Below are 220,605 nucleotides of genomic sequence, written 5' to 3'. Positions count from 1 at the left end.
TGTGTGTGCAAACCTGGTAAAGACCTATAGTAGACGTTTGACCTCTGTTATTGCCAACAAAGATTATGTTACAAAGTATTGAGTTGTATTTTTGTTATTGACCAAATACTTATTTTCCACCCTGATTTACGAATAAATTCTTTACAAATCCTACAATGTGAATTCATGGATTTTTTTTTCACATTCTGTCTCTCACAGTTGAAGTGTACCTCTGGTGCAAATTACTGACCTCTGTCATCATTTTAGGTGGGGGAACTTGCACAATCGGTGGCTGACTAAATACTTTTTTGCCCCACTGTGTGTGTGTGTGTGTGTGTGTGTGTGTGTGTGTGTGTGTGTGTATATATATATATATATATATATATATATATATATATATATATATATATATATATATATACAGAGAGAGAGAGGCCAATAATGCCACATTCATTACAAAATCTCCATATTCTTTTTTTTTTTTCCATTGTGCTCGAGCTACAACCAGCTGTTTTCCGTTCCTATGCTGGGAGAATAAAAATAGCATTGTACAGCTTTTGAGGTGTAAATGTTGCACACTTGGATTAAAATGAATTGAAACCAGTGTGGCTTTGTGAATTCGCCTTTACTGCATCTGCAAATATATACATTGACATAGCACAACGTTACACACTTTTGCAGTCTCACACAACTCTTATAGGCGCACTGCCTTATGGGTAGTCTTTAAACTCAAATCACTAATATTTCTTACAGTGCAACAATGAAATAAACATAAACAAAAGATAGTGTGATCCACCAGTCTATATCTGCTTGGTTATAGCTCGGTACAGGTATAAATCCACAAAAGCGCCACGAGGTTTCTGCACAAACTAATGAATTAGATCTAGCTGCTAATCGTTAGCATCACGGCTAATTCACATCGCTACCAATAACTTATATACTAATGACACATAGTGGGGATCAACAGCCAACTTTCCCACATTCTCTGCAACCCCGTGGACTCATCTGTAGATACATTTTAAGTTATTTACCATCTTGTATCTGCTTACCTGCAAATATATACATTGACATAGCACAACGTTACACACTTTTGCAGTCTCACACAACTCTTATAGGCGCACTGCCTTATGGGTAGTGGCTGGGCTTATTTACTCCCGCTAGACCTGCTCATTTTAGGGGATACTCCCTCTTGTGGTGTAACGGAGGAATAACTACCCTTCTTGCACTATGTCATTTTTGGAGACTGGGGCACACATTATTTTACCACAATCAAAGAAAATACATATTTGAACAATCAGACCATTTAACTAACTATAATATTGTAACTAAAGATTATGGGGGGTGCCCTGTTTTGTCCACAATGTCTTTCTTGTCCTTACACTCTTACACCCCTCAAAAAGTTAATGGCGTCCCGACATTCTATCAATATCAGTCCTTATGTGGCAACTATACATTGCTTGTAGGAGGCTACATCCCTTTAGGAGTCAGAGTTCAGCATTACTGCTGGCCACAGTGAAACACATGACATGTATCTCCCCTTCATGTCATATGCCGCCGCAGGTGTTATTGTGCACGATAACAGTCCACTGCTTTTCCGTCCATATCACGGGTATCTGCATCTTTACTGAGTAAGGTGCTCTCACCTTTACCTGGACATAACCTCGCTACATAACATAGGGTGCCATTCTCATAACGGGTCATTACACTAAAAGACCGAGAACCAGGAGCTTCCTTTCAATGTGTTGAGCATATCCTGTATGCGGGGTATGGGATGGCGGTCAGGGATTGACTTCATATTTAGCTCCCTGTAGTCACAGCACAAGCGGAGGCTGCCATCTTTTTTCCGCACACATACGATGGGGCTGGAGTAGGAGGATTTTGATTTTTTATCCACCCTCTATTCAGCAAGTCTTCCAGATATTCTTTTACTTCTTTATGAAGTGGCTTAGGCACTGATGTATATGTTCGGCGAACAGGTGTGGGGTCGCTGAGGCCAGTGGCGGGATGAGACACCATTCTTCCCAAACACTGACACTTCTTCATTTGAAGTTGTTAATGATAGCTATGCAGAAAAGCTGTCTCACAGATTGCTTCTAAATATCCCACAGGTGTTAAATAACTGTGACAACCCTAGTAAATTATATAAATATTGCAGCGAAGGTGTGGTCCCTGCTCAGCTGCAGGGGAGGAGTGGCGCATTGAGCTCAAGGAGGCGTGCCATGAGGCAGGTGAGGCCACAGGTGGTGGCGATTGGACTGATGACAGTCTCTGTTTCTTTTCATAGTGAAGGGAGAGACGAGCGGAGGAGAAGGAAGCTGAGACCTGGGCTGAGAGGAGACTGTCTTTGTGTGTGCAACTGACAAAAAAGTGGAAACCATTGAGCACAACCATTGTGTGTTGGGTCTTTGTACAAATATAATATGTGAATAACATGAATATGTGAATGATATTAATCACCATGGATGGGACTATTGTCTTTGTAGAAGACACAACTTCATTCATAATAGAAATGTTTATATCATTGGATACAGGTGATACCTCAGGCCCTCCAAGGTTTGGAGGCCTATCTCCACCCACCACCACTTCCCCTGCCGGTGGCGGACTCCCTCAGGTGTCGGTGTGTTGGTGGTTCTTTGTGTCTGGGGGTGGGCGTCCGGGTACACACCGGCTCACTCCTTGGCGGCCGCTTGTCGGGGCCTGGGGCCTGGGGCTCGCTCGGGCCCCTTAGGAGGTGGGGTGCCCCCGGCCTCTCGGCCTGGGGCTCGGTCACTCAGGCACAGCTGGGGGCCGGCGGAGCTCACGGGCGCGTCACTGCAACTCCCCCTGACTTCTGCTCCGCGGCTGCTGGGCGAGCCCTCATCTGGGACTCTCCTCAGCTCTTACTGGAACAGTGGCGCGGCTGCCCCTCTGTTGGTCTTCCATGGTCTCTTGTGTTCTGGGGGCCTCTGGATGTCTGGAGTTTTGATCTCCTCCATACCCGCTTCACACCCTGGAGGACGGGGCTGTGGCCCCCCCACACTCCCTAGCAGATCATTACATGGAGAAACCTTTGGAATGCAAGCATGCTGATCCACACAGGTATGCACACATGGGTATTCACAGACGCGGACTAAAGCTTTCTTGGCTGCTGCCTCAAAGCACACTGTGCGCTGTCTATCTTGCGTGCTGCACAATATCGTTTATTATTTAGTAAATATTGATATCTATGACTAGCTAGTTTATTGTGATGGTGCTTTGTTTTCTCTATTATTATGCTGCTCTTTGTTGTTTGCTGTCTCCTCTGTTTGTTTTTTTTGTTTGTTTGTTTTTTTTCTCCATACAGGTGACCCAGGAGTTCTTTTTTTTTTTTCTCTCTCTCTTCCCCCCCCTTCTCACCGTCTCTTCTCCCCTTTGGTTTTCTTTCTTTCTCTCCCCCTCTTTCTCTCATTCATTCCCCCTGTCCTATTTATTAAAAAAAAAAAAAAAAAAAAAAAAAAATGACAAAGCTCTGCCATCACGTAATGTCGCATACTGCTGTTTCTGATGTCATTTAGGAAAAGAAAAAAAAAAAGGATAGAGGTGATACCAGCACCAAATATCTTTGTATTGGCTTTTAGTTTTCTGTAAGAGGACAATGGACCCAATTCAAATGAGATAAAAAAAAGTGCCAAGAATCTGTGCAGCTGAAAAGTTGTTGTTTTTTTCAACAATTCCAACCATTACCACTTCTGTACCTACGCTATGCAGAACCTTTACTCCAACAACAAAGCTGGGAAAGATCTGTGCACTAAAATAGAAAAGATGCTTCCAGGCCAATAATAAAACATGTCATTTTCAACAGTTTTTATGTTTTACAGACATAAAGCTTATGTTGAAATACATTGTTTACCAACACAGAAAACAGGCTAACGCCAGACACCTGATGCATCATCCTTTTCTTTCATCTTTTCTGAGAAGACCTAGGGACCTCAAGTTTCTTCTCACTGATAGACTACAGTCCTTACTTAGTTTTAGGAGAAATTGGAGCTGATATGAGTTTCCAGATGCTGTATGTACAATATGATAGAAAGCCAATGGGCAAGCTAAGAAGTGTTACTTGTAGGTGTGCGGACTTCTGTTGTGTGACAGGCCTGCTTTTTCCTCTTGCAAGAATCAAAGTCCAGCAGAACGGCAGTCATGTTACCATCTATATGGCACCACCAAGTGAGACCACAATACTTACAGCGAGTGTTTCACAGACAAAGGAAGTGCTACACAATGCACAATAGAACACACACACACACACACACACACATATGTAAATACTGTACTCACCAAACCTTACATATTATTATATTAACTTCCAATACACCCAATAATGTTATATCACCGAACAACAAATCGTTTTAGCTTACAGCTAACAAGCATGAAACATAACAGTTAGCATTAGCAGCATGAACTAGCCACATAGAGAACATGTCAATACGCATTGCACTTCTACATCCACTAAATGCTTGAATGGCATAAAAGACTCCACTAAGCTAATTTCAGCCAACAGTAAATGTTTGGACACACTATTGTGTCTTACGATCAGCATCAGTTCACTACAATGATGATAAGAAAGTAAAATTCATGTATCTGCTATCTTTTTCATTTAATCTATCCTTGGATTTGTTTTTCTGTAACATGACTGAATCTTTAAATGGCTTCTTTTTAGACTCCATCAACGTCCCTCATAACTTAGGGATATGCCTCACTGTTTTCATGTTATCTCTTTACTGGTACAAGGGACAAACTCATTAAACTCATTACATAAAAAAATAAGCTTCAAAGACTGTATACAATTTAGCCCTGTGTGGGGGGAAGTTCCAAGAAATGCCTTTGACAGATTAAAAGAGAAATGTTTGAAGAAAACAACAACTGGAGAACTTAATAGGTAAAAAATCCCCAAACTTGCCTCACACTGCGAATGCATTCACAGTTAGGTAGCTTGAAACCAAATTTCCAGATTTCTTTTGATAACCTCTTTTTTGTTTGTCTTTATGACCAAAGGGGGTCACTTGTCAGAAAAACTTACACTGCTATATCTATTTTTTATACTGTATAATGTTCTACTATAATGTAAGCAAATTCCCGACACAGTCTTCAAACCCTAAAGATCCACTAGCATTTTCAGAGTACTGCATTTTGTCTGACCAGCAGCAGCAGATTAAAATAATCTGACAGTAAGTTAGATCAGTGCTACAGGTCACATAGTACTTTCCCACATTTAATGAACTTAAATTTCTGATTTTATATTAAAAATTATGGCAGTAAATCTTTTATTCAATAAATAACTGATTAATTGCTGAGCTTTTCTGTAGTACTGGAAAACACTACTAGAAGCACAACAATTCTCCTTTACCCACTTAAACACACTGACAGTGAGAAAACTGTAGATTAAGTTTGACTATCAAGACATCAAGAGCAGCTTATTATTATTATTATAATTAATATTAATAATATTATTATGTTGCTCAAGGACATTCACATGTAGAGTAGAGGAAGAAAAATCGGTTCTAATTTCCTATCAAAACCCATGAAAGGCTAAAGAATGAGTATTATAAATGATCAATAATGCTAAAAGGTTCTATATTTTATCTTATTTTTATCACATAATTTTGCTTCAAGATTTTTTTTTTCTTTTTCAGAACTTAGTAATGTTTTGCTCCTTCTTTGTTCATCTGAGCTGAAGATGCATTAAGGAGTCGTTCATCCAAGCAATGTATATCGATGATTCATCTTAACCTATTTTGCTGTACATTGCAACCACAAGCATGAAAAAGCAAATTCTTCAGTAGAACAGAAGTGATGGGAGGATGCCAAAGTGATTCAGTCAAATAAGTCACACCATAAATAATTCCCTCTACATAGCCCTATTTCCATTCAGTCATTTTCCTAGATGTTTTATCTTATATAATCATTTGTCGCTTGAAAGCGACAAATGCTTTCCATCTTTTGTGCTAATCTATCAATGCACTCAAGAATAAATTAATCTTCAGCAATCTCAACTCTAAGATCAGGTGCACCTTTGAATTGTCTTTTGCTGCTTTTTTCCAGAGGCATAATGAATGAGGCACTGTAATTGCACTTAACATGCTCTCACTCTGAGGGACAATGTGGGGCCCAAAGCTGCCCATGTTTGACCCTATCCCAAGATCCACAACACAAAAACCAAACCTGGAGCCCAGAACCCATAAAGTATGTCAAGTCTTTAAACAAATAAATGTTTCTTTTATTTATTTATTTGACCTGTGGATTCTCAGGAAACTGTTAGCAGTTAAACTCATCTCTGTGCTTTCGTCCTCTGTGGAATCTCTGTGGTTTGGAGGTCCTGTTCATTACTATTATTTTACTCATTGCTGGTAACTTTAGTTATATTGTTTCAATTGCTAAATATCCATCCATCCATCTTCATCCGCTTTATCCGGGGCCGGGTCGCGGGGGCAGCAGCCTAAGCAAAGAGGCCCAGACCTCCCTCTCCCCAGCCACCTCCTCCAGCTTATCCGGGGGAATACCAAGGCGTTCCCAGGCCAGCCGAGAGATATAATCTCTCCAGCGTGTCCTGGGTCTGCCCCGGGGCCTCCTCCCGGTGGGACATGCCTGGAACACCTCACCCAGGAGGCGCCCAGGGGGCATCCTTGTCAGATGCCCGAACCACCTCAGCTGGCTCCTTTCGATGTGGAGCAGCAGCTGCTCTACTCTGAGCCCCTCCCGGATGGCCGAACTTCTCACCCTATCTCTAAGGGAGAGGCCAGCCACCCTTCGGAGGAAGCTCATTTCTGCCGCTTGTATCCGCGATCTCGTTCTTTCGGTCACTACCCACAGCTCGTGGCCATAGGTGAGGGTAGGGACGTAGATCGACCGGTAAATTGAGAGCTTCGCTTTTACACTCAGCTCCCTCTTCACCACGACGGACCGGTGCAGCGTCCGCATTACTGCAGCTGCAGCCCCAATCCGTCTGTCGATCTCCGGCTCCCTTCTCCCATCACTCGAGAACAAGACCCCGAGATACTTGAACTCCTCCACTTGGGGCAGGAACTCATCCCCGACCCGGAGTGGGCACTCCACCCTTTTCCGGCTGAGAACCATGGCCTCAGATTTGGAGGTGCTGATCTTCATTCCCGCTGCTTCACACTCGGCTGCGAACCGTTCCAGTGCGAGCTGGAGGCCCCCACCCGATGAAGCCAACAGAACCACATCATCCGCGAAAATCAGAGATGAGATTCTGAGGCCACCAAAGCAAAAGCCTAGAAATCCTGTCCATAAAAATTATGAACAGATCCGGAGACAAAGAGCAGCCCTGGCGGAGCCCATCACCCACCGGGAACGAGTCCGACTTATTGCCGGCAATGCGAACCAAGCTCTTGCAACGGTTATATAGGGATCGAATGGCCCGTAGCAATGGGCCAGACACCCCATATTCCCGCAACACCTCCCACAGGACACCCCGAGGGACACGGTCGAATGCCTTCTCCAAGTCCACAAAACACATGTAGACTGGTTGGGCAAACTCCCATGCACCCTCAAGTATCCTGGAGAGGATAAAGAGCTGGTCCAGTGTTCCGCGACCAGGACGAAAACCGCATTGTTCCTCCTGTATCAGAGGTTCGACTAGCGGACGAACTCTCCTTTCCAGCACCCTGGCATAGACTTTCCCAGGGAGGCTGAGGAGTGTGATCCCCCTGTAGTTGGAACACACCCTCCGGTCCCCCTTCTTAAAGATGGGGACCACCACCCCGGTCTGCCAGTCCACAGGTACTGCCCCTGATCTCCACGCAACATTGCTGAGGCGTGTCAACCAGGACAGCCCTACAACGTCCAGAGCCTTCAGGAACTCGGGGCGGACCTCATCAACACCAGGGGCTCTGCCACCAAGGAGTTGTTTAACTGCCTCAGTGACCTTGCCAGGTCATTCCCCTCATCCCCAGACTCTGCTTCCTCCTCGGAAGACGTGTCAGTGGGATTAAGGAGGTCCTCGAAGTATTCCTTCCACCGCCTGACAATTTTCTCAGTCGACATCAGCAGCGCTCCGCCAGCACTATACACAGTGCAGGTAGAGCACCGCTTTCCCCTCCTGAGACGTCTGACGGTTTGCCAGAATCTCTTCGAGGCAGTCCGAAAGTCTTTTTCCATGGCCTCTCCGAACTCCTCCCACACCCGAGTTTTTGCTTCAGCCACTGCCCGAGCCGCATTCCGCTTGGCCTGTCGATACCTGTCGGCTGCCTCCGGAGTCCCACAGGCTAACCAAGCCCGATAGGACTCCTTCTTCAGCCTGGTGGCTCCGTTCACCTCTGGTGTCCACCATTTGGTTCGGGGATTACCGAGGCAGGCACCAACCACCTTGCGGCCGCAGCTCAATGCAGCAGCTTCGGCAATGGAGACGCTGAACATGGTCCATTCGGACTCAATGTCCCCAGTCTCCCTCGGAATGCTGTTGAAGCTCTGCCGGAGGTGTGCGTTGAAGATCTCGCGGACTGGGGCCTCTGCTAGACGTTCCCAGCACACCCTCACTACGCGTTTAGGTGCACCAGGTCTGTCCAGCGTCCTCCCCCTCCACCTGATCCAACTCACCACCAGGTGGTGATCAGTTGACAGCTCAGCCCCTCTCTTTACCCGAGTGTCCAGAACATATGGTCGCAGGTCTGCTGATACGATTACAAAATCGATCATCGACCTACGGCCTAGAGTGTCCTGGTGCCACGTGCACTTATGGACACTCTTATGTTCGAACAGGCTGTTCGTTATGGCCAAACTGTGATTAGCACAGAAGTCCAATAACAAAGCACCGCTCGGGTTCAGATCAGGGAGGCCGTTCCTCCCAATCACGCCCCTCCAGGTCTCGCTGTCGTTACCCACGTGAGCATTGAAGTCTCCCAGCAGGACAACAGAGTCTCCAGGTGGAGCACCCTCCAGCACCCAAACCTTCCGACTGATTCACCTGCATTTTTGCCTGTTGATCTGTAAATATCCCCAAGTCTAACCCGAGGCTATCAGGACAGAGTGGTTTCTGAAAATTTCAGGAGAATAAAAAAAGTCCTAATTTGCATGCATATACTGTTTTTTTCTTAAAAATATTTTTTAATTGAACATTTATGGTTACATTTAATCAGTGTTAAAATACATTTCATCATAGATTTCTGTCTGCACTTTCTTGTATATCTTGTTAATTCAAATAATTCTCCAAAATTCCAAAAATATATATACTATTAATATAAATATTATAATATTTTATTATATTATTGATACAAATCCTATTGGAGTTTCATCAGGAAGGGCATCCTCCATAAAAATCTGCCAGATCAAACATGCAATGCTACCCGCTGTGGCAAACCCTTGTGAATAAGGGAGCAGCCAAAAGTAGCTTCTTCTATACAGTGATTCTTTTTATCAAGTAAAATAAAGCTAGTGATGTCTGCGTTCAAATGGGAACCTGACAGAACAAAGCTTCTAAGTGTGTAAAATGTCTGACTCTAACTGGTGGCTTCACACCAGGCGAGGCTTTCACACATTTAATGAGCTAACAGGATGAGGTTTGTATAGGAGAATTGGCTTTTTCTCCTCAGATTAATGGAAAAATCACTCTATCAATAGACCTCGTTTTCATCTCGATAAGATGAGCCCTGAGGCTCCGTCTGAATCATACATTTCAAGAAAGAAACTTTAAAAGAATACAGATTCTGAGGGGGTAATGAGTAAGTTTGTTCTAGCACAATCAGCCTGTGGCCCATGACAGAAAATGGTGAGATCGGTTTAATCATGTGTCTTTGTCGTAAGGGGGAAAAAAGGAATTTTCTGGAATTTACGAGGACAGAAGGGTCATCATTACGGCCGGGGTTTAAGCACAAAATATGTTCACTGAAATGCATCACAAAGTCTGTGTGTTTTCATCAAGTCCAAGGGTAAAAGCACTGTGGTACAGCACATTTATGATAAATAAGTGTCAGCATGACATAACCACAAATGCAGCTAGTTTGTCCTCAGACAGCCAGTCAAATCCACGGCATTGGCTGTGTAGCTCGTGGGCGATTTTGTTGCACAATCAGGAGCCATGAGGCACTCAAGTCTCAGATATGCACTCACAGGAACTCCCCTGTCAATCGTACAGCAAGGCCACAGAGCCCATGAAAAGACAAAGGCAAATAAATATCATGAATTACGCATGGATATTGATGCTGTGGCAGTATGGTAACATATGACCTCCAACACAGTATACAGGGGCTTGCATTACCTTTTCTATATGTACACCTTATCATTACCAGATCACCTGACAATCTATGTAGTTTTCCCATGATTCATTGAGCTAACTATAAAAGATATAAGCTGTTAGGTTTTGTAAAAGCTGAAAGTTGCTGATTAAAGGGACTTTAATATTAAACTGCAATTAAAATGTTTTAAAAACTTGTGCTCGTTCTCTGAATCTCATGTCTTCTTTGTTTTATCTTCCCTGCGGCATCTTAAAATGTTTTATTAAATAAGCTGTTCCTTTTCCTTATGAGCTCAGTGTAATTAGATCAATTTTCAGTCACGTCAGGTCAACTAATAGCTGAAGTCATGAGCTTTAATGCCTAAAGTATTAACGTGGAAAAACACACAGCTAATTGTTTTCCTGGTTTTAATTTTTCCATTAATAAATGTAATTAGGATTAGGATCATTAAGATAGAAATTGTCCAGAAAACCTAATTCAACTTCACATGAGAGCTTTATCATGTGTCTCAGATGAGTCACATGGATTTGTATCATAACAGTGATGCAAGTGTATCACCTTCAAAATCTTTACACATTCTCTGGACATGCTGTTCGGCCCACGGCAGCAAGCAGTGTAGAACCAGAAGTGATTAAATGGTAAATATTTACAACCCAATTTAAGCATTTCTATCCATATCACAAAATATTGTTTATGTGAATTATTTGGGTTATGTAAGGATGTGAAAATCTGATATATATCACATATCATCAAGTCTGTGAAGGTTCTCAGTCATCCAGGTCATCGCAGTCTAAGGAGCTTGGAAAGAAAAGGGTCTGGACTTCTTTAGGTTGCTTGAAGACGTTCTTCAGTTCTAGGGTCAAATGGTGGAGAGTCCCAGATTTACACCTTGGCTCATGTGATTAGGTAGAGGATCATCAGGGGCTCCTTTTGTCCCTCTTTGGGAGGATACTCCCACAGGGTGTAAATCTGGGACTCCAAAGGGCGTATTTAGACCAGCGTTAACAGTACATCTGTGGGTATACAGATGCCTGACAGGGTAAAGGATAAAACATCATTAGGTTTGTATGTGAGGTTTTCAGGCTACATGGTAAAGTCCAAAGTTCTCCAAGTCCAAAATAATAAAATGTGGTCAACTGAGATTTTCCTGTCACTGTTTAAATCATATTTCTAATTTCAAGGGAAAATCTCTGAAGTGTCCTTGAGCAAAGCAGGCCAAGGTTCCTGCTATATGTAACTACAGTATGACCTTTGACCTAACTCCATCATGAAGCTGTATTGTATTTTACGGAAAATGCTTCTGATTTGTTTTCAGAAGAAACGCGGTCGATCTAAAAGGTAATATGGAAAGTTCATCAGTGTTGAAGTACAAGCTGCCGTGCTGATCAATACCACCTCTATCTTGTATACAGCTACCATGCCATTACTGCCACTCTTTGTTTCTCCAAGAGTCGAGTATGAAGTGGATTCATCTTTTCTTTCATATCTTGGTTCCACAGACTGAGTGCCCCATCATAACGCCAGTGCTCTCACATCTTCCATCACCACTGATGAAAAAGGTACTCAGTACCACCTGCCCCCCCCCCATTGTCTTTAAGTGGTTTTAGAGCCACTTACACTGTGCTTCAAAGAAATATCACTGGCAGAGGAGGAAGGTCAGCAGCCCCGCTATAGCTGCCCTCAAATTCAGCTGATGTATTCAGCTGATGTACTGTATGCCACTTCAAAGTAGCACAGCAAACAGGTCACAGATATAGTTGCTATGGTCTCGTTGGAGAAACAGAATAAAGTCAGCCCTGTAACTATCCTGAGCTCTGTAGTTTAAAGACAAATTGGCAGCTACGTCTTCCTGGAACCCTGGCCTGGCAAAGCCAGCTCTATTAGCACTTGCTTTCACATTAAAGTGCTGATGTTGACCAGCCTGCAAGGAGCCCTGACCTTCAGTCCATCAAACCACCTTGGAATGAAGCAAGTTTGTACAGCCATTCTCCAAAATAGAAATTGAAAACCTTGACTGAAGAGTAGAGACTGTTACTGGGCTGAAGTGGGTGTTATTGGGTTTTTACTTGCTATTAGAATTATATCTATATATAAACTCAAAAAGTTAAGGGAATATTGTTTAATCATTGTACAGCAATAAATCAGTTAAACTTGTGGTCTATTTGTCTGGTCAGTTTAATAGCAAAGGGGGTTGTTAAACAGTTTCAGCTGCTTTATTGCTATTGAAATCAACAACAGGTGCACTAGAGGAGCAACAATGAGACAACTCCCAAAACGGGAATGGTTTTACAGGTGGAGGACACTGACACTCTTCCCTCCTTGTCTTTTACTTCACTTTACTTTTCACTAGTTTGGCAATCCCCTAGGGTCAGCGTCACTGCTGGTAGCACGAGGTGATATCTGGACCCTAAAGAGGTTGCACAGGTATTCCGATATACACAGCATATATAGTTAGCAGCCAGGTTACAAGATTTTACAACTTGGCTACAATTATTGTCAGATGATGAGGTTTTCGTGCTTCATCTCAGGTGATGGAAGACTTTCATGTCATGGCTCTTTGCATCCCACAATATAATCTTTTATTTGTCTGTATGGTTTGTTTTCTTTATTTCTGAAATAAATAAGGTTTAGCTTTGTGTGCCTAAAAAAAGCTTACAGCCTGACTGGATATTCATCCCTAAAGTGATCATATGCTTCCATCTAGTGGACTAGAGCAGAAATCCCTTATTTTTACATCTCTACTCCTGTTGCCCATAAGCAGGCTCGACCTCAGCTACAGTTTGCTTTTAGCACAGTGGATGACTAAGTTTTTAATTCTAGTGACAAAATAAAAATTGAAATTGTAAACTATAGTTAATACTCACGATTTTACAGAGTTCTAAAACGTAGTTTTTTTCAATAAATACTTCTCTCTTTCTCTCTTTTACACTTTACTTTCAGATGGTCTGTCTAAATGAACAGTCATTTTAGTGGATTTAGAAGCAGTCACATCTTCCTGCAGATGCTGTGTGTGACCCTGTTTGACCTGCGATGAATGTGATGTCTTAAGTCTCTGTTTCAAAGTTTTAATTTGAGATGCTTCTGCACTTCATTCTGTATTCGCCGGATATGTCTGCGTTGTGTCTCTCAGTGTGTTGCTCTGTAGCCTTTGCTACCTGGATTTGCCAGGACACCTACAAAACTCTACAGTCTAATAATAATAAACGTAGAATTGCTGTTAATCCTTTGATAGACTCTACAGAATCTGTCCTTTGTCATATTGCAGGCCTTTCATCACATTTTTAGTACAAGCTTATATGTGATCATTATCTTATATATCCTCATTATCTGAGCAAACCTGAGATAACTTTCTTATGTATGACTCATAAATTAGATTCTAGCTTCATTCAAGTATTTCTTCCCTCCCTCAGCTTGTGTGCCTGAGCTCTCATGTATATTTATGACACATATGAACTACCTCGAAGTGTAAACCAAACACACTTATGTCAGATATATGAGCCACTTTAACACTCCTGAGATGCAAGGCTGCAGTTTGGTTTGGCCACTACACAGCAGGAGTCGTCTTCCCCCCGTCAGCTTTCATGTGGTGAGGGCATCCATCTCTGTGGAGGCAGCCTCATGAATACTATCTCGATGGCCCAATTTCCATGGCTGCAAAAACTGAGGTTTTCATATCGTGAATAGCTTGTGATTACATTGTTCTTCTACGTATTTCTAACTAAGTGGATGTGACACCCTTGAAAGACTGCACACAGTAAAGCTCTTGTCACTGAGTTATGAGCTAGTGGATTAGAAATTTTAAAGGTTTCTGTAAATGTGCAAAAAAAATCTATGATGTTAATGGGAAGGATGAAGAGTAAGTCATCAGCAGTAGGCAAACTCAATATACCAACATACCTCCTCCTCCTTGCTGGGAGTCTGAGTATGACAGCGCCACTAAAGCCCATGCTTAGGGGTCAAAAACTGCAGTTGTGCTAATGGTTGGTTGTGTCTAATGTTTTGGCTCCAATAACACTAGATTTTCCAAACTTTGGACACAAAGTATATCTACCTATTATCCCAATGGCTCAAAAAGCCAATCAATTTCCATGGATTCATTTTAAAATGCCCAGCTTAACAGTATTGGACACATGTTTCAGCCTGGTACAAAAAATGTTTTTGACCTCTTGGATGGTTTCTCCCTTTGTAGCATTTGACGCTGGGTGACTGGTAACTGTAGGCGTTTACTGTTTGCGAGGCATCACCTCCACTATCTCCAGTCTCTTAACTGGACCTCTCAGCTGTTTTTGTCGTGTTGGGCCCTTTTAGAGTACTTCTAATGGGATTTTCTGGCAAATAATGTGGCCTGCTGTGTAATACAGACAATCCAGTAGGTTTGTTTGTGTTATTTTAGTCTGTCAGCACTCACTAGCAGAAATGTTTATGTATTGCACTCATATAGTTTAAGAATGCAGTTTGCTAACCAGACCTACTAGCCTTGGCCAGTTGCAGAAATCCAGAACCAGAATGCTTCTCTTCATTGGCTCTCTGTTGAATCCAGAATCAAATGTAAAATCCTCCTCCTCACATACATGATCTTGAACAAACAGGCCTCATCTTTACTGACTTGTACTTCCTAGAATCTGTAAAAGAGAATGGGAGGCCCCTCTTCTGTGGAACAGCTGCCAGTTTGGATTCAGGAGACAAAAACCCTCTATGCTTTTAAGAATAGGCTTAAAACTTTCCTTTTTGATAAAGACTAGATCAGGTGACCCTGGAGCCCCCCTTAGTTCTGCTGCAATAGGTCTGGTTGCTGGTGGTTTCTCCTGATGCACTGAGTGCGACTTCTTCTTCTTTCACATTTTTTCTCTGTGAGTTTCTGCACCTCTCTGCATTTAATCATCAGTTATTATTAAGCTCTTGCTCTCTTCCACAGCATGTCTCTGTTCTGTCAGCCCCCTCTCACCCCGACCAGTCACAGCAGATGGCCGGCCCTTCCTGATCCTGGTTCTGCCAGAGATTTCTTCCTGTTAAAAGGGAGTTTTATATTCCAATAGTCACCAAGTGCTTGCTCATAGGGGATTATTTGATTGTTGGAGTTTTCTCTATATTATTGTAGGGTCTTTACCTTACAATGTAAAGCACCTTGGGGTGACTGTTGTTTTGATTTGGCACTAAGCGCCAAATTGCCGAATTGAAATTAACTGCATTAAAATCTACCAAGAGGTGATGTCATGATGCTTACAGCCATCTTTAATTTGGATGAAGGGCCCAAGCACGCCAACAGTTTATAACATCTGAATATTGTGAGTCTTTTAGTCCTTTGAATACTATAAATGAAGGAAAGGGACTTAGCTCCTGGATGGCAGTTTGGTACCCGTTTCCTTAAAGCAGATTTGCCTCATTTGTCCAGCAGACATTCTGGCATTAGATATCATACACTGACATGAAAAAACAGAACAATGAAAAATCAGCAGTTAATAATAGATCGCAAAAATGTCTCCCAGGCAGTGCTGAGTTACCACAGGGCTTACATTCTACTTATTAAAGAAAGCTGCTGCTTTGCCTAGAGGGGCCCAGAGGACCTTTTGTTAGTTTTGTCTCTATCTTTATTTGACAGATTAGTCTTCAAGACACCCAAGGAACGATATTAACAACGCTTGAGATCCAGCAGATTTTGAATAATTTTTCCTATGTGAATCTTCATCCACATTGTGCAACTCTGGGGCTTAAATGAATGAAAACAAGTGTGATAGAGATTATCCTGTACATGGGGGAAGAGGGTTTATTTGGCGATAGCAAGACAATGATTCAAAGTGAAGAATCTGCACTACAGTTCAGGCTACCTGCACACATAGACTCATTAAGATAACTTTTAAATGTGAGGGTGCAAACCTAAGTTCTTACCTTAAGGATGATAATTTTTCTCTACTTACTTTTAGGTTAAAAGTCATATTTCTATGTATCAGTCTACCAGCTGTTTCTGTCCATGACACAAAAGAAAGTGAGTTTTCAAACTTTGTTAATCAAAAAAGGTTCATCAGTTCTGCCTTTAACTGTAAAACTATTCATACCAAGGTAATTCTAACACTAAAACTTTCAGTTTCCGTTTTTGAGGAGAAAGAAGAAGACAGAGAGTTATTAGGAAAGAAAGTGTCGCACTGAGATAAACTGCTCTGTCAATTAGGATTGATGACAAAATCCCACTTCAGGAGTGCAGACTCAGCTGAGTACACACTGACTATAAATCTACTTCCACTGCAATGGTAGGACCGGGCTGCATCTCTAGGAAGCTAAATGAGGACAGCAGAAGAGCTAAACCTTAAGAGGGATTTCTTTGTCCACTAGTGAAAGGAGAGGAGCAGTCAGGGAAACGATTCAGCCAATTTTTGTGACATTCTTTGTGCCATGTGTGTCAGCAAACACTGGCCAGGTCAACTATCCACAAGTACACAGAATAAAGGCGGTTAAAGCTTATTGCTGCTGACTCTCTGGCGCAGTGGTACACTTTGGACAAGTCACCAGCCCTTTAAAAGGCTTGATACAAGGACACACACTTGACACCCACTCCTACAGCAAATTTAAAATCACCAGTCACCTAAGATGCATGTCAGTAGGTGGTGCAAGAAAGCTGCAGCATTTGGAGAGTACCCAAACAGGCACAGGGGGAACATGCAAATACAATGCTTCAAGGTCCCATCTGATGAGGAGCGTTGAACACCAGTGCAAAGTTACAATTTATGTAAAAATTGTATATATTTTTTAAAAATATAACTGATGTAATGTATGTAGGCCTTCTAGCCACAGCTAATTGACAGACTTCGTCCCTGTTTTGACTTTTAAGACACAATATGTCAATATAAAGAGGAGATCAAATGATAATAATAATATAATAATTTATTTAGAGAAACATTTAAGTAAAATTATTAAGAACACTAGAAGACCTATTTCAGTGATCACAGATTTATTTTAGCCATAATTTTGCTTTTTCATTAAAAAATTTCAGGGCCAATCACACCTTTAAAATTAATGTTAAAAGGGCAAATTGTATAAGAGCATTTATTTAAAAAATATTATTAGCTTCATTTTGCAATAATTCTATTGTATTGCCTTTTTCAAGCTTTTTTGTATGTTGACATTGCAGGTTTTATATCTGATTTGGTTGCCTGGCATAAAAAATCACATTATGAAAGATGTGACAAAATCACAGCATGTAAATATAACTGGAAGCTTTAACAGGTAGACAAGATTGTATTAGAACGGTTAAAAAACAGTTCAAATTAATCTTGATGGGTTTTGGAAATTTTCTTAATCTGTATTTCACATTTTACTTCATCACCCAATATTACTCCCAAATATTTAACTTTATTGATTTGCTGAGTTTCTTTCTGATAAGTAATTATTGAAGAACTATCACATCATTTCCTCCCCTTTGAAAAACTGTGCCACGCTAGAGGCTCAGGATTCAAACAAATCTGTTGGAAATGTGAATTAAGGAACGAAAATAACACAGACTTGAGAGTTGAGTGAATTATAAAATGACAACACCTATTCTTCTGGGCTGCATTTGACCTCCCAGCTTTGTATATCTCGGGTGAGCTGAGTTTCCTCAGGGAGCAGTGGGGTTATGTCTTTTAGCATTCCCAATATTTAATCATTATCATTATCGAGCCTGGAACCATGAAAAGACTCATTACTTCTTATTACTACCGTTACTAAAATGATGTTACACTGATGACAGCTTAATAATACTCCAGCAAAACTTAGGCTAACGTGAGGAAGAAATAATGAGTGACAGAATCCACTCATGTGAGTCAAACCTCGTGTGCTGCAGGGAGATTACATCAGAGATTAGGTAACTGGCATTTGGATTTTTCATTGGTTATGGTGGACTCCATTTACCAAGGGACCCGGCCTGCAGCTTTCCCACAGCACCACCACTGGCACATGTCCTTTATTTATAAGGGTACAGCTAAAACGTGAATATTTACACTTCATATAAATACATTCAAATGGCTTCCATAGGAACAAACACAAACTCTCTCTCACACACAAATACATACACGTTCCACTTTGACATCTTTGGTAACTGGACACCTGCTTTCTCCTGCTCTGACTGACAGCCAGCAGTAGAAAGTCCAGATCCAGTCCCAACTCTTCCTAAATGGATTTGTGAGGCATCCTGCCGCAGGCCTCCTAATAGCCTCTTGTAAGCCACCTCAGGCCTGCTGTGGACCACTTCCTCCCTGCGCTGAGAATAAGGGACCTCCTGAAAGGCATTTTTGGCCATGCACCCGGATTCCTCTGGGTCATTAAGCTCTTGCAGAGTTGGAGGGGCTTTGACAACAACAGGACATGTGTCAAAAAAAGAGATAAAGTAAGAGCATTTGTAACACAGCAACACCGCTAAATGATGATGTTTTTGAATTTTTGGAATTGTATTGAATTGATCATATTTTCTCAGCTCCATGAACTGAAGAATGAAGCATTCTGAGCTCAGCTTAGGCAAAAGAAGTATGCCTGCTTTTAAACTCACAAGAGGTTTTATAAAGGAAGGTGTTGCAAAGGAACACAAAAAAGAAAAAGGCCCACCTTGTTCCCTATTATTGACACAAAAAAACACGTAAAAAGAGCCTCAGGTGTTAAAACAGCTTGCCCCGAATAAACATAATATGAAAATGAGTATTACCTGACTGTTAAGCCTAGACACCAACATGGCTTTTGAAACACAATCACCCTCACTTTCATATGGGTGAACATCACCCAGTGTACGTACTGGGGTTAAATGGATTTTAGTGATTTACACAAAAAGATTTTACCAAGGTAAATTCAAGTCATTTTAGTTGCATTGTTTGAGTAATACACTCTGCTTGCATTAAACATGACCACTAGATGGCTTTAAAAGCGAGCAGTACTTCACGAAGTGTACATAGTTTGTTTGCATGTGCCGGAAGTCTTAATGGCATTGGATATTTGACTGGTTTTGATAGATATTTTGCAGAAATACAAAACTTTGAATTAATACTGCAAATTACACACAACATATGTTCATAAGTAACTAAAAGCAGGAAACCGCATTTGAATGCTACAGGCTGCAGTGGAACAAATCGTAATGTTCTCCAAATGCTCTCTTTCTTTTGTTGCACTTACTGCTGTGCTAAGTAGCCAAATCATGAGTCACATGGCTAAATATTAAAATTCAAACTGCACTGAATGTGCAAGGAAGGCCTGGTGCTGTTTCAGTGTATCATTTGTTTTAAACTGTTATATGTTTTATTGTGCAAATCAAAGAAAGCTAAATGTCTACCAGCTAACATAAGTTCATAATTTATGAAATGTGTCTTTGTCAGTCTGACATGAAAATCTTTTATTAAATGACCTCTAAAGAAATGTAGTCTTATATTACATGTAGCGAGGAAGACGGCAAAGGTGAACTGGTCCATCCTTCCAGAGCAGAGGAAGAAGTAAAACATCACTGCTGAGTGATTAGAAAAACAACAGTGGGCAAGACACATGTTCCACAGCAGAGGAACATGTGTGACCGCCAGTGCCATTTTTCAGCCGCCTGCCACCACAGCGTTTGATCTGCCTCTTTTTCTTCGTACCAATGGCCATGTGCGTATGTATGCACACACACATGCGCACACACTGGGGCTTGTACTCCCCCACGTAAGGTTGTGCGGGAAGAAGGGAGGCAGAGGAGGGAAGCTTTTATATTAATGGCTGCGGTTAACCTGGAAGGGTCAAACCCATTGGAGCTGTTGATGGATCTAGACTGCAGGAGCTCTCTTTCTCTCTCTCTCTCTCTCGCCTACGCACAAAAACACAAACACAGTGTGGACCTGACTGCATGATCAGTCTCCAGGCACATTGTGATGACCATGGAGAGAGATAAAAGATGGCGTGGAGGCCAGGACAGCATGGACATAGTGATGGTTGGAGGGGGAAAAAGAAGATGAATATATATAAAAGAGCAGATCAGAGTGCTGGTTACAGGCATTTTTATCAGAGGCAGACTAGAAAGAAATTATGAGTTTTTAAATTAGGGTTTAAAATAATAATAATTTTAAAAAACTGGAACGAGATAGATTTTCAATTTTTAATTACTCCTTGAGTACAGTATATCACCGAGGGTTATGGCAAGTGGAATCTCATTAAACCATTTGTACGGTGAGAATGTCACACTGCTCACTTTACTTTTCATAGACAGCAGTTTCTATTCTCTTTGCTACAAGATCTCACCACTTAACAACACCACTGGAACAAAGCTTTTGCCTTGGGCAATTTCTAATAGAATCAATGATTTGTAGTGAAGAAAGTTTAGTAAGAAACGTCACTAAACACTACTAGAAAAAGTAGATGTATCTGTAAATACATAGTTCATGGTTATAGTCTACAGATAAGCACCACAAAGCAAAGACAGATTGTCGGTGATGGGATCACACAAGTGGCAATGTAATCAACACGGGGATGTTTTGATTCACAAGTACGAGGTCGTTACTACATAATTACACCAGTCATCATGAGTCACAGACCTTGAATGGGTGCATGAGGCGTGTATCAGAAGCTGCTCTGAGTGCTCGGGTAGAGTAGAGAAGCGCTATATAAGAATCAGTCCATTTAACATTTTCCGAGCTTGACTATGGGGGCGGTGTTCTTTGGGTTATACTCAGTGTTTCACTTTTTCCAAATACAGCAGATCGAATTAATGCCATTAAGCTTGGTTTCAGTTTCATCAGACCACAGCACTTTCTCTCAAGCCTTCTTTAAATGTTCACTGGCAAACTTAAGATAGGCCTGTATCTGTGCCTTCTTAAGCAGGGAGACCTTGCAAGCGCTGCAGGATTTCAATCCAATATGGCATAGTGTGTTACCAATGGTGTTCTTGGTTACTGTGGTTCCACCAGCCTTTAGATCATTAGCAAGATTTTCTCAACTAGTTTTGGGGGATCCACCACCTATCTCATGCTCATCCTCACCTCATGAGTGTGATTTTTGGAGTTCTAGACCTTCCATTTCCATATAATCATATCAACAACTGTCACTTTCTCACCAAGCTTCTTGGTGATGGTCTTGTAGCCATATTGTGCAGGTCTACACTTGTTCCTGACATCTGTTGTCCTCGGAGGTAGAGAGGATGGGATCAAAGAAACAGACTGTGTGACAGATGTGCTTTATACGCATAACGAGTTGAGATCACAAGTATCTGTAATTGATTGACTGACTTATTACTGACTCCTTGTAATTTTAGTGACTTGCAAATCAATTTATAACGTTCATGTAATGTCCTTTTTCTTGATTTTTGATTCATATTCTCTGAGCAAACTAACAAATAAAGCAGAGGTTCAAATAATTTCCCCCACTGGATGGATGGATGGATGGATGGATGGATGGATGGATGGATGGATGGATGACTAACTTTTGAACATTTGACACAATATTATCATTAAGAATTACAACAATCAAACATTAAGTACTTAATAGAAGATATGATTTGGTGACAACAGCCATGATCCACTCAAAAATTGAAAGTGTATGTGCAACATTAAACTGCAGTTTTATTACAAATATCTTATCACAATACACGCAGTTGTGAAAAAGTGAAGACATACGTAAATTATTTGTTCACTATAAGAAGAGTCTCACTGCAACTTTTGGGAGTGTATGCAGCGCTCGTTCCATGAACACTTCAGCATCAAAGCTTGTGTGTTATAACGTGCGCCGATAAGGCACTTGGTGTTCTCAGAATGGCAGCAAGCAGGAAGTACCTCAAAAAAACAAACCTATTTCCAAACCGAGGCATCTGACACAAGTTACGGTCCTAATTGAATCAAGCCCGCTGTTCCTATAGACAGGGTTTCCCTGAAAACACAATTCACCGCTGGCTGGGATTTCAGAGCAAAACAAAGCGATGATGTCAGTAAAAAAAACAGCAGAGAAAGAACATGACATGCTCCTAATTACATGACAGCATGATAGACTACAAGACTTTATTTTTTTTACATACTGTGGTGTTGGTGAATAAATAGATTAACTGCATTTAATGAGCCGACTTGGACTCCACAGGAAAGGTCTGATTTTGGATAAGGTTCCAGATATATTTTCTTGTTGTAAACAAATCCCATGTAAGTACCACATTTTAAATCCAACAATTAATGTATGCTAGTACTCTTACATAAGAGTCATATATCTAATTCGTATATCCCTTATTCATATCTTGTTCCATTACTATAACCATAGAAACTGTAGTTTATCTTGAACCAAATCCCTTTGTCCTACTGCGTGAATACTAAAGCATTGTGTCACTCCACAGCTGAAAATAGGTCCCTTCTCAAGCGCTGTTAACTTCTCTTTGAGTGACTTTTCTAGTGTCCATCTGTTTGACAAATCGCTAACATTTGTGACCATTTTTTAAAAATTACATGTTCAGTAGAAACTGAGCCACAAACAGGCCAGAGAAGTAAGATAAAAAGTATTCAAAGACAGTGGATACAGTTTGTTACATACAGCTTGTTTGGTATTTTTCATTATCTTTATATCTCTCAGATAATATTTAAAACTTGCTTAAACTGCAGCGGCTAATGCCAAAATGATTCACTTTACAATCAATTTGTAAAGTGAAAGAATGCTGACAATTTGTTGTGCCATTTATCCAGCATTTTTTTTTTACTTTCTACCAACCACAGTAGGTTTTTTTTAAATCTTTGTTAAATGAAATGCTGAACTTATTAATATAATTCAATATTTCACAAAATTTCACAGACAAAATAACCAAGTCATCAAAAAATATTCAACGGAGAAAATAGGTATTTGTTGCAGCTCTTTGGCATAAACATGATTCCGTGTGAAACAAAGAAATTCCTTGTAAAAGAACATAGTCATATCCTACGGCCAAAAAATGAATGAAGACGTTGATTTTTATCCAAATAGAGGTATTTAGTTAAACAAATCATTTTAAAAATCATGTATTCCAAACAAATACTTGACTTTGATGAACTGAGGTATGCATGACTTTAATTGTCTAATCTATTTTTCCCATAATAAACCAGTTGTGCAACTATGGAACAGCATAATTAAAAACAACTTAATTTCCAAATGTAATTATTTAAAATGTCTAAATCATTTCTTAAGCAATCTCTCAAAGTGGAGTAAAGAGTGAATTTGCTAGAAATAGTCAGCTGCAGATTAATATAGATGTGGGTGTTCTGTGAGATACAGACTAAAGAAACATTTGCAGCACTAATATTAATAATGATGGAAACCATCACCCAGTAAAACTGTTTGACACTCTCATGTTTTTAATATTTCTTAACTTATATTAAAACTCTGCTGCACAAAAGAAGAAATAATAAAAGATCTTGGATGTAAAGGTTCTTCCATGGTTTGTCGACACCTGCCGTACATCTCAGTGTAATCTTTTTTTTAAAAATGCAGCCATACCAGAATCAAGTAAAATCCATTTATTATGATTCCATCAAATAAATTTATAGCACAAACATGATTAAAAAACAACAACACCTGCCTCTTTTGATACAGAACAAAGGCAGAAAACAGAGATTACAGCTTTGCTGCAAAGCACACAGACACGTTAATACGCCAAGTAGGTTTTTCCTCTGCTCTGCTCATCTTCAGTCCTGAGACAGGGAGAAATATGAAAGGTAAAAGAAAGCTATTCACAGTGCTTGGAAATACTGAAGTGGTTTTGGACCCCTCTCTCTGGATCCAAGTGTGCACAAAGTGGTACTAAATCCCACGGTAGCCTTTGGTTTTTGTTATTGTCTCTGTCGAGAGGAAATGGTGATAGGAAAAGAAAAACAACAACGACAAAGCTTATACACATCACAGCTTTCATCTCCACCGATCACAAAGGTTCATTAAATGTCTCTTCTCACCAGAGTGACAATATTTGCTGGGACCATTACCTTGATATGAATGTATTGGTTCCGTTTGATGACAACTTTCAATTAGTTCAAACAGGCTTCAGCCAGAAACACAGCTGATTGTCATACACTTTCATTCCTAGTTCAATTTTATGGTCCGAGCTTGAGTGTATTATTTTTTGAATAAGCACAGAACCATAAGTAGTAGGAGAGTGAACTCGAGTCCACCGAGCAAAGAAAGGCTTGTTAGAGCTTCACTGTGAGTGACATAGAGCTTTTTTTTCAGAACAGTTCACTTTTTTGTGTAAAAAGTGATAATTGAAAAAGATAATAAATTCCCACACAGTATCCGGGCTTTCTGGGAACCCTGATCACATGGCCCACGAGATGTTGGCTGTGTGCTCCTTGGCCTTCATGCGCAGCACGGCGATGCTGGATGACCGCCTCTCAAACTCAGGTTTGGTGTCAAAAGCTGGGTTACTTGCCGGCGTGAGAAGCGAGTCTGCGCTGAAGAAGTTATTGAGAGACACGTGGCCAAATTGGTTCTGCTGATTTGGGAAGCCCATGTAGCCATGGTCAGCAGCAGTGGCGGCCGAACGAGGGGAGTGGGAGTAAGAAGTGACACAAGGAGGGGAACCTCGGGGCAGCATGCAAGAGGAGACCACAGAGCTGCCAGGAGCTGGGCTCGGCCACAGATTGTTGGTGATCTGTTGGGTGAAGAGGCTGTTAGATACTACAGGGAATGGCTTCAATTCATCCCAGCATACAGTACAAATTAGTTTATATGGATTAATAACTGGGCTTGTAAAGACACTGTACGCTGACCTGTTATCTGTAACTTACCATTTGAAAAAATTTAAGAGAATTGTAAATACAGGGTTACAGACATGATCTTGTAAAGTAAACTATGATGTATCCTGGGTACAATTATTGCCTTTCGAACTGTCTATATGGAACATAAAATACAGAGAATACAGTGTATGTAGTTAACAAGCATCTAGTTTACAGAAGTATTTTTCACTAAAAAATGTTGTTGTTGTTGTTTTTAAAATGTCCTCTGTTATTTATATATATGTTATCTCATGCAACTGGAAAGTTGCAAGTGATTTTAAACTTTTACTGTAGCACTAAAGTTTTCTAACAATTACCTAAAAAAAGAGAGGAGAATAGCAATGAATATTACATAGTTTTGACACTGACAGCGCTATAATACAAAGTTTGAGTGATGCCCAACTGAGCCCAGGTAAGAATAAAAATTCACAGTGAGTGCTTGGGCATCCCACATGTTGTATGCTTGAAAGGTCAACTTAAAATATCCGGACCTGATTATCCAAAGCGTGTAAAAACTACTTACAGGAATCTTAAATGGTTGCATATTAATAATACAATAAATGTAAATGTGGACAAAAATATTTTTATACAAAGCGTGAAAACTTAAAATTATTGTTTAAAGGGTTGTGTTTGTAATGCATCTTTCCATGAAATTTTAAGTGAACATTTTTCAGTGAACTGCTGATATGATTACGTTTGATGGTGATGTGTATGATTATCAGTCGTAGTGACTCCGGAGTAGTTTAAAATGTCCTAAATTCACTCTAAAAGGTCATGTGGCCAAAATTTAGTCAGGGAGTAGTAGGATAACACAAGAGATACACTCATGTGATAAGCTACAGCAAACACTACATGACCGATTTTTAATAAACTTCACCTTACAGAAGGATGACTGTCTAACTTATAAGCTCAGAGTCTACTGACTGCTTGATCACATCCAAACAATTTGATCCTGACACAGTGCGAAATTTCCAATAAACTGAGAGGACAGGCCAATGTAACTAAGGAGCATGCAAATTTCCTCGGTCAAAAAACAGTGACTGAAATATGTCTGCCTCTTCAAAAGACTCTGCAAATTGCACATCAACAGTAACCAAACTGGTAGAGCTCATTTTGCTGAAGCATGGCTTTCTGAAAATCAAATGACAAAATGCCAAATACGTTTTGACTGACTAAGGTTGTTTTGGGAGTCAGATGAACATCCTTAAGTTAAACTAGCATAAGAATCGACTGGTGCCCTTTTGACCACATGCATCATTGTTAAGCATGACTTCAACTTTTGCACAGAAATCAACGACAACCGAAAACCTCGCTGACAGAAAAAAAAAAAAAGAAAGTTCTCTAAAAGCCACAGCAATGCAACTCATGTCCAGTGTGTTTCAGCAGACCGAAACAGCCAGTGCCAACAGGGTTACAAGTAGGTTTGTCATTTATTGATAGTAATGGGGATCAGCTGTATGAACAGGCATGGCTCATATCCAGGAGAATCTATCAGAAACATATGTGAGGAAAAAATGTGAGACAGTCCAACAGAATTCTAACCTGGTGTTCGGCCAGGGTATAGCAGAGCTGTGACTCTGCCTTTTACTACATTTTATTATTTTTGCCTCTTGGAATCAAACACGTCAGCTGTTTTGTTTTTGTTTTTCTCAAACTCAGAGTGTAAATGCCAATCTCTCTACAGAGCTGCTGTGTGCATATTTACATCTCTGAAAACCTAAAAGTCTCCACAACACTTGAAGGCCAGATGTCCGTTTTTAATGTAACACCTAACAAAAGGAGAAAAAGACACAAAAAACACTGACATTCTGCATCTCTTCTCTTCTCACCTCCTCTCATCTTGTAACTGACCTTTGTCCAAACAGCAAGACAAATGCTCAGCCAACATGCAATCTGATATAAGCTCATTCATTCAGACATGACGCCTCACAGCGACTCTAATCAGTGTTCAGGCTCCTATCTGAAGATGGGTTTCATAATTAGTGATTTATCGAGCAATCGTGGCCGAAGCACTAATTTAAGTTTGAAGTGACCTACATAACTGAGATGCTTAGAAAGGAGTGAGAGTAAAGAGTTCATATTCTTTATAAAGCACAGTACTGCCTCCAGCCCATGCAGCTGACAAAGAAACTCATTTTCTTTTGACGCTGAGAATAAAGTCCATGAATGCTTAAAATGAATAAAATAAAATAAAATTCTCAATACTTGCCTGTGTGTAGCTGTCTGTCCTCGGTAGCACGGATAAATCGTAGGCGGCTGCAAAGTGACTTTTGGCTTGCTGGATTTGCCCGTAGCGCTCTCTTTTCCTCCACTTTGCCCTTCTGTTTTGAAACCACACCTTTTAAGTAAAAGAAAAAAGACAGAAATATAAAATATGTTTACATTTATTAATATTATTTTTCCCAAAGGCTCAGAAAGACAGAAAAGTAGCCAATCTATTTTAAAAAAAAAACAAAAAAAAAACAAAAAACGGGACAACAGAAAATAACAAAGTTGCAACATTCAAACAAAAAATTAAAAGAAACATGAAAATGTATTTCAACTATCAAAACCTTTATGCTTATATATTCACGTATACATAGGCTGTATGGGTTTGGATATTAACGCCCGCTGCCGTACTAGGCTACGCCTTTCAGCGCTTAAAGGCTCCTGTTCTCATTATGTTTAAGCAAAAACGAGTCGGTCCGTAAACTCTACCTGCACTCTAGCCTCTGTTAATTCTGTCCTCATTGCCAGCTGTTCCCTCACATAAACATCTGGATAGTGTGTCTTCTGAAACACTTTCTCCAACTCCTCGAGCTGCGCGCTGGTGAAGGTCGTCCGGTGTCTCCTCTTCTTGCTGCTGGACACGTTACTGTCGCACTTGTCTCCCATGTCATCCAAATCGGTTTTCTCCGAGCCGGTGGTCACCGGAGACGCCCGCAGAGTGCAACAACCGTCCATGGGCCTCCCGAGGTCAGAGTGCAAGGTGTCTTCATCTGTTTTTGGCACACTGTAACTGGCTACAATACAAAGAAGTGATAAGTTAACAACAACAGTCTCAATTTGCTAGTCACTGCACCAAAATATGTAACCTACTAGCCTGTATTGGAGATTAAATTAAATTATTTTACATATCAGATAATGTTAAAAAAAATAGATTCGATTTAAAAAATTAAAATAAAAATCCAAAAGAAATTGTAATTAATAAGTAGGAGAATAAAACTAAACGTCATTGAAAAGATCGACTTCGGGGAATGTAAGCTTTCCCCCCCTCTCTCTCTCTCTCTCTCTCTCGCTTAACTCGTTTAACTCGCGCACACATTTGCGGGATAACTTTGACTTTGCAAAAATGAGCGTACTCACGGGTTTGATCCCCGCAGGGAGAGGAGCGGTGCTCGCCGCTCTGCAGCCCGAAGGCCTGCACACATTTTGGGGGAGACTTGGTGAAGTACTGCGCGCTGTCCAGGCTCTCCATGACTTGATCCATGTAGTAATCGCTGGCCTTCATCGCTTGACTTTTCAAGGCAAACTTATCCTCCATGTATTCCATCATCTTCACCGAAAACCGCTCGCTCTAATCAAATGTCACTAAAAAAAAAAGAAAAAAGAGAAACTAATCGCTTCGCGCACCGACGAGTAGAGACGACTTGTAAAGCAATAATTCGCCGATGAAGATAATTTGCTCTGTCTTGAAGGCACAACGTCTTTATAGCCCCAAAGAGAACGAGATCCTTAAAGAGCACCCCCTCTCTGAATATGAAAAAGCGCCCTCCTCCCACTCCTCCTACGCCCTGAATCCAAACCAAACAGCAGTTTAAAGTGATTGGAGACCCACAACGAATTCGAGGAAACAATCAAAAGTGACTTTAATTTACAGCATGTTTAGACGTCCAAAATGAGGCAATAATTTTTCTACAGCTAAACCTTTCAGCTGAAAATGGGATTTAATTCGTGTCTTTGGAAATGTTGTAAGAACTCTGCTCGTGATTTATTTATTTGGAGGGATATTTTAACCTGTAGGCAGCAGAAGGAAGTCAACAGTCAGATGTTCTCAAAATGAGGAGATTTCATTGGCGTGAACATATAAATAAGTTTGTTATATTTTGCAGTAAGTCATTTAAGTTCGGAGGATTGATTTATTACCATTTTAAAGAAAAGATCATTTCTGAAACTTCAAACTAGTAAAAACGATATAAAGCAGATTTGACATTTGCGAATCTGTCATGTGACGAAGTAAAATAATCAATCATATTTAATTATTAAAACAGGAAGGTGGAAAATGCATTCGTCCTTGTCGGGTAAATTGTTATTATTATTATTATTTATTTATTTTTAATCTGCTTATTTCAAATCCTTCTGAAAACCCAATGCAAGATTTCTCTTCTTTTTTTCATTTATTTGCACCCAAAAACAGATCTTTATTAACACCGTGGCACATTCCAGACTTTCTCTTTTACGTGATCAAAATATGGATTTTAAGAAGTGGTTTTATTATTATTATTATTATTCTAACACGATAATAATGTAAATGTCATATCTGGTGGCTTTAGAGTAAGTTTTATTTTTAGCTAAACTTTAAATTACATTTCGAGCTGCGCGGAGGATCTTGTGCACTTCATTGCTTTGTAATAAGAATCTAATATTACGGCTGCAAACCTGCATGAAGCTGCTGCTTGATGCTTGCAAAACTAACTGAAAACTTTTTAAAAGCATAAGACGAGAAATTCTTTTCAGTTGGACTAAAAGCCTAAAACTATGCTCTCTAATTAGAGTAGGATGCCACTGTTGTCTGCTGGGTGAAAAGAGGATTTTATGAACTTTAGCAATAAACTTAAAAAGTTCCATTACTGGAATATTGATCATTCCTGTTTTTCTTAATTGAAACATCCGGGAAAGTTTAGTTTCATTAAGCCCTCACACACACACACACACACACACACACACACACACACACACACACACACACACACACACACAGGACCCAGCTGCGAGTTTTTCACCAAAAAAAAAAAGAAAGTTGTTCTTCTGTATTTTCTTATTGTAAGAATTATATTACCGCTAACCAAAGCCCATCTTCCACCTCCACATCTCCACCCTGAGCTACACCACCTGCGATGCACACCATGCATAGCTTTGGTTCGCTCGAGGGTCAGTGGCAGTTACCTGGGGCTGCATGGTGCCACAGGAGAAAAAATAAAAATAAATAGGTGTGCTCCTAAGTAGCAGGGGGTGTCTTAGCCTTCCTACGATGACCTTGCACACTGGCTCATGCTGTGGAGAAAATGTTAAAAGTTCACTGTGGTTTGGTGGGCTTTCTGCTGGAAATTCCAGCCACAATAGCTCCTGCATGGTTCTGCAAAAGTGGAGAAGCTGGTCATGAGTTGATCAGTCAGGCTAATTCTATAAGTACTGCTGCCAATGTCATGTGAGCAACCTTGAAAGACCTACAACTTGACTTTAAAAAAAGACAATTCTAAAATATATGATTGAATTGAACTAATTCTCAACCTTTTGAGCCTTAATGTGACTGAACATGATCAAACACACAAAAAAGCTGAAACTGAACAGGCCAAAATCTGCCACTTCAGAAGGCATAAACATGACATCATGATGCCCAAAGCTACCCTTGGGTATAATTCAATTTAACGAAATGTCTTCAAACTTTGGCTGCATGAAACACACACAGAAAAAGACCAAAGTTTATTTTCCCCAAAAGCACAAACTGTGAGCTTATTGATGCCACTCGAGTCTGCAGAACATTTGGCTGAATTTCAGAAAGTGAAAGCAGTGCATCAGCGTCACGAAAGTTTGTTTTCATTTTGTTTGCCATTTGCTTTTCCATAGTCAGGCATTCCTGAGCACTAACAAGCTTCAAGTCTCAGTGATTTCACTAAGTCTTCTGAGTTCATGTTAACATGTTGCACAGGCCCCCTATACGACTGAAACCACTGCAAACCGTCCAGTTAAGTAATCGAATGCTATGGTACAGTACAAGGGTAAAGGAAATGTTAAATACATTGTTTATAATAGTGTATGCTTTTTTATATATCAGGGAAATTATAAATGGGAAATTCGTTCTTCTTCGTCTTGTCATTGTGAAGGGTTTTTTTTGTAGACTATAAATTTCGCATATGATTAATCAATTAATACATTAATAAATTAATATATTTTTCCTAATACTTGAAACATATCTAAAAGGTTTAGGCTTAACAAAAAAAATAATCAGTGAACAGCAAAACAGTCTCTATGACCTCTGTGTCATGGGAGATGCTAAAAGACATCAAGTACTTATAAAAGCACAAAACACCACATAAACCATTATTATTGTAGTAAACTGCTGAAACCAGCAGCAAAGGAAAAGGCAGTTTAGGCATTATCAAACCAAATTTAACAAACAAAATCATATCACATCAATTATTATTACAATACAAAAATTGTGTTTCTTATTTACTTCTTCATAAAACACATCTTATATTTCGAGTCATCATAAAAAAACAGACATAAAAAGTGTGTCTAAACGTTCATTTAATGATACATTTGATAATGAAAACATTTCCATTTTCCTTTTTAGAGGGCAGCTTGCACAATATGTTCTTACTCTGACAGAGTTACTAATAAAGTAGAAATAAATAGAATCCAACTCCTCTGTCATTTTTATCAATAAGGGTTTTACATTCTAAAGCATTTTTAAGTAGCGCAATATATCTCTGCAAAATTAAGGTCCCTTTTAAAGAATGTACATACAATTCAAACTCTTTAAGATTTAATATTGACTAAAAAAAATGTAATCACTTCAGAATATATATTATTTTCTTGCAACACACAAATTTGATGTCAAGGTCACGCCACACCCTTATCCTGCATTACCTCACCACAGCTTTCTTTATTTGCATTAGTTGGACCACCAAAAACCTCCTACACATTTAAAGGCCTGTGTGTTTCTCATGTTTTAACTATTTTAACATCACAGTGAATTATTCTGCAAGTACACCAGTGTTCTTGAGAAATCTTTCCAGATAGCCACTGCTTTCTTTAAATTGAAACCACTGGCCAAAGTTAACATTTCACGTGTCTGTTAATTCATTTTCAAATATTCAGAAATGCATAGGAACCTAAAAGCTGCCAGGAATTGGTTATAACTCCACAGCGTACTTCAAAAATGTTCAGCAAAAATGTGCAAAATTTGCAAATTGTAGTGAAAACATGGAAATGTGGTTTTATGGACTTCAATGCATTTAAAGAGAGCACTTGGAGAGATCTGGATGCAGAGTCCCATTGACATGGCAGACGAGGCTGAGAGGGACATTCTTGGTCTTATCTAAATGTGCAGTGGAGCTCTCATTTTACAAGGCAATGGGTTTTGGATCTCTTAGGTTACATATAATTTACCCATAATCCAAACGTAAACAAATGAAATGAAAAGTGGTAGATTACAGCTTAACAACATCCCTTCAGAATAGGAAGCTGCAGAAAACAGCTCTAATGGCAAATCTGAACTTGTGTCAAGTAATACTAGTGACAAGACATAGGCACACCTGTCTGTAAAGCAAAGCATCAGATTTGACTTATGCAGTACTGGTATGATCACAAAAAAGCAACTAGAAGAATCAGTCTCCCCGCTGCAGGAGAACAGTGCTCTCCAGTTTCACAACAGCCCCCAAGTGGGCAGGACCACCACATCTCTGGCATGCGCCACTCTCCAAGACAAAAATCCCCATCAGATCGTGTACAGTCAAAACACAGCCTCAAGCCATGCTTAAGTGAAAGACAGAAGGAAAATAAACAGGCCGACATGCATTTCCTTCCAGGGAGCCACTCTGCAACTCTGACTATTTGTTTTGACATTCATTAACTTATCATTTTCAGCAAGGAACCTTCAAGCCTGATGTTCACTGCCTTCAGTAGGGCTTGTGTTTGTGGACGGACGCCTTGGCTCTCCAAATTCAAATACACAGAAAAGGCCATTACGATCCACAGCAGAAGATAAAGAAAACAGTGTTGCAAATCTAACACCAACGTTTATGCTGAGAACATAAATGCAGTCATTTCACGTGCACTTTTGGTTAGCAAGTGTTAAACGCAAATACAGGGCAGTCAAACTAAAATTCTGCACTTTCATAAAGTCTGCTCTGAGAAAGCAACAGAAAATTGGAAAAGGGTAAGACTGATCTCATAGCTACAATCTGTATTTAAAATCTGCATGGAGGCAAAATGACAGCATCCTAAGAAACAGGCATTAAAAGTCCTGGTTCTTATTTCCTGCCATCATTTGCATATGAAGCATGTCATCCACTCAACATTTGTGACTTTGTTCCATGTGTTTTGGTGCTAGTTGGATGCAGTGAGGTTTGGGCAATGATACTTGAGAACACAGCATTTGATACTTGAATGAACATAATAGAACCGCCTGCAGATATTTGGGCTGGTCTGAGTCCTGTTGGCCTTAATTAATTTACAGAAAAGGGAGTCTTGAGTTTTCATCTGCTTTTCCATCTTAGTGCAGGCAATAAAACAGCATTAAAAATCAAGCTGACCGGCAAAGGAAAATCACATCGAATTTTAATAGCTAAAAATTTTCTAAAGTATCCACGTGAGCTCTTCCAACGCATATTTTAATAATCTTTTGACGCGAAATGCATCGAAGTACATATAAGAAAGCTGCAACTGCATCTATTAGAGGCTGCAGAGCAAGGGCAGGAAAAGTGGTGACCTCTGGAAGGAGGCTTTGTGTTTTTACTTGCGCACTCTGTCCCTTTTCTTGCCTCCTCCCCAGCCACCGCTCAGCTGAACCGGGTTGTCACGGAAGGAGATACGCTCCTTTTTTGACGGGGCAGACGTGACTCGCGCGGGAGATGGGACTTCTTTTCCTGGAGACAAAATGGAAGAAGACGGCATCAGTATTTAACATTCAAAACAAGCAGAGTGAATTTACTTTGCTGACTCATACTATATGTGTTTTTAAACAACAGTTGACACCGAGAACTCATTTTGTACTTCTGTGTCTGCTCACATATTTTATAGAATTTATTAACATGGGTTATTATTAATTTCATAACATAGTTTTCTAGAGGGAAGGCTATCTTTGCAACACACAACGTCATGTTAGTTTGCCAGGGTCACATTATAGAAATTGTTAAGTACTTAAAAATGCATGGCATAAAAGTAAATATAAAAGCTTTAACTAATGATGCAGTGTTAAGTAGGTTAAAATATGAGGATTTGTAATATGTACTTAATATACATGTTTTGAAAATTGAGCGTCAATTTTGTGTGACTCAAAATACTCGAGATGGTGCTGCATTAAATCTCACACTAAAGACTTAAGTGTGAGCAGGCGGGTTGTTCGGTGCCTCTCGGGAGCAGTGTGTGTGCTGTATCACAGGCCGTTCCACTTTCACCTGGGGATCAGTACAAAGCTTTTCAAACATACAGAACAAAGGCAGCGCTTCTACAGGGTATGATGCATTCCACGTGTAGAGCGCAAACCCACAGTCAGCACGGCTGCCTCACACAGGGAGTCCAACAGCATGAAGCGCTCTTTAGGTGGGAGGGCTGGGATGCATCGCACGTTCTATGCTAGCCCCAAATATCCGCACAGCTGGCAAACTGTATAGAATAACCATCCGCTCACAAGTCACACATAATCACACATCTCTAAGTTTTGATTTTGTTCAAGTCTGTTGGGCTAACACTGCGATTTTCCTTTCCTCGTGGTCTCTCTTAATACACAGTGTTTTGGTGTTTATTTCCAGGTCAGCTTTGGTGGCTCAGTATATTAAGGAACTTTGTGCAGTAATGCGTTTGAAATCAGAAGCATTACTGCACTAAAAGTTCAGTGTAATAAACACTGAACTTTTGCTGCATGTTTTCCTAATAGCACTGCTAGTTGTGCATTCTGTTATTAACAGTACAGAGTTTTATTTTTGTTTAAACTGCTCATTTTAACAAACCACTGTGACCAAACAAATTGTTTTCAGTCATCTTACTCCTATTAGGGTTGCAAGAGGAGCTTAACTTAAGTAGTTTCCTCTGCACACGTAATGAAAATATTGTGTGAGCCGAGAAATGCATTTTATGGTACTGTCCCGGCAAGAGGTGAGTATCGCATTGCAACAGGTTATAGACTATTTATGTAGTCTTTACTGCTATACCAAACTAAGTGAACCCTCTAACTTTAAACCCCCACCTTGATGATGTATGCCCCTTTACAGGCGAAGGCGATTGTTAGTCACACTTTTTTGCAGGATCACGTAGGCTCAGTATGAAGATTTACATCAAAGAAGCTGCGTTCCCTGATTTTACTCCCTAAGGAATTTCCAAGCCATGACTTTTTGATGACCACTGGGACCATTAGATAGTCTTTCCAAGTTTATAAAATATCTAATTGGCTTTTCAAGAAATATTCTTTCCTTACACATACATCCATATTTCAATTTGTCCTTCACAATTTTGATAATGGATGTTTTGATCAGTGCGGACAAAGAGGCTTTCTTTCTCCCGGCCACACTCCCCGTAGAGTCTGCCTGCCTAACAGGGAAATGCTCGTTCCTGCTGCTGCACCTCGTGGATATCATTTTGAAATCATCATCGGAATCCAATTTGGCTTCGTTAACATGGACAGGGCTCTCCTTCACTCAGATTCCTGGGCTTGTTTAATGTGGTCATCTGCTTGTCAGCCTGTCAGTAGCATCTTTGTCACTCAAACTCCTGAGCCCCACTACTCCTGACAGAAGGGCCAGTCATTCTTCACTGAAAGGACTGATTTTTTTTCTCTCCCTCGCTGCCTGTTTCCTGTCAGAGGAAAATTTCACGACACTCTGTCCCCAGCCCGACCTTGTGGCTCCCCTCCCCTCCCGCAGCAGACGACCAGCGGACTCGGTCTAGGCTGAATAAGCAGCGGTCTTTATCCCTGGCTCTGCGCACTCAGATCTGTGTGGCCCAGTAGTCATAGGTGCAACTATGCAAACCTAAAGAGATCACATGTAATAAACACACAGTTATGTGCACCCCTGCCAAAAGATTTTGAAGAGTTTGAATTTGAGCCTGTGCTTTTCTCTCTGTGACTGCTAACAGGAGAATATAGAGATATATGTGACAGTGAGCTCATATGTTTATTGGTCCTTTTCTTAATTGTTATTTTTAAGTCAGAACTTGGTTTCAAGTTAAGGGCAACTTTCTAGAATTGTAATAATTAACACATTTGCATAAAAATACATTTTGCATACATAATGAGTTTTAAATATATATACATCTCTAAATTTGCCATAAATTATATGTGTTAAAAATTATATGTGTTAAAAAAATAAAAAAAAACTAAGGGAAACACTTCTGTAAGGAGAGTTGGGTTTTTTACTTCACATACATACAGATATTTTTTACACTCTGCTGAAAGACCAGTTCATTATTCCCAGTATCACTGTGATGTTGTGGAGAAAAGCAGTTTACAAGTTTACAAGACTCACTTGCATGACTGGAGGAGGTTCTACGGGTATAACTGTTCACTTTGCAACCCTGGCCAACCAAATTGCTGTTCGTCCACAGTCCACTGGTGTGATTTAGACAATCTGCATATGCTGGGTTAGCCTGCATGCACCACACACAGAAACAGACACACACACACACACACACAAATGAGGCCCAAAATGAAACATCTCACGCAAGTAGTCGAACATTCTGAAAATCAACAACCCAGCAGCTCTGCAGTCAGAGGATATATCTAAGAAACTGGAGGAAAGGGGCGGCCCCTCTTGCCAGTAAACATAAGTCACACTGCTCCATAATGGCACGAGGAGACCTGTGGTTTGTGACTTCAAAGACTTCACAACCATCAGCATCGTTCTCAGGTCTAAACAAACTGCTCCAATGTGACACTGGGATTTCAACAAGTGAAATTAAGAAATCGCGCCCACTTGATCCAATTGAAAGTGTCACTACAGAGCTAAACCTCAGACTCCCCCCGCCCCTTCCTCCTTTAAATCAAAGTTGATGAGACAGACTCCAAGGAAGAGGACCTACGGTGTGGGATGTGACTCTGACTGGTAAATGTAAATACTACATAGCTTTACATGCATGCAACTGCGCCACAAAAAAGATTCAAATCAAGGGGGGGAAACAGCATGGCTGGGGGGACCGATACTCACTACGAGCTGCACTCTGCCTCCGTTCAGAATGGATGAGTTTATGTCCGGTAAGAAATGATCACTGAGGACAAAACACAAAATGCTTAGATGATTAGTGTTCTGCATGCTTCACACCAATTCAGTGATTAACTCTCTATTGCAGGCTCCATTTCCAAGCAAAAAACTCATATTAAATTTTAAAAAAAGAAACAAATTATATGGATTATGTCTGTTTTTTTTAAATAGGGCAGGGATAGCACAGGCCTACACACTGACTTGTTTCTGTCATCTCCCTGATTCAGCAGAATCAGAATACTTTATTGATCCCTGGGGGAAATTATTTAATAAGTTAATCAATTAAGTTAATATGTCATTCTCAGTGCACTGGAATATTTTATTTTAGAATGATACAGCGCAGGTCTTAAGGTGAATCGATACAGATAGATGCATAAACACCACCTTCATCACCTTATGATCTACATTAAATAGCTCACCTGTCTGAATGCCCATGAGTGGCCTGGGTATGGAGCCACTGCTGAGTTTGATCTTGTTTAACTTGCTCTGTCCTCTCTGCCTGCTGATGGCCCGTCTTAGCCCCACCAGCTGCACTCAACAGAAGAAATGAAATAAAGGGTCACAGGCTGTTCTTTTTTCAGTTTGTTGGTTAGGTAACATTTTTGACAACAGTGGCAATAAAGAAATAACTGCCTCATCACCGTGTGCTGTGGAGAAGATAGCATGAGTCTAAATGAAAGGACAAGGCTTGTGTTAACAGATGCTTACAAATGTTCAAGCTGAACAAATAAACAACTGCAGGGCCTGTTCTGTGGCAAAGTTTGACACGTTTTACTGCCATTACAGCGTGCCAGCTTTCCCTCAACGGGACAGATTAGTGGTCAAAGTCATGTTAGGGCAGAAGGTGGTGTAATAATTCATGTAGCACTGCTGAAAGTTGCAACAGGAAAGGCCTCATTTTGTTCCAACAATGGCAGTGACTTGTTTTTTTTTTTTGTAAAATTGAATCCAAGCAATGTTTCAAAAGTTTGTGAAAGTGAAAAATCCAAGAGGCCGGTGATTTACGGGTTATGCTGAAATCCCATAATAAGGTCGTAATTCAAAATAAACATTTAGGTTGTACTGACAGTAATGCTGCCTTAGATGGGTGTAAACTGATAATTTATTTTGACAGGCCAGTGCTGGAACTAATGACGCATTTATTTAAGCCATTCACTTGCTTTTGCTGAGCTGTAAAAAGAAGAAAAGAGCTTTACAGTTTTCATGGGTTAATTGAGAAGCCACACTAAAAACGTCAAGTGATAGATGCCTCCCCTGGGCCAGCAAAGGGCAGGATATGGCTACTTGCACTTCCCGAAGTTGAGAGAGAAAGAGGGAGAGATGGTGCATGAGAAGTCCAGATATCAGTTTTCAAACACCAGCCTGCTCGCGTAGAGTAAATACAGTGATTACAAAGGGTAGGTAAACACATGCACAGAAATCTGTACACACTGATGCAAGATAAGAACCACGAAAAAAAATCATTTAGTTTGATGTACTTGAGCAGCATGGAGAGATTTCTTCTCTCCATTTCCCCCTCAGAACCCCCTACTAGAGCTTCCTCCTGACCTCCTTCAACCTCCTCAATCCCCCTTGAGTACTCCTCCAGGACATCATGAGGGGGGCCTGTAAAAGTCATGCCTGTTAAGGGGGGCTTTTAACCACATTAGGGGATCTCGTCAATATCAGAGCGCCGGGGAGGAGGAGTAGCATTCAGGTTTTGGCCTGCAGCAAAGCAGAGATGAAGGAGAGATGATGTTGTCACTAAGTAGTCTCCTCTCCTCGAACCTCACTAAAGGAACAAAAAACACTGAGTCCTGCAAAGAGTCAGTACCAGTACCAATAACAAGTAGAAAAAAAAACAAAAAACTCCTAAACAAATGATAGTGACCTTAAAGGACAGTTGTGTCAAGAGTAAAACTGTGCACGTGCACAAATATAGCAAGTTTAACAACCAAGTCACTTTATAACAGACATATTTTAAAGTCAGAGGATTCTTGATTTGTCCTTCAGGCATAAACCATAGATAAAAGATGCCCATAGTTTGTGGATGACTTGGCAATCTTGGTTTTTTGAAGCCAACTAAAGACACTGTAGTGATTTATCAATCAAGCGGGAGGCCCACACTGAAGAATACGTTGCATTATATTCCTTTTATAAAAATGGACATCAAGTTGTACTCAGTCAGACTCAAACTAGCATTTGAGACCATATACTCATTAAGAAACCCTTCACTGAGGTCATGAATCAAGTAAGTAGTAGATTTTTTAGAAATCTTTTATCGATTTTTTATAAATTCTGGAGCAGCCAGAAGAGTCCCTCTCCTTTTGGCAATGAGAAAAAAAAATGCATGTTTAAAGCCGTTTTAGGTCGAAAACCTGAATCTTCATCTTTTCTACACATGCTGTGTCACAAAACAAATCTAAATGTAAAAGTGTGAGATGGAATAACAGTGCACATCTGTGGATTAGAACATCTATCCACCAGAGATGTAAAGCTTTTCTAACCCCTAAAACTTGGTTTCATGCATTAGGCGACTTGACTCTAAATGATTCTACAAACATGTCACTGAAGTTAATCTGAATCACAATAAGGTCTGTAAAATGAAGTTGTCTCTTGCAAACATATTGGCTGGTTTTGGTCTGCTAAAACATGAAAATAAAGACCACAGTAGGATGGAGCAATTCATACACGCTAATCATCTTTTGATCTAAAAGCATTCTAAGATCCATTTGTTAACTTTGTAAAAACACTGGAACACTGACAGGAAAATGTTTGTGACGATACTTGAAGAGAACCAATTCAAATTGCATATTATCCAAACACATTAGAAATTAAAAATGTAAATGTTTAGTTCCCACATTTTCAGGCACTGCTCCTGAAAGGACTTCTAACTTGACAGATTAATGTGTTTCTCGATTACTGGAGACTTGTAAGGGACCTTCTGTAAGTAACATGAATTTAAATTAATAAGACGGCTAAAGTGCATACGTTTTCTGTTTTGTGCAGATGGCTAATGTTGGAAAATGTAGGAAAAAAATGAAAAAGAAATATAGAAAAGTATTTTATAATCCTTTTTTTTTAGGCATTTGCTAAGTGAAATGTGTGACATTTTAGCAACTCGGTGGTTTTAGTTAGATGTCTGACTCTGTGAATGACTGATGGCCCAATGCACATTGGCTCAGCTCGTTTCTGAAGTGTGCCAATGCGCCTCAGTCATGTAGTATGAGGAGAGAGGCTCCACTGCACGAGATAAATAGAAGCTTAGAGATTACGGGGCTGAAATTGGATGCATATGAATGGTGGGGAACAGCCTAAGCTATTTTGACTGATCAATGATAAACAAAATGATTGTGTTTCAGTTTGACTTTGTTGATGACATCAAGTGTGAAATCAAGTTAAATGCTCAGGAGGTAGGGGAACCAGGCTGAAACAAAAATATATATCATTGTGTCCCTGAGACACGAGGACGGATGTTTGGTGGGGTTGGATCTCAGTTTGGATGGAAGAGGATGATTAGAACTCTGTGTGTATATGTATGGATATGTATGTGTGTGTGTGTGTGTGTGTGTGTGTGTGTGTGTGTGTGTGTGTGTGTGTGTGTGTGTGTGTGTGTGTGTGTGTGTGTGTGTGTGTGTGTGTGTATCTGTGCGTGCATCTGGAGGGGTTGAGTGGTAATTAAGAGTAGAAATTAGGAGAATTCCTTAGAGGCACACCACACTGTCAACATCTGCAGCACCCCAGACACATGCAAAAGATGCAAATAATAAGGAAAAGGTATATTTATATTCTCTTTTAAACTTTTAGAAGAAAATTTGTTGTGGCTCTGCACTATTCTCTCCCTCTCTGTCTCCGTGTCTGGGTATGTAAACTGATACCCATTTCAAGTGGGTTACTCATGTCCAGCACATCCACACAAAGAGCCCGGATAAAATAAACACGCAGCGTCAGATATCTTGGAAAGAATCTGTCATGGGTTTGAGGCTAATCACCTCCAGAAGGAGCTTGACTCGAGGCCTGAAACGTTAGCCCCTGTCGGGGAGCGCTGGCTGGGCCAGTCTGGGGCTGGGCTGGCCAGGCCCCGGGCACTGGTGATGAATCCGGAGGAGGGGGTGTCTTACACAGGTCAGGACCAGGGGGGCGAGGATGTAGTCAAACCTGGACCCTTTTACAGAGACCCAGCTTCACAGCACCACAAGTTAATAACTGACACAGCACCTCACTCGCCAGCCTTATAGCAATGCTGTAAAAAGACAGTAGGAATCGTTTCCCCTAGACTGAAGCTGGATAGAGTTACACATTTCTGTCAGATCAGAAAACTGACTGAGGATACAGAATATAAACCGGAAAGAAAGAGAATGCCCTAACCAGAGATCCTTCCATTACTTTATCAGTTGTATTAGCTCAAAAGCATCAGTCCCGTTTGATAAACTGTCAATAAGAGGGTGGGGAGGAGCGATGAAGCTATGGGAAAAAACAGAGCTGGAAATATTGTTGTAATTTAATATGTTATCGGGATACAGCTATTCCTCGATTGCCAGTTAGCTGACAGTTTATCCACAGCAGTATTATGCTCACACATAATTCCAGTGTCAGCAATCACAATGTTGGAAAGTTGACATAATACACCTGCAATTCAAATAAACAATAGATAACATAATGATGCTGTCACGCAGCTGAGATAGCTCCAGCTCCCCCCATGACCCTGAGCTGGATAAGAGGAAGAAAATGGATGGATGATGCTGTCATAGTCAAGCTCCATTTTTCATGCATTTTATAAATTGTCAATGGAAAATAATTATTGGAAAAGAATGTTGTGCCACCTACTCCAAAAGGGAACATTTGTTAGTCCGTCACTGTCCTGATGAAAATGCCTTGTAATGCTGGCAAAACAGTGTCTGCTGACAGAAGAACTTCAGAATTAATGAAAATAAGAGAACTCATTCACATATAAATCGCCACATTTTTACGCTAAAAAGATCATGGTTGTTCTATTTTTTAAGACTGCAACATAAAATGACAGGCAAATCTGCTCTTCGTCTTCACAGCTAATTCTTTAGTATGTTAGTCTTATAACTGATCGCTTCACTTTCTGCTGGCAAATGCTGCTGTTCCAGCATCCCTCTGACTGCTGGATGACCGTGAGACTATTACTCCATGGATGTGAGGCCTTGACCCTGGTACGTGGTGGTGGGGTCCAAAAGAAAGACGGAGACAGTCCCTCATGATAAAAACAGACTCCCCCCCCCCCCCCCCCCCCCCCCCCAACTCTCCCTTATGCTCTCCCTCCAGCGCTTCCCTTCCTTTTAAGTCTGTCTGTGTGTGTCACAATGCCAAATCCTCTCTGCACCTCAGGGCAGGGCACCAGGCCACAGCAGAATATGGATGAAGGTGGAGGGAGGCTTTTGACTTTTCTCAACCAATCACACTATCCCACATATAATCAATCCATAGCCTTTTTTTGACACTGTATTTCCATAACACTGAAAACTCTTTGGAAAAAAGTTGTGCCATACAGTCCTGTGAAAAGTACACCCTGACCGTCATGACAGTACAATTAGAAAAAGGTTGGAAAAATATGGCTTTGAGGGGTTGCCAAAAGAAAGCTTCTTCTCTTTTAAAAGAATGTGGACATTTGAGCCATCCAGAAGACATCTTTCACCTTTAGACTGATGAGACCAAAGCGGAGATGTTGGGTCATAAAGCGCAGTGGCCCAACAGGCAAAAACCAAACACAACATATCAGCACAAAAACCTCTCACCAACTGTTAAGCACGGCGGTGGACGGGTGGTGATTTGGGCTTGTTTTGTAGTTGCAGGACCTTTGAAAATTGCAATCACTGAGTTGATCATGAGTGTCTCTATATATCACAGTATTTTAGAGACAAATGTGAGGCCATCTACCCCTTCTGCTTTGCAATAGTCCAGTCTAAGACCAGACCAGACTTAAATTGTTTAAATTTAAATTTAAAATTCTTAAAAATAATCCAAGCATTTGAAATACTACTGGGTTAGAAAATATGCATAGATCTCTTTTCTTACCTTTTGCATAATTTCTGTTGTATCGTGCTGTTGTGTTTTGTGCCTCCGCTGGACCAAGCTGGTAATTACAATTTCTGAACAAGTCAAGTCGGACGGAGGGATCTAACACAGCAAGAAAGAGAAGGTCAAAGCAGGACACACCAGGCTTTAAACCAGAAGCAGAAAACCAGGATCAAACAGTCAGAAAATATTAGTGCATATGTAATACAGCGCTGTGGTTCAGCTGAGGCAGATGCCATTAGGAGTTAAAGCCGACAAAGACCTGTGTGTCGATGGAGCAAGATGACAAGAGCACCACTAATGCAATCATGTATTTGAAAGTCTGATCAAAGACCAACCTCCCATTACATGACCATGACATGATACCCATGGCAGAACTACTGTTTCTTGGAACAGAGCAGAGGTGAGGTCACCTTTCACTGCAGTTACACTAAACCACTACAATGAAATGGAATGAAAGTCGCCACAAGACGACTTGTCATGAGCTTTCTTGGCAATAGTTATTTCCTTTGCAGGCTCGTAAATAAGTCCAATGAGAGGTGACAGCCCTGGCTTCTGCTGTCTGTTATGGCTCATTAACATACATGCGGCGGAAAGGTTCACTGCTACTAAAGCACGGCTGAAGAATGAGAATGAAGAGAGATCTTTCTCCTTTTTAGACAACAGATTTATGTCTTAACAGGAGTTATCTCCATTTTGTGAACTATATAAAGACAGAAACATCAGCTGAGGTGTAGAAGGATTAATGAATGAAGGAAGCATTGCATATGAGGTGACTGAAGAAGGAAACCACAACAGTGTTTAATCTCCAATCACAGCATTCAAATTCTATGGGGAATTTTCTAAAAACATACAAAAATAGTTTTTTTAAACCTGAACTACTGCATAAAAAGCACACATGCAAACACAAAGGGTCCAAATCTCAAATTTCCACCTATCCCACTTTAAACACACTAACCCCTTTGCTTCTTTTGCAGTTGTCTCTTTGACTTCATCTTCCGAGCTCTCCTCAGCAGCAGAAGTGCTGTGTGGCTGTCAGTAAAGCCCCTGCAGATGGCAAGGAAAGAAAAGACAAATAGAAAGTGCCGTTCTGCCATTTACTAACAACACACAGTTGCAGCAAGCAGTGAGGAGGAGATGATGATTTACCATTCTTCTAGAATCTTTTCTGATCTTTCAGAGAGACCACTAAGCGCTGAGGTGGAAGTAGGAGATGTGTTTCTGGAATCATAAAGAAATTATTGTCCTTAAAAACATAACTTGAGATGCAGAAATTCACAACAGGACTACACATATTTAAATCTTTCGGGATTGAATTATGGCTGATCTTTAAGTCAAGGTTGTCCTGTATTTTTTCCTGCATGGCTGCTAATATTATTATGCTCAGTGGACGTGCAATAAAGATGTGCAAAATGGAAACCCATTTCATTTAAGGAAAAAGGGAGCTAAACTGGGCGAGTAGGGCTAGTGGTGATTGAAGATTGTGTTTGTGTGTCCAAACACAATCTTTATTGGGGCCAAAAACACATTTTCAGTGCACTCTGATGGTGGCATGCTCCACAGCTGTGGTCTTTAGTAGCAACTGTTCTCTCAGATGCCTTGGGATCTTACAGTAAAAACATGCATTAAACATTTGATTGTTTAAAAGTCTCAGTCCTCTAAAAGTTCATTTAAAAAAGGAAAAGCACACTCCTGCTCCAGCTCTTGAACTGAAGCTTGATCAAACTCTTAAACTGAAAACTGTTGTCTGGTCTGTAGCAAAAGATGCACCTGTCATCCACATAACTGTAACCAACATAACAAGCATGCTGGAAGTGGAGCAGTGCTGCCTTGTTTTCCTTTCCATTTCATTTTTTTCCTCAATGGAAGCCATTGAATTTTATGATTTGTATGCCACCAAGTAAAAAAGTAAACGAAAACAAATATTACCACTTTATAGATTACCAGTGACATCAGCTGAACATCATAGAGAGGAGAACTGAACAGTCATTCAGTGAACCTGCTTATTTGAGTGTTTTGCTAGCTGAATATGTGGATACATTTTGTGGATCACAACCATAACAAAAATATAAATGTGATTTAGTGTGTGTGTCATCCTCCTTTATATCCAGAAAGTGGAATTTCAACATCTGTATCATCATTTTTTCTATGCTATACTAAAATCTTATGACATTAAAATCTTGCATTATTAGGACCAGTTTGATTATTGTTCCTTGCATTTTTAATATCAGATTTATATTTTGCTATCCATGAAACACTTAAACACATACTTCAGGTTGTCTGTATTTTGTTCCAAGAGCAAACGCCATATCATGAGCTTCATATGTGAAAAAGTAAACCCAGTTAAAATCTCTAACTTCTAAGATACATCCGACTCTTTAATGTGCTTAGCAAAGATTGTATTTTTCTACTTGGAGTTGCATTAACGAAAAATATTAATGTCACAAATCAACACTGTTTGCTATATGTCCTATTATGAAAATTATTTATCTTCTTTTTCCCTATATAACTTTGTACAATAATTATGAAAATCTATATAAAGCTTAAAATAAACAGCTTTTTCAAATGCTGTGGCTGTGGGTTGTTGTACCTGTTAGAACCGTCCACATGTTCCCCAGCCATCCAGGCGTGCTTTGGTAGGGGGAGTATGTCCTGGGAGGGATCAAGACAGGGCCCAGGAGGCTGAAATACATATATCAATTAATGACAGGCCTAAGTTACTTTTCTTTTTTTTTTGTTACCTTGAAATGTTACCAAAACACACTTGTTGTAGTTTTCCTAATGAATTACCAGAATACACATAAAACATCTGGGATACCAGTGTGTGTTTTTATTTCTGTTATTCTGCATCACAGACATTAAATCGGAGCGGCTTTGCTTTTTCAGTTTCTAAATGTTTCATTATTATACTGTTCATCAAACTCAAAGCTGGTTGGAGATAAAACCACGCTGAACAAAGGCAGGATTTTAGCTTTAGACTGTGACACTTGGAGTTTATGCAAAATTGATTTGGTTGCAGTTTTTTAAAAAATTGAATGTGTTTTTCAGGCTGGAAAAACTAATGTAGCTTTCTCCTGTATTTATGAACTTGAGCACACTCAAAAATCCTAGGAAAAAAATAGACATAGATTACTAGTGGAAAACTTCAACTGACATCTGTGTACTTAAAGGACCTGTAACAAAGGTAAAATTGTGCATGCTTTCATTATAGTTACAAAAATCTGAGCAGTCTGTTGTGGCATACTAATTAATTTTTCATGGAATAACACTACAGTTATCTGTAACTCTTGGGGGAAGTGATTACATTCTACACTATTATATCCAGTGACACTTAACTCAGGGGCCTATTTTTGTTGTAGGTATGTGGCTGACCGAGTGAACGGTTCACAATCATGGAATTCTCATATTTAAGTCAAAGTAACAGCTTAATTACTCTCCAGATTCTATTTTCTCTTGGTTAAAGTGCTAAATTGTTCATCCCCTGCCTTTGAGCTGTGCCTCAGTGTCAACATATTGAGGCTGACCACGCTAGCAGCTGCACCACATCAGCTTGCTTAAACTGGCTACCATGATGTACAGCGCTGAGCACGCTCCAAAGAAAAGATCCAACAAGAGGTAAATGAAGAAAAAAAACAGGACGACAGTCCAGCCAGCATGAAAAATGACATCTGCTGGTGCTGTGCAACTTTCAGCCCTCCAGGAAATAATCCTGTTTTTCCAAGTGAATAAATTTAGAGATCAATAAGGGAGGGTGAGACAATTCCTGGAGGGGAGGTAGACAAGCAAGAAAATAACTCCAACACTGACATAACACAAGATGGTAAATCCCAAAATTCACAATTTGCATAGCAGGTTTCAAAGTATTAGAGAATATCATGTCAGGACTACCAGGTTTTAAGAATATCAAACTTTACCTTCGTAGATAATTGCTGCTCTGACACAAGTTGGTGTCTGGGAGACGAGTCCTGAGAAAGCATCAGTGTGCAGTGTTCCTCCAAAGCTGCCTTTATGAAAATGAAAAATACTTGAATTTCTGGACGGCAATGACAAACAAACCACAAATAAAGTGTCTTTGGAGTGAAGTATACAGTACTATATTTATGTGTTACATTTATGTGTTAGCCTCTGTGCAGGTTTTTTGGTCTGATGGGGTGCGAGATGGGGAACAACTGCCGAATCGTGAAAGTGAAGAACATACAGGCTTGTGCAGATACCTCATCAAAGACAAATTCATCTATGTCCACCTCCTCAAAGGTGTCATCCTCTCCAACACTGGGGCATGTCACAGCAGCAAGAGCAGATGTGAGCCTCCTCCTCAGAGAGTAGCCCCTCCAGAATGCCTGGAGGTACCCAGAAAAAGAAATGGTAGTTGCTCAATGAATCATGGAGCAAACGTAAATATTGCATGTTATCCCATTAGGAAGATAAAACATGTTAACCCCTCTTTTAATTGCTGAGTGTTCTGCTGTCTGAACTCTGTGTGACTCCAGGCTGCTCTGAGACAAATAGAGCTCCAGTGCGCCTCTAAATCCTGCAATTCCCAATGGGCAGAGGGGGGGGGGCACACTTCACTTCAAGTTGAGCCGCACAGGAATTTTAGAACTCTTACTACCGCACGTCTTTGGAATCTGATTAATCACTCTATACCCCCCTGACATGCACAAAACACACACTTACACTTACACAGTGCTGTAGTGCACGGTACACGGCAACTCCCAGCCTCTACCTAGCCCTCAAGGAGTCATCAAACACTTTGTGTGTTGAAAAGGGATTTGAGAGGGGTGATGAGTAGCATGTTTTTCAGAAGAGCAGCTTACACCTCTGTGCAGAGGATTAGCCGAATAAGCCTCAAGAACGTATGAGGCCTGAAGTTCAGTTTTTAAGGATGAAAATTGGCATTTTCAGATATCCACAAAGAGGAAGTGACTTCAGGCACACTTTCTACATGCAGAAGTAAGATCCTTAATTACACAATAAAAGGTTAATGTGAGCAGTTTCTTCTCAACGCATAATCTTAAGCTATGACAAACTCTGATGGGGTTTTTTCCTACTCTTTTTTATCAAATTTTTATAAACTCACTAATTAATGAACCCAAAATAGAACAAATCAACTATTTGCTATCTGTGATATTCAGCAGTTTCTGCTATCCTCTAGGAGCAACAGCCGATCTTTCAGGGATTTTAGTGTAGCCAGGCTACGTTCAAAGCAAATGCAAAGCATCAAGCAATGCATCTGGGCTACACACATAAATCTCAGGCCACAAGAAGGAACCTAAAAGCTTTTGCTACCAAAAATCCTCTGCCTTTGAATTCTGCAACTGCGAAATGAAAATAGACGTCATAGCCACAGTGGCCCAGTGGATAGATGGATATAAGTCTCAACAACAATACCCTCAAGGTGCTTAATACTGTAAGCTAAAAATCCTAAAATAATAAAGAGAAAATTGCGAACAATAAGACAACCGCCTATGAGCAAGCATTTGGCGACAGTGGGAAAAAAAACTTTAACAGGAAGAAACCTCCAGCAGAACCAAGCGCATGGAGGGGCAGCCATCTGCTGTCACAAGTTGTGGGTGTGGGGAGGAACACAGGACAAAGGACGCAGAGAGAGACAGAGTTTAACAATAACTAATGATTAAATGCAGAGAGGTGTGTAAACACATAGTGAGTGAAAAAAGGTGAATGAAAAAGAAAGTGCACCTTGGGAAGCCCCCAGCAGCCTAGGCCTATTGCAGCATAAAAATGGAGGATTTAGTACTACAACATTTCCAATTCAAAAAAGAAAGATTTAAGCCTAATTTTCAAAGTAGCGAGGGTGTCTATCTCCTACTTCCAAATGGTAGCTGGTTCCACAGAAGGCGGGCCTGGACGCTGAAGGCTCTGCCTCCTGTTTTACTTTAAAACATCCTAGGTAAGCAAGCCAGCAGTCTCAGAGCAAAGTGCTCTGTTGGGGTGATATGGTGCTATGAGGTCTATTACAAGTAAACAGTTTGACTGACTGAATTCATATGAACTCGCCTGGATAACCGTTCTAAGTTGTTACCCAGAAATCTTCAGAGGGAAATTGTTCTAGGACGCTACAAATGCTACAAGCTACAAATGTTTTACCTGGATGACAGTTGCCGCACAGTGTTTGCCAGCAGTGCTCCTATTAATATAGAAAAGTCTTGACTCTGGCTTTCCTCCATCTCCTCCTCTTTCTCCTCCTTTCTCTGTGATGGGGGGAGCATTAATGTTCCCACATATCTGCTTGTATTTCCTCCAACATTGCTGAATCACAACTGCTGCTGTGCTGCTCAAAAAAGAACACACACACACACAGGCATTTAAATACACACAAAGTGAGGGATATATTGCACATGATATCATAGCACCTTCATCTTTCAAAACATGAATTTATATGTGAGCAGACATCTGGAGAGCAGTACTCTGGAGAGTTTAAGCCTGTCTAAAGCCACCCTTCAAATCAAAGATGTATTGTCCTCCCGAAGATAGCACAGTGTTAATGATAAAGCTGCGTGTTAAAATGAATAAAATCTTCAACGTCTTCTGGTGTAAATCAAGTAGAGGAGGCTCCAATGATGACAAATGCTTTGCAGCAGAAACTAATAAAAGGCTGAGCTCTGTTAAAAGAATTACATAAAAACAGAGTGTTTGCTTTAAGTCGGCAGCATCCAGTTGTATACCACGAATGAATTTGGAGGTTTTCATCGCATGCATTTTTATCAGCTGATCTTTCATCGAATACAAAGGTTTTATTAGAGTGAATATACAAACATACACACGAGTGACTCAGATAAAAGCAGAGAGTGAATTACTTTTTGAGGTTTAAGTCTTGATGGCTGGAGACAGATGCTTTTTCATCACTGAAGAAGGTCGCTGGACCCTGTTTTGGGCCAAATGTGTCATAGTGACTCTCTGTAGCTGGAGTCTCATCAAAATTCCAATAGCTGCATCTCATGATGTCTCTATTTAGAAAGACTGGTGGTAATTTGTTAGTGGACTCTATATCTCGGCAATCCATAAGCTCTTCACCAATGACACTATCCAGTGTTTTCTCAGGCGCTGTTTGACTTGCAGCCCAGTGTTCATCAGACACAGTGGTCTCACCATATTCATGGGCAAATCTCTGGTCCTCAGCCAGCTTCAGAGTCATACTGAAGTGCCGGCAGAAGCTTTGCACATCATTAAAGGGAAATGCAAGTCTGCTGTAAACAAACACATACAAAAATATTTCACGTTACATTATTAACTGGCAATACAGACCAGTTTTGACAACAGGGCAATAGTCCTAATCAATGCAAATACCTGACCTGACCTGACCTACATAACTGATTTTATTTTTGCACATATATTTTTATCGCTGCCCATTTCATTTCTGCATTTCAAGTACACCTTACTCTGCATATATCTTATTTATCATGATTACTGTTCGCCTTTCTTTTAGTACCGATGAAGGAAGGAACCCCAGTTTCATTGTACAACACAAAGTATGACTGTGCAATGGCAATAAAGTGAATGACATTAAAGTTAATCTTAGTCCACATGGTTCCCAATCAAATTTATTTAATAGGTTTACTGTAAGCAGTAATTGTAGCATATTGTTCTGAGCTCAGGAGAAGCAGTTATCCACTTTTAGGGTTGTCTGTGAAGGTTCTCAGTCATCCAGGTCATCGTAGTCAAAGGAGCTTGCAAAGAAAAGCGTCTGGACTTCTTTAAGTTACTTGAAGACGTTTCACCTCTCATCCGAGAAGCTTCTTCAGAAGCAGAACTGAAGAAGCTTCTCGGATGAGAGGTGAAACGTCTTCAAGTAACTTAAATAAATCTTTCTTTGAGAGTTTTGGTTATAGACTAGTAGTATAATCCTCATTGTGATTAGAATGTATGTGAATCTATTCTGGAAACAGAACAATTTTTTTCTTATCACCAGTATAATTAAATCTGACCTGCATAAAAGTCAAAGTTATAGCTTATCTGCTTTTACAGTATCAGAGCAATCCTCTCCACAGAGTTCACCTCACAGGACATAGAGAAGACATATTTAAAGAATCTCATTCTTGCATTAAACAACCCTAAAAGTGGTCAAAGGAGCTTGCAAAGAAAAGCGTCTGGACTTCTTTAAAAACACACAGTGATCGGTGGTGTTAGAAAATTAAATCATTCAAAAAGGATCAAAGCCATTCCATTTTGAGTTAAATATCACATATATATCCATTTTTAGCTCTTATTCTTGGCCAGCCTGTGATAGGTGTGGTCAGTGTGTGTCCTTATATTTATGTGAGGGTAGGGGTGGTGAGGGGGCGAGAGAGAAAGAGCTGTCTGCCTGCTCTGTGGGTGCCCTAATACCATATAATGTCTCTTTCATTGAGGGGATAAACTGACAACAAAGCTACCTCAATGGAAACTTAATTAATCTATTAGCTATGCTCCGCTCCTTGTCTTAAACCCCGAGGGGCCAGAGACGCTTGGCCAGTCTGGAAGGCCAGTAGCCACAAGTAGTGCAACTCCTTCTCTACAAAGACCTCGCTCTTCACTCTCAGTGGGATAAGAAAGAGAAGAGTCAGAAGGTCTTAAAGGATTGTGACACCAGTGACCCTCCCTCCCTCTACCTGCTGGTTCACTCCAGGGTCACCATAACACGGGTAAAAGAAAGCTTCAGTATACAATGTTCATGACAGGAAAATGAAAAGTTATTCACTGATTAATGCTCGCCTGTGAACATATCCAACCATGTATGTAGATGCTAAAAGCTCTCAGTGGTTATTTGTCTTCTGACTTGCAATACAGGAAATTTAGAGATATTTGGTGTTGCTTTATCACATGGGTGTCCCCAGGAGGCCACTCAACAAAAAACTGAGGTCGAGAGCTGCAAGAAATTCCTGAGCCAGCAGCAAACCCTATACTAGTTATATTATAGAGGCGTTTACTGTCCTTTTGAAAATTCAATTTGTGTCTGTCGCAACTGTCAGACAACTATGAACAGAACATAGAAGACCTCACAGCTCCAGAAATGATATGTATACTTAACACAACAAAAGTCTTGTGTAACTGTTTCACTTCTATGTTCACTTTTTCTACATTGTGGGTGAAAAATGTGGTTTGGTGATAACAATAAAATTGATAAAAACAGAGAGAAAATCCCAACAATCAGACGACCCCTAAGAGCAAGCACTAGGCAACAGTGGGGATGAAAACCTCCGGCAGGGCCAACTATCTCACATGACTGGCTGGGGTGAGTGGTGGGAGAAAGGATAAAAGACATAATGCTAAAATGTTGATGAAAACAAACACAAAAAAACATATAGGTTGCTGTAGTTGCTTCTGCTGTTCACACTACCCTTTGCAAGATGCTCAGGGCACATTTAGCTAATGCTAAAATGAGGCTTCAGCAATCTGAAATGGACTAATACTGGTGTATTCTTCAAAGCTTTGGCTTTTTGCCTTAGCAGTTTTTCTTTACCATACTGTGTGATGGTACCACAAACAGAAGGCACAATGAGTGGAAAGTACTCATTTCATTTGTTTAACTCAGACTAATAACCCATCTTTTTCCACATGACATAGAAACATAATTTTTGATTCACTTCTTTTACATTACAACCACATAAGGAGCAATTCAAACCTAAAAAATACTGAGTGCCATAGAACACAGTGGAAAAAGTGGGGAGATTGCGGTAGTAGATGGGTTTATTGGTCTTTTTCCCACCACATCCAAAAAATGTTTTGATTTAATGGCATACAGGACTGGATTGTAAGGCATGCTCATTTATGGGTGAAACAGAGGCACTTTGGTAGAATCCCTACACCTTGTAAAAGAGAGTAATAGCCCTAATACGCCACAGTACCTCACCTTACAGTCACCAGTTGACTGGCGTGTGGCACTCTTCTCAACTCCCCTAAAAACTCAGTCTGACACAAGGTCAGGCCAGGGGTTAAATGGCTGTGTTGGCTCTTGCAAAGCCCCCAAAATGGCTCATTGTCCAGAGGCCAGAAGGGTAGAGGGCACTCAGTGAGGGGCGAAGCAAGGGGAGGCCCACGCTAACCTCCCCCAAGCCATAGGAGTCCTCGATGTGACCCATACAAGAAGCCGCCACCATGTTTCATCTTTTGTACTGTGTAATTTGAAAAGGTCAGGAAGATAAGCAGAAAGTTGACCACTGTTTTAAGTGCTGGTGGTCCTCCTTGTATAGGAGTGTCAATATGTGCAGAGGCCAGTGACATTGAAGGACTTGTGAAAATAGATGGACGTTGTCTTTAGGCTCACTACGCCCTATGTATCAGACATAACAAGAGGATAGCTAACATTCCTCGCTGCTTGATGGCGGTATCTCTGACAGGTTCAGCAGTACACGACAAAAAAAGTGTAATATAACCTCTGGTGCATTGGTTTTGGGTTATTTTTGTTGTTTTGCCCTGTTCTTTATTATTCCCTTTTACTATTTGATTCTTCTTTTCTTTTCAACCTGTTCTCGGTTTGACCTCATGCCTTCATCCTATCTCTTTATATCTTAAGTACTCTCAGTCAAACATAACTTGATTTTTATGCATACAGTAGAAGAGACGAGAATTCTGCAGTACAGTATTCGTTTTCTATTACCATAACCAATTTTTTTTTATTATTTGAAGCTGAACATTTCGCACCTCTTCCCCATGATCTGCTTTCAAGCTTCTTCAGAAATCTGCAGCTTACCTGCAATATTTTAGTTTACAAATACAGATCATATAAGATGAGTGTGAGTATGAAATCTGACAATATGGAAATTGTGTAAACTGAGTTCACAATAAGCACTTGTATCTGCAGATTGTTTTCTCTTCCACAATGTGGATAACTTAAGAAAGTGTTAGCAGTAACTTCTGGGGTCAAACACACATCCTACCACCGGCAAAACCTGCAGTTATCCACACTAAACACATAGCACACTGCAAGCACATTGACACAGGCAGCCTGTCTCTTACCTGTGCTCCCTGCTGTGATGCTGCTGTAAATTCTGAGTCTGCTGAAGCTGAGCCTGGCAGAAAGTTAGGAAGCAGTCTGAGGCCGAGCTGACCTGCTGAACAGCTGGAGGCAAGAAAAAGGAATCTGTCTCCTGGCTATCAATGACTCTAAGGCCAGGCACTGATTTCTGTAGTGTGGATCTGAAAAGGAAAGTAAAATCAGCAAAACCTGAGCTGTGCAGAAGTGATTTTACTAATATTTTTAAATGCATTATTTATACCATTTTACAGTTTTTCTCAGTTGCTTTGGTGCATTTCTCACAACAGAATTAAACTTTGCACAATAGTTAGTTCAACCTCCACAACATGTAGTTGTTTTGGCACAACCTTGTGGCGGTGTCCAAAGGCAAATGCCTTTGGACATGAAGCAGTTGAGTAAGTACAAATATCTAAAGAATGGTCACTTTTGACTTGCTATTCATCACTATCTCCTTGCTTTTATCATGAATGTCACAATTATTTATACTTGTACCGGCTTAATAGTCATTGTCCTTACAACTAATAGTCTTCATTTCATTGCTTGTGTCAGTGCACTCAAAATTGTTGAACATCTTGTCAAACAATTTGTACACCCATTTTGAAAACCCTATTTTTAAGGAGTTTCCATGAAAATCTCCATAAATTACTTTTCTCAGGTGAACCTTATCTCACACATTAGTGTGAGATAAGGTGGTGTGTGTTACTCTTACTTGCAACCAATGAAAAGCCTCTTCTACCCAGTCACAGGTGACGAGTGAAGGAGCTCCGTCACCAGTATGTACAGGTAAAACATGTTTGCATATGTACCTCTGTTTACTGTAAAAGTTTAGGCCATGTACTGCACTTACATTTATGCATGTTACTGTAATCCTATTAACAATTCAAACTGTACAATCTGTTGTGCCAAATGCACCATTACAGACTTTTTCATTCTCATCCTTTGTATAGCGTATCCTGGAATTGGAAGCCAGGGAACCCCTGCACACGTTTGTATATCTTGACGAAGCGGGATTCAATCTCGCAAAAGGCAGACGGCGTGGACGAAATCACATTGGAGAAAGAGCCACCATTGATGTCCCAGGCCAACGAGGAGGAAATATTACAATGTGTGCAGCAATCTCAGAAAATGGCGTCCACACCCATATTCCTCGTATTGGTGCATACAATACACAACACCTGTTGGCTTTTCTGGACGCTCTTTATAGGGACCTAATCCCACAAAATGAAAGGGATGATCCTGGTGACAATCGGACAATGTATGTAGCGGTTTGGGATAATGTTAGCTTCCATCACTCTGCTGTAGTCAGGCAGTGGTTTGCAGCACACGACAGGATGCTTATGGAGTTTCTTCCTCCTTACACTCCATTCCTAAATCCAATTGAGGAGTTTTTCTCTTCCTGGAGGTGGAAGGTATATGACAGGCATCCACATACCCAAATGACCCTGCTAGCAGCTATGGATGCAGCTTGTGATGACATCACAGCAGAGTCCTGCAGAGGGTGGATTCAACACTCCAGAAGATACTTTCCCCGATGCGTCGATAGAGCTGACATTCGCTGTGATGTTGATGCAAATATGTGGGCAGACAGACGGGAGCGTCTAGATATCAATGATTGATATGCAGCAGTGTCTGTTTTTCAGGGTTTTGTTTCATAACTACTGCAGTAAGGTTTACTGTCTAAGTGAGTTTATGTTTGCTGTAAAATGTTTGATTTGCTGTATTTCCCCAGTTGCACAATGCTGTGAACAGTTTCAATTAAATATTATCAAGAGTGCATATGAAGTGTCTTGATTTTCCTTTACAATTTATGGTTTTCAACATGCCATGGATGCTGTCCAGACTTGACATGTCATTGGGGAGCACCTACAAAGAAATCCGTCATAATGAGAACATGTTCAAACCATTTGATTTTGTGACCAAAGGTGCTGGTGTAATGACTTGTAATTGTGACAGCCCTGACACTTTGATATAAGTACTTGCTTTTGATGAATATATTATCTGCTTTGATTAAGGGACTTGCTTTTGAAGCATTGACTACTTATTTTGAACAACTGACTTTTCTTTTTGATGAAGTGACTCACTTTTGCAAGTTATCCACCATGTTTTGCAGTTTGCACTAATTGTTTTGAGAAGAGCCTTAGTAGTGGTGCAGAGATCAATTCTGTTGTGAGAAATGCACCAAAGCAACTGAGAAAAAATGTAACTGCTACTGGTATTATGTATATCTGTATTTTTGTATGAACTCATTACCTCTGCATTAAAGGCAAACAGCTTGGTGATTTTTTTAAAGTTTATAATAAACAACACTATTAACAGGTAACAAAGACAATGAGGGCAACTTGAACGGAACTCAGGTTGAGGTTGCACAGAGGTGTCAGGGCTATGAAACAGGACACTTATTTTACTCAACAGATTTTGTAGATCACAAAATAGTTTTGCCAAATAGACGTAGTTTAATTTGAGTTCTATATTTGTTTCCAGTTATTTACTTACTAATACGACTCATAACTGTCAAATTACAAGCACTGCCTGACTAAGAAAATAATATTCACAGCCAACAGAAAGCTTCTCTAAAGCTGGCAGAACCATTCTCTGTTTAGACCGTAGTGTTTTGAGGAAACCGTTTAACTTTCCTCTCACAGTATATGTTGTTTTGTACACAGTACATTTTGTTCTCTGAACTAATTAAAGGACCATATGTACAGTGATTTAGTCATCCCCTGGTATTAATGGTTGTCTGAGTCTACAATCTGAACCTGTTTGAACTCATTACTATCAATCTAGTGCCATTTTCTAAAAGTGTAGTTACACAGCCACTTTGGATAGAAATCCTTTCCAAAGTGCATATGTTAGGTAGTGTGAGCATTCAGCTGGAGGAGCGCCCTGAATGGCTGTGATACAGGGGGAGAGGTAACCACTGCCCGAGGCTAAGGATGTGCAAGCAGAGGAATCTCAAATATCTGCCAGAGAAACAGACTAAGAGCATCTACTAGTGGAGCACTGGCCAAATGTGGTCTCTGTGCAGTGGGAAAATGTGGAGCTGGAAACTCTACAGGGCACTAGGGAACAGCAACAATAAAATTTGCAAAAATAAAAGCCTTTGGGCTGCGAAGTCAGTTTTTAAAACATTAAGAACTGGGTTTTCTAAAACCGATTCCCAGAGTACTGTATGCTCTTAAATCTGTCCCACGACTTCACCAGAGAGAACAAAACATGTGTTGAGGTCATTTACTGCTTCAGATGCATTCATAAATGGTTTATATGAAAATGTCTTTCTTTATAATGTGAAGTACTTTACATGTACTTATATATTCACAATAGATAGATAGATAGATAGATAGATAGATAGATAGATAGATAGATAGATAGATAGATAGATAGATAGATAGATAGATAGATAGATAGATAGATAGATAGATAGATAGATAGATAGATAGATAGATAGATAGATAGATAGATAGATAGATAGATAGATAGATAGATTGATTGATTGATTGATTGATTGATTGATTGATTTGATGTGGATCACTGGGTCTCTCAAACACAGATTAGAATTGGATTCCAACCCTAAATAGGATGCCTGACTCGCTGTCTTTAAATGAAGCTCCAAACCCGAATTAGACAAAATTGGATAAATAGCAGCAACTTATTACCTTTTTAATATAAGGGTTTCATTATTCACAGCTATATCTACAGTACACTGAAGATACTCAAACTTCAACTTGAGTCTTACTAAACTGTTATAAATTTTATCCTCCTTTTCTTTTAAAACACTTTTTTGGATCCTTCATCCTGATTCTCCAGTTCCTATGAGCATAACTCCGTATTTCATTTAGTGAAGACTTCCTCCAAAACATAGGCTCTTTAAGCGGCTCTGATTAATCAGGGCCAGTATTTTCTTCATCTATTTCTCCTGGATCAGGGGGTGCCTACAGGGATTGTAATTCTTAGCGCTTGCCTTTTGGTGCTTTTATTTAGCCAGTGTTATCACTGGCTGAGGATGAAAGGACAAGGGCATGAGTGTGGAAATACTGAGGGTTAATTCTACTGTTGGCACTGGGGGTTAAGTAAAGTTCAGTGAAAAATTAAGGTAATGTTTCAGTTATGGCTTAAGGAAGAAAGTGTTCACAAGTAACTCATAGTTTTACACCTATTCCAGCAAAGAATCCTCTAAAAACTCAATCTAAAGATAAAAAAAATAGATTTTATGTTCATATTGTCAGCACAATAAAAATCATTAAAAAAATATGGTACAATGTACCATTTTAAAATGAATATAAATTTTTAAAGGCTTTTTTTCCTGTATTTTTTTAATCACACGTTAAATTTTGCCATTTACCATTTATGGAAACCAACATTGGCAGTGGTACTGGCAAAAATTTAACAGAACATTTGTTTTGTTTTGTTTTTTTATTGAAGTTTTTATTGAACCTGCTGGGCAGTAACTCCAACATATGAACAATGATAAAAATCTGACTATTAAATAAGCAAAACGTTTCCAAAACTAGTATAGTTTTTCATATTTTGGTTATTTTGCTGGGTGTAACTGACTCTGAGGAGCCAAATAACTTTGCAAACCTGTAACAGCTGACATCACCGCTCATGACATCCCAGTAGAACCTCAAAGAATATAAGTGCTCATTGCATATTTTTCATATAAACTCATTGCAACTGCCTTAACACTGGTAAAATATTTAAGCAATGTAAGTGAATGAGCAAATTGACAATGAAAAGATAATTGATTTTTCTGCTGTATCAATATTTTGGAAATTATGACCACTTAGTGTGGCATACACACATACAGATGTTGGTAATCTAATAGGCAATGCAGATCAGAGTGGTAATCCGGGAAGTGGACAGGGAGACCAGTGTTCAGCTGGAATGTTTAGACTACCTGAGCCCACAGACTAAATTTTGGATAGGCAAATACTGACTTTTCAGTGGTATTTTCCTTTGATCACCCATCATATCAAGTTATATTTAAGAGCAAAAGAGGCAGAAACTGGAACTTCTATCCAAATAATTTCCAAAAAGAACAGAAATTTCTAATTACTATATCTTGATTTGAAACTGTGGAGCAGGTGAGGAAAATGTGTCTCAACGAGAGGCAGCCAGAAAATTCAAGATTCCTGAAACTAGCGCAATGCACTATCACTGCATAATGGGTCGTGAAAGCAGATACATACAGATAACAACATATTTAGTTCTAAAAAGACAGTATATCATGTCATTTTCTTACTCTGTCCAGTGCTTACCCTACCTCCAGCCACTCTCCTGCTGAAGAGGATTCCCTGTGAGGTGGATTTCACGCAGGAACTGACATCCCTCAAGATTTTCACACACATTCTGCAGGTCTGAAAGAGAGCATGACACGTTTTTCAATATATTCTTCAGTTTCAATATAACTCCAACTTACAAACTATATCAACCTACATGAAATAAGCAGAGGTGTGTAGTGAACTTATATCCAAGTTACAAAGTTACAAAATTTTACACAAGGCACCGAAATAAGATCAACAAAATATAAAAGCAATAGTTCAAGTACGGTGAGCTGAAAGAAGAAGAAAAACCACAGGTTTTAAACTGGCTTAGGTGGTAAAACAGGTTGACCACTAATCACAGGATTAGCAGCTCTATACTCAGGCTGTCCTGAGCAAAACAATGAAGGCCAAGCTGCTCCTAACAGAGCAGGCGATGCTCTATTAGGAGTAGCGCTTGCATAACAGTGAACAAGAGACATTTGCTGAACCACTAAGGTAAAACAGCGCTAAACAAGCACAGCCCATTCACCATTTTATAAAGAAAACATGTTACCTGACAGGCAGTTGTATCTAAGATCCAGATTTTCAAGGGACACAAAATTAGACATGGAGGGCAGCTGAGTAATTCTAGGAAAATAAGAGACAAATTACATTAGAAGCTAGACCACATCTCAATGCATCGCTCATGTCACCGTTAAACACAGAAGCATTTTGAATTTATGCGACTGTGTGGCTTTGACTCGTCGTGGTTTTACAGAACCTACTGATTGCAATTTTTTATATCAAGTTACATTTTCAAAAGAAAGAAAAGCCAGAAAAAATTGTGGCACGTGTGTTATTTTCTACTTTGAATATATATCACATAACAAAACTTAGGCGAAGACAGATGGCAAGTAGTATTGGATGAATACTGGATACCCGTTTTGAGCTGCAGAGAGGTGCTGCATTAGAGGAAGCCAGCAGGCAGCGAGGCCGTGAAGGGAGGAGACGCTGTTGTCATCCAGATATAGCTCTCTGAGGAGGACCTGGTTGTTCAGACTCGGGGGCTGATGAAGCAACAGGACAAAGTCGTCAGTTAACACCCATCACACTGTGAGGTTAGACTAACTTCACACCGCTGCTCCTGCTGTAGCAACGAAACGACCTCATCCATCAATGTCAGTTGTTTTAGCCCTGCTATGCCTACTGCTATGAGTGCCTGCCACAAGCGAAGCTCGTCAGGTTCATTTTCACACTGCTTGTGAAGCACTGTGATAAAACTTTCAGGCTTGGCAAACACAAGCATAGTTAATCTGTGACTGAAAGATTACTGAGGATAGAGTGGGCCATTATCACATGTGTGCAATAATATACATTTTTAACAGCACATCTGCTGGACTGGAGAAAATTTGAAATTTGGCCAGGTAAAATTTATTTTCACAGCTGAGAAATGCGAATTAGCAAACAACAGCATGTGTTTGACTGAGGTACTTCTTGGATTAGATCTGATGGATCAGCTTCCTTTTTTTTTTAATTGAAATTAAGCACCTGATTTATATTTGTCATACTTGCCTGGTTTTAATTTTATTTTTTGAAGGTTTGACAATCATTTATCACTAAACGTAACTTCTGGAATAAGGGGAACTGTTTCTCAATTAAAAGGGCACGTAGTAGATAAAAGCAAAAGGATTTTAGGCTTAATTCAAGCCCATCACCTGTCTCAAACACCCACACCACTTTCTCTGCAGCTCTCGCAAAATTGCAACAGTGAACAGTGATATTAGATTTAGTGCTTCCAGTCATCTGCTGTGAGTTTTTACCTCAGTAAGGCCGTTTCCTCTTAGATCCAGTGTGTGAAGCAGAGCACTGTTCTCCAGACCCTCCACGTTGGCCAGGTGGTTGTGAGAGCAATCCAGGTGGAGCAGTGTATATACATCTCTCATCCCTTTGGTGTTGATCAGCTGGTTGTGGTTCACTGACAACCTCTGTAGCCTCCTTACAGACTCCAGACCAGCTAGGAAGCAGACAGAATATATGCAGAAAGCAGAGCATGAGTCTTAAAAGTTGACATGATACAGTCTAAAAAAAAAGTACAGTCTGTACATGGAGTCAAAATTGCAGTTTTCACTGCAGAGTGAATGGTGTGAAGTCCTCAGCAGGAAAGAAGAGAGATGCTGCCCTCTTGTGTTACATTACATTACATTGATTTTTTTGACCAGAAGAGGAAGTTTAGTTAAACCTGGAGGGAAACTTGGAATTCCTGATGTCCATCTATGATAGTCCTTTAGCATGTGAGGTAATAAGTAAAATGTTGCATGAAAGATTTTAGATACTGTTTGTTTGTTTTTTTCCATTTTCACGTTTATTTCTCAGGTTTGATAAGCTCTGAATGTAGTCCTTTAGAATTTCAAATGAAATATATGTAAGAAATGTATTGTAACTGCAGCATGTCTTTTACCAGGATTCTGATGTTAAGAGCCATAACTTTCATTCATTTTGTTAAACATAAAGAAGTCCAAATGCATTTGACATACTCCATAGACTCTTTTTATTTTGAAGTTTCACACTCATACTACTTTCTGTGTTTACATGGAACACGATGGCATCGTGCCTGTTCTCAGGTTAAGTGAATGCTGCTCTTTTTTGAGGATTTTAGACTTACCAGGTGTTCGGATCAGTCACGCGTTATCTCAAGCTGCTACACACACATTGTTAGCAAATAAGTATTTAAAACACAAACACTTTCAGACATTATACTGACGAAAAAATTAATCCGTTTTTCTTTTTTGGGGCTTTTTTCAATAGCTGTCAGTGTTTCATGAGTTCTCACCAATACGGGTGATGGAGTTATGCGAGAGATCAAGAATATCCAAATTCTCAGCACCATTTAAACCATGGATGGAAGTCAGCTTGTTGTGGGCAAGTTGAAGAACTCGTAAGCTGCTCATGTTTTCACAATCCACAAATGAGATGTCATTTTCCTAAAACAAAACAAAAGCAAAGCTGTTGTGACTGAAATGACTGAAACAACATGAAAAAAAATCACAGTAATGACTAGTTTTTTGTTATTTTTGTTATTTTTTAACTATATAATCACCTGTAGGTCAATGTACCAGAGCTCTTGTAAGTGGTTGATACCTTCCAATGATTTCAGTCCACAGCGTCTGAGGGTGAGCGACTGAAGTTGAGTACACTGGGCAAGGGTAAAAAGGCTACAGCCAGGTAAGTCCTCCAAGGTCACACTGGTAACCTGAAAGAGAGCCAAACATATTTCAGCGCTTCTGGATCTCAAATGAAAATAATGGGTTCTATGTGTGAATATTCTTTCCGAACACAACAAACATTTAAGTACAAAACATTTTCATCAGTGTTCCTGGATCACAGCTAAGCACACAGTATGTTACCTCCTGCAGGGATCTCCATCCTGTGGACTGAAGCAGAGTGTGTGGGCACAGAGGGGGCAGACTGCTACCCTCTGCCACCCTCCTTGGCCCTGTCCTACTCCGGACTGATCCTTTCTGCTTCCTCCTGTTCTGGCAGGACAGATTAGACCAACGGATGCATTCCTTCATCCACAACAGCCTCTTCTGCTCTGTGTGCTCTGGAAGGCCTGCAGGCAAAAAGCAAGAAGAAGTGCCAGGCTTTGCAGGATCTTGTCGGTTACTGGTTTTATACACAGGGATCTGACTGATGTTCTTGTTTAGGTTCTGTTGTTTTGCAGTTTCAGAGCTGACGGGGTCAGCTGTAGATTCACTCTGCAGTGAATTAGCGCTTGAGGTCCGCGTGGTGTTGCCTCCTGGGTGTGAGATCCTGCCAGTATTCTGAGATTGCATGCTGCTATTTTCTCTTTCCTTGTCTCGCAGCTCATTCTTACTTATGACTCGTTCTTTCAACTCTTCTTCTACTTTCCTTTCTTCTGCTTGTATGTTTTCCTTCACCTCATTTCCATAATCCTTTGCATCTTCCTTGTTTCCCGTCCCATCCTTCTTTTTTCCTATACTAAGCCCCTCTTGGTGTTTCTGCAACTCTTCTTGCTTCTTTTCTTTATCTTTTTTCCTCTCATGTTCCATTTTTGTGTTCTGGTCTTTATTCTCACAAATCTCTGGCTTGAGTTTTATTACTTCATCTGTGTTTCTGTGTTCTTGTTCTTCATTCTGTTTCATTTCTTCCATTCTCATTGTAATCAGCTCTTCTTTGTTTGTTTTAGTCTTTTCCTCCTTCCTCATCATATCTTGATTTTCCAAACTCTCCTCATCGTTCTTTTTCTTTTCCTCACTTTCCGTGAGTTGCATTTTGTCATCTATTCTTTTATTCTCATCTTTTCCCCTGATGTCTTCATTCAACAGCTTTTTCTTCATCTCGGGCTTTTCTCTTTGCTCTACCTCATTTCTTTCCATTTTATGTTCTGTAGTTTTTCTTACAATTTCCTTTCTTGTCGTCTCTTCCTCACCTCCGTTATCTATTCTCTTTTCTTCCTTAATACTTCTTATTTCTTTATTTTTTGTCTTTTGATCTTCAGTCATCTTCCTTCCAGAAACCTCTGTCACATTGTTTTTGACATCCATTATTCTTGTTTCCTCGTCCTCACTTTTCCTGTTTTTCTTTCTCTCCTTCTGCTTTTGCTTTATCTCCTCCACCTCTTGTATCTCTCTTCTCCTCTCCTCATCCTTGATTTCTTCAATTTTTCTCTCTTCCTCTTTCTTTCTAATCTCTTCTTCTTCCATTTTCTTCTTTACCTCCTCCCTTTCCCACAGCTCCTTTTGCTTCTTTTCTTCTTTATGTCTTAATTTTATCATGTTTTTCTTTTCCTCTTCATCCAATCTTTTCCTCTCTTCCAGTTTCTTCCTTTTCTGTTCTTCTTCACTCTTAATTTTCTCTTCTTCCTCCTTCATTTTCCTTCTGTCTTCCTCTTCCTGCTTCTTTTTCGCTTGCATGTCTTCATTTTTCCTTTTCTCTTCTTCATTTTTCCTTTTCTTCTCTTTGTTTTTCTTTCTCTGCTCTTCCTCAATCATCCTCCTCTCTTGCTCCACTTGTTTTTGTAAGTTACCAATCAGTTCCTAATTAGAGATGATATTTATAGAGTTACAAAAAAACTAGTTGCCTCATTTCTTTAATCTATTCTTTGAAATATATTAAGCAAACTACATGGAATTTACAAACATCACAAAAAGTATTCAATCAAAATGGAAAAAAGCATCTATAAGTACTAAATTTAAGGTGTGTTTTTGAGGACCACTGATTTATAAATCCAATATGTTCAGTAAATTGATTCTACCAAATGCTGCGCTGATAACAAATACCCAAAAGTATATCAAATGTCTAAAACTACAATGGTGAGCCTGTGCTCTACGTCACACTGCACACAAATTTGAAAAAAATAAAAAAATTAATTACCTGCTGAAGCAGCATCTCCTGCTCAAGTTTTTCCTGGGCTCTTTTCGCCATCAATTCCAGTTCCTTTTCATGCAGCTGGAACCAGAATAAATAAAACACAACAGGGTTAATTAATACAGCCATTTTTGCTGCATTCTGTATTTTCTCTGTGACAGTTTGCCCTCCGTACCCTTGTCTAGGGGTATGAAACATCTAATCCTGAGGCATCTGAATGAATACATTTATTTTCCCCACTCCTTAAGAACACAGTAAAACAACAGGTCCCTTGACTTTAGTGATGAATGCTGTACATACCAGCCTGTACCACACCATACCAGCCCATCATATTATCATAATACAAATGTTTGTCCTGAGAATCAGAACAGAACTGAGGGGGAAAAGGCTTTTAAATATGCTGGCCTGGTTTTCTGGAATAATCTACAGAAGGGACAGAAATTGTCAAAAATGGTTACGATGCAGGAGTTTAAGTTCATTTTAAAGGAGCGAGAGAATAACTCAAGCACCAATCTTGCTCCTGCCACAGTTACTGTAGAAGCACAGGACTGCAATCACAATACACTGCACTAATTACCAAAATGCTGCAGTACTCTACAGCTTACACAATAATAATCTGCAATCTATCCTAATTATTATTTTTTCTGTTCTCAAACTGTTCTCCCATTAGGAGCTCACTCTGCGTGGAGTTCGTTTTTCTCCTCCTCTCACCTCATGTTGTGTATTTTCGTTGTTCTTCTTATCAGTTTCTGACCTGTCTTCCCAATGTGATCTTTGTGTAAACTATGTTTGGTTGGAGGGTTCCTTTGTTACTACGCTCAAATCAGTGTTCCTCCATGTGCCAGTGAAAGCGTGACCACTGCTTTAATGCTGTAAATAGACTGTAGAGTCCAGGCTAGACAAGCTATCTCTTATGTGTTGTGCCATTTCTTAAGCTTGAGGTTGTTTAGTTTACCTACATAATTCATCTCAATGTTCTTGGTCCTTAACTGCGTACACAATATTACTCTGTTTAAGGCAGAGGACACAATCCTCGGGGTGGACAAACTTTTGAGAGTTTTGTTTGGAATTTGAAAGCCACAGAGACACAATGTTATGAAAACATGTGTCACTGTTGTTCCGACACTCCAGACACATAAGGAATCACCAGTGGTCTTCACTTTAGATGACACTTTAGCACTGCTTAGTTGTCTTCCCAGCGTAGTCAAATACCCAGCTGGATAACCACATTTACTCAGGCTCTTCTTGATATGATGATCTTCTGCTTCTCTGCCCACTGTGTCTTTGGGGATGGTGTTCTCAGTGTGTCAGTGTCCTAAAGACACACAATTTTTGCTCCAGTGGACAATTACAGTCAAACCTTTCATATCCTCTGTGGTGAGCTTGATCGGTCTGTGGACTAAGTCTGTGTACTTACTAAGTAAGGTATCAGCCATAAACATAAACAATGGCTCTGTGGTGCACCAGGCTATCAGAGGCCTCTTTTCCACTTCCTCCATATCCAAGTAAGGCTGGGTTATGTAATTACCCTTAAGACCAGCTTATTGTTTATTCGTAGCAATTATGGGATAGCTGCTCTACCACCTGGATCCAAAAGTACTATGTCGAGGAGAGAAAAAAAAGTCAGAAGTAACTTACTTTCTCTGCCTCCATTATCTTCCTCAGCTCCTCCTGGAAGTTAATTTCTCTTTTTTGCCTTTCCTCGTTTTTATGCATCTCCTCATCACAGTGTTTCTCTGGTGCTATGTCATGTTTGCTAAAGTCCCGGGCCAAATATTTCTCAGTCTCCCAACATCGATCTGTTCCAGCTCCATCTAAGACAAATACAAAAATGTAAGGCTTCAATAGTTCAGTAAGCAAGAAAGGAAAGCCATGCATATGTAGTTCAAATCAGGCTCAAAGTAAGACATGCCTTGCCTCTCCATTGATTGTTATGCACTAATAACAAATAACAACCAAATTTCCTGCATAAAGAATGATCCAAATCTAATCTTTTTTCTAAATTTACATCAGTGACGTGGCAGTGATTTTGAGTCCATCTACATTATATATGATTTAACTAAAATATACCTCCAGGAAGCTTGATCACCATTAGCTTTATGCTTTCAGTTGCAAATTTAAAAGTCTATTCACAAGACAGGATTATCTACCTTTTCATGTTACTGAAGTCGTGAGTGACAGCAAATTCTATGAAAGTAGTGACGTCTTGTGGCAAACTATGTTACCTTTTACCTTTATTTCGAGTGTATTATGGCTGTATTATGCAACATCAGAACTTCAGTAACCTCAAAGTTGTTCACTTTTCTGGCCATTTCTAAAGTTTTGGCTGTCTCTCTGATAGTTTTTTTTTCTTCACTTTTTTCACTCACTTCCACTAACATCTCTTTTGGCCTGATATTATAAATAATTGAAATTACAGTATAAAGCTATAAAAACAAAAATTAAACACATCGAATTGAATTGACTTGAATTGAATTGACTTGAGATATTATATCTCCTTCATTTAAAATTTAAAAAAAATGATCAGGCCTCACATGGCCACTGCTTGTCAATCAATTATCCCATTAAATTTGAACCTGGGGGAAATAGGGGACTGAAGCAAAAAAGAAAGTCTGTGTCAGGATCTGGAGGTTTGACTGGAAAGTTCCACCAGGCACCTGAGTCCCTTGGTCTCCACCCCTGGGCGGAGCCATCATCTCTCCTGCAGTCCTGCACACCTGAGGCTGATTCTGGGTAATCAGGCTGAGGATTTAAGCTCCACTCAGACGCTCCTTTGCTGCCAGTTTGTCAATGACCTCACGTTGGTATCGGTGCTAAGGTTTTGCCCCATGCTCTTGCCACTTGTTTTGCTGCCTACTTTGGTTTCCTGTGCTACAGTTTTCCTGGACCTTCTTTGCCATTGCCTTCAACCTCAGCTCTCCTTGGATTATCTTCGCATTCTGGAAAAATACAAAGAACCTCACCTGCCTGCCCTCCAGCCACCACTCACCACCTCGGCACTCAGGTCAGCCAGCCTTTTTCAGTACTCACCTGGATTCTCTTCGCCTCTCCCTCAAAGCCAAGCTCACCCTGACTATCAGTAAGCATTGTCAGTCATTACCACCTCCGCTAAATACCCTGCGTCTGGCGCCTTCTTAACCTTGTTCTCCTTTCTTCCCAGATGCACCCGCTCCATCCCCGTCGCAACCTGCCAATTCCCCCTTCACCCCCACTGACCCACGGCCGCATCATTAGTAACACTTTGCCACAAATTCACCTGTTGACTTCATAATAAAACACTGTAAAAACGTTTGAGTCCAGTTTAGCTATTGGCCTGTGTACTTCAAGCACATGCTGGTTGTTTGATCTACAATCAATTGTGGTGATGTACAGAAGCAAAACTACAACAATGGTGTCTTTGTCCCAAACAATACACATGTACATGTTATCTACCTTCATTATTAGGCCACATGGACATATTGTGAGTCAAAGGATTTTGTGTCACTATTCGTGTTTGAAGAAGGGACCCATCAGCCTTTTTTTCCTCATTTTCTGTTTCACCACCCACCTGTATCAGTAAAAAGAAATCATTTTTAAAAATTAGGCCACGTGACATATTTTAGATGTAATAAAACAACCAAGATTAGACCGTTAAGACCAATTTACCTGTTCATTCACTTTCACCATATCTTTGCTGACTTCATTTGATAGCCTCATCATATTATCAGTGGAATCTGATGGTGTGAAGTCTGACATGGAATTCAAAGACAGTGCAGACAAAATCCAGAATGGTGAGGAGATAATCTCAGCTTTATCACCGTACACATTAGTTAAATGCTGTAAGTTATTACTTACCTTCAAGTTCCTCAAGGATAAGTTTCTCACAAACTGCCGCTCTAGTTTTTGATGTTTCAAAGTAGCTTAGAAGAGCTGGTGGGAAATTATCTGAAGCCTGCGGTCAGAAAATAGGTTAATTATTATTTCTGCTTTCGCCACAAAAGGAAAATGTTAATATAAGCAAGCAATATTAACAATATTAGCAAGCATTGTGGGGACAAAAGTGAAGCAATAACTCTTACTGATACTAAATCCATTGTCTATTCTGCTTATGGGTCAATCGGTTTCCTTATTGATTTCTGATTAATTTTAAAGTAGGCCAGCAGACGTTCAGGGAGAATGCAAAAGTAGAAAAACAAAGTAAGGAAAAAAGGGTCTGCACTGTATGTGACCCACACATACAAAAGCTCAAAGGTTTTGGGGTCACTGTGTTGCAATTATCATTTTGTTTTCTAAGCAGCATTCATAAATGGCATTACTACACTTAAAGAGATATTAGTCCAATGAACTGGACAATTTGGTACCATTTATTTTTATTTGGAAGAATTTCTTAAATCCCATCCATACTCACTATATGAAAAAGCAATAGTTGGGATGTATAAGTCATAAGGCAGTAAGTGGATTTACGGAGGGTCAGCTTATGTTGTGCATAATTTATCTTCTATCCATTATCCGTTTAGCTTCGCTGTCCTGTTCAGTGTCACTCTAAGCTCATGTGTGGCTCTCAAACGAATCATCCTGATGCTTTTGTGGTAGAGATATAAATTAAGGTGTCTACCCTGACAAATAGCTGTTAATTTCCAGCTCTCCGGGTGATAGAATGTATGCAGAATTGGACAAAAAATAGTAAATGAAGAGAATATTTTGGAGAATAGCGGAAACATACATGCATGTGCTGTATTTTTAGAACGAGGCCCACACCCTTACCTCTTCTTCATGACATGAAACATTTTCCTGTTCTTCTTCAGTTTCGTCAGAGGTGAATGGCTCATCCAGCTCCAGCATGACGATTTACTTATCTGTCAGAGCAGTGAAAATGAAGGCATGATTAGACGGTCTGCTAAGTTTCAGTTGCTGAAACCATTTACTGTAACACGTTTATCCAAAGTACTCATATTTACCGTTAAGTTATACGTAATTATTTAAAATGTCCTACCTGGATACAGCACTAGTGCTATACTCGCTTAGAAGAACTTGGCTGAAAGATCCTCTTGCGTCTAGACGAAGTTCTGTCTCTATGGAAACAACGCTGTGAACTACGAAGTCTCGAAAGGGACTTACCGAACAAAACGCAAAAGAAAAACTAATTCATATTTTAAATGGAAAAAGGCGGCTTACATTTTGTTTTTAATTTTTTTAGACTGCATTTGTTGTATTGACGTCAGTATTTTTATCTTCATTTTTCATGTAAACACCATTAGAAAAGGAGTCCTTTTCTAATGGTGTTTACATGAAGAATGAAGAGGGCGCTAATTTAGGCATTTTTATGTGTGGCACATACATTGTGTCCTTAAAAAAGGAAGAAGAAAAAAGAAAATCACGTGTTGCTTGCTATAAAAATGAAATGATTTCAAAATGCCTCAAACGTTGGCTGCAATTTAATAATTCTATTCTTGAATTATTTTGATCCTTGGAAACTTCCTAACGCACGAGACAAAGAAAAAAGAGTAAATAAGCAGGCATTTATTTAATTTTTTACATCATCAGTTTAAATTTCCCGTTGATCAACAGGCGACCAGAACAGAGGAAAAAACTACCACAAGATGGCGATCACAGGCAATGGCTTAGTGCACATCACGAAGGTACACAGCTCTAGAAGAAGCCCCTTATAATGCGTGACAATAACTAGAGAGACAATATACCAAAAGTTTCATCTTTTAATATCAAATTCTATCAAATTACAGAAAAATGATCTGAATAAAAATGCTTTAATTTTCAATACACTTATAGCATAACAATTGTAGATCTGTCTGGTGAAGTCCAACTAGAAAACATTGAAACAATAATTCATATTGTTGCACAGTTATTGAAAAAAGTTGCACAGAAGTTACAGAAGCAAAATTATGAATCTGAGGTCAGCAAAGCTATTTGGCTACTTAGTGTGAAGAAAATGTAGTGTCACTGACTTGTGTGGGCATTCTAACAGCCAGCAGGGGGGGGGGGTCAGTGAGCCCGAGACCTTGTAGGTGAATCACACGACCAGAGGGACAAAATCTGTTGGGCTGCTAACAATGCGCACTTTTTCCATGGCATTTCTGATCACAAAGACCAGTTCCTCTCTCCCGTGGTGAGGGCTTTGCACTTGTCCTATAGTCTTCTCTTTGAGGAGATTCCAGTGGCCCACACAGGTTTCCCATACACATTCCTGATAGCTTTCTAAAAGGAACCCAGTCTCCTTCCTGATAACTTTCAAACGAAGAACAGCTTGTCCTTCATCCAAAACTGTTTGGTCAGGAGACACAGTGAGGCCTGTTCTCTATTCTAATACATGAAAACAAAACAGTGGAATGGCGCCAGGTCCTTTAAAAAGCAAAGCTGAATTACACAATAACAATGAAACACGGCCCATCTACAGCCCTACTGTGGCACAAGATCAACACCTTCACCGTTTTGTACTTTGATAAAAAGTCATTATGGGTCATAGCCCAACTTCAGTGCTTAGGCTGACGGGGAGCTACAGGACAGTTTGGTGCTACTGCCGTTGTTGGAGTCAAACTGCCTGTCCCTTATGTTGTATTAGGTCCCCTAAGATTCATTGACCAAGTTCAATTGCTTAAAAAGGCTCCATCAGCAAGCCTTGTCTACTCCAATTAGGGCTAGGCCCTTTGTCAGTGGGCAAGGTGTCCGGCGCTTTTGTCCAAGTGCACGGAACCCAGACAGCAGCCAGACAGGGCCAAGCTGTAGATTTATGCAGCAGATTACACCAGTCAATAGCGGCTCCGGCCCAAACGCAGCAGAGGTTTAGATAGCACCCATGTGTTTACACTGTCAAGGGTTTTCTGTTACTCGTCTGTAGCCATTATCTTGGCAGCCATTGAGCAAATCGAGCCTATCATTTCCATCTGAGGGATTTGACGAAAGAGGGATTGGAGGAAAAAAGTTGCCAGTATCCCAACTAACCTTTAACTTAACTTAGTGCACATCACAAAGGTACAATTTGCAATATCCGTGTGTATTTATTAGTGATTAATGCAATTGATCTGAAGAATTAGACGTCATGCCTGAAAACATACATTTTATCTATTTTGCAGACTTGAACATTCAGGTTACTGCTTCAGTGAGATGATAAAGGAACTCGACCTGATGGTAATATACTATGTGCATGTGATGGGGAAAATGTTAAGCAAGCTAATCCTGCACAAATACCTCTGCAAGCTTAACGCCTTGTGTTGCGTTCTTGCAAGTATCTACTGTCATATCACGTCTTGCTTGTGCAATCATTACCTGCGGTACATTTTCAAAGCTGTTTCTACACAAGAGTGGCTCAGATTTGAGAAGTTCAACCAGGTCATCCCAGCATCCTCCTAACCAAGCTTTTCTTCTTCTCAGTAGACTGACAACACAAGTGAACTAGTTAGACTTCAAGGCAGATTTGGATTCTCTTTCAAAGTTAACATTATGCTGCCATTGTGAGTTTTAGTACATCTAAATCAGCTTCAAATGACTGTGGGATTATTGTTGCAATCATAAGTCCACCTAAGAGGGTTTGGTGAGGGTTAATTTGGGATTAGCTTAGTCCATTACAAGTGACTTAAAGTAATAGTTGTGCTTTTTTCATTTAATACTTAAACAACTCATCTCTCTTGTTTGAACTGTAAATTCCAGGCTTTCCAAAAAACTCCAAACATGTTCCCCGCGTAAGTTTAACATTCACACTTCGAAGAACAGCCTGTATCAATGGTCATGCTGACAGCCATGGAGCAAAATGAAATATAGCTCTTTTGTTAATTCCACAAAAGAGTTGAAAATTCTGTATCTACTGAGAATGTCCCGAGCTAAACTATTCTGTAGTGTACAAAAATCCACTGTGTAGAGACAGAATGAACAGTGGCAAAGTGTAAAGGACACTAACTGCTATAGTTCTTCCAGAAAATAGTACTTTTCTGCATACAAGAAATTCAGAATAGAGGAAGAGGGCATGAGACAAAAAGCTGTGATTATTGGTCACTTACATCTTGTCCAAACAGAAAACTTGTTACAATTTTGAAATGTACAAAAATATAGAAGCAAAGGCATGAGTGCTTTCATTTTCAGTTATATACACTAAAAGTAACTTGCCTACCTTTTTATCGACTACTAGTCTTCATTTTAATCTTCAAGGTATTCATTTATTAAATAAGTTGTAAACATCTACTGTTTGGATAGTTTTTCAATCCACTTTGGAGAATTTGAGTTTTGTATGTCTTGAGATTAAAAGATCTCTACCTACTATTGGAATCATTTTTTATCCTTTGCACCTATTTGAATTACCAAATGGACTAAATTACAGCACGTCACTGACTTTGATATTACAAAATCGGCAACCACATGTGCCTTGGAGGGATTTTTAAAAAAGAAAAAAAAACATGATGAGAGCACTTGGCTCAGGTCTGATATGTTCTGTAAGTCCCATGACTTGTTCTTGGCCTTGAGCACAGGACAGTTCCAAGGAAAGAGAAAAGAGCTGTTAATCCTCACTTTGAAAGAGCATCAAATCCAGCCAACACGCCTCGTGTATCCGTGTGTGTGTGTCTGTGTTTAGTTGTTTCATGTGTAATTCTTAAATGAGCAGTTTCATCTGCTATAGGAAGTTAGAGCCAAACCTTAAATTCCTAAGACTTGAATGTGGGGTATAAGGCATGATTTATCTGGGCAGCGTATCACATGAAAAATTTGTCGTTTTTATTTAAGTGAATGCCAGTTTTCCATAATAAAAAAATGTAATTAATTCTGCATCCAGAAACCTACATGACCGACATGATTTTAACTATTTTGTTATTTCCCAGTATAAGCTTTATTGGAAAGTTGAATGGAAAAAATCATCAAATGTTTATGTTATTAAAAATGAAATGAAGAAAGGCTACAAACAAGCTAGCTGTACAAGCTAAATTATACTATGGCAGTATTGCTTTCTTAAAGAAAGCAATACTGGTAAACACACCACACTTTTTTATGCTCATTTGCAGTATCCAGATTGTTAGGTATTTTAGTACCATGGGAGCATTTACTGGATATTGTTTTATAGTGACATTATGCAGGAAAACTCTGTCATTCAATAAGGCCCCCCTTGTTTTAGTTATTTTTCTCTTTGACCCAAGAATTGATGTGTGAGAATCACAGGCTGGTACAAGGTTGAAATACCACAGAGATCACTCCCTCAGCTACATTAGTTTCTTAATCTTTTAGGAGACGCCTGTTGAGGCCAAATGGTTTGTTTCAGATTTCAAATCAAATCAAATCAAATCAAATCAAATCACTTTTTATTGTCACATCACATGTGCAGGCACACTGGCACAGCACATGCAAGTGAAATTCTTGTGTGCGAGCCCCACAAGCAACAGAGATATGCAAACACAACAACACAAACGAGCAAAATACAAGAATGGCCAACCTGAAACTAATAAATATATGTACAATATATAATAGTGTATGCATTTCTGGATGTGTATACTAAATATTTTCCTACGTGTGTGTGTGTGTAAGAACTAATCTAAGAACTCTTTGTTTTGTGCCTTGAAAATATGTCGCTGAGATAATCACAATTGTAGCTGAACTGATACACTACACAAAGGATGCTTCTTCACCCAAGGGCAGGAAGACGCTGCCTTATCTTGGTCTGTACTGGTTTAAACTGATAAATCTGCTGTCTCATGAATTTTACCCTCTATATAAACTGTTGTACTTGTGAATAAAGTTGAGTCAATTTGGGAAGACAACCTGAAGCAGTCTCTGTTTTCTTGTTCTCCCAAGCTGCTCCCGAGCTCGTACTAACACGCTGAATGGCATGCTTGAATATTACTTGAGAATATATTTGACTGTGTTACAGATTAAGGGACATTCTCTGCTGATAGACGTCCACGCCTCGAAGGAAGTCGATCCACGGATTAGGCCCTGGAAACAGTTTCCTTCACAGATGAAATACATAATCATGCTACACGATTCTCAACTAACCACAATTAAGTAACTCCTCGAGTTAAAAGTAACTTTTTGAAAAACTCTGTTATATTTAGAGCATCTTTTCAGTGGAATAAGTTGCCTTATGCAATTAGAGAATTGGCTTCTATTCATAATTTTAAAAATCACTTAAAAGCCTATTTGGGCAGTTTTTAATTTATTTGTAAATATTGTAAGAGGGTAATGTCACTTGTAATGGAAATTGTGTATTTTGTTTGAGTGTTTTTTATCATTTTTAATATTTACATGCTTATATTTTCAGAATTGTCAAACCTTATTGTGGATGTAAGAACCAAATTATGTGGATATTTTGCATCCAACTCATTGTGTAACATTTTATTCGGTGGTATTTTATGGTTTGGGCCCCAGGAAGACTAGCAACCACTGCTGTGGAAGCTAATGGGGTTCCTTATAAATAAACAAATAAACAAACATAAAGGCAAAAAAGAGTGGCATATGAACAAGTAGTAACACTAGTGGTACCATTTTTCTACAAGCAGGTTCTATTTTTTGTGTTAAATGTGTTAAACCCATAAACAAAGCAGCTAATCGCAATTGATATCCAGGTGAGGTGCAAAAAGAAAGAACAACAAACTGTTGCTCTGCTATATGTAGCCTGGTGTGAAAAACTTTCCCCACCTGCTCCTTAGTTTTTTTATTTTTTGTCACACTCAAATATTTCAGGTCATCAAACAAATTTGAATATGAGACAAAGGTACTGCAACTAAACCCAAAATGCATTTTCATCTGTTAAGGGAAAAGCTATCTAAACCTACATGGATGGCCCAGTGTGAAAAAGTTAAGTGCCCCCTAAACCTCAAAAAAAACGGTTGTGCCAAGAACTGCAATAACTGGCAATGAATATTTCACATCACTGTGGAGAGATTTTGGTCAACTCTTCTTTGCCCACTTGTTTTAATTCAGTTATACTGGAGGGTTTTTGTTTGTTTGTTTGTTTGTTTTGAATTAACAGCCTGTTTAAGGTTGTGCCAAAGCATTTCAGTTAGATTTAAGTCTGATCTTTGACTAGGACACTCATTTTGGCTGAACATAGGTGGATTATCTGGTGTCTTTCAGATCATCGTCCTGCTGCAAAATTTTCATTTGGGCAAAAAGACAACAACTGTCCCATATAGCTTTGAGCAACTGGTTGTGTGTTTTTTGCAACTTGACAATGTTCCCATGCCTGACACCAGTGAGCTGCCTCAGCAGACATACCTGGCCAGTAGCACCATGAACGTCTAGTCCTTTCCAGACCTTTATGGTCGTGGTCCTGATGAACTTGAGTCAGCACCTCCTAATTAGTACATGAGGCAGCAAAAGTTGGAGCACCACCTCAGCACCTTTGGGGCAATGAACTTAAACAATTAAACAAACAAACCTAAGCTAAAACACCAGGATTTCATTTTATCACAGAATCGGCCTGCTGGAGGGCATAGTGGTGTTGGTGATGTTCTTGTCAGTATAAAAATTACACTTGTAGCCCAACAAGAATTTTTCAGTCACGGTCCACTTATGTGCCAAAAACTCCAACTTCATTGAACTATAATTTAGCCTCAAACCTCGGCTAGCATAGCCTGTTAGTCTCACTTTACCTCCTCCCTACTGGGAAGGCCCAGGCCGAAATTACTTGCATCCACCTCTAAAATAAAAGGCACACAGAAATCTGTAAAAGGAAAGCACTGGTGCTATTGTGAGCTTAGTTTTTAATGGCTTAAAGCTTTGGTGACACTCTTCAGTCCAGTTCCCAATGACACCATGCTCTGCCCCAAGACTGTGCCACCAGTCTATGCAGAGAGACAGCAAACTTCGCAAAGCCAAGAGAGGACCATATTCCTGAAACTGTTTTAGGAGGCTGCCAGTTAGCTACTACCTTAACATTGCTGGGACCTGTGGAGACACCCTGATAAGAAATGGCATGGCCCAAGTAATGAAACTCTGGCTGGAAACAGGCACATTTGGAAAGCTTTGTCTTCAAGCCCTCCTGCTGAAGCCACAGGGGTTTTCACATTGGATGGATGGATGCCATTCTTACCCAGTCACTTTCTCATAATTGAATCATGATCCTTGAAACAAATGAGGCCTGTAGTCTTTAGATGTTGCCCTGGAATCTTATGTGATCTCCTGGATTAGTTGTCAGTGTGGTCTTGGAGTAATATTGGTAGGCTGATCATTCTTGGGAATGTTCACCACTGTTCCAAGCTTTCTCCATAATGGCAGCTAGCATTGTTCACTGGAGTCCCAAACAGTGTTGGTCAAGTTACTTGAAAAAAGTAATCAGTAACTAATTACTGATTACGTCCCCAAAAAGTAATCCCATTACTTTACTGATTACTTATTTTCAAAAGTAATTAATTACTTAGTTACTTTTTAAAAACACGATTTACAACCTGAATAGGTGATAAAGTGATAGATCTTTCAGCCCAATTCTACTTTTTCTGCATAATCCATCATACAAAATGTAATCAAATGGAAAAGTCTCTTTTTTAACTTGTTTTATCAGTTTTAATCTTTTAACTTTATGCATCAAGTAAAAATTTAATTATATGCAACATTCTCTGACTTGAAGAAATTAGTTTAACATTTTAACCTATTTTCTGCACATTCCAGCACATAAAATAAAATATTTTTTGTGTTTACATTCACTCTTTCAAATAGATGCAAGTAAAACACAGCAGAAAATAAATAAAGTCAAAGACTCAGCGGTCCTGTTGCTCTATTTTCACCTGTAAAGCAGGAGTAGGGTAGGCGGAGGTTTACCCTGGTGCAGGTGTGCCGCAGCGGTCAGTTGAAGAATCCGCGAGTTTCTCTGTGAGTTTCCCATTACGTCGTTGCGCACTCGGTGCTTGCTCGGAAGTTTAGGGGGTTTTTTCGCTGTAAAAAGAAGTTTTCTTCCCACGCACAGCGGACGCTAATGTTTTTGTCACTTTTTATGGAATCAAACTCAAAGTAAGGTCAGTACTTCCACGCTTTAAACGCTGCACGCTCACACTCTCTCCCACAATCGATATATTATCTATTGTTGATCTGCACACAGCTGTTGTCATGAACGTCGCACTCGCTTACGTCACTGTCATGAGACATTCTCGCAAAAAAAATCATGGTTTTAGTAACGCAGTAACGCAGCGTTCCTACAGGAAAGTAACAGTAATCTAATTACCGTTTTTGCGATAGTAATTCCTTACTTTACTTGTTACTTTAAAAGTAATCAGATTACAGTAACACATTACAAGTAATGCATTACTGCCCATCTCTGGTCCCAAAGCCTCAAGCGTTTGAAACCCAGACTGATGACAGATGTCAGTGACTTTGTTTCTCATCTGTTCTTGAGTTTCTTTAGATAATTTCATGATGTGTTGATCTTTTAGCTTGCTTCACTTTGTCAGACTGATCTATTTAAGTGATTTGAAACACTGCAGCAAGAGTCCTGACAGGGACTAGAAAGAGAGAGCATAATTCTCCTATATCGGCTTCTCTTCATTGGCTCCCTATTAAATCCAGAATGAAATTTAAAATCCTGCTCCTCACATGAATAATCAGGCCCCATCTTATCTTAATAACCTTATAGTACCATATCACCCCATTAGAGCACTTCACTCAGCCTGCAGGCTCACTTGTGGTTCCCAGAGTATTTACAAGCAGAATCGAAGGCAGACCCTTCAGCTTTCAGGCCCCTCTGCTGTGGACCAAGCTTCCAGTTTGGATTCAGGAGACAGACGCCCTCTCTACTTTTTAGGTTGAGGCTTAAAACTTTACTTTTGCTAAAGCATATACTGGACTTAGGACTAAATTGATTTCTTGATTAATCAGGACTGGATGTGACTAGTGACATGAAACTCAGCTTTCCTGGTTACTCAATGAAATCAGTGAAATCATAATTTAAAAACTGCATTTTGTATTTACTCAAGTTGTCTTTGTCTAAGATTAGAATTTGTTTGATCATCTAGAAACATGTGAGTGTGACAAATATCCAAAAAAGTAAGAAATCAGGAAGGGGTCAAAAACTTTTTATCCACAATGTATCCAAAACTCTTTAGTCCTTTTTTTTCCCCTGGAAAAACAAAAATGGGGCATTTTGAAAACAAATCCATGGAGGGTTTTTTTTTTTATTATTTTTTAATATCCTCGAGTAACCACCTGGAACACTTTGACTCAAGAAGACACAACATAGTGGAAGCAGATTGTATTTATCATCAGTACCTTATTTTTCGTTTCTATTCTCCAATCATCACAACTTCTCATGACCTTGTGACCTCAATGTTCAGGTGGTGGTAGTGGTGGTGGGGAGGGGGAGGGGGCTTACCAAGGCTGATACAGTGAAGTCTCATCACTGGCTGTTTTCTTTTGTTTTATCAAATTAGGATCGAGCTGCCAATCACGGAACACAGGCTTTTCAAAGCAGCTCGCAGAGAGCACATCAAGTACATGTTCTGTTCCTTCCCAAGGCAAAATCAGATCTTTTTGAGACAACAGCACACATTTAAGGTAGAAATAACTATTCTATGTAACAATAAAAATAAAAATATATATCATAGGACTGGATAATGGGTCTAGAATGCTCTTTATTTTATATTAAATTGAAAGCTAGTCCACTTATGAACTTACTTTATTTCACAGTTTTCATTTAAGAAATCATGCTTTACTTGTTCAGTCCTTTGATTGCTCGTTATTAATTAATTACTCATTTAAAGAAAAATCAGGGAATTAAATAACACTATTCAAAATAAAATACATTTAAACATTGTAAAAGTGACCTCACTGTCTGCAAGATTTGTTTCCTCAAACTAAGAAACCTGGAAATTCATGTCCACCATCAAGTCCCCAGTTCATTTATTTATGCCACCTCTGTGTGATTCCCATTGGCTGACAACCTACGTATCTGTGACACAGTGAAAACCAATCCGCCATAACTTTCCATCAGAGGTCCGGGAGGGGAAAACTCATGACAACCAAATGGCATAATGTTACCAAAGTCAGAGGCAGTTCATGAAGTATTCAGCAGGTAACCAGTGTAAGCTGCCATCTGTGACCAGTTCTGTGTTTACCATCACAAAAACAAAACAGCATCACGGGATGGGGAACACCTCGTACTTAACCACATGTTTTATACCTTGTTACAAACAAACAACCGATATCTGGGACACACATAAAAGAACTGCAAATAAATGCAGAGAATTAATTCAAGTCTTATTTAATTTGGCCAATACATAAAGACAAAAAAGACAAAATGGCTAAGTCCCAGTGCAGTACGAGTTTAATAATTAATTGCAACAAATCATAACTGAACATTTAGTATCTTATGAATGTGGGCTTTCCAACACTTTGGTAAAAGCTCATTTTGCTCTTATATTACTTTCTGACTTGGCTTGTCTTTTCTATTTTTGCCCAAATTTCAATCCTACATTTGAATCCCTGCAGCTCATAATGTCTGCATCCTGCAGCATCGTCTCTGTAATTCTGCTGTTCGAGTCTTCTACATAATAACACCTGCTTTCTCGAGACTGGTACTGACGTCACTGACATTTGTTTTGGGGTTCTTTTTCACAGCTTGAAGGATTTGTCTGTCATCAGCTGCAGCTGTTTTCCATGGGAGACCTGCCCTTTGTGTATTTTGTCCACAAGCGTTTTCTTTCCACTCTGCTGTACTTGTTATATCAGTTTCCTGTGTTGTGGTTCTTAATGATTTTGGTTTTTGCATCTTACAGATTAGCTGTTTTTCTGCCACCATTCACTGTTTATGGTCTTCTCTCGCCTCCATTTTCCTTCTACTGGCTCCAGTCAGCTGTCAGTCAGTGGTTAAATTACTGTAGCACAGGGTCTGATCAGCACAGCTAATTGATTGCAGTGAAACGATAAGAGATAAGTGTGAGGACCATTTTATGTAATTTCACCCTCAATTTCTGATTTCATATCCCAAAACACTTTATTAAAGGTTTACACTTTACTGATATCATTTTGCTAGTCGCTTTTTTTGCAAAGAGAGACAAAGTATTTCCCCCTAAAAATATATTATATCCCTCACTGCATAGTTGTTGTTTTTTTGTTAACCACCCTTACTGTTACTACAAAGAGATCTTTATTGCATTACCACATGAGGATCAGCTCAATTTGCAACATGTGGAGTCACACTCACAGCCACAGACGCAGTGTGACGTGTGACTCCACGCTGAGTTACACTCTTCATCAAGCAGGAGCATGCAGGGCCAGACTGGAATTGTTTAAACACTTTTTATGGGTCAACAAAACATTGAACGTTAGCATGCTTTTAACTCTTAAAAACCTTTACATAACCTTAACTACATTTTATTGTCACTATGGAGGTCCTTTAATTTTGACCAAAAAATATTAATAATAACGCAATGTTCATTAAGGTTTATTATTGGAACTAAAGTTTTTTGTTTGTTTGTTTGTTTTTGTTTGGGGGTTTTTATCTGTAGCATGTTGCTTCCACTTGCTTCCATAGATCATATTGTGGAGGAGGAACCAATGACCAGATTGGCCAGTGACAAAATAAGTGGTCTCACAGTGACTAGTTACTGGTTGTTGGCCTATGTTCATAACTTCTTAAAGACGCAATGATCTTGAATACAAGGAAATTAAAGGAGAAATGAAAAGGATCTGCAGAAGATACACAGCTATGTGATTATCATGAGTCGTAAAGTTGATGGCTGCTGATCATGGCCAGCCTATAGGTAACCAGACCACAAAACTTCCTCCAAACCATCAACGTGTCTTTTAGACCCCATTCTTACAAGTCTGCTCAAAGATGTCCTGCCATTAATAAATGCTTCAATCTTAATATGATAAACCTGTTTCTAACAATCACTTATTTACCATAGGCATTCAAGCTGGCTGTGGTTAAACCTTTACTTAAAAATTCATCACTAGACCCAGCGGTCTTAGTTAATTATAGGCCAATCTCTAACCTTCCTTTCATATCAAAAATCCTTGAAAGAGTAGTTGTCAAACAGCTAACAGATCATCTGCAGAGGAATGGTTTATTTGAAGAGTTTCAGTCAGGTTTCAGAGCTCATCACAGCACAGAAACAGCTTTAGTGAAGGTTACAAATGATCTTCTTATGGCCTCTGACAGTGGACTCATCTCTGTGCTTATCCTGCTAGACCTCAGTGCAGCGTTCGATACTGTTGAGTATAATATCCTTTTAGAGCAATTAGAGCATACTGTAGGTATTACAGATACTGCACTGCAGTGGGCTGTATCACATCTATCTAATAGACTCCAATTTGTGCATGTAAATGGAGAGTCTTCTTCACACACTAAGGTTAATTTTGGAGTTCCACAGGGTTCAGTGCTAGGACCAATTTTGTTTACATTATACATGCTTCCCATATCATTAGAAGACAAAGTATACATTTTTACTGCTATGCAGATGAGACCAGCTCTATCTGTCCATGAAGCCAGGTAACACACACCAATTAATTAAACTTCAGGAATGTCTTAAAGACATAAAGACCTGGATGGCCGCTAACCTTCTGCTTCTAAATTCAGATAAAACTGAGGTTATTTTACTCTGCTCTGAAAATCTTAGAAATATGGTATCTAACCAGATTCTTACTGTGGATGGCATTACCTTGGCTTCCAGTAACACTGTGAAGAACCTTGGAGTCATTTTTGACCATGATATGTCCTTAAATGCACATATTAAACACATATGTGGGACTGCTTTCTTCCATTTGCACAGTATCTCTAAAATTAGAAATATCCTGTCTCAGAGTGATGCTGAAAAACTAGTTCATGCATTTATTACTTCCAGGCTGGACTACTGTAATTCATTATTATCAGGATGTCCAAAAAACTCACTGAAAAGCCTTCAGCTAATCCAAAATGCTGCAGCAAGAGTGCTGACAGGGACTAGAAAGAGAGAGCAGATTTCTCCTGTTTTGGCTTCCCTTCATTGGCTTCCTGTTAAATCCAGAATTGAATTTAAAATCCTGCTCCTCACATACAAGGTCTTAAATAATCAGGCTCCATCTTATCTTAATGACCTTGTAGTACCATATCACCCTACTAGAGCACTTCGCTCTCGCTCTGCAGGCCTACTTGTTGTTCCTAGAGTATTTAAAAGTAGAATGGGAGGGAGAGCCTTCAGTTTTCAGGCCCCTCTTCTGTGGAACCAGCTTCCAGTTTGGATTCAGGAGACAGACACTATCTCTACTTTCAAGATTAGACTTAAAACTTTCCTTTTTGCTAAAGCATATAGTTAGGGCTGGACCAGGTGATCCTGAATCTCACTTCTCACTGTCGCCAAAGTGCTTGCTCATAGGGGATCATTTGATTGTTGGGTTTTTCTCTGTATGTATTATTGTGGGGTCGACCGTACAATATAAAGCGCCTCGAGGCGATTGTTGTTCTGATTTGGCGCTGTATAAATAAAATTGAATTGAATTGAACTGAATTCAATTTAGAGGTCTTCCTTTTACTCAGCACACAAATCATCATCATTATCTTTGGATCTGTAGACTGAGCAGCCAACTGTTTCCACCCCCTGAAGCTACTTTGCTATTCCATTGAATAATGTTTATACAGTAGTCATCAAGAACCAGTGTAATCCTCTCCTGTTGCTGTCATAAAGTCATAAAGTGAAAAGAAGTGCTTCTTTTCACTTTATGACTTACCTAACTAGAAAAAGCTGAATCAGTGACATTTACCATAACACATAACACCACAAATCCACTGCGCCCAATCCCCAGAAGGTTAACCCAGACTTATCAGCTCTGTTAATTAGCCTCAGGTGCTAGTTCTTTGTATTCTGTACTTATGTATTTTTTAATGTATTTTTTGTGAAATGTAGATCTACATAACCACTCTGAAAAAATCAACCAGTGGAAAAACTTTTTAAAAGATCAATTTCCTCTAGAAAAAAAATCAAAAACAAAATCTCCCAGTCCTTTAATCACCTTTCTATAATCCTCTGATTTGCAGTAGCCTACATCAGCAGATCAACTGGGGTGACAACTACTGAGTTCTGTGATGATGCACCTGAAATACTGTGGGTGGATTTCACACTAGCCACCAGGGCAACACAGGACATAAACGTGGGTGGTGTTTCCAAGTGCATGATTTTCTTCTCAGAGAATAGAACAACTTTATAGAGAAAAAAGAAAGGGAAAAAAACGAAGGCAACGGTAAACCTATCATCTCCGAGATAACGCCCGAATTTCAGGTTATGCAACCTTAAACCACATATTTCCTCTTAGTCGCTCAAACTTCTCCTACATTCTGACAAGTTAATACTTGGTCTGAAATATTCTGCAAACAGTCAAAGTGAAAATCTTTGAGACCACATTTCAGAAAATGACATTTTATGCCACCTCCGTGTAATAGGAAAATAAATGTGAGTATCCAGATGACTGCCTTTATACCTGTTTTTAGTCGTCATGCTTTTAGGTATGAAGCTCAATTCACTTCATGGACGACATACAGTTTAGTTTGATCTCAAGATTCCAATTTAAATATATAATGAATCTCTGATCCATATTACACCTTGGCATACATTTACTGTAGACCTAACTGGACCCATGACGGCAGGTGTTACTCCCTGTAATATAATATTCATTGTTTTCATTCATTTAGTTTGCTGACATAATGGTATTATCTAAATATATCTTAAATAAAAAGCATGACAAAACAATATTTCTGTCTGATTTCTCTCTCGTCGAGGATGTATGTAAATTTCATCGCACCGCTCTGGGAGGTCGAATGGTGGATGTCGCTCAAAACGACGACCTTGAACCAGAAACCTTGCTATCTGCACGCCATGCCCCCTAAATTCAGTCTGTATTTTTTTAAAATAGATTGCAAAAAATAAAAAATACATGTACGATCCAAATACATATCCAGTCAGAGAAAATCCGCGTTTATAAACAGAGGCACATTGCTTTTTTGTCCTTAAGCCAGCCCCTTTCTGCCGGATTAGTAGTAGTGGAGTGTACCAAGTGACAAACGGGGGGAGGAAGAGGGTACAAATATGCTTATTTCAACTAAATAGGAACGGTGTAAGCATGCGTGGCGTGTAGTGTGACATAGATATGTGATATAAGCTATATAAAGTTAAATATTAAGTAAATAAAGAGTTGCCTACTGACGGTCACGAGTGAGTTGGAGGCGGAGAACCCCCCCCACCCATTCCGCCCCCCTCCTTTCCTTTCTGAGCGGCGCTCTACTGTGTGAGCCAGACAAGTGAAGCGCAGGAGACCGAAGCGCCGCTCTACACACCGGCTGAGATACAAACTGGTGATAATGTCTTCCCCGTGCATGTGCTCTCACAATTTCATTCCTTGAGACGAGTCATTTCAGAAGATTGCTATTCCGCGAAGGTGAGTACCATCCTCGGCATCTCCAGCAGGGATAAACAGGCTGATGGTAAAGGCAAGGCGTGATACATTGAGAGTATAGGGTGGATTGAGGTACCCTGATGTGGATGACCGATGAATGATGAAACACTCCTCAGCGATGACATGACGGCTGTGAGCGGGAGGGAGGAAATGAATTAACGAGGACAACGCCACATGGCACAAGTGACACCGGTTGGGTTGATAATACATTTTCTTCTATTTTTTAATCTATTGCTTCATCCGCTTTGGTGTGTCATGTTAACCCAACAGGCCGAGCCATGTGCATACAAAAAAAGATACCACAGAATGAGTCATTCTCCTTCTAGACGCACTCATATGTTTAATATTTGTAATAAGTGCTCTGCTATTAAACGATTAATATGAACAGAGGCGAGGCTTGCGCAGCATCGTTGCTCGTTTTTGGACGCCGCGTTGGGCTCACTGCATTATGAAACGATGGCCTTTGCCTCATTCAAACCAGGCTAATCTGGAAGCACTGAAAGAAATCTATTAATCTCTTAATCCTCTGTGTGGTGAAAGGCGGGAGACACGCAGTGCTTCGTGGTCGCAACGCCCCTCGTCGTGCTGGGGATATTTTTTGCGCCTCTGACAGTTTAAATGAAAATGTTCGAAGATGGATTTGAGCTTGATGTGAAGCCTCCCTGAAAGGATGCTCACATTTAGGAGTCAAGGATGCTGCGCACCTTAATCAGCCTTTAGGTGGTCGGCACACCCTTGATTCTCTTCCAGTGCTGCCGGTACTAAGCGTCATTAAATGTTAATGCACCGTGATGAAGCTCTTTTATAGGAGAGAAAAGTGTAATTTGGGAAGCTCATATGCTTTTATATTTGAAGGCTTTCCCCATCAGGTAAAAGGAGGGAATGTTTGGGTTTGTATGCAAATCGCTTTGCCTGTTCAATTATTCAGGGGGCTTGAAACGGGATAGCCTCTGTATCCCAGTGTGTCACTGTCCTAGGCAGCGTGCTCAACCAGCTAAATGCTCCAGGCCCATTTTTTTGGTCCAGAACAAGCACTGAGAATAAAATCCCATTCACTGATTTCGGTGCCCTTTCCAGTCATGTGATATCCATGTGAGGAATAAATCAGCATCCCTCAGATGGAGAAGTAATTCTCTCTACAGTGTAAATTCGAGTAAGATGCTGAGGGATAAGGAGTAAGGTTAAAAAAGTAGTTTATTTCATGTGAAATATATAAATGGAGTCAAACTGAAATCAAATCACCCAAAGGTAAACCAAATAAAGGTTTACCTTTGGGTTTAGTTAGTTTAGTAAGTTCATTTCTGGTCATCTCTTGTCAAAGTTATTTTCGCATTTTAGGAAGGAAATAAGTACCTGAAACTATGTAAAAAATAAAGACAGGTTTTCACTTTCATTGGCTGTTTACCCTTTGCTGTGTTCCTATCTCTCCCCCGCAGATATATGGTGATAATGAGGAAATAAACCTCTACAAACTTTGTCAAAGCCCGCTGGCCGTTGAACCCAGAATACTTTCAAACTTGTGCCGTTGCGCAGAGTTCTTTTCACACGCCGGCTCTGTCCCACCAGCCCTCCAGCCAAGAAGACGTTCCACCCTTTCGCCCTTGTTTGCTTTATCAAATGCCCAAAAACAGCAAGGCCGTCAAGAGAGAGCTTGACGACGATGTCACGGAGTCTGTCAGAGATCTGCTTTCCAACGAGGACGCCTGTGATGATTCCTTCAAGAAGAGCTCGCTGATCGTCAACAACCATGAAGGCGAAGGGAAAGAGTGCGATGTGGAGGAAGGAGGGTCAGATGCCGAGGAGGAGGAACGACCGGCCTGGAACAGCAAGCTCCAGTACATCCTGGCCCAGGTTGGCTTCTCTGTAGGCCTGGGCAACGTCTGGAGATTCCCCTACCTGTGTCAGAAGAATGGGGGGGGTGAGTCTCAGCTAGCATCACACACACATAGTAAGAGCGTATAACTGATGGGTAGCACCATGTTAAGCATGATAACAAAAGGAACAAAGGCCAAGACACAAGGGGACAAAAGGAGTTCCGTGTTTTCCGTGGTAATTAAAAGTGTTCGTAGATCCGGGATGTGATATTCTTGGGTAGAAGCCAAGTCTAGCATCTACATGTGCATGTTTTTACAGAGGATAAAAAATAGTTAAAGAAGATGTGTTTGATTTGGTTGTTTTTTTGTTCATCCTTGCTGAGAAACCAGAAGTATCACCTTCCACTTTTGTTTCTTTGCAGACACTCCGAATGGGCTTTAAATGGCGTCATGACTTCATGAAATTACCATTTTACAGTGAACGTGTTGTACTCTGTGTTTACCATGTGGGTGCAGAGTCCCGTGATGTGTCCATCAAAACTAGACTCGGCTGTGAGCTTCACCGCAGACAGAATGTTAATGCGACTGCCTTGTTACGTCTGTGATTTCATAGAACATACAAGAGCAAATAACCAAACACAGAACCTCTGACACTGCTTTCAACATACAGGAAATAATTCTAAGAAGAGCGTGATGCTTCGGATTATAGTTTATGATAACCACGTTTCCTACAATGCGGTCTGCTCTACTTGATTGACTCCTCGCAGACAATTGTTGTGTCTCTAGTCTAACGTGTGTATGTGTGTGTGTCCTGATAAGGTGTTGCATGGAGATTATGTAAAGCTACTGAGTGTCTCTGGAAAGCTGATTAAATAAACAGGTTGGCCAGACAGGATAGAAACTCCGTCCAGGTTTATTACTACACTGAAGATCTGAATGATCTGTGTAGACTCGGGGCAAACAACATTTCCCCAAACTAGGAAAAGTAATCCTCATCATGATCATAAATGGCTATTAATATATAAGTTAATAAAAAATCATGTGTTAGGCAAATTACATTAGTTATTAATGTGCTATTATGTGAAAAACACCTCATAATTGCTTGCTTGTTAGGGACTATGATAACTTGTGAGTGCATGTAGAGTTAAAGAGTAATGACGTCCACTCTCTGAGTAGAAAGAAAGCGTTTTGCACAGGTCAAACCCAGGACTTTAACCTGGGAGACTGGGGTTTGTGCCCAACACTATACACAACTCCAGGTTTAAAAAAGAGGAAGAAATGTAAGTTTTCTGCAGTTTATTAAAAGGAAAATTTGAATATTAATTCCTCAAGTCGCTCCCACTTCTGAGTCACAGGTAGGTGGTTTAGGGGGAGGTCAGTAGATGCAGAATCTTTGAGAAATGTGTGGTTGATGAAGACGTGTCACTACAGTGGAGTCTGAAATACTCCACTGTAGTGACACGTCTTCAGAAAAAGAGGCCCGGCTCTTTATTGGTATAGAATACCACCTTGAATCATGTTCTTAGAAGTGTGTATATAATTGGCATGAGATAGTGTGCATGTGTGCTCAGGGACGTTCAGAAAAATTACCACCTCTCACAGACTGTCATGCTTTCAGGTCTGTTTTAAACGGCTCTGGTCACCCTGCTGTGTTCCACTGTAATTAGATTAAAATGGGGGCTGAAACCGGTGTGTGTGTGTGCGTGCGTGTGTGTGTGTGTTATATTGTTATGTCTGTGAGGACCAGTGAGTGAGTTTTGAACCCACTTGGGAGCAGAAGCTTTAGTAAAGGAAAGGGTCTTTTGCTCATCTTTCTCTTTTAGCTCTGAACATCAAATTTAGAGGACAACATTTTTTCTTTTATGTTCTGCACCAACCAAATGTGTATTATAAAATAGAACAGCTATCACCATCTTGTTTTTTGAGCCAGAACTAATCATAATTTGATTAGTAGGTGGAGTGCTAACTTAGCAGCTAACGCTAGCAAGTTTGGTTAGCAAGGTACATTCAGAGACTATATTTTTATGTATCTGCTAATTAGTGCTAATAAACAAATTACAGATGAAATTCTATCATTTTGTTTAGAAAGGTAAGGTGCCATTTGATTTCTGTGTCTACAGGCTGTTGGTAGAATTAGCTGAGCAGAAATCCAGAGTTGAATTAGCTTAGGTGACGCTAACTGACCATTAGCAAATGAGATGGTACATACCTGTCACTAAAAACAGACAGCTAACTCATAAAAGCATAAATATAAGCCTCTATTAAATGTAAACAGGTAAGTTCTAAAAACCCTTTGTATAGCAATTCTGTGTGTCTTTATGACTTTTGCAGTTTGTTTTCATTTCTCACCTTCCCTTTGGAGATCATGTACACAATGTTCCAGGAACACTTTCAAGCCCAGTGTTAGGCTTATATATACAAGCAGGGAAAATGCATGTAGTCAGCTTGTGTTTTGCCTTTTAGCTCTAGTAAATCATAAATCAAGTCAAACAGATTTAGTGGTGGATAGGTTGTTAGGTATTTCTAGTAGTGTGTAATAATGCAAGTAATCCATATCTCTTGGTACCGAACAGGAAGTGAATTGCTGCGTGCCTGATAACTGGCTAAACCAGATATTTCATTTCACTTACTGCTGGGACTGAGGAGGACTGTGAAACGTTTTTAAAGAAGGAAAAAACAAAAGCTGCACTCTTGTTGGGCTGTTTGCTTTCTCAAAGTGCCATCAAAGTGTCTGAATATCCCAGGGAGACTGTTGAAGTTCTTAAAAGACAATGGAGACCAGAGGGAGGGTTTTGATGTTGTCAAAGCCCAAAATAAACTGCGTATTCTGTAGCAGAATTAGATATTATATTAATAGAAATTACTAAGTATGTTGTACACACACACATGTGTAAAAAGCATAGAAACACACACATATTAATTTCTCGTGTGTGACCACTCCCATTAAGGGAGGACTCAGGAAAGGATGTGAATGAATGTCCTGCCAGATAAAACAATGAGCTCTGTTGCAAAAGAGATGAAACCAGTTTTTAAAATAATAAACCCATTGCGGTGCGGCGCTGTTGTCAATGACTCACAACAAGCCTCACACTACGCCGACTCACCAGTGTTTACGTTTGATGTGGCTCAGACTTATGATTGGTACCGTGTCACAGAGGGGGCTTTTCTCTTCTTCTTCGTTGCTTTAGTTGCACCCTGGAAATGATGCAATTGATTTTAATATATATCAGTGGTTGAGGGCAGACAGGAAGTTTCATTTCACGTGCGAAAAAGCGAAACAACCCCACAGGAGCACAGTTCCTTTCCGTTTCCTCTCAGGAAAATAAAACGGCTCATTATTTCCAAAATCTAGCTTTGGGTTCTCTTTTTGTCCTGAAGTTGTTGTGCGCTTGGCAGTCTCGGTGCTCACAGGAGATGCGGCATCCTGTATTTTACCGTACCACACTATTACACCAGTTAATGTTGGTTATTCACCCAGAAACCTTAATTCTAGAGAGAAATGCTATATTTGCCACTGTAATTTAGGTAATTTTAGACTTCAGTATCTTTTCTGGTTTCCATAATGATTTGATTGCACTATTGTACGCTCCATAGGGCCCTGTTAGGTAGAAGCCCATCAAGGCAGCACGTGTGTGTAGTCGTTTGGATCTGATTGTGTGTTTAATTTGCTGTTTAGGTGAATGTGTCACCATCAGGGAGATGTTATGTTGTTGTATAGTTAAAGTTTAGAAAACAGCTGTCTGTTGGTGTGATTTTCTAGCCAGAATGGGGCAAAGGGTAAGATTTTAAAAAGCTGATGTTTAAGTGTTGTCACCACATGTTTGTTAACTGCTTTCAGGAACTCAAATGTTAGTGCCTCACTGTTATGTGATTTGACAGTTTACTCTTCTTTTTGCATCCTTCATTTAACCTGCTCTTCATATTGTTTTGATTGGCAGGAGCATATCTGGTGCCCTATCTCATCCTGCTCATATTGATTGGGATTCCGCTGTTCTTCCTGGAGCTTGCGGTGGGACAGCGAATCCGTAGGGGCAGCATCGGTGTGTGGAACTACATCAGCCCTCGGCTGGGGGGGATTGGCTTTGCCAGCTGTGTGGTGAGTGAGACACAGGGGTCCTGTCTGAACATGGTTAAAACATTGTGTATAAACAGTATGGTGGTATATTAGCATACTGTTGGTTATATTGATTCTCACACTGAGCTGTTAAGTCACTGCAGGTAGGGAAAAATATGGAGTGACAATAATTTGAAGAAAAGGAAAATTGTGGGGTGGGGAGTCTTTACTAATTTAGCCTCTATTTTGTGGCTAAATGTTGTGTTTCACACTGTTTATGATTTCAGTTGTGTGTCTGAAGTTGACTTTGTTCTCTCGCCTGTAGGTGTGCTTCTTTGTGGCTCTCTACTACAATGTCATCATCAGCTGGAGTCTCTTCTACTTCTCCCAGTCCTTCCAGCAACCTCTGCCATGGCACGAGTGCCCCCTCGTGAAGAACAAGACCAGTACATGTAAGACGCAATTTAGTAACGGCAGTATTCGGCAGGCTTCTTAAGGTCTTTGTGCCGCTTGGAAATGATCTTCAGTAAATACGTCCATGATGAGCGCTATGTTTTTTGTCCATAGATGTGGTGCCAGAGTGTGAGAAAAGCTCAGCAACCACCTACTACTGGTACCGCGAGGCCCTGGACATCTCTGACAGCATCTCTGAGAGCGGAGGGCTGAATTGGAAGATGACCGTGTGTCTGCTGGTTGCCTGGTCCATGGTTTGCCTTGCCATGATCAAGGGAATCCAGTCTTCTGGGAAGGTACGCATAATTTAAAACAGTTAATTTAAGATAGGGAGAAAAGATACCAGTAGAAAATAAGAGAGAAGAAGAGACAGATGGAACAAAACAGGAAGAAATCAGCACCTGCTAGGACTCTTGCACTGTGGAAAATGGAGAATAGTAAGCGAAACAAAAGGATTGTGCTTGCAGAATGTTTTGGAAAGTCTTTTCACACACAATTAGCTCTCTTCAACAGGCACTGACCGCAGTAATGTGCCTTGACAAATTTTTCTAATGATACAGCCTGAAATATGATTTTCAGAGCCCATGTGATCTTTTGTAGGATTTCTGGCTTAGCTGACTTTAGCTTAGTGTAACAAAGCTGACAGCAGCGTGACCAGCATCCGGAAGGATTAGCCCCTGGATAAAGGTTGTCATTTGCTTGTTCCTCGCTTTCTTTTAACAGGTGATCGTTATCATTCCACACTTTCACTATCATATGACAAGTATTAGCTGGTGTACTCTTGGGGTCAGAGTCAAGCCTCTGCTAACTGTGCTGTACAAATAGTCCCAAAACGAGCTTTGATGTTGTGCGAGTTATAAACTGGGTGTAGGGTCAAAATTAATACGGTAGATGTGAACGATATTTTTTTTATGTAGTGGAGTAAGGCCTTTTAGTGAAGGCCTATTAAGTTGACTCAACCTCAGACTTTCTTATCACGCTCTGCAGTCTTATTGGGCTTTTGAGCCTCTTTTAGGTCATTGTTTTTGGTTTTACAGCACTTTTATTAAGTGCTGCAATCTCACCTTCATTCACCAACATCTGCAGGCAGCAAAAAGACTTTGGCAAACCCAGCGGCTCATTTAGAGTATTCTGATTACAGTCTTACTGTATCTTATTAGACTATAAGTGATGGGATCTAGCAAGCAATTTTTAATTAAAGATGAGTTCATTTAAAATATAATGAAATCAGATAAAGATAAGGACTACAAACAAACTCAGGTATGAAAATATTGGTAAATTGCTGGTTTGTGTGTGAAACATTCGTGCTTGCAGTTTGCGCTCACATTTGTGCTTACACACTGTTAGCAAATGAGAGCCATTGTTCTCAGGTCCCCCCAAGTCTTATCCCAGCGAGTAGCAGCAGTCTACTGCATGCTTGGCTTTGCATTCCCCCCAGCAGAGACGCACAAAACAAGATGGATGCCGTGTCCAGCAGAAGTCCTTTAATCTTGGACCGCTGTCGGCGGTGATTTGCAACGCTGGTCTCTTTTCTGCTGTCTGCCACACCCTGCTGCCTGGCAAGAATTCTCACCTATAAATACAATCAGTGTTTCACTAGTGCTGCGTCATCGGAGGGGATTTATGCATTAGCACAAAACAGTCAGACCCTTATACTGTTATCAATGAAATAAAATAAATTACAGAAAGAAACACATAAATACTCATTTTTGGAGGTAATCAGGGCCACCCAAGCTGTCAGTTAGTTGTACAGTTTGAGCCAGATGGCTGTCCTACAACCACCAGCTGGGTCTGAAAGGCCCTTTTTAGTTGTCCAGCACAGAGACTGTGCGCAAACTTTCCCTCCGAGGAGCCAGCTAAGTGTCTTAGAAGTTTAATCAGCGGCACATGATACAAAAGAATATTAATGCCCTCTCTGCTAATGTTCACACAAAAGACTTGTCCGAGGAATATCCCTGCCACAATCTGCGTCTCTGCCCCATTTGTGTGTGTGTGTGTGTGTGTGTGTGTGTGTGTGTGTGTGTGTGTGTGTGTGTGTGTGTGTGTGTGTGTGTGTGTGTGTGTGGGCATGAAAGGGATCTAAACCTTTGGTTACCATGGTTATACACACTCTTTTGGCTTGACTTGATTGTCAAGAGCGTGGTGAAAAAAAGAGATGATAAAAGATAGACTTGAACTGATAAAATAACAGAACTTTGAAAGCTTTTGTTTTCTTATACTTTTATGGCAACTTATGTGTCACGTTTTAAATGTTAAATGTTAAGATTACTGATAAATCTTGTTTAAAAAAATTACTTTATTACTTTACAGTCAGGCTTTCTTGTAATGACGTCAGAGAAATGTATCAGTTCATGTAGAGAACAGTGAAGTTCCCAGAACTTAACCGTTGCAAGAAGAACCTTCTATCTGTAACAATACATGAGCCTTCAGAGAAAAACACCCCTTTTCAAAGACCATAAGACTGAGGTTACAAAGGAGCAGCCTGCTTGGCTTTGTGACGACCAAGGCTGCATTTCAGTTCAGCAAAGTGCTAAAAAGAGTTACAGCTGAAAAAGAGGAGAAACCAACTGAAGAAATGAACTCAGCTTATCACATTGACTTTATGTAAGGGTTCTTCACTTGAGAAACATTTAACTCAATAAATGTATAAATATATTTGATTATATATGTTGCTTTAAATTCTATTTGGGTTCTCCTGAAATTTGAAACGTATCATATCACAAAAAAAAAAACTTTGTGTCCGTGCTTTAAAAATGAAGGAAGGTAAACATTTGTGGTCTTTACATATTCTACAGGGACGTCCTGTATATATAATAAATATACTACTCAAAAAATAAATAGAGAGTTAAATAAACAAGAAGTTCATATTTTGTGAAATACATTTTCAATCTTAGTTTTAAATCCATCTCTCAGTACATTATCTTAATCTCTTAGAAAACCCAAACATCTTCTGTGGGTAGTTTTCCATTTCTTTTCACTGGTTTTTTTCAGTGGCAGAACACATTCCACCCCCTACCCCACCCACTCCCACCCCCACCTCCAATATATGCATGACATTATCATCAGTGTCACCATGGTGCAATTGACTGAAGTTGACCGAGCAATCGTGGCACGCACTGTTGCTACAGTCCTGCGTGTCCATGAGAGCACCATCTCTGATCTGATCGTTCATGGTAAAAATGTGAGTCGACAGAGACACCGAGATGAGGTCCTCCAACCTGTACTTTTGCACTTCTCGTGGCAGTGTCTGTCCCTCTGGCAGTTTCAGCCTCCACACTGCCAGAGCACCACAGGCCTTTCTGAATCAAGAGCATATCCAGACTTCCTTGACCAGTGTTTTTGTCCCAATATGTCTCCAACTGAGCATGCGTGGGACGTGCTGGGTCGATGTGTTTATTAGTGAAATCCACAACCAATGACCGTTGCGTAGCGGCAGGCTGATCCAGGAATGGTCAGCAATTCTTCAACAACAGATGCGGTCCGTGTGCAGATGGGCAACAGCTTGCATCTGCAGAGGAGGCTATACCTCGTACTAAATGATTGGCTATAAAATCTATTTAAAACACAAAACTTGCTTCTTGTTTGTTTTTTGTTTTTTTACTATTTTAAAATTAAAGCTTGAGGAGAAATTCATTAAATGCCAGAGACCTTGATTAAAGAGGACCTACCATGCTGTTCCATATTTTTATCTTATATATACACACCGCTACAGTCATGAAACGTCATGGTAAAAATGGCCAATATTTTAAATAAGGAGATCGGTTTATCTGTAATTCCCGTGAAACCTTCCAGACTTCTCTGGTGCCCATTTCTGGGAAGTTTCTTCTGTCGTCGGCTGTTTATGATGTCAGGCAGAAGACAGCCAACCAGAAGAAAGTTAGCCGGAAGGCAGGCTGGCTATAAAGGGGAAGGACCTAGATAGTAATGTCTCTGAATCACTGACTGTGCTCATGACTCAATCCCAAACTATCTCCCGGTGTCTGCACCCACACCCTACAGGATCTGTAAACTATCTGGCTCAGGGTTTCATCCCGTTTATAGTCTTTAAGCGCCAACTTGTCTATCCGGTTAATGATATGTAGGTTTGAGGGGGAAGGGGCACTTAAGCCCACCCACAAATTAGTGTGATGTGATGCCACGATCACATAAAATAATAAATGTTCAGACTACATCCCTCAGCTGCAAACTGAAATTCTTCACGAGATGTTTGGTCCCTGCTTTGAATGCTTGAATAAATTCGATTTTAAAGAAAGTACAGCAATAGAAGAAAAACATGTTTTTACTTATTATCAGCTCTCAGCAGATCTTCACTCTCTTTTCTGAACAGTTTGATGTTCCTGTCAAACGACCACGATCAGCACCGCATAGAAAGTCAGGCAGTGAGATCACGCTGCATTTGTTTACTCATTTTAATTTGTTTGACAGTTTTTCCAAAGATACGTGCCCTGTGTGATGTGGAAAACACTTGCGTTTGCTTGCAGGTGATGTACTTCAGCTCCCTCTTCCCGTACGTTGTGCTGGTTTGCTTCCTGGTTCGGTCGCTCCTCCTGAAGGGCTCCATGGATGGGATCCGTCACATGTTCACACCCAAGGTAAAGATCCTCTCAAGTGTAGGATTACCTTTTTGTTATTATGATGTTTGGACTTGATGATGCTGTATAATTAAAGTATCATATATTTTAAAATACATCATTTTGAGCTAATTTTCCCTTTAATACTACACTTCAGAATGAAAGTATTTTACTTTATACTACAAAATCACCTTTTCACACATCACAAATGTTCTTATTGACAACATTAGCTTCTTCACTAACACAATGGTGTTTAAATATTAAATGCTCCTTATTTGTGTTCCTTGACTTCAGTAGTCGTTTGACTTCTGACAGCAAACAGAAAAAGAAGTAGAAAAGAAGTTTGAAACGCAGTGTTTGGAGCAGTATGTAGTACATTTTTTTCACATGAATATGACAGAAAATAAGGAAAAATATAATAGGTCTCCTTTAATGGATCGTATGATAGAACCATATAATACTGAACAGGACTGTAGAGGATTGTTCGCATCATGAGTACTTTCATACTTTAATCCATTTAGATGATAGTACTGGCTTTATACTTAGACATGAGTTGAATAGTGCTCAGGTCAGAATGCCCTTATTTCTGCTTCTGTTTATTCACTGTTGAAATCGCTGTTGAATTAAACTGTGTCTGAACTCAAAAAGAACTCCGCACTGTGATAGGCTGGCTCCTCAGCAGCAACTGGCCAATGGCATGTCAGGCTGCAGATGAATGTCACCATGGAAACAGGAGTTACTGAGTTTTTACGTAACCATCCAAGTGCAGACACTGGCAGCAGTGCATGTCTGTGTTGCATGTCTTCTCGCCTCGTCGCTGACACTTGCGTTCTGCCACCATCTTTCATGTACCTGATACGTGTGCTCATGAATAAATATGTAAAAGGAATATTATGCAATTAATAAAACACACTGTTGGCTGTCAGCGAGAAGCTGTTGCGTTTGAATCGGCTGGCTTTCTGTGCAGAGATTGTGTCGTTATGGTTACATAGGTTCTCTCCAGGTGCAAAGAGGTGCATGTTTGGTTAATTGGTTATTCCAAATTGGCTGCAGCTGTTGATGTGAATGGTTAGCCCTTCAATAGACCGACAACGGTCGTGTCCAAATTCATGGGCTACATTCTCCCGAGGACCCGGCCTTCGCGGTCTACGTGGGCCGGGTCCTCAGAAGATCGGGTAGGCCGGAAGTAAACGGCCGTGAAATTGGACGGTCTAGCCTTCTGATTAGCGTCACCGCTGTCTCGGTGGAGTTTAATAAACTCAGCCGTCTGCTCCTTGCTGTCTAAAATATAACAGGACACTGGAGTAAACTCTCGGCCATCTCACACTTCTGTTTAATCAGTTTTCTGTTTGACGTTTAGTCAGCTGTGTAAAAACCAAGGAGGAACCCACCCGGGGGATTAATAAAGTTTTATTTTATCTAATCTAATAACTTTAATCTCAGCCAAACCGATTTACTCACGAACAAACAAAACACTGAAAAAAAGCCCAACAATAACATTTTTAGGTTGTCTAAGTGACTTATATATTACGTTTGTCACGGCCGGGCGGGTTACACACAGTAATTCGGCGTGCCCGTGTGGCGTGTTGGCTAGACCCAAGCGCGGCGAAGGCTAGCGGTGGGTTTGGAGCAGGCACGCAGTTATTCTAGTAACGATCAGTGCACGAAGCGTGGCTTCGGAACGGTCGTTACCGACAGAGAGCGAGCGGAGCCGGGAAGAGAAAAAGGATTGAAGGGATAATCACTCACGGTTGCTGAATCAGGCGGAGACTGACGTCGGCAGAGTTTCGGAGCTCCTGACACGAAGAGAATGATGTCTGGCGTCTCTCTTTTAACCCCGGCCCCGTGATCAGCTGATCACAGCTGATCACCGGCTGACAACGTTTAACCCGAGCAGCGAAAGTCCGCGGTGATCTGAAAATGATGTGCCGGGAGTTGTGCCATTCTCGGCCGCATCAGTAACCCTCGAGCTCCCGGCTAGCTATCGAGCTGGTGGGTAGCAGACGTCTCCGAAAACGTCGAAGCACTTTAGCAAAGATGCGATATCTTGATAAACCGAGCAGATATTTGATGTTTACACAGCTACTTTCTCGCCTGAAAATATGTTAAAAGTTTATTTTGTGACCCAGAAAGATTAATAAGAGTAATTTTAAAACTTAGTAGCGGCCGCCATTAGCCGGAAACTGGAGCTTGGCTGGGCCGCGCTATGAATTCTGGGATATGGTGGGCCACGAAGGACACACCCGACCCATCCTTCAAATTCGGAAAAAGGAGCACGCATTTGTCGGCTGCATTCGGAGGGGTCTACGAATTTGGACAGCCTTCGGCGCGTCGCTGTGACGTAATCGGTCTACAAATGCGGCCTCAGGAGAATGCAGCCCATGAATTTGGACACGACAAACCTCTCCAAGGATTACCTGGTCTCAGCTGAGATGGTCTCCAGCCTATCAGCAGAGTTGAAAACTTTAAAACATAACTTATGGTAGATGACAGTGATGTGGTGTTTTATGACACTCATCAGTCTGTTCTCCTCCCAGAAAAATTGCCAAAATGACTGAACATTTCTTTCACCAATATATATTATTTCCACAAGAAAGCAGTACAATCAGGTTTTTACAGAAATCACAAATATATGACTAAGAACTACATTAATCTTTCATTTACTTTGACAACATGTCAGCTATCATTGCCAGTTATTGCAAATGCTTGATTGAAGCTTCATCATTTGGTATATTTTGTGACGTTACATTGGGGATGTCATTGCACATCCATTTATATTGTAATAGGTGTTTAGAGCTAAGACTTAATTCAAATCTGTTCGTTTTCAGCTGGAGATCATGCTGGAGGCCAAGGTCTGGCGTGAGGCAGCCACGCAGGTCTTTTTCGCGCTGGGTCTCGGGTTCGGTGGCGTCATTGCCTTCTCCAGCTACAACAAGCGCGACAACAACTGCCACTTTGATGCCGTCTTGGTGTCTTTTATCAATTTCTTCACTTCTGTGCTGGCCACCCTGGTGGTGTTTGCCGTGTTGGGCTTCAAAGCCAATATCATGAACAGCAAATGTGTTGCAATGTGAGTATAAGACTCTAACACCAACAGCAACGAGTCCATTGGTCCACTTGTTTCAGACAATACTTTTTCATACTTCAGTCTTTGAATGTGGTATTTCTGAAGATTGTTCAAGGATGATTGATGTTTAGCTTTTTGACCACCGTTTAAATCTCTTGAGAATTTAACAATCAGCAACTTTTTTCTTTTTTTTTTAGGAACACCAACAAGATTTTAACATTGTTGGGGAGCGGCATCCTTGAGCAAAACCTTATTCCCCACCCCATGAACCTTACTCAGGTTAATCAAGTCAGTGGTGAGGACTACCATAAGATGATAGATCACATCAAAGGGGTTAAGCAGGATAAGTTCGAGTCACTGGGACTGGAAGCCTGCAGCATCGAAGACGAGCTGAATAAGGTACATGGGGATAAAAGTTGTAAATGACTCCGTATTCAAGTCATTCCACGTGGCCGTATGTTATTTTAAAAGTCTATAACATTTTATTGAAGATGTTTATTTTCTTTCTTGTCAAGTGTTACCCACTTTGTGAGTGTTCAGAAAGATGGGTTTATTTGAAATTACATAAGTAAATAATTTAAGCTAACGGCTGCAAACAGAGCAAGTGGTATTCTTCCCAAGCCAACCTCAAACTTGCCTTTACCCACACCTTATCAGGTATAGACTATTAGCAGTTAAACCAAGACAACATCCAAAGACTCGAGAATTGACAAGGCAAGGAGGGTAAGGGTTGCAGAAGACAAAGAGTTAGACGTCTTTTACATATGTGGAATATGTGTAAAGACTGGAAAAAGGGATTGAAATAGGGAATGACCGAAGTACTTCTGGTAAGTATACTTGAACTCCAGAATTCATAAAAGTGGCAACACTTTGGGAAAGTTATCTTGCTGAAAACATTGGTATTATTTTTTTCACCATGGACCTTATACCTACAGTATTCCAAAACCTAATGGAAAAGCCCCCTTAGATTTTTGTTGGACCTCGTGGAAACCAGGATTGTGCTAACTTTTGGATCACCTACTGTAAAAGAAAAGCACATATTTCTGGCAACTCTGGTCAGGTTGGCAGTCTGTTTAGTCTTCATTAAAGACAACAAAAAGAACAAATTCAAAGCAACGAGGCCTCTAAAAGTAGCTAGTGCTACACTAGCTAGCTAGGACTTTGGTGCTGTGTTTTAACCTTTCCTTCTTTTCTCCCTGACAGGCAGTACAAGGCACAGGCTTGGCTTTCATTGCCTTTACAGAGGCCATGACCCACTTCCCAGCCTCACCCTTCTGGTCCGTCATGTTCTTCCTAATGCTGGTTAACCTCGGCCTCGGCAGCATGTTTGGCACCATTGAGGGTATCCTCACCCCGCTGATAGACACATTCAAAGTCCGAAAGGAGTTTCTTACAGGTTAGAAAGATCACATGACCTGTGTTTTATCCTAATGACCATATTTAAATCAGTCCAGCTCTGTAAAAGGAAATGTTTAGACATGCTGTGTATGAAGGATAAATGGAGGCAGTAATTCAGTCTTGCAAAAGTGGATGGAAGACGATTGCAGAAGACCCGTGCAGACTTGTTTTACTCAGACGTACATCTTGTAGGAAGCAGACTGTGGCTGACTATAGCTTTGAGTTACAACTGTCCCAAATAAACCATTGCCATTAAAAACACATTGATTTTATAATGCTTTATGTTTTCTTTCTACGAGAGAAGAGCTGCTATTTAAAGCTAAATGAGTTTGACTTTACCCAAAACCAAGCTACACCCTCAAAAATATAGTTTCAGAGAGATAAGTAATAATGTAAAAACACAAATTCGATTAATAACACATGGTGGCAAAGTGGCTGTCACACTCTCAGTGAAAAGATGTAGGTTGCTGAGCCGGTCTTTTTGAGTCAGATAGCTTAGAATGGATCCCGTTCCACTTATATATACTCCACTCCAAACTCTTCTTGTAAACTGGGGAATGATGACAGTATTGAGTTTAAGCTCCATCACACATGTAATATTTATGGAGTTTTCATTTGAGACCTTTAATGTATGTCAGTATGCACAGTGACGAACTACCTGCGATCTCTCCTGCAGTGGGATGTTGCGTGTTGGCCTTCTCCATCGGTCTCCTCTTTGTTCAGCGCTCAGGGAACTACTTTGTGACCATGTTTGATGACTACTCGGCTACTTTGCCTCTGCTCATAGTGGTCATACTGGAAAACGTGGCGATCGCCTGGTTCTATGGGATCGATAAGTAAGTTCACAATATACATCATCTCCATGTTTCCTTAATATTTACTCACTTACTGCTTATGCAGAAAAAAGCTTTTTAATGGCTCTTTAAGCCATTCATTTATAGTTTTTTCTTAATGTATTTTTTTCTGCCTAAGGCAAATGGCTGTAACAAAGACTACCTACCTACAGGGCTACAGACTGTACTTGTTCCTTACATAACTTCCACATTGTCTATTTTTGTGACACTTTTTTGTTTTAAACATAATTGTTTGAATGCAACTTTAATGGCAAAAATAAGAACCACATATATAAAGCCATCCGGTGTATAAAGCGAAAACAGGAAACTATTGTGAATTCTTCATCTGATCTCACCTCCCGCTGCTTTGCTCTGTTTTCAGATTCTTTGAAGACTTGAAGGACATGCTGGGCTTTACGCCGTACCGTTTCTACTATTACATGTGGAAGTACATCACACCCATCCTGCTAATGGTCCTCCTGTGCTCCAGCTTCATTCAGCTGATAATGACGCCGCCCAGCTATAGTGCCTGGATCCAGGAAGAGGTGAGTTAATGTCTCCGGCTGGGCTTCTGAAATCAGGGATCAATGTGGGTGGAAGTTTTCCTAAATAGTAAACCTGGAACGAGTAAAAAGCAAATTCAAGAGTTCAAAGAAATGGCAAGAAAGTAGAAAACGAGCCAGGCTTTTTGGCTGATAAACAGAGGTTTAGATATCCTTTAATCTGAGGAAAATCAACAGGATACATGTCTGCCACATAGACCTTCAAGCACCAGTGCTATTAGCTTGAAACCGCTATAAAGTGGAGCACAGGTCATACTAGACAAAGTGCATCCACAAGTATTATTGCTTTAGTTAGAAAAATAGCCTTCTATTAAAAATTATGTTAATAGAGTATTGATTGTCTAAAAAAGTATATATTCTATCAATCTAGTATCACATTACTTACATTACTTCTTCTGCTAACTTCTTTCACTATAACTCGTTGCTTTTCTTGTGTTTGCCCTCCAGGCCATAGAGAAAACCTTGCGCTTCCCTCCGTGGGGCATTGTGGTCTGCATCTCTCTGGTGGTGATGGCCATCCTGCCCGTGCCCGTGGTCTTTGGCCTACGCTACTTCAACATCATCAGTGAGAACACGAGTGGCCTTTCCACTGTTTCTTACAAGAAAGGCCGCATCATCAAGGAGACCGCCCGGCCAGAGGAAGACGACGACGCTAGCCTTATTCATGGAAAGTCTCCCAGCGAGGCTCCCTCGCCGATGCCTGGCAACAGCATCTACCGCAAGCAGAGCGGCAGCGGCGGCACTGATGTGGACACCGCACCTAATGGCCGTTATGGTATCGGTTACCTGATGGCTGACATGCCAGATATGCCTGAGTCAGACTTATAGACTGACAGTGATAGTATGCCCTTCCGCAGCCATAACGGGGGGCCACTTCTCCCCCCTCAACTCTCTGCGTGCGTTTAGTTAGCTGTATTGTCGCTGTACATTTCTCTTGTACCGTATTTTCTTTGTATATATTGTAACTGCTCTCTTATTTGTTGTCTCTGAACCTTATCTGCCAGTTTCAGAGTTTTGAACTAAGTCTAATTCTGTACTAAAAGAACCTAAAAAAATCTCCATGGGGAAAACGTTACTCTGAGGCCAGGCTCATCTCATGTCTGTGAAACTGCACTAGTACAACTGTATCCCTTAAAAGAAGGTCTAGGAATAAACACCATCCTTGTCGAATCCTTCACCGATTTGCTTGTGTGCTTCCCAAACTCATCTCCATTTCCCTCCAGTCTTTGCTCCCTTTCTTTTTGGAGAGCCAAAGAGGCCTGCTTGAATACGAATCTCCAAGAGTCAGCCAGTTCAGGTGAGAGATGTAAGAGGTGGTCAGAAAGTACCAAGCTTAGCTGCAGTGTCAATGATGAAGTAATGTCGCGAGATTAGTTTTTCTTGGCACGAGTTTGGGTCGAAAGGATGGCCTTTGAAAGCCACTCCCTTGATTGTCTGCAAGAAAAGTGTGCCTAAGTTATTTATATTTGTTTATAGAATACACGATGGCCGTTGTATATTTAAAGTATTCTGTAAATATAATATAAATATTTTAAATATATTTATCTTGTTAGTTTGGATATCAAAACAGTGTTTTTAAGGTTCAGAAGTACTCTAATTCTTTAACCCATCTTTGTTTTTTTACTCTGTAAATATTTTCTTTTCCATCAAAAAGCTTCAATTTTAATGTCTTTTCCCTCTGATTAAAGCTTAAACATAACCACACACTAGAAATCAGTTTGTTGCTTTTATTCTTGCAGTGCAATTTGAGATTATTCCCAGTATGTACAGTATCCCACTACTCAGAAAAACACATTGTTCAATGTACAACATGCGACTGGAAAATGAGAAAAAAGTGCAAATTAACACCAAATCATTCAAATTTTCTCTACATTTCCTTCTTATAAAAAAATACATTTTTCTCATCTTCTGTCTTTTTGTGAACATACTCCGTAAAGCGACACAACAAAGAGCCATCACAGTACATAAAACTGTAGTTACTTGTGTTTGGCACAATCACATTCACTTTAAACAACAGGAAATATAAATTTGAGAAAAGCAGGCAGCATTATGAGATGTTCATTTCCTGTTTACTGATGTGGCGTGATGGAGCTCAATGGTAAACATATAAAATAAATAGTCAAATGTACACTTTGAGGGCTTTTTTTCCTTCCTTTGGCTTTCTAGTTATCTATCAGGAGCAGGTTTAGTACATATGCTCTGAAAACACAAATGAAACCTTTTGTGTCCCTTCTGACAAAGTAATTAAAGGTTCTCTTCATCTGATAAAAAGTGGTGCAAATGTGCATCATCAAGAACATCGAGAAACATTTGTTGAATTAGATTCTTTTGACCAGTTCATTACAAAGTCGTCCCCTTATTAGTGCTCTTCCAGGGTCAGTGTGCTGGAAAGTTTGAATGGCTATTAGAAACTGAGGTAACGCGCCCCTTTCAGCGTGCACTGCCGAGATACTCCTGCAGTGGGAAGTTGATCCCTTTTCAACAAACATTCTGCAAAAAAAAAAAAAAAAAAGGATTAACACAATAATCAAAACAGTTCAAAGAAAGTCTTTGAATCCTTTAAAGTGTTTCGTATTTTTGGATGACCTAAAGCATCATTAGAGATTCCAGTTAAGCCATCTGTACATCTGGTTTTTTCTTGCTTATCCAACTCTGACTGAAGGCTGTCCCAGCTGTGACAGGGCGAGAGGCGGGGCTACACCCCGGACATCTCGACAATCTGTCACAGTCTAACAGATGGACAATCATTTACACCTAGAGCCAATTCAGAAGTTTAACCTAGCATGCATGTCGCTGGGCTGTGTGAGAACACACTCAAACACCACACAGGCAAGTGGATCTGGAGCCTACACCTTGTTGCTATGAGGCCATGGTGCTAACCACCATGCTGTCCCCCGATTCTCCTGTGTGTTTGTGGGTTCTCTCTGGCATCCTCCCATAGTCCTTTTTTAATTGAGATTTTCATAAAAGTAAAAATGAAGCAATGACAGTAGCATAAAAACAAATCCATATATGAGCTGAGAAGCAGGATGTAAAAAAGTGAAAACATACAAAGTCAGTGTGCTCATTGGTGGAGCTGCTCTCTCATTTTGGCTGCGATCTGCTCTCTCTTCTCGCAGTGCTTTCTCAGGTCTTTGACCTCCACCGGGAGCATGCTGTTCCACATCGTAAGCACAGACTCTTCATCTGACAGCCGAGACAAACAAACACTTTGAACAGATGAAGAAAAAAAACCCTGCACAGCAGGATCGCCGCTTTCAAGGTCGTGTGAGAAACAATGAACCGTCGGACTCACCATTTTGATTCTTGTGCTGAGTTTGTCTTCGGCCCAACACCAGCACCACATTCTCCCTGTTAAGTGTTTCTATTAAAAAAAACAGAAAAACAGAAAACTGCAACGTTTTCACACCGACTGACACAAACAAAGAATCAATGAACTTGGTCATCAATTTTTAATTTCTTCTTTAATTCAACTCTTATTTTTTGGGGGGGCAAAATAATGTTGATGTGATATTTTTACTTTAAGCAATCTTCAATATGAACATGAAACGGCAGTGTGTGCAGGAAACACAATTTCAATCACATGTAATGTTTTGAGAGGTACTTCAACTGCCTAGTGTCCTGTTATCTGTTATCTCACAGTAACCATCAGCAGTAAGAAGATATTGGACCGCAGACGCCCTGCACATGAGCACATATCTGTGCACTGATGAGGGAGCTGTTCCACAAAATATTTTTCCACTTTTAATATACAATTTTAGACAACAACATCGAGCGACATCAGCAAGTATATAAGGTGCATAAATGTATGACGCTTCTGTTCCATTAAATGAATGCTGTGGTTGGCTTTATTATTATTACTGTAACAATACATCCACACCAACCAGGAACCGTGCGGATCTGCTAATCTGCCAGGAGAGTGGCATGAAATTAAAGGTCAAACTAAAAACAAAAAGGACCCACGTATGAGTGCAGATGCCATACAGCGGAGAGAATCACAGTGGGGCTCCATGACCTGCAGAATTTGGTGTTTGGGGAGCTCCAGTAGCAGCAGGTGGCCCCTTCTAGTGCCGATCCAGAGCATGGCGGCGCTTGGCAAGAGCAGGGCCTTCACTGTGGCCAAGGAGGGCGACGCCTCAGAGGGCAGCTCAGCTTCTCTGCCGTGCCCGCCTCTGTCACGTCTGCGGGGAACGGATGGCATTAGCATGCAGCTGCTGTTGTGTGGAAAACTATCTGAATTTTGAAAAACAGACTGACAACAGTCACCTGCAGTTTTCCTGCTCAGTTAATGTTCTTGCTAAGTGCTCGGTAATGTTTGGTGTCTTTTCAAAATCGCACGTTAACTTCAAACCGTGGGCTGCTCTGCATCATCTTTTACCTTTTGTTTCTGATCCCTGTGTTCTCATTCTCACTGTTTATTCAGTCAGTGTCTGCAGCTAATAATGCAAGAGATCTGCCTCTGCTGTTCCCTCTGGTTGGAGGGGGCCTGCTGTATGTCTGTATGCACTACATTCATACTCCAAAGACATGGAGTAGAAAAATACAGTTTTATTTAGTGGAAGTTAACAGTCACTGCGACTTTGTAACTGCAGAAAAATTTCCGTATGTCAGTGTGTGTCACGTGCGAGCGTACCTAATAATCTGAGCACAGTCAATACAGTCCACCATCCTCTCGCTCCTCTTGTCCCAAACCTCAACAGTTGTTGTCCTGGCTTTGCTGAGGTACACGTATTTATCCACAACCATACGATACACACACGCCTCGCTCCCCAGTGACCGCTGCTGGCTGAAGGGCGTACGCGCACACACGAACACACAAAGACACAGAATTTTGCTGTTACGCAATCAGTTGTAAAGAAGTCCAGATGAGACATTCACATGACCATTTCCAAGTGTTTTGTGTCTTTTTAAAAGACAACTCCTGAAACATTTTGATCACACTTCATACTTTCTAATCTTCATAGCACCTTGAAAACGACACTCCATTCATATATTATGTAAATGGAGCTGGAATATATCATATATATGCATTTGTTTACAGAACGAGCTGCCTGACATTCCCACACAGACTTACTGAGAAAAGAGGTTCGGTCTTGTGTCGATGGACTTGCAGACATCATAGTCAGTGGTGAAGGAAAGGATCTTGGATCCGCAGCCGGCCCACACAGACCTGCTGTCCAGTGAATGCACCGACTGGCCCAAACACATGACCGGAGTGTTGACGTGGCCCACACTGAGCGTTTTAACCGGTTGGCCATTCTCCTGCTAAAAAACAAGAATTCCAGCTGATAAATGTGCACAATTAGCATGTATCAGAATATCAGCCGTTAAACAATCAAAAAAGGGCTTTTTCTTTATCCTTGAATACTTACCTTGAGCACAGAGTCCTCATAAATGCTAAGAATTCCATCTGCTGTCCCAACCAGCAAATAATTCTTTCTTTGACTAAAAACAAACAAATTTTAAAAAAGAGATCAACAGGGAACATATAGAAGTGGTTATAATACGACCTAAACCGGAACTGCAGCAGTTCACAGTGCACTTTTTCACATGCTTACGTGCGTCGAGGGTGTACGTGGAAGTACAGTGATGTGACGGCGTCGGTGACCCTTTGCAGGTGGTGCCAAGTCGACGTGTCTCGACTGTTGATGACCACTAAAGAGCCAGACTGGGTGCCTGCCACCAGCCAATCGCTGTCCTCGTTTGGGATTTGGACAGTCACGAGGCACAGGACGGGACTGGTGTCGACCTCGAATGAACCAGCCTGTGAATGCAAATTATAATTCCATGATAAGAGAATCATTTTTACAGGGATTATAATGTATGAGATCTCAAAGAAGATGTAAAGAAACAAGACGCTAAATGAATTAAATTGCATCAAACGTGTGAAATCAAAAACTTTCAATTCAGTTTCATTTATATAGCACCAAATCACAGTAACAGTTGCTTCAAGGTGTTTTATATTGTTTTTGTTTCTTTTTTTCGCCTGTCCCGTTTGGTTCTTTTGCCATCAGAATTATTGTCTAAAGGCAAAGAAAGATGCCCAACGGAAAGGTGTTTTATATTGTAAAGCAAACACCCTACACTAATACAGAGAAAACCCCAACAATCAGCTGACCCTCCTTCTGAGCAAGCACTTGATAACAGTGGGAAGGAAAAACTTCTTTTTAACAAGAAGAAACCTCCAGCAGAACAAGGTTCAGGGAGGGGCAGCCCTCTGCCACATTAACATTGTGTATCAGTACCTGTGTAGCGACCATGTTGGTGTTCAGGTCCACAGCTGTGATGGATCCCTTCTTCTGGGTCCTGCTGCCTCCACCAAGCCAGACCCGGTGGCTGGAAGAATTGCTGTCGGCGGTGCGAGAGCTCAGAATGAAGCACTCGGCACTCAAAACCCCGGGAACCACAAGCTCCCTCATAAGACACAGCATTTCACCTGAATTCAACCTGTCAAACACCTCCACCCATAACACACACACACACACACACACACACACACAAAAGCCTCTTAATTGTGTATCACTCAAGTAGGACTAAAAATCATAATCGAGTTAAATTGAAATCTGCTGCTTGCACTTCTGCATTTCTGTTACATAGTATCCACTTTAATGCCACTAGGGGGCGGTGGCACCACCACCATCACCTTTCTCAGATAGAAAAGGTGAACAAGCTGGTTACACAGTCTGCGGGTCCTAACCTGAGCAGAAGTGGGTCGATCCTGTGGGCTCTCCCTCAGACATTCCTTTATTAGAACCTGAAAGCTGGGCCAAGGTGAGCAACCGTAGTGTTTTACTGGATCTGTAGAAGAAGTAATGCACACTTCAGTGAATTCTCTTTAACTTGTGAAATATATAAAACAACACATATAATGCAAATCCAATTCAAATATACTAGTATAGAAACTGAGTACTACTTTGCCTTCTTTTAAATTAATGTGGCTTTAATGTCAAGCATTTAGTTACTTGTACGTGGTCATTATTAGTACCATGTCTGAGGTGGCTCTCTTTTTCTTAACATTCACTGTCAGTGATTATAGGTGAACTGTCGCATTCCCACCTGGCAGCTTTCCCTGAACTGCAATTTCATCAAACTCGCTGGGAAACTTCATGCCGTCTAAAATGCGCTCGCCACGGGTCATCAGGTCGTAGAGCAGCAGGCCGAACGAGAACACGTCAGCCTGCTGATTATAAATCACATTACCTCGGGCGACCTCTGGAGCTCGGAAACCTGTAATCAGTTGATAACAGTATAACATCATAAAGCAGTCCAATCAAAGTGGACAAAAAAACAACAACACAAAGACAAATATGTCTTCAAAATCTGATTTTAAAAATAATTTAATATTCTGATCGCATGATCAATGAAATAATAATTGAAAAAAAAACCCCCAAAAAACAGGCACTTTGGACTCTGACCTGCTGTCCCCTCAGAGCTTCTTACTCCCATGCTGCAGCAGTACTGAGCGATGCCGTAGTCTGTGATCTTGGCGATGATGTCAGAGTCGGTCTTCAGGTTGAACAGGAGGATGTTGTGAGGCTTCAGATCCCGATAGATGATCATGGCTGAGTGAAGGTACCTGATCACACAGGTTTGACAAAGAAACAGCAGGTAAGTCGATTTCTGTACTTTACACGAGCATTTAAATCTGATTTAGAGATATTTAAAGTTATTATGGTGGTTAAAATCTAAAACACAATCTTAAAATTAGTTGATGATTATGTGAAGAATTTCTTGATGCTGGGTTAAGATAACATGTCAACAGCTCTTCGTTCTACCTGAGCCCATCAGCCACCTGCAGGGCAATCCTGTGCTGGAGCTTTTGGTTGAAGCTAACGTTCTTGTTTTCGAAAAGGGAATCCAGAGAGCTGCGCAGAGCCAGCTCCATCACCAGGACCTGAGGAGTCGAGCCGGCTGCCAGCAGGGTCACCAGGCTGGGGTGACGGAGGCGGCCCAAAACGACTAATTCCTGAAAAACAGGGAGAAATGTGAATCGATGAAGGCAAAATGCATCAAAAGTTTAGCTCTGAAATGGCTGGTGACATTTGTCATTTCTTAAAGATACAAAAGACACAGAGGTCAGGTAGATGTGCAACTCTTCCTGCTGAAACAATGTATGATGTCTAATCACTGCTGAGCCACAAGGACAGTGAAAACACAGGTGTCTTTGACACAGAGATGTTAGGAAGAGGAATGTTGGGACTTTGGTAAGCAAAGTTTCAGTGGTACCTGTCTGAGGAGTCTGTAGATGTAAAGCTCAGAAGCATGCTTGTTGAATATCTTCACAGCTACGTCTTCGTTCTTATAGACGCCTCGATAGACAGTTCCAAAGCCACCGTCCCCTGTTAACAAAACCAATATGAAAGAATTAAGAAACAAAAATGAAACTAAAACAAGAAGGTTCAAAATTAAAAATGGTGCTTTTAACAATCTGCTTTTTCATAAAAAACAGAAATTATCGGGACATTACACAGCCGTACCCAGTCTGTTCTCTAAAGACAGATCTACATCCAGTTCTTCACTGTCAAGTGTTGTTCCTGCAGGCTGGTCACTCAATAACAGATCAGGGGCTGTTTGAAAGACGGGAAGAGTGCAGGGCCGATTTTCTGCGCTCGCTCGCAAGAAATCTACAATCAACAAAGTTATCATTTTAGACTTCTTGAATCCATGACAGTAATACAAAACTGACCTGACTAAGGAAACAATACAAGTGCTGATGTTTTAGTGCACACACCTGTAAAAATGTCTTCCAGGGGAATCTTCCTCCACTCCTGCCCATCCTCTGGGCTGTACAGAGCCCACTTCTTCAGCAGAGCTTCTCCACTGCCGTGCATGTCGGTGTTTAGCAGGCCGGGAAACCATTCCTCCAGCAGGGAGTCAATATGATCCACCACCTGACCCAGCAGCAGCCGGCCTGGGGGAATGCAAATGAGGGCTTACAAAGGAGTGAAAACTGTTAAGACAACAATCGCAGACACCTCCACAACTCATAGTAATAATTATCAGTACTGTAATGCATTTTCAGCCCTGGATGTCATAGTGTTGGTAATGCCGATAATGTGTGTTTTTTTAAGCCATTTTTATGAAGGTTCATTGTAACTAACCCACAAATGGAAGTTTCATTTAACTGTAACACCACCATAGAGTTACACCACCCTGAGCTCGTCCGATCTCGCCTCAGCTCTCTGTGGTCATTGTCTTTTTATTGCTTTCAAACACTGGATATTTCAGGATAATTATCATCCTTAAATACTACAGCACCTTTGCATGATGCGGGCACGGTTATTCTGACACAGCTGGAGGGATTTTCCTCCACCAGACAGTACGCCTCCTGGGACCAGTTCAGGTAAATTCCTCTCCTCCAGTAGATCCGGTTGGGTCGGACCATTTTTTCTGGATAGCACAGAGTGTGAAATGCATTCAGTTAACAATTGGCTTCTTTAAATATTGCACTGAAGAAGTCAACTGATGTACTGGTGTATGTTTAATTTACCCCTTCCACAAAGCAAGTAGGAGGATGTTTCTAGCAGGCGGCTGATCTGCCGAGACCAGTAATCCATGGGGAAGTACGGCATCTCATACAGTCGGACGATCACCTCAGAGTTCTCACAGTGAGGCAGTTCTATGACGGGTCTGTGTTTGGACAAGCTGTGGATTATGGGTTGAGTGGTTAGCGTGTGTGAAGCAGTTATTTGTTGCTTGTATTTCCACAAAGACACAGCCTACCTGCTGGGTACCAGCAGCTGGTCCTCGCCAAACGGAAGAGCAATCTGAAACTTCTCCAGCAGCTTCAAGAACTGTGTCAGGTGACTCTTCGGGAAACACTTCGTCTCAGACAGAAACTTTTCCACGACAGAGCGCTGGACCACTCCTTTAGGATGCTCCCAGTAGCCACAGCTCTTTAAGGTCAGTTTCTGCACAGAGGAACGATAACACAAGCATCTGTGCATTCAACAATTCTCACACGGCCATCCTCCAAGTTCCAAACCTCTCTCTAACTCCTCATCATCATCATCATTGTCGTCATATTATGATGCTAGAAGGACAAATACAGAAAGTCTTTACCACCTTAAGGTTCAAGATTGAATCCCTTTATTGGGTCATATTTAGATTGTAAAGTTCTAATTAAGCCCATTTTAGTGTAATTTTCAACTGTGGTTTGTCTCTGTTCTTGCTGCTTTAACACAGTAATTTCCAACTTTTGGGATGAATAAACTATTTTCTTTTTCTCAAAAAACTAAAAAAAAAAACACAAAACCAAATGCATGTGATTCATAACAAGAAGGGCTACCTGTGAGATGACACTGCATAGCCACTGTGGGTCAATAAAGTAAAGCTCCTGAAGCTCAAGTGCAGGATCATCGAAGTGCAATAGAACACCTGCAGTGACAAAGATGCAACAAAACTTGTCAGATGGAGACGCAAAGTGAAAACACACTCAAGCTGGATATCCAAGCTACTCTGCAGGATATCACTGTGTGAGTGTGAAAGTGCTGAGGCAAAGCTGCTATTTTATTTTCAAAACTAAAAATTCAGTTGAAAAGTGCTTGCTTTATTAGCCTAATTCAGACTGACCGACTTCGCTGAGGAAGTGGATGGCATGAGGGAGCTCAGCTTCCTCCAGCTGCAGCTGACTGTCTTGGATGAGCTGCAGGAGCTCATGGTGCCTGAGGACAGGGAACTCTGGAGGAACCCTGGCTCTTTCCTGAAGAATCCGGCGCTCCAGCTCCACGTAGCTGTCTGGCACCAGCTGACCCATCACAGGCTGGTCTTGTATCTATGAGGGGAACAGGATATGAATGCCTTCATTACCTCCCTTGGCACAGAATAAACTGGAGTATGTATATGAAATGAGATGAGATAATGTCATCCCACAGTTCGTAGTCAGACCATCCAGTCATTCGTGAAATCCCTTTAACATAATTGACAAAGTGGTGCAGATCATGTAAATGATAATTAGAAGTGTGTTTTTAATTTCATTGCATAACTTACTGTTGCACAGCTAAACTATGACCATTAATCTGCAGTAATAAGATCTGGTTTTTCTCAACTTGTTGCATTATTTAAAGAAATTATTAGAATATACGCTCTCTAAATGAGGATTATGAGCTTTACTGATTGAACGGAGAGTATTTAAGGTTCTGTACAATTAAGTCCATTCATTTTTTGCAGCCTTTAGGAATATTATTTAATTAGTTAGTTCAAGAGATGAATTGAGGGAATTTTACATTTCATATAGATTGTGGGGGAAATTAGTGTGAATTTGCAGGGCAATCTACTCCCTATGTGCCAGTTCACATACAAAGACCCAAGCAGTGTTTTCAATAATGACAAGTAAGAGCAGCGCAAACTTCCAGTTTAAACACTGGGTACAGCTGCTGACTGTGTGGCTTTCAAGAGACTTGAGAGACTCCAGAGGACTCTCCAGAGGAGAGTTACGCAATTACAAACTGCTCCACCATGGAAACGTGTAAAGAGCTGACCAATGGCTTATTCCAGGAAGCAGGTTTAGCTAACAACTCAGTCACCGTGAACTTCACCTGCTCCCCGGCAGGTTTTCTTCAACAAACTCTGAGTGTCTCTCTAACTGGTTCCCTCCTGCACCTGAACCAGCAGACAGACACCTCCGATTCACTTCCTCATGCTTAAAGTCACAGCTCAAAGACCTGACAAATTAATTCATTTGATGAAGCTTATGTATTGTTTTTGTCTTTTCACACACACAGAAATCCCAGTTAGGCATGAGTTTGCTATGCCTAACCTCTGCACCTTTCCCTGACCTAATGATGATTTCCATCGAGGTCAAAGAGAAGCAGTTAGGAAAGGATGATATGAGATCATCTTTTTGAATTATTCCAAAAAGATGATCTCCTTAGTCTCCTTATGTTTCCTTTTACCTTGAAGCTGGTGACCTCCCGGACAATGGCCTTGCGGAGTCTGGCGATGGCATCTGAGTCCTCACAGACTGAGACCATGTAATAATCCCTGATAATAGGGAAGCCTTGGTGGGTCAGGAGCTCCTGTCTGATTTTGCTCAGGCAGTTCTGCAGCTGTGAGTCCTCACTCACATCTGTATGGGTTCCCACTAGAATGACTGGAGACAGCGGTGCTACTGCCTGAAGAAAATAAACAAATGAATAGAAGATACATTAAAATATCCAGATGAACTGTTAACTTACAGTGGGGCAAAAAAGTATTTAGTCAGCCACCGATTGTGCAAGTTCCCCCACTTAAAATGATGACAGAGGTCAGTAATTTGCACCAGAGGTACACTTCAACTGTGAGAGACAGAATGTGAAAAAAAAAATCCATGAATTCACATGGTAGGATTTGTAAAGAATTTATTCGTAAATTAGGGTGGAAAATAAGTATTTGGTCACCTCAAACATGGAAAATCTCTGGCTCTCACAGACCTGTAACGTCTTCTGTAAGAAGCTTTTCTGTCCCCCACTCGTTACCTGTATGAATGGCACCTGTTTGAACTCATCATCTGTATAAAAGACACCTGTCCACAGCCTCAAACAGTCAGACTCCAAACTCCGCCATGGCCAAGACCAAAGAGCTTTCGAAGGACGCCAGGAAAAGTATTGTAGACCTGCACCAGACTGGGAAGAGTGAATCTACAATAGGCAAGCAGCTTGGTGTGAAAAAATCAACTGTGGGAGCAATCATCAGAAAATGGAAGACATACAAGACCACTGATAATCTCCCTCGATCTGGGGCTCCACGCAAGATCTCATCCCGTGGGGTCCCAACTATCATGAGAACGGTGAGCAAAGATCCCAGAACCACACGGGGGGACCTGGTGAATGACCTGCAGAGAGCTGGGACCAAAGTAACAAAGGTCACCATCAGTAACACACTACAACGGCAGGGAATCAAATCCCGCAGTGCCAGACGTGTTCCGCTGCTGAAGCCAGTGCATGTCCAGGCCCGTCTGAAGTTTGCCAGAGAGCACATGGATGATACAGCAGAGGATTGGGAGAATGTCATGTGGTCAGATGAAACCAAAGTAGAACTTTTTGGTATAAACTCAACTCGTCGTGTTTGGAGGAAGAAGAATACTGAGTTGCATCCCAAGAACACCATACCTACTGTGAAGCATGGGGGTGGAAACATCATGCTATGGGGCTGTTTTTCTGCCAAGGGGACAGGACGACTGATCCGTGTTAAGGACAGAATGAATGGGGCCATGTATCGTCAGATTTTGAGCCAAAACCTCCTTCCATCAGTGAGAACTTTGAAGATGAAACGAGGCTGGGTCTTCCAACATGACAATGATCCAAAACACACTGCCCGGGCAACAAAGGAGTGGCTCCGTAAGAAGCATTTGAAAGTCCTGGAGTGGCCTAGCCAGTCTCCAGACCTCAACCCCATAGAAAATCTGTGGCGGGAGTTGAAAGTCCGTGTTGCTCGGCGACAGCCCCAAAACATCACTGCTCTCGAGAAGATCTGCATGGAGGAATGGGCCAAAATACCAGCTACTGTGTGTGCAAACCTGGTAAAGACCTATAGTAAACGTTTGACCTCTGTTATTGCCAACAAAGGTTATGTTACAAAGTATTGAGTTGTATTTTTGTTATTGACCAAATACTTATTTTCCACCCTGATTTACGAATAAATTCTTTACAAATCCTACCATGTGGATTCATGGATTTTTTTTTCACATTCTGTCTCTCACAGTTGAAGTGTACCTCTGGTGCAAATTACTGACCTCTGTCATCATTTTAGGTGGGGGAACTTGCACAATCGGTGGCTGACTAAATACTTTTTTGCCCCACTGTAAATGCTGCCCTACTGCAGACTCAGCTCAGATCAGGCCAGGAGAATGATTACAAGTTCACAGACTTTTATTTCTTATGACTAGATTTACTTTGATGTTGAAGAGCCAAGGTTTGAGAGCATCCACTTGACTAGTTCCCTTGCTGATGTTGTAAACTACCAGGTAAAGAGCTCTGGACGTCAGGAAGTGAGGGTGAGAACCACTGAACTCCTCTCCACCTGTGGGGTAAACATACGGGTAGGGCCTCAAAATCACAGCTGGTGTAATAAGATATCCAAATGTCAATTTATCTTTTCAGATTTTACAAGAGGGCCAACCTGAAAAGTCCCAGACATTCAACACCATTTTCTTCTTGTCTCTTTCCCTGACGGTCCAGTCGCGGACGTCAATGCCAAAAGACGTCTGTTTTGAGTTCAGCTGAGAGCGTTTTAGCTTCATCAGCTGCTGGATCAGGCTGGTCTTTCCACTTCCTGCGTTCCCCACCACGATGAGCTTCATCCGATAGTATGGCACCGCCTTCTTCAGCCGCTGCTGAAGGAACCTGACAGGAGAGTATATATGGTTCTTTATACAAGATAACATAAAAAACAAACAAACAAACAAAAGCAGCAGAATGTCAACCCCGCCTGACCTGACTATGTCTTTTGTCTTGCTGCCAATGAGTTTGAGATCCAGCTGCAGCTGAAGGCCATCTAGTGGCAGGTCCCACAGTCTGCTCAGTTTTCCCATTTCATCTGGGAATGAGCGCAGGTTAGTGTTATGACTCACATCCAGGGAAGTCAGGCCTTCCAACAAGCCAATCTGGGGGGGGATCTGAATGCAAACAGCACAACCCTCAAAGACAACCCTTTACAACAATGTGTTGTTTACATTCTAGAAAGTGCTGTATACGCTCTCTTTTACCTCAGTGAGCCTATTGGCACTTAGGTGGAGTTTCTCCAGTCTGGTCCATTTGTGGATAGGTCCACTGAGATCCAGAGTCTGTATGCAGTTCTGACTGAACATCAGCTCTCTGATGATGCTGGACACCCAGGACGCCGGGCCAGGCAGGACAACGATGCTGTTGGTTCTCATATCGACTGACCGTAACCTAACAGGACGGATCGTGCAAGTAGAGAATCAGAATCTTTGAGGCTTTTTACAATTTTATTACTGATAGAACTTTTGAATTAAAATATAAGAACAGAAGGTGAGGATCTGGCTTACACTGGAAGTTCAAGTACAGCCTCGGGGATTGATGCAAAGCTATTGTTTGCAAGTTTTAGTGTCATAACCTTAGCTGGCAGACGGGACAGGGAACCTGGAGAACACAAAATAATGTTTCTACTTTAAAAAATATGATATAAATACAAATCAATCATTCTTGAATAACTCTAAATTAAAAACGTCTGATGAAACCTGTAGCATGAAGCTCTTTTTTCACTGTATGTTTAGATAGTAAAATACTACCCAGACTGAACTGATGGTGAAAGAATTAGTGTGGAATTTATCAGTCAGTTGGTAATACTCACGGAGTTTGTTCATAGAGACATTAAAGGTTTCCAGTTTGGGGCAGCTGCTCAGGAAATCTGCAGAAATATTCTCCACGCTGTTCTTGCTCACATCAAGCAACTTAATCTCAGGCAGACAAAGAGGTGTGCACAGCTCAGTGATACAGTTTCTGAAAAGAAAAGAAAAAATCGTCTTTACAATTCTGCAAATGACGTTTGTGGATCCACGATAAGATTGTTTGATGTAAAACTATCAATTTCCTTAAAAACCCTACCCTTCCATATAAAGCTCCTCCAGCGTATGCAGGTTGCGGCCCAGCTCGAAAGGGAATGTGGTGATTTTGTTGAATGAAAGGTTGAGCTGCTTCAGTGATGGACAGGTAACAGCAGGGTCAAAGGTCAGCTGGGGGCCAACGCAGTTACGAGAGGCGTTCAGCATGCTCAGCGAGGGCAGAGACAGCAGCTCCTGTGGCAGCGACTGGAGCTGATTCCCCTGCAGGTCTAGTCGAGTCAAATTCTTCAAACTCTGAGTCAAAAAACAGAAAGAAAAAAAAATGTAGCCCATATTTTTATCTTTTAGTTCTTTTTATTAGTGCAGATCGAATGCAGACCTTACCAAGCAGAGTTCAGAGGGAAACTTGAGCAGACAATTATAGCTCAGGTCCAGACGGTGGATATGCCACAGCTGCTGCTGGACAAAGCCATCGTTGAGACAGGACAGGGAGTCCAGCTCATTCCCAGATAAGTCCAGCAGGTGGATCCTCTCTTTCTCTTTCGGCAGAGCAGCAGAGTTCTCGGCAGACCCCAGCACTGACAAGGCGATAACAAGAGCAAAAGCAATAGTTTCATTACTTAGATACCTTTTATCCAATTAAAACCAATACACAAGAGCACCAGATCCACTTCAGGTATGATAGAGAGCTGGAAAAACACACTTGAAAAAAGTAGCTAGGTGTGGACCAGGAGTCATGCCTGTTGACCTGTCACAGCGCCACCATTGCACTCAGTAAGTCTTTTACAGTGTGGACAAACAAAAACACAACAGCGTGTGAAAGACAAACTGCTGCAACACAAAACATAGCAGCAGCACGCTGTGGTTTTATAGTTACAGAAATAATCTTTGGTCAGTGATGACGGGGGCAGTCCCTTCACGACATTTCGTGACTAAGACCATAAGCTCGTGGGACTGTTGCTCTTCAAGTGGTGGGTTAGAACTGATGCTATCGTTATTGCGTGTTACTGTGTTTCTCAGAACAGTGTCGAGTTTAGCAAACGTCCACAGTGTCTGAGGCTACTGTGGTAAAGCAGGCACCTAAGGACAGCGTGTATTAAGTTCAAATTAAACGGCATTCCAGGATATGGAGCCAGTTTTTACAATTCAAAGCTGCCACAGTCTTTAAGAATCTCATTTACAAAAACAAGCATTGTTAAATTTTGAATATTCCTTATTTTACGTGATGTCTTTAAGAAGGAGGTGTACATGCTTCCAGCATCCTTTCAAATGTGGATATCTTAGTGTCACAAACGGAAGTGTTATCCAAAAAAATAAGATGAATTCATGGAATAAGTTGCTGTTGTCCATGTATGATTTTATATCATTAAAAACAGGATCAGTTATCGAAGAAAAGAAGAGGCAAAGAAGAAAAACAAAGGAGAGACAAATATCAAAGATCACAGATCAGATTTTTCAGATACCTTTCTGACTCGAGCTATTCCGTCCATATCTTCTGCGAAGAGGCTCAGTGTGCTCAGTCTCAGTCTGACCACTCTGGACATACGAGCACAAGAAAGCTTCATATCAGAGTTATAGCAGAGACTGTTACAAAAGAAGGGACTGCTTAGGGAAGTAAATCTCAGAGTCCAAGAAAAGACATTTTTAGGATCATACTTTAAAAAGCGATTAAAAAAAACAAAAAAAAACGGCGATGACAAGTTAAATTTTAGGGCCAAAGCATAAAATACCAAATGTCTTTTAACAGCTCTTACCTCTGCGCTGGCATGTCTGCGGCGGCCCTGCTTCCTCCTTAAGGATTCCCCCCTCAGCTCCTCTGATGAATTGTTGTACGGCTTTGGAGAAAGAGCGCCAGACAGCGAATCGCTTCCTATAAAAAAAGATACACGCAGTAAAACATGAGTGCTTATTCAATACACTTGCAGTATATTTGAACCCTAATCGTTTTTACAGGGTACCAATCGTCATGCGATATGAAATTGTTGCCAACTAGAAGCCGTATTCTCTTGCTGCTGTCACCAAGGAGGTTATGTTTTTGGTCGGGTTTGTGTCTCGTTCTGTCTGCAGACACTGTAGCTCAAAAAAGGTTTCTAAGAAACTGTAATTCTTACAAGTGTGGTGTGCATTTTACTGTATTAGTATTGTATAAATATCCAAAATATAATGTCACATTTGACCTCTGACCTCTCCTTCAAGGTCGATAGATTGATCTGAAGGTTAAAGTAACAATAATGCTATACAGAGCTGTTTCTGTGTGCTGCCCCTGAATCACATGAAAGATTGAAATTGTTTGACTGAACCATATTAGCTTGTTGCATCTTAAACTGTCAGGGAACAAAGCAGCACACTCCATGCATTCATTAAACATGCCCATGTGCCCATAGTGTGAGACACTGGTGATCATTTACAGATGTGCTTTTAATGTGTAGTTCTTAATCGAGTCCATGTGAGACCTCCTTTTGAGGCAAAAGGTCACTGCAAACTGAACGAATGGGTCACTGAGACACCGCCACTTCACTACAAATAGGCCGAGTCTAATCGCAAGTAAAAACATACATGTACAATGAATTACTCTGGCAGTGGAAAATGAAGGATTTCCATGTACAGAATGTTCAGCTGTAGTTCTGAGAAAACAACAACGCTGCTGGAGAACAATGCCACTACAGTGCAACCGATTACTGCTACTTAGAGCAATGTTAGAATTATACAGTCTCTCTGAACAGCATGCAAATCTAATAATCAAGTGTCAGTTACGTGTCTTGTTTGTTGCCCGTGCTGGAAGTTATCTAAAAGAGAAGTACAAGTAGTGCTCCAAGTCCGTTTTAGATAATATTAGGATAATATTTTCTACTCTTGGCTCTGTATAATGTTACTGGAATAGATAACCCAGGCACAAAACTCTGGCTGTGAGCACAGCAGCCCACACACAATGTTGTTGACAACTCTGGTTTATGAGGAGCACTAATCAGACAAAACTAGGTTATGGGCAGTGGGAATGGGAGAAGCTACAGTGTTATATAGCTACAGAGTTCAAGAATATGAAGCTGAAATGCTGAAATGCTCTTTAAGAAAGGCAGGTGAAAATCAGCATCCCTTTACCATCACTCTCCATGTCATCGTTGAAAAACAGGCCGTCTTCCAAAGAGGTAAAGCTGAAGCTGGAGTCGTCGCTCTCATCAGAAATGTAGCCAGAGGTCAAACATGGGTCAGTCACTGACCGAGGGGGACAGCTCACACTTTTGGACCTCTGGAGAAACTGGATGTACTTTGCCAGACTCGTGCCCTTAGCTTGAAGACACAAAGATATTCAAATTAGAGCTGCTAATTGAATCGATTTCCTCTGCAGCTTTTTTCCCATCATCCAATAAAATCCTCATCAGAGTTTCCAAGAACAGAGAGCATCCTTAGTGTGTCAGATATGTTGTTATGGTTCTGTTATGGTTCTGTGCGAGTGCTGCTACTTTTCACTTTATACTTATTCCCTTAGGTAGTAATATTTAAAAAAAAACACTGCAAATATTTCTCTTGCTGTGGATTATGCACAGCTACATGGAATCACATGACATCTGGATAACCTGCGAGCATATCCAGGCTTTTATGTCGTCAAGATAAGTGATCTTATCATAGTGGAATGAAAAAGCATCAAAACCAGTGTCTCTAAGCAGACAGCGCGGGGGTGGTCTTTGTTGGGATTTGGCTCTATATAAATGATTACATTCAAACTCCTTGTTTTATCTAAAAAACAAACAAACATAAAATTGTGATATAAAATTTAAAAACTCAGCAGTTCTTCCTCACTGTTGTTGTAGCGTAGACTGGAAGTTCTGCTTCTTTCGGCCAGCAGGGGGCTCAGACAGGCAGCATCCAGACGGCCTAGCCTGAAGCCGCCCAGGCACAGGGCATTGTTGTTGAGGTCCAGACCCAGACGGCCAAGTAACTGGATGACTGTGGGCCCGTCACCCCTCTTCACGCTCACGGCCAGAGCCCTGCGGAGGTGCTGCTCGTGGCAGCCTCGGCTTAACAAGAGTTCCACCAGTTCCAGAGGTCCACCTCTCTCACAGACCTGAAAAAGACAGGCCATGATCGAGACTGAACTGATTGTCTTATTACAGATTATTCGAGCATGACTGGGAATTGAAAAACACATGAGTGCTAGTATTATTAGTAATGAAGCTTAAGTATCATCAAACACTGTACCAAAAAATTCTTTAGTAACTCCAGTCTTATCCATGTCTCAACCCCTTACTCTAAGAATGATATCACGAATGCAAGTCACCGAAAAAAGTTTCCTCCATAAGATCAGCTCAGCCTTTTAGAAAGGGCGACGAGCCTGGACATCCAGAAGGAGCTCACAGTGGACTTCCTGCTCCTTTGTGTTAAAATGAGCTAATTGAAAAGGTTCAGGCACACAGACAGGATTCCTCCTGGGCACCTCCCTTTGTAGGTTTTGTAGGAATATCCGACTGAAAGGAGAACCTGATGGTTGCCCCACAGATTGCTGGAGAGATCACAGAGATTACATCCTGTCATGCCTGGGAACACCTAGCGTTCCAACATGGGACAAGCACCGCTAAGGAGAAGGACAGAATATCCTGCTACTGTGACGTGTCTTTGGAGAAACAGAAGAGGATTAATGGATGGATGGATGGATGGATGGATGGATGGATGGATGGATGGATGGATGGATGGATGGATGGACGTACATAATATGTAGTGCTGAACAAAAAAGTAAAGCTGAGGCCTGTCAGAAAAATCAGGGTACTCCTTATGTACGACGTCGATCATGATTGGGACATACACATGTGGGGTTCATCCTCTGGGGAAAATGAATGTCTCCTCTAGGTTCAAAGTCACAGTTATTAATCTTTAAAGCAATGGAAGAGCCACTGTCTATTGAGACAAAATTAAATGGGGACCACTGAGGCTCAGGCAGAGCGGGTCACTACCAATGAGACGGTCTGTGCATCAATCCCTCGGCTCTTATGGTCCATGTGTCGAAGTATCCTTGGACAAAATGCATCCATAGGAGAGTAAGTGTGCATGTGTGAATGTCAGATAAAAGTGCTTAGTCATGGGTAAAAGCACTGTATGCCTGTGTGTGACTGAGTGAACGAGTCAAATCACTCTGAAACCATCGTGACCTCTGACCTGGTAAATGAGAGACTCATTTTTGGTCTTCTTGTTGATGTCAGCTCCCAGCTCAATCAGACACTCAGTCATTGTTGTATCTCCATCCATGCAGGCCTTTTCCAGCATGCTGTAGTGCAGCTCTGAGTCGCACCACATTTTAGACAGAGCCAGGCACACCGACTTCCGCAGCTGATCGCAGACAGACAGAGAGACTAGGAGTCAGAAAGGGCAGCAAGTCTGCTTTCTAGGAAAGCATGTCACAGGAAATATTAAACCAGCAGACAATGGCTTAAACGATTAACGTAATGCGTGGTCATTTGTGTTCACAGAGTAGCCTGTGTTTCAACACAACTGCTTCCTGATATTGGGATAGAGACTATTACCCTTGATCTTGCAACACAGGAAATAATAATCATGAGTAAGGAAGTAATTTTTTTCAAATTACTGGTCAAGTTTAAGTGTCTAAATAAAAAAGGTCAGATATTTGGAATCAATATCTGTATCTGATGATGCCTAGTAGAAAACATTTAAGATCAAACTGATCACAAGGATGTGAACATGTGTGTTGAATTTTAAAGAAATTCATTCAGTTGTTGTTGCTGCGGTGGTCTAACTTACTGGGCTGATGCTCTGGTCAGTCTCTTCTCTAAGGCACTGGAAGATGTGCCTGTCAAAGTCTTCTTTCTGCAGTTCAGCAGCTGCTCCTGAACAGGCGTCCAGCATCCTCAATGCCACCTGTAAACACTGCAAACCAGACAGGAGGAGAAAGTTTACGAGGGCAACACTGTCAGTACTGCCTTTAACAAGACACACAGGGTAGAAATTAGCCTCAAAGGGCACAGCATCCTGCCTTTGAAGGCTTGATTTAAGATCAGATCTACAATTCTGTGACTGTATCACTGTATCCAGACGGCTAGCAACCAATTACATCATAGCATGTGTAATGGCTATTAGCTGAGCTGTCATCCAAATGTGAAAAGTAGGGATTTAAATATACATAAAAATTGGTTATTAGCGTTTTTTTAAAAAATTGGTTATGTCTTTAATCGTGAAGGATAGGATGAGATAACATTATGAAAAGAAGAACTCCGTAATTTACATTCTGTTCAAATGGGAGCTCTAAGATTTTTTTCTTCAACCCAATAATGTAATTTTTTTATTTTTAATGAAACTACAGGGCGGGTTTATTACGTCATGGCGTTATATCAGAGTAGTAACACTTGGGTCACCTTTAGCAGCATCTCAGAGTCTTCTCTGTACTGAATGAGAGCGGTAACCACAACGGAGGCCAGTACAGGTACGATCATCCTCGAGAGCTTCTTCTTGGACACAACGTAGGTAAGCAGGGTCAGCCCCCAGTAGTGTATCTCTGGAGAGGGCAGGAAATTTAGTGCGAGTGTAGTTATTTGCCTTTAATAAAGTTCTGTTGAGAAAAAGCTTTGTGTTTTTTGTTTTTTTTTCTTCAGGCAGCTAAAGGCAGTAAACACAGATTTAATGAAGTGAACAAAGGGATTAGTTCAGCTATTCCTAAGTGAAAAACTACACCCCGGATCTCCCTGCAAATCATGTTAAGAGAAAGTTTGGCATTTTTTACAGTGACAAATGTGTACCTCGTTCCTGCGGGAACATTTGTAGTGTATGCAGCACTGTGTCTATCGCCCCCTGCTGGCACAGAAGATCCACCGCACCAGAGCAGTCAGCCAGAGCAGACAGCACCTTCAAACCACATGTTTGAATGGCTGAGCTGCTGATGAACTGTACGCACGTGCATGCATAGAAAGGGAAGAGAGACCAAAATGAATTACAGATAATGCTGCATTAAGTGTTTCTCAAGTGTTGCACACATCTGCATCAGCAGAACGTTAGTAACAAATATAAATGTGGTTATGTACTACTGGCATGGATGAAACATTAATTAGAATAAAAGTTAATGGATATATATCATTTTAGCACACCGTGTAATATATAATGACATAAAACAACTTTCATTAATCTGAGCTTTACTCTTATTCTCTTTTGTCCTTTAGAGTACACTGAAATGCTCAACAGCAGACAGGTTCATGATCTGGGACTCAGTCTACTAAGACTAAGAGAAGTTTCTTGGGTTGTAAAACAAATAAAAATCACATTATCCTTAACATATTTGTCTCAAACGTGAAAGAGCCCCAGTTTGTGAAGAGGAATAGACACAAATCCAGCCTAAGCCATAATCTAGTGTACTTTCTGCGCATCCTAAACACAGACAAATAGGAGGCTTGTGTCAGGAAGCACATCCAGCATAAAAACCGTCATAAATCCAATATACGGATAAAGCCACTGTGGTGACCCCTTGGAAATAAAACAACAGCCAAAAGTGCCCTGTTTGAATGCTCATTTTGAATGATTATGCCTTCTTTAGCACTCTGGGTTTCAAATGCACAAATTATTACGTTAAATAAACTGCTATTCAGACATTATTCTGCCACAGATGTCACGGCCTTTGGCAACAGAGTTTTTGCTGTTTGTGTTCTTTTAAAACATAATGAAGCACAAAAAACGTATTCAGTTATTAGTCATTGTGTGAAGTCGCGACTTCTTTATCATAAAACACTAAATATGAGACAAATGACTGTTTAGACTTGACAGACGTTCACTTCCTCGATGACATGTGGTGTCTTTTTTCTGGTTTTTACTCTTTTCCGAGGCTGATTCAGTCAGTGTTTATCATCCACACTCAAGCATAAAGACGGACATTTTCAACGTCCATACCAATATGAAAACTGAGAACAGTGTGTGAATGTGAGAGTGAGTGAATAGTGGCATTGTAAAGCGCTTTGGGTGCCTTGAAAAGTGCTATATAAATCCAATCTATTATTGTTATTAAATCTTTTCAGAAATGCAATCACAATCCTTCTGATCTTCTAGTTGCAGAACAGGCTACGATGCAGTTTATAAAACGAATAGGTGTCGTTTCATTCAGGCGCTCTGCAGCCTGAATAATTTTCTCTTTATTGAAAAAAAATCTCTTAAAAATAAAACCCGATTAGAATCTCCAATTGGGCATTTCAAAACAAAACCAAAATGCTCAAAATGTTGAAAAAGTGTGTGTTGCCCATACCCTGTTGAGAGCTTCCAGGTAGAGGATGTGAGCTCCTTCCACCACACACTGGTTTTTCAGGACCTTCAGAGACACGTCGGCCATGTCGGGATCTGCGACTGAGTTGCCGTGCTCCCTTAAACTCCTGTCTGAGAAGGAAACGAGTGAGGACAAGGACATGAGTAAACACGGACCCTCAGACACAACCGAAAGAGTTTGTTTTTTTAAAATATCACAGGGCATAAGGATTACAAAGAATCTGTCTATTGTTTTTTCTCGTATTCATACAAACTGAGCCAGGCTACTTGCCAAAAAGGACTTACAATAGATACACACTTGTTTGCCAAGCAATCAAATACAATGAACCATGCACGTTCGTCATATAAAGGTCTTACCGCCTTTGCATAACTGCAATGTGAAACCAAAATGAACTGGATCAGATATACACAAGAGAACAAAAACAGGAACCGTGGTTTAGACTCTCAGATGTGAAAAGTCCCTTAAATTAAAGAGCACATGTAGCAAAATTCCATAACAAAAATAGCTGATATGCTCTGAGGGCTGCAAAATTAGCAAATAGATGCGATTTCCTCATTATGAGCAGCTCATTTCACATTACACTGTGACTTAGTACTAGTCAAAATAATACTCATAAATTATATTCTCCATCTTCCTCTGGGACGAAGCTTAGTGCGGTAAATAAGCTGCCCTGTTGGAGAAGATGGGAAAAAAAACTTTACTTGTGCGACCATTAACTTTTGTTTGGCAGGTCACCTCTGCGCACAAACACCACACAAAGAACACGTAGCTGCTGGGAACGGAAGTGAGAAAAGAAAACAAGAGCGTACCCGGGCAAAGGAAGACCAAGCTGGCTTGCAGAGCCTCCAGCTGAACCTCGGGATTAAAGTTATGAAACTTCATGGTGCTGAGAATCTGGTTCATGGCCATGGTCAACTCATCCAGACTGGCGGCCCTACAAATACAGGGAGACTAGTTTCAAAGCTTGTGAGAAACACTAAATGCTCTCCTCAGTGTGTCTGAATTTTTTCATCGTAGAATGTGAACCGTCTTCGTTCGCACCTTCCCTGGAACAGCAGGTTTAACAGTTTGCAGGCACTGATGGAAACCTCGGCTGAGTCTGAATGTCTCTTCATCATCTCCACCAAATTCACATGAAGGCCACTTGACAGCAGCAAAGAGCGCATCTTACCTGCAAACAAAGCAAGCCGGTTACCGTGGCAACAGCCAAAACAGCAGTGTTTTTATATTATATAGAGATATATACATAGCATCTGTAGCATAAGCTTTTATTACAGGCTGCAGGCGGCAGTTTCAGCACAGACAAACAAACAGATGTTGATCGTAACTGCATCTCTGCACACCGTGTGGAAACGTGAGACTCACTGTTGTTTGCGATGAGTGTGGCGATGGCGCTGGTAGCAGCGTTAAACACATTGGGAGACGCAAAGTGAAGCAGCATGGCCGCCATCAGCTGTCTATAAACAGGAGTCCTGTGGAGCAAATACCCAAACGCCATCATTACATTCAGTTCTCGCACAGATTCAACGGCTATGAACGCACGTGTGGAGATGTCACTGTGTCACCTTTCATCCTGCTCTTCTTCTAGATGGTTCAGTGCAGCTCCGTGCAGAAACAGACTGTGAATGGCCCAGCACGCAGCTTCCTGAGACGGTACAAGTGATTTTTAAATAAGTTCAAGTCTTCAGGAGTACCATGTAAAACTCGAAAGCCAAACGTTAGACAGACCTGAACATCTGGCTCATCTGCGTGGAGCTCCAGTGCAGTAAAGCATTCCCTCATCCAGCTCAGCTCCATGTCCTCCACCTGCCCGTTACCCCTGTTCTCCTCCTCCTCTCCTTCCTCCAGACCCTGCTCGGCCACCGCCTTGTTCTGCACGATGGTTGCAGCTAACAAAAAGGACAAAGTCTGTGTCAATCACTGTGTCATTTTTGCAGAATGGAGAAAGGTCAAGAGACAGTTGCATTTTAGTATCATCTGGTTTTTACCACAAAGCTTGGCAACTGCTTTGGGTTATTCGTCTGCGTCTACATCTGCTTAAAAACAGATGCAGGGCTTGAAGACTTTAGTGAAATAACTAAGCAAACATCACGGTTATATGGAAAATGTGCTGCTTCTGAACTCCAATATTTCAAAAAATGTGCAACATCACTATATATTGATGTTGAGTTTAAGACCATCACACGTCCATTAAATATAGTTTGTGAATGTGGGTCCTCACTGAGGTTAGCCAGGCAGGACAGAGCAGCGGCTTGCAGCTTGGGGTTGTTAGGGAAAGTCTGACAGGCTCTGACTGCGACTCTGTGGACACCATTCCTCACCAGGATGTCGTTGTAACTCTCTGCAAGACACCATAAGCCGAGCACCCAGAATTAATACTCTGATTACTTTGATAACTCTCCTCAATCTTCATCTGTCATCTGAAAAAACACGTTAGTTTATCCGAACGAATGAAATCCAAACACTGCTGTGTTGACAGTGAGGATTCAACAAACAGTGTTATCATTACTAGTGTTATTCATGAGTTATTTATTAACTGTACATCTGAGAGCTGGACCCATTTAACACTGTTTTTTTAATTTTATTTAGTTTGTATAGTTAACAACAATGATACTTAATAATGTTCACTGTTGGCTCAGAAATTTAGATAGATAGATAGATAGATAGATAGATAGATAGATAGATAGATAGATAGATAGATAGATAGATAGATAGATAGATAGATAGATAGATAGATAGATAGATAGATAGATAGATAGATAGATAGATAGATAGATAGATAGATAGATAGATAGATAGATAGATAGATAGATAGATAGATAGATAGATAGATAGATAGATAGATAGATAGATAGATAGATAGATAGATAGATAGATAGATAGATAGATAGATAGATAGATAGATAGATAGATAGATAGATAGATAGATAGATAGATAGATAGATAGATAGATAGATAGATAGATAGATAGATAGATAGATAGATAGATAGATAGATAATGTTTCTACAGTCGGCAGGTGGGACAGTGGAAGTTCCAGATGCTTGAGTTACCACTCTGTTTAGTTCTGCTCTCACTCTTCATTTACTTTTACTTTCACTTTCGTCAGCTGTGCCATTTAATTGAGGCACAAAAACTGCTGATAAAACAACAGCAAACAAAACAGTGAGTGGGAGAATGAGCTCAGCGATCACTGAGAAATGTTACTGAAAGACTAATTTGCCTAATTAACCAGTATATAATATAGTATGTAAAATGTCTACGTGGATGTAATTCAAAAGTCTTATGAGTCTAATTCAATAGCTCTTATCAGCTATGATAATACACAAATTAATATTCTGCATTTGAAGTGAAACACAAAAGTGCACAAAACAAATCTGCATCCACAAAAACAATGTCAGTACTAAATTACATTAGAGGAAGAAGAAGGCCATAAAAATATGATTAAAATATGATTCTTCTCCTTTTCCACTCGCTCTGACCTGAAGTAAACCTTTTGAACAGGCAGCAGGCCTTCTCCTGCAGCTCCTCCACCTCAGGGAAAGCATCCATGGCAGCGATGATGGTGCTGTAGCACCGAGTGCCCCCTGACATCAACACCTCCACGTTACTGCCTGCAAAAGACAAGTACGCAACTCCACCTGAGTCTTTGAGTACTGCTGAATTACAAATAGCACAAAACTGTAATGAGTAGTATAAGACACTTACATACTAGCTATAAATAAGATTTACATACTCGACCAACAACAAAATTATTTAAATTTTTTTTACATATTCCATACAGAAATCATTCAGATCTGAATCAGCTCAAAATTAGATTATGCATAAAAGTAACGCACCATCTTCTGTACAGTCCTGCGTATTTCAGAGAACATCTCTGAAGTGCGATCGGTTCATTTCTCTCTCAAAAATATTAACTGCAGCTTCTCAATACAAGCCAAGAATAACTGAAACGGCTGAGATGGGAGCATAGCTGATCCATCTTCCACTTCACTCTAAGAGTAGTAGATGGAGTAGCTTAAAGTACATCTACTTATAAGTCATATTTATAAAAGGTACTGAATGAGTTACGGCCCTTCCAGGCTCATTTGTGATGTTGCCTAATCTCCCCTGCCTTACAGCAGGTACGACAATTTGCAGCTGACTCCACTTAATCAGGTTAAGGATTATTTAAGTTTAATCATTAATATATATTTTGTTCCTATTTTCAGCTCTCTGTCCTTTTTTTTGACTCACTCGGACTGTTACTGGTACTTTCCACCATTCTCCTGGACTTCCTGGCAGCATAACAAAAGTCTCTTTTAAACAGTGTTATAATAATAATAATGCAATCTTTGTAATCCTAAAAACAGGATTCGGACTTCCCACATCCTGATAATTAAAATAAATTTCATGGAACTGTAGGAAGTCTCCAATTCAATTATCTGCTGCATTCATAACATGTTTGACTGGGAAATATACTTCAGAGAGTCTTCACTGAATGAGCTGCTATGTTTTCTCACAATGACAATTTGATGTTTTTCTTTCCAAACATGCACGGCTATCCTGTCCCACAAGTTCTCAGAAGGACACTTATTTTACTCCTATTTAATGGCATTAGAGGGATAATGGAAATTAAATCAAGAGTCCCTAAAAAGCATTGCAGTGACATCACGGTCTGATGGTCCATCTACAAATGGACCATGCGAGGTTTTATGAGCTTGTTTCATAACCTGTGTTTGTTACCACTGTGACTTCAGCAAAGCAAAAAGAAGATGACATTAGCCGAGGGAAACCACACAGCCACACACAAAGGACAACTACACCAAATCTCTCTATTCAAACTAAGACTCAGCTACACAGATCAGGCATAACGTTTTATAAGAACCAACACACAGCACTTTTTTTGGATTGTGCAGTAAGAATAACACGGGTTTTTTTTTCTTTACTCTATGGCCATCATAAAGATCACTGTGATGTCATCAGGACTTACCAGGGTGAGTCAGAGGAAGCAGCACTTTTAAAGCCTGCAGCTGCATCTCCCAGTAGTCCGGAAACCTCTGGAGAGCTGCCAGAACCACAGCGTGATCCTGGTTCTCCACAAACTCCACAAGGTGCTCATCGCTGACTGCAAACACAGACGCAGTAAAGATATACGGCTGCTGTTCACCAACACACAGAAGAAAATGTTAATGTGAAGCTAACAAAAAGCTCAATTAGACATGCTGCATCGATGACTATATGCCAAAAGTTGTGTTCCAAATGTACACAAGCTAATCTTCAGTAACATTCGACATTAAAATAGAAGTACATAGATGTATCTGTATGTTCTTTTTCTTTTTTTGTTAACTTTATTCAAGGTTTTATTCTTCTGTGCACCATGTTTCTCTTTTGTCATGTCTCCATTAATATGTATAAACAAGCTAACATGTCAACATCCTCACATTAGCACATTAGTAATTGAATACGGTGACATTATGTGATTGAAACTGCAGGATGTGTGCTCTTCTGCATTGATTATTAGATTAATAAGTAGCTGAACAGGTGTACCTTAAGAAGTGTAGACTGACTAAAAGTAAACAAATTCTGGTAAGAATTCAGAAAAAGTCATTACAGACTGGAAACACTGCAAGAAATACACACAAATGCAAAATCACAGTGAGATTTATGAAAGGTGTGTCCCAAAAAGCAGTGACGATGATGATGTAAGAGAGAAGCCTGCATCACTAAGGCAAATAAGAACGAGAAAGTCCAACTGAAGAAACGTAAGCAGGAAGACAGGAAAGGCACAACTTTACAAAGTGTTTCCTCGAGAATTTAACGGGTTAAAATAGCAAATGTTAAATACCATTCCCCCCAGGACTCTCGCTGCGGCTCTTTATTTCACTTTTCTTTAGGCATTCACATTCCGACTTGGAACCACCCTCAGGTCACAAAGACAATGACTGCACGCTGTATTTAACAAGCATTACACTCGCATGACGTAGAGCATAGTTGTTAAATTAGTTTAATCTCTTTTCTAAAATAAAAGTCAGGCAGTGTCACTGATCAGTGTAAGACACATACCAAGCTAGAAACACAAAGACAGTGTAGACTACACATTTAAGTTCATAATAAATCCACACGCTACGAGGTTGGACTGTGTATCTACCCACCTTCCTCCAGAAGCAGCTGCAGAGCTGTGCAGCCTTGGAGTTGCACTTCTTCGCTTGTAGGAAACGCCTTCATGGCGTACACCACAAGGCCAAACACGTCCTCCTCCTCATCCAGTAGCAGCAGAGGAATCTTGGCTATGTATGAGAGATAAAATGTCAAGTACAATGAATATCTGTTTGCAGCCAGTCACCAAACTGAGATTATTTTCTGCTTCGATTATCTTATCCGAGCCTCTCGTTAAACTCCCCGTCTTGTTTTATACCCAACCAGCTCAAACAAAAAGCAAAAACCCTAAACCTGCAGATTAAAAACATTTCAGAATTTTTACTCTATTGACCGCTCCTCTTATTACAATGTATGGGTTAGCTATGTTATCAGAAAATGTTTTTTTTCATGAATGCATGTTGGATAAGTGGTGAAATTCTTCTGACAAGCACAGATATTATTATTAGATTATACAAACATTTTTAGAAGCAGGAAATATTTGTTCCATTGTTGCTGGGTATGCAAATGCTTGAATTAGCTGAAACTCTGCATTTCTAAGAAGCCTCAAATCACTCAGCTACACATCAGAGTAGAAAGGAGTGTGACCGTGCAGGCAAACAAATCACTGAAAGAAAAACAAGGTGGTTAACTTGCTCACATTAAAGAGTCTTAAATGACAAATAAGGCTTTTGCAGTGCCATCTGTAGCAGGAAGGATCTTCGGTGTATTCATACCTGATCTGAGCAGCAGGGCCAAGGCTCTGAGTGCAACCATGGTCACTCGACAATCTGCGCTGTACTGAGATAGCACCTTAAGGATCTGCCTGAAAAACATACAACAAGCAAAAACTTCACCAAAGCTGTCGCCAAATAGATTTGGTCATTTTTTTCATCTCCATTGAAAGACCAAACCTTTGCAAAAATTAACTGAATTAAAACTTATTTTATGATATATATTGTTTTAACTACTTCACCCTAAATACTAACTTGATCATTTGATTATTAAATGAAAAATGGCTGTCTGTTGTGTTATTCTAAAATTGTGTAAGCATTGCCGCTAACACAAATGCCTGACATGGAGAATTAATTAATTAATAGAAATTGGCACGTGTAAATAGGGTCATAGCAGCTAAAGCTGGTGTCAAATAATCTGAATCAAATTCTATAAACTTGATTCTATAAACCTAAAAGGAAATGTGCCTCAGATTCAAAGAAATTCAATTCAGTATGGTCCACATTCATTTTTCTAAAATCAGAATTGAGAATTTTACTAAAGTGGAGTAAAAATTGAAGGGGTTAGTCTCCTTTTTGCCTCGAGATTTACCATGACTCGAATCTCCTATTCGACCACATCCCAGAGGAGCCCTACCAGACTGAGAACTGGTGACTGTGGAGGTCATTTAAAGGTCAGCATAGGCATTGTCATGTTCAAGAAACCAGATTGGGATGATGATCTTATACATGGTGCACAGTTGTGTTAAAAATGATGGATACACTGGTCATAAAGGGATGAACATGATCAGCAACTACACTCTGTTACGCTGTGGCTTTTTAATGACGTTTAAGTGGTTCTGTTGGTACCATTTCGTCACTATCAGCCTGAACACTTGCTACAAGGCAGGATGGATCCATGCATTCATGCAGTTTATCCCAAACTCTGACCCTCACATTTGAACATCACAACAGAAATCAAGCCACATGAGAGCAGGTAACGTTTTTCCAGTTTTTCTGTCGTCCAATTTTGACGAGACTGTTTGAACCGTAGCATTAGTTTCCTGTTCTTGGTTGACAGGAGTGACACCCAGTGTGGTCTGCTGCCCCTGTAGCTGTTTCAATGATCAACATGTTGTGCATCTCTGCTGTGCATCTCAGAGGAACATTCAGAGATGTTCTACTGCAAAACTTGATAGTGACAAGTGGTTATTGGAGTTACTGTTGCCTTACTATAAAGTCTGACTATTGTCCTCTGACCTCTGGTATCAACAAGGGGTTTTTGCCCACAGAACTGCCGTTCACTGGACGTTTTCTCTTTGAACCACTCTCTGTAAACCCTAGAGATTGTTCTGAGGGGAAAAACCCAGCAGTTTATGAATTACTCAGACCAGCCCATCTGGAACCAACAGCAACAACATGCAACGTTCAAAGTCACTCCAATCACCTTTCCTCCCAAAATTAATGCTTGGTTTGAACTTGAGCAGGTTGTCTTGACCACGCCTATATATTTCATGTACCTTCGTGTGGCATGAGCCATCATGATAGTCATTCATTTAAATGAGTGGTGCTGCATAAAGCCCACAGCTGCCAGAGAGTCTTCACTTACTGGTGCACTCCCTCTACCTCCCACTCTTGGGCTTCATCCAAAGGTCTGGTTAGCTGGTCCAGTGTAGTGGGGCATATTTCAATCAGCTGACACAGCAATGACCAGCCAGCCTGTGAAAAGGAAGAACAAACAATTTATTAAAATGACGGGAATGAGTCATTACAATAAACCAATGAAAAGTAATGATTCTGATCTCAAGCATACACATTACAGTACTGAGAAAATATGAATCTTACAATCTCACTTTCAGTTTGCTTCAATATGTAGTCTTACCTCTGATAATTAGCATTACACAGCAGTCACAAGACATGCTAGATTTTGTGTAGGCGCGTCAGTCCACAGATGATTTTGTCAACAACAAAGAGCGAGTGATGCTGCTGAACACACCTCACCTTGCCTCACACAGATAGCACCACCTGCCATTATAATGGCTAATTTTCGTTGTGTCATTCATTACCTGCTGGACTCCTCTGCTGCTGATGTGGGTAGACAGAACCAGCACGAGGGGCACGTGGACATCTTTGTCTTCAAACAGTTCAGCTGCTGCAGCATGGAACAAGAGATAAGAAGACACGATGAGTCCCATTAGTTTTGAATAAAGTGACTGGGTCTTTTACCCTCATTCCTGTTTTTAAATGTGCATAACAAGGCAGCATTACAGCAGGACTTTACTGTGCAGGTACAAGTCTGTGCTTAAAATCTACTAATCTAAGTAAATCTCATTTTAAATTTGATTTCAGGTAACTTGAATGTGTTTTCACGCCTAGTCTTAAGTAAACTATAATGGCCTTAGTATGACCCCAAAGACATTATGTTTTGTATTTAAGATAAGATATGCTTTATTTATCGCCAAAACTGGGAAATTACTCTGTAAAAACAGCTAAATCATTAACCTGCTGTATAACAAACCTTAAAGTAGGACATATGAACAAAGAAATACAGCATCAATAGACTAGAAGATGGAAGGATGGAAGGGAAAAAATGCACAAAAGGAGCAGAGTTTGTTTGTTTTTGTTTTTTTTAAAGAGCTCAGTGAATTACATTGTGGTCTGAAATAAATAAAACCATAAAAACGATCATGCAAAATTATTGAATGCCATATCACATTTCACACTGGGCAAATACTACTTGATTTTTTTTAATCTGACCTAATTCTCATAAGGCAATGCAAAAATGCCAAAAGGAAATGATGGCTGTTTATGAGCAGCGTGATGATGCACACGCTGAAACAATGTGCTTCCTACCATAGTCGGTGTGCGCCAGGAAAAGCAGATCCTGGATGATTTGAATCAGCGTGCACAGTTGCCTGTCTTCCTGGGGAGTTTTCAGCCTCACCAAAAGTTTTTTCAGCCTTTCTTCCAGCTCCTCTTTGTTAACCATGGTCTTTAAAGCGCCCTGTTCCAGCTGACGACGACTTGACGTGCATTGAAATCAATCACTGCGCTCTCTCTGAACCGACAACGGCCTTCGAGCGGCCACACTGAGCGCAGCGTTAGCGTATAAATAACTCACTGAAAATCCACTGTAGTTACTCATGTCTTTACAAATCATTACTGAATTGCTGTGTTGCATAATAATACAGTAGCTACAGAAAGCTATAAGTGGCTGTTGCTACAAGGGAAGCGGTCAGTGTCGCGGAGTTTCGGTTCCGACATCACAGTCCTCGGCTAACTTTCCTGTGGCAGAGAATAAGTTCCTCTTTGCGGAGTCGGTGACTTTATGTTGCTTGGATGTGAAAACGAAGCGAGTCCTCTCTGAAAGGCGTGTTCCTGCTTTCCTACGATCGCATCATATGACTGCAGGCAGTAAAAACTCCCCGCTTACAGAAGAGGAAGCTGAAAATAGAGTCAAGAGAGAATCCGACTTTCTCTCTGACAGGGGAAGCGAGTCAGACAGAGAGCCAAGTCAACGGCACTTACGTTACCCCCCAACGGGTTTTTTGTTGTTTTGTTGTTTACTTCAAGCTACACTTTTACAAGCTAACGAGTGGCTTGAGTTAGCCCTCCCACTCTGCGTCTAATGCCAGTTGCTGATTTACAGATTTACAACAATGCAGCTTGACCTGGTACTGACATTTGCTGTGTATGATGGAGGAAAATTCCCACACTAAAGCAAACTCTAAAATAGTTTTTAAATTATTTCAGTTAATCTCTAAATTAGGTGTCCTCCCAAAGTAATCACCCCTGTATACTAGAAGTGGCGGATCGATACCAAAGCTTGTATTGGTATTGAATCGATGATAGGTAATATGATCGATATTTTGTTTTTCTAATGCTGTGTTCCTGAATAAGTCGGAAGTTCCGAGCTCCCGGTCAGAAATATTTTGTGGAATGCCCCCCCTCAACTCAAAAATCCCACCACAGCAGCAGCCTCACATAGAATTAACAATACTAGATGGCATCACTGAACGTAAACAACAGTAAAACTGTGTACTTTTAATCTGTACTGCCACTGTTGTCTAGTTGTGACTCAATAAAGTCATAGTAGAGAAATTCCTACAGGCATTGCTGGTTTGCAGTGTTTTCATTTACAGCTATAAATATCTGGACACCAGGTGCACCTAAGTCATGTGACTCCACAGCAACAAACCACAGGGAGGAGGAGGTGAGGGTGGAGCAAAGGGTGGCTGAAAGGACCGGTGTTTGCACAGACGTGGCTGCTTTTTCATGAAACAGGAGCAATATCAATGCTGGGATCAGTACTTTCAATATTTGTATCAATGCACGCATCCCCACTTGTTAGAGTTACACTGTATTGCTGTTTTTTTTGCAATATGATTTGGCTTCCAAAGTAAAAACTTTCTCAGTGTTGCTTTGTACCTAATGTGCAAAATTGGAAACAGTTTGGTCAGAATATTTTAGCATCCGCTTGGCTTGCTGCCTATAAGTTGGAGTTTTTCCTGGGTTTGTTCCCTGCACCTTTGAATTGGAGAATGGGTCCTGGCTGTCGTCTGCGCCCGTGCACCAAACGATGGTTCAGAGTACCTGGCCTTCTTGGAGCCTCTAGGTGGTGTGCCTGAGGATGCTGTCGTCTTACTGGGAGACTTCAACGCTCATGTGAGCAACAACAGTGAGACCCGCAGGCGCGTGATTGGGAGGAACAGCCTGCCAGATGTGAACCAAAGCAATGTTCTATTACTAGACTTCTGTGCAAACCACAAATTGTCCATAACAAACACCATGTTCAAACAAAAGGGCGTCTATAATTGCACATGGCAATAAGAGACCCTAGGCTGCAGGTCGATGATCAATTTTGTATCATCAGATCTGCGGCCATATGTTCTGGATACTTGTGTGAAGAGAGGTGCTGAGCTCTCAACTGATCACCTGATCCAAGTCATGTGGCGGGGGTGGATGCTGGACAGACTTGGGGCGCCTAAAGGTATAGTAAGGCGGCGACCTTCAGCTCGCACTGTAGCAGTTCGCAGCTGAGTGTAAAGTGGCAGGAATGAGAATCGGCTCCAAGTCTGAGGCCATGGTCCTCAGCTGGAAAAGGATGTTGTGCCCACTCCGGGTCAGGGATGAGTTACGGTCCCAAGTGGAGGAGTTTAAGCAGCTCAGAGTCTTGTTGATGACTGCTGGGTGTGGAAGATAAACAGACAGATTTATGCTGTGGCTACAATGATGCGGTTGCTGCTGAGTGTAAAAGCAAAGTTCTTGATTTAGCTGGTTGAGCTACGTCCTTACTCTCACCTATGGTCCTGAGCTTTGGGTAGTGACCAAAAGATTGAGATCACAGATACAAGAGGCAGAAATGAGCTTTCTCTGAAGGGTGGCTGGCCTGCGAATGCCTTGGTGTTCCTTGGGATAAGCTGGAGGAGAAGGCTGGTGAGAGGGAAGTCAAGGCTTCTCTCCTTAGGCTGCTGCCCCTGCAACCTGGCCCCAAATAAGGAGAAGAAGATGGATGGATGGGTAGACTGATGGATGGATATGGGATCATTTCAACAGGTTGCTCTCCAGTGAATTCTATTGAAAATGTAGCTGCATGGAACAGACTGCAGCATTGTAAATAATAATTTCTTTATGCAGTTTAACTTACCAATGCAAATGATATTGTGGGATTAGTTTCTGATCATGATAATATAATAATAAAAGCAGCTATGAAAAATATATAGATATATAGTGTTAGGGAAAATATTCTAAAACACTTCTTCAGTAAAGACTCAGAGAAGAGAAACACACAGAACTTCTTGCTAGCAAGGGCAGCCTCCAGACTGAGACTCGCACTAAGAAACTGCCCCGGTCTTTATTTATACTTCAGTGTGTGTGTGTGTGTGTGTGTGTGTGTGTGTGTGTGTGTGTCCTGCTGATCAAAGGGTCATAAAACATGAAAGCACAAAAGGTACATCCTTGGTCATAAAGAGGGTAGTCTCCCCCACCCTAGATGGCACGGTGAGGAAGTCCAGCAGTTAAGGTACTTAGACTAAAACAGACATAGCTACGTTAAAACAATAAAACAAGGTACGACCTCTCCCATGCTCCCAGGATGTGGGGGTGAACCAAGCCTGCTAAAAATCACACATCCTGTCACTACCAAATAACTACAAACAGCATCCTACCATAAGCAAACTTATATCACTAAAAGATTATACTGACTACTAAATACAATTTTCCATTGACATATAGAATAAAATATATATTGTTTACCATACTATGCTGTCTACCTTTGCACTTTTTTTGAGATATTGGGTGGACCCTTTTCTCCCACAGAGAGGAAAGTAAATGAGTGTGAGGCTTAAAACAAGAAATCATTGAAAACTATGTTGTTTAAGTTGTATAGCATAAGTACAAAGTATGTTATAGTGTAGGTACTTCCAGTGTCCCTAGAAGCTGTGGTTCAGGTCCAGCTGTTCCCTGGCAAGGAGAGCACCATCTGATTTGAGGATTGGATGACAGTCGGTGAGCACAGAATATCAGCTTGACATAGTGGTCATATCTTATTTTTCCTGTATTCAGCATTGGGTACAACCCCCCAACCACCAGTGATATACCTAAATATCTTCACTTTTCAGCCGTTTTTTTTTTTTTAAATCATTCAGAACTATTCCTGAAGACTACTTAAATAAATAAAGAAAAAAAAACTCCGGTTTACTTGTTGTTTAAAGATTGTAGTCATGAAATTTAATTTTAGGACACAAGAATGCTTTATGCGTTTTAAAGTATACATTAGACCACGGTTTAGATGGGTTTTGCTTTTTGGCCTGTATTTGTATAGCGCTTTACTAGTCCCTAAGGACACCGGGCACACTGGCGCCACCGGGCCCTCTGACCACCACCAGTAGGGAACAGGTGAAGTGTCTTGCCCAAGGACACAATGACCGAGACTGTCCGAGCCGGGGCTCGAACCGGCAACCTTCCGATTACAAGGCGAACGCCCAACTCTTGAGCCACGATTATGGAACGCCAGGACTGCCATAATGAATTAATTAAATACACCATTAAATAATTAATTAAATGTGGCAATAATTAATTAAAATTGGAATTAATTAATTAAATAAATAGTTATGACACATGTAATTAATTAATTATTGACACATTTAATTAATTATTTATGTATTTCACATTTTAATTAATTATTGACACATTTAATTAATTAATTATTGACATATTTAATTAATTATTTATGTATTTCACATTTTAATTAATTATTGACACATTTAATTAATTATTGACACATTTAATTAATTATTGACACATTTAATTAATTATTTAATGATATATTTATTTATTTCATTTTGGCAGTCCTGACGCCTGGCTCTCATCATGAAATAATTTTATCTGTCAGCCTCACCCATCAAACTCAGGGGGCGGGGTTAACGCTGATCGAGTCAAAACCATTGCTTTGGCCTGGTGGCCATTGTTTCTAGCACACAACAACCGGCATGTGGAAGCTAACAGAACTGAGCTTTGAAAAACCCTGTTTGTGTGTTACCAAATACCGTTTTAATATTTTTTTAGCCGAGAATGTAGTGGTTTAATCTTCATGTGTCTGGTCGGTTTGTCAAGATACAGCCTCTTTGCAAAAGTGTTTCGATGATTTCGGAGATGTCGTCCCAGTCTCACGGCAAAGCGTGGGATAGACCCGCTCGCCTCGCAAGCAATCCCACCGACAAAGCGCAGGCCCCGGTACACAGCTGTAGTAACCCCCGCTGACTTCTTTTACTGAGGTTATATTTATCGGTGTTTTATTTCCTGATGTTCTTATGTGTCCTACGTGTTTCAGTCGCCAATTCTGAATTATAACTAACATTAAAAACATGTTGTGGTGGGGCGTGGTCTGCGGGGCCGTGCGGACGCACCTGCACGGCATCCGCAATCACGCCCGCCGTGTTAAAACACGGGGACTCAGGGGTTGGTGGTGGTGTGGTGTGATGTGAATCAAATAAAGTTGGCTCTGAACGTCGCTCTGTGGTCCCGCCGTGCCTTATTCATGCCACATTGGTGCCGAAACCCAGGAGGCGGCATGGCGGGTACCTACCAGAGCCAGGAAAGGAAAGAGCTGGCCGAGATGGTGGCCGAAATAGCGGCCACCCAGCGGAAGCAGGCGGCGGAGCTGCGGCAGGAGAGCGAACGCCACCTGGGGAAGATGGCAGAGCTGGCAGCGCTGCTCTGGGCCTGGGCGCCACCCCCACAAGTGTGTCTCGAGGACAGTGGAGGAGCCGTGTGGGTCACCTCGGCAGCCGGAGGTGGTGGACGAGCCACGCGGGGGTCCGAGCCTGCCGGAGGAGGAGGAGCAGCCGGGTGAAGGGCTGCTCCTGCCGGGAGCGGTGGAGGAGCCGCTCCAATCGGAGGCCGAGGACGAGGCGGGCGAGGGTCTACACCTGCCGGAGGCAGAGGAGTCGCTCCACCCGGAGGGGGGCGAGGGGCGGTGCCTGCTGGGGGCGGAGGCGCAGTGCGGGGAGCCGCTCCAAACGGGAGTGGCGGAGGCGGTGGCGGAGCAGCTGTGCGGGGAGACGGAGGTCCCTGCTCCAGGGCAGCCTGTGCAGCCGGAGTTGGAGGCAGAGGAGCGGGACAGCCCCGCTAGGCCGGGGATCGGCGGGCTGGCTAGTCCAGCCTCGCTGCCACCAGTCGATTCTGCGCGCCTGACGTCTGCCCAGCCGCCTGTGTGCAGGAGCACACGGCCATGCCGGTGGGGCCGTGTCCGCTTGCTACGCGGCCGACCTCCGGACCAGCTTCGCCGTTGCCGCTGGATGCGCGGGCGGCCACCAGAACGGACGCTTCCCCGTCGCTTGGTCGGGGGCTGGGGCGCCGATGTGTAGGGGCCGAGTCTCGCCCCAGTTCGCGGGGGGGAGTAGGTTTGGCCGGATCACTCCCCGGCCTCAATCGGGCGATGGGGGTATGTGGTGGGGCGTGGTCTGCGGGGCCGTGCGGACGCACCTGCACGGCATCCGCAATCACGCCCGCCGTGTTAAAACACAGGGACTCAGGGGTAGGTGGTGGTGTGGTGTGATGTGAATCAAATAAAGTTGGCTCTGAACGTCGCTCTGTGGTCCCGCCGTGCCTTATTCATGCCACAATGTTTAAGGAGGAGAGAGAGCAAATCTGTTTAACATCTGATCTTTGGGTTTTTGTTCAGTAATCAGCGTGACCTGTGTATAAACACATAAAAGAGATAACGTTGGTGTTTCCGTCATGTAGTAACTGCTGGCTTTAACTGTACAAAGGTTGTTCGACACTATGAAACACATACAGACTTCATGATGTTCGGCTAATATTTTTATTGTGAATATTAATCATGCTGACCTCGCTCTGTAAACCACGCAGCGAGGTCAGCATATCCACGATATCCTCAGCTCCATGAGTTTCCCAGCTGACTATCTAACTGCCAACTATTCCAGAGACGTGAAAATATACAGCATAAAGAAAAGTGTAAGAGACTCAGCAGCAGATTAGAATTACAGTTATACATTTAATAAATCACCAAATGAATCCAAGAAACGAGCAAACCTGTTCCGACAATTTGAATTTGTATTCCCTCAGCTGCAGACTCGCTGCTGTTTAAATGTTTGAAAAGGAAGATTAGATATAAACAAACGTCAAACATAGACTCAGTCTGCCTTCACATTTGATATGAGGCCAGCACGTATAGTGGCCTCAGCAGGCTATTACTGAAATACACGTGCTATATCATAAACTATGATATAAATAGGGAGGTCCTATTAACATGTTTAGTTTTAAAGGACACCTTCCTGCCTTTAGTCTCATTCATGAGCAGTATTCGTTTTCTTCTAACATCCAGAAGTCTGCACAATGTGTTTCATAGTTTGTAACAAGCCTTTGACAGTTAAACATAACATGACCGAAAAAGCAAAAAAAAAAAAAAAAAAAAAGAGAGAGAGAGAGTGTTGATATAAGAAGAGAAAATTCTCTCAATTATGGAGACAGGCAAATGGTTCATTTATGTTTGATGTGTGTTTATTCCTCCCTAAATATCGTCGGTGAAGTTCGCCATGCACGTCAGATTTTCCTGCGCATTTTTATACCTCTGCCAACAGAGAGAGAAAAAAAATCACATTCTAACAGACAGCTGGTGCTTAGAATACAGTTGAATAACTATTAAAAAACAGATGATATTTAGATGATAGTTCAGTCTAACACATGTGCCAGTGAACCATTAAACGTCTGTGAAACTATGCAGTTATGAAACGTAACTTTAACCTCAGCCAAACCGATTTGCTCAGTTGTAAATAAAACAGCGAAGTAAACGTGACCCGACAGACAGAACCTGAGTGAATGAAGTCCAGCGTTTAACCACTGAGAGCTAAAACTCAGCTGAGGTTTGAAAGCTGTGTGCCGGTGATTGGACATCAGCCGCTGATGAAGCTGTTCGCCTATAAAGTGCTCTGTAAGGAAACGAGCTCCAGCAGCTCTGCGCTCGGGGAAAACACTATATTTACTTATCTTGTGCAGAAAAATGCGCTGACATTGCGTTATATCGAGCACCGGCTGCCCAGTTAAACTGTGACTATCACCAGGTAACTAGGCGTGTTTCTTGAATTAGCAGCAGGTGTTAAACAGCTGACAGATGAGGAGGAGGATGCATGCAGGTAAACTGAGGGTCTGCTGAGCTGATCGCTGGTTTCGTGAGAAAAATGTCAGCTCGTTCTTTATGTTACAGAAGCACAGAGACACAAGACCAGGCGGAAAGAGACGATCGTTCGGTGAAAATGAGAATCTGCGAATGCAACATGTGGAACACGGAGAGTGGAATATGTAAACAAACCGGTTAATGTACCCCCTCGGTGCACTCTGCATGCTAACTGTTAGCAGAGCTAGTGAAATCTCTGAAAACATCTGAGCACTTTTGCAAACATGTTCTATGTTGACAACCTGACCAGACATACCTCGCGACATTCGCGGCTAAAACACTGTTAAAAGTGTAGCTGGTGACAGAAAAACGGGGTATTTTAAAACTACACCACCACCATTGCTGCCTGTGATTTGATCTGCATTCTGGGATAACTGGCTGCCCCAAGTCTACACAAGCAATCGATTATCTAGGATCGACCTGTTTTGACTTACTTTGCACGGCAACCAATCAAATGTTAGAGAAGCTGCATGGGCAGCGTTAACCCCGCCCCCTGAGTTTGATGGGTGAGGCTGACAGATAAAATTATTTCATGACGAGAGCCAGGCGTCAGGACTGCCAAAATGAAATAAATAAATATATCATTAAATAATTAATTAAATGTGTCAATAATTAATTAAATGTGTCAATAATTAATTAAAATGTGAAATACATAAATAATTAATTAAATGTGTCAATAATTAATTAATTAAATGTGTCAATAATTAATTAAAATGTGAAATACATAAATAATTAATTAAATGTGTCAATAATTAATTAATTACATGTGTCATAACTATTTATTTAATTAATTAATTCCAATTTTAATTAATTATTGACACATTTAATTAATTATTTAATGGTGTATTTAATTAATTCATTATGGCAGTCCTGGCGTTCCATACACGATCACCCAACTTTGCACAATTTATATGTAGGAAAGCCCAGTGGAAAACGTGTCTTTATCTGTCAAGTGTCTGTTTGATTAAAAAAAGAATGTTAATCATATTTTGGGGGGTAAAAATACATAAGAAAACAAAAACGAAAGTAGCTAAGCAACAGTTAATATTTACCTTCGCGAAACGTATCCATCTAAATCTGCCCAAACTTACTGATAGCGCATAAAAAAGTGCTCACAGTTGAAATCTTTGCCATGTTTTGTGGCCAGTGCAAATTCCTGCTGTGTTGGCTCATTAATCACGACTACCATAAAAAGAACCAGTTGGGTTACATTTTACAGTTCAAATGGGCGTGTTTACTTTTTTTTTTTCAGGGATAATATCATATGATCCACATAACAGACTTCCTGTTTGTTGAAGAACACATCCACAGCAGCACTGTGCGCTGGAGGAAAGCAGCTTTTTTAGAGGTATGTTTTTTTTTTCACAGATAGTTGGTGACCTGACAGGCTAAAGTCCAGTAATGCGACTTATTTGACTTTATTGCAAACAGATGACTTATGGGGACGAGGGGCATATGGGTCACTTACCATTCCGTACTTTTAGCATTATAAGAATAAATGAAGTAGAAGTTACATTCGGAAATACTCATGAAAGTAATGAAAAATAGATGGGGAAAAGTGATCTGAATGAAAATTGTTCGCTCACATCTCTGCCGAATTTTCGAGTAGACAATACATGTGCTGTCAACTCTGGTTTTACGTGCACAAAAGTCTCCGCTGAGCACAAATTCGTTAAAAATGACATTTTGGATGGAGTTTGGCACGGTGCTGTAGGAAGATCGTAAACTCTCTGTTTGAAAAAAAAGAAACAACATTGTTTTTGTAGCCGGGTGGGCACGTGACCTCACGCACAAACATGGCTGCACGCAGAGCAAAGCAGTAGCGCTGTCAGTGGTGAACAAAACATCTAAAGTCAGCTTAAAGTCATCAACCTACACTGTTTAGGCAGCTTTCCCACGACGCGACTCCGAAATATGCGACACAGCAGAATCTGGCGCTCGGTTAACCACAGGAATTAGTCACGACATGTCGTCATCAAAGTTAGCTAGTATAGCTGCTAAAATCACGACGTGGTGCTTTCTTTCCTGTTGCTTTTTCGAGCTGGACACCTAAAAACACACCCAAGGTTTGGAATTTAACTTAGAGGTTAGCTGAACGTCTTGCACTGAAAATATTGCTATTATTTTGTTGAGGGGAAAACGACAACAACAAAAAATGATTATGATTTGTAATCTGCTTTAATGGGACATGACTGCATCCATGTACACGTCACCGCCACTTCCTCACAGAAGTATCTCACCTGGCTGATTTAATAAAGTGGTGACCTGCAACCCCTGGTTAGCTTAACCTCTGGTTTCTCCTATGTCCAGCAGCTATGATGAGTACAGCTTGGAGCACATGAGCAACCTCATGGCCAGCAGGAGACAGAAAGCCGGGGACGATGGAGAGCGGAGTCTCATAGGACCTCCATCTAGGCATGTGGATGAGAATCTCCCAGACCGGGATGCCCCCAAGCCGCTTTTTGTCTATTTGTTGGCGTTTTTCTCTGCCTTGGGGGGATTCCTCTTTGGGTATGACACTGGAGTGGTTTCTGGAGCCATGATTCTCCTCAAGAAGGAGATGAACCTGAATGCTCTGTGGCAGGAGCTGCTGGTTTCCAGTACTGTGGGAGCTGCGGCGCTCTCTGCCCTGAGTGGAGGCTACCTGAACGGGTGGCTGGGCCGCAGGATCTGTATCCTTGTGGCCAGCTTTATCTTCACTGTCGGTGGCATCATCTTGAGTCTTGCCCCAGACAAGGTGGTCCTCCTTGTTGGCAGAATTACAGTTGGTTTGGGCATAGGTAAGTTATTTTTATTTAACACTACAGCTTGTATCAAGGTAAAGTCACCATTATAATTTTGCTCCTTATAAGGAACCCTTTGTTTGACTCTCATTATTCAATATTTGCCTTATTCAAACACAGAGCTCTGAATTATACGGCAGAGTTAGGATGTAATATGAATTGTCTGTGGGAATGCATCTGTTGTGCATTAGCATGAAACTGTTCCTCTCCTTGCCTTTAGGCATTGCTTCCATGACTGTTCCTGTGTACATCGCAGAAGTTTCCCCTCCTCACCTGCGAGGTCAGCTGGTCACTATCAATTCCCTTTTTATCACTGGTGGCCAGTTCATTGCCAGTGTGATTGATGGGGCTTTCAGCTACGTGAGACAAGACGGCTGGAGGTACGCAGCTTTGATGCTCTCTCACCTGTGCTAAGGGCTTTAGTTTGGTTAAATTTGATTTAGCCCTTTTTTACCATTATTTGGATCTTTGCCGTGAATGCCAATAAGGGCACCAGAGTTTTCAGATTCCAAGAAGCTGCATCTTCTCCATGCTTTAGGTACATGTTGGGCCTTTCCTGCCTTCCTTCTGTGCTGCAATTCTTCGGCTTTATTTTTCTGCCCGAGAGCCCCCGTTGGCTCCTCCAAAAAGGCCGAAGCCTAGAGGCTCATCAGGTTCTCAGCCAGATCAGAGGAGGCCAGAACATTGATGAGGAGTATGACACCATCAGAGCCAGCATTGAGGAAGAAGAGAAAGATTTAAATGGAGGTAAACGATGTCTAGGAAAAGGGAAACATAGCAGGTGTTATGTGCGCGTGCTTAATCACACTGTGTGTTTTCTTCTTTTTTTTTTCCCTGGTTATTTTTAGGTGGGCCTGTTATTTTCCGTATCCTCAGGCACTCGCCGACTCGTAGGGCTCTCATCGTTGGTTGTGGGCTCCAGATGTTTCAGCAGTTGTCTGGGATAAACACCGTCATGTAGGCCGACTTTTTGTTTTGTTCAGTTTCAGACCGCATGACAATGCTAACCATTGCTGTAAAACCTCAAGCGCTACATCAGAGCAAGTGTGTTTTCTGTAAATCTGTCCTGTGCTGTATCCTAGGTACTACAGTGCAACCATTGTGCAGATGGCTGGGGTGCGTGATGATAAACAGGCAATATGGTTGGCCGCAGCAACTTCAGCTACCAACTTTGTGTTCACCTTGTTGGGAGTCTGGCTTGTTGAGAAAGTGGGTCGCAGGAAGCTGACCCTGGGCAGTCTTTTAGGTTTGTAATTATAGAGATTACTTGATTGATAGATGCATTTTTTTTTTAGTTTGGGGGGCTGTTTGTGTTAAGTTAATTTAACACAATTTGTCACAAATCAAAAATAAAAATATAGAAATGTGTTCTTACTGTAGCTAAGGCCAAAAGTGTTTACAGTGGGCAGGACTGGGGTCATTTTCATGTAAACATCTCTGGGACTTTTGCAACCAGACTGACTTCTAAAGTAAAACTAATGTGTTTTTATGGTAATAGTATTATATTTGGTCAATGATATTATTCAGGTATATGAAAATGAACTGCTTGTTTCTGCAGACACCCCTGCCGTCTTTCTCAGTGTGTTTGTCTCATTATGTTTCCGATGCAGGAACTGGTCTGAGTCTGGCTCTGTTGGCAGTTGGGTTCTTGCTATCTGCCCAGAACTCTCCTCCTATAACCCTCCACCCATTAGACCCCCAAAACTCAACCTGCAGGACATATGGGTAAGAAGAAAAAAAAATCACACTGCACTAATTTTTATTTGTTTTTGTATTGCAACATAGCATGCAGGCAGTTCGACTTCCTGTCAGTTTACACTATGTTGTCGTTCAACATTTGGTTGTATTATGTATTTTGTGGCTCAGTGGTGATGCTTATCTTGGTATTTCTTCACTGTTGTGACAATGATTTCGCTAACTTTCATTCTTGGAGTGCGTGTATGCATCTCTGGTGATTTTTAACCCCTCACTCTTCCTCCTACCTCCAACAATAGCTGTATTTGCTTAATCTTTAAAGGCCTGATCTCTGCTGCTCAGTAGATTTGGTGCTGTCTTTTGTGAAAGCTTTTGCATTCATCTCTGTCCTGCAGGTCTTGTGAAGGCTGCATGCTGGATCCAGATTGTGGATTTTGTTTCCTTGAAAATGGCACCAACGTGTACGACTCTTCCTGTGTTCCTGTCAATCAGTCATCCACGGATCATGCAGCCTGGGGAAGGTCAGATATTTGGGGTCTTTTGTTTTTGTATAAAGGGAAGGTGTATGCATTAGCTCACAAAAAATGTAAAGGTCCGAAAAGATGTTCCAGTGATTTCTTTCTTGGATATGACTGCTAAGTGGATGGATGGAAATATGGATGATATCAAAAGTGCATAAAGAAGTAGTGAAATAATAGTTCTAACAAACTCATGGAAAACCTGCATAATATCATCTCAACTTATTCACTAATGCAATCATTTTCAAGGTAAAAAACCAAAAAAACCACAGGGATGTCTTGCAATGCCATCAACAGACATCTTTTACATATATAATGTTAACAAAACACAGAACAGATGCAGATAAAACTCTCCATTATTAACTTGAATGATCCTCTTTGTTGTAAGACAATTGTTAGAAGGAACAGAAGGGTGGAGTTTTATAGCTTCCTGTCTGTGTCACATTAACAGGATCCAGTGTTACGTCATAGGTGTGGTGATGTGTTGTGTGTTTTAAGCTTGAGTTGCGTATCTGAGAGTGTGAGAGCACGTCTCTTCCTGACCTTCAGTTCATGTGTCTGTGAACATTATTTGAAGGTCCAGTTTTAAAATACTACTAAAAGTAGTGCTTGAAATATTACAATGCTGTCTATGACCTGCACTGTAATAGATTGTTTTTCAAATACTTTTAAGCTAATCTGTGTTATTTACCCCCAAAGTTGAGATGATTAGCTCAATAAAAGGAAAATGAAACAAGTATTCGATCCCAAAATTTAGTAAATCAAAGAAGCAAAATAAGTAAAAATCTAAATGCAATGAAAATAAAGTAAGTAAAACATTTGATAACATTATGTTTAATTAAATAAAATCTAAATGTAAAACAGTAGGGTGGCTTTATGAAGTACAATATGGTTTCTGTTTTTTATTATTATTATTTTTGTTTTTAATCCAGGTGTTCCAGTGGAACAGAAGCAAGCGACAATCCAATTTGGGCGTACAACTACTGTCCTTCGTCTTACTCCTGGATTGTTCTTTTTGGCCTCATCCTCTACCTTGCGTTCTTTGCTCCAGGTTTAAAATTAATTTCTTCTTGTTTTTTTTTGTATTTGTTTTTATTTTGTTGTTTAAATTATTATTTCTCAGTTCATAGCCATCCCCATGTTATTGCAGCTGAACCTAAACGTGCTGAGTCTATTCCCCTAATTTAGTTTGACTGTGAGGTAACTTGGACAGTATAAATGATGGATATGGCTACTGTGTGACAGTCAGTGAAGTGGCATTATAAAGCTGAGGAGGGAGCACTAGGCCTGACTGTTGCATTGCTGTCTTATTGGCTGAAAACTTGTGATGAACAGTCTGTCGTTCGAATAATAAACCATCTACCGATGAGTCGCCCCATCTGAAAATGACTTTTCTGAAAGCACATGATCTCATTTAAAAGTTGCCTTATAAATTCCTTCCTTATAAAAGGCGCTTCCACCTTAGCATCACTTTTCAAACAGTCTGGGTCCATCTTTTATACCAAATCATGTCTATTCAAACATTTGCAAATTCGAAAACAAAATCATCACTTTTTAATGCGTTGTAATGTGACACTAAGAAACGAGCTATGGAAATAGAACAAATTTTCAAGATGTAGGAAAATGCTTCTTCATACTCAACCTCTTTGAATGTTATCAGTGTTATCCTAATCATGAAGGCTAACCAACAGCTAATATGTCGTTGACACATGTCTAATGTGATAAAATAATGCATACAATACACGTTACAGGTATGGGCCCCATGCCTTGGACAGTGAACTCTGAGATCTACCCACTTTGGGCGCGCAGTACTGGCAACGCCTGTTCAGCTGGAGTGAACTGGATCTTCAATGTCTTGGTGTCTCTGACGTTTCTCCATGTTGCAGAGTTTCTTACTTATTATGGTAAGACTGCATTAAGATAGCAGCTAAAGTGTTTTAGGGTATTAAGTAACTGGAAACGCTAAAAGTATAAAACTTGGCAAAAAAAAAGAAAGGGACAGACATTTTTATTGCTGGTTGAGTTGTGGTTAATTGGGTTAAATACTTCTTTAAAAAAAGTTAAAGGATCAGACCTCCAAGGAAAAAATGATATGGACTGGGTAATGTGTTTGGAACGTAAGCATCCCGAGTTGTTTGATGGAAATGAAAATTATTCAAAGACACCTCCTGAAAAAGTGAAAAAAATGATGCGGCAGCCTGGTCCATTTTCCCGATCTTCATTCCAGCTATTTCGCCTGCAGTGTGAAAGTAGCCTTAGACTCCATGGTACCAGACAGTGAGCACAGCGCCCACTAGAGGACATTGGGCCTTCAGGCCACCCTCATAAGGTCTGTTTCTGGTTGTTTGGTCAGACATTTACACCAGTGATTGGCTGGTGGTCATTTTGTAGCTCTGGCAGTTTCCATCCCGCCAGGAACAAATAGTGGTCCTGCTGATGGGTCCTACTGAAGGACCTTCTCAGCCTTGTCCAGCTCTTTTAGAGTAACTGCCTGACTCCTGGAAATCTCCTCTGTGCTCTCGAGACTGCTGTGAGACACAGCAAACCTTCCGCATTAGCACGTATTGATTTGCCATCCTAGAGGAGCTAGACTACCTCTTGCAACCTCTATAGGGTCCAGATATGATCTCATGCTGCCAGTAGTGATGCTGACCCTGGCCAAATGCAAAACAAGTGAAAAAACAGTCAGAAAAGATGAGGAGGGAAAATGTCAGTGGTCTCTACTTGTAAAACCATTCCTGTTTTGGGGGTAGTCTCATTGTTGCCCCTCTAGTGCACCTGATGTTAATTTTATTAACCCCAAAGAAGCTGAAACTGATGAATAACCCCCTCTGCTACTTAACTGACCACATCAATATCCTGCAAGCTTAACTTGATGCTGTGTTTTCTGAGCAGTGTGCATAGCTTTTTAAGGTTATTTTAAGGTTATTTAGAGGAATTGAATTTGTTTATTAGGTGTTTTTTCCTATTTAAATATTTAAATAAACAATTCACACAACTTTATCAAGTTTAATTTACAGCCAAGAACTTCATAGTTTTGAGCCTAATTTCCAAAATCTCTGTATTCCAGGTGCGTTCTTCTTGTACACGGGCCTGGCCATGCTGGGTCTCATCTTTGTACTGGGCTGCCTCCCAGAGACAAAGGGCCTACAGCTGGAAGAGATTGAGAACCTGTTCGCAGGTCAGCTCTGCTCCTGTGGAGAGCCTTCACCCAACAGCAATCGTCATGTCCAATACATCCGGGTAAAAGGCAGCAACTACCTCCCCTCTGACAACGACGCCTCAGATGTAGAGTAGACTGGGATGATTTCGCTTTCCACTCTGTCCTTTGGTTTTCCTGGGATGGCTGCTCTTGCGGGGAGGAAAAGGTATTGACGGTTCCCTCTGGTGGGTGTGATCGAATGGGACCAAACGCAGGCTAGAGCTCCCCTGGGGTTGACTTTAACTGGTGCTTTCTTTCATTTAAGCAACTTTTTCAAATTTCTTTTTAGTTCTGCCTTTATCTCACCTGGAAATCGTGCTGCTTTGCATTTCTTACTTTTGAATATCCTCCTTATTTCTCATCGTCATTTATGCACTAATAAAAAGGGAATACTGACTGGTGTCTACGCAGTATTGCTGTGGGCACAGTTAATCTGTGACAGTGTTGCTGGGATCAGAAAATCCTTGTTTTACAAACTGATCAGACCACAATGAAAATGAGTGAAATATTTCCATTTTCTTGTTGAGAAACCTTTTAGAAACAAGCCTTTTGTTGTTGTTGTTTTAACCACACAGTTGGTTGCTGACTCATCGTTTACCCTCACATATTTAATTCCATTAAGTTGCGTGATTTCCGTCTGACCATCCATCTTTTATAAACTACAAAAACGAGATACGGGCAGAAATCTGATTGTGGTGAAATGATAAGGATTTGAGAATTTGAAGATCTGTGAAACTGCTTTCACTGATTTCTGCCATACTTGGACGTTTGCACATCTTTTCGAAATCATTAACATGGGGTTAGTCCTCCAATCAAAGCTGGTGTCAAAAATACTAATCACGTGTTTCTGTTGTCAACTAGAAAGTGGGTGAGTTTGCACTTTAAAGTCTTTTATTTTTTCAATAAATAATAAAATTAAGTGATAAATAAAATGTTTCCTACGTGCCAGATTGCTATAGCAAGTTGTTGTTTTTTTAGCATGATTTGGAATTCAGCCAAGCAAACTATGGAGCCGTGGAGTCAGACAGTGCCATAGCCTATATAACTGTAAGTAATGCATCGAGGTATTAAAGTGCTACAAACTTTGATGTTATGTTACTGTACAAAGAAAAATGCCTTTTTGATGTTCAAAATGTTCAATTTCATATCTTTGTTGTTGCAGCTGAGATAATGGTGACCAAGAACAACGTCCCACAGAGGGCTTTTGTACAGAATGTCCTTTTTACACTGGGATACTTTGATAAGTACCAGTTTGCTTTATTGGCACTGCTGGCATTTACAAATATTGATTTTTCATTAAATATTTTTCATGCGGCCTTATTTTTATTTTCATTTGTACATCAAGCACAGGCTAAGATGTATTTGGAAATTGTACAAAACCTCCACATGGAAACATGAAAGTGCTTGATACCTAAAACTACGTGATCTGTAGTTACAGGTCCATTCTGCTTTTGTTTGAAATGAATGGATTTCCCTCTTGTGCTGGGGGAAAAGAATAGACTCATGACACTACCACCTTTATATGAGACAGAGTTTTTCCTCAGGTGAACAGAGCTGATTGTCTTGACAGCTTCGAGGGGAAAGCATTTCAGGTTAAAAGGCCATAAATGAATTTTATGGATAAATGGATCAGCATTTTGTATATGAAAAGTTAACTGTTTGCAGAGTTACAATATATGTGTGTTTTGTTTTCTTTTCACCAATGTCATATTTGATAAATAAACTTGTCAAAAGAGCCTGATCTGTGAAGTCAGTCAGTTTTTGTGTGAAAAGGTCATTTGAGTGTTGCTCAAATGTAATTGAAGATGGTAACATGACATCATTTCTAAGAGTCTAAGACGGCATGAAAAATTGTTGAAGTGCTCACAACACTGAAACAAAGAATAACAGAGACTTTCCCAAAGATCCTGAGGAAGAACATCTCCCAGAGGCTGTTGGTGTCCTACTGCTGCTCCACAGAGTATTTTAATATATTACTTCTGTGTGTGGTTTTCCTCTTGTACAGTGGCACAAAACAAGGCGCTCCCGAGGGTGGCCCAGAAAACCATGGGATGCCCCCTACCTACTCTAGAGGACCTACATAGTTAAAGCTAATAATATAAAAGATCCTTCTGACTGTCCATGTCCACATGAATGTGCTCTGTGTAATTTGGGAGAGTGGGGAAAGGCAGCTTTGGTCTTTTTGTGTGTTTCTTGTACAGTTTTATATAGTTTATAGTTTTTATTACTGTTGTGAGTGATCTTTGAACTGTTCAGAGTCCATTTGACATTAGTGTACACGTTGCATTATGTCATATGGTCCCCTGCTCATCCCAGTGAACTAAACCGGCACCCACAGTCTTAAAGTGTGTGTGCACTCCTGCTTTAAATCTCAGGCCACTTTAATGTTGGCAAAGGAGAATCACATATGATTTTTAACATAATAACAGTGGTTGATTTCTAGCCCATTTTTAGGTGAAATACTTAATGCAAAGTTGGGATGGTGTTTTGGTGTTTTTGGTCACAAGGAGACCCTGATCTTGAAACTGCTGGTAAATGTTGAGTTGATGGAAAAAATCAGTAGTCACTGGGTCATTTCTGTTTTGTGGCAAACCAGGTGATGAACATTCAGGATGTTTTGTATTTAATTGGTTGTGTTAAAAGTCTTCACTTATCCCAGGTAAACTAAAACATTTGGAACAATCCAGATTTTGGTCGGGTAAAGACAATTTTTCGTTATGGCATGAGAAAGGGATAAAAACTAGAACATGTTGTAGATAAGATGGGAAGTTTATTTCAATTAAAGAACTTGTAAATATATAAATATAAAATATGTAATAGAGTAACTATATAATACTTTTACAGGTGTTTGTGGGGTGGGAAGGTGGCATTAAATTCATTAGGATGAGTTTTTGTAAACAATCTGACACTGTAGAAAAAATAAAAATGTATGAAAAAAAAGACTTGCATATGATCCAAAATCTAACAATGCAGCCACGGGATATCGAATCCTGACCTGGTCTTAAGGTTTGCTGAGTCACAGTTTTGGCTCTGTAGACGTCAGGTTATGTTTATATTAGAGAAGGGGTGCAAATTACACATCAGGTCAGTTATTTCTGTGCAGTCGTAGGATTTGATTTCCATTGTGACCAGATGTGTTCCACTCTTTCTAAGAAACATAAATGCAGTGTTGGCCCCTACAGTTCCTTCGTGTGGCACTGTGATTATCCAATCCACAAGATGGCAGTAAAAAACAACTAAAGAGAATAAATAGTCGCGATGAACGTTAGCAGGGAGCAAAAGAAAAACAAAAGAAAAAAACAACAAAAAACCCTTTATTTTATATGTGAGCTTAAAAAATAGATTATCTGCCAGTGCAATTTTAGTGACTTTTTTATATTTATTGCTACTGGGAACATGGATTCATATATTTGTTATCTGTAAACTAAATGATTGCTTTTTTTTTAAATGGGATGATTACAGAGTATATTAAATAATAAACAATAGAATATTGCCATTTATTTATTTGGTAATTTAAATGATATTGTAAAATTGCTTAAAACAAACGTTTTGATATGGTATTAAATTGAATTCGAAATATGTACTGATGTCATTTAGGATTTCTTATAGAGACTCGTGTTTGCCCATCTTTTGTAGTCACATGAAAGTCCAACTATCTACCTGCTAAGCTATCGAAACTTTCATTTGTGTAAAAGAAGCTTGTGGTAGTCCAAGGTTACTGCTATCAGAAGGCTGCTGGTAGATTCTCTGCCGTTGCTGACATGACTTCATGCCTGAAAGCCAAATGGCTGATGCTGTAAAGCGGTTCATGGTGCTGTGATTTCTCTAAGACGCACAGAAAAAAAAAGTTTTAAAATTAAATTAATATTGTCCCAACATTTTCTATCATAAAACGATGATAACTGTCTGGAAAATGTACATTTTGGGCTACAGATTCATTCTGGACTGTGTCACGAGCGCTTTTTATTAATGTGGAAATGCAGATTTTGGTACTCCTCCAATATACTGGGGGGAAAAATAATACAGTGATTCTTACTATCGCCTCACTCCCCGGAGAGGGCGTGGCTTGCTGACGCACTGCGGATCCCTCCCAGTGTCTAAACGGAGCGGAGAGAGGAACGGCGAGGCACCGAGGGGCGCGCGCACATGTGCGAGTGTGTTTGAACCAATGAACGCGTACGCGCGCGCCATTGGCTCACCAGCAGCCGGAGTGGCAGTGTGCAGACTCGAGTCGGAGCATCAGGGCCAAGTTGCGCAGAGATGCAGCGTACGTAGACGCAGCACGCGGGCACACCACCGCGGCTCTTCCCCGATATCATGGTTTAAACACCGTTAAGATAGGTTGTTGTGGGTTTTATTTTTTAATGGCGGCGCTGAAGTCGAGGTGATCCGCTCGCCAGCGGGAGTATAGTGCGCACTCCTTTTTTTTGCCGGGGCTAGTAGCCAACGCAGATAAATCCGCACTATTATTATTATTTTTTCTTCTACCTGCTGTTGCATAAGGAATCATGACAACGGGACAGGATGAAAGCTCTGTCCGTGTGGCATTGAGGTAAGGCGCTAAAGACTATTTAAATGTTTCCATTAACTCCCAAATGCGTAGCAACATTAATTGCCCGGTGCCACCTGTCAGTCAGTGCAGCGGGCCTCGCAAACACCTGCAGGTCATCAGCATCATCTTGTGTTCGCCAAACACTCTTTGACCTGGAAAATATTCCGCGTCGTGACGTTGCTGTCACCGGCTTTCAGGACATGTTTGCGGCGCAATTGTTTCTCACCTCAGTTTGAATGAGCAGGCTTTGTGTTGGGGGCTCACAAACATAGAGCATCACGCCCATTGCACAGGTACGCGCACGCGCGCACACATTCACGGGCCATCCTCTGTAGCGTGCATGCTGGGAGGAGTGACGATATCTTTTTGCAGCGGCTCTCTCTATCATAGAAAAGGAAACAGATGGAGAAGGTGGGAGAGAGCCAGTCGGCCTGTCTTCGTCCAACGGTCTGGCGTCTCATCAAAGCCTCCTGCAGAGACAGTGGATCGATGAAAGAAGAGCTTCACTGACAGTCAGGTTCCAAGGAAAAGGGCAGTGGGCCTATAACGCTGTCAAGCCTGCTCTTTGTTTGTAGACATTCAGTGGACAGCTCAGTCACGGCTCTCAGCGATTCAGTACTGTTCCAATCAATTCACCAAACGGACAGGCTGCTTCACCTCTAATTTCATGCACTTGATGTGGGCGGCTGTATTCATGCTGAAGAAGGCCGCTCACACCCAGATGGTGAAGTGGCACTGACAGTGACATAATGGGGAAACCAATCTCTTTCTCTCCCCTCCAGTCTGTCCGTATCCATAGTAATTATAAAAATGACTCATAATGGCAGTATAGTTTCTCATATCTGTTTTTTCTTTTTTTTTTGGTATCCTCATATTCAGCTGCTCGCCTGTGTTCCTTGTTCAACCTTAAAGACACACAAGTGCCTCGTCATTATTTGTGATGATTGTTTGTGCTGAGCTTCCGGATACCATCCCCCAGTATCCCATTTATGAGGGGAATAATTTATTTTATGCTGTTGCTACTCCATGTAAAACAGGGGTTGAATTGGTCTCAAGTGTTGGTTTCGAACACAGTTTTTATGGTAGGACATTTTCCAACAGAAACTAGTGATTCTGGAGATGTTCTGTTTTGTACCGTCTGTTATTTGTTGCCAAATAACTCCTGAAAAATTTGCCTTTGCAAAGATAGACATTTAGTGGTTTTAATGGAAGGATGAAAGCAAAACAGGCAACTGCCTGGACCTGCCCAGTTAATTACAAAACAGTTCCCAGAACAAGCAGCATGTTGCCGTCCCAGTCTAAGTGGATCGAGTGCCACTTCTCCCCTGTGGAGCCTGTAATGCGGTCAGTTGTCTCTCCCCACCTGGAGTCTACTCTGCTGGGGCTTTCCTGTTTGTCCCTCTGGGGCTGCACAGTTGGTTGCACTAAGTAATATAACGGCCCTGCGCTGCCTTACTGTAAAGTTTTGCTGTTTGTCTCAATTCTGTGGTGTGATTTGTAGTGTTGTTTTGCTGCAGGCACTTTGGGTTTTTGTTAAGAGTTTTAGAAATGTTTTGATTACCTTTGATGTTTGCAGGGATGTAAGGTTAGGAATGGAGCAGCTCCTATAATGCTACCACTATAATGACAGTATGGTTATACAGTGATACGTTGTGAGACTGTGTGATGCAATAGCCAAACAGTCCTGAAGAAATCAAAAGTCCGGAAATATGCATCTAGGAATGAACGAACTGTGGTGTCAGTTGTGTGCGCGTCAGTTAGGTCAAAGGTCAGTGGAGGTAATGGTCATCATTAATCAATTTTAATAATGCATTTCTTTTAAATCTGATTAGCTTTTTTCCGCTGAACACTATTTTACCTCTTAAGAGTGTTTAATATTCTTCTCTGCAAGTTGGTTAACTTCTGTTCACCCTACACTCTTTCAGTTAATTATCACCATCACAAATCATAAAGTAGCGACTGTTTTTTTTGCCAAATTGTTATCCGAACCATAATCTACTTTGATGATGACAATAAATTACCCCACAAGATGAAATGGAGGGGGTCTACATAGAATAGAAAACCCTTTCTCCTATTAGCGTACACATGAAGTCAACGTATCTGATTACAAAAAATCACCTGTCTAATGTAATAATTCATATTGATTCACACCTCATACATGAGTGTAAGGTAGCAGAATTATGATATGCCAGTTTCATATGAAAGTAAAACGCACGCCTGTCCAAATTGGATGCAAGTGTATTTTTAAAATGATTTGCATTGTCAGAGAGTCGCTATAGGAGCATGCAAATTGCAGTGAAAGTGTAGACAACCATTCACTTAGGAAGAGGTGAATGTTTTGTGTTGTGGTTCCACCAGCTAAAATTACAGCTCTGATCTTAGTAAACTGTACTTCAGTTTGCCATATGTGAGACTGGTTATTTGGTAAATGTACCCTGAAAAGCATAATTGAGCTTTCTCATAATGATGCCTCTAAATGTAATTCTGTTACCACAGAGTTTTACTGAAGATCAGTTTTCATCTGTAATGGGTTTTCTAGTGACAAATGCATGTGCATAGATGCTTCAAATTGGGCATGACGGTTTCGTTTTTGTTTTTTCTCTCTGCTAAACCCAACAAGCCTATGGATATTTGGTTAGGTGTGTGTCAACAAAACCGCCTCATATGTAGACATCATGGAAAAATAGCTGAACTCATCTTGCAGACCAACAGTTTTCATGGTTCTGTTTTATACAGGGTTGGTTTTAAGGACTAAAAGGACTTCTTAAGGTAATTTAACAGTTTAAGGCCAAAACTTTATGTTTATATAAAAAAGGCCATCTTGCGCTGTCAGACTTCTACAAAGGAACTCAAAGCCAAGAACATTTGCTTGTCAGTGTTTACTCGTGCAGAAAAATGGTGGCAGTAGAGGGTGTATTGTGAAACAGTTGCACAGTCGTATCCCTCCCTGACTACATTATATTAATTGTACTGTACCTGGTTTATTTGAACAGCCCATTATGTCATAACAGTCTGTTTTAAATGGTAGGTGTGCATTGATGGGAGGGGCCGAAAGGCTTGCAGTGAGGACTTGCTGAACCTGCCTGCTGTGGTTGTTATTAGTGTATGTAGCAGAATCATTGTTTTTAATGTGCTGACAGCTTAGCACTGGGGATCAAAGTGAGAGAGAAGTATCTTTGACTTTGTTTATATCTGCTGTAAGAGCTTAGCTTGTGCATTAACCACTTAATAACATAAAGTGGAGGAGCTTGCAAAATCAAAAGCCATGCCACATCTCACCTTGAAATTTACCTCCTCATTTCCCCTGTAAAGACTTGTTGTCTCTGATGCTCAGCTGAAGGCCATAACAATGACGATAATGAAATTAAATGGGTCCCTAAACCTCTTAAGACTTAAGTTACAGCCATGCTTTAATGTAATCAAGTGTAGGCATGCAGCAACTGGTATAAGTGGGTAAGGCTAAGCCTCAGGTTGTGGCTCACAAGCCAGCTGTAGAGACAGGACTAACTGTGGTGGAACAATCTTGTTAAAATGAGCTGCACGATTAGAGCAGATATCTTATATTATTGACCAGAATGGGCTTCAGCTCAGCTGACAAAAGCTGTGTGAGCCGAGGTTTACAATGCAAATAGAGATTAGTGTCTTTCATCGGAGAGGGGGGGAAAAGGGCTCAGTCGAAAAATTGTAAAAAAAAACAACAAAGGGGGAAAAGCATGTAGCTACATGTAAAATATCAATTTGTGTCTGTTGTTAAACAGTTAGCTGAAGCATTAGTTGGCTAACCTTAACATACCTATTTTCTGTGTTTAAAAGCAACTCATGTTTTTGTATGCTACATAAAAGCTAAAGGTTTATCTGTCCAAAAGTTTATAGTTGAAGTGCAAAGACATGAATTTTTTGAGTGAAGTTTTAACAGGTTTTTGGACACTGTAACAAGGGCAGGGCCAGTAGGTTACTGGCAGAGGACCAGTTGGCGCTCAGGACATTTAGATTCGTGTTCGTCGCCCATGGCAGCACCAACTAAACACAGCCCCTCAGTTTAAAGCCTCTGCAGACCTCGCGCTTTGTTCACATCCACTGAACTGTGAGAGTCTGTCAGGATGTAGCTGTTGACCCACAGTCGTTTAGATGTGTCTGTGTGTGGGTTTAAGAGTGTGTTGGTCTTTACCTGCGTTCTTTTTTTCTCCCATTCTAGTAAATTGTCCAGTGTAACTTTTTTTTTTTTTAACCCATCACTGCTGATTAAGTTTCAAATGTTAACCCTGGGACTGGGTGATCAGTACAGATCTTAAGTCCAATGGAAGTTTTATAGCTTTTGAGCTACAATCTCAAAAGCACAATTTCCCTCTGTCTCTAACCTGGACTGAGGTTCTATGAACAGCATTAATCAGTTCACCTCAGAGACACTGTAATTACGTACAGATTTAAAAGTAAAAAAAAAATAGGAAACCATCTGACCATGATGAGCTCTGAAAGCTATTACCTAAAACTTTAAATTGAACTTTAAAATTTATGAGGGAGCCTGTACAAACATTTTAATTTCATCTTTAAATTAAATTTATGTATTTTATTCTGCAGATGATTAAAAACCAGTTTGACAATGTGTTTATTAAAATTTTAAACCAAAAGTATCACCTACATTTCTCCCATTTGTAAGATCATAAAAGGGTATGAACTGTGATACATATAAAACTAGAATTGATCCTCTGCTATAACTATAATAGTAGCTTAACTTTAAGTAAAAGTGGCAGTATATTTGTCTTGTGCATTAATAGACTGACTCAGAAAGAGAAAGCAATTCGAAGCCACTGCCTCAGGCTTCAGGGAAGTGTGAGGGAAATATTTATTCATGGCCATTCTTTTTGTCTTGTTGTTGTTGTTGTTGTTGTTTTTTTCATTTTCAAAAATGTTAAAAATGACTTTACTAAACAACTTATTCAGTAGACTGTGAAACTGAGAATGGTGGCAAAATGAAAGTTTGCCTCAATATTTTACTGTTGCTGAATAACCATTGCAAGCCGAATATTGAGCTGTATCACTGAATGAAGCAGTCCTGATGCACACTTCTTGCTGCACTCCGTTTACATCAGAAGTTGGATGTCGGAGATACAAGTGACATCACTCCTGAAGTGACCATGTTGCAGTAACAGTATTAATACCCTCAAAACAGGTTTTCTACCTTGCTAGGGAGAAATTCATCAATCACCTTTTTCCCTTCACTTAAACACAGTTGCAGCACATCCACAGGTCAGTGCTCTGTGTATAGGTTAGTAATTAGTAAATGCACAATAGTGGTGTTACATCTTACAAGATTTAAAGCTTTACTATTGTTTATGTGCACTGCTACCATGTTGGAATGTGAAGTTGGGGTCTGGTGGGTAATCTGAGTTGAGGAGGCATTCCAGTGGAAGATTCCGACTCAGAACTCGGGATTTCTGACTTTCAACTGAAAACGGAATACAGCAAGAACCTTTTCATATTACTTGATTTAACAAAACACAAAATGTCAGTAACATTTACAACAGGCACATGTCATAGAAAACAGTATTTCTTGGTACAGTGATGTGACTCAATTTGTTATTTACACAGTATTCCACAAACAAGGGAAGAATAGTGTTTATCGCTGAGATTAACAACTGTAGGAGATTAATATCCGTCTGGAGGACCTGGTTTACTTTTTTGGCTCTGTCTAGATCAAAGAGTTCTTCTTTTGCCTTGTGTGGATTCCGCACACTTTTTCATTGTCATTCTATTTAAATGCTTTTATTAAAGAAAGGGCTTGATGGAGGCTTTCATAGGACTGTATTACATCTCTGCACATGCCTCTTGTCTTTTTAAGCAGTAGCCAAAATGTGTAAATACTGGCCAAGTTACGCTATGAATAACACCTACTTGGCCTGCAGCATTAGATGGGAAGAGGTATGTGATCCCAACAAGAGACAGAGGCAAGCTTTGGATAGACTCAATTCATTATCATGTAACATAAGTGACCTTCATCATTTGTACTTCATGATCTTACTGTATAAAAATTACTCGAGCTGACAGCCTGCATGACTTTATAGTGGTGCCATTTAGGTTATCACAAAGCACTTAATCCTGTGTGATAAAGTGCTGTGATAACAGACTGTTAAAAGTGCTGCACTTCACTAAGATTATAGTCCTTGGTTAGTATCTACAATGTCAAAAAATAATGACAAAATGCCTTCTGCAAGTTCCAAACTAGAAGTGATATATTTGGTATGCTGTGTCAAAAAACTATTTGAGTATTTTAGCTTCACAAATGTCAGTAAATGTTTTGTATTGTAAGTTTGTAAATTGAATATCTTAGGATTTTGGTTGGAGAAACGAGCAGTTTGAAGACATAGAATTAGATTTTAAGGCACATTTTACTTAAAATACATAGCTCTATGTATTTGTTAGGAAAAGTTCCACAGCAGGCCTTACATGCTCACTGCAGCAGGACCACAATATCAGGAAGTCAAATTATCTTTAGTAACTGACTTTGTCGTGGTGACGGACTGCCCTGTATCACACTAATTTGAGTGTAGCCCAGATAACACTTCCAGTGTTTGGCCATCATGACCTCCTTCTAGACAGAAGGCTCTTCCATTCCAAGGCTATGCTAAGCATAGCCTACACTTAAGCTCAACTTGCCTCAAAATAGATTCCTGACTGGCCGCAGCACTCCTGGAAGACCTCAGTTATCTATATCACAACCTCAGGAGTCAGCACATTTCTGCCAGATGCATCTGCACCGATGCAAAGAGCCTTGTGCTGTGCAGTCTGCATGCACCACATGTCAACATGTTTTTTTTTTTTTTTGTTTGTTTTTTAAACAAGAACCGGATTTCCCAAATTCTCCTTCTCCTCCTCCATTATACAGCATAAAAATTAGATGGTTACACAGAATAAATTGGATGTAATCATAGAGTAGCTTACATGCAAACCACACCCTTAGAAAAATGTTATTGGCTCAGTTGTTGGCACTGTCTTGCTCTGGCGCACTTTGCATTGCTCCTTTTTTTCCCCCCCTAGGTAGTTTTCTTTCCCAGTCCTTTAATTTTACCAGCAGTGTACCACTGCTTGATATGTATGCCTTTTCCTGTTCACTGTACAGATCTTCCAGTTAAGGACTCAGCCAAAAATGAATGAAGTCTAAATGTAGAACAGAAGCCACAAATAGGATGTGGATGTAACTTAACTTCTATCATCCAACTGCCTGCATAATCACAAATAGGACTCCGGTCACAAATAGCTCTGTTTGCATAGCAAGCTGCCACCTTATTTATGTCAAGAGACTCTCTATAGTTAATGGGGACAGATGTTTTTTCTATGAAGTGATCTGTTTTTATTTGTGAATCAGATTTTGTTTTAAGGTTATGTTGAAATGTATAGATGTTGCTGTGCTGATATGGAAGATGCATGTTTAGCTTGCAGTCACCACGTTAGGGACCCATGACTATGTTAGCACTGGAATCCATTCATCTGGCACTTCATGTTTGTTTGTTTTTTCTCTAATCTAAAAAGTGTGACGCATGTTTTAATATTATAGTTAGAGAGACATTAAGGATGGTGATTTTCAGTTTTACTTCACTTTACATGTCAGCTTAGCAGGGGTGTTTTTTTTTGTTTTTGTTTTTTTACCTAAACCAAAGTGAGGTTTGTGTATTCCACCACAGTAATGTGATGGCATTGAATTTGGGTCGCAGTGTTATCTTTGGTTACAACACTGCAACTGAAGATAGGGTTATTTGCCCTTAATGTACAATACCACATTTGGTGAAAGCCAAACATGACACATATTAGCTTATCAAAGACCTCATACCGTCTGTGGTGAAGGAGTGGTAATTTGGTCTCGTTTTGGAGCCACTAGACATGGACACTTAGTCTCTGAACTCTGCTTTATACCTATAACTACTGACAGTTATTGATGAGAATTGGCTCATGCAACAGGACAGTGATCCTACACACAGCAAATCTATAACAGAATCGCTGAAAAAGAAAGGAATGAGGGTGTTGCAATGGTCCAAAGGTACATTATCAATCGTTGTTCAGCTTTGGATTGGATAGTCTTTATTTTCGCTGGAAGCAATTTTGATAACAAACTGTCATCAGCTATGCCAGTACATACCACAAATAGTTGCCTTTGAAGCAAAATACATGATACTCGAATGAGTATTTGTTGAAAAATAACCGTTAGCTTTATACATTTTCATTAAATCCTTTGAGGATGTCATTATGTACCCTTACCCTATCCTATCTGATTAATCGCAAAAAAATGCATCAGCAGATGAAAATGCAAAACAAAAAACTGAAAAACTGAAATTCTAGCTGTTATGATATCTAATTGCTGGAGGAGTAGTGGCTCACCTCTGCATCACATCTTCAATTTGGATGAGGAGTAGCAGGCAGTTACTTGAACAATAAAACAGCTTCTTTGCTTGTCAAACACCCCTCCTGTGTTTAGATGTCTTGCACCTAAAGTGCAGCCTTGGATTAAATCCTGCTGAAGGCACCAAAGTGCAAATGAAGTTCCACCACCTGCTGGCATCATATGGCAGCTGTTTGACTCAATCTGCATATTCATGAGGTGTTAGTCTTTCACTTTTTTTTTGCTGCAGATTTAAACACTAAACGTGGACAATGCCTTTGTTAAATCTTTCTGTGTTGATTGGTCACCCACTGTGAAATAAAGTCTTGTATTTGAGAGCTGTAAATAGTTAAGTGCAGAGTCAAAGTGCCTTCCACTCTGTATTGAATGGTGTGTTTACCTAACCTGTTATCTTCTATCTGGCCTGAAAACTGCAGATGGTGGCTGGCTGTAACACACACAGTTTTTAGGGCTAGCCTTTGTGTCGCTGACCCATGTTTGACACAGAAATGAGATTCCTATGTCAACAACACATGGTTCAGTGACACTGCAGTCTAGGCCTAACTCTGCCTCTATCACAGAGGAGTGTGCTATCTCAGGGTACATTTTCTCCTTATTTTGTTGGTTAATTGGGGGTAAAACATTTTTAATCACAAGTTTTTGTTTAACAAAAAATACAAAAAAATTATTGTGTGTTTAAACCTGTTTTAACAGACTCGTATTAAAATAATGTGATGTGTAGAATCCTTGTCTGCTTTCCCTGTATGCTGATATGTTGTCAGTACAAACAATGGCAACAATAACATGGGCCTGGATTCTGGAGCATGGACCTTAGATTCCATATTTAATATTTAATTAGCGTAATTTCGTCTTCTGATTGTAAGTTATCTTTTTTAGAATCTGTTATGAGATGTTTGCGGTCATTACTTAACCAGACCCACATTAATGATGTCAGAGTTTATTTGCTGTGTGTGATGATCCACATTGAATTAGACACCTCGTATTAGATTCAGCATGTCTGTTGTGTCAGTGTTTCCAGTCCTGAAAAGGATGACTCATTCAAAGCAACACCGGAATATCTACAAATAAAGCCTGACAACCAGATTAGAAGAAGAGGCTTTAAAATTACTCCTGTGCCATCATTTTTTTTTTTTTTAATTAAAGCAGTAATTAAAAGGGAACATTTCTCTGGCTATGCTCTCACCACATATAGTTTGACACATTTTGCACTTCAGTAAGATCTGTCGTGGTAGGTGTGAATGGAGCAATTCAAAAGTATCAGCAGAGAGGAGAGGTGACTGAAGATTTTGTGCCTTGGCCCTTGGACCAGTGATTAGTTTTTGGAAAATCTGTGTTATGCTAGATGCCGGTGATGTGTATAACATAATTCTCCATAATCTTTGGCTAACTTTGGCTAAAATTTGCTGGATATTCACTGAAATTAGTCTAAAGGTTGTTAGATGGAACTGAGAGTTAAATTACTTTACAATATATTTAACCATTGCAATTCCCTAGCTGAGGCCTTCTGTTTCCTAACCTTTCCCTCTGGTTACGATGGGGCAGTCTGCTGTCTGACCCTTGACCTGCAGGAAGCAGCAAAGTTGTTATCAGCATGCCACAGGGATTTGGCATGCCCTCATTTGTTTTCATAAGCACGGTTTCTGAAAAATGAGTGGGATATCAACACATATCCAAAACCTTATTAGAGGAATCATGATAATAAAGGAAAATTGGGAGCAGGGCAAGGTCAGATTTCACACGTCACGCAGACTGTAAACCAGTCAATGTGCCCCGACAGAGGCATGGGCGTGTGCCTTGTTTTTGCAAGTGCTGACCTTGTGCAAAGTATGTGGTGAATTTGTTTTTTCTTGCTTTACAGCATGCTTAAGTGTATCAACACAAGCCAGCAGCTTCATTATAAATATCGTAAACATTTCAAAATTAGATCAGTTGTATGTTTTGTGAATCACTATGGCAAAGAGCTTTATATTTTTTATTCCTCATAGTCCTAAGATGGCATTTGCAGCAGTTGGTATCAAAAGCATTGTTTGTGTATGTTTGTGCATTTATCTATAATTTCAGTCCAGAATCAATCCAATTCTATCTTTTTATTAAAGTTTTTAGCATTTGTGCAAAAGATTTGTGAAGCTGGAAGCTGGGGTGTGATCATTCTCATGCCCAGTCTCTTTTACCTGTTCCAGGATTAAGTTGCACCATGAGGTGAGAAGTCTGTTGCCAAAATAAGCTTTGTTTATGTTGAAGTGATTAGGAAAAAATTAAGGGCTTTTCCACGGGTTGTGAGAACCTTGCCCTTCCTTTAGGGTTTGTGCAGCCCTACCTCTAAATAAACAATGTGAAAAAAGTTGAATGTGCACTTACTCTTTATTGGAATTCATATGATCATTTCAGTATCAAACAAATATTGAGATGTGCGCATATTAGCATCTCTTTCTTCTCTTTGAATAGATCTGTGATCCTAAATAACCAAATATTGAAATGAAGAAACTAATTTGTTTTCATTAGAAGAGATCAAAAGCTCAGATACTAAGCGTTTGGTGTTTGTTAAAATTGTCTTACATTGTGATTTAATCTTTCTTCTGTAAGTGTTTCTTATGCCTGATTTTATTGTGATGGCAAGTTTCATTTATCTGTAAAAATTCCTTCCTTTCCTAAATTGAGAAATGTGTTTTACTGATTACCAAAGCTATTAGTACTTAAACTGAATCTAGAAAAGATGTACGTAGAGGTGTGAAAAACTTGTTTCAAATTGTTATATTGAATGTTCATTTGCTCTGACTGATATGTAACCGGTCTGTATAAGAATACATTTATGTAGAGTTTGTAAATATTTTTTTATGTGTGCAAGTATCAGTGAAGCACATGGTACTAAGATAAACCTGGTAGTACTTTACCTGTTTGAACTACATCACAGTGGATTGTATTGGAAATAGTTGGGCCTTTTTTATAGTATGTCTGTATAGTGTGTGTGGGTATGACTTTGGAAACATGGTGGAGGACAAGGGAGTCCTCCACCATGGGACTCTTCAAAAAACGTTACAATTATCGTACTACTGTAGTACGATAATTGTAACGCTTTTTGAAAAATGAAAATTCCTTATTTTATTATTTTCTGTTTTTATCCTCATAAACATATTTAGATAAAATGTAGGAGTCAGGCCAGTAAATTTAAACAGAAGCCAGCCTTTTGTCTCAACTTAGCTTTGGGCTAATTCATGCATCACACCATAATAAAATACACTTAATTTCCCATCAGCAACTCCTTGTGGAATTAATGCTTTCTTACTTTGGGCTTGGCTGAGTTTTAAAAGTTGAAATAGGGAAAATGATCCCAGTGGTCGGTAGACTGGTATTTCTCATGCTTGGGCTACAGTGGTGAGGATGAATAGGACTTAACTAATGTGTCACAAAATCAAGAAAACTCAAATGTACCAATTTGTAATTTCTTAATATCTTTCTAAAAATAATTTTTTGCTTTTCTAGTTTTACCCCTTTCAGTGTAACAGTACATTTTAAATGTATTTGGTAGCATTAAAGATAAAAATGTATATTTTAGTATGAAAAATATAATTCCATTTAAAGAGCTTGCATATACTGGTGGATTAACAATTACAGGTATGTATGTATGTATGTATGTATGTATGTATAATTTTTTTTTTTTTTTTTTTTTTTTTTAATTAACAGTACTGTTAAATTAGGGCAGTTGTGTCATAAACCTTATATTTGGTGGTGGCCTAATACATTTCTTGAGCACTGTAGACAGAGAAAATATTCTTGCCTAATTTCTTGGGCCGGTAGCAATTTAACCTCATCCTCAAGTCTTTGATGACTGCCACGAGATGCTGAGTCTCTTTCTGTTGCCCCTCCTCCTGGCATCTTTCGGTCGACCAGACCAGCATTATATCCTGCTGTGATCGGATTATGACTTTAATTCTTTGCCTCTATTACTGGTCACCATGGCAACCCCCACCACCCACCAGCCCTTTATTGTCATGCGTAGTCCAGAATGTATATGTATGTATGTGTGTGTGTGTGTGTGTGTGTGTATATGTGTGTATATATATATATATATATATATATATATATATATATATATATATATATATATATATATATATATATATATATTTTTTTTTTATTTTTTTTCCCCCTCCTCTCTGGCCTAGTATTATGTCTAAAGTAGATGCTGCTCTCAGCTCTTTGTCTGGTGCTGTAGGTGGTCCCGTCAGGCTGAATGGGCAGAGCATGAAAGCACTTCTGGAGTTTTTTGATGGTAAAAATGCACTTTCTCATTGTACTGTGGGACTCTTTAAAACGATTCTCCAAATAGAAGCTGCCCAGGACCTTTTTCAAGCATTTATCGTGCATTGTTACGGTAGTTTTCTTTAAATGCTTTGTTTGGTTACCACCTCCTTCATTTGAGGTGGTAAGCCAACATGCCTACAGTAGGCATAAAGTGAAAAAGATGGAATGTAACATCCACTGCTGCCTACCAATGTCTCATTTCTGCAGTGAAGTCTCTCTCGCAGGTTTTTAATTTTGGTGAAGGCCAGATATAATTGCTGCTCCAGCTGCGTTAAAAATATCTTTAAATATGTAGTCAGCCTCTCAATTTCCCTGCACAAACCAGCAGAGCTTTAGCTTTAATCCCTGTACTGCAGAGTTGATTACTTGCATGTAAGTGTAATAATATGCAACCTCTGCCAGCATGCAGCATGTTTACACGGAGAAAATGCTTGTAGCTAACTCAAATGGTAAGATTTAATTGATAACAACGTCATTGTGGATTGGTTCATTTGTTTAGCTGTCCATGTGCAAAAAGTTAGGCCTACACAGGTTTTCAGCATCATCATCTTTTAGTTTACACACAATATAGAAACGGTTAACTGATGAACTTTAAAATTGCTGGTAGGCTTTTTGAATTGTACAAAATATCTGGTTTGGTAAGAGCTTCACCATGAAACCCTTTTCTATAAAGTAGAAGGAAAGTAACATAAATCTGCACAAGCACGAAACAAAGAGCTTTACACACATCTCCACTTAAGCAAGACAATGCATGAAAGGTAGTGTATTTGCAGATTTTGAGAATTACCTGGTTTGCTTTAAATCTTTGGGTTCAGGTGATTTTTGCTATTGTCATAGAAAGGCCTACACACATACAAGTGTATTTCTAAATGACAGCAAAGAGCTTCAAAGGAATTCAATTTGTGTTCCTGTTATTTTCAACTTGCCTGGCTAGTTCTGAGCTTGCTTAGAGAAGGTGGACCCCACCCTGGTGGTGCAGGAGTGATATTTCAGAGCTGATAAAGGAAGCTAATGAAAACTGTCTCAAAGCAATTCAATGTTAAACTAACCAGTGCTTCATTACTCTGTTTACAACCATAAGAAGGCATGTAGCCACCAGCCTACAGCGGCTTGAAGCAATCAAAGTGTGTGACAAAGACAGTCTTCCCCCCCCCCCCCCCCCGCTACCACTTTTGTCCTCTGCACGTCCTGCTTTTCCCAGCCATTCACACAGGCATAATTGTCTCCTCTGTGAAGGACATGGAAGCTTTGACGAGCCCAGTTGCAGGTGACATCATCTGAAGCAGCTACACTGCTGTCCTCAGCAAATCTCCATATAAAATTCTGGCCTGTTCACTCACCCATCTACAACAACCATTGTGAGGGTGTTTTAGTTTTATCTTAGCTTTGACCTTTGTCTGTGTTTGAATTACTAAGGATTACTGTGTTTTTCCTCAAAAACTAAGATGGAGTGTGCATTTGAGAAATAAGATTACTAAAAGGAAATGGGACCATTAAAAAATGACCACTAATCCTTGCATAAAGTTGTGCAGGAATTGCATGAATTTAATACCATTTATCTCATTTAAACTTTTTTTTTCAGACAGCCAAAATTAAAACTTAAGGTTTTGGTGAAAGTGAAATGACTTTGTGGAGTCCTACACAGGCAGACAATTACACATTTATGCACTCCATCCCTCCTTTTAAAGAAAGGTGATATGCAGCACCTTTAATGATTTATTAAGTAGCAGTGAAAATGTGATTTGGTGGCAGTTCCAGGGATTCGGGGTGTGGTAGCAGGTTTGGGCGTGATCCAGTATTCATAGCTGAATGCTGGCAGCGTGTGAATGTGTGGAAGTATAAATGTAATCATTCAGTCATACAGTTCAGTATACGTTAGTGAAGCTGTCTTTCAGGTGGATCCAACTGTCATATTGAAGTCTAATACTTGCCAAATAAACTCATATGATCTAAGAATTTAATCAAACTGTTTGCCAGAGAGAGTGTGATTTGTATGTGATCCTTGAATTAGAATAACTTATAAGGCATACTTTTATGTTTGTGGCTGATCTCAAGCCACATACATAAAACACGTTTAGGTAAAATGACAGTCCCCATCCTGGCCACTGTATTCAAGACAGTGGTCTAGGTGAGTGACATGGCAGCTTCCACAAACCAGTGCCCGCTCCTGTATATTTTTAAAGGATGAATGTGTAATCAGTGCTTAGTGTATATTTATTAGTCCAACATTTTTTTTTCTATTAAATATCCTCAGAAATTAATGCAGAAGCATGGTGTGAAAAACTAAATACAGACTGTGATTCAGTAGCTTGCAGGACCTTTAGCAGCAATAATATGATGTAAATTGCTGTAAGACTATCAGTCTGTTATCTGTGGAGGCCTTTTGGGCCACTCATCTTTATATCTTCAGATCTCAGCTGCAGGCATTCTTTTATGCTCAGCTCTCAAGGTCTATAGTAGTTTAGTTGGGTTTTTAATTGGACCTTTGAAAAACCTTGGTGGTCACCGCAACGATTGGGGGACATGTGACTACAAAATAAGTTCAAATCATCACCCTTCTACCACTGTGCTTGATATGTTGGTGGGTATGAGGTGTTTGTGCTGATGTGCTGTGTTTGGTTTTCTCTAAATGTCCCGCTGTGCATCATGGTCAAACATCTCCACTTTGGTGTCTTTTATCCGAAGGACAAATTTCCAAAAGTCTTGGGGTTTAAGGTGCAACTTTGCAAACTGCAGCTGACTTTTCTCCAAGCAATATTTCCAAAAAAGCAATACTTGTTCAGTCTTTTGTAAATTGTACTCTCTCCAACTTTAACATTTTAAATGTTAACTGAAGTCTGAAGAATCTGATCTGGAGCTCTTGGGTTTTTGGTCATTCTGTGAGCACTGAGCTTATGATGATTTTCCTGGGACACCTCTCCTGAATATTTACCGCTTTTAAATCCTCTTTCTTGCTGCAGAATAATAGACTTCAGATTGGTGGAAATGGCTTTAATAACTATTCCCAGATTTATGGGCAGCAACAGAAACATCTTTAAGATCATTGCTGGTGTCTTGTGATAACATGCAACCGAGTGCTCCACACGAGCAAACTGCCAAAACATCTTTCACAGAAGAGGTCACACTTGCTGATCTCTTGATTAAGTGCGTTTAATGAGAAACAATCTAGAGCTACCCTCTTAACTCCTATTGAAGCAGTAAGGTTAATAAGTTCTTAATGTCAAATTCACCTACACAAAAATAGCACAATCACAGTAATATACTGTATATCTGGGACTATAAGCAGTAAAACAACAAAAAAGTTCTTTTTTTGTTTTAATTACCTGTTATTGCTAAGATGGTGGCTAGTTATTTGTTCTAATACACAAGTTTGAATATAATTCTGAAAAAAAAATTGAACATAACTGTGTATAATATTAATGCTGAAATCCTGATGGCGCAGATGAAATGCAGAGTTAATTTAGGAAATGTCATCAGATTCCCAGGGTATTCAGAGAGACAGGATTACACACCCAATTAGTGAGTTAAATTATCTGCAACAAAGATACCCCCCACCCACCCCGTGTGGCCTTGGAAACATGTAATTGGTTAAATACGGTAAATTTGACACGGAATTTAATCGATTTTCTGACTAGGATTACATATTGTGCATTAAGACAGCAACATGACATGAATACAATAGAGCACGAGCTTTAACTCTGAAAGGTAGCACGGGCTGGTGCACTCTTGCTTACACAGGGTTTGTATTTTGAGCATGGATGACATGCAGCAACACCAGCTTCTGTATCTCAGTTGCTCTTCTGAGGCAGATTTTTAAAAACATATTTACACTTAGGCTAACTGGGACAATTACATATCTGTAGAGTAAATAGGATTTGCAACTTTCAGGCTACATTTCAGTTACTTTCTACGTACTGTGCAGACAAACTGTGCAGTTAAAGCAGAACCTCATAATCTCCTGAAGCCACACACTGCTCCGGCTGCTCCTGCTATGTGGATCCATGACAGTTCTGTTTTAACCGCTTGGGTTTGTGACGTACAATGGATCCTCCTCTACTGCGTCAAATGGTGACCAGAGGAGAAGACAAAGTGCAGCCAAAACTGTCTGCTGAGGCTTTTTTGGTGTTCCCAAAATACCTCTGCACGTCAGTGCACTCTCAGCAGACACACAATGGCACGTGTCACAAAACGGTGAATGTGACACTGATCTGAGGCACCACACTCAGGCTTGACTGTTGTGGACTCTTCCACAAAAACGCTGTTTGGTCTGTGGGTTGTAGAAGGAGCATTTTTCATGCAGCTTATTGAAATTCAGAGTACTCACAGATTTTTTTTAAAAGTCTTTTTTCATGTATTTCAGTGCTATGCACTAGGATCTCAAAAAAATTCTGTGGCTACAAACAAAATCAGTCGCCTGAAAACTGATGCAGTAAGAAATCTGAGAACCTGAGAAGCTTTAATCAAAACAGTCAAATGAAAAAGCGTCCCAGCAAGCGAAGCATCTTTTGCCTGTGTACACATCTGTGACCATTTTGTTCATTATTCACCAACATTGCATGACCTTCTTACAGGACATTACCTCTCCTCCCTCGCCTCCATCTGGCCGTGTAATCCTGGTGTCAGTGCTGGGATCCACTGTCACACAGGCGGACACAATGGTTGCACTGTAGTCCCTTCACAGTATTGTTTTCCCCCGAACTCAGAGGCACAATAAGGCCCTTATCCACTCAGGACTGGCAAGCCTGCTGTCAGGTGCTTTTCTCCCAAGCTTGTTCGTGAGCTGAACCCATGAAGAGAATTTGTCTAAAGAACCGCTTGGAAAAAGTGTCTCTTTTGGTCCATATTGAACATGCGCAGAACATAGACTGAAATTACTTGGGTTTTTTTATGTTGTAGAAGCTGAAACCTTACATAAGAACATCAGATTCTGACTGATAAGCCCAGAAATTATTTAGTGAAAAATATGAGCATGTTAAAAGGAGACGTCTGGTAGAGCCTTACTCATATAATGTGAAACGTGTGTATATATGAAACATAAACAGGTTTGCCAAACATTTCAACTTTCATTTCTCATGTATTTATTTACTCTTGCAGTTGAAGAGCATTTCCCTTAAACCTCCTTTTCTTTTTACATTTTTATTATCAGCCATTAAAAAGTTGTCTGAAATGGAAAAATGGCAAACATATCAGATTTAGGGATCACATTTGGAGGGTTGTCTTTAATCCTATTTTCATCTATCTATCATTTATCCAGCCATTTTCAGCAGCTGGATAGTGTAGTGGTAAGACTGCACACCTTTGGGGTGGGGACCCCCCCCCCCCAGTATCCAGTAAGGGTCCTGGCTAGACCCCCATGTTAAAAACCAAACCCTGGAATGGCGTGGCCACGTCTGCAGCCTGTCCACAGCTCGGACACAAAACATTTCACTGCATGTTGTATGTGTGTGTAATCATTGTGTATGTGACGAATAAAGCTTGGTTGTTGTTGTTTTTAATTCATAATTATAGTTCTTTTTTTCAGTAAAATAGCCCTATTTCTTAGAATTGTCTCAAAACCAATGGAAGAAAGTTTCTCCAAGATTAGATGGTCAAGATCAGTACTTATTCTATGTTGGGCTGTAAGTAACAGTTTCCCACTACGATGGTTTAAAAGAGAAATTCCTCTCTCGCCCTGCGAGGCGGTTTTTATCCTTCAAGCTCGGGTCCTCTACCCAGAGGCCTCGGAGCTTGAGGGTCCTGTGCAGTATCTTTGCGATTCCTAGAACTGCCACTTGCCCTGCTCAGGTCCTCCACTGCACCGAGGGCTCCGAATACCGCTTGGACCACGGTTGCCTTCACCTTCCACATCTTGAGTTCTTCTCTCAGCCCTTGACATTTCTTGAGCTTCTCCTGTTCGTTCTTCTTGATGTTGCTGTCATTCGGTATAGCTTCTTTGCTTAGCATTTTAACAGCGCCCTGTTATCAATCAACCGACCTGCCTGCCTACATACCAAACTGACTGACTGACCAACCATTAAATAAGTGCTGCCGTTTGTGTTTGTCCTTGAATTCACGCCCTCTGTGGATATGTGGTGTGTGTGCTGTACTGTTCTTTCAACAAAGAAAGAAATGCTCATTTTAAATGCACAATGAGCACACACAGTGCTACTGTCTACCTTGTCTTACTCTTCCACACTCGCATTACTCTAGTTAATCCCTGCCAGATTTCAGTTGGCCAAAACCACAGCAGTTCTGTCATGCGCTCACACAGACACACTAAAGCACAGATTTACCCAGCTGGCATATTTTACAGATCAAAATACTGGGTCACAATAGGATCCAGAGTGTTGACCCTGTCCCTGCAGATCCACACATCTATCGCTGATGTGATTATGTTTAATCCACTATGTCCCTGTGATCTACCTATTGAAAAAGAACAACGTGTGGCTTGTGCACAGATTTAAGATGAATTTTGGTTAAGATGAACAGTTTGAACCACAGCTTTTGCATGCCTTTTTTTAATGTCATGCAGATGTGTGTTGTTAATGAGAAGGTGCCATAATATCCCTGTACAGCACTTTGATCTTCTGTTTACTTTCTTGTGTAGCATGATTGTGCTAACCTATACAGAAGTGCAGAACTAATTACTCTCTTCAACCTCAAGTGGTCTTGGCAGATGGCTGCCCTGAGGCTGGTTCTGCATAAAGGAGAGATGGTTTTCTGGAGACATCTCTCCTTCTGGAGATTTGTGATGAATGTTTTTCTAATTGGTCATATTACAGTGACCTGCAACCCAGGTGAGACATGGTGCTGAAAGAATCCTGGCCTAGAAGGGTCAGAATTTGTGTGACGATGTAATGCATCCCTTTCACATTTCTGATGGCTTTTTTTTTCTCTTTGTATTAACTGAAAGGAGCATTTTGCCCGAGTCATATAGAACTTTTAGCACTATTGTACACAGAAACAAGGAAACCTGGCAGAGCCTAATCACTGTTTCTGGATTTTCTGCAGGATTCGTCCTCAGCTGGCCAGGGAGAAGATTGAGGGATGTCACATCTGTACGTATGTGATGCCTGGAGAGCCTCAGGTGATCCTGGGGAAAGACAAGGCCTTCACCTATGACTTTGTGTTTGACATGGACTCGCAGCAGGAGACCATCTACGGTACCTGCACAGAGAAGCTGATCGAAGGCTGTTTCGAGGGCTACAATGCCACTGTGTTTGCATATGGACAGGCAAGTCTTTGTCCTTGGTGTCAAAACTGCAGCACTGCTGGTGTTCCTGGTCCCTGGTCTTTTATGCACAATACTCTCTTGTTAACTAATATATTTGGCTGTTAAAATCTGCATTTGAAATCATGTGAGCTCCTCTGACCCTCTTTATCTGACTTATAATCTTGCAAGTTGATACTCTGAAAAAAAAAAGGCCTGTTTCCACTGCTCAAAAACTGATTTGTGCTCATTTGTGCATCTGCATCATAACTGGAAAAAGTGCAGTAAAATAGACATTTTTCTATGATTTGCAGTTAAAAAAAAAATCTTATTCATCTTATACTGGTTCTTTACGCTGGTCTTTTTATTTAAAGATTTGGCCATGTTTACTGTTTACATTCATCACAAATGACAAACTAAGAAAAGGAAAAGCAGAATATTTCCATTGCATTGAGTATTTGCCACTGATGTTTACATAATCACTGCCAGCGATACTGCCATTATAAAGCTTTGTAAGGTATTGATAACTTTGTTTTATTCCTTAGCCATAAAAGGCTGATGGGGGTACTGTTGTCACCCCGCTGGCAGGCGGGTGGCGGGGACACCCAAATTTGCAAAGTGCAATAACTGGAGAATCTGCGAATATGGGATTTTGAAATTGATACCATAGGAGCATCTGCTAAAAGTGTTGGACAAGATTAAATCCCAGTGGCCTTGACAACAAGGTCAAATATCAAGTTTTCTGAAAATCTTGTGAATGCAATAAAACGAGAACATGGTGACGAAGGATTTTGAAATTGATGCCATGGGTATATGTGCTAGGAGGCTGAGTGGTAGCACCGACGGCAACCAGTTGCATCGTCAGCTGTAAAATCAAACACTGAAAAAAAATTAGTGGTGATGGCTATGTATTCTTGTCGTTAAATCTATCCACAAAGTACCAAGAAATCTAACCCGAAAAGTCACAATTTGGCTAGTTACTTTTTAACAAAGGAAGCTTTACGCACAATAAATTGAAATTTTGTAGACAAAGCTTGATGTTTTGATGTTGTTTTTTTTCCTTGTCTTTTTAAACGGTTACATAAAGCACAATCATTTTTAACTTTGTGCCAAATATTTGTTGTCTACCTCAAAACCTTTCAGATATTAGATTGTTGTTGGACTTTTTATTTTAACATGCTGGGGTTGGTGAAATTGTTTTTGTAAATTTTTACTGTTTTAAAAATTTATTTTTAAAATTTTACCTGAAGTAAGTAGTTCTCACTTTCACTCATTTTCAATATCATGTTTAATTAATACTAAAAACAAGTTCCAGCCTTTTAAAAATGTTTTTCTTTTTCAGCATTTCCATTACATGGAAATAACCTGTAGTTTCTGGTCCCCCTTCATCCCCCCTACAACTCGGGTTTCTTTAGCAGCAGAGCTCCTGCTGCATACGATTCAGTAGAGAAGTGAAGCGCACACACCTTGTAGACAGATATACATCTTTAATGTGTGTCCATATTAACCTGGATCTCCCTAGTAACAGCTTCTCTCAATGTTGGCCTACTTCTCAAAGCACATCCACATATTAAGCGCACACAGCGGTTGGTTTGTCCCAGATCAGATCTGCTTGCCTCTTAGGCTTTAGAGGCACTAATCTAGATTTAGACCGACCCACTCGGCTGCATCACAAGAACTCAGCTAGACTGGGTTACAGAAATAAACAGACGGCATTGATGTTGAGGAAAGAGAATAAATCAGTGATATTTAAAGCACTTTTGAATCTTCAGTGCCCTGGCTTAGTTTTAAGAAACTGTGTGAAATACAGCAGAATGTTTTATGTTTTTGTCAGTAGGATTGTAAAACTCACTGAGCAAATGCAGCCACAAGATGGCACTTTTCAGAGTTGCAAAGTTTACCTGGACTAGAACCTGCTTCATTTATAGCTCCAATGTAAATACACTGCTCATTTTGTAGTGTAAAACGTAATGGATTTTTTCCAGTGCTTTCAGAATTAGTTAACAGACACTGTGCAAACTGAGCTCTGCTAACACTGAATCTTTGCAAGCATCTACAGAGGCACCATGCTAATGCAAAGCCAAACAGGTTTCTATTGTTAACTGATAATTATGCTGCAGTGCAATTCAGGTCATTTTACAGAGTGACAGGTTACTTTAAATAAAGAACTGAGTAATGTGTAATACATTAGTTTTTGAGGGCCATCCTTACCATGGTTACCACTTATGATGATTTGGTCCTCAGAGGTTTAAAAATATGAACAGAGCAAGATTTCTTTTCTTATTTGTTTTTGTTTTTTCGAGTTTCTTTTTTTTTCTTTTTTTTCATTGGGCTCATCCATTATCGATGCTCACACTTGAATATTTAATGTTAATTTCAGCATTCTGGTAAATGTCCAGAAAGAGGAAACACCAGTGGAAAACATGACATGTGCACAAAAAAGCTCCCTACTGTTTAAAGAAATCAGCCAAAGTGCTCTGTGAGCTCAAAGTAAAAACTGCTAAACAGATATGTGAAGTTAACAGTTATTGGAGATGCTTTACTTCTGCTTTACTAAGTAGCAAGTAGTAACAGCTCTTTATCACACAACATAATACGTTACTACTAGCAGTACAGAAGGAAAATGAAACTGATCGCAGCTGACAGCTTTACAAGTTTAAAACAGGACACACTGTAATAAAATAAAAGCGATAAATCAGTCTAGTAAAAATGTTTCTCAGAACTAAAAGTTCTGCAAATTTTGACGTTTGAAAGCTTTCCGTGGTCATCAGGAAGGCCAGTCTGAATGCCATGTGTGCGGTTATTATATTTATTCTTCCCTTTCCATCCAGACTGGTTCAGGGAAGACGTACACCATGGGGACTGGCTTCGATGTCAACATAGCAGACGAAGAGCTGGGTATCATCCCCCGTGCTGTCCACCACCTCTTCAAGGGCATTGAAGAGCGCCGGCGGACCGCCCAGGAGCAGGGACGTCCTGTACCAGAGTTTAAAATCAACGCACAGTTCCTCGAGGTACACACCCACTTTCCAGCTTTTTTTTTTTTTTTTTTTTTTTAACCTGTTTTTTGTTGTTGTCAAAATTTAACCCAGTAAATGAAAACACACATTTCTTAAACTTTCCAGTGTCATGGGTCAGGCTAATATTGTTGACACCGCTGGTTTAACAGGCTTTGACATGGTGCTCAGTCATTTGAAAATATCCACACTGCCACTGCAGCAGCTGTCGTCGGTGGGATTAGGAGGTGTTATGGGGCAGGTTGGGGGTGATAGAAGGTCTGTCTCTGGATAGAGAGAGTTAATAGGGATGATGTGACTTGACAGTTGTGCTAGGCCATCAGGCTCATCTTGAGCTGGGGAGGCAGTATAATGGTGATGGTCACACATGGCAAATAAGATGTCGTTTTAGATCTAAGGCTTCAAAAGTTACTAGATGGTGCAGATTACCTTAAAACTACTGGTAGCTGCTTTAAGTTTAACAAAAAAGAGAGAGAATGAAAGCTCCAAGCTGTTTGGCAGTGGATGAGAGGTCTATATATCATTTAGACCCAATATTGTGAAACGTATACTGCTTTTTTTTTCTCAGTCGTTTAGTGGTTCAAGAGATATTTTCTAAAAATGTTTTAATATGTAGCTAATGAAACGCTCTGTTTTACTGCCATAATCAAAATGAGAGCAGAGTTGATTTAAAATAGCTGATTCTGTTATTTGACTCACCTTCAGTGATCACAGTGTGCTAAAAGCAGTGACCTTAATGAGCAGTGAGTCTTTCACTGTACACTCATTGCTTTCACCTCTCAGGGCTGTTTACTGTACGGGCTGCTGTAACTTATTGTTTGGCCTGTACACAGTATGAAAGACATAACACCCACTGGCATTTTTGCAATTTGTAAGTTATTCAACTTTTCCGTTCTGATTTTTACATAATGAGACGCTTGATCTCAGAATCTCTTCAAGAGATCTGAGAACAGCAAACATTGATAATAATATAGGGTAGTAGACAGAAACGACACAGCAATCACAGAATAATCTTTTGTTCCTACTAGTTTGAAATATTTTCTTGCGTCTTCCTGCAGCTTTACAACGAGGAAGTTCTGGACCTCTTTGACTCAACTCGAGACATGAAGCAGAAATCTCACATTAAGATCCATGAAGATGCCAACGGTGGAATCTACACAGTGGGAGTGACCACACGGACGGTGTCCTCCGAGGCTGAGGTAACACAGATTATGTGTTGCACTGTTATGCAGGTGTTCAGCGCGACATCATTGATTTCCCTTTAAGCATCAGTTTATTCTAAAACAAAACATCCCCAAGACAAAATGTGTGTAGGTTGGTATCAAAGATTTACTCAGTACTCTTGGGTATAAACCTTTGCACTGCTACAAGCGTTACTGGAGTAAAGCTTCATATATTCAGTATAAATATATTTTTAGCACTGCACTTTGTTTTGTGACTTTGCTGTTGTTTTTTGCACCAAATGTTTCAAAGTGGGTTCAACCATTGTATTAATATTTAATGCTCTGCCTGACTCTGTAGATGATGCAGTGCCTGAAACTGGGGGCTCTGTCTCGCACCACAGCCAGCACTCAGATGAACGTCCAAAGCTCCCGATCTCATGCCATCTTCACCATCCACCTGTGCCAAGTCCGCGTCTGTGCCTCTGACAATGTACGTCAATAAATCACTGCAAATCATGTCTGTTAGATCTTATCAATAATATCATTTCTTTCCTTTTTTTTTTCTCCTTTTTATTATCAATGATTGTTGGGGGTAAAAAAATCTGTGTGTACATGCTGCTGTCACTGAGTGCATTTACATGCATGATTTTTACACAGCAAGAAAATGACACTGATAATCGAGTCACCAACGGTAACTCTGAGATGGACGAGTATGAGACACTGACAGCCAAGTTTCACTTTGTGGACTTGGCCGGTTCGGAGCGGCTGAAAAGAACCGGAGCGACGGGTGATCGAGCCAAAGAGGGCATCTCCATTAACTGTGGACTGGTGAGTCTGCCTGTTCTTGCACCAGGATTTGTGAGGCAGCAAAGACTTCAAAGTCTAATGATATACTGCCATCTGGTGGCAGACTTTACAAATATACTTAAATTCAAAAATGAATGAATTATGAAGTATTTCCAGCTGAACAAAGTCAGCACAGTTAGAGTGACCAGGGATCCCACGTTGTTCCACACAAACATGCTGTTTCTGGGATGTGGCCACCCAAATCGCAACTAAAAAAAAAGTAGTGCTAAAAGTGTTAACTGTAACTCTACAAATGGACTGATAGCAAATTGTTGCCTCTCTATGACATCCTGTCTCCCTTTGTCTCCTGTCTTTTTGACCAGCTCGCCCTGGGGAATGTAATCAGTGCTCTGGGTGACCGGAGCAAGCGGACCTCACATGTGCCTTACAGAGACTCCAAACTCACCCGACTCCTGCAGGACTCATTAGGAGGAAACAGGTCAGAGGACCACAGATTTGAGCTTTTTCCTCATAAAAACATTTTGTCTTGATTTGTTTCTGATACGGCAACGATTTCAACCGAATATTATCAAACAACAGTATAAGATGATGAGAACCAGTGCTGTTACAGTATATTTAATTAAAACTGAACTAAAAGTAGATGTGGGGGAAAAGCAATTAAAATAAAAGCTAGACTTGTTTAAAAGAATTGAAACTACCTGGAACAATTTTGAGAACTTGGAAATAAAAATAAAGATATAGAGAAAATATCATTAGTTTTAGTGTTTGTTAGTTTGGAAAAAAAATTCTTAGAGCTTGCCTGAGTCAGTGATGAATGTGTGCATGCAATAATGATTAAAGCCACTAAAAACTAACACCGAAACAAATAAAAACTAAACTAAAACAAGATAATCCACCATGGAAACTAACTAAAACTAAATTGAAGATGAAAAGTCAAAATGGAAAAAAACCCACCCCAGCTAATTAGATGGATACAAAACTGTTAACTGTGGGAGATGCCTGGGTGTGGATACCCACACACTAGATTTTTCTGCATAATTTCCTTCTCTGACCTCACCAAACAATTTCCATTAGTGAGAACATCTCAAACATTTTATCTCTTATGTTAATGTAAGAAATAACTACTAGGTGCAGTGTCCCACAGTGTCATAATTCCAATACTGTGTGGAGATCATGTGTGAAAATAAATTATGAAATGTCACTTTCTTCTTTCTCAGCCAAACAGTGATGATTGCATGCATCAGTCCATCTGACCGTGACTTCATGGAAACTTTGAACACATTAAAGTACGCGAACAGAGCGCGGAACATCAAGAACAAGGTGATGGTGAACCAGGACAAGGCCAGCCAGCAGATCAGCGCTCTGAGGACGGAAATAGCTCGACTGCAGATGGAGCTCATGGAGTACAAGACGGTGAGAAGACGGGAGGAATTTAAAGGACAGGGATGAGCCTTATGTAAAATGGAAGGAGAAAAAACCCACGTGGCATGTCAAAAAAATTAAACTTTTTACAACAAACTATATTGTTTTTGCCCCCCCTGCAGGGTAAACGTTTGGTGGGTGAGGACGGTGTGGAAAGCTTGAGTGACATGTTCCACGAAAACTCCATGCTGCAGACAGAGAACAGCAACCTGAGGGTGAGGGTGAAGGCCATGCAGGAGACCATCGATGCCCAGCGGGCACGACTCACCCAGCTGCTCAGTGACCAGGCCAACCAGACCCTCGCCCGTGCAGGTATGCATCAAACTTATGAATTAGTTTAAGCAGAGAGTTGTTGGGTTTTTGTTTTTATATTGTGCCGCTCTAGTCAGAGTTAATGCATGATGTGCCTTTTTTCCCTTCATTACTCTTATCATGTTTCTCTTACAGGTGAAGGAGGCACAGAGGAAATTGGAAACATGATTCAGAGTTACATTAAAGAGATTGAAGACCTTCGGTAAACGAATTCCGATTTATTCCCTTGTTCATTTTTGACCTTTTCCTGTATGTTTTCGCCTCCTGTACTCATAAACATTAAGACTACCTCATTCTTTTAACAGTCACTACCCTGAAATGTTTGATGACATGTGAGATCACAGTTCAAGTGTTTTGGTCTGGACTTTTGATCCCAGTCAATATAACACCTGTGAAACCTTCCCAGGATCTCAGTGCGGACCAAACTCCAGAGCTTTTTCTGATCTCAGTCTGGATGAAACTAAACCGTCATTTCTTTTTCTGCAACAAAAACAGACTTGGGATGGTTCAAACATTTAGACTAAATACTAAAATACAGTAGACACGGATAAAATGAAAAGGTAGAGATGAAATTAGCACGGGAGAAGAGAACTTTTTATTGAAATATTTTGTAACGATGTTATAAATAGTAGGCTGGAAAAAATAGAATTAGCCACACTGGTGACACGGTATCTTCAGAGGGGAAAGCAATGTTGTCTGAAACTGCAGCAGTGCACAAACGGTGCACACAGTTGTAATAAAATCATTCTGTTCATTGATTTAAATGGCGATAAAAATACTTCTTTAAACAACCTGTTTAAAAAGATTCAACCTGATTATATGAAATATGAAGTGTTTTAGTGGACTTTCATAATTGGCAATGAGACTGAACATTGTTATTTCGGCTGCTCTCTTTAGGGGGCACCACAGTGGGGTTGAATATCTACAGTGTTAAACACAAGCCTTGTTTTAAGCCTTTAAACACATTTATATTACAGATGAAATTCATTTGTGAGGGACCAAATCTAGAGACACAGTGAAGGCTCTGTATTACAATCTGTCGGTGTCTTGATGCTATCCTCAGGGCAAAACTCCTGGAGAGCGAGGCTGTCAGTGAGAATTTGAGGAAGAATCTGTCCCGTGCCTCCAACCGTCAGTCGTTCTTTGGAGGGTCCAGCTCCTTTTCCTCCACTCTTCTGGCCCCCGAGAAGGAGACTGCTGACATTATCGAACTCGCTAAGAAAGATCTGGAGAAACTGAAGAAACGAGAAAAGAAGAAGAAGAAAAGGTAACTGTGACAGTGAACAGAGCGAAGTTCTTGTTGTTTTTAAATGGTTTTGAGGATTGGCTCTGTTGAATGTTTTACTACAGTCGTGCATATATTTGAGTGAGTTTCATACTGGAATGGCATTTTTATTTATCCTAAACCATTCATAATTTTCCAAAGGCATGATTGCGTTACCCAGAGGTCAGTTTGACTTGTTTCAAAGGTTCGTCTTTGTATATTGGAACGAGGACACTTAAAAGCCACAAATAACTTATTGAATAATTTATAAACATTTGACTTCATTTATACACATAAACACATCAGCTTTATGTTTTCAGTCGTTAGTTCTCTGGTAGTGCTGTACTGTCGCTGCACTGTAAATTTCAGTGCAAGCAAACACAGCAGATTGATCGCAGGCTCAGGTTTTATTTTATTTTTTTAACTCAGAGCTGCCCCGGGGGCACTTTGGGGGCTGAAAGGTGGATTAAAGGTGTGGTTTTCAGTGCAGAGCTTCCTCTGACCAGTCTTCCCTCCATTCTTCCTTTGTTCATCTCTTGCTTCCTTCTCTCGTTTGACCCTTTGACCCTCCCTGAAGACTCCAGCTGCTGTTGGAGGAGAGAGAGAGGGAGGAAAGGGAGGAGGTGGTGGTGGAAGAGGTTGAGGATGCCAGGTTTGTCAGAGCTTCCACCCTCCTGTTGCCATTCCCATGCTTCCCCATAATTCAGCACTTTATTTTAATTTTATTGTTTATGTTTGGGCAGGTATTTCCCTGCTCTGACGTGAAACATACTACTGTCAAAGCACATCACCTCCCTGAAACACAGTTTTGCCACTTAATAAGCTTTAATCTCCTATTTTCAAACAATCTAAGGCTGGATGACAAAAAATCTGTATTAATCTTTTATTTTCTTTTTGATCACTTTACCCGGGTGTTTTTTGTGTGAAATGCTACCTTAGCATTGCTAACCCCCCGAGTTTGGATAAAATATTTATCCAACAGATCTGCTTCATGGATTTGGTTAAAACATTTATTTTTCGTACTGCATTTTCCTTCCATGCTTCTTTACTTTGCCAGTTTTGACCAGCCTGATGAGATGCCTCCCTTCTTTTGTTTAAAAATACTGTCTTTTGCACAATCAAGCTTATAAAATTGGAGCAATCCCAACTTATATTTTGTGGTCTTATCTAAGTCTCACTGTGTAAGACTTGTTTATGTTTTCTCACAGAGACGAGTGTCTGCAGCAATCGAGTCATTGGAAACTAAACCTTGCATTGTGGTGAAACCAGTCAAAAAGCTTCTTTGCCAAAAAGACAGTGTTTTCCCTGATGTTAAAGATGCCATGCACAGATATGTTACTTACTACTGCGTTTATCCAGAAAATGAACGTTTCTTTATTGCCAGCAGATTAACGTGCAATCCACTTCCTGCAGAAAAAGCTTCCAAGTTCTCTTCTTACATTACAAATGGAAAACTGATTACAACGTCTTTTAAATCTTTCAGCGTCAACAAAGAAGAAGTTCCTGACAATGAGCAAGAAAAGGGTACAGAGAAGGAAATGACAGAGAGGGCCAGTGAGGACACGGAAATGGTATGACGGACTTCATTATGTTCCTCCATTATTTATATAATCAACCTCGTATATACAGTGTACTAACTAGTACTTTGAAATAAAAAGGTATTTGTTTTATGCTGTAGGAGGTCCAGGATGGCAGTGACCATGAGGAGGGAGAGGAAGAGGAAGAAGAGGAGGAGGAAGAGATGGATGTAGAGGAGAGCTCTGATGACTCTGACTCAGAGTCAGATGAAAAAGGTATCCTGCATGAATTTTTCTTTTTATTGATTTAATGAAACTGTCTTTAAAGTGTCACTTGTAAGCTTCGACCCCCTTTTTCCCCCCATTCAGATGGAAGATTTTGAGCCAGCTGGTTACACGAGATCTCGTTTAAATTCAGTACATTAGCAACTGAAAACAGACATGTTATGAACCCTGTTTAAATGTGTTTGAAGTTCTCTTTATACTTGTGACCCTCACTCATAGGCCGGCCATCTAAATCATTAAACCTTTGAGAACCCACTGTTCATGTGATAGTTTTCTTCTGAGTGACCTGAGAATTTTCTCTCATTCTGTTCATTCTCATTGAGGTGCTTATTACCTTTACCAAGAAAGTGACGTTTTTGGTGGCATTTGCACGTGCCTATACACACAGTAGCTCAAGGTTTTGAATGAATTTTGATCAAACTTTGTTGGGATAGAGTAGGGTCATGTTAACTATCCACTGAAACTTGCCTTACATCCACCAAGGTCTTTAAAGTCAGCTTAGGGCTGTGCGATATGACCAAAATCTTATATCCCAATATAAGAATTCTATCATCCCGATAACGATACAAATCACAAAAATGTAAAATTTTCTGTAAATTCTGTGAATCTCAGGCAGCTCGTCTTGCAGGAAGTGTTTCCAGCTGCGCGTCATGTAGCTGGACTCCAGTGTTTTAACAGATGCATGAAACTATACATTTTTAGACATAAGTTGTAAAGGCCGCCGTTTTCTTTGTGAGTATTTATTACACGGCGTGCTGCGGGGAAAAGCCTGTTCTAATGTTTGAGTCTAAGGTTTATTTTTTACCACCTGGCGGCTCTTTTTTAATTCTCATCCGTAAATAATCTGCTCTTTCACGTGATTCCGTTTATTTTGAAAAGTCTCAACAGGATCTTGAGCTTTATTGTGAAAGGTTTATGTGAAACATAAACAAGCAGACACGCGATGCTGTTACCATCGTTGTTGCTAACCACAACGCATAAAAACAGGCGCTTGTCCGTCGGTAGTGTGGTTATATTAAATATAAGAGAAAGAGAGAACTTTAAGAAATTAATAAAGCCACTACAGTGACCATCACATCGATGAAAAAATATTGCCGTGAACAGTTTATTTTGCGACACCACGAAACAAACGATAGCGTAAAATGAAACGATAGACGTTTTTATATCGTCATCCGATATATATCGTTATATCGAACAGCCCTAAGTCAGCTTAATGATTTGTTGGCCTTACAAAGTGTGTTTTTACAGGCGTGATCTGTATTGTGAACATACAAAATGTACCATATAAAGATTTAAAATATCATGCCACATTTGACCTCTGACCTCTCTTTCAAGGTCAATCATTTATTTTAAAATCATAGTGATAATAATGCTACATAGAGCTGTGTAAAACTCTTTCATACTGTCATTGTTTGTATTGACAACATAAAGGAATATTGGGAAGAACATATGGGAATTCTAAATCTCGCGTTATAGTTTGTATCCAAATATCATGTCACATTTGACCTCTGACCTCACTTTTACATTACACATCTGCTTTTCTTTCAAGTTGAAGAAAGTATTTCCAAGTCAATGAATCCATGTAAATGAAAAATTGTACTGAGAATTATGTCAGGTTTATTAAAGTGAGCTTCAACAGGACAAATACCATTTTAAAAAGGCTGCACTTTGTAGTGCAGTAAAAACAGCTGCAAACTTTTTAATCTATGTTTAAAAAGAACAAACCAAATTGAATATAAAGAAAATGCAATGCTATTCCCTTAAAAGTAAACATTGTGCAGACAATGAACTGCCTTGGTGGGGGTTTGTGCTCACAGTGCTTCTTGTAAGGAGCATTTTTTGTTTTTAGGCTTCCAAACAGATACAAATTGTAATATTAGACAGTGTAAAAATTCAAGTACAAACTCCTGGTTACGTCCTGTTTTTCTGGGTTTTACATGGCTCATTATAGAATATACTGCCCTTCATGCATATACTCACTCCCAGACTTTGAGGGGTATATGCATGAAGGGCAGTGAGCAAAACAAAAATGTCTGCTTACATAAATTAAGACCCAATTACTCAATTAATAAAACTGGTTTACAAAAACATAATTTGATGTAATTGCTTGTGATGGTCTTTAGGCTCTGCCTAAAACTTTTTTAGGTTTAGCATTTCATGTTTCCAGGTGGGCAAAAACACCTTTTCTAAGATAAAATATGAAGTAGTACAAATTAATTTTCTTTCACTTCTTTTCAGTTTTCAAGTTGAACTTGGGACTAAACAAATGAAACCTGACTATGTGTAATCCAAGATTATTTAAATGGATCTTCTAACAACAATATACAAGAACTGCTTGAGATTTATGCCTGTACCTGTGGATGTCGATACTTAATCAGCTCGTCGGTGTCTCACAGAGAATTACCAGGCAGATCTGGCCAACATCACCTGTGAGATTGCCATCAAGCAGAAGCTGATTGATGAACTGGAGAACAGCCAGCGGCGTCTACACACACTGAAACAGCAGTACGAACAGAAGCTGATGATGCTGCAGTGCAAGATCCGAGACACCCAGCTGGAGAGAGACCGCGTCCTCCAAAACATGAGTAAGACGGCGAGGGAAGTGGGAGGTCACATATCAGTCAGAGGGGAGAGCACTGCAGTGTGTGACATAATTTATTTACATGTGCTCTGACAGTTTGGATAAAATCATCCACCAGGAGGCACTTGTGGGTTTGGTTCATCATATCTCTGCCTCTGATCATCTTATTTCAATCTCAAACAGAAAGTATATACTTATTTGATCTGAGCCTTTGTTTTTCTTTAGTAATGAAAAACCTGTTTATGAACGTGTGCTGGCAGATGGGGACAGTTAATACATCAAAGTTTGTCTGAGACGGATTTTAAAAGAACGGATTTTAAAGCCAGACTTATTAGTTTTGTTAAAAAGCACGCGCGCGCGCGCGCACACACACACACACACACACACACACACACACACACACACACACTAGTTGACCAACTGTGTGTAAAACATGTTGTCTGCAAAGTTAAAGTGTGATTCTGTTCACGAACACTTTCTCCAGGTAGGTTTCCACGAAACAAAATCTGTTTTGTATTTTTAATTAATTAATTTTTATTTTTAGTAGCCTAATGTTGAGATTTCAGTTAGTCCACCTGCAGATAGCCAGGCACACACAGCTGGGGGAGCATGTCCCACAGCAGTGTTGGATTTAAAAAATGTTATAGTATTATATTTTTTCTGAATATTTTCAGGTTCAGTAGAAACTGGTACAGAGGATAAGGCTCGCAAAATCAAGGCTGAATATGAGAAGAAGCTGAGCATCATGAACAAGGAGCTTCAAAAGCTCCAGTCGGCCCAGAAGGAGCATGCCCGCCTACTCAAGAACCAATCACAGTACGAGAAACAGCTGAAGAAGCTTCAGATGGATGTGGCAGAAATGAAGAGGACTAAGGTATGGACTAAGGAGATATTTCAATCTTTTAAATCACGGCTTAAAACATATCTGTTTGAACTTGCTTTTTCTACCAGTTAAATCCTGGCCTTGTTTGCAGTGAGTTATTCTATTAATTTTTCTGTTTGTCTTGCGTTGTCTTGCGTTGTCTATGTTCTCTATCACTGTGTTGATGGTACAGCTTTACTTTGCTATAGCTATGTGCTATAGTTTACTCTTATTAGTGGTTTTTACCTGTGAACATAATTCCACACTTATGACTCTGATGTTATAGTGTTAATTGTTTTATTCTTTTATGTAAAGCACTTTGGCATGCCCTTGGCTTTTAAATGTGCTCTATAAATAAAGATTGTTGTTGTTGTTGTATATAACTGTACCAGATATGACACTCATGTAAACTGGAGATGCGGGCTCTCTAGTTTACATGTGTGCTGTTACTAAGCCCAATATTGTTTAATATGATCTATCCAGGTCCGTCTTATGAAGCAGATGAAGGAGCAACAGGAGAAGAACAGGATGAACGAGTCTCGCAGAAACCGAGAAATAGCTTCTTTGAAGAAGGACCAGCGCAAGCAGGAGGTTAGTAACAGTCAGTTTATAAACTTCTGCAGTTATATCACGGTCTGTGCCACGAGTTTCATTACTTTCTTTGATGATACTATATTCATGTTTCCTCCTCAGCATCAGCTGAAGTTATTGGAAGCTCAGAAAAGACAGCAGGAACTTATTCTGAGGAGGAAGACTGAGGAGGTGAGAGGCATCAAAAAATATTTCTGACAGAGGAAGCAGATTGAACTTTTTTAATTGTACTTGTGAGACTGTAGATGCAAGCATATGTCCGGTATATGTTGTGTTTACACATTTTTTGGTGTGACAAGTAAGCTCTGTGTGTCAGGTGACAGCTCTGAGGAGGCAGGTCAGGCCTACCTCGGGTAAGGTGATCCGAAAGGTCAATCTTCCAGAACCAGTCCAGGACTCCTCACACAGACCCCCCTCTGGACGCATGTACTCCTCCAGCAACAGTGCTCCCAATGGCACTTGGTGAGTCTGTGTGCACGCAAATGTTTGCTTGAGTGCATAATTTTTTACTTTTTTAAAGAGGCCGGCTGGAAGGAAGGTTCTGAGATGTACACATTGCAGAAATTTTCAGGAAACAGTGAACACCCTACCTGCCTCATTTCATAAAATGAAACCTAAATCTCTTCTTCAGTTATTTGCATCTGTGATTAGTACCCCAGGAGATTGCTGCAGGGAAAGATCATCTAATCTAAACAAGACTTTAAACTTCAAAAATGTCCCTGGATGGCACGACCGTGCTGCCCAAAGATCTAGGCAAAACTGTGGCTAGCAGTTGAAATTCTTATTAACAGTATAGCTTTAGAGTTGAATTGGTGGATAAAAGTATGGATAAACGGTTACAAGTATAAGCTGACCGCATGAAATGAAAGATAAACAGATGAATGTTATTAGGTAAAACATACGGTTAGTAGTTTAAAGTATTAACACACGGATGGCTATTATGTAAAACTTTTAGCTGTCAGAATGAATAAAAAAAATCTATATATTTGATAAATTCTTAAAATGTGTACTAATTAAATATCCTAAAAGGATAAATAGTTGAAACACTTCACTAATCCTAAATTATGTTAAGCTAAAAGTCCAAATCCACTTTAAAATGCACACAATGTGAACATTTGAGTTGTTGTCGATGGAGGGTTTCTTAATCACTTTCTACATTCTCCCTGGATTTGTACATTTAGGTGTTAAATAAGTGGCTGTATTAATCGGACAGTTTACTGATGAGTGATGCTGCATGTACAGGTCTTCTTACAGGCGCACAGGAAGTGTTTACAGCACCAGAATGGCTCGCAACAAATGGCAGTCCCTGGAGCGGCGTATCTCTGATGTCATCATGCAGAGGATGACCATCTCTAACATGGAAACCGACATGAACCGCCTTCTCAAGGTAAAAACCTAAAGCAGGACAGTTGTATAGATTTTGAATGTTAGCAGATCAGGAGAAAGACCTAAAAGATATCTTGCTAGACGCCTGGAAGACATTAAATTGTTCTTTTATCTTCAGTAGGGAAATTTTAAAATCTATGACCTTGTGGCTGTTGTTAAGCGTAATGCAGCAAAAACAGTTGTTTCATTTAATATTGCTCTGCACCCTTGTGTGTTTCCTTATCAATGAGCTTCAAAGAACATGTCATTGCTTTAGGTTAATTTAATCATCGTCTGTGACTTTTCCCATATTCAGAAATGACTCAGTGATTGAAAATATATAAGAATTTGTTTCATTTTTAACACACAGCAAAGGGAGGAGCTCACCAAGCGCAAGGAGAAGGTCCTCAGGAAGAGGGACCGGCTGCTCAGAGAGGGGCCAGAGGCAGAAAAGACTGTTCTTCCCATCAATGAGGAAGTGGAAGCATTGACAGCCAACATTGATTATATTAATGACAGTATTGCAGATTGTCAGGCCAACATCATGCAGATGGAGGAAACCAAGGTGAGAGAGCCTGCTGATTCTGGAAATTGGCAGCCAGATATTGAAAACCTCAGACGGGTTGTTTAGCTTGTTTTAAGCCTTTTTTTCCTGAACTGAGATGTTTTCAGGCCTGCTTCCAGAATAAAACGACCGGGTGTGAATCAGCAGTTAGTGATGGTGATCTCTGCCTATACAGATTAATAGGACGACCCTCGGGAAAAACCTGGAAACTGTTCAAACTGGTCGTCAAATTGCATCTTTGTTGATTATATAGTGAGGTGTCAAAACTTGGGCAGAGGGGAGGTCGCCAGATACCATCTATATAAAAGAAATGGATAGACTGTGGAACGTGAATGACCTTCATTATGTCACAATCAGCTGAAATTCAGCGTTCTTAGCACTTGCTGACTGAAGAGTAAATTTGAAAGAATATATCTTTGATTTAAAATAGTTTCTTCTTTTGTATTTCTTCTTTTTTAAGCTGTATAAAGGGTGTTTCACTCTAACTCAGGAGAGCCCATACACATTTTTACTGTCAGGAAAACTATGAGAGAGTCAATACTGAAACTGTAACAACAACTTCATAGCACAAACACAGTGCCTGAAGTACCGTGGACTCCAGTTCCAAGAGAAAAAGTTGTCTTTCTCTGATTATTTTGCTAAAAATATGCGTTGTAGCACATAATAAACAACATATGGGCATGTTAACAAGGTTGGAAATTAAATTTCATTTCTGTTAACTATGGTCTTCAAATGTTACTTTTTCTTTCTCCCAGGAGGAGGGTGATTCTGTGGACGTCTCTGCTGTGATTGGTTCTTGTACACTGACAGAGGCTCGTTTTCTCCTTGATCACTTCATGTCAATGGCAATTAACAAGGTACCCTCCTTCAGAAAGAGAAATCACACCTGTTCAGTGAAAACATCACCATTTCCTCTCCTTATGAATAACATACAACAAACATGATTATACATAGATGTTATTTAGCTTACGTGTCTTTTATGTGCAAAATAGTAGAAACCTCTGTATGTAGAAAGAAATGCAGTTGTATAGTAACAGAAACTGTAGGACACCAGTTGTGACTGTAGGTGGGTTGTAAGCGACCAGGGGGAGAAGATGATTATAATAATAATAATTATACATTTTATTTGAAATGCGCCTTTCAAAACACTCAAGGTCGCTGTACACAGTAGAATAAAAGCAACATAAAAGCAAGAAGTTTACAGAATCATAAAAGCATAAGACATAAACAAATAAAAATAGGAGAGTGGAAAGGTTATGTGGGATAAGCTATTTTGTACAAGTGGGTTTTGAGTTTGGACTTAAAGAGAGAGAAGGAAGAGATGTTTCTTAAATCAGGAGGTAGGGAATTCCAGAGTCATGGAGCAGAGCAGCTGAAAGCCCTGCTCCCCATGGTTGCAAGACGGGGGGAAGGGACGGAGAGTGAAAGGGAAGAAGATCTGAGACAACATCTCATGTTGTTGTTGTTTGTTGTTCCTTCACTGTTGATCTTTTATTTAACCAGAATTCAACTTGGATAATTTTTTTTATTAATAACTGATAAAAATTGCCACTGCTGTACAGTAGTCATACAGCCCAAGTATCAGCAATATGACATGCAAGCTCATTTGCATATGTGCACGATATTAAGTTGTAGCATCTGTTCCATGCATTAACTCAGAAACTTCCAACTCTAACCAAAAAATGAAATGAAATGCAGATGAAATGGCCTGACACTGTGGTCTGACCTCTTCAGGGCCTGCAGGCAGCTCAGAGGGAGTCTCAGGTGAAGGTGATGGAGGGCAGATTGAAGCAGACTGAAATTACCAGCGCCACACAGAACCAGCTGCTCTTTCACATGCTGAAGGAGAAGGCAGAGTTTAACCCAGAGCTGGACGCGCTGCTGGGGAATGCTTTGCAAGGTAGAATAAAAAAAAAAATATAAGATACAATAAAATAAAAACGTATCCAGTTTGGACCAGGCCCTGCCCACCCACTGAAAGTGTCACTGATATCATGCTAGGCAAAGCTGAGATTAGAATTTAATTCTGGGATGTTTTAGATCTATTTCTCTCCCTGAGTGTACGTGTTTAAATTTAGCAGCATAAATGTTGCTTTCATACTCTTGTTAGAAATGATTTTGCTGTCAGGAGGTGCACTGGGTAACTGGTCAGTTGCATGATTGGGCCTTTTGAGGTGATATTGCTTGTTGCCTTCTGCCGAATAGAAGCTGGCGTCCCTGTTGTACAACCGACAGTTAATTCCATGGTTACATTTTGGTGCTGTGTACACAAGTATATACGATCACATTAGTATAATACTGTTTCTATTTACATGCTTGTAATTAAAGCTGATTACTTCTTTTTGTTTTGATATTGAATTTGCCAGCCTCTGTTCGGTAGGATGCTCTGACAGTTGGTGCATTTTATTTTATTTTTATATCTTTTTTTATCGATTTATTTATTTATTTATTTCGAATTTTGGGGGATGGTTTTTGATTTGTGCGTTGCCTTTTTCTGTTCCCCCATCTTTTCTTTTCCCTTTTTTTGTTTTCTTATGTGTTTACAGAGCTAGGTAACATCCCGCCTGGTAAGTGAAACCCTATTGGACTCTAATCGGTTATGAATGCATGGTTCCTTCCCTTTGCACTTTGAGAACTAACTGAACATAACATAAACAGGTGCATGAGGTGCAGTGCAACCAGGCTCCCCTCCATGTGTTGGCTGAAGCTTTCCCCTCTCCTTATCTGGATACACTCCTCCTACCCTCTGTCCTCCCCCTCCTCCTTGCAGCTCACATGTGCTACAGCCTCCATGTTTTAGCACCTGCTAACCCCAGACTCTTCTACAGGAACCATATAACGTGGATATTTTGCTCTGTTAGACCTTGTAGGTCAGCTGACCCATCAGGACCAGCAGACTAATGATTTCTTGCACTCGTCCACCCTGTTATCTCATGTTGGTTCTTTTACATTCATATCAGCTCCCTTACATGTCTCTTTAAAATCTTCCCAATATGACCTCTCTCTGACTTTGAACCTCATCTGTTTATGGTATTAATGAGCTCGGCGAGGGCCAGGTTTATCAATTAAACAGCATGGCGCTGTGCTGACATCACCCCTCATCTGCTTCATCTGTTCATTTTTCTACATGTTATACAAAAGAAATCAAAATTGCAAAGGTTAAAATAAAGAAGTTAAATTATTTAAGTCTCTAGCAAAGTATACTTACTAAGAACCATTTTAGCTGACCAGTCATCTCAGCTAAATCACTCCATCTAATATTCTCTGTTCACGGATCTCATCTGACAGAAAACGGGGACGATAGCAGCAGTGACGAATCTGCCCAGAGCCCCTCTGCAGAGGGAAAGTAAGTCTGTTATAGTGCTTAAAAAGTACTATAACAATGTATTTGTAGATTTAAAATATTATCTTGTGGCATATTTTGTCACATTTATGTTAAGTTGCTTCAGTAGTTCATGAATTGTTATATTATTGCATTATATACATATGTTTTATTGTATCTTTTAATGAAATTGCATTTTGTCTTTTATGTTCACATTAATGTTTATACTATTCTTATAATTAACTTGTTAATTATGAGAAGTATTGTTTAATTATACTGCAAAGCAGTAAAGCAGAGAGGAGCAGTGTAGTCCAAGCACATTCTATAATGAGTGTTTGCATTAAAAAACTTGTCTGTATTTCCTCCAGCACTCTGGCTACAGATTTCATGAAACTTTGTGGAGAGACCAAAACAAGAAATAAGGTATTGTAGAGTTTGTTGCACATGTTTGATGCCTTATCCTAAAACCATTTCTGTATTTTTAATTGTTCACTTATCTGTGCTGTACAGGCTCGCAGGAGGACGACCACTCAGATGGAGTTGCTCTACGCTAACAGTGACTCTGCCCCTGATGCACCTACTGTCGACTTTTCTAGTCCGATGTTGCCGTTAGCTGAAACACCCGATGCGGGCGGAGACATGGACTTGTCAGGCTCAGTCAGGGACTACGCAGCTCTCTCCCCTGGCTTTTCCTCTAAAATGGGCAGCATGTAAGTTCAGGCCCTGCACTCTTACTAACAGATTCATTCCTCCTTCTCTTTTTCCTGCATGTTGTTGCTGCGCTTCTTTGCTTTATTTGGTTATATATTGTTTACAAGCACCTTCACATTTTGCTATACCTTACAGCAATTGATGAATCTATTTGAGAAAAGCATGTAGAGACGAGCAAATATTTTGTATTGCTTGATTATTACTGTGCCCTGCAAAAGTCTCCCTTGCCGTTCCTCATTCCAGGTCAGTTGCACACTAATAAAAGAAATACTAACCAGGCTGCATTAAATGTCTCGTGACAAGCAGTGCTTTAAAATGGAGCCAGTTGCTTTATGTAAGAATAAACCTTAGCTGATAATAATCCATCAAAAATGATACAGTTAGAATTATATTTGTGGATGTGCAGCACACACTGCACTCATTGTTAAACATGAGCTTGACGAAGAACCATCACTGTTTTGGAACTGTAACATCAGGTAACTGTATTTCTGTGTGTACTGCATGCTCATCTCGTCATTGTTGCCATTATTTTGTATTGGTTTCATTTCCATTTGTTTTAAAAATCTTTTTTTTGTTATATTATCTGTGTTGTTTGTGGATAAATCGGTAAAACTGAACATTCAGTTCTGGCTCCAGAAATCTGCCAGGCGTGGAAAAGCGAGCTCCTGAGCCTTCCCCGCTCTCGCGCAGGAAGACCTATGACAAGGCACAAGCAGCGGCTGAAAGGGCAAAGGTCAAGGACATTAAACAGTAAGAGCTTGATGCCATCATCCTGGCTACAGAGCTTAAAGACAAAACTACTTCACTTTGACCCTACTAATACTCCTCCTTCTGGTTTCCTGGTTTGGAAAAGCATGTGGTGTCACCTACATAATGCTCTGCATCTTGTTTGATGACCGTCACATGCCAAGCTCTATGCTTCATTTGAAGTAATTTTTTCCCAACTTAAATAACACGTATCTTCTCTGAGCTCTAATGTTGAAAGCTGGTGATTACTGTATTTTTGATAGTTTGGGATCAAATTCATTGTTTGCTTGCTAATTGATTCGCTTGCTCCTGATGTCCTGTTCAGAAATCGCTCTCTTTACTTTTCTTTATCTCGCCAGTAAGTTTTCCAGCGTAAGATTCAAATAGAAAGATTGAACAGTGAGCAAACAGTTATTATAAAACTGGCTGTGCATCAACTGAAAAATACTGACAGCAGTTTTTGATTATATCTTAAGAATTCTTCTTCATTGCCTGTCGTCCTGTTTTAGAATATGAGCAACTTCAAAAATATTAGTGCTGTGAAAGTGGTCAAGATGTATTTGTAGTACAGACTTGCAGATTAAATCTAAGTGGTTTGTCAAAGTAATGAAAAATAACAATTGCATTAACTATTTAGGAATCATAATTATTACATGTGAGCATTATGTCAGTATCTGTAATTATACCCAAGAGTCTTGATTGCAGTGGTTTTGAGGGTTACTGTTTAAAGGTAGTGTATAAAAGCTCATGACTAGATGTCAGTAGATTGCAGTCAACTGAATTCTATTCTTACCCTTCCCAATTTTAAGCACCTAATCCTAGATACAGTGGTCGGTTAAGGACAAACAATGCTGGCCGTCGAGTGTAGACTGCCAATCTGCCGTTTACCTCATCAGTATGCTGCTTGTTTACATCCATTTAATCTGGAGGAGGCTGTAAACCTTCTGAGTCTGATACGAGTTTATGAATCAGTGAAGCTCACTGATGTCTAATGACAATACTGAGGTTAGTTGTTGAGTTTTAGTGGATTTTGTTGCACTTAGCTACTCTTAGCTGGTGTCACTGAAACTTTCTTTGCAGTCGCTGTAACGTTGTTGGACTCGGACACTTGGTGAATAAACTCAGAGGGAAAGTGAGATTTTTATTTTTTTATTTTATTTTTTAAAAACATTTGAGTCCAACATTAGTTGGAATAATGTTAGCTTATAACCAGCAAGGCTCTGGTTTAGTTTTATTGTCTAATCTGCTGACAATAAGTAATTGTGACAATATTCAAAATAATTAAACATGTTTATGCGCATTTTTGTTTATTAGAGCCCTGATATCATTTCAGGAGGTGACGCTTGAGGTGAGGAGGATAAGGTGGAAATGAAGAAGAGAGAGATAAAAATATACATGTACAAATATTAAATTGTTTGTGGTCTTTTACAAGTTTATGGATGCGTTTTTATGACATGGCAGGAAAATGCCAGCAACAAGCCGCCTTGTATGGGAAGCATCCTGGGTTGCTGCATTTAAATTGTTTGTGTTTTGACCATTAGGCAAGGACACCCAACAGGATAAACTCTCTAGGCTACAGCATGGCATTTACTCTGCCACCACCCTCAGGCTAAACATGACATTTTTGTTAAAACGAGTCTCTTCATTTTTCTCTTCTTCTTTTTTTCATCCACCATCCACCAATTTCTTTCTGGTGTGCAGTGTAGTCACACACATGCTCAGCTATTGTTAGATTTAAGCAGTCATTAAAAGCTGTTTTGACACAAGATGAATCATTTTTCTTTAAATATATTCCAAAAATTACAGTGTTCAGATTTTTCTCCCAGAGCTCTAATTTGACCTCATTAAAGATGGATTTGGGGGGAAAAGTGTTGCGTATGCTGGGAAGATGGTAAAACCTGTTGAACTGGGGGATTTAGGACTGCATATAAATAAGGTTTTCAGTGAAACAAGGATAATAAATGCCTGAGGTCTGCCAGGCTTTTTGTGTAAAAAGAGAATAAATTGTTGCTCTAAAACAGGAACTTTAATGGCATGATGATTTGTTGACAGAATGATAGTTGCTTACACTGTCAACCAACTGGTAATCTTAAGACACCAGACTGAGCAGCAAACATTTCAGTAATCCTTATTAGCTTCAGATGAGTGTGAACAAGTGACAACGCCTTACTGCCAAAACCATCCTGCTGGTGGCTTCGATGACATAAATGCAGCATGTGCATCTGCTCTCTTCATGCAGTCCTGCCACACTCCTGCCAGCAGTGTTTTAACAGCTTAGTCCACAGTTTAATTATGCAGTAGCTTAATTGGAAGTGATTCTGCCTACCTTCAGAAACCTGAAGAGCTGCCTGCCATTTCCTGTCTCTCCCCTACTGCTTTTCTCAATAGCCACTTAAGCCGTATGACAGGTTACCTAAGGCATACTGCAAATGTTGTGCAGGATCAGATGGGCTTTCTGAAATGTTATTTTGTTAAATGCTGGCCAAATGCTTACTCTGTCCCAAGTAACTGCAATGATGTTTTGGTTAATACATGTGGATTTTGTACATAAATATAATAAAAGACAATGTCAGACATTCAAAGTTTATAAAAGCATATTGTACCATTGTAAAGTGGAGCCTGTATGCGTGCAGAAACATTTAAGACCATATTGTTTTTGATTCTTTGGCTAAAAGACTGCAGAAGAGATAGGTAGCCACTGTGACATCTATTTAGTTTCAGATTTTGTATTTTAAAGGCTCAAACTTTTAGTCCAGCAATGTTTGTAGCCCAGAGACATTGACATCTCTCAATTAGTGCGAACGCTTAAAATACATGGTATAAAACATAGTCGTGGCTTCTGTAATGGAAAAAAGAAGCCAGTGTGAAAACACCTTAAATCTATACGCTGAAAGCTGTGAGGTGTTGTTTACAAAATATGTCTGGTGCTACTGAAGTCTCTGGGAAAATGGCTTTGATTTGACCTCTGTAAACACTGTCCTGTTGAGTTTATAGGCTCAGTCACTCATTTAAAAAAAGTCTGTTTCCAAAGAGATTTATCTGTGGTATTAAAACCACATGCTCATTGGATAGCTTGTCACTCACTAATTATTGGCAAGTTTTAGAGTCGGAACTGCACCACCTCATCACATCAAGCTTTTTTCAACCAAGATGGCTGTGATGGAAACACTCAGGTCGAGGACTCAAAATGCACAAGCTCCTTAGACCATATCGATAGCAAACAGAAAATGTTTGTCATCTGATTCCTCTGAACTGGAGAGATCCACTTCAGTGACTTCAGTTAGCTGAGATGAGGCAGAGAAGAGGCCTTTCAGCCACAGTTGTCACACTTATTAATCAAAGTTGCAGCTCCTCTAACAAACTAATAAAGCGCTTACAAATTCTAAAAGGCACTCCTACTTCTCCATCCACAATCCATAGTCATGTTATATTAGCTGCTACACTCTGCTTAATGGAAAGTACATTCTCAGTGTGTGTGCAACGTCATTATGTATGTGAAGACATAATTTATCAGATTTGGAAGTAAAAGCTTTGGAAAACTATTACTAAATCGCTTTGGTAAAAATCTGTATAATTCCAATCGCTTTATGGAAGGTAGAAGTAATTGATGGGTATGGAAAATATAGATGCTCAGTATATTACACTAAAATGTATTCCTCCCATGTGTTATGTTTTTAAAATGCCTTTTTATTCATGGGTACACGCTCACACTACAATTAGCTCTTCTCGAGGTTGCACTGCAGATAACAACTCAGGAACTCAGGAATAGGAAGCAGTTAGTTTTATAATCAGTAGCTAATCAGCCCCCAGGAATATCAGAATATCATCCCCTCAGGGATGCCTGCACCTGTCCTTCAGCTTCCTCCTACAGTAGCTTTGCTCCACTCTCTGATTTCAAACAAGTATGAATACTTTATTTTTGGGCTGTTGCTGATTTGCCATACCTATCCATCTGTTTTCTTCCCCTTAGCCAGTTCATGGTGAGAGTCTGGCTGGAGCTTGTTCCTGGAGCATGCCAGTCTGTTGCAGGCTGCAGGGCTGTTCTTTGGTTTTGTTCTCTCTGGGGTTTCTTCCCCCACTGCTTTGGCAACTTTGTGCGAGAGTTACCCAGGAAAAAAACAAACATGTTAAAACATGATTAAAATCAATGAATGGATGTCTTCTCCAAGACCATAAGATAATTGGAACAAAGCCAAACAGCGTCACTGTGTTTAGTGCATTGTTGGTATTGAACCTGAACCCTCTGCAGTCCTCTCCTGTGACTTCTGTGGAAGACTACAAAGCTCTCCAGAAATATGAAAAAGAGAAAACAGAAAAACAGATGTTTTTTTCTCACATCTGTGAAGTTTTTCAGGCTTCAAGCCTGAAGAACAAAAACCTACTAATGATAAGTGTCATCGTTTGGATAGCTCATGCTGCAGATTCGCTGGTTATGAAATTTTACAATTACACTATCACAGCCAGCCAATTAGTGATCAACCAGGCTTACTGAGATGCTGCAGAATTCTCAGTCCCCGATAAGAAGACTCCATGGGTTTCCAGTGATCACCTGTCTTCGGCTCTTTGGGTGTTTCAATCAATTATAGGCTGCAAAAGAAATCATCTCGATTATTTATAGGTTCTTGGCTTGTCTTTCCTTTCTTTCAACACAAGGGTGACTCCTTTCACAGCTGTCTCATCATTTTTCTCTTATTTTCATCTCTTTCTATTTTTGGTTTGCATCACTGAGAGAGCTGCATGAGTCTGTTGTGTGAATTTGTTGGAGTTTTTTTTCTTCTTTTTTTACTTTGCCATGTGTGATGCTGCCCTTTATGATGGTGGTTTGTTTGTTTTCCAGGGGCGTCATTAACCCGGTCCCACCCACCAAGAGCAGCCGGTCGTCGACATTACAGTGTGTTCATGTGGCGGAGGGACACAGTAAAGCTGTTTTATGTGTTGATTGCACTGACGACCTGCTGTTCACAGGATCCAAAGGTTAATGCTCACAATCCTCCCTCCTTCCTTCCTTCTTTCACCTCCTGACTCTAATCTTACACCTCTAATCAGTATTCTTCAGATGCCTTCTTGTTACAGCTATGGTAATTTATTACACTTGGACATGGTGTTGTGTTATTATATAACAGCATAACACCACATATAAAAGCCAATAAGGATTAATTAGGATTGTCATATGGTGGATAAATGAGGTGATGGAACATAAATGACATTGTCCAAGCCACAACATTGTTATGGTGATGGAGCTTTTAAGCATAACAAATGGATTTTAATGTGCAGGAAATCGGCTAGAGTGCCAATTTATCCCAGCAGGATTAATTGTGCATTCCAAGTGCAAGAAGGTGCTGTCCAGCTCTGTTTAGTTTTGCTGTCAGTTAAAATGGATTTTGTTTTGTATCCCTTGCACCGTGATAAATTTTATCCAATCAGTTTTGTTGTGGCGCTCTTCAGTTTTGACATCCCGTTCTCAGAAATGTTCTCTGTATTTTAATATTGTCATAAATCACAGTGAAAATGACAAGATGGTGTTTTAATTTGCAGACCGGACCTGTAAGGTGTGGAATCTGGTGACGGGTCAGGAGATAATGTCTCTAGCGGGTCACCCCAACAATGTTGTGTCAGTCCGTTATAGCTCTAGTTTGGTCTTTACCGTCTCTACCTCCTACATCAAAGTCTGGGACATTCGGGACTCGGCCAAATGCATCCGCACACTAACGTGAGTAAGACTATTTATTATGGACTGATGAACATTATGTTCACTTTCCTGGCACACACTTTCTGTATAGTTTCTATATAGCAAACTTACAACCCCGTCAGTTGGTATAGTTAAGCTTTATGTACTTAATATGGATAAAATAATAAGCACTTTAGTTTTCACACTTTTCTCTTGTTTCCCAAATATTTTTCTTTCCAAATCATTGAAAATGTTAAGTTGTACAGTCTATGGATTTGTTATTGTTTTAGCAGTATTTCTTTAGCTTTAAAGAAAATGAACATCAATTTGAGTTATACCCTTTAAAGCAGGAGTCCTGCAGGTTTTAGATATCACCCTGGCTCAGCACACCTGAATCAAATGATTAGTTCATTACCAGGCCTCCGGAGAACTTCAAGACATCTTGAGGTGGTAGCTGCCATTTAAATCAGCTCTGTCTGTGAATCGCTACCTTATCGTGGTGGAGGGGTTTGTGTATCCCTTCGGATATGTTGTCTGGGGGCTTTTGCCCCCAGGAAGGAGCCTGAGTTAGTGCGTGAGGTTGAGAGGTACCAGCTAGATATTGTCGGGCTCACCTCTACGCATAGCTTGGGCTCTGGAACCAGTCTCCTGGAGAGGGGCTGGACTCTGTCTCAGTCTGGAGTTGCCCCTGGTGAGAGGCGGCGGGCTGGGGTGGGTATTCTAATATCCCCTCGGCTTGCTGGCGGTACGTTGGGGTTTTTCCCGGTGGATGAGAGGGTTTGTTCCCTGCGCCTTAGGGTCGGGGAACGGGTCCTGACTGTCATCTGCGCTTATGCGCCGAGTGGCAGATCAGAGTACCCAGCCTTCTTAGAGTCCCTGGGTGGGGTGCTGGAAAGTGCTCCACCTGGAGACTCTGTTGTCCTGCTGGGAGACTTCAGTGCTCACGTGGGTAACGACAGTGAGACCCGGAGGGGCGTGATTGGGAGGAACGGCCTCCCTGATCTGAACCTGAGCAGTGTTTTGTTATTGGACTTCTGTGCAAATCACAGTTTAGCCATAACGAACACCTTGTTCGAACATAAGAGTGTCCATAAGTGCACGTGGCACCAGGACGCTCTAGGCCACAGGTCGATGATCGATTTTGTAATCGTATCACCAGACCTGTGACCATATGTTCTAGACACTCAGGTAAAGAGAGGGGCTGAGCTGTCAACTGATCACCACCTGGTGGTGAGTTGGATCAGGCGGCGGGAGAGGATGCTGGACAGACCCGGTGCACCTAAACACGTAGTGAGGGTGTGCTGGGGACGTCTAGCAGAGGCCCCAGTCGGCAAGATCTTCAACGCACACCTCCGGCAGAGCTTCAACAGCATTCTGAGGGAGACTAGGGACATTGAGTCCGAATGGACCATGTTCAGCGTCTCCATTGCCGAAGCTGCTGCATTGAGCTGCGTCTGCAAGGTGGTTGGTGCCTGCTGTGGTGGTAAGCTCCGAACCAAATGGTGGACACCAGAGGTGAAAGGAGCCACCAGGCTGAAGGAGTCCTATCGGGCTTGGTTACCCTGTGGGACTCCGGAGGCAGCTGACAGGTATCGACAGGCCAAGCGAAATGTGGCTTGGGCAGTGGCTGAAGCAAAAACTCGGGTGTGGGAGGAGTTTGGAGAGGCCATGGAAAAAGACTTTCGGACTGCCTCGAAGAGCTTCTGGCAAACCGTCAGACGTCTCAGGAGGGGAAAGCGGTGCTCTACCTGCACTGTGTATAGTGCTGGCGGAGCGCTGCTGACGTCGACTGAGAAAATTGTCAGGCGGTGGAAGGAATACTTAGAGGACCTCCTTAATCCCACTGACACGTCTTCCAAGGAGGAAGCAGAGTCTGGGGATGAGGGGAATGACCCGCCAATTTCCGGAGGCGCGGTCACTGAGGCAGTTAAACAACTCCTTGGTGGCAGAGCCCCTGGTGTTGATGAGGTCCGCCCCGAGTTCCTGAAGGCTCTGGACGTTGTAGGGCTGTCCTGGTTGACACGCCTCTGCAATGTTGCATGGAGATCAGGGGCTGGCAGACTGGCAGACCGGAGTGGTGGGCCTCATCTTTAAGAAGGGGGACCGCAGGGTGTGTTCCAACTACAGGGGGATCACACTCCTAAGCCTCCCTGGGAAAGTCTATGCCAGGGTGCTGGAAAGGAGAGTTCGTCCGCTAGTCGAACCTCGGATACAGGAGGAACAATGCGGTTTTCGTCCTGGTCGCGGAACACTGGACCAGCTCTTTATCCTCTCCAGGATACTTGAGGGTGCATGGGAGTTTGCCCAACCAGTCTACATGTGTTTTGTGGACTTGGAGAAGGCATTCGACCGTGTCCCTCGGGGTGTCCTGTGGGAGGTGCTGCGGGAGTATGGGGTGTCTGGCCCATTGCTACGGGCCATTCGATCCCTATACAACCGTTGCAAGAGCTTGGTTCGCATTGCCGGCAATAAGTCGGACTCGTTCCCGGTGGGTGATGGGCTCCGCCAGGGCTGCCCTTTGTCACCAATTCTGTTCATAATTTTCATGGACAGGATTTCTAGGCGCAGCCAAGTGGCGGAGGGCTTTCGCTTTGGTGGCCTCAGAATCTCATCTCTGCTTTTCGCGGATGATGTGGTTCTGTTGGCTTCATCGGGTGAGGGCCTCCAGCTCGCACTGGAACGGTTCGCAGCCAGTGTGAAGCAGCGGGAATAAAGATCAGCACCTCCAAATCTGAGGCCATGGTTCTCAGCCAGAAAAGGGTGGAGTGCCCACTCCGGGTCGGGGATGAGTTCCTGCCCCAAGTGGAGGAGTTCAAGTATCTCGGGGTCTTGTTCGCGAGTGATGGGAGAAGGGAGCCGGAGATCGACAGACGGATTGGTGCTGCAGCTGCAGTAATGCAGACGCTGCACCGGTCCGTCGTGGTGAAGAGGGAGCTGAGTGTAAAAGCGAAGCTCTCAATTTACCGGTCGATCTACGTCCCTACCTTCACCTATGGCCACGAGCTGTGGGTAGTGACCGAAAGAACAAGATCGCGGATACAAGCGGCGGAAATTGGCTTCCTCCAAGGGTGGCTGGCCTCTCCCTTAGGGTGAGAAGTTTGGCCATCTGGGAGGCGCTCAGAGTAGAGCCGTTGCTCCTCCACATTGAAAGGAGCCAGCTGAGGTTGTTCAGGAATCTGACAAGGATGCCTCCTGGGTGCCTCCTGGGTGAGGTGTTCCAGGCATGTCCCACCGGGAGGAGGCCATGGGGCAGACACAGGACACGCTGGAGAGATTATATCTCTTGGCTGGCCTGGGAACGCCTCGGTGTTCCCCCGGATAAGCTGGAGGAGGTGGCTGGGGAGAGGGAGGTCTGGGCTTCTCTGCTTAGGCTGCTTCCCCCGCGACCCGGCCCTGGATAAAGCGGATGAAGATGGATGGATGGTGTTGGATCAAGGACACGTCTAAAACCTGCAGGACACCGGCCCTTGAGGCCTGGAGTTGGACACTCCTGTTTTTAAAGTTACACCTCCTGTAATGCTAATTATGCCTAATTGTTGCATATTTGTACATATTTTATTCATATATCTTCAGGTCTTCTGGTCAAGTTAATGTTGGGGATGTCTGTGCGTCCAACACCAGCCGGACAGTCACCATCCCTGCAGGAGAGAATCAGATCAACCAGATTGCGCTCAACCCCAATGGCACAGTCCTGTACGCTGCTGCTGGAAACTCTGTCAGGGTCTGGGACCTGAGAAGGTAAGCAGAGATACTCAAAATGAATGCAAAAGTAATATCCAGACAGTGGGTTAGCAGGGTGGCAGTCAGTCTGATTTAACAATCTGAGGGATTTTTCTTAAGTGAAATATCGTACTTTTTGTGTGGATTGTTTGGAGTTTGGTACAGATTATCGTGACACTTCGTTTTTATTTCCCTCTGCCAGCACAGTTGTTTTTGTTAACCTTATTTTGCTTGTCATTCTGTCTGTAAATATAACATCACACAACAGCTTGAAAAGTTTTAAATGAATACTGATAAAAGTTAAAACCCCATTCTACACCACTACAATCTCTAAAATATGTCTTACATCCACCAATGTCTTCAAAATTGACTTAATGAATTATTATAAACTATGTGCATTACAGTAAGAAGTTATAACTCTCATAATTATAACTCATAACAAAAAACATTTCAGTAGATGCAGAAAGTTCCTCAATATGCTTTTTATTTTGTTAAAAAACAACAACCTTCGATCAAAAATGGGCACTGCCTTAATTTGTTTTTATATTTTAACTAACCAAGATTCAAACATTTTTGGATGTATCTGGTCTTGATTTCAAAATGCAAAACGGCATGGTGGAAGTGGGTCAACAGACCAATTTTCAGATAAATGGTCTTTAAAGTATTTCCTTAAAAAGGTAACATCAGTAACAGCAGTTTGTATGCATGTAACGTTTTTAGGCAAAGTGAAGATTGTTGAGGAGAAAATGTTTTGAGAGGGAGATGTGACCCAGCTGAGAAATGGTCAGACCCTTGTGTAACAGGAGCATTTGAAGAAGTCTAGAGTTTTAAAAGGAGGACGCCAAATTCACGTCTGGGATTTACTTTTTATAGGCGTAGATGAAAGTTTGATCAAAACCTTTTTCCTTTATTTTTTTTTTTCTAAAACGTGTTGTATGGAGGTATTGATAAACACATGCACATCAATAACACTGACCGTGTGTTTATGATTTCCCCTGACATTTTCAGATGCATGACATGCACACTTCATTAGATAGTACAAACTCCAATTTCATTGTGTTGCCTTGGAACTTAATTGTGTATGAAAACCTGACAAGCATCCATTTCAAAGCTGTCACGCCTTTTTGACAGCTGCCTGATATTAGCTGTGATGAATTGCCTCTTTGTTCATCTTACGAACGTAACAGTCAGTAAGTGGTACTTTGGATGATTAAACTAACTGTGAATCAATATTCTGTATAAGAACGGTCCCATTTTCTCTGAGACAGAACTCAGCAAACCTCATTTTTACATATTTTCATGAGTGATATATTAAGTATATCATTACTTTAGTAATATCTTCTCTTTGTACTTTGATTTGATACATGTATTTAAGTTTTATTTTGGCATTTCCCCTGTGGTATTGGCTTGACAGTTTAACAAAAGACTCATTAACATTTCCTTTCCTGCATTAGGTTTGCCTCTACTGGAAAGCTTACTGGTCACCTTGGTCCAGTTATGTGCTTGACTGTGGATCAGTCTGGAAACAGCCAAGACCTGGTTATCACTGGCTCCAAGGACCATTACATTAAGGTGTGTTTCAGGCTTTCAAACTGCTGCTCTTCACATCTCTGTTGTTCACTTGTTTCTTGAGGCAGATGATAAAGTGAGATTCTTTGTGCAGCTGAGTCATCCAGTAATGCAATATAAGGACAGCTTAGGTTAGACATGCTACATAACCCATGTTTAACTGATTTTATTTATCTTTTGTTATAATAATCCTTATGTTCAGATGCATATCATCCCTTTTAACATGTATTGTTTTTGCTGTTGCAGCTGTTTGACGTGACTGAAGGCTCTCTGGGAAGCATCAGCCCTACACACAACTTTGAACCACCACATTACGACGGTATCGAGTCTCTGGTAATCCAAGGGGACATTTTCTTCAGCGGCTCCCGAGACAATGGCATCAAAAAGTGGGACCTAGACCGTAAAGACCTACTGCAGGTACTGGATGATCAATGCAAAAAGAAATATGGATAGGAGACATTCAGATGTTTGTTCCATTTGATGCAATATAGATTTTTTTTTTTTCATTTTGATTTTATAACTGTCAAAAGTAGCCTAAAATATTTTTATTTCCTCTTTTTTTATCACCATTATTGTCTTTCCAGAGATTTTTCTCCTGGAAAACCTGCTGTAAATCAATGTGCAGAAAACTGCCCTTTCTGTCACATTCTTTGTCACATAATGGCCGATAGTAAAGTAAAAGTACAGTTTTCACATGACTGTACATTAAGAAAAAGATGTCTTTCCATATGATACCCTCAAGTTACTGTAGCGATTGCATCATTATGATCATAATCTTTCAGTAAGTTACAAAAACATCAACCATTCATGACATTCTCACTATTAACCATACTGCTATACATCTCTGTGCTCAGCAAGTCCCAAATGCTCACCGTGACTGGGTTTGTGCACTTGGTGTCGTCCCCGGATCACCAGCCTTGCTGAGTGGATGCAGAGGCGGGGTGCTCAAGCTGTGGCACACAGACACTCTAGGGACACTGGGGGAGCTCAAGGGTCACGAGAGCCCCATCAACAGCATCTCTGCCAACAGCAGCCACCTGTTCACCGCCTCAGAGTGAGTTTTCCACACACACTGACACACATGCTTAGGCTCTCTGTTTGTCTCCAGAGAGGGAGACAAACAACTGTTTGTTTGTGTCTCTCTGGATATGAGGGAAAACAACTTCACCTGAGGCTCATATACACATGGGTAACAAATTAAAGTAAAAACATGAGCATTGACCCTGTGGTGAGTGGGTTCCATTGGGTCTGTTACGCTGCGAGCGACATTCTGCCAGCAGAGTTTAGATCCACTTGTCCTTATAAAGCAGGGTTTCCCAGAGTTTTGATGACTGAGTGACACTTTAGGGAGTGAGATGGATTCAGAGTTGTACAAGGAAAAATGAATACAAATGTCATGTACCATTATTGTTTCGAGGGAGGGAGATGAGGCTTTATGTTGATGATAACCCTTATTTTGCTCTTCCCCCCCCCCCCCTTAAACTATCAGTGAATTGGCTGTTAAATTTTTTCTTCTTGGCTGTATTAGTTTATATTAGGTTTGGTCTGGTCTGCTAAGACAACCAAGAACAGAAGTCAAACTGGAGAGAAATGCTTCATTGGTCTTTGTTCTGTTAAATCATAGTATGACAAAACTGTAGTGCAATCTTTAGGTAAATGGTAATGGTAAATGGCATGTATTTGTATAGTGCTTTACTAGTCCCGCCTAGGGACCCCAAAGTGCTTTACACATCCAGTCGTCCACCCAGTCACACACACATTCACACACTGGTGGAGGCAAGCTACAGTTGTAGCCACAGCTGCCCTGGGGCGCACTGACAGAAGCGAGGCTGCCATATCGCGCCATCGGCCCTTCTGGCCAACACAATTAGGCGGTAGGTGAAGTGTCTTTCCCAACGACACAACGACCGAGACTGTCCGAGCCGGGGCTCGAACTTTCCGATTACAAGGCGAACTCTCAACTCTTGAGCCACGATCGCCCTAGGTAACACACAAATGTTAAAAACACCTCCAGCTCATGTTTCATGCTGTGAGAGAGCTGGCCTTAGGAAAGGGTTGCTGCAAATTCACACACATTTTCTCTTCTGGGTGATCTTTTGTCCTCTGATGAAACATTTCTTTCTGATCGGAGTGTTCTTTTCCTAGATGACAGATTTCCATCCAACCAGTAGTTTCAGTGAGCCTTTCTAGTGGCTCATAATGGATCAGGAGTTCACTGAAATACCTTATATTGGCTTTCCCCTTTAATTTGGCACCCCTCTACACGTATTTATGTATGTGATCAGCAAATTACATATACATATTGGTAATTTTATACGTAAATTCCAAGTAAAAAGTCTTCAAATCAGTGAAAATGTAAAGACATTAAGAGGATATGGAATATATTATAACTTTTGTGTCTTTGTGTCTTGCAGTGATCGGACTGTGAAGATCTGGCGTGCACGTGGTGGACTGGATGGCACCTTGGAAGTGGTTGACAGTGTAGACGAGGTTGCAAGTAACTGAACACGGTACCACTTGCCTGGTTTGACTCTAGAAGGACGTAAAGGCACTCCTGCCCTGCACTTTGACCCCTTAACTATCAAGCCTAAACGACGCACCTTCCATATCATGTGACGTTCATGACTGAGCCAACAGGAAACGGTAATCTCATCACAGTGGAAGCTAACGCATTAGTTCTTTTCTTTGACTCTGTATGCTTAGAGGATTTTGCTAATCAGGATTTAGTTAACTGTATTGTTAATGACTTCTATTTCTCTCTTCTTGCGCTTTAGACGGTTTGTCATTATTGTCATTGTTATAAGAACTTATATTCACAAGATACTATAGGATGTGGTGAACACACAGTAGACACTATCAGTGCAGCTCGGCTTACACGCAGCACAGTGCAACGATACAACACAGGCAACCCTGCCAAAAAAGGAAGTGGTGTTTTGTTGTCAGAGTACAGAAATACATACGTGCAGCAGAGCTAATGGGTTGGTAGCTGGTCTTCACAACCCACTTCTCTACTTTGTTGAGATTGTTTCTCTGCACTTGAAACAGAAGTGTTATTCCATCAGTCCTGTTTCCAAGAGCAAGAAAAGTGGCTGTGTGAGAAAGAAATCATTCTACCCCTTAACATCCTGCTCTAGCTTCTGTGCTCCCTTCAGTTTCTGCAGCAGCTTTAGATCAGTGACCAAAAATGTGTAACGTGTTCTTATTGCTGTCCTCAGCTGGACTTGTAAACAGAACACACTTTAGAGTAGCTAAAGTTTGACATTTAGGGAAATAAGCTCACTTGCTTTATACACTGCATGTCTTTTGACTGTGGGAGGAATCCAGAGTACCTGGGTTTTCAGGTACAACCCAGAGCTTGAACGGCAGTTTAGTGAAGGAGTCTTCAGTGTCAAGTTAAGAAGCATGATCATCATTACCCTTCAGTCATAAAAGGCGGATGGGGTACTGTTGTCACCCTGTCAGAGGGGCACCATGGACAGCCATTATAACTTCAGAACAAGATGACATAGGATTTCAAATTGATACCATACGTGTAGCTACTAAAAATCTCAGATGAGTTGAAATCTAGTTGACAAGGATTTTGAAATTTATACAATAGGTGCATCTACTGGACGTCTGTAGGGTAGTTTTATTCTGCATTCACTGGGCTGTGCGCGCCAAGAATTCATCTTCTGGGGGTCAGGCTGTACATCCTGAAGGGTCTGAGGACCAAGATTGAGTAGAAATGAACCAAACTTAAAGAATCTTTGCTCAACAACTCAACAACTCCCATACTCACAAGGTTTAAAGCTTATAATGCTAAGATTTTGACATAGTGGAGGCAGTGCACCACAGGTGTGCAAGTGGTCAGGAAAGGTTTTATAATAATGACAGCCATTTGAAGACCTATGAGGGACAATTGAGCAAATACAGTAAAAATCTTGAATTTATCTGGTAAGTGGTACAGTGGTTAACACAGGCCCCTCACAGGAATCTGGAAGCTGACCGAGGCCTCTGTGTCCCTGTTCCTGTGTGGATTGTTTCTGGGTTTCTGCACCCTCCCACAGCTTAAAGACATGCACGATGAATGAAATTGGGGAATCTAAATTTTCCAAAGGCATAAATGTGAGAAAATTAATTGATGAAGAATTTGCCTGGTGCAGTTTTTGTTTTTTAATTGGTGGAACTTTATCATAGGATCTCATATACCTTTAACCGCTGAGCACATGTAAAAAAAACCAAACAAAAATCAACACAATTAGTCTCTGAGATTCACTTAATCCTTAAATGTGAGCAGGTTGAGCACTGATATAAGTCTGCACTTGTTGTCCATGTTTCATTGTGTGCACAAATATATCTTCACTCTTCACACATGCTGGTAACACTCACTAAACCTACACTGCTAAGTTGTGGTCTAATTCCCATGCTGCTAAGACACGTTCACCTTCCCAACCCTATAAGAGGGCTTCTTGTCGTGGGCTCCAGGTGAGGTCCACTCAGTACCGTAGTTGTGTATGTGTGTATATAAGTGTAACGCTATCTCTTTGTTGTTGAGAGGAGAGGCCTTCTGACGCAACCAGTGTTATTTTCCTGACTATTGACTCAACATCTGTCTCTGTTCTGATCTTCGTGGGGCCTTCCTGGAGGCACTCGTGGTCTCTGCAGTTTAACTGACCTGCCTGTCATGATTGTGCTGTCATTTATGAATGTTTGGTGAAACAGCAGCTGTAGGAATTATTCAACTACATATGAAATGTATGTAAACAATGTCTGTTCAAAACGAAAAACTAATCTGACTGAATGTTAGTTTTGTGGGACCACCGATCTGAACGTAGTCTCACACTAGAGCCCAGAGGACCGTGAATGGCACAAAGACTGACGAGTGCATCAGTAATGCTTTGGACTGAGCTTATCCTTCATACAGGTGGCAGGTCACGTTTAGTGGCCTTTGGTTAGTTTCTTTTCTTTGTTTTGTTTGTTATGCCCTTCTTCTTCCCTGTACCCATGACGCACCCCCTCCTGTTTTAGGAGCCATTCCCCAATGGCGGACTCTGTAGCGATTCTAATGTCAGATGCCTGGTCAGAATAAATGCCATCTGTCAAAAACAACCATCTGTGTGTGATTTTCTTGGTTCTGTATTCTTACATACTATATATTATTTTTTACTATTAATATATCTGTAGGCTGATTTATTCAAGCAAACAAACTACCTCTAAATGTGTCTTTGGTTTTTACAAATAAGTTTGATAACTCAATATTTTATTTTTTATTTTTTTCCTGGACATCCTTAATTTTTCATCTTCTTAAAAAGTGGAATGCTAACCTGCTTCATTGCTGTGTTCAAGCTATCAGCTGGCCTGTGGGAACCAGGCTACGATATGACATTTGGCTACAAGAGGGCAATAGTTCATAGCCAGTGATAAACTGGGGAGAAGAATCAAGGTTAGGATGCCATTGTTGCTACGTTTGCTTCATCCTCTGAGTAATAAATGACAAACCAGAAGGAATTGATCTGAGGTGGAAGACTATCTGAGATCTCTGCAGAGGTGTACACTGGTGTGCCCACGGTAGCCCAACAACCCTCCTTACCTGGAGACTCCTCCAGGAGGAAACAGAGTTCTTCATTTTATTGATTTGGCAGCACTTCACCTTAAGGGTCCCTTTATTTACTATTTATAGTCATTTCTTCCTCAACTCCCTCAGACTGGACCTCCTCCTCTCCTTTTCCTTCACATAACACTCTTATTATTTACACTTTTACTTAGTGGTTAAGTGGTTTTAACAGAAACTAACCCCATGTTGTGGACTTTCAAGCCAACTTTAACAATATTATGTGCAATACTGTCATTTTCGTTTTTTGTGCATTTATTGCTATTTTGGAGCTCTTAGAAATGTTAAACTTTCCCCAAATCTTCAAGTTGGAGAGATTTAAGGTTCCTCCTAAGATGATCTTTCCAAACTTTCTATAGATGTTTTGTTTTTTTTCCTTTCTGCACACTGTAAAGCTACACTCTACAGAGCAGATGGCTATCTGACTGCTTTCAGAAATTAAACTGGTGAAAACTGGGCACAAGATGGCAGTAGTGGGTAACACATGCAAAACTGAACAGTGATAGTCAATGTAAGGACTACAATGATCCTCTGCCTCCACAGATGCAGTTTACAAAACTCCAAGGCAGTTGTCTAATATTCCACATTGTCCTACTTGAAGATGCCAGTTCAAACCAGGTCTCTGGAAATCCCTGTGTGGTTTCAATTAAAACTGATCCTTTACACCCTGTAGATGTAATTGTCCTCTTTAGTTTCAGTACACCTTCATCTTGTTTTACTGTATTTGAGCATTGTAAATCCTTCATATTTTAGAGTTTTCATTTAATCCAGTTTCACTCCTGAGATCATGAGAAAAACGTGAGACGGACGTCAGACAGCAGATCAGACGACCATAAATCGAAGCAAATGGATGGAAAATTTTGTTTAAAGCCAGCCTCTGTAAAACTGACGGCGTTTTTATAGGAGACTTCTTTACAATACATTTATTAGTAACTGTTTCCTCTGAGCCGAGTCCTACATTTTCAGTGCACTATGTACTAATAAAGGACTGTGTACTAATAATTAACAATTTTCTCCTGCATATGCATTTTTATTATTACTACTACAACGGTAATTACTTGATTATCACTTGGAGCATTATTAATTTGATTATCTTTGTGTAGCAAGTAAGCTGCTCCTTCCTCGGGCAGATTTCAGTTTCTACCTGCAAATGTTTTACAGCAAACAGCTGTTTGCTGTGTTTACGCTTGTGTTGTTGAATAAAGATTCAGAGGAAAAACCTGAGCCTTTAGTAACAAGCAAGTACTGCTAATTAGTTTATGCTCATTGTTGATGATAAATTAAAAAAAAAAAAAAAGACAGTTTGTACAGATGAGTCTAATTTTAGAAAGTGATAACAGTGGACTTATTACGTAAGTCTTATTTTTTAACTAATGACTCAAAATTGAAATTGATTATTTTAATAAGTGTTGATGTTAAATTAAAAAAAAAAAAAAAAACTAAAAGAGCCTGGGCAGTTTTGGGGGAAACAGAAAGTCTCTGGTCAGATGAAAGAAATATTAACTTGTACCAAAATGCTGGGAAGAGAAAAGTATGGGGGAAAATGTGCGGACAATCCCCGTCAGTATAGCACAGTACTTGAGTGAGCTGGAGAAGACTTCTAGATGCTGACCGCAATGATCCCATTAGTGTGACACATCATTAATTGTGTATTCTGGGTTTATAGGTTGTTTCATCCATTTGTCACAAGACGCTCTGCCGATCACAGAATGATTCTGTGAGCTGAGGTAAGCTCACCGCAGAATGATCAGAGTGTGTGTCGCGTGGTGCACAGGTTACTTGGAAGCCCGCACGTTCTCCTTCCACTACAACCACTGACTGCTTCTTTCAGCTACAATGGTGAGCTGTGTGATTACATCGGTTACACTGGTTGTATCCTTTTGTAAGATAGGTGGTTGGTAGGAATCGTATCATCTAAAGCAAATGACAACAAATTTGTTTAGAAGATGTTTAATTATAGGCTTTGCTATTGTCTAATGAACACTCAAATGTTTGCACATGACTGTGGAGGGGCCCGACGGTGGGAAGCACTGAGATACCCGTGGAAATAACACTGAATAAAAATGACAAGAATTACTCACCTCCCAACAGCATTTTACTCCTGTAACTGTAACATGATGAATAAATAATAGCTTCTGCTTCCACCACTATAGAAGTACAAATACACTCTGATACTACATAGATAAGGCTGTAGGACACTGTATAACATAACTGGAAAACCCTACATTTGGACTGCTTAAATAAAGGTGACTTGACTGACATCAATCTGAACCAGCGCCTAACATATCAAATCATAACACATCTGCAGCACTGTCTGACAGGCAGCACCAATCAGCAAACACCTGATGTGAATGTCAGAGCTGTGTGTGTGTGTGGCTGTTGCTGGGGTTAGGTGTCAAAGACTTAATCCTGTTTGAGAATGAAAGAGTTTCCTAAGCATCCAAACAGAGCCATGTGGCATTACAAAAAGTGGGATGAGTAATTTTGATATCTGCCGTGTGGACAGCCATCAGTCTATCAGCACATAAGATGACATTTACCAATGCTATTGGCTGATTTGTATCTGTTACATCACATCAAATGTTCAAGGATGGTGATTTATCTAAATAATAATGAATTATTTTTTTCCCTTGCAAAAAAAAAAAAAAAATGGGGAAAGGAGAACCTTTTAGTTGAACCATTAACCATGAGTTCTAAAGTTATCCCTACTCATAACTTCATAAGTGTTTGATTTTTAGGCTGTTTGAGAGTTTGGGCTGTGTGCTTGAGTTTAAAATAAAGTTCTGCAGGGTGAACAGAGGTGTGAGGAGGCTCGTGCAGCCACCGCAGCAAGACTCTGGCGAATTAAGAGAAAGGGAGAATGAGGAGACAGTAATTAGGGAGCAGCCAAGGCTTCTTCACACTCTGGTAATTTCAGCTCTATTTGTGGCACAAGGCACGAGTATATTGCAATTCTGTAGAACCAGATCCACTGACAACTTCAAGCAAAAAAAAACTATCACAATTGTGTAATAGAAGTATTTTGATTAAGGTTAACAAGAAATCTCAGAACACAACTTTTTGCATTCCCGAAAGCTTCTCTGAAGCATTTAGACTTCAAATTCAGTTCAGATTTTATGACCAATTTTAATTTCCAAAGACTTAATATTAAAAGAAATGGAGAATAAGATCTAAAATTAATTCAGAGGAGGTTCAAGGGATAATAAAAAAGTTCCCCGATAATAAAGCTCATTTGTCATGCAGGTACGGCGAGGAGTTTGAAATAACACTCTCTAAATCACCATCCTCTTTTTTTAATACAAACTTCATGGATCACACCCTTGGCGACTGTATAAAGCTGATATTGCACTCGAACTGAACAATGGCTGATGATGAATTAGACCCTTCATTCTGCATGACCCTACATCATGGCTCCTGGAAACTGCCTAAAACAAGACTTGAGTCTTCAGCTAAGTTAGCACCACTGCAGTTCTTCAAAAGCTAAATTCTGCTTTGTCACATGCTCACAACTAAGCACTGTCAGCCTATTGGCCACAACATTAAAAGCCCCCATGAAGTGTACAACATTCAAGAAAACTCTGACCCTTGTCTGCGTGTTATTTAACACAAACTACATCTGGGTGCACCACAATGGCAACAACATACTGCAGTGGCAGCTACCTCGTGATAATAATGATAATAATGGATTGCATTTATATAGCGCTTTTATGAGACCCTCAAAGCACTTTACAATTCCACTATTCAGTCACTCTCACATTCACACACTGGTGGAGGCAGCTACAGTTGTAGCCACAGCTGCCCAGGGGCAGACTGACAGAAGCAAGGCTGCCATATCGCACCATCGGCCCCTCTGGCCAACACCAGTAGGTGAAGTGTCTTGCCCAAGGACACAACGACCGAGACAGAAAGAGCTGGGGATCGAACCGGTAACCTTCCGGTTACAAGATGAGCTTCTCAACCCCCTGAGCCACGGTCGCCCCCATAGTGCTTTCCACCACACTGTGAAAACTGCATAAGAACAGCTGTTCGAACTTGACGGAGCACGAGGTGTTGACCAAGTATGCAGATTCTCCAGATCACAATCAGCAGAAGTAGGAACTGTATTCAATTCAGTTTTATTCATATGCCGCCAAATCATTTTATATTGTAAGGTAAAGACTGTACAAAAGTAAAGAGAAAACCTCAACAATCAGATAACGCCCTATAAGCAAGGACAGTGGGAAGGAAAAACTCTCTTAACAGGAAGAAACATTCAGTAGAACTAGGCTCAGGAAGTGGTGGCAATCTGTCACGACCAGTCGGACTCTATGAGGTATACGGACATAGTCCCAAGGGTTGGAAAGGGAAATTTCCTGATTTTAAAATAGAAAATAGCATAAATGATGAATAGGGGAGATCACTGTTTACAAATGGATGTGTGACTGTGTAAAAATCCCGGAGAAAATGAACTGCAATGAGCTGACTCTACTGACTCACTTGATTTACGACCTCAATTAACGCTTTTGCAATGAATTGATGGTCTTTATCACACGTCTTATTTAATGCAGCATGATGTTTGTTTTTATGTTGCTCCAGTTTAGAGGAAAGTGGATGACAGGGCAGGGTGTGTGTTAGGGCGTGGCTTCGTTTGACTGACAGGTCACTACAACTACCATTACTTTGTAGTGTCCTCAGTTTCATAGTCAGACTCAACGCTGACTCATAACATTTGATTTCAAAACCACAATATGGCAAAGAGCTGGTTTCAAGAGGGGCTCGTCCATCCGTTAACAATGTTGGCTCTTTCTCTAGGTTGCCACTTTGTACAGAGCCAAAGCAGCTGTGCTTAAATGTTTAGAAATATTACAAACAAAAGGTATACACTGATCATTGCAAGACCTCATCCAGAACTCAGTGTACCTGTCAGCAAGTGCAATCTGCAAAAACAGTCATTAAATGTGCGAAGCTGAGACTTCGCACTTGATTAGGATTTTTGAATGTTGTTCTATTCCTGGCTGGAAGCAGAATCAGCAGGTGCATTAATTGTTTGAGGCAAGGTGCTTCCAACACTCTCGATGCTTTACCTGGATAGAGTCTGGATAAGGCCGTCTGTGATGTAACCACAGGACAACAGTCTAAGTATGACTAGCTCACCATTAAAAAAGGCCATTTCTCACTCAGTTATTTTTTAATGTCATGGACAATGGCTGTAAGATCATCTTTTGGTCATGCATATGTTCTACAAATGTCAGGTGCTGACTGCAGATGGAGATGAGCAGGCTGTAGAGCAACAAACTCAGGCCAGATAATTAGAGAGAATTTGGAAGCCACATTGAAAACTAACATGCAGAGAGATTGGGGTTTAGCTGATACTGAAAACATTAAAGGCAGAAAACAGCCTGTTATATTTGATCTAGGAGAGGTAATGGATGATTCCCATTGTGCAATTACAGCGACTTTAGTTTATTCTGTCTCACCTAGACCTATCAGTTCATCTCATGGACCTCGGGAAATGATTAGGTGAAAACTTCTGTTAAGTTTATCTGATGTTGAAAGCTTGTGGGTTTTTTTTTTTTTCATTTTTAGGTATTGATTTTAGAAGTTTAGTCCTCATAACTAAATTTCAGGACTTTTACAGTTCCTTTTTTTCACCAGATTTACTTGAAAAGTATGTTAAAAATCCAAGAAACCCTTAGGATCATTTGCCATTGTCATTCAACCCATGTCTGGGGTTGTTCAATCTAGAAAAAAGTCATTAAGTTTAAAATGATCGCTCGGGGTTTATGGGATATTTTGTACAAACAAACAAAAGCAAAAAGCGAGCCCTTTATTGAGCTGATGAACAAACTAGCAATAGGCAAAGTACAAAACTTACTGAACATGACAAACCCTTGACAAACACTTGAGAACAACGACAGGGGAACTGAGCAGTACACTCAAGGGGCGACATCATGAATAATGAGACAAGGGAATTTAGACTCGACACAACGGACACTCGACCAGGGACTAAGGCAATAAAACAGGAAACACAACATAAGACTGTGACTAGGACTTGCCGACTTGACACAGGGATCAAAGTTAGGCACGGAGACAAAACACAGGTCAGAGATCCACTCTGACATCACCATTGTTGACGACCAGCTGTGTAAGTGTGAGCACTCATTGTAGCCTAAAAGCAATGAGGCTGTGTTCCCTATTTGGTGTAAATGCGTTATAAAGGGACATCACAATATTTTGACTTCAGGCAAATTAAATGAATGTGCAGTAACTAAAGCTGTGCACACTTATTTTTGATATTAGATTAGATTAGATTAGATAGAACTTTATTAATCCCTCGGGTGGGTTCCTCTGGGAAATTCGATTTCCAAAAAAGCACAGCACCGACAGAAGTTACAGAGTTACAGAATATTATATATATATATATATATATATATATATATATATACACACACACACACACACACACACACACACACACACATATATAAATACAGAGACAATATAAATAAAATATACGAAGGGGATAAATAGAATAAATAGGAATAAAAATAAAAATACAAGTGAATTGCACATTTCAAGTATTGAAAGTATTATCATAAGTATTATCATAAATGCATCATGGACAGAGTACTGACACTTGACAATTTTTAAATATCAGGGTTTTTGTGAACACACAATTATCATGATACTCTTACACTTAGACAAATGAAAGTAGTTTGAGGAATATTGCAGTGTTAATTATTTCCCTTTTGGATTTTGTTACAGTACAACATATTTTATTGTTTGCAAAAAAATGTCTAAATGTCTAATGAGCCCATATACAATATGAGGGCTTATGAGTCTCGGCCTCATTATCAGTGACCTGAATTATTAGCCTAGAGCACATTTACGTACACCTAACTGCACTAGTCTTGGAATATTAGTATAAGGAATAAAAGTATTTTACTGTATAAGACCTACTTAGGGGAGCTGTAACATCCGTGTTAGAGAGATGCCGACCCAATCCAAACTCCCGGCTCTTTATTTGGGAAATTAAAAGGTGTTTAAACGGCTGCATGAACTTTCTGTCTGCTTCTTCAGACTAATTGGAGCTGACATATATGCCCATTTTTAGCTCCAAGGTTCATGCTGGGCTGGTTAATTGAGTTTGTTGTGCTCAGGTGGTTTTAGTCATCTGGCTTTCAGTGTGCCACCTTTTAACACTGCCCAATCACAATCTACTAAGCTTTTCTTTAATTTGACTGTTGTTGAAGGTAGCAGCTCACTCCACGTGGCCATAGATTAGAGGATGTTGTACAACTTAAAGTTAAAAAGAAAAATAACCCAGGCATGGCCTGATTATTCCATAATTACTTGTTTCTTTATGTCTGGCTGATGCCTTCTGTGAGCATTTAAAAGTTTGAATAAGTTATTGCAGTATTTAAGTCACATTTCTTTCCACTACTTTTTAATCCAACTCAAACCCTGACATTTTCTCCCACCCATGGGGATAAGTCACTTTTGTAGTCTTATGAATAATCCTTAATAATTCAGTGTGAATGCTGCCAATTTAAATGTTTTCTTTTCTTTTTTGCCATTTTTTTTTTTAAGAATTCATTACTCCCTAAATGTGGAAAACTGGATTTTTGCAAGATTTTGTATTGGTCAAATGATTACTTGAGTATCTAAATCTCACTCATATAGGCATTACCAAACAAAGTACTGTCAGGCTACTGCTGAGATAAGAGATGTTTAACTGGTGAAGCTCACCGTCCACTCGTACAGACACATTCTCATAAATCAATATGTATTTCAAACCCAAAGGCCATGCTCTTCTGCAAGGCTGAACATAGCTTCCATTAAACTCCTATATGCCTCAAAGTAAATTAGGCTTACCATGGACCAAAAACTGA

General features: G+C 40.5%; 6 protein-coding genes and 1 long non-coding RNA gene across 23 annotated transcripts; 3 read left to right on the top strand and 4 right to left on the bottom strand.

Annotated features, from left to right (window-relative positions):
* Positions 1-23,608: 23,608 nt before the first annotated feature.
* alx1 (ALX homeobox 1) lies at positions 23,609-29,763 on the bottom strand. The gene is made up of 4 exons (XM_085462619.1): positions 28,220-29,763; positions 27,572-27,876; positions 27,084-27,212; positions 23,609-24,750 (listed from the first exon to the last, which is right to left on the bottom strand). Exons 1-4 carry the CDS (start codon positions 28,407-28,409, stop codon positions 24,415-24,417), a joined length of 960 nt encoding a protein of 319 aa, XP_085318745.1. The 5' UTR covers positions 28,410-29,763; the 3' UTR covers positions 23,609-24,414.
* A 1,601-nt stretch (positions 29,764-31,364) lies between these two features.
* Positions 31,365-69,744, bottom strand: lrriq1 (leucine-rich repeats and IQ motif containing 1). 4 transcript variants are annotated; one of them, XM_085462617.1, is made up of 28 exons: positions 69,647-69,744; positions 69,418-69,509; positions 68,509-68,605; positions 68,320-68,402; positions 68,107-68,221; positions 66,313-66,488; positions 64,681-64,755; positions 62,691-64,343; positions 62,384-62,536; positions 62,117-62,267; positions 61,107-61,300; positions 60,226-60,353; positions 59,861-59,934; positions 59,307-59,400; positions 54,028-54,207; positions 50,182-50,279; positions 49,890-50,052; positions 49,180-49,363; positions 47,286-47,411; positions 46,986-47,075; positions 45,662-45,753; positions 44,221-44,292; positions 44,030-44,118; positions 43,072-43,173; positions 37,470-37,578; positions 36,997-37,057; positions 36,319-36,439; positions 31,365-33,723 (listed from the first exon to the last, which is right to left on the bottom strand). In XM_085462617.1, the coding sequence occupies exons 2-28, from the start codon at positions 69,493-69,495 to the stop codon at positions 33,590-33,592; spliced, it is 4,692 nt and encodes a 1,563-aa protein (XP_085318743.1). In that variant the 5' UTR covers positions 69,496-69,509; positions 69,647-69,744; the 3' UTR covers positions 31,365-33,589. The 4 variants fall into 4 exon arrangements, with proteins under 4 accessions (XP_085318743.1, XP_085318741.1, XP_085318742.1 ...); XM_085462615.1 differs by having other exon boundaries at positions 49,890-50,279; XM_085462616.1 differs by having other exon boundaries at positions 49,890-50,276.
* Positions 69,745-86,551: 16,807 nt separating this feature from the next.
* Positions 86,552-89,685, bottom strand: LOC146705062 (uncharacterized). The gene is made up of 2 exons (XR_014921278.1): positions 89,163-89,685; positions 86,552-86,895 (listed from the first exon to the last, which is right to left on the bottom strand). It is a non-coding gene; the product is annotated as an uncharacterized LOC146705062 (long non-coding RNA).
* On the top strand, positions 86,617-103,456 carry slc6a15 (solute carrier family 6 member 15). Its single transcript, XM_085462614.1, has 11 exons — positions 86,617-86,917; positions 90,752-90,909; positions 91,193-91,319; positions 91,435-91,616; positions 95,802-95,912; positions 98,720-98,961; positions 99,156-99,357; positions 100,162-100,354; positions 101,033-101,192; positions 101,572-101,734; positions 102,200-103,456. Exons 1-11 carry the CDS (start codon positions 86,617-86,619, stop codon positions 102,578-102,580), a joined length of 2,220 nt encoding a protein of 739 aa, XP_085318740.1. The 3' UTR covers positions 102,581-103,456.
* Positions 103,457-103,465: 9 nt separating this feature from the next.
* lrrk2 (leucine-rich repeat kinase 2) lies at positions 103,466-136,214 on the bottom strand. Of its 3 annotated transcripts, none has more exons than XM_085462612.1 (52): positions 135,181-136,210; positions 134,394-134,479; positions 133,937-134,046; positions 132,352-132,440; positions 131,632-131,766; positions 130,470-130,604; positions 128,980-129,111; positions 127,721-127,840; positions 127,228-127,388; positions 127,065-127,144; positions 126,865-126,971; positions 126,541-126,670; positions 126,309-126,433; positions 125,482-125,609; positions 123,995-124,139; positions 123,614-123,753; positions 123,003-123,128; positions 122,403-122,573; positions 121,053-121,317; positions 120,354-120,542; positions 119,009-119,124; positions 118,718-118,790; positions 117,639-117,832; positions 117,298-117,548; positions 117,044-117,192; positions 116,739-116,832; positions 116,436-116,622; positions 116,164-116,345; positions 115,850-116,073; positions 115,623-115,750; positions 113,647-113,865; positions 112,325-112,526; positions 112,041-112,129; positions 111,476-111,663; positions 111,243-111,397; positions 111,011-111,142; positions 110,484-110,663; positions 110,230-110,376; positions 109,979-110,091; positions 109,528-109,718; positions 109,168-109,328; positions 108,809-108,979; positions 108,450-108,550; positions 107,998-108,210; positions 107,311-107,516; positions 107,125-107,197; positions 106,827-107,017; positions 106,386-106,538; positions 105,716-105,933; positions 105,048-105,116; positions 104,804-104,938; positions 103,466-104,242 (listed from the first exon to the last, which is right to left on the bottom strand). In XM_085462612.1, exons 1-51 carry the CDS (start codon positions 135,314-135,316, stop codon positions 104,817-104,819), a joined length of 7,602 nt encoding a protein of 2,533 aa, XP_085318738.1. In that variant the 5' UTR covers positions 135,317-136,210; the 3' UTR covers positions 103,466-104,242; positions 104,804-104,816. The 3 variants fall into 3 exon arrangements, 2 of the variants coding, with proteins under 2 accessions (XP_085318738.1, XP_085318739.1); XM_085462613.1 differs by having other exon boundaries at positions 134,394-134,476; XR_014921277.1 differs by lacking the exons at positions 103,466-104,242; positions 104,804-104,938; positions 105,048-105,116 and adding an exon at positions 106,131-106,258 and having other exon boundaries at positions 105,872-105,933; positions 135,181-136,214.
* Positions 136,215-144,293: 8,079 nt separating this feature from the next.
* Positions 144,294-152,962, top strand: LOC146705059 (proton myo-inositol cotransporter-like). 6 transcript variants are annotated; one of them, XM_085462610.1, is made up of 13 exons: positions 144,299-144,371; positions 145,334-145,803; positions 146,027-146,186; positions 146,345-146,553; positions 146,655-146,763; positions 146,889-147,052; positions 147,417-147,531; positions 147,897-148,022; positions 148,952-149,070; positions 149,771-149,923; positions 151,090-151,262; positions 152,200-152,268; positions 152,384-152,962. In XM_085462610.1, the coding sequence occupies exons 2-13, from the start codon at positions 145,362-145,364 to the stop codon at positions 152,390-152,392; spliced, it is 1,848 nt and encodes a 615-aa protein (XP_085318736.1). In that variant the 5' UTR covers positions 144,299-144,371; positions 145,334-145,361; the 3' UTR covers positions 152,393-152,962. The 6 variants fall into 6 exon arrangements, with proteins under 6 accessions (XP_085318733.1, XP_085318736.1, XP_085318732.1 ...); XM_085462607.1 differs by having other exon boundaries at positions 144,294-144,371; positions 145,337-145,803; positions 152,200-152,962; XM_085462606.1 differs by having other exon boundaries at positions 152,200-152,962.
* Positions 152,963-155,410: 2,448 nt separating this feature from the next.
* Positions 155,411-212,232, top strand: kif21a (kinesin family member 21A). 7 transcript variants are annotated; one of them, XM_085462598.1, is made up of 35 exons: positions 155,411-155,773; positions 175,458-175,680; positions 178,488-178,670; positions 179,732-179,872; positions 180,195-180,326; positions 180,494-180,664; positions 181,006-181,121; positions 181,861-182,056; positions 182,188-182,377; positions 182,513-182,579; positions 183,441-183,644; positions 184,219-184,293; positions 185,125-185,212; positions 185,320-185,434; positions 187,840-188,028; positions 188,699-188,898; positions 189,370-189,477; positions 189,580-189,648; positions 189,794-189,939; positions 190,720-190,864; positions 191,213-191,407; positions 192,163-192,264; positions 193,142-193,307; positions 193,954-193,974; positions 194,696-194,753; positions 195,098-195,152; positions 195,240-195,439; positions 196,065-196,190; positions 201,025-201,161; positions 201,723-201,897; positions 205,429-205,593; positions 207,030-207,147; positions 207,391-207,561; positions 207,999-208,198; positions 209,559-212,232. In XM_085462598.1, exons 1-35 carry the CDS (start codon positions 155,730-155,732, stop codon positions 209,647-209,649), a joined length of 4,782 nt encoding a protein of 1,593 aa, XP_085318724.1. In that variant the 5' UTR covers positions 155,411-155,729; the 3' UTR covers positions 209,650-212,232. The 7 variants fall into 7 exon arrangements, with proteins under 7 accessions (XP_085318724.1, XP_085318726.1, XP_085318725.1 ...); XM_085462599.1 differs by having other exon boundaries at positions 155,412-155,773; positions 196,077-196,190; XM_085462600.1 differs by lacking the exon at positions 193,954-193,974.
* Positions 212,233-220,605: the final 8,373 nt, after the last annotated feature.

This window comes from Copadichromis virginalis, linkage group LG7 (genome assembly GCF_057382275.1).
Source record: "Copadichromis virginalis isolate Kocher_CV1m ecotype Utaka linkage group LG7, C_Virginalis_male_GT1.1, whole genome shotgun sequence".
Taxonomy (NCBI): Eukaryota; Metazoa; Chordata; class Actinopteri; order Cichliformes; family Cichlidae; genus Copadichromis; species Copadichromis virginalis.
This window is presented reverse-complemented; position numbering and strand designations above follow the sequence as displayed.

Coding starts and splice junctions, on each gene's coding strand:
- alx1 (XM_085462619.1), bottom strand. CDS start 28,409: ATGATGGAATACATGGAGGATAAGTTTGCCTTGAAAAGTCAAGCGATG. Junction 27,213..27,571: donor TAACAGAGGCTAGAGTGCAG/GTAGAGTTTACG, acceptor TTTACTTAAAAG/GTGTGGTTTCAAAACAGAAG. Junction 24,751..27,083: donor GGACAGACAGCTACACACAG/GCAAGTATTGAG, acceptor TTCACCCAACAG/ATCACCAACAATCTGTGGCC.
- kif21a (XM_085462598.1), top strand. CDS start 155,730: ATGACAACGGGACAGGATGAAAGCTCTGTCCGTGTGGCATTGAG. Junction 189,649..189,793: donor TGAGGAGGAAGACTGAGGAG/GTGAGAGGCATC, acceptor TCTGTGTGTCAG/GTGACAGCTCTGAGGAGGCA. Junction 201,162..201,722: donor GCTGTTCACAGGATCCAAAG/GTTAATGCTCAC, acceptor TTTAATTTGCAG/ACCGGACCTGTAAGGTGTGG.
- slc6a15 (XM_085462614.1), top strand. CDS start 86,617: ATGCCCAAAAACAGCAAGGCCGTCAAGAGAGAGCTTGACGACGATGTC. Junction 91,320..91,434: donor GAAGAACAAGACCAGTACAT/GTAAGACGCAAT, acceptor TTTTGTCCATAG/ATGTGGTGCCAGAGTGTGAG. Junction 91,617..95,801: donor GAATCCAGTCTTCTGGGAAG/GTACGCATAATT, acceptor GTTTGCTTGCAG/GTGATGTACTTCAGCTCCCT.
- lrrk2 (XM_085462612.1), bottom strand. CDS start 135,316: ATGGTTAACAAAGAGGAGCTGGAAGAAAGGCTGAAAAAACTTTTGGTG. Junction 134,480..135,180: donor CCTGGCGCACACCGACTATG/GTAGGAAGCACA, acceptor TCCATGCTGCAG/CAGCTGAACTGTTTGAAGAC. Junction 123,129..123,613: donor ACTCTGAGATGCTGCTAAAG/GTGACCCAAGTG, acceptor TCTGGTTTGCAG/TGTTTACAGGTGGCATTGAG.
- LOC146705059 (XM_085462607.1), top strand. CDS start 145,362: ATGAGCAACCTCATGGCCAGCAGGAGACAGAAAGCCGGGGACGATGGA. Junction 146,187..146,344: donor GTGAGACAAGACGGCTGGAG/GTACGCAGCTTT, acceptor TCCATGCTTTAG/GTACATGTTGGGCCTTTCCT. Junction 149,924..151,089: donor AGAGTTTCTTACTTATTATG/GTAAGACTGCAT, acceptor TCTGTATTCCAG/GTGCGTTCTTCTTGTACACG.
- lrriq1 (XM_085462615.1), bottom strand. CDS start 69,495: ATGCTGGAGCTGGATGAGCCATTCACCTCTGACGAAACTGAAGAAGAA. Junction 50,280..54,027: donor CATCACAGCAGGGAGCACAG/GTAAGAGACAGG, acceptor GTTTGTTTACAG/CAGACTTGCATTTCCCTTTA. Junction 49,364..49,889: donor CAAGACTTAAACCTCAAAAA/GTAATTCACTCT, acceptor TTTTTTGAGCAG/CACAGCAGCAGTTGTGATTC.